General features: G+C 35.4%; 2 long non-coding RNA genes across 2 annotated transcripts; one reads left to right on the top strand and one right to left on the bottom strand.

The window, feature by feature from the left end:
* Positions 1 to 87644: 87644 nt before the first annotated feature.
* Positions 87645 to 209082, bottom strand: LOC103103130 (uncharacterized). The gene is made up of 4 exons (XR_457818.2): positions 208943 to 209082; positions 204906 to 205005; positions 198582 to 198640; positions 87645 to 88041 (listed from the first exon to the last, which is right to left on the bottom strand). It is a non-coding gene; the product is annotated as an uncharacterized LOC103103130 (long non-coding RNA).
* Positions 209083 to 234178: 25096 nt separating this feature from the next.
* LOC107651948 (uncharacterized) lies at positions 234179 to 237605 on the top strand. The gene is made up of 3 exons (XR_001629352.2): positions 234179 to 234315; positions 234759 to 234915; positions 237189 to 237605. It is a non-coding gene; the product is annotated as an uncharacterized LOC107651948 (long non-coding RNA).
* The last annotated feature ends 50753 nt before the right edge of the window (positions 237606 to 288358 follow it).

Genomic DNA, 288358 nt, shown 5'->3' with positions numbered 1-288358 from the left:
AGCAGCAGCAGTGGTAAATTAGAGTGACTTGGCTCCTCTCCTTGCTGGAGATCTTCTATTCTTCCAAAATCTCTAATTCTCACTGCATATCTTCCAACTCTTCATCTTAATCCCTATCCAATCTCCTGTGAGGGTCTCTTAGTTTCTCACAAAATGAAGAGAAATTCCATGCTGTTTGTTTGAGATTTCATTTCCCAGAAACTTATGCAGTAAGCATCTGAGAGTCTTATCTCTCTGCCCAAAGAGAAAGAAATCTATCCCCAAACCTGCTACATTTGGACTAGAGATTTTAAAATAGTTTTACTTTAATTATTTTAATGTTAATTTTTAAAATATTTTTGTTCATAATTTTCTTTTTCCCTCAAGCTCCTACACTTATCAATTGAGAAGACAAACAATAAGAGATATTTAGATTTTTAAATATAGCAGTTTTCTAGTACAAACTCCTCATTTTATACAAATAGGATATGTGACTCAAGGAGATTAAATGATTTATCTTAAGTCATTTGAATAATAAATACCAGTTCTAAGATTTGAAACTAGATTCATTGATTCAAAGAGTTTGCTTTACCAACCTGTGCTCCCACCAAATTTGAAAAAGTCCTCCAAACAAATCAGCAAGGATGACAAAATATGGGAATAGTCAGTATTAGAGGAATATGGTAGGAAAGCACACAGATTCAGTTAGTGAATTAAATACATTTCTGAGAAAACATATGAAATTATGAAAATAAACTGACTAAAATGGCCAAATCTTTTGACCCAGAGATCCCACTGACTCAAGGATGTCATTAATAAAAAATAAATCCTTATACAGCAAAATATTTATAGCAGCTCATTTGAGTAATCAAAGAGAAGGAAATGAAGTTTATATCTATCAACTGGAGAATGACTAAACAGACAGCTCCTTGAATGTGGTACTCTAAGACTAAACAGCAAATATGATGAATACAATAGTAATATTGGAATAAAATCAAGATTAAATATATAAGAAAACATCAAATATATGATATAAAAACAAATGACATGGAAAACAAGTGGAGAGATCATTTCAGAATGGGAAAGCCTCCATGTAAGACCTGGTTAATAGATAAGGCTCTTCCTGCAAGGTAAGCAGCTGTCACCCAGCAGGGGAGGAATTCAGTCTTAAAGGACAACCTCTTTGTTAACTATTCACCAATTAGAGACATCTCTGAATATCCAAGGGAGGGTCTGAATAATGAACTCCAAAACTATATTTATAGACCTCTATGCTTGGTCTTTTGCCATCAAGAGGGCTAGTGACATATTAATTTATTGGTTAAATTTTAGCCTAATCAATATATTGATATTCTAACTCCCAAACCAGCCTCTCAAATATTTGTAAACATCACAATTTGTTTACATGTGCCCCCTACCGCCATTGGACTTCAAGATCTTTGAAATCAGGGACTATCTTTTGTGGCCCCAATACTTGGCATAGTGCCTAGCACACATTATTTGGCTAAAAAATATTTATTGAATTGAACTAAATTTGAAGTAAGTGTCTTAAGATTCTACAATGGGATTATTGGCAGAGGAATAAAAAAGATCTTACTATATATAATCTGCACAAAAATATTCCTAGCAGTATTATTTGAAAGATAAAAAATCTCTGGAAACAAACTATATATCCAGTGATTAGGGGGGTGGATAATGTGCTGTATGTGAACACAATGGAATATTAACATACTGAAAATAGCAAATATGAAAAACACAAAGAAAAATGAGAAGACATATTCAGTGATATAGGGTAGAGGAAATACAACTAAAAGAATAAAATATTCATTGACTACAGCCATATTAACATTAACTTCAAAACCCTTGAAAAATATGGAGAAAAAATCCAGTAAAGTGAATGGAAATGAAAAAAAATTGAATAAATATAAACACAAATGGAATGGTCTATTTGTGAGGAGGTGGGTTTGCTTCCCTTGGAAGTCTTCTAGTAGAAGTTGAGTAACCTCTTGTTGAGGCTATTAAAGAAGGGATTTTTGAAAGATATGGGCTGGATGAGAGCAGTGGTACTCAAAGGTCTAGTATAAACCTTGTAGGGAGTTGCAAAATCAAAACTATTTTCAGAATAATATTAAGACATTACTTGTCTTATTTGCTCTTATCACTCACTTGTATGAAGTGGAGTTTTCTAGAAGTTACTTGACCTGTGAATTATAGATATGACAATAAATTAAAAGAGAGAATTAATATTTCACTTGCAGAATTGAACTTTTGTCAAACAAAATAATTATCTATAGATATGAGTGGACTGTCCAATTTTTGTATTTCTCCATATCAACACTATCTATTCATCTAATGAAGATCTTTTACATGAAAGCTTAGTAGCAAATACAGCAGTGCTGAAATATTCAGTGTTGAAAATTTTGAATTTCATGGTTTATCCAGGGGAAAACATCTGTTAACTTTTGCTCTGATGGTGCAAAGGCAACAGGGAGTAATAGGACTGGAGCCTTAGCACAAGTGACAGTAGTGGCCCTTGTTAATAAATAGTTAGATAAATGAACAAATAAATTAGTGGGAATTTTACTTTAAAGGTCCTTGATGAAGCAATATACAGTATTAATTTTATAAAATCTTGACTTTCAAAAACAGATTTTTTAATATTTTACATGATGAAGTAAGAAGTAAGAATAAAAAAATCTGTTGTCTGTTGAAGTATGATCTTTGTCTTCAGTAAAAACCATTGTACAATTTCTTGAAAAACCTGTACTGGGGCTTTCTCTCTCTTTTTTTTTAATCCTTACCTTCTGTCTTGGAATTAATACTATATATTGGTTCTAAACCAGAAGAGTGATAAGGGCTAGGTAGTATGGGTTAAGTGACTTGACCAGAGTGAAACAGCTAGGAAGCATCTGAGGCATTAGAGAGAGGATATGAAAATGGCTGTAGGGTGTGATTTACAAGATGTTGGAGGAAGATAACCTTATAGAAATGAAAGATGGAATAGCTAGCATGGGAGAAAATGTCAAAGAATAAAGTACTTTCAGAAAAAGGGAGGTTCCTCTATGGGAAGATAATTCAATAAACATGGCTAGGCTGAAAGAGAGTTTAACAACACAAGGTGTTTCAAGGAATTTAGTAGAAAAGGAATGCAGAGAAAGATTTTGCCTGGTGAATGGAAGGGTTGAGAATTGAATGGGAATCAGAAGGCAGGGAGTGTTAGCAGGGTCAGGAAGGCTTTATATCATTAAGCAACTAAGAAATTTAGTATGAAGTTGCCTCTGCACTTGAGTAGACTATAGCAAGAGGCAATATAGTAATGGCAGCCAGGAGTCTTTTGGTAAAGCAGAGCAAAGCAGTTCCATTTCCCAAAATTTCTGTATCTATAAACAAACTAAGTAAGGAACAGGGAACCGGGGTCATGAGTAAAGGTGATTGGGAATGTTAAACTTCTTGTCTAGTTTCAAGTGACCTGAGTTGGGATTTTCATTCTCATATTCCTCTTCTACTACAAAATCATGGTAGAATAAGGACTCAAATACAGGTCTAATGGTTTTCCATTGGTGATTCTTTCTATTACACCACACCAACCTTTAAGTAAATGGGGATGGGGTGGAGGGGAGATAGGGAATTGTGCCACTTTTGCTTGTCAATTCTTATTTGAGTTTCTTTTAAAAGTAATTATATGGGACACTGGTGAAGGGGAAAAAAACAGGAAAGGGAAAGATTTACTGCTTTCCCCCAGAGAAAGGTAAAACCACTGTTAACAAATCATAGCCCTAAACCCAAAATGTAATCCCACTCAATAATTTCTGGCACTCTTTACCTGCTGAAATATAACTTAAGTCTATATACACTTTCACCTGTGTGAAATGACATAGTGATAGACTGCATGTTGGTAACATTCAGGCTCAATGCTCCATCCATCTCACAGTAATAAACTTTATATTATATTGGTTACTATGCCAGAATATGACATGATTGATTCTCCTTCTCTGCAACTTTGCCGTTGAACTGACTAAGCTCCAGACAAGATTCTACTTCATTGTGCTTTGATTTATGCTGGAGGAATGCTTTACTTGAGGGGGTGTGGGGGGGTGAAGGTAACCAATGTCTAGTGAGTTGAGTTCTTTATGTGGTACCCAGAAATAAACACCAGGTAGTATCTGAAAGTCTTCTGATGCCCAGGAAATCTCAAATCTGTTTTATTATTAGATCTGAGTTTTCTCTTTTGATTTAATTTTTATTAATAGAATTAATTTACAAGTGTTTCAACCCTTACCTCCTCTCCCCACATCATACAAGGCATCTTTCCAGAGAGAGTTATGTTTATATAAATTATGTCTTTAATGATTCCATTTTTCAATTCATTCTCTGGAGGTAACATTCACAAGATGATCTTCAAATATTAAATCTATAGTTGTGTATAATGTTCTCTTGGTGCTACTCATTTCACTATTCATTTCCCCTTGTGGTTCTACCCAAGCTTTTTTTTAAATTAGCCTACTCATTGTTTCTTATGGCACAATAGTATTCCATCACAATCATATACTGTAATTTGCTTACCCATTCTCCAATTGATGGGTATCCCCTCAATTTGCAATTCTTTGCCACCACAAAGAAAGCTGATATAAACATTTTGGAACATAGAAGTTCTTTTCACTTTTCCCTGATCTTTATAAGAAAAGTCTAAGAGCATACATAGTAACTGTCTGGGTATAATTCCACATTCTTCTTCAAAATGGTTGGATCAGTTCATGGCTCAGTGTGTTAGTGTCCCCATTTTTTCATATCTCCTTCAATATTTGTCATTTTCTCCTTTTGTCATTTTAGCCAATCTAATGTGAATGAGATGATATCTCAGAATTATTTCAGCTTGCATTTCTCTAATCAATTTCTCTAATCTAATTTAGATCCTTTTTTATATACTTATATATGCCTTTGATTTGTTTATATGAAAGTTGTCTATTCATATATTTTGCTTATTTATCAATTTACAGAATGGTTCTTATTCTAAAAACATGATAAAGATCTATATGTATTTTAGATGTGAGACCACAATCTGAGAGGTTGTCTATAATTATTTTTTCCCAATTTTCTGCTTTCCTTCTAATTGTTAAAACATTTGTTTTACTTGCACAAAACTTTTCAATCTAATGTACTCAAAATTACCCATTTTACATCTCACAATGCTCCCCATTACTCATTTATTCATAATTCCTCTCCTATCAATAAATCTGATAGATAATATGTTCCCTATTCTTCTAATTTACTTATGATATCTTCTTTTATATTTAGACTGTGTGAAGTAAATATCTGGGGAACCTCTAGCTCGGTCCATCTAGAAAACGCTCAACATCTGCATCAGTCACGTGTCTGACAGTCAAGCCAATGTCTGGGCACTGACTTCCTAGTGCAGTCCTGGCATAACGTATGTTGCGAGGGAGGTCAGGGCAGACAGCATGAATTTTGAAAGCCATCGGCCAAGGAGAGATTTGGGACTGAGAGGAGCTTATGTTTGAAAAGCCAACACAGGAAACTGAGGAGATCTCTTTTTGCTCCCCAACTGGTCTCTGGTCTGTCTCTCTCTGGACTTGCTCTCTCTCATCTTGCAATCTCGGGCAAATACAGTCATGGACGCAAACATGCTGGCTGCATTGGGGTACTGGATTTTTACCTCAAGTTAAAAAGGCTTGAAATCCTTTTTTTTCTATCATTCTCTTTACTAATGCTTATAAATCTAGTAATAAGTCTCTATGATTAATTTTTATTTATAACAAGATCAGGTATCCATTTTGATGGTATCTTAGTGAATGATGTAAGATATCGGCCTATTCCTAGTTTCTGCCAAACAATTTTCCAACAATTTTTACCAAATACTGATTTCTTATCCCAAGAAACTAGAAATATACTTTTGTCAAATATAAGGTTATTATAAGCTTTTACTATTATTTGTTGTATGTATGTTCTGTTCCACTTATCTAACTTTCTCTTTCTTAGCCAATACCAGATGGTTTTGATAAATACTGCTATGTAATACAATTTAAAATCTGGTATTGCTAAATTAGAATTTTTTTCATTATATTCTTATGATATTCTTGATTATTGTTCTCCCATATCAATTTTGTTATTATTTTTTTCAACCTCAATAAAATAATTTTTTGGTAATTTATTTGGGATGCCATTGAATAAGTAGATAAGGTAGAATTGACATTTTAATTATACTAGTTCTACTCACCCAGTAACAATTAATATTCATTCAATTATTACATCTGACTTTTTTTTTAACCCTTACCTTCATTCTTAGAATCAATACTGTATATTGGTTCTAAGGCAGAAGAACAGTATGAGCTAGACAATGGGGTTAAGTGATTTGTCCCGGGTCACACTACTAGGAAGTGTCTAAGGTCAAATTTGAACCCAGGACATCCCATCTCTAGACCTGGCTGTCAATCCACTTAGCCATAGAGTAGACCCTGCAGTGACTTTATTACATGTTTTATAACTTTGTCCATGTAGTGCCTAAATTTGTTTTGGCAGGCATACTTCCAGTTATTTTATTCTACCTGTGATTATTTGAAATGGAATAACTCTTCTTACAGCATTTTGTTAGTGATATATTAAAATGCTGATAATTTATGTGGGTTTATTTTATATCCTGCTACTTTGCTAAAATTATTGCAAGTTTCAACTAAATTTTTAGTTGAGGAGACTTCCGGGTAAGCATGGCTGAAGCTTAGATGCAGGAATCTACCTCTCCTCAACACCTACTGATATAGACTACCTCAAAAGGACAAAAAACCCCTGAATTCATATAAACAAAGGGACTCCACAGTAGGTTGAGCGTTGAAGGTATGTGGGATTTGGGCATTTCCACACTATAAGGAGGTGAAATAGCTTCCACCAAAATGTGAGCTAATCTATCCTCCCTCACTTATGGAGCCAGTACACTAGATTCAGAGCCAGAACTTGCTAGAATCATTGAATGAGTCAGGGGCACATCTAGGTCCTTGGCAGCTGCCTAAGACCACCAAAGGCCTATCCCTGAGAGAAGCTAGACATGAGACCCCAACAGGAAGAAAAGCACAGACCTCAGGCATGGACATAGAGCAGAGAAGGGCTGCAAAGAGTAGAAACCACATAGTCTCAAGAGTTGTCCTCAGGTAAAAACTGAGCTCCTTAGCTCCAGACAGACAGAGAGCCTGCCCTCCTCACTCAGGCTTCTGACTGGAAAAGGAAGGAAAAACCAGCATAGTGATGGCAAAAAATGAACTCTCCAACAGCAAGAAGAACAAGAAGAAGGCTTTGACCCTGGAAACTTTTAATGGAGGAAAAATCCAGACTACAGAGGAAATATCAGAAGAGGACCTTCAAATAAATGCATCCAAATGCATTCAAATAACAATGGAAATTGGCCACAAGCTCTTGAAGAAATTAAATCAGAGCTTATCAAAAGATGGAAGAATATTGGCAAGGAAAGTGGGAAAAAAAGACAGGGAAAAAAAAGACAGATTGGAGAAAGCAGACCAGAAATCAAATGAAATGATAAATAAATTAGAGACCAAAATTAAACAGCTAGAAGCCATGAAAAGCAGGATAGACCAAACCAAAAATTTAAAAAACATCAAAAGATTATAGAGGAAAATCAAAATATTATGGTGGAAAACCAGTCTTTAAAGACCAGAATTGGACAATTAGAAGCCAATGATCTCGCAAAACAGCAAGAATTAATAAAGCAAAACCAAAATATTGACAAATTAGAAGAAAATATGAAATATCTCACTGAGAATATAACTGACAAAGAAGACAGGTCAAGAAGAGACAATTTGAGAATCATTGGTCTTCCTGAAAACCAAGAAATAAACAGAAACTTTGACATCATACTACAAGAAATTATCCAAGAAAACTGTCCTGATGTTCTTAAACAAGGGGGCAAAATAGACATTGAAAGAGTTCATAGAACACCCTCTCCACTAAATCCTCAAAAGACAACCCGCAGGAATGTAATTGCCAAATTCAAGAGCTTTCAAGCTAAGGAAAAAAATTTTACAAGAAGCCAGAAAGTGGCAATTCAGATACCAAGGAGCACCAATCAGAATCACATAAAATCTGGCAGCTTCTGCACTAAAGGACTGCAAGGCTTGGAATATGATATTCAGAAAGGCAAGAGAATTGAGTCTTCAACCGAGGATCACCTACCCATCAAAACTGACTATATAATTCCAGGGGAAAGTTTGGGCATTCAACAAAATAGAAGATTTCCACATATTTGTAAAGAAAAGATCAGAACTAAGTGGAAAGTTTGATATCCAAAACAAAGATCAAGAGAAATATGAAAAAGTATATAAGAAAGAGAGAGGAAAGGGGAATTATTTTTTAATTTAAATTTTCATCTTTAAGGGATTCAATAAGATCAAAGTGTTTATATTAATATATGGAAAATGCTTTTTGTAATTCTCAAGAATTATATTTATTATTATAGTAATTAGAAGAATCATTCATAGGTAAAGTTTGGGGTAATAAGTAGTCTAAGGTGATATGCAAAAAAAGAAAAGGAAAAGGGAGGGGGTAGTAGAAGATGGCACCAAGAGAAACTTGAAGTAGAAGGTACACAGAATAGTCAATATCACACAAAGAGGCTCATGGGAAAGGGAGGGGAAGAATACTATTATAAGAAGGAGATGAAGAGTGCTCATGGGAAATACTTAACCCTTGAGCTCAGTGAAATCAATTCTGAGAGGGAAGAGTATTTGGATCCATTAGGGTATATAATTCTATGTTACCCTAAAGGGAAAGTGAGAAGGGGAAAACTAAGGGGTGGGGGGAGTGAGGCAGGGAGTAAAAAAAAGGAGGGGAAAAAGGAGGGAGGGAACTTAATATAAACTAAAAAATGAAGAATGGAACAAAAAGGTAGGGGGCAGAAAGGGAAGTATAATAAGGGGGGGATTAGGGGGGCTGATTAAGAGCAAACCACTGGTTTAAAAAGATATAGTGAAAGAAGAAAGGGCAGAACTAGGAGAGGTTATCAAAATGTTGGGGAATATAGAGGTGGTTACATTAACTCTGGATGTGAATGGAATGAACTCATCAATAAAACAAAAAGAAAAAGCAGAGTGGATTAAAAACCAAAACCCTACCAAATGTTGTCTACAAAAAAAACACACACACACACACATGAATCAAGTAGATACTCACAGAATAAAGATAAAAGGCTGGAGCAAGATCTATTGGGTCTCAACTGAGAAAAAGAAGGCAGGAATTGCAATCATGAGATCTGACAAAGCCAAAAATAGATCTGATGTAAAGAGATAGGAAAGGTAATTACATCCTGATAAAAGGCAGTATGAACAATGCGGAAATATCAATAACCAACATTTATGCACCAAATAGTATAGCATCCAAATTTCTAAAGGAGAAACTAATGGAGATGAAGGAGGAAATAGATAGTAAAACTATACTAGTGAGAGACCTGAACCTTCCTCTATCAGATCTAGATAAATCAAACAAACAAAAAATAAGAGATAAGAGATGTGAATGAAATCTTAGAAAAATGAGAGTTAATAGATATGTGGAGAAAAATCAATAGAGACAAAAAAGAATAGACCTTCTTTTCAGCAGCACATGGTACATTCACAAAGATTGACCATGTACTAAGTCATTAAAAACATGGCAAGCAAGTGTAAAAAACAAAGCTGAAATAATAAATGCAACCTTTTTAGATCATACTGCAATAAAAATAATAATTAGTAAGGGTACATGGAGAGGCAAATAAAAAATTAATTGGAAACTAAATCATATGATTCTCCAAAACAAGTTAGTTAAAAAACAAATCATAGAAACAATTATAATTTCCCTGAAGAAAATGACAATAATGAGACATCCTTTCAAAATCTATGAGACACAGCTAAAGAGGTACTCAGGGGGAAATTTATATCCTTGAGTTCATATATTAACAAATTAAGGAGTGCAAAGATCAAAGAATTGGGCATGCAAATCAAAAAACTTGAAAGGAAACAAATTAAAATTTCCCAGATGAAAACTAAATTAGAGATTCTAAAAATTAAAGGAGAAATTAATAAAATTGAAAGTGAAAGAACTATTGAATTAATAAATAAGACTAGCAGCTGGTACTCTGCAAAAATGAATAAAATAGACAAAATTCTGGTCAATCTAATTTAAAAAAGGAAAGAAGAAAACCAAATTAAGAGTATCCAAGATGAAAGGGGAGACCTCACCTCTACTGTGGAGGAAATTAAGGCAATCATTATAAACCAATTTGCCCAATTATATGGCAATAAATATGCCAATCTAGGTGATATGGATGAATATTTACAAAAATATAAATTGCCTAGATTAACAGAAGAAGAAATAGAATAATCCCATATCAGAAAAAAATTTTGAACAGGCCATCAAAGAACTCCCTAAGAAAAAATCCCCAGGGCCTGATGGATTCACAAGTGAATTCTATCAAACATTCAAAGAACAACTAATCCCAATACTATACAAACTATTTGACTTAAATTGCAAAGAAGAGGTTCTACTAAATTCCTTTTATGATGCAAATATGGCACTGATTCCAAAGCCAGGCAGGTCAAAAACAGAGAAAGAAAACTATAGACCAATCTCCTTAATGAACATAGATACAAAAATCTTAAATAGAATTTTAGCAAAAAGGCTCCAGCAAATGATTACAAGAGTCATTCATTATGATCAGGTGAGATTTATACCAGGAATGCAAGGATAGTTTCATATTAGGAAAATCATCCACATAATTGACCATATCAACAAGCACACCAATCAACAATCACATGATTATCTCAACAGATGAAGAAAAAGCCTTCAATTAAATACAACACTCATTCCTATTGAAAACACTAGAAAGTATAGGAATAAAAGGGCCTTTCTTGAGAATAATAAATATATATCTAAAACCATCAGCAAGTATCACCTGCAATGGGGATAAATTAGAAGCATTCCCAATTAGATCAGGAGTGAAACAAAGATATCCATTATCATCTCTATTATTTAACATAGTACTAGAAACACTAGTAGTAGTTATTAGAGAAGAAAAAGAAATTGAATGCATTAAAATAGGCAATGAGGAGAACAAGCTATCACTCTTTGCAGATGATATGATGATCTGCTTAAAGAATCCTAGAGAATCAGCCAAAAAACTAGCGGAAATAACCAACAACTTTAGCAATGTTGCAGGTTACAAAATAAACCAACATAAATTATCAGCATTTCTATATATTTCCAACACATCTCAGCAGCAAGAGTTAGAAAGAGAAATTCCATTTAGAATCACCCTACTCAATATAAAATACTCAAGAATCTATATGCCAAGACAAGCACAGGAACTATTTGAACACAACTATAAAACACTATCCACACAATTAAAACTAGATATAAATAATTGGAAAAATATTAATTGTTCATGAGTAGGACAAGCTAAAATAATAAAAATGACAATCCTACCCAAACTTATTTACTTATTTACTGCCATACCCATTAAACTACCAAGAAACTTTTTTTATTGAATTGGAAAAAACTATAACAAAGTTCATTTGGAAGAACAAAAAATCAAAAATATTAAGGGAAATATTGGAAAAAATATGAAGGAAGGTGGCCTAGCAGTACGAGACCTCAAACTATTCTATAAAGCAATGGTCATCAAAACAATATGGTACTGGTTAAGAGGCAGAAGGGAGGATCAGTGGAATAGACTTGGGGTAAGTGACCTTAGCAAGACAGTCTATAATAATCCCAAAGATCCCAGCTTTGAGGACAAAATTCCACTATTTGAAAAAAAAAACTGCTGGGAAAATTAGAAGACAGTATTGGACAGATAAGCTTTAGATCTGCATCTAACACCCAACATCAAGATAAACTCAGAATGGGTGAATGACTTGAATATAAAGAATGAAACTATAAGTAAATTAGGTGAACACAAAATAGGATACTTGTCAGATCTTTGAGAAAGAAAAAAATTTAAGACTTAGCAGGAGTTAGAAAAAAATTACAAAATGTAAAATAAATAATTTTGATTACATTAAATTTAAAAAATTTTGTATAAACAAAACCAATGCAACTAAAATTAGAAGGAAAGCAACAAATCGGGAAAAATACTAACAACAAAAAACTATGACAAAGATCTAATTACTCAAATTTATAAAGAGCTGAATCAATTTTACAAAAATTCAAGTCATCCCCCAATTTATAAGTGGGTAGGGCAAGAGACATGAATGGGCAATTTTCAGATAAGGAAATCAAAACTATCAATAAAGATATGAAAAAATGTTCTAAATCTCTTTTAATCAGAGAGATGCAAATCATAACAACTCTGAGGTACCACCTCACACCTAGCAGATTGGCTAAAATTACAGCAAAGGAAAGTAATAAATATTGGAGGGGATGTGGCAAAGTTGGGACATTAATTCATTGCAGGTGGAGTTGTAAATTGATCCAACCATTCCGGAAGGCAATTTGGAACTATGCTCAAACAGTGCTAAAATACTGCCTACCCTTTTATCCATCCATAACATTGCTGGGTTTGTACCCCAAAGAGATAATAAAGAAAAAGACTTGTACAAGAATATTTGTAGCCATGCTCTTTGTGATGGCAAAAAAAATGGAAAATGAGGGGATACCCTCTGATTGGGGAATGACTGAACATACAGTGGTATCTGTTGGTGATTGAATACTATTGTGGTCAAAGAAACAATGAACTGGAGTAATTTCATGTGAACTGGAATGACCTCCAGGAACTGATGCAGAGTGAAAGGAGAAGAACCAAGAGAACATTGTACACACAGACTGATATACTGTGGTACAATTGAATGTAATGGACTTCTCTACTGGTAGAAATGCAATGATCCAGGACATTTCTCAAGGACTTATGAGAAAGAACCTTATCCACATTCAGAGGAAAATCTGTGGGAGTAGAAACACAGAAGAAAAACAACTGCTTGATCACATGTTTCAATGGGGATGTGATTGGAGTTATAAACCCTAAATGATGAGTTTGACCACCCAAAAGTTAGTTGGGACAGAGGTCTGGTGTACCATGAATTTCCCAGCATGGGAGAAAGTTGATACACTTTGAAATTCAATCTTCAAGGAAAACACCATCAGAAGGGAATTAGTCAAAGATTCAGATAAGGAAGAAAAAGTCTAAAATTACCGAAGGAAGAAAACTCAAAAACCTTAAACATAAATGAATAGTATAATTTATCCTATTTTTTTTATTCCTTCAAGTTTTTCTTGGTGCCATCTTCTATTTTCCCACACACACTGTCTTTTTTTTACATATCATCTTAAACTACTTAGTACCCCAACTACTACCTATGAATAATTCTTCTAACTACTATGATAGTTTATACAGTTTTTGAGTTATAAATATCATTTTTCCATATAGGAGTATAAACAATTTGACCTTACTGAAGCCCTTAAAAGAAAAATGTTTTCCCTCTCTTTCTCATTTACTTTTTCAGGTTTCTCTTGAGTTTTGCATTTGGACATTAAATGTTCCATTTAGTTCTGGTCTTTCCTTTACAAATATTTGGAAGTCTTCTATTTTGTTAAATGTCAATACTTTTTCCTGGAAGTATATAGTTAGTTTTGATGGGTAGAAGATCCTTGGTTGTAGGCCCAATTCCCTTGACTTTCTGAATATCATTTTCCAAGCCTTGCAGTCCTTTAGTGTGGAAGCTGCCAGATCCTGTGTAATTCTGATTGGTGTTCCTTAATGTCTGAATTGTCTCTTTCTGATTCCTTAAAATATTTTCTTCTTACCTTGGAAGCTCTTGAATTTGACAATTACATTCCTAGGAGTTATCTTTTGAGGATTTAATGTAGTGCATGATCTATGGACTCTTTAAATGTCCATTTTGCCCTCTTGTTCAAGATCATCAGGGCACTTTTCTTGGATAATTTCTTGTGGTATAATGTCAAGGTTTCTGTTCATTTACAGGTTATCTGGTAGACCTATGATTCTCAAAGTGTTTCTCCTCGACCTGTTTCCCAAGTCATCCATCTTCTCAATGAGATATTTCATGTATCCTTCTAATCCATCAATCTTTTGACTTTGCTTTAATAATTTTTGCTGTCTTGTGAGATCATTAGCTTCTCCTTGCCCAATTCTAGTTTTTAAAGACTGGTTTTCCACTATGATCTTTTGATTTTCCTTTTTGGTTTGGTCTATCCTGCTTTTTGTGGCTTCCAACAGGTGAATTCTGATCTTCAATTTGCTTATCATTTAATTTGATTTCTGGGCTTCTTTTTCCAAGTGGGAGATTCTGTCTTTTAAACTATTTTCTTTTTTAACTATTTCCCACTTTTCTTGCCAAGTTTCTTCTATTTTTCTCACTTGGTTCATCATCTCAAATCTGAGCTCCTCAAGAGTTTGTGACTAATTTCCATTTTTTTTTGGGAAGGTTTGGATGTGTTTGCTTGTTTTTCATCCTCTACTGTCTCCTCTGTAGTCTGGAGTTTTTCACCACAGAAATTATCCAGGGTCAGAGGCTTTTTCTTATGGCTTAGGGGTTGTTTGTTTTTGGTTTTTTTTGGTAGTTGTAGATTATAGTTCATGGGTGTTGCTGGACATTGCTTTTTACTTCCCTTCCTAGTCAGAAGTCTGAGTGAGAAGGGTAGGCAGGTATTTGTATTGAGCTAAAGAGTGGTTTTTGACCTGAGGCTATTTTTCAGTCTATGCTTATCTCCTGTGTGCAGCCCCTCTCTGCCCTATCTCCATGCCCAATCTCCATGTTCCTCAGCCTCCTGGGGTCCCAAGTCTCTGCTCTATGGAGTAAGTCTGTGGTATCTTCAGTCAGTACCCCAAGAACCTAGATATTTCCCCACATTAACTCTGACTCTGGTGCCATATGAAAGCAGTATCCAAAGGCTCAAAATGTAGAGATATCTTAACATTGACCCATATATAACCTCTGACCAAATTCTTAACCCAAATTTTACAAGTAAATTATATAATGAGTAAAAACCCATTAAAGAAAAAGAAAAAAAAATCAGATTTCTTCACTTGTATGAAGGGAGGCCAAAAAATGTTACAGGAATTTTCCAGATTATGAGAGGTGCCATGCCCCTACCTCTCATAATATAGAAGGGGTACTTTTATTTTGCACCCATCAGAAAACATAGAAGGCATAGAATAATGTGTTCTGAAGAGAATTAAATATAGGACACAACACAGGGTGACTTGACTGAAACTATGAACTTAACCACAAATGAAAAAAGATGAACATTCAATACTAAAGAGATGTTTGAAACATTTTTAGAAAGAAATGCAGAGCTGAAGAGATCATTTGATTCTCAGATACTAGAAACAACAGAAAGGTAGCAGGATTGAATAAAATTACCAGCTAAGAATAGCAACAGCAACAGAATAAAATTAAGCATCAGTCTTTTTTTCCTAACAATACACCAAGAGACAGTGGTGAAGGCAGAAGACCTGCAAAGGGAACACATCAGAGACTAGGCTAAGGCATTATTCAAAACCTGATAATACCCAGTGTATAGGCAAATCAGTGTTTTTATGGAACTACATTACAACATAGAGTGTACTTGCAGAGTGTTTGGGAAGCAAGAAGCTAGAGGAGAATATATGAGGTACCAGTATCAAATCAAGGGCTAGTGATGAAGAAAAGGTAACCTTTAAGTTACTATATAACAAACATTTAATATTCAAGCTGAGGATGAGGGGAGAAGAGGATAATTGTAAAGGGAAGGAGGGACGGAGTAAACATGGCAGAGAAGATACACAGACCCTCTTGATGTCTCCAAAATTACTTTTCAAACAATTTTGATGTAATGCCTCAGAATGAACTCTGGGGTGTCTGAACCCAGAGAAAGACAAAGTAAAACAATTTCTCATCCCAGGACAACTTAGAAGGTCAGCACAAAAGGTCTATCACAGGAGGAGGAAGTGGAGATAAGACTAGCACATCAAGGCAGGCCACATCTTGGCAAACCAGAGCAGTCCTTGGGAATGCCTGAATCAGGAGCAAAGGCTTCTAGAGTTCTCAGCACAGATGGTGAAGGGGTCAGACAACTGGTTAGAAGTAGATTATAGGGTTCCCTTTGTTGACTCTGGGTTCAGGACTCTGTTGCATTGCCCACAATCAGGTCCATGTTGCAGTCCTAGGTCATAATCCCAGGGTGAGAAAGAGGACTAGCATACCAGTGCTTGCAGTTGCAAGGGAACAAGGGACTCTGGTCACAGTTTCAGGGTGGAAAATAGGGCTTGTGGTTGCTCACAGATCAGAGCACAGGCCCAGAGAGTATTGAACACACTTTTCTTTCAATTATATCATGTTGGAAAAGCTGAAAACATATAGATTCCTAGAGCTAGCTCTGAAGGCAACTGTGCAAAGAACTTGACACCAAAGAAATGGGGTTCACCTGTAACAATTTTTTTTAAAGTTAGAAGATTGGAAAATGAACAAACAACCAAAAGAGAAGCTCAATATGTAGAAAGTTAATATTAATTTGTCCCTCTTTTTGGCCCCCAAAACAAACTTTTGATCTTAAAACTCAGTTTGATTTTATGGCTAAAGCTTAAAGTCTATCTCACTGAGGCCATGGGTGAGAACCTCCCTCTTTTGCTTAGATCTTCTGTCTTTAGTAAGGAATGGCATGGTGAAGACTTGTTCTTTGTCTATAAACAAGAACTCTATTAGACAATCAGATTAGCTGACTGGCTGCCATGCTAGGAAATACCAGGCCATCTGGGGAAAAGTGCATATCTACTGTGCAGTCATTCCGTATTACCACATGTTGTTCTTGGTGCCTAGAAGATCTATCTTTCATCTTGATTGAGGTCTGAGTCATCCAATTAGAAAGGCTTTGGAAAGGAACATTATGAAGAGCATAAATTGATGGAGGGGACAAGAAGTTGACTCTTTTATCTTGAAACCATGGACTTAGGAGGCATGAGTTCTGACTCTGAGCTGTCTTCAGTGCTCATTTAGCAAGTGGCTAAAAGTACTGGCTGGCCAGGCAGACCAGGTTCTCATACTCTCAGGTAGCCAAGCAAGCAACTTGGGCTTCTTACTCTCTTGACTGCTTTTCACTATTTGGTAAATAAAAATTATAAAATTAAGAGATTGTCTCCAGAAAGTTGTTATTTTTGCTATAGGGAAGACCATATCACAAACTTAGATTAAGTCAATGAAGTCAATACACCTACATCAAAAACTAAAAAAAAAAAAACTTTTGAATTGAACTCATGCTAAAAAAGAATAAATGGAGGAGTTCAAAAAAGATTACAAAAATCAAATGAGAAAAGTGGAAGAAAATTAAGAAAAGATAAGAGAAAGAAACTGGGAAATCATAAAAAAAGAGTTAACAGCTTGGTAAAAGCAGAAGAGGAATACACCAAAAAAGAAAATACTTTAAGAAACAGTAAGAGGGACTAGAAGTTAGGGGCAATAGGGCTACCTAAATAATGATTAAAGTAAAGTAACTAAAAGAACATAGTACTGTTTTTATATGAGAAGAGGCAGGAGAAATCATAACTTGGAAAAAAAGGAAGGTGGAGGAAAATATTAATTTAACTCTCATAAATTCAAATGTAAATGGATTAAATAATACAATTAAATGGGGGAAAGTGACAGATTGGATAAGAAAAAAACTATCATCTGTTGCTTACAAGAAATATATTTTTAAAACAAGAGTCACAATCATGTTGACAAAGGAAAAATAAATAAATAAGAATGAACAGGGAAGCATAGACAAAAAACCAATATCCATAATAAACTTTTTAGTTTCCAAATGCCTTATGAGCATATTTATAAATTAAACATCTGAGCTACAAGATGACATAAACCATACCATAATAGTGACAAGAGACTTTAATATCCCTTTCTCGGTTTTAAATAAGGTTAGCAGAATAAATAAACAAAAAGGAAAATATGGAATTGAACCAACATTTTGGGGATATTACTAAACTGATCATAAGATAAAAAATCATTTCCTTGCAAATATACATTTACAAAGTAGAGAAAGATAAAGCTGATATATTCAATATACATTTTTAAAAAATAGAAACCTAAAAAGTAAACTGAATAAGCACTAGAAAAGAGATGTTAAATTTTAGAAGAAAAATATACAAATTGGAAACAAAAAAATCTATAGAAGCAATAAATAAAATGAAAAGCTGGTCCTTTAAAAGCCCTAATGAAACTGATAAATCCATAGTTAATTTGATTTTGAAAAAGAAAACAAAAAATCAAATCAATAAAACAGCAAATGAGCATAATGAAATAACTAAAATAGAATAAATAAAAATAATTGTATATGTATCTCATGAGCAGTTATATACTAACAAAACTGAAAAACACGTAAAGAAATATCTGGAGAAATATAGAATACTCAAACTATTAGGAGATTAGATAGAAATTTTTTAATCTCAGAAAAGGAAATAGATACATGAAATACCAAAAAAGCAAAACTATTGGTACTGATAGATTCACAGGAGATGTCTATCAAAGTTTTAAAGAGCAATTAGGACCCAGATTTCATAAATTATTCTCAACAATTAAGAGAAAAAAGAACACTTCCAGAATACTTTTTGAAACAAATATAGTTCTAATCCTTAAAAGAGGGAAAGATAAAATGCAGAAAGAAAACTATAAGCCAATATAATTAATTGACATTGACTAAAAGTCTTAAATAAAATCCTATCAGAGAACAATAATTTATCAAAGCAATTATTTATTAGAGCCAACTAGGATATATAACAGGGATGCAACATTAGAAAAACAATCAACATACTTAACCATATAAAAAATCAAAACTGCATGATTATCCCAATAAATGCATAAAATCCTTTTTAAAATTGCAACCCTTTTTATGCAAAAAACTACAAAGTATAGAAAGAGTTGGAAGTTTTTTTGTATAAAAAGTACCATCTAAGCAAAAAAAAAATGAGGATCATATGCATCATAGATACACTATAAAATTTTCTGATAATCATAGTAAATTCAAAGTAATTTCAGGATGGAGAGAGTCAATGAGTTGAGATTTCCATATGAGTTTCCTTCAGGCTCCAAACCTTCCATTATATACACACTGTCTTTCTGACTGCCTGTCTACCTATCTTTCTCCTCCTTCCCCTCCCTCTCTCTGTCTCTGTTTTTGGATCTTAATCTGATTCTAGCACTTTCCCCATGTTCTCTGTATCTGTCTCTTTCTCTCAATCTCTCTCCACTTTACTTTAAAAAGAAAAAAGAAGACAATTCTACCAAGTGTTTTTGCCCATGATTTCCCAAAATTTAGTCATCAGCTCACATGATGAATTCAGCACAGTACATGAATCAGATTTATTGTAATTACAAGAAGCCCATGTCAATAAAATATCAGCCCATTTTCTAACTAGTGGCTTATCTTTGGTTTTGCACACTTCTCCAATTATTTCCAGGTTATTAGGCTTAGATTTTAATGTCATTAAGAAAAGTTATATAATAAAAGGAATTCTGAGAGAAAGAAAGAAAGAAAGAGAGAGAGAGAGAAAGAAAGAAAGAAAGAAAGAAAGAAAGAAAGAAAGAAAGAAAGAAAGAAAGAAAGAAAGAAAGAAAGAAAGAAAGAAAGAAAGAAAGAAAGAAAGAAAGAAAGAAAGAAAGAAAGAAAGAAAGAGAGAAAGAAAGAGAGAGAGAAAGAGAGAAAGAAAGAAAGGAAGGAAGGAAGAAAGGAAGGAAGGAAGGAAGGAAGGAAGGAAGGAAGGAAGGAAGGAAGGAAGGAAGGAAGGAAGGAAGAAAGAAAGAAGGAGAGGGAAAAGAACAACTTAGGTTAAAAAAAGGCACTTCTATCTTAGAATCTAGCAGGGTTTTGTAAAAAATGAGATTGAAAGAAAAAGCTATTCTTTGGAAAGAATAAAAAATGTATTTTCATATATTGTCTATCTGAAGATATGCAAATTCTTCAGTCACCTACTAACGCCACTAAATTTTATTTCTTCTTCCTTTTCTATTCACTTTGCTCCTGCTATTGCTAGTCAAATGGTGGCATCCACCAGGCCTGTGGGGGGAGAACAACTCTGGCACTATGTTCCTATTGACCAGATGGCAATTCTGGCTGCAGCTGCTCCATAACGAATGTACTGATGGCTGATAGCCTGACCCCACCTCTGCACCTTCACCCTGTGTGTCCTACTCCGCCTGCCATTCTTTCTGCTTTTGCTGTTCAGCACCAATGCTCTCATTTCCCTGGTGTTTACATTAACTTGGAGTTGTTAACCTAGTTGTGCTGCAGAATGTTTCAGACATTGCCAGAGGCTATAAATAAATAACATTTATTTCAGGTCAGCCTGGCAAACAACCTCCTGGTTTCTACTAAGACCCCAGAGAATATGACTGCTAGAGTACTGAACACCTAAAACAAGACTAAAGGCAAGTATTCACAGGGAATGCTAAGCAAAGAATAACTCCATGCTCCATATTTATGTCTCTCATCAGCAAAAGCCCTTTTACTGCCACCACCCTACATCAATATGCATCTTTCTAAAAGATACCTCAGTTCACCTGATCCTAAATAATCTAAACATTCAGATTTTTTAATGTTTTATTTGTAGGAGGCAATGGTAAGTAACAACATTTCTACTGATCCATCACCACTCCCCAAAGTGAAATTATATTAAAAGAAAGAAAAGGAGGATAAAAAAGTCTTTCAGGGATGTAGTTAATAGGCCAGTTCACATTGATTTCAATTCCTCCTAACCATCTGCAATTTCAGTATTGGCCAAAGAAAAATAATATTTGGAATTCTAATCCTGAGGTTCAAGAAGATTCTTTATTACTAAAGGAGGTTTTGTTGTACTCATGGCACTATACTTACTAAGGCAAAGGGGGGGAAATCATATTTTTTTGAAAATTTTTCAACATAGATTCAAACAAAAATGTTAGCTAGAATATTCAGTTTACCAGAGTATCTCATTCCTTAGCAATTTGACTAACCAAAATTTTACAGGGAAGTCATTTCATTTAACTACCTCAGTATTCATCTAGTAGTTATCTATATCGTTCAATCTAGTAATATCTACTTAAAAGAAAACAATCTCCTCCCAAAGCCTCCATTTAAAGAGGGCTCATGTCGGAACAGTTTTCCATCAATATCTTGGACTCCATTCCAACCTCATCATCACCTTTCCCTCTCTTTCAGCTTCCTTTTCCCAATTAGAGGGTAAGTTTCTTGAGAGCAAGAAGTATCTTTCCTTTTTTTGTTTGTATCCCTAGCACTTAGTACAGTACCTGACATGTAGTAGGCACTTCATATTTATTGAATTGAACTGAACATAAGGTATGTAAAGTTAACTATGATTCAAATTAGATTATAATAAAGGTGTAAGTCACATAAATGATATGAGAGTTTTAAGCTTGGAGAGATCACGTCTAGATTAAAAAAAAAAAACAAGAAATATCTCATGGAGGAGATGGTACTTGAGCTAAGCCATGAAAAAAGGGATGGGTAACAAAAATCAGAGATGATAGGAATGGTTGTCTATTTTGGTATGGAAAGTGATATGAGCAAAGGCAGCAAGGTACAAAAGTTTGGCCAAGGACTGGGAGGATTGTGTAAAATAAACTAGAGTTGGTTTTATGAAGGTTATAAATACCAATTTGAGGAGTCTGTATTTCATTCAGTTAGCAATGAGGACCCATTGATGGTTTTCAAAGAAAAAATTACTTTTTTAAAGCTGTGCATTCAGAAGATTAATCTATCGTTTGTATGAAGATTCCGGAAGAGGCTGTGGTCAGGGAGACAATGTCTAGGGCCTGGACAAAAGTCCAGGTAATGAAGGTCTGAACTTTAGTGGTAAAAGGAAAAATGGGAATGTAGGGACATATGTAGGAAGTACATTATAAAGGTTAAATCAATAGTACTTGACAGTTGCTTGACTGTGAAGGATAAAAAGGAAAGAATAACAAACAGTTGAGTTTAGTTTTAAAATATACTCTTATTCAGTACTTCTGATCAGTTACTGGATAGGAGTTCCCTAGATTGAACTTAATTTGCATTGCTCTAGACACAACTACATATAACAGTGGGGGAATCTTTTAATAAGGTGCTAAAGAGAAGACTGTGAAAAAAATATGATATGATAAAAAGATAGTAAGAGCTTTACTTTGGTGAATGTACTATTTATAACTCTACTAGAATGTCCTGTCTGCTTTCCAAAGATTTTGATGATGTTTTCACTTTTGCCTTTTTTAAGAAATCAACTTAAAGTTTTTTTCAAGATAAGCCAAAGTATAATATGAAGCAAAACGATGACATCTAATTACTGAAAATAATTCACAAAAGGATTATATTAAAGCTGATCTTACAATCAAAATTTTAAAAATTTTTGGATAATTATATTTTAATCCTTACTTTCTGACTTAGAATCAATACTGTATATTGGTTCCAAAGCACAAGAGCAGTAAGAGCTAGACAATGGGGCTTAAATGACTTGCCCTAGGTCTCAGAGCTAGTATGTATCTGAGGTCAATTTTGAACCTAGGACCTTTAGTCTCTAGGCCTGACTTGCAATCCTCTGAGCCACCTAGCTGCTCCCAAATTTGGGTAATTTTGATCCATGCATGTAAATTCACCGAAATAGAGAATTTTAGTGCTTAAAAGAGGCCAATATTTGTCAAACCTCCTCATTTCATAGATGAGGAAATTGAAAGACAAAAAAATGATTTGCCTGAGGTCACTCAGTGACAAAGCTGAAGCTCTCTCCCAACTTCCAGTAATTGCCTTTCTTCTGTAGTTTTTCTGCCTTTTTTCTTTTGAGTACACAGATTCCCTGAAGCTACCTGCCCTTAGCACTGAGAGGGACAGAGATTAAGGTAAGTATAAGAACCCTCTTCCCACTTCTTCACTCTGTTATTTGGTTTATTATATGAGTTAATCATCTTTTACCTGACCTCTCATTACTACTTGCTCAACTAAACACAACTTGAGAGTAGGAGAAGCCATTTTCTTCCTACCTACATATTTGTTTTTAGCCTAATGCACTTTCCAAACAAGTGGTTGCTATGGTGACAGATACTAAGGACTCACAGAGAAAGGAGTGATCATTAAAAATGACCAATTAACTATCAGATAGAAAGGTATCATTTTCATGCTCAGGTAACTCAAAGCTGGATCTCACAGATGCTATTTGAATGAATAAAAAGAAGGAAGACTTTCAAAGTTAAGTATTAATGAACATATTCAAGTCCCCAGAATAAAATGAAAGCTCTGCTTCCCAAATGCCAAACTCAGTGTTCTCATTGTCTCTCTTTTTGAAGTGCTTCTTCTTCCAGTTGCTCAAGGCACTTTTAAAATCAGATGTCAGAGCTATGGAAATTATTTGAACTTTTTGAGGACCCATATACTAATTACTGCTGCCTCTCTGAACCATCCATCCAATACCCATCCTTCCACAAGTCATTTGTTTGTGATGTATTTGAAAAGAGCACCATCATTGGTATTTCCATTTTAATTAGATTCTGCTGCTCCAACCACCAATTCAGTGCTCATGATTGTAATTCCAAAGGAACATTTCTAAGCACAAGGTCACAGAGGCTTTAGCAAGTGCAGTTTAACCTACCTCTTCAATTGACCACTTAAATTGACAGCTCTAATTGTTCACCACTGGACACATCTTTGCATTAAAATGTCCCTCTGCATTGTTCTAAACCAAAGGGTAATCTGACTTCAATAATCGAGTCTGAATTAGGAGTCTAATTGCATCTCATCCTTTAGCCTTTAAAATGACTCGTCCTTACAATTTAGTGGGATCCTTGGCACATTCTATCAAATACAAGTGTTCTGAAGGGAAGAAGATTATTCCATATGACTGAAAAGTGAACAAAGCAATGACATACTGAGTTTCCAATTACAAGAGGGTTAGAGTTTGTGTACATATTGTATACTTGTTGTATTGCTAATTAGATCATTGCCCATTGCTCTAATCTGCATGAAAAAGGAGACAAAGGCCAGTCTTCTTGTCAGCAAACTATGAAAAAGCCCCTTCTGAACATGGAAGCCTCATACAGTAGGAGACATTTTGAGTTTGATATCAGGGGGGAAAAGCAACACTCTGGGTTGTTTTATTTTTTGTGATTTCAGCAATCTTGGGCAAGTTGATTATAACAATCTAGAAAATACTAGAATACTAGAAATAGACCTAGAAAACAGTCCCTCCAAAGAAAATACTTGAGCACCTGCTACATTGTAAATACTTTTATTAGGTACATAGCAAATATTTCAAGTGATACAGATTAGTGCAGAACATTCCTTGCTGTCAATAAGTTTAGGCTAATATTTTTCCCTTTCCTCTCAATAATTTCTTGAGAAAAGTATGTGAAATAATATGGGTGAAAGTGCTTTCAGCGCTTTCTAATATTCTAATCTAAGACCTGGTTACAAAGATTTCTAGCATCCCTTTACATCCCCGGTTCTATAAAAGAGGGTATGATTCACATGGCCCTCTTAAAATTAACAGAATTTATTCCCCTGCAGGAATTTCTCAGTTTGTCAATTTGTATTCAATTAATATCAATTTTCATTAAAGAATTCTCAGAAAACTCATTAATCAATGAACCAGATTCTCCATATTGTGTAAGTCACTGCCTAGCTATAGTTGGTATCCTGTTAATATTTTATGACGTAATATTAATTTAGGTCTTTCTAAGTATCTAACATTACTCAGGGAAAACAGAATTCAACATAGTGAAATCAGATCCTGATTGTTTTCATTTTTCATAAGGGCTAAATGATAAAAATAAAATCTTACATCTAACATTTTTCAATTTATTTTGACAGCCATTATTTCATCTGATTCTCATAACAGAGCAAGGGAATAATGTTCTCATTTTACAGATGGATGACTTGTTCTTGTCACATACCTAGTAAGTGGGTGACTCAGAACTAGAACTCACATCCTCTGTTGCCTAACCCAGTTTTCTTTAATCAACGACACAAGCTATTCATAATAACTGAAAACAGAGGCAGTTCCCAAGAATGCATTACCTTCTCACCTCTACCTCTCAGAATCCAAAGCTTATTTTAAAAGCTCAGCTTAGGTGTTATTATTTAAGTGAAACATTTTCTGATCCACTCAGTTATTAAATGTTATCTCTTCTGCTCTTTAAATTATTTGAAATTATTTTGTATTTACTTATATACATATATATTCTTTTTACAATCCTTAGTAAAATGAGTGCTTCAGTTTGGGGACTGTTTCATTACTGTGTATATGTTCCTGGTATCTCCCACAGGCCCAGGTCTTTAACAGACAAATAACAAATATTTATTGACTTGAATTGATGAACAATTATTTGAAGGCCAGAAATTAAATGCACTCATAATATACATATCATAATTCATGTCCATTTGGAGGAACCTTAGAAATACCAGTTATTTGTAAGTAATATAATTTGTTTATTTGTATTTGTAACTGATATAATGCTATCTGCTGATTTTCATAACATAAATAATCTATCATATAAAAGACACCTTTCTGGAACTGCTTTTCTATTAAAAAAGAACTTTCACTAATACATTCATATTCTCTCACCTAGTTTCCCAACAAGGATCATAATTTATTGTAAAGACAATTGAACCAAGTTAGGGGTTGTGATAGGAGCAATATTCACTACTAATTGGTTTGGGATTCATGGTAGTAAAACTTGAAGTTTCCTGACATATGTTAGGCAATAGAATCATCTCAAATATTTAATTTGTCTAAAGTTTGATATGTTGATATAGACTCTAATTTGCTTAAGGCATAAAAGTTCAACACTTGAATAGAAAGCATTACTTTGGTTCTACAGATTTTCTATATCTGTGCTACTCAGTATATCCTTCTGGGTGGTCAAACCACCATAGCAAATGAAGAATTGAGGGGAGCTGTGATCAATTAAACCTATGTTGTATGTTTGCTGAATATATTTCTTTGCTACTGTGTAGTAAGCCTCTTTTGATAAATGATATGGGTCTATGAGTGTTTCATTTCTTTCAAATTCTAGGTCTGGTGTAAGACAAGAGTACATTATGAGGTCATGAAATAGTTATAAATAAAGACTAGTCCACAAATAGAATTCTTGAGTTTGGTGTCATCAATAGTTCCAGTCACCTGAACTCACCAGAAATCTAACAAAGTTGTTATGATTCAGAAATTGTTCAACAGAGATAAGGAGAGAGGAAGTGAGGAAGGAAAGGAAGGGGAAAATGAGGGAAAGAAAGGACAATGAGTGGAAGAAGGGAGAAATGGGGGAAAGGAAGGAAGGGAGGAAGGAAGGAAGGAATTTGTATCTGCAAATTTCATCCATTGCTTCTAGTTGATCATTTTGTTGGGGGAAAAAAAGACTTTCTTATAAACACCAGGAGATATTTACATAGAGATGTTGCAATATTTATTTTACAATTCAAAATGGCACTATTAGGTTATATTAGACCATTAATACTACAGAGATTAAAATAATAAAAAGCCACAAGAAGGAGAGAAGTCTACAACAAAGACACCAATAAATCATGTTAATGTCTTAGTGATGCTATGGAATATGTAAAAAATCTATGCCCTAATCAGAGTTCTCCACTAAAAGAACAGAAAGGTCTCTCATACCATGGATGATTAAGAACTCATTGGAATGTGAAGGAAGAAATTTAATAATGTAATTTTATAATGCCAGAATGTTATCAAATCATTCGTAGATTGCAGGGATTTTTATTCTGTCTTCTAACCTATATATGAGCTACAAAAACACTCACAGCAAAATGAAGTTATCAATAAAAAAAATTCAGCCTCAAGGAAAATTTATGTCCAGATCTTGATGGATATACCAGACTGAGTAATTCATATTTCCAAGTCTTTATAAAAAAAATTGTTACCATCTTTCTTCAGTCAAAAGTGAAACCCTTTATCATTAAATAGATTGTAAAATGAAGCATTGTAGATGACGTGCAAATATAATACTATACTCCCCACAAAGAACTTATTTTGCATTTGTAGATTGCTTCTACTTTAACAATACTCACCCATCATTTTATCCCTTTGAAGCTTTATGAAACATATTCCCTATTCTTTCATCCTGACCAGTGATAAATAGAGCTTCTACCTGGCCTAGGAATGACACCTCTGGGATACTATCAATATCTCCAGCCTTCTACCTTTGTTAATAATCACCTTTGGGTTAGCATTTCTGCTCAGTTATGACTGATTTCAGAAAGACTTGTTTACTGTTCCCCAGTAATTTGTGCTCTTCCAGGAGATTGAAGAGTTATTGATGATTTATCCTCCTAAGCATCGATATTAAACTATTTTGTCCATTAATTCCAAGGTGGTTCTTTATAAGAATATTTACTTTGCCCTTTCCAATTATAAGGGTTTAGAAAAATAACAACTAGTAACAATATCCATCCTACCACTCACTCAAGCTCTATTGTTTCAATATCTATACAACTTTTAAAAAATAATTGCTTTAGCAGAAAGAGCATTGGATGTTATAGACCTTTACAATCTAGCCATTGCTACCTAATACCTGTGTGTTTTTAGGCAAGTCATTTTATCCCTCTAGGCCTCATTTTCCTCAAGAATTTGCATGTACTAGGGGCATGCTAATAAAGATGATTTACTAGGATCATTCATACTCTGAAATCTATGAGTATAATTATATAATATATTTCTAATTCTTTTCATGCCTCTTTAAAATGATGCTCCCAGGGGTAGCTGAGTGACTCAGTGGATTGAGATTGAGAACCAGTCCTAGAGATGGGAAGTTCTAGGTTCAAATCTGGCATCAGACACTTCCTAGCTATGTGACCCTGGGCAAGTCATTTGACCCCATTGCCTAGACCTTATCACTCTTCTGCCTTGGAACCAATACATACACAGAACATAAGGGTTTTAAAATAAACAAATGAATGAATGAATGAATGAATGAATGAATGAATGAATGAATGAATGAATGAAAAATAAAAAATAAAATTATGCTCCCATCTGATTTTAAAGTATCAAAAATATTCAAACATCATAGAATAAAGTCTACAGGTTGTATTAGATTCTGAGAGAAGGAGATAAAAGGCCTCTAGGATTATAGATTTTTAGAGCTAGAAAGAATTTTTTAGATCACTTTTTTATAATTTTTAACGAGCAGTTATTTACCAATTTAGGATGTAAAGTCAAGTCCTTTGACTCCAAATCTTGCATTCTTTACAGATCCTATGTACCCAGTTTATAAGAAAACATAAGAAACTATATCATCACACTCATTATCTCAGTTTTGCCCAATACCTTCCTGCATCTCTGCCAAGGGGGAAGTAACTTGTTATTCCTATGAAGGACAACCCATTGAGAATCCCCTGGGAAGACTGCCAACTTTGTGGGGAAGATGGAACATTCATTCTACTACCTGAAATCATTAAACATTCTACTGGGTCAAAGAATGTCACATATGATCTTGATGCTGAGGACTGATTGTAATTTGGCTATACAGCAAGAACTAGCCTCCAGGATGTGTTGCTGATGAAGTGTAGAATATGAATTGAATATGTAAAGTAAAATCTTTGGGTTTTGTTTGTGACAATACCTAGAGTGGTTGATGGGATGGGAGAGTAAAGACAAATGGAAGGAAAATCTGAAAGAGTAGAAGGAAAGGAGGAAGAGAAGAGGAAGAAAAGAGTGAGATATTAGGAGAAAGGGAGAAAGAAGAAAGGAGAAAGAGAAAGGAGAAAGAAGGAAAAAAAGAGAGAGGGAAGTTGATGGGAAGTAAGACAAGAGAAATATTCATTACCTATTGAGTTTCTTTAAAACATACACTGGGAGACTTCCGGGTAAACATGTCGGCAGTCTAGACACAGGACTCTTCTTCTCCTCAGGACCTACGGATATAGACTACCTCAAAAGACCAAAATAAATCAAATGCATATGAATGAAGGCATTCTGCAGTAGGGCTCAGCATTGATGGTACGTGGTATTTGGGCATTTCCACACTATAAGGGGATGAAAAAGCTCCCACCAAAATGCGAGCTGATCTACCCTCCCCCACCACACCTATGGAGCCAGAGTCAGAGCCAATGTGCACTAAAATCAGTGAGTGAAAGAGGGGCACCTCTGGGTCCTTGGCAGCTGAATAAGACCACCGAGGACCTAACCCTGAGAGCAGCTAGATCTGAAACCCAATCAGGCTGAAGAGTGCAGACCGTGGGCACTCGTGGGAAAATAGCAAAGAGAAGGGCAGCAAACAGCAGAAGCTGCAGAGATTTGAGAGCTGGACTTAGGCAAAATACTTGATCCTTAACTCCATAAACAGAGAGCCTGCCCATCTCACTCAGATTTCTGTTAAAAAGAGAAGGAAAAACCTCCACAGTGATGGCAAATAGTGCCCATGAACAACAACTTCCCACCACAAAGAAAAATAACAAGAAGGGGTTGAACCTGGGAAATTGTTATGGAGGGAAAGCCTAGTCTACAGAGGAAATACAGGAGGAATATCAAATAAACGCCAAACCTTCCCCCCAAAATGGAAATTGTCCACAAGCTCTTGAAGAATTTAAACTGGAGCTTATCGAAAAGAAGGAAGCCTTTTGGCAAGAAAAGTGGGAAATAGTTAAAAGAAAAAAATAACAATTTAAAGGCTAAGAACTCCCAATTGGGGAAATAGCTAAAAGCCACAAAAAGCAGGATAGGCCAAGGACAATGATCTTCCAAAACAGCAAGAATTAATAAAGCAAAGTCAAAAGACTGACAAAATAGAAGAAAACATAAAATATCTCACTGAGAAGATGACAGATCAAAAAAAAGAAAGAAAGAAAAAACAGATCACAGAGAGACAATTTGAGAATCATTGGTCTACCTGAAAAGCCAGGAATAAATAGAAATCTTGACATCATACTATAAGAAATCATCCAAGAAAACTGCCCTGATGTTTGTAAACAAAGGGGGAAAATAGACATTGAAACAGTTCAAAGAATACCCACTACACTAAATCATCAAAAGACAACTCCCAGGAATGTAATTGCCAAATTCAAGAGCTTTCAAGTTAAGGAGAAAAATTCTACAAGAAGCCAAAAAGCGACAATTCAGATACCAAGGAGAATCAATCAGGATTGCATAAGACCTGGCAGCTTCCACACTAAAGGACCTCAAGGCCTGGAACATGATATTCAGAAAGGCAAGAGAATTGGATCTTAAACCAAGGATCACCTATCCATAAAAACTGACTATATACATCCAGGGGAAAGTATGGGCATTCAAAAAAATAGAAGATTTTCAAGTATTTGGACAGAAAAGACCAGAACTAAGTGGAAAGTTTGATATTCAAACACAAAGATCAAAAGAAACAGGAAAAGGTAAATAAGAAAGAGAGGGAAAATGGCAAAAAAAAATGTTTTTATTCAAACTTTCATCTTTAAGGGCTTCAATAATATCAAATCATATTAATATATGGGGAAATGTTATTTGTAACTCTCAAAATTATATTAACTATTATAGTAATTAGAAGAATCATTCACAGAAATAGATTGGGGTAATAAGTGTTATAAGATGATGAGCAAAAATAAAAAAAGGGAGGGTGGAATTGAAGATGGCAAAAAGAGATACTTGAAGAAATAAAAAGATACAATAATATTTATCACACAAAGATACACTTGGGAAGGCTAAGGGAAGATTACTCTTATAAGAAGGAGAGGAAGAGAGTGCTAATAGGTAATACTTAAATCTTACTCTCAATGAAATCAGTTCTGGGAAGGAAGAGAATCTAGAACCATTGGGGTCTTGAATTCTATCTTATCCTACAGGGAAAGTGAGAAGGGAAAACTAAAGGGGGCAGAGGGGAGGGAGTAAAAAAAGGGAGGAAAATAGAGGGGGGAGGGAATTTAACAGACCCTAAAAAAACAAGAAGGGAACAAAATAGGAGAGGCCAGAACAGGAAGCATATCAAGGGAAGGGATTAGGGGGATTGATTAAAAGCAAACCACTGGTTTAAAAGGATATAGCAAAAGAAGAAAGATCAGAACTAGGAGAGGATATCACAATGCTGGGGAATACACAAGTAACAATCATAACTATGAACGTGAATGGGATGAACTCGTCTATAAAATGAAAACAAATAGGAGAGTAGATTAGAATCCAAAATCCTACCATATGTTGTCTACAAGAAACTCACCTGAGGCATGTAGACACTCACAAGTTTAGAATTAAAGGTTGGAGCAAAATCTTTTGGGCCTCAACTGATAGAAAGAAGGCAGGAGTTTCAAACATGATATCTTATGAAGACAAAGGAAAAATAGAACTGATTAAAAGAGATAGGTAAGGTAATTACAATCTGATAAAAGGCAGTATAGACAATGAAGAAATATCAGTAATCAACATGTATGCACCAAATGGTATAGCATCCAAATTTCTAAAGGACAAACTAGTGGAATTGGAGGAACAAATAGATAGTAAAAATATACTAGTGAGAGACCTGAACTTATCACTATCAAATTTAGATAAATCAAATCAAAAAATAAACAAGAAAGAGGTAAGAGATGTGAATGAAATCTTGGAAAAATTAGAGTTAATAACTATATGGAGAAAAATAAATAGGGACAAAAAGGAATACACCTTCTTTTCAGCAGCACATGGTACATTCACAAAGACTGACCATGTACTGTCATAAAAACTTGTCAAACAAATGCAGAAAAACAGAAATAATAAATGCAACTCTTTCAGATCATAATGCAATAAAAACAATAATCAGTAAGGGAACTTGGAAAGCCAAATCAAAAATTAATTAGAAATTAAATAATATGATTCTCCAAAATTAGTTAGTGAGAGAACAGAAAGGAAGATCAGTGGAATAGACTGGGGGAAAGCGACCTCAGCAAGACAGTATACGATAAACCCAAAGATCCCAGCTTTTGGGATAAAAATCCACTATTCTATAAAAACTGTTGGGAAAATTGGAAGACAGTGTGGGAGAGACAGGAATAGATCAACACCTCACACCCTACACCAAGATAAATTCAAAATGGGTGAGTGACTTAAACATAAAGAAGGAAACCATAAGTAAATTGGGTAAACACAGAATAGTATACATGTCAGACCTTTGGGAGGGGAAAGGCTTTAAAACCAAGCAAGACATAGAAAGAATCACAAAATGTAAAATAAATAATTTTGACCACATCAAATTAAAAAGCTTTTGCACAAACAAAACCAATGTAACTAAAATCAGAAGGGAAACAACAAACTGGGAAAAATCTTCATAGAAACCTCTGACAAAGGTTTAATTACTCAAATTTATAAAGAGCTAAATCAACTGTACAAAAAATCAAGCCATTCTCCAATTGATAAATGGGCAAGGGACATGGATAGGCAGTTCTCAGATAAAGAAATCAAAACTATTAATAAGCACATGAAGAAGTGTTCTAAATCTCTTATAATCAGAGAGATGCAAATCAAAACAACTCTGAGGTATCACCTCACACCTAGCAGATTGGCTAACATAACAGCAAAGGAAAGTAATGAATGCTGGAGGGGATGTGGCAAAGTAGGGACATTAATTCATTGCTGGTGGAGTTGTGAACTGATCCAACCATTCTGGAGGGCAATTTGGAACTATGCCCAAAGGGCGACAAAAGAATGTCTGCCCTTTGATCCAGCCATAGCACTGCTGGGTCTGTACCCCAAAGAGATAATGGACAAAAAGACTTGTACAAAAATATTCATAGCTGCGCTCTTTGTGGTGGCCAAAAACTGGAAAACAAGGGGATGCCCATCAATTGGGGAATGGCTAAGCAAATTGTGGTATATGTTGGTGATGGAATACTATTGTGCAAAAAGGAATAATAAAGTGGAGGAGTTCAATGGAGACTGGAACAACCTCCAGGAAGTGATGCAGAGCGAGAGGAGCAGAACCAGGAGAACATTGTACACAGAGACTAATACACTGTGGTATAATCGAACGTAATGGACTTCTCCATTAGTGGCGGTGTATAGTTCCTGAACAATTTGCAGGGATCTAGGAGAAAAAAACACTATTCATAAGCAAAGGATAAACTATGGGAGTAGAAACACCGAGGAAAAGCAACTGCCTGAATACAGCGGTTGAGGGGACATGACAGAGGAGAGACTCTAAATGAACACTCTAATGCAAATATTATCAACATAGCAATGGGTTCAAATCAAGAAAACATGTAATGCCCAGTGGATTTACGCGTCGGCTATGGGGGGTGGGGGGAGGAAAAGAAAATGATCTATGTCTTTAATGAATAATGCTTGGAAATGATCAAATAAAATATTTAAAAAAATGGAAAATGAGAGGATGCCCTTCAATTGGGGAATGGCTGAGCAAATTGTGGTATATGTTGGTGATGGAATACTATTGTGCTCAAAGGAATAATGAACTGGAAGAATCCCATGTCAACTGAAACAACCTCCAGGAATTGATGTAGAGTGAGAGGAGCAGAACCAGAAAAACATTGTACACAGAGACTGATACACTGTGTTACAATTAAATGTAATGGACTTCTCCATTAGTGGCAATACAGTGATCCTGAACAACACGGTCTATGAGAAAGAACACTATCCACATTAAGAGGAAAATCTGTGGGTGTAGAAACATAGAAGAAAAACAACTGTTTGATTACATGGGTCAAGGGGGATATGATTGGAGATATAGATTCTAAATGAACATCCTAGTGCAAATATCAACAACATGGAAATAGGATCTGATCAAGGTCACATGTAATTGCTAATGGAATTACATATGGGCTACAGGAAAGGGGAAGGCAGTGGAGGGAGGGAAAGAATATGATTCTTGTAACTCAGGAATAATGTCCGAAATTGACCAAATAAAAAAATTTTTAAAGCACTAACCAAAATAAATAAATAAAGACCCCTGTGGAAGGAAAAAAAATAAAACACACACTGAATATATTGAAGAGGCAATGAGGAAGGAAGGGAAATCAGGTACAGTCCCTCAGAGCCTGTGCCATGTTTAGAGTGTATAAATAAAAAAAAAAAAAGAACTGATAGACTATGGGTTGTAAGGGCTGATATTGTGCTAGGGAAGAATTTCTAGGTCCAGAAAGGGGTAAGAGAACTTTGGCTTGGTAGAATATCAGAGAGATTATTCTGGGTCCCAGTGATGCCCATTAAGTGATAACTGTTAAAACCAATCTCCAGCTGGTAATCTAATTGGAACAGTTACAAACATGCAGTACTATCCAACCAGGGAAAAAAATAAAAGACAAGATTCTATAAATCAGGATTGGGAGGAGGCAGAGTTAAATCCTGGATGTGAAAGAGGAAAAAGTAGGTGGGAAGACACAGTGTGTAGCACTTTGTACCTTAAATATTGTCACATTTTACTCTATGTTGTATTATCTGTTTGTGATTCGTATCTCAAGCCTGAGGAATTTTATGAGCTGCTACTTGGGCTAACTTTTAGTTGTTGAAGAGAATACTTATGCTGTATGTCTTTTAGGAGTAGAGCTAGTGTTTTGGAGAAAAGAAACATTCTTTACTCAAGAGAAACACATAGAGGAGATTCTCTTTGAGGAGAGCCCCATGGGGAAGGGGGGAAAAACCTCTGATAGGCATCAGATATATAACAAAGTCAGTTAGGACATGTCTTGTTTTTCCGTTTGTTTTACTACAAACTTCAGGGAATTTCTCCTTGGCTGAAATCAGGTCCTCTCATATATGTTTGTGTTACACCCACATATATGCATGTATTCATACATATGTGTATATAAAATATATATGCATATATATATTGTGTATATATATATATATGTATATGTATATACTCTTCCCAAAGAAAGAGCTCATTCACTCTATTTTCTAGTATAATTTAACTTATAACTTCTCCAATTTCTGTTTGCTTTGTTTGGATAAATGGATTCTCCTTACACACTTTTTGTGAAGGTCCTTTGCATAACTAGCATTGGTGGAAGGGAATCAAGCTAAAAATAAGCTACCCATCCTCTGCCGATTTTTAGATTTAATCACCAAAAGCCTGTAATAGAAGGATTGGAGGGGGGAAGGGGCAATTGAGAGGGGGAACAGAGGGAATGGAAGGAGAGAGGGAGATGAGGAGAGGGGGAGAGAGAAGATTTTTCTTCCCGTCTCTTTTTCTGAGAGAGAGATACTCAAGTCTTGTCCCCCTGACAGAGGGAATATGTCTCCTCAGAGAATAGTTCTGGGATATGGAGGATACCCACTGTCACTTCCTTTCAGAAACATGGAGTCACCCCACTATCAAGGAGAGATGTTGTTCCTTGGGTTAGGCAGTTTGGATCACTGGGATCCTGAGCTAAACTTTCCCTTTTGGGGAGAGGTATGATTTTCCCCAAATCTTCTGTCCCCTTTCCTAGCATCTGAAACCAACCAGACCTAATTCTAAACTAGTGAACAATTTATTTGGGTTCACACAGAGAAAGATAGATAGGGGTGTCAGGCAAGGAAAGTGGAGAGTAGGAAACCCAAACACTGGTCCCCTTTGGCAAGCTGCCCCCCCAAGTTCTCTGAGTTCAAGACTGAGTGCCTTGAACACTCCTCTGGCCAGCTGCTGGTTGATCCTTATTCCTCAGCTATCTAGCTTTTAATTCAGGAGTATAGAAACAGGTCAGGGAGAGAAAGAAATCTTAGGGAAAGATCTGGATGGCTCTGGCCAGCGGGAGTCCAAATCCAAAACCCCCTTGAGAATTCCAGTAGCTGTTCTTGAAAAGTCTTAGTGGAGGTATTTTTTTTTTTTGGTCCCAGAAGGATTAACAGATCCCAAACCAATGGGTTCTTTCTCAGCTTCCAGGAAAACCTTTCCTCCTCTACTTCCCAGGCTGGAAGACGGTTAACAGCTGGAGCTTCTCTCTCTCTCTCTGCCCCCCTTCCACTGTTCTTTAGCTGATCTCTCCTCTCTTCCTTACATTACAAGTGTATACACCCCACTTACACTTGAGTTGGGAAGGTCTGTGACCCACATGTGTAATAGTGAGTGACGAATCAGAATCAACTGACTGCCCCGTGCTAAGCAAAGCTTTAGCTATAAATTGGTACATGTAAAATTGAAGGAAGTCATAGGTAGTGATGAAAAAAAAAGCCAGGAAATTCCTGTGAAGATGACTTTCACCTTGAACTTGATCTTGAAGGAGTTCCAGTTTGGGACTCAGACTGATCTTGGAATTTTCCTTTACAACTACCATGTGGAGTGAATGAAAAAGGCTGATTCCTTTCCTGGATTTTCTGATGGGACTAGCCTGAGGAGAGGCCTACCCTCTTGAGAAAGCAGTTGTGTATCCTTAGGTCCTCTCAAGGCTGAGGCCACTCTGGCTAAGGACTAATTAACCCTGCTTGGGTTGAGCCAGGGGTCAGAACAAAATACTTAGTGTGAAGGTTAGATATCTTACCATATCCTCTTTCTGATTTTCTTACTTTCATCCTTTCTATATTTTATAAATAAATTGCTAAAAAATCATTTTGGAATTGATTAAATTTCTGGTGACCTTATTCTTAAATAATCTAGTCCAACATTTTATATTAACCCCTTACATTCGACCCCTTACAATATCTTTTAACCATTTATCAATTAGGGAATGGCTCTTATTTTCATAAATTTGACTCAGTTCCCTATCTATGTGAGAAAAGAGGTCTTAATTGGAGAAATTTCTTATAAAATATTTTCCCTGCTTTCCTGTTTTTCCTCTAATTTTAGCTACATTAGTTTTGTCCATGTACATTTTTTTAATTTCATTCAATCAAAATTATTCATTTTACTTCCAATGTTCCTCTCTAACTCTTGCTGATGATAAACTCTTCTCTTATTCATAAAAATGACAGATAAACCCTTCCATGCTTCCCTAAATTACATATGATATCACCCTTTTTTCTCAATCATTTATCCATGTGCCTAATCTTGGTATTAAAGGAATTAATTTTTTTGTGTATTGTCATTGGATTTTAAACCATAACAATTCTGTTAAACCTGAAGCCTTTTCTCTGAAGTTTGAGTGGAGAATCTTATGTGGTCCCAAGCTCGAAATCCCCCCTCTCTAATAAGAGATACCATGAGAGTAATGCTGCTAGTTAAAGAAAAACTCTGTTCTCAATATTCTCATAAGCACTGGTACAGCAACTCCTACAAAGTCTGAGGAGTATTCTTGAGAAGTCAAGACAATGTGACTAGGACAATCTGACCTTTGATCCTTTGATCCACAATTAAGGTAATATTATTGAATTTCCCAGTAGCTAGTACATCTACCCTTCTCAGGGAGTAGCAAGGTCCCATTAACTTAAAAAGGTCTTCCTTAGAGACTGAGAAACATGATCCGCATATAAGGCCTATGTCTTATTTCTCTGATGCAGACAGTAATAATCCTTCATTTCTGTGATGCTGGCCAAAAACACTTCCATGTATTTTAAATTGACTGAGATTATTTTAAATGGAATTTCTCCATTTCTTTTGTTAATAGACTATAGATATTCTAATGATTTGTGTAGGCTTATTTTATTTCCTGAATCTTTTCTAACGGGGTTGTTTCAACTAATTTTTTTATTGATTTTCAAGGATTTCCTAAGGATATCATGATCTGCAAAGAGGGATAGTATTTTCTCATTACCTATTTGTATTTCTTCATTTTCCAATACTATTGCTATAACTAACATTTCTAATACAAAATTTAATAATGGTGTTAATAGACATCCTTACTCACCCTGATCTTTTAGAAAGTCATCAAGTTTATCTCCATTTTAGATCATGCATGGTCTTGGTTTTAGATAGAGACTATATATTATTTTTTTGAAGGCTCCACTCATTCCTATACCTCCTAGTTTTGTTTTGTTGGGTTTTTTTAATAGAAATGGGTGTTGTATTTTGTCACAAGTTTTTTTTGTGTCTACTCATAGATTCATATGATTTACACTGGATTTTTATATGTTAAATTATGCTGATAGTTTTGCTAATATTGAACCAACACTGAATTTTAAATATGAATCTCAGTCATCATAGTATATGATCTTTGTAATATATTGCTACACTCTCCTTTCTAGTATTTCATTTAAATTTTTTATATACCTGTTCATTAAGGAAATTTGCCTACAGTTTTTTTCCTCTTTTTTCATTCTCCCTGGTTAAGATATCAAAAAGCATATATGAATCAATTTTTAAAAATATTTAAATAAAGTAATGGGAGTGTTTCTTTTTTTTTTAATTTCAAACGTTGTTCCTTGGTTACAAAAATCATTTTATTTCCCTCCCTCCCCTCCCCCAACCCTCCCATAGCCGATGTGCAGTTTGATTGGATATCACCTGTGTTCTTGATCAGAACCTCTTTCCATGTTATTGGTATTTCTAATAGGATGTTCATTTGGAGTCTATTTCCCCATTCATATCCCCTTCAAACCATGTCATTAAACAGTAGTATTTCTTTAGTGTTTTTACTCCCACAGTTTTTCCTCTGGATGTGGATAGTGTTTTTTCTCCTGTACCCCTCTAGGTTGTTCAGGGTCATTGTATTACCACCAATGGAGGAATCCATTACCTTCGATTGTACCACAATGTATCAGTCTCTGTGTAAAATGTTCTCCTGGTTATGCCCCTCTCACTCTGCATCACTTCCTGGAGGTTGTTCTAGTCTCCATGGAATTCCTCCACTTTATTATTCCTTTGAGGACAATAGTATTCCATCAACAACATATACCACAATTTGGTCAACCATTCCCCAATTGAAGGGCATCCCTTCATTTTCCATTTTTTGGCCACCACAAAGAGCACAGCTATGAATATTCTTATACATTTCCTTTTCCTTATTATCTCCTTGGGGTACAATCCCAGCAGTGCTATGGCTGGATCAAAGGGCAGACAGTTTTTTAGCGCCCTTTGGGCATAGTTCCAAATTGCCCTCCAGAATGGTTGGATCCATTCACAAATCCACCAGCAATGCATTAATGCTCCAACTTGGCCACATCCCCTCCAGCATTCATTACTTTCTGTTGCTGTCATGTTAGCCAATCTGCTAGGAGTGAGGTGATAACTCAGAGTTGTTTTGATTTGCATTTCTCTGATTATTAGAGATTTAGATCACTTTTTCATGTGCTTATTAATAGTTTTGATTTCTTTAACTGAAAATTCCCTATTCATGTCCCTTGCCCATTTATCAATTGGAGAATAGCTTGATTTTTCATATAATTTGTTTAGCTCTTTATAAATTTGAGTAATTAGACCTTTGTCAGAGTTTTTTGTTATGAAGATAGTTTCCCAGTTTGTTATTTCCCTTCTGATTTTGGTTACATTGGTTTTGCTTATACAGAAATTTTTAATTTGATGTAGTAAAATTATTTATTTTACATTTTGTGATTCTTTCTATGTCTTGCTTGGTTTTAAAGTCTTTCCCTTCCCAAAGGTCTGACATGTATACTATTCTGTGTTCACCTAATTTAGTTATAGTTTCCTTCTTTATGTTCAGGTCATTTACCCATTCTGAGTTTATCTTGGTGTAGAGTGTGAGCTGTTGGTCCAAGCCTAATCTCGCCCACACTATCTTCCAATTTTCCCAGCAAATTTTATCAAATAGTGGATTTTTGTCCCAAAAGCTGGGGTCTTTAGATTTGTCATAGACTGTCTTGCTGAGGTCACTTACCCCAAGTCTATTCCACTGATCCTCCTTTCTGTCTTTTAGCCAGTACCATATTGTTTTGATGACCACTGCTTTATAGTATAGTTTGAGATCTGGTACTGCAAGGTGTGAATCTTAAAAATTCTCAGACCCTACTTCAGAACACTTGGTTAAGACCATTCCTCATTTTAAACAATGAAGGGACTTAGTCAGGAATGTGAGAACTCGACTCCACCCATACTTAAGCATACTTTAGGGGAAGATAAAGTTGTAAACTCTTTACTGAACAATGAAAAAGTACTTAACTCATACTTATAGTGAAGCAAAAGCCTTAAGCTAAGTCTATTTTTAGGAAGGTGCTAAGTACCTATGAAGGTCAGGCAACTTGCAAACTTGTAAGGAACAAACCTTAACAAAAGAGGTGTGAGGTTTTAGTCTACTCAGGTGTGAATTACTCAAAAGTTTAGTCTACTCAGGTGTGAATTAAGAATGGTCTGTCCTTTGGAAAACTTCTACTGTGATTGGTAGATGTGAGAACATAGGGGAGGTGACATAGGAGAAAATTCTCTTTAAGAGGAGGAATTCAGCCTTGGAAGCTGAAGTGGAGCTCAGGAGCTAAACTGGAGGGTCTCTCTGAACACTAGAATCTCTGCTTGGGACAAATCTTGTGGTGAGTGGATTAAATACTGACTGATTTCTCTCTTAAGGCTTAAAACCTAGGCTGGCCTAGGCTGGCCTAGCCCTTTTCTCATTGTTTCCTCTTACTCTCTCTCTTTCATTAATTCCTTATTTGTATTAATTAAAATCTCCATAAACCCAGCTGACTTGGGTATTTCATATTTGAGAATTTTTCCCATGGAGACCACTTTATTTTTTATTTAATGCAAGACACTGTCTTGAAACCATATTTTCGCAGTCACAGTTTATGCCAGCCACTCTTTTAACTGTAACAAAGGCCACCTTCCTTCGCATTTTTTTTCATTATTTCCCTGGATATCCTTGATCTTTTGTTCTTCCAAATGAACTTTATTATGTTTTTTTCTACTTCCGTAAAGAAGTTTTTTGGAAGTTCAATGGGTATGGCACTAAATAAATAGATAAGTTTGGATAGGATGGTCATTTTTATTATGTTAGCTTGTCGAACCATGAGCAGTTAATGTTTTTCCAATTGCTCATATCTAGTTTTAGTTGTATGGAGAGTGTTTAGTAGTTGTGTTCATATAGTTCCTGTGTTTGTCTTGGCAGATAGATTCCAAAGTATTTTATATTGTCTAAGTTGATTTTGAATGGGACTTCTCTTTTTATTTCCTGCTGCTGTGATGTGTTGGAGATATGTAGAAATGCTGATGACTTATGTGGGTTTATTTTTCATCCTGCCCCTTTGCTAAAGTTGTTGATTATTTCCACTAGCTTTTTAGTTGATTCTCTAGGACTTTTTAAGTAGACCATCATATCATCGGCAAAAAGTGATAACTTGGTCTCCTCATTGCCAATTTTAATACCATTAATTTCTTTTTCTTTTCTAATTGTTACTGCTAGTGTTTCTAGTACAATGTTAAAATAATAGCTGTGATAATGGGTATCCTTGTTTCACTCCTAAACTAATTGGGAATACATCTAGTTTTTCTCCATTGCAAATGATGCTGGCTGATGGTTTTAGATAAATACTGTTTTATTTTTAGGAAAGACTTCTATTCCTATGCTTTCTAGTGTTTTCAATAGGAATGGGTGCTGTATTTTATGAAAATTTTTTCTGTGTCTATTGAGACAATCATGTGATTTTTGTTGGTTTGCATGTTGATATAGTCAATTATGTGGATGGTTTTCCTAATATTGAGCCATCCTTGCATTCCTGGTATAAATCCTACTTGATTATAGCGAATGTCCCTCCTGATCACTTGTTGGAGTCTTTTTGCTAGTATCCTGTTTAATATTTTTGCATCTATGTTCATTAGGGAGATTGGTCTATACTTTTCTTTCTCTGTTTTTGACCTGCCTGGCTTTGGAATCAGTACCATATTTGTGTCATAAAAGGAATTTGGTGGAACTCCCTCTTTGCTTGTTATGTCAAATAGTTTGTATAGTACTGGGATTAGCTGTTCTTTGAACATTTGATAGAATTCACTTGTGAATCCATCTGGCCCTAGGGATTTTTTCTTAGGGGGTTCTTTGATGGCCTGTTGAATTTCATTTTCTGATATGGGATTATTTAAGAATTCTATTTCTTCTTCTGTTAGTCTAGGCAATTTATATTTTTGTAAATATTGATCCATATCACCTAGATTGGCACATTTATTGCCATATAATTGGGCAAAGTTGTTTTTAATGATTGCCTTAATTTCCTCCTCATTGGAGGTGAGGTCCCCTTTTTCATCTATGAAACTGTTAATTTGCTTTTCTTCTTTCCTTTTTTTTAAATTAGATTGACTGGTACTTTGTTTATTTTGTTGTTTTTTCAAAGTACCAGCTTCTAGTCTTACTTATTAGTTCAATAGTTCTTAACTTTCGATTTTATTAATTTCTCCCTTAATTTTTTGGATCTCTAGTTTGGTTTACTTCTGGGGATTTTTAATTTGTTTGCTTTCAAATTTTTTGATTAGCATGTCCAATTCATTGATCTCTTCCCTCCCTAATTTATTAATATATGCACTCAAGGATATGAATTTTCCTCTGAGTACTACTTTGGCTGTATCCCATAGGTTTTGAAAGGATGTCTCACCATTGTCATTTTCTTCAATGAAATTAATTGTTTCTATGATTTGTTCTCTAACTAACCGATTTGGGAGTATCATATTATTTAATTTCCAATTAATTTTTGATTTGGCTCTCCATGTACCCTTACTGATCATTATTTCTATTGCCTTATGATCTGAAAAGGTTGCATTTATTATTTCTGTTTTTCTGCATTTGAATGCCACGTTTTTATGAACTAGTGTATGGTCAATCTTTGTGAATGTGCCATGTGCTGCTGAAAAGAAGGTGTATTCCTTTCTGTCCCTATTTATTTTTCTCCATATATCTATTAACTCTAACTTTTCTTAGATTTCATTTACATTTTTTACCTCTTTCTTATTTATTTTTTATTTGATTTATCTAAATTTGATAGTGGTTGGTTCAGGTATCCCACTAAATACTATCTATTTCCTCCTTCAATTCTCTTAGTTTCTACATTAGAAATCTGGGTGCTATACCATTTGGTGCATACATGTTGATTAGTGATATTTACTCATTGTCTATACTCCCTTTTATCAGGATGTATTTACATCTCCTATCCCTTTTAATCAGGTCTATTTTTGCTTTAGCTTTGTCAGATATCATGATTGCAACTCCTGACTTCTTTCTATCATTTGAGGCCCAATAGGTCTTACTCCAACTTTTAATTCTGACCTTGTGAGTATCTACCTACCTCATGAGTGTTTCTTAAAGACAACATATAGTAGGGTTTGGGATTCTAATCCACTCTGCTATTCATCTACATTTTATGGGTGAGTTCCTCCCATTCACATTCAAAGTTATGATTGTTTCTTATGAATTCCCTGGCATATTGATATCCTCCCCTAATTCTGACCTTTCTTCTTTTGCTATAACCTTTTAAACCAGTGATTTACTTTAAGTCCATCCCCCTAGTCCCCTCCCTTGATATGCTTCCCTTTCTAGCCCCTCCCTTTTTGTTTCCTTCTTGTTTTTTTAGGCTCTGTTAATTTCCCTCCCCCCTCTTCTTCCCTCCCTTTTTATACTCCCTCCTCCTTCTTTTTCTGCTCTACCTTTTAGTCCAGTGATTTACTTTAAATCAGTCCCCCTTGTCCCCTCCCTTGATATGTTTCCTTTTTTAGTCCCTCCCTTTTTGTTCCCTCCCCCTCCCCCCTCTCTTTCCCTCCCCTTTTGTTTTCCCTCCTCCCCTGCCCCCCTTAATTTTCCCTTCTCCCTTACCCTATTGGATAAGATAGAATTCAAGATCCCAATGGATCTAGATGTTCTTCCCTCTCAGAATTGATTTCACTGAATAAGGTTTAAGTAATGCCAATTAGAACTCTCTTCCTCTCCTTCTTATAAGAGAATTCTTCCCCTCCCCTTCCCATGTGTATCTTTGTGATAAAGATTATTCTATTTAATTTATTTCTATTTCTTCAAGTATATCTTAGTACCATCAAAGGGGAGTGTTTCTTAAATGTTTGGTAGAATTCACTTGTAAACTTATCTCATCCTGGGGATTTTTTCCTAGGGAGCTCAATTTCTCAGAAGACCTCTATTGCATTAAATATTTATATTTTCCTTTAAAGGATGATACTCAGTTTTACTGGGTAGATTATTCTTAGTTATAACCCTAGCTCTTTTGCTTCCTAGAACATAATATCCCAACCCTGCCACTTCTTTAATGTGGAAGATGCTGAATTCTTATAAGTGCTATAGTTACAAAAATAAAAGGAAATATTTCCTACCTATATTCTATAAGAGAGATAACTTGTATACATATAAATATATAAGTAAACATAAGGTGATTTGGGTTTATGAGATATTAATAACTGGGAAGATCAGGAAAATTCTTATGTCCGACAAGGATCTTGAGCTGAGCTGTGAAAGAAATAAGAGATTTTAAGAGGAAGAGGTGAATAAGAAATATATTTTATGCATGAGGGAAATTCTGTGGAAAGTTATGGAGGCAAGAGAAGAAATGTTTTGTATGCAGAACATTAAGAAAGACTGCACAGTACATGAAAGGGAGTAATATTTAATAATTCTGGAAAGCTGAATTGGAGTCAGATTATGGAAAATTTTTAATGCTAAAAAAGAGAATATTTTCACCTCCTTTGAATTTTGATTGAAGTACCTGTAGAACAAAATAGTATTGCTTCAGTTACCTCATAATTTATGGAGCTCATTATTCAAAATATGGCAGTCAGGAAATGTAAATGAATTAAAAAAAGATGCAGTGGGAGCCAAGAAGGCAAAGTAGAGGAAGCATTTAGCTGAGTTCTCCCAATATTTCCCTCAAAACAACTTTAAAATTACAACTCAAATTAAAATCTGGCATAATAGAGCTACCAAAAGGTCAAAGTGAAACATTCCTCCTTTCCAAGACAACTCAAATGGTTTGAAGAAAATATATGTGACACAAGGTTAACCCAGAGTCAATGTGGATAGAGCATCAGTGGTGGTACTTAGTGATTGAGACAAAAGAAACAGCAACAGCTTTGGGAACTCTCAAACCAGAAACAATAAAGGGATTAGGCAACTTGTCAAAAAAAAAAAAGATTATAGGAAACCCTTATACTAGCCCTTGGTGCAGGACTGGCTATTGTTTGGCAACTCCATTTCCTATATCCATTTTTTGGGTCACAATTCAAGGATTGAGAGGAGTACTTTTGGTCATGAGGGATTAGGGCCATTCAGGAACACTATTACTTTTGGCCAAATGGGATCAGAGGCCCTAAATAAGGGAGCTGGGCATGGTGGTACATAACTCTACTAGAGTTTAATAACTGCTTTTCAATTAATTGATTATAATATTTGTTGTTTTAATGAGGAATTTAATGTTCACCTTAATAATTTTGCATATCTTATTAAAAAGTTTAATTATGCCAAGTCAAGAATCATATTTAGCTTTCTAGTCTATAAAGTCCTATTCTTTTTGGCAGATATATACTCACCCCTAGATATTTTTTTTTAACTAAGTCTCTCTAGCTTGCTCAAGTCAGACGTGAAGCAGCCAATAAAAAGCTTTAACTAGCATGAAAGTTTTATTCTGCCCCACTTTTTCTGACCTTAGAGGATTTGTCCCTCCTTAGGCAGTATCATGGCCCTCTGATCCCTAGAGCTTACCACATTGGCCCCAGACTTAGTACAGATACCCTATTAGCTTTAGCACTAATGAGGCTCAGAATTTCCCAACTCAAGAAAACAACCTCCCTCAGCCTCTCCAGTAAACAGGATTATAGTTATGTACCACCATGCCCAGCTCCCTTATTTACTAACATCATTTTCCTTAACCTCATCAGGACATTATTCTATTAAATTTTTATGTTTCCTGATAAGTGATAATCTAATACATATTCAGTTTTTAAGGTACAGAAGCATTTTGGTCTTACACATGTGAAAACTTAACACTAATCTATACCCTTTTTTTCTTTTTAAAAGGAAAATTTCACAATAAACTATTCTCTGAGGTTCTGATTCAACCTCACCTTTTGACAGAATTAAAAATGAGACCTGGAGTATATCTCTAAATACTCTGGGAGGATGTCAGAAACATCATGGTTCCCTGGTACCTGAAGACACTTATTTCTTGTATCATGTGACTCCTGGAATTCAGAAGACCCACCTCTGACTGCCTGACCTGAGGTTAAGTCCACCAAATCAGAGAGATTCAAAAAAGTGACATCACAGAAAGATTAAGTTTTAGATCTTTTTTTGCCTGAAATTGAGGAGAAATTTTCTAGGCTACTAGGAAAGTGCCTATTGGTAAGTGTGACAAGGAAATCACTTTAAAAGACTGATATTTATTAATTTAAGGTCGCCAAGGAATTCAGCTATGTAATTCCTTAATGAAAACTCAAGTCAGCAGTCAACCTTTTATGGAGTTTAATTACAAATAGGAGGAAGAAAGGTATTAGAGAGAGAGAGAGAGAGAGAGAGAGAGAGAGAGAGAGAGAGAGAGAGAGAGAGAGTGAGAGAGAGTGAGTGAGAGAGAGAGAGAGAGAGAGAAAGAGAGAGAGAGAGTGAGTGAGTGAGAGAGAGAGAGAGAGAAGGGAATAGGGCTTAAATACCCCCTCTGTTTAGGCTGGGCCAAAAGGCCCAAGCCCTTAGATAGCTGAGGCAAAGAAAAGAGATCAGTCCCTATCACTCACGTGACCAAAATGGAGAAACAGTATCAGGGGCCTCCACCTCCAGCTTCCTTCAGAGCAAGCTTCTCAGAGCACAACCTCTCAGAGCAAAACCTCTCCAACCACCCTCAGTCCTCAGACCCCGCTATCTTTAAGGAAACCATCCAAGTTCCCTCCCCTCAGTTCTCACATCTACCAATCACTGTCCATGTCTTCCCTGTGCCAATGGTGGCTCTAGCTTAACCCAGGACCACCCAGAGGTCTGTGGCTTTGCACATGTCTGTTGAAGGTCATATTCTCAAATAATTTAATCTTGATCCTTTGCTGCAGCCCTTCCTAAATCCTGTTAGGACTGAGTGGGGTGGAAATTGTATTTTCCAAGACCTGGTTCTGTCATTCCAAGTATCTCTATTGTATCAATTCTAAAATCAATGATGACTCAAAGAACTTCCTGTTCTATGCTTAAGCATAGGTCAAAGCCCTTTCCATTGTTCAGCAAAAGGTTTCTGTCCTAAAGTAATCTTAAGTAGGGAGGAGAAAGATCCTCCCGTGCCAAGGGGGTTCACATTCCAATAGAGATCTTACTATCAGTAGGAAATTTTTTCCAAGTATGAAATTTTCCAATGGTGAAATTTCCAACATTCATAAGTCTAAGAAATTTTAAGGTTTACATAAGTACTGGCTAAGAGAGCCCCAAGGCCCCTAATGTCTAGCTGAAGGGCTGGTACAGCTGACAGGAGAAGGAGGAAGGTTGAGAAGGGAATAACCAACAGCATGTGGCTGGTCGCTTTTCTTTCTCTCATCTGCTTTTTATTATTTAATAAATAATTTTAAATTAAGTAACATCATGTTTTCTGTCTTGCCATCAAAATCCTACTTGATGTTTATTCCCACTCTTCAAGGGACCTGCAGACTAGTTGAGGGAAAATATGTATATGTGCTTGTGTATGTGAAATGTCACAAGGAAAAATAACAACAGTTTTTATAAGACTAGAAAACTAAAAGATAGTTGTAGCCTTGAGTAGTCAGTTAGCACAGGCTTTGTAGAGGTGATAATACTTGAACTTTAAAAAACAGTAGAATTTGGATATATAAATATGGCAGAGGATGGCATTCTGGGGAAAGATCATAGATTTATAGCTGGAACAAACCTAAAAGGCCCTTTAAACAAGTACTTGTTTTACAAATAAGAAACTGAGGCCTGAGGAGGTTAAATGACTTGCCTAAAGTCATTCAAATGACCAACTGTCAGCAGTAGAATTGAAAGTTAGGACTTCATCCCACCATAGTATGTCACCTTCAAAGAAGGACATGAATAAAGTCAAAGTCAGAGTCAGAAATTTATATCATCTACATCAATAGTCAAGAGACCAAATCCACTGCTATAGAGTGGTAGAAAACAGTGTTCTATTTATAGGGTAGATTAAAATCAGCAATAGTTTTGAATACTAGATTAAAGAAGCTAGGATTTATTAAATGGACAGCAAGAAATCAATCCAGATTTTTAAATAAAGAAATAATATGATTAAAGCAATATTTTATGAACACAGATCTCAACTACCTTTCCCTATATTCTAATTTCATTAGACTACTCACTTTGCCATAAACCCAGACTATGATTTCTCAAACTTTGGGATTCTCTCCACACAAAATACCTTTCTTTCCTCTATTATCCCAAATCCCATTCATTCTTTGGGATCTTCATCAAATGTTCCTTGCTCCACAGACTTCCAAGACACTTATCTCTAACATCTGAAAATCAATTCCCCATTGCCATATTCACATATCACTTTTTACATCTTTTATTCCACTTAGTATTATCTGCCTTCACCATTAGAGCAAAATCAAAAAAATCCAATCTTATGTGTATATATAGAGAGAGATAAGTATTATCAACATATATATACACACACACATATGGAATGAAAGAGAAGAAATACAATTTACTACAAGTATCTTTGAGTGTGAGTAAATCTCACTGCCTTCTTGTCCCAGCCCTACCATACCAAGAATCTGTTCTATATCTCCAAGTAGCAATGCAATTTCTGCTTAAAGACTTAGAAAGGACTCCAATACCTCCAGAAGCGCTGATTCCATCTATAACTGTTGGGAAGTTTTCCTAATCTTGCATGCACATAATCTATTTTTTAAACTTATGATGTGGCTTGTTTTTCACTTTTGATGGCTTTTTGGTTTTGTTTGTTTTTCAGATGTCCATAAAGTTCTGAATTCACCTAACATGGATTTGTACTGCCTCTTGTCTACATTCGTTATGATTCAAATTCTCTGGAGACCATATCTTAATTTTATAATAATTAAATAGCAACAAGTAAGCCAGAGAAAGAGAGATAAAAAGTACAAACCACATGGCTGGACACTTCCTCTATAGTGTAAGGATGATATTAGAAAATAAGTATTGTTTTATTAGTTTAAGGACAAAAAGTAGAGCTCTGGCTTGAGAAAAGAATTGGAGTTTGAAGCAGAACTGAGAGAGTGTGTTAATATCAGCTGTGACAGTTATAACTGTTTTTCTCTGTCAATTACTTTCTCTGGCAGTTGGGAGTTGGTCTCTGGCAGTTGGCAGAGACACTCTCAGAGACTCTCAGGGCCAGAGTAGGTAATGTCTTTGCCTCTCTCTCTGTCTGAAGGAAAGATCTGAAGGAGCTCAGTGTCTTCCTTTCCCAATATCTATTGTGGTTTATTTGTAAATTGTTTCACTCTGAGAAGACCAAAGAAAAACCTGGTCTTTTGTTTGGACTCTGAGTCTCTTAAGACTCAGAATCCTAACTTGATTCTTGTTGAGACTCAACCAGTTAGTGTAAAAATTAAATTAGTCTCTAGTAATAAAAATAGTATATTTTAAGAGGTTTATTAAGGATTATTAGAAAATCAAGGAATAAAGAAAATACAAAATAAGAAACCACATGCCCAGGGCTTATTAGCCCTTTCAAAACTTACTTACTACATCATTGCAATGGAAGCGAGAGAGTGGTAGGCATTACTGCCAGTTAAATACTAATTGTGATCTTGTCCAGGTGGAGACTCAGATGAGATTATAGGGAATTCTGGGAAATACCAAGGACTTCTGGGGATTGAAGTCTAGGGCTCAAAATCTCCATTTTACAGTAGTCTTTGCTATTCTATAAGTTGAAGGCAAAGTTAAAACATATAAAGATAATAGAGGTAGCTTTAATTTAGATAGTATAAATTTCGGTTAGTTGGATCAGGGAGGATTAGTGTAGCCTGTGAAACACAGGAGAAGCAGTTACTTGCAGAACGTGGGAGTTTATTTGGGTGGATTTAGAATCCCTTAGAATTAGAAATCCTTTATTTAGCCTTATATATTTCAAGAAAATTTTATGTTTATAATAAGAGTCTCTTTAACATCCTTGCGCCTAGCCCTGAAGGGAAGTTCACATTTGAGCTTCACTTCATCACTGAGGATACTTTTGATTACCTCTATCAAAAGTATCTGAAAGAATTGTAATAGGAAGAGGAGATTTGCAAAAGAACTCTGCAATGCAAACTTTCAAGTCATTGACAGGCACATGTGACGGAGTCACATGGGAGCCCAAGGGTCAAGATCTGGATAAAGATTCTAAGATCCCAACAGAAAACACTTCTCTCCTAAAGGACCTTGGATTGGAGGTTTTACATCAGGTTTCTGTCCTTTTAGTGATACCAGCTGAAGAAAGAGGAATCCTGCTTGGACTGGCTGCTGGCAGCTAGAACAGAGGACTAAAGACTCACTTCTTCACTGGACTTGCTTTGGAAAATTTCATCTGAAGATCCTGGCCCATTGATTGAACTCCATTTGTGAGATTTTGTGTTGGGAAAACTGAATAGTTTTAGCTTAGATAAATTAGGTTTAAGATGGGTTTATAGAAATTAGGGTTTAAGATTAATTTAAATAATTTTCCTTACCCTTTTCCCTCTTCCCTTTCCCAAAAATAAACCTGATTTTTATATGTTTCCTTCTTGTTCTTTCCTCTAACAAAATCCCACTATTACAGTATCCAAACAGTTTGAACATGATTGGCAAGTTAAACAGTTTTGAAAAGTTTTAATCCTATATTGGAATAGTTTTTCCATCTAAATATTTTACTCTATGTAGCTTGAAAATTTATTTTTACAGTAGACAGACTGAGTCAGCCCCAAGCCAGGCTATATTCCCTTGTTAGTTCCTGGTTCAAGGAAAAAGGACCTGATTTCCTTTCACCTTTGTCAGTTGTACTCTTCATGATGTCTCTTTTCTGTGCCTTTCTGATTGGAGGACTCAAGACTTCTTTTGAGATAAGAAATGGGCTTTCCAGATTCCAGAAGTGACCATGCAGCATTTAGAATAGTCACATAGTGCATACATTTCCCAGTACAGTGTCTAACTGACTGAATTCACTAAGAAAATCCTAATTTATATATAAAACAAAGAACTTTTCTTCATCCTGCCACTTTTTACCAAACACAAAAGATGCAGACAAAAGTGGGAGAGAACACCACTCATGATATCAGGGAGATAGAGTTTGAGCTTCAGCCCTAAAATTAAATGTTTTTAGCTTTAAATCAAAATACTGTTTTGGGGGGCAAGACAAATTAATATTAACTGTACACAATCCTACTATGATTCATGTAGGCTCTCTACACATTTCAGAATTACCTCATCAGACTACATAAGAACCCAAAGGTAATATACATTTCAGGGAAGGTCTAAATATGCTTGGGTATTTCTTTCTTTTCTTTTTTTTTTAACCCTTACCTTCCATCCTAGAATCAATACTGTATATTGGTTCCAAGGCAGAAAATTGGTAAGGGCTAGGAAATGGGGGTTAAGTGACTTGGCCAAGGCCACACAGCTGGGAAGTATCTGAGTCTAGATTTGAACCTAGAACCTCCTATCTCTAGGCCTGGCTCTCAAACCACTGAGAAATCTAGCTGCCCACCTGGGTATTTCTTAACATATTGAAAATGACTAATAGTTGCATTGACAAGGAACTAGTGAAATCATTCCCCTTTTTGAGACAAAGGTTTAATAATCAAAATAAATTATTCATGTAGGGAGAGAACCAAAAGGGATGGGTGACCCAAAACCCATTGTTCAGGTCACTATATCCAAAGGTTCCCTCAGAATCTCATGCTACAGTGTCTGATTTCTAGGGGCATCTTTTATTGCTGTCATCTTCTTACACCATCTGGATTCATGATGATCCTTACAGCATTTTCTCTGGCACATCTGCTTTTCTGGTTCAGATCATTGGCAATCTCTTTTCCTAAAATTGTTTTTAAAATGATCTTAATAGACTAGTTTTCCTTCCAGGGCAGAGCCAAGATGGCAAAGTAAGGCAGAGCAGCTCAATGTCACATTAGAATCCCCTCCAATCAATGTTAAAAATAGCTACAGAATGAATTCAGGAGTGAAAGAGCCAAGAAGGAGACAGAAACAACTTTCAAGAAAGAAAGACTTAAAAGGTAGGCAAAGAACATATGGGGCACTGGAGCGAGAGGGGAGCACAGTCAACAATACTATAGCAAGGAGTTAAGAGCAAGTCAAGAGCAAGCCACACATCCCCACCCCGCATCTTCTGTCCCAGGTTTAGAATATAAGCTCAAGCCAACATTCAGATCCTGAGACCTTGCCTAGACAAACAGAGGTCTAAGCCAACCCACACTCCTTGAGGTTTCAAAACTGTGATGAAGTCCAGAATCTCTGCCCAGGCCAGTTTGTGTTAGTGGGCTGATCTATGTAGGATCATAGGAAGCCAGGAGTCCCAGTATGAGCATGTAGTGAGGACATAGATCCCAGCTTTTAGTGGTAGGTTGATCCAAAGGGAGGGGTCTAGATCTTTCTGTCAGGGGCTCAGGGTGGAGCTCCAGGACAGGGCAATCAACTGTGTATCTGATTGGATCAAGTACACAATGAGACCAAAAACTTGCAACTAAGCCTGGATCTAAAATTTGAGCAGTCCCTGACCTGATCAAGTTCAGAGTGAAATAAAAAGATTAGGCCCAAGCCTTAGACATGTCTTTAAGCTATAAGCATCTCAAGGGTTAATTGAATCATCAGGGGGAGGAGTCCCTCAGAGCTCCCAGACCTCAGGCCAACATATCACCTTGGAAGATTAAAACTGGCAGAAACCTCAAAATTAAGCTAAGAGCGGGATAAAGAAAGGACTGAAGTTTAAGAGGGTAATCTAACCTCCCAGAAAACAGAGTCTACTTACAAAAAGGTAGGAAAAATAAGCAAACAACAAAAAAGCACCTAATTTTAAAGACTTTTTATGGAGACAAAGAGCAAGATGCAGACACAGAAGGGGACAGTGAAAGGAAAGGAAATACATGCAAAATCCAAAAGAAAAATATCCCTTGGGAACAGATTCTGGAAGAGCTCAAAAAATACTTCAAAAACCAATTAAGAGAGGCAGAGGAAAAGTGGGGAAGAGAAATGAAAGCAATGCAAGAAGAAATGAACCAATTAAAAAAGGAGAACCAAAAACTGACAAAGGAAAATCATGTCTTAAAAATCAGAATTGATCAACTAGAAACTAACAAGAAAACTCTCTCAGTCTTTGCCAAATACTCACTCTCTTGACTCTCCCCTGAGACAGATCTTCCAGCCTTATCACTGACATGTGTCACCCCCACAAGTGCAAAGAAATCCATGGCCAATGACTTAACACTACTTTGCTCATATATCTGGAATCAGATTCAACCAACATCAGTTATAGTCCCATAAGATTTCATCACAAATTGCAGGTTTCAGAAGTCTAAGTTTTGAGGTATTCAATGTTATCAGAGCTCTTAGACATTGTAAACTGATCCTTTAATACCAAATATTAGATATGATTCCATGAACTCAAAAAAAAGAAAGAAAACATACTTAAAATTAACAAAATAAAAAACAAGAATGAATTAGAAATAAGAAATATCATTTACTATCTCTCTTACATGACTATGATTCTCAGTATACATATATGTAGGTTTTTCTCATGATAAAAGCTTGGCAAAGGATTTAGTATAAGATAGGGTTATTCAGTATCAATATATTGTTTGGGTCTTATATGAGAGCAATGAAATAAAGAAACCTTTTCCACAGTTTTTATGGCAATCAGAGTAGTCAGCAATAATTGGAATAGACCATTCCAAGTAAGCTGTGTTCCACTAGTTAAAGGAGAAAATAGGACTAAATCAGAAGCCTTCTCTACTAAAGGAACCATGGCTGCCATAGTCCACAGGCAGTGTGGTGCTCCAGTAGCCACTACTACATCCCAATATATAGAATAGTAGGCTACTGGACATTGCAAGGATTCTAAGGCTTAAATCAAGACCCCAAAAGCCAGCCCACCTCTGCCATATGCACAAAACATAAATGACTTTCCATAGTCTAAAATTCCTAGAGAAGAAGCAGAATGACCTATTTTAATCCTGTGAAAGCTGACAGGTATTGAGAATCCAACTTAAAAAGTTCAGGAACTGAATTTTTTAGTCAGAGCTACAAGGAATTTAGTATTTTTTTTTATTATTTAGAATATTTTTACATGTTGACATGATTCATTGGCCCCCCACCCCTACTTTTTCCTCCCCCCTCCCAAAACTGACAAGTATTTCCATTGGGTTACACATGTACCGTTGTTCAAATTTTGTTTTCATGTTATTCATATTAGCAGTAGAGTGATCTTTTAACATCAAAATCCTAATCATATCCCTATTGAACTATGTGTTCAATCATATATTTTTTCTAATACATTTCTGTTCCTACAGTTCTTTCTCTGGATGTAGATAGCATTCTTTCTCATATGTTCCCCTGGATTGTCCTGGGTCATTGCAATGCTGCTAATAGAGAAATCGATTACATTTGATTCTGCCACAGTATATCCATTTCTGTGTACAATGTTCTCCTGGTTCTTCTCCTTTCATTCTGCATCAATTCCTAGAGGTTGTTCCAGTTCACATAGAATTTGTCTATTTCTTTATTCCTTTCATCACAATAGTATTCTATCACCAACAGATATCACAATTTATTGAGTCATTCCCTAATTGATGGACATCTGCTCATTTCCAATTTTTTGGCATGACAAAAAGTGTAGCAATGAATATTTCTGTACACATATTTTTCCTTATAATCTCTTTGGGGTACAAACCCAACAGTGGTATGGCTGGGTCAAAGGGCAAGCATCCTCTTAAAGTCTTTTGGGCATAGTTCCAAATGGCCCTCCAGAATGGTTGGACAAATTCACAACTCTACCAGCAGTATGTTAGTGTCCCAGTTTTGCCACATCCCTTTCAACATTCATCACTTTCCTTTGGAGCTTAGTACTAGAGAAAAAGAGTCATAGTCTACAAAACTCAGTGGCTCCCAGGATTGCTTCCAATGAACTCTTAGAGGATAGAACAGGGAGTTGCTAAATGGCTTAAATGCATTTGGGAGAAATAGAGTGGGTTCCAACAGCTAAAATAAAAACTAAACATTCCACTTTTATAAGGCACCACTGCATCTCTGACTTGGAGATTGTGTGCTTACCCTCCCTACACCCCCCTCCCCCGGTGAAGTTCTAAGAGAAGATGTCTTTCTGGCATGTCTCTGCATTTGCTACTGCTAAAAGGAGATCATCCACATACTGAACTAGAGTAGCACCCTTAAAAGTGATAATAGAGAAGTCCTGCTATGAAAGTTTAGAGAATAAAGTTGGGCTACCTACATGCCCCCAAGGCAGGGAAGTCCATATCCTATGTAAACCTTTCCAGGTAAAAGTAATTTTTTTTTAACTTATATGTATAGGAATAAAAAAGAAAGCAGAATAGAAATCTACCACTTTAAAATATGTAGTCTTACTCATGATTGAGGAGATGATAGTTATATGGTTTGGCAACACTGGAATCCTAGGAATTACATGTAAATTGCACACAAACTCTTCAAAAACCAATTAACAGGCTTCCCATCTGTACCTGAATTAGGCTTTTTTTACTGGAAGAATTGGCCAGTTATATGGAAATTTGCATGAAATTACTCTTCCTTGTTCAATCAAGCTTCCTTGAATAAAGGCTACTGAGGAATGGAAGGTACTGGGTGACCTTTTGTCCTGATAGTAAGTAGAATGGCTGACTTACTCAGGTCTGTGTCAGAAGAGGACCAGGGAAATTCAAGGATATTTCCTGGAATTTCAAAAGGATGGGTTGCTGTCTACTGATTGTTAGGAAGAACTAGGAATAAAGACAAAGAATTTTCAAGCAATTGTAGAGACAAAAAGCTGTCTACAAAACAAAATACTTATGGCCCTGAATTTACATAAGAGATTTCTCCCTAAGAAATTCATAGAGATTTCAGGCATTAGGAGGAATGAATATTCTATTATTAGAATCCCTATGGACACAAGGCAAAGAGAAAGTTTATAGACATTTTGAGGCTTCCCTGACACTACAATCCCATCTAAAGACCCAATGGAGATATATTCAGTATCATGTTTGCTCATTAAGAGAGAACTGGAAATCTCAGTGTCCAATAAATACTCATAGTAAACAGCCCCAATCTTAAGGGTTACAAAAGGCCCTTTACTAGAGGAAAAGGAATAGAATGGAACAAGTGGAGTTAAAATATCAGGGTCTGGAAAAGAAAAATCACTACACTCAGAATTTTCCCTCTTTAACATCATCATAAATCATTATTTGTCAGGCATCCCCTGAAATGATGACAATTCCTTTGAGGAGCACTGTGGTCATTATCATTAGAAGTATCAATTCTATAGGAGTCTCTATTATTATTCCAGTTTCTTTTTCTAAACTCCTGATTCTTTCTCTTGTTACATTACCTGGCCTGCCACAGAAAAAACAATGCTCTGACCCTCTAGATTCAGGGCATTATCAATTGCCTTATTCAGTCTTAGTAACTTCACATAAGGGACCTACAAATTCTTCAAGTGTAGATGTCAAAATAAGAACCAAGGTAAATGTTTCCCTTTCTTTGTCTTATTTAATTTTTCTCCCAACTTCTCCTTTTCAACTTTTTCCTTTTCCTCTCTCTCACACCCTTCAGAAACACATATAACTACATATTTCAATTGTTCTATATTCATAAGAGACAAATCTAAACAATGTTGGTAAAAATATTTTCTTATTTTTAGGAACTAGTGATACATGAAATGATTGTGTATAATACAAGTATCAGTTGATTTAAAGAGATATAAATTTGCATATCCTTTAGTTGATCTGCATAATCAATCATAAAAGTGATTGGGACATTCATTAGATGTTGAGTAACATTCAAATTCATGCCAATTTTCTTGGTGAGAAGAACAGTTCCCATTCCTTTTAGCAAATATTTCCTGGCATTACAAAACTTCACATAATCCTCAGAATTAATTAGGGTCCTTTTAGGTCATATAATGGGCATTGTTTCCTGAACTTATTCTGGAGATTATTGGTGGACTTAAAAACTGCCTGTCTTTCTCCCTCAGAGAGTAAAGTAATTCATCAAATCCATTACATCTCCCCAACTTGAATTAAAACCTCTAAGAATAGATTTAAATTAACTATCACCATGGCAGAGTCGTTTTCATAGGTGAGGATTTCTCAATACCATCTGTTGAAATAAACTGGACTGAAAGGGATGTGCTGCCTTAATGTTACCACATTGTCCATTAGGTTATGCATAGCCACTTCCCTCAGAGAAAACATGCCCTTAGTAAAACCATTAACCTCTACTCCTAAGTCTAAAGTCTGGGTGGAGCCAGAAAAGCAGAGAGAAGGAGGAAGGAGAGTGTAAGAGATTGGTAGGGAATTTGAAACAGAAGCTGAGAGGGGGACATAGAGGAGTGGCTGGAGGGGAAGAAAGAAGGACTGAAGTAGAGGAGGAAAGCCTGAGGAAGGGGAGAGGACTGTAGATTGGAGGAGTTTCAGGGGGGAGCTAGACTTTGTTAGATTTAAAATAGTTTTGAGCATTAAATAGTTGTAGATAAGAGAGTGGGAGGCATAAACTGTGATAATTAAAATGTTTTGGGAGCAAGAGAAATACATAACAATTATGACCGCTGAAATATGTTTTCTACTGTGTCTTGGTTTTATATAAATATAAGATGGTCGCCAGGGAATATATTCCCAATTTATGAATATGCCCAAGCCAACTGGGTTTTATGGAGAAATTTAATTTATAATACACTGATTAATCAATAGAAAAAGAGAGAAAGGAAGAAAGGAATAAGAATGAATAAATCAGTCAGTTGGTTTTATCACTCACCCAAGATCTCTCTAGGTAAGGCTTCTCATGCCAACCTCAGGCTCCACCTTCAAGAGAGCCTCCTTTCAGAAATGTTCCAGAGAATTCTCCTCCTTCAGAGCCAGCCTTCTCTCCTGGTCCTCCAACAGAGCAACCTCCTCAGTCCTCCTTCAGAGCCACCTCGCTCAGAGCAAAACCTCCTCCAGCACTTCCCCCTGTCCTCAGACCCTGCTATCTTTAAGGAAACCATCTAAGTCCCCTTCCCTCAGTTCTCACATCTACCAATCACTGTCCATGTCTACCCTGTGCCAATGGTGGCTCTAGCTTAACCCAGGACCGCCCAGAGGTCTGCCCCCCTTTGCACATGTCTGTTGAAGGTCATATTCTCAAATAATTAAATCTTGATCCTTTTCTGCAGCCCTTCCTAAATCCTGTTACCCTGAGCAGGGTGGAGATTGGAAGTTCCAAGACCTGGTTCTGTCATTCCAAGTATCTCTATTGTATCAATTCTAAAATCAATCATGACTCAAAGAACTTCCTGTTCTATGCTTAAGCATAGGTCAAAGCCCTTTCCATTGTTCAGCAAAAGGTTTCTGTCCTAAAGCAGTCCCAAGTAGGGAGGAGAAGGATCCTCCCATGCCAAGGGGGTTCACATTCCAATAGAGATCTTACTATCAGTAGGAAATTTTTTCCAAGTATGAAATTTTCCAATGGTGAAATTTCCAACATTCACAAGTCTAAGAAATTTCAAGGTTTACAACTTGGAGAGGCTAGGATAGCAAAAGAAAATACAGAAGGGGCTTGGGCATTGGTGAAAAGAAAATGTGGAAGAGGGATGAGCAAAGGAAGGTGTGGGTAGAGGCCGCAGAAAGGGAGAAGGGAATTTAGGGAGAAGCAATGGGAGGAAGATTAGGAAGGAGGAACAGCTGATGGGATAGGAAGGAAATAAAAAATAAAGGGAGAAAAGAGCAATTAGGCTATTTGATTAAATTTTTGTGGACAGATCTAAGGTAGTGTCCCAGAGATACCAACAATCTAACTCTTTGAGATTTGTTTTTCCTTTAGCTGATTTTAACTCATTTATTGTCTTAAAGTTGAAAAACCCAAAATGGAGTCGTAGGGAGACCACAGCTGGTATAGTCATAGTTTTAAACTATTTTTAAAAGCTTAATGGCTTGCTTTTTTGTCATTCCTGGCTTTATTGGGAGTAGCTTTTGTTCCCATGAAATGAGCAGTCTTTGTAAAGGAGATCCTCATGGGACAGTGTTCTTATTATATGCATTTCCAATGTCTAAAAAAATAACCCAAATTTTTTTTCCTTTGATTAACTGCCTCCAGAATCCCCTTTTTCTAATGATTTTTAAATCTCTTTCCAGGTCTCTCCTGAGAGGTTATGTGGTTTGGTTGAATTGCCTACCCACAGCTCAGTTTGTGTTTTTAAAAAATGAGGATTAAAAAAAAATAAGTCATTTCTCTCCTGCTCCCTTTTTCCTTAAACCTTTCTGACTAGAATGGTTTTACTAATTATTCCATTGCTGCTGTTCCATACTCTTCCATCTCCAACCAAAAAGAAAATATTATTGGTAAACACACACACACACACACACACACACACACACACACATTGTAAATTGGAACTTAAAAATTTCTAATCCACATCCAATCCTTGTGAGAAAAAAAAAAGAAAAAGGCAAAAAAAGAGCAAAAGTGGAAGAGAGAAGGAGATAGAGAGATAGAGAGACAGAGAGGGAGAGGGAAAGGAAGAGAGGGTGAGAGAAAAGCATAAATGATGTGTCTGGTCACCTCCTCCATGAACAGGCTAAACTAGCTTCAAGCCAGACTGCACTGTTTCCCAAGTCCCTGGTTCCAGGGGGAAAATAAAAGGTGGGGTTGACTTTTTGTCCCCTCCATCAATTTATACTCTTCAAAATGTCCCTCTTCCAAGCCTCTCTGATTGGAGGACTCAGACTTCAATCAGGATAAGGAAGGACTTCTGGATGCCAGGAGTAACCTTGGGGCATTTAGAATAGGCACATAGCACATGTTTCACACTGTCTTTATTTAAAGAAAAAACAAAATACTTGCCTCCACCCTGTCAATCTTTACTAAACACAAAAGATGTAGACAAAAGGAGGACTCCACCTTTGGCCTAAAGGAGAACAGTTTGAGCTCTGGCCCTAAAAAATCAAAGCTTTAAAAACAGAAGGATGTTTTGGGAGCCAAAAGGGATGCAAATTAATATTCCACACATTAAAATAATCATGTAAAACATTATTATTAATAATAAAAACTATGTGAAATAGAAATATTCTTACTAATAATGATTTTCCACATTTTATCTTTTTAATATTCTTGAGATAAATCTTAATACCACTATTTTTGTTTATATTTAATTATTTTCTTATATGTAATTATTTTAATTTAATTTAATAATATGACAAATTTCTATACTAGTTTTAACTCTTCAAAATATGTTCACATAAATGTTTACAATTATCTTTACAATGATTTTGTGGAAAGGCATAGTAAAGAGTATAAGAGCTGGAATCAAGTTTTTTATTGCCTTTGTGTCCCTGAGAAAGTCATTTAATTTCTCTGAGGGTCATTGTTCTAATTTATAACATGAAGAAGTTGTATTAGAAGTCTTCTAAGGGCTTAAATGTAACTCTAAGTTTATGATCCTATTTATGAAATTCTTAAAATTAAATGTTAATAAACACTTATTAAGGACCTTTTGAGTATAGACCCTGTACAAAGCTCTGTACAAATATTCCCTCATTTTATTCTCACAACAACTCTGAGACACAGATGTGTCCCATTTTGCAGATGAGGAAACTGAGACATACAGAAGTTAAATGATTTGTCAAATTTCACATAACTAAGAATATGGGACCAGATTTTAACTCAGTTCTTTCTGACCCAAAGTACATGTCACTTATAAACTAAATAACTTTGCTGCCACTTCGGTGTAAAAACTGAGGTAAAGAGCAGTTAAGAGGTCTGCTGAAGAGATGCTCCTACTAAATGATAGAGACAGGGCTAGGACCTAAACTATCTGACTTGAATTCTACTATTTCCCCCCTTCACTCCCACTAGGCCCGAATTAATATTTTTGCCACCTACAAAGATATTTGGAGAAAATAAGAATGCTATGTCATGGATATGAATACAGCACTTACATAAAACACTCAAGTGACTTTGAAATGTACCATAAGAACTCTGTCACATAAAATATACAGGCTTGGTTTGAAAGCAACATTAACATTCAACTTGCTTTTCTATAGCAGAAGAAAGATCTTGTATCTCGCCATTGAATTTCACCATGTTAACATAATAAAGTATTTGACCTTGCAAAAGCATTAATTTTCTATATTGAATAAATCATTCCTATAAATGAAACTGGTACCTGTAAAAAAAGAATGTTTTATTTTTTAATTCTCTATTCAATAAGGTTATATTATAAATTATTTTTTTTCAGATTTTAGATAAAATGATTTAGTGACTATTTTCTAAAAAGAAACTAAAGAAAAAAATTGTAGTACTCCTTGACTCAACAGCTTTGAAATAATAACTTTACAATTTGAAAGATTATATTGTAGTTGAAAGACTAAAAGGTTTGTAGTCAAAGGACTTGTGTTCAAATCCTAGTTCTTATAATTACTGCACATGGGTTATGTACAAGAATCAATCATTATCAAATATTCACTGTATTTATACTTCAGAGTTGTACAGACAATACAAATAAGAGTATTATTTATTATTTGATTGATTCTCTAGACTTAAGAACATGACAAAGAAAGCACTAATAATAGAGTAAACTTGTATATTGTTCCCATTTTTTTGCCAGTTATAAAACATTTACCAGCATATTCCTGAATGTAACAATAAGCAAGTCACTATATATCTCTAGCTCTGTTACTTCCCAATGAAGGAATTGGAATAGGTGATCTCTAATGTCCTTTCCTTTTCCAAATCTGGAATACTATGAACCTACTAAAATGGAGATAATAAATGATTAAAGTTAGAAAGTAACATTTTTCACTTTAATTCCTGACATCAGAACCATTGTCAATTAATTAGCACTAAAAACTTAGAAAATGAGTTCCCCTTCATCTGTTTTTGTAGCAATTTATATTATTTTTATGCCATTATCATTTTGGAAATTTATATTATATTTAACTCTGTAATGCTTTAAAAATAAAGAACAGCAAAGGAAAATGATCAAAGGAAAAGAATCTTTCATCCAGCAAGCTCCTACTCTTCCCCTCTGCTCCACAGCTCTACCAGCTCAAGAGTCTGATTCAAAGGTCCCTCCCTAGCATGGGACTGTTCCATTTATAGACCAATCCCGCACCAGGACATGGGGGAAGGGAACCCTGGGAGGTGCAAGGCATGCTGATAGATGTAGTTCCCCAGCATACAATTTTTCTTAACAGTGCAGCAAATGCTGGGGAATGTAGTTCTCCTTCACAGTTTTTTTTTTTTCAAAGCACATATACCTCCCTGAGATCTGTTGGGAGACCATTCTCTCCAATGGATCCTGCAAACACAACCAAACTTATAGCTTCAACTAAAGATACATATAGTTTTTTAAGGGGAAAATACAAAAACTTGAGGACAATAAGGAAACAAAAGAGAAAAAGAATAAAACTAATTAGGGGGTAGTTCCCTTTGGCACAACAATGTACATATAAAACAAATATATTCAACTCCCCAAAGTTCAATTCAGCACATCCAAAAGTTTGCTCAAGATCTCTTGTAGCAGTGTGTGGTCTCTGTAGGCATCTTTATGGTATCTTCTGCAAAAAGTTCACTTTCTGGATTCCGGGAGGAAACAAGTTTCTTACCCTAAAACTATTTTTAAAAGAACTTAAACTTTTCATTATAAGATAATAACACATTCCCTCTTAAGGAGGATATAGAGAAACATAGAAATCACACAGGGATACATGGCTGAGGCATGAGGTATATGAATCATTTCCAAAAAACTGTAATATCAGAAACATCACAAAAATCCAAATAACTACTGAACGAAATATAAAATATCCAAATCTTATATGCAAAAATCCTAAGTAAGGATAAACAAAACTATAACAGATCCTTGAAATAGGGTCCAATTAAAGTGATTTATGTCCAAAAAGCCTAGAATAGAAATAATACACTTACACACTCAGCATCCAGAACTACAGTAAATTGCCACAGTATGAAAGCTAGAAAAGAAACTAGATTTGTGAAACAGATGGAAAATATCATTCCCTGGTGTGACAGAGGCTGGCACTAGAGAAAAAGTGCCAGGCTGAAGAGTATATGAAATTGATCACCTCGACAGGGGAGGGGGCAAAGGGATTTTCCAATTGGAATCTGGAGGAGGAGAAGACTCTGGATGGAGAGAAGAGCAGTTGGTCTCTTAGTCAGGAGAGGTGGATAAAGACTTTCTCCTGAGGGTTACCCACTTTTCCTGCTGGTGACTGGAAATCCTTCCCCCCAACACTTCCCAATTGAAGGGACTTTCTGAAGAGAAAACTGAGCAGACTTTACCTCAGCTCCTGTTGCCTAGGGGTGAGTCAACCTGACTTTCTCTCAGAAGGTTCAGGCTGCCAAGTCCTGAGTTTCCCTCAAACTCAAGGAGGGAGGAATAGGGTCTTAGATAGAGACAGGGACCCCTTTCCCCCACATTCCTTTCCCCATTCTTCCCTGCCCATTATTCCTTTTGTATTACCTGACTGAGTTGACATTAAAAGTTATCTGTTCCCCAAGCTGAATGTGAGTGAACAGATCAAGGGGAGATCCTTTGGTCTCAAGTAGTGGAGGGGGAGACAAGAGGAACAAGAGTGAATTGGGGAGAGCAACTTTAGCTAAGGAGGGAAAACAGAAGGGGGGAAATCTTCAAAGCCTCTCTCCTCTCCCGCTTTGTGGAATGGGGGTCTCTCCTCTTTCCCCCTCTCTATACCGAAAGTCTGACACCCTCAGTTACAACTTATCCCTTTTTTTTAAATACACTGGTCTGATCTTGCCTCATCTCTTATGGATAGGGAAAACTGAACAGCCAATTATTAGGTACTTTATAGAAAGTATTATACAAGGAGCATGGTACAAGGAGTCCTGTGTCTAACACAAGGTTCAAGTCCTTTTGTATTAGTGCAGAATCTCATCAGTCCTACCAGGATTGATTTGTCTCTTTTACCTGTGTGCTCATTTGGCACTATTAAGTTTGTGCTTCCTTGGCACTGTGCAGTTGAAGTCTGTCTTCATTTTTTAGGCCTTTTCTTGGAATCAAACACAATCAGACATATTTATGAAGTAAAGTCCCATAATATTTAAACAGTTTCCACAGTCTAAGGCTGTTGGGCATACTTTTACTTTTAGGGGCTAATGGGAATTCTAAACCTATGCTAGTGTAAAATCAAAAACTCTTTTAATATTGGTGACATGTGCTTCAAGTACAAAAAAATGGGAGGAAGAAAAAAGAAAAACTCAAATACTATATTGCATATACAACGAAAAACAATAATAAAAATGTTTTTTAAATAATATTTATATCTTATAATCAGTGACACATTGTGTCACTCACTCAAAGAGAGGTAGAATACAAAGGTTTCTTACTCCAAAAATGAGATCCATTTCCTTTTTTAACTTAGCCATGATCCACAGTGTGAGTGCAAATGATTTTCACAAAGTAACGGTGTAATAAAACAATGGGCAAAAGACAATGCACATTCAAAGAAAAAAAGCAAAATTCTCAAAATTCACAATACACCAACTTATCTAAAGGTTACTAATACAAGTTTTGTCCAACTATTTTATGGACTTTTATAAAGGTATTTTCCCAGGTTCAAGCATAGGATGGTGCAAATAAAGACAATGCAACAGAATATATAAATACAATAGCTGAAAATGACATATAGAGTAACATCAATATATATATATATATATATATATATATATATATATATATATATATATATATATACTTAAAAAACAGAATGAAATCTCAGAGAAAATAATCAGGAAAATACAATATGATGTAGTTACTCATTATCTATAGAAGGTGCTCTCTTAACATGGGAGCAATGAATCCAAGAGTCCTTTTCTTCAATTTTAATGGCTGTTGAAGTAGTTAACAGGACTAGAAATGGACCTTCATAAGCAGGTTGAGTTGTCTCAGTATGCTGGAAATTATTTATGAAAACTTTATTACCTAGGCTCTAGTCAAGGAGTGAGAAGTCTACAGGACCTGCCTGTACAGCAGCTCCAGATTTCCCCAAAGCAAGGAATCCACTGCCTGTAAAACCCTGTTGCTCCTAGAATTGCCCTCAATTGCTTCTTAGGGGAGGATAAGCTCAATTTTTAAATATCTTTGATATGCTTAGCAGAAATATAATGGGAACCAGCAGTTAAAATGAACCCTAAATATTTTTCTTCAGGGAGACACCACTGAACTTCTTCCTTTTAGACCTTGTAGCCACCCTTATGCAGCAATAAAAGGAGATGTTTGCTATCTTCTTGTCACACTATAGCATTTTGTGAGACCAAGAGCAAATCATCCATATATTGAATCAAACTACTATGCTCAAATTTAATAATTACCTGTGTCCTCACTCAAAAATTGGGAAAATATTGTAGGGCTGTCCAAGAACCCTTGGGGAAAATGAGGCCAGGTCCATTATGAACCTTTCCAGGTAAAGGCAAATATATGCCTGGAATCCTCATGAAGTAGAATAGATAAGTATGCCAAGCACAAGTTTACTACAGTAATATATGTAGCTGTGCTAGGAATATTAGAGAAAATTGAATTTAGGTTTAAAACCATAAGATGTCTTTTTATGACGTAGTTGTTCATAGTTCTTAAGTCCTGAATGAATCTATATACAAGTTTTCCATCAGGTCCTAATTTTGGCTTTTTTATGGGTATGATGGGTATATTATATGTAGATTTGCAGAGAACTATTATGCCTTATTCAATTAACAAATTTATCACTGGAATAATTCTCTCAATTGCTTCCTTTGAGAGAGGGTACTGAGGAATGGAAGGAGATGAGCCAGATTTTTTTCCAAATTTGAAGAGGAACAGTTGATTTTAGTAGGCCAACATCAGTAGATGATGTTACCCATAAAGATTTGGGAATATCAGCTGGGATTGTGAAAATGGGTTCCTTCTCCTCCTGACTGCTGGAAAGAACTACAGGGATCAAATTCAAAAATTCCTCAGGCAATTCCAGTAATATAGAGCCATCTGGAGAGCAAGTTTTTATGGTTCTAAGTTTACAGATCTCTCCCCAGGAGATTTATTGGGGAGCTAGGCATTAGAAGGAAAGAATGTTCCACTGCTATGGGTCCTATAGACACCACCCAAAAGGAAAACTTTAGAACCTTTAGGGGTGGTCCTGATACCCCCTTTACATTTAGTGAGCCAATGGAACTACAATCAGAATCAGGTGTACTCATCAATACAAATCTAGAGGCCCCAGTGTCCAAGAGGCAATCATAATAAGTATTTCCAACTTTAAGGGTTACATGAGGTTCATCAATATGGGGGGGGGGGGTAGATAGAGATAACTGGCATTAGGACATCAGGGTCTGGAAAAACAAAGGTTGTTGTAACCTCTGATTCCAGTGCCCTTCCCTCCTCTGCCTTCATAAAGATCTTTGGGTAGGTAGTACCTTGGGGTCCTCTAGGCTAAGGGGCAGTCTCACCCTGAGTATAGAGTAGACAAGCTCAGCCTTGGATATATTGTTATTGGGTATTTTGTTGCAAGTTATTGGTTGCCTGATTTGGAGTTAGATGTGGAGTATTATTTCCATAATTGTTAGTATTTTTATAATTGTTATTTATATAGTTGTAATTTCTGAAGTTATTATTTCTAAAGTTATTATTTCTAATTGCTTGTTTCCAATTCCTACAGTTCATCATTATGTGACCCCTTTTTGCACAGAAGTGGCATATAAGTGATTGATATTTGGATTCTTGCAATGACACTGTTTGACCTTCATTCTCTTTTTCTTGTTTATCAAGTCTTTCAGTTAAAGATTTTAGTTACTTCCTTAATGCTTCTACCAAGGCATTTGTCTCCACATTTTTCTGTTCATGGCCTTTTGATACATAATCTGAGACGCTCCTTAATTCCTCAACGTCTATATTAGGCCAGTTTGAGCAGTTTTTCTTAAAATAATCCTGGACCAATTTGCAGCAGTTATTTACAAACTGTTTTCTAATTTGCCTAAGATCCCTCTCTTTAGTAAGGTCAAAGTTTATGCACCTTCCTCCCAGCTCAATAAGTCTATCCATAAACTAGAAGGGTGTCTCACCATCTGATTGCTTAAGGCTCTCAAACTTGGTCCATGTACCTGGCCAATCAGAGCTATCTCTCATTGCCTTTAGCAATGATTCTCTAGCACAGCATAGTTGTAAATATTCTCCTTTATCATTTACATCCCATTTTGGATTGTACTCTGGCCAATGAACTATACTCCTTCCCCTGGCTTTATTAAGAATAGAAATAATTTTACTTTCCCATTCAGTAAAGAAGGCTTCAGGCAAGTTTTGTAGATTCTGGTATGCAGGATCATATATATAAAATATATTGTCCAGGGTCTTAATTATGACAATAGACTCAGCCTTAAAAGAAGGGACATTTTGTTTGAATTTCTTAGTATCCTGGAGAATAAAAGGTGTGTGGTGCCTTAAGGTCACCACATTCCCATTCGTCCTTAATGTGGGCACTTTCCTTAAGGGGAAAAGTTTTCAAATAAATTGGTCTCAATTCTTGTCTTTTTACTAGATGTCTGTGTTGATACCAAGAAAGTAAGGAGAGGAGTGGGCAAAGGGAATCTGGGTCCAGGAATGGGCAGGTCTGGGGGTTGGGACAAGGGGAAAGAGAAGGAAGGGCACTGGGAGAAGGGACAGGGGAGGAAAGGGTGTCAGAAGCTGTACAAGATGAAAGAAGAGAAATTATACGTGAGGTATAGGTGGGAATGGATCTTCCTTCTGAGGTATAGTTGGGGAGGGAATCTTCTTTTTGCATCTGGAGACCAGGCAAGTATTTTTTTAAGTATCCTTTTGGGCCTGTATTTGAAGCAAGGTAGCCATTTGGTGTTTAGCCTTGAGGTTAATAAACAGAAAACCTCCTAAGATCATTAAAAGAAAAAGCCAGTCTGAACCCCTAAGGTCCTCCAACTGTAGAAAAACTCCTGGGGACAAAAGGCTTTCTATTAAAGTTGCAAACATATTTTGCAACATGGTATCACAGTTGCAGCTAAAGAAAAAAAAAACAAAAAAAAACAGGAAACCCCCCTGTGCCTGGTGAGTTGGCAAGTGCAAACCCCACCCCCACCCCAGGCAGGAGCCTAGGGACAAGTTTGGGCAGGAAAGTGGAGATTTAAAAGGCATGAGGAGGTTGGGGAGAATTTTAGAAGAAAGAAAAAAAAACACATGGGTGGAGGGTGGGGTTGGCTACAGCCAGAAACAGGGGTGGTAGCAATGGTCACTCAGCTAATGATGGGGAAAAGATGTTATACCTTACCTTAGGCTGGTGCTGGCAAGAGCAGTTTGGGGACCAGGGCTGGGAATGGCATGGCTGGGGCTGAGCATGAGCAGCACCTGCAGTGTGGCAGGTAATGGGTGAGGGTGGCCAGTGAGCAAGGCCCTGAGTGGGAGGGAGGAAGTCCAGGGAAGCATTGGGGGCCATGGCTGAACCCTGGAGTTTAGAGGCTCAGTCAGGGAAAGGCAAGGAGAGAGAGAGAGAGAGAGAGAGAGAGAGAGAGAGAGAGAGAGAGAGAGAGAGAGAGAGAGAGAGAGAGAGAGAGAGAGAGAGAGAGAGAGAGAGAGAGGATAGATGCAGGGAGTGGGGTTAGGGGGAAGTGAAAGCAGGCTGGAACAAATGAGAACCAGGAGGTGGGGGTGGTAGGTGGGGGAAAAAAGAAAAATGGAAAGCACAGGGGAGATTCATATCTGGAGTGAGTGGGGAGGGTGGCAGTGGAAGCAGGTAGGAGGAAAACCACCAAAGGAAGGAGGAAGAAAATGATGAGAGTGTGGCTCTGAGAAGAGCTTGCAGAAAGGAGAGGGGGGATGATCAGATGGAGTAGCTAGGCTGGAGGAGAGGAAAAAAGGGTGGGGAAGGGCAACTAGAGATGCTAGGCTGAAGAAGGGAAAAGGAGGAGGGAGAGGAGGGAAGCTGGAGAAGCCAGCCAGAAAAAAGGCCTGGTGTTTGTCTCAGTGGGGGGTCTACAAAAGCAAGAGAGCTCAGCAGGGGATCTGAAAAGAAAGAGATCTCAGCAGAGGGTGGAGGAAGAGGTGGAGAGAGAAGGAGGAGTGGAAAGGAGGAAGGATGAGGGGGAAGAGGGATAAAGAGTAGGAGATGGAGCGAAAGATGGAGTAGTAAAGGAGCCACTAGAAAGTGACTTCCTGCCTCTTGTGTGGGTGGGGAGGGCAGGGAGCTTGTGAAACTGCAGGGTTGGGGGGATTACGACTTATCTGAAAGGTCCTTGGTCCCTTCTGGTTTGCCAATTATAATGATGAAAAAATAAAGATCAGCAAAGGAAAATGATCTAAGGAAAAAGATCTTTAATCTAGCAAGCTCCTATTCTTCCCTTCCACTCCACAGCTTGACCAGCTCAAAAGTCCAATTCAAAGGTCCCTTCCTAGCACAGGACTAGTCCATTTATAGATCAGTCCCACACTAGGATGTAGGGAAAAGGGAACCCTGGGAGGTTCAAGGCATGCTGAGGGATGTAGTTCCCCAGCATACAGTTTTTCTTAAAGGTGCAGAGAATGTTGGGGAATGTAGTTCTCCAACAGTTTTTTTCAAAGCACACAACTCTCCAATTGTCTCTTGATATACAATTCAATAGATAATCTTCATCATGCCAATCTGTTTACACATACATCTTGGTCAGAGGCTGGAGATGAGAAAGTATTTTTTCCAAAATTCCACTGGAGGAAGAGAGGACTGGGTCACACTTAGGGAATTGGGCAATGATTTGAATAATAACTTGACACAGACTTTGGTGAGAGATGTTGCTTAAGCTATGAGAAAAAGATGATGAATTAATCAGTTTTGAAGAACTGATTGTCTTTAAAATATCTACTGTGAGGGAAGGTGAAAAGTATATATTCAGAATTGAATGGGATATAAAAACCAACAGTATCAATAAAACTAAAAAGTAAAGAATTTAAGTTGTGGCTCACAGGTAGTGATTTTAGATTCAAATAGAAATTAATTCCTTCCAGAAGCACATTGACTTGGAAAATTTTTAATTAAATATTTTCTTTATTGCATTGTTTTTATTTATCTTGTTAAACATTCCACAATTATATTTTGCATCCCTAACCTTGAATTTGATCGCTCTGAGAACAACGGGGATATGTAGAATGTGTATAAATCAACTGCAGCACCTTTTTGAAAGCATAATCCAGGCCTATGATTTTGTAAGTGTAGGAAGCTCTTAATATAACTCCTACACCAATGCAGATAACACAAGTTGGATGACTTTTTTTTAGATAGTTGCCTGAGTCACTGGGAGTGAAAGTGACTTTCCCAGTGTTACAGAACTAACATAGATCAGAGATTGAAGCCAAACCCAGATTTTGCCTAGACCTTTCTCTGACCCCATGACAAAATATTTTTCCAAGAAAAAAAATTACACTAAGAACAGATTAAAAGATATGTCTTAAAGGGGAGGTGGTTTCATGGTAAGAGTAAGAGATCCTGTGCTTCGGTGGAACACATAAAATATTAAGGGAACTTGAGGGAAACTCTCAGCACTTTGGGAGGACCACCCTAACAAGATTTACAGGATGTAAACAAATAACTAACTGCCCCAGGGCAGAGAGTACTGGGCCAAAAGATATGAGCTCAGCACAGTGCCTGGCACATAGCAGATACTATTAAAAAAAATGAGATTATTATGATTACTATTATCATCATTGTTTTTGCCATCATTGCTATTGAATGAAAATATGTGGTTAGGAGGACTGTGTGATACTCTAGAAAACACACCAGAGGGAAATGTATCAGGAGACCTAGGTTTAAAATCTGATTTTGACTTTTACTACCTACGTAAACTTTACTAAGTTCCCTATCCCTGGGCCTTAGTCTCATTTGTAAAATGAAAGGTTGGTCTAGATGACTTCTAAGGTCCCACCAATCTTTAGATCTACATGCTCTGATTCTGATCTACACCGTTGAAGAGCATAACCACATAGATGGGATCATAGGTACATGAAAACATCAAAGTCTAGACTTATTTCAACTGTACTAGGTCAATCAAAAGTTATAGAGGGGGCAGCTGGATGGCTCAGTGGATTGATAGTTAGACGTAGAGGTGGGATGTTCTGGGTTCAAATCTGACCTCAGACACTTCCTAGCTGTGTGACCCTGGGCTTAACTTAACTTAACCCCCATTGCCTAGCCCTTACCACTCTTCTGCCTTTGAACCAATACCCAGTTTTGATTCTAAGACGGAAGGTAAAGGTTTATTAAAAAAAAAAGTTAGTCATGGGCAAGGACCAATGTTTTATTTATCTTTTATCTCTCAGTGCCCATATTATGTGTTATATGAAGTAGGCATTTAATAAATATTGGCTGAATGTTGAAATCTAAATAGTAAGACATTTTGAGATCCTTTGGCTGAACTTTCTAACTTAATTAAATGAAAGCTACAAAAGAAAAAAGAAGCAATGCTGCCTGTTTAAAAGAACAAAGCTATTTTAAATTCTTGTGTCCTAGATGGTATTCTTGTGAGCCATGTGCTGATTTAAAATTTAGTTGCAAGTGAAATATCTTATACTCGTTAAGTAACAAGTTATATCAAATCTATAAATGTAAGTAGAGAGGCCAAGTCAGTGACAGCGAACCTTTTAGAGCCCCAGTGCCCAAACTGCAACCCTTATATGGCATGTGAGCCCTTACCCCCACCCCTTACCCCAGATAGGGGAGGGAGGAAGTGCTCCCGTTGGGCCACTGGGCAAAGGGGAAGGTGATAAGAGAAATGTAGTCAGGCACATTTCTGTGTCTGAGGAGGGGAGCAGTCCTCTCAAGCACAGATGCCATAGGTTCACTAACACTAGGTGAATCAGGTCTTTCAAAAATATCCCCTTCTTACCTCCCCCCACAAAAAAATTCTAATCTTTCATAGTATGATTTGTTTTTCCCAAGTGATACAGGAAATTTCATTACTCTCTACTTCACTACAGCATTTATTATACATTCAAATCATTTAGTAATTAATCCTATGTAACATCCCCTCTGGGTTTACTCTAATAACTTCCCCTCTCACTGGCAGACCAGGTCCCCAAAGTTCTGTTGACTATTTCTCAGAACCAAGAGGAGTTGTCATCGGGAAATAGGGTAGTGATTGTTGTGGTAATATTATTGTCTCTTATGAGCCCCCATCAATTGTGTTCTCCATTGATTATCAACTAGTGGCCAGAAACAATTTACTTTTTCAAAGAGATATTTGTTGACATGATATAGTAAACATAATTGGTATAAAATATTCCCCAAATGAGGATATATATGGGCACATATCATCCCTGGGGAAAGTGGTTTCAAATTTAATGATCATATGTGGACAAAGCATAACTCATAATTGTTATTTATTAGAAGTCAGATTTTCCTTCCACAAAGTTCTTATGAAGTTACCCTTGGATGTGGCTCCCTGCTAGATGAAAAGGATTAATACTTATGTAGAATCCCAAAACTACGCTGCATCAATTGTGGCTAGTTTGTCTTCAACATATCTCTCACCTCTTGATGCAATTACTGTCACCAGTCACCATTTTTCTGGCAATATACTGTTACCAGCATTGGTAGAAAGTCCAATTATTCTGAATGTTTAACATTTAACATTTACATATATTAACATAACATTTAACATCTGATGGGGGGACAGTCATAGAAGGAGAGAAAGATTTCAATATCCTCCTACCAAGGGCAATTATCTTAAATACTGTTAAGGTCTTGAATTGCCATGTTAGCATGCTACTGTATTCTTTAGATGCCAACATGTACATCTGATTCTTTTGACTAATCCCAACAAACAAGTTCACAACTTTATATAAAAGAACAGTTCTGAAATTTTTATATAAATATGTTCTTCTTTGTTAATTATTAACTTCATAATAAAAATAAAAAATATGCAGAACCAGGAAAATGATATAGATAGTAATTATAAAATGTAAATATAAAATACAACAATGACAATAAAATCTCAAAACTGAACTTTTAATGACCCATCTTTGATTCAAGTAATAGATGTAAGAATGTATTTCCTTCTTCTTTGAAATATGGGGGCCTTTGACTTTCAAATACTTTGTATAATGTTCACTTATCATGCTGGTAATTTTGCTGATCTATTTTCATCTATCTATCTTTCTAGGTATCTCTTTACCTATTTATTGTTAAGGAGGATGGCTTTGCAAATGAGGTAGAGAATTAATATTGTGAGAAAAGAAAATGATATAAAGAGGTCAAAAATTCTCCCCCAAAACAAATATAATGATTAAATTTTATTTAAACAGACTCCCAATCTATTCCCCTACCACCACACACACACACACACACACACACACACACCACGAAATGTTAGGACAAACAACTACATAATTCACAGTAGATTCCCAGGAATATATGTATATATGTGTGTGTATATATACATATATATATATATGTATATATACACATTTTAAAAATACTTAGGCCTCTATCTTCATTGTCTTCCTTTCTTTTTGAGCTTTCAGTTAATTAAACCAGAAAGTTCAGCCAAATAATCTCAGAATCTCATGGCTTCAATTTGTCTGACAGAGAAAGCTAAAGAATTACCCTTCACAATATTTAATTAAACATTTCTATCAATTACCCTGAATAAATATACAGGAATAACCATTGCTGCTTCATGTGGCGTTTAAAAAGTTAGCATTCATTAAGAGCCTGGTTTGGCTGTGTAACACATTAAATTCAGTTAGCAAACATAGCAATTGTCTTCCCTCAGAAAATTGTTCATTTTAATTAAAACATTTGCTCTTCTCTTAGCACTTCATAATATGCCATGAAAGATAAATATAAAATAGTCATACAAGTCCTGAATAGTCTTTGTCTGCTCTATCAGACTGAAACTCTATAGAGGAAAGTCAGTGATTTGTTTGTTTGTTTTTAGCTTTTATTTACTTGATAAATAAAATTGTCAACAGGTTTTTAGCAGAAATTATGTGTCAGCCAAATCCTGTGCTATTTGGCAAAGGGATATGACCTATAGATAGCATGGGAAGACTGTGGAAAGTATGATCTCAGAGTTTCCTTTCATTCTACTAGTGATGTATAAAATCTCTAGGTACATATTGGAAGATATGTGGGAGAATAAATTGCAGCTCCTATGGGGAAAGCATTGTTTCAAATGCCAAAGAACAGCTGGAAATAAAGATGATCAGCCTGAGTAAAACTTGAGCCTGAGGTAATTTGATCAGAATGAGTATGCTTTCTCTGGGAAATACTACAATTAGGTAAGAGGCTGGGTGTATATGAGTTTTAATTTGGTTTTGACAGTTTGCTAATCTCTCATCATAATACAAATTAATCTGTACTTCAATTACAATTCAGAAATTATTCCAGCACTTTGTCCCCTTGTTATGTTCTACTGGCATGCCCTTGATGCCCATAAAAAGTGAGACTATATACTGAAAGAATGTCTGTGTTGATTCCTGCAGCCTATCTAGAGAGTCCTGCCTCTTTGGGGTGATAACATTATTTTGACCTAGATGCAGTCTAGTACTTACATATTTGTATAAATAAGCCACCCAGTTTAGCTCTATACCATTCATTACATATTTGGAAATATCATTCTGTTTTTCTGTTAAAGAGTAACTTCACATTTGCACTTCTTTTTTAGGAGTCTGTCCAATGAAACATTTTTTGGGGTAGGGGAATAATCAACAAATATTTATGAAGTATTTGCTAAGAACGTTTATGGTGCTAAATGCTAGAAACACAGAACAAAAATAGTTCTTGAACTCAAGTAGTTAACATTCTAATGTGCGTACATGAATGTATATATACAAAATTCCATCAGTATAAAGAGCCTCTGGAGGAAAAACTTCTTCCACTAAAGTAGATTAGTCCTAGCTCTGAAATTTAGAATCTCAGAGAATTGCCTGGGGCACCTGAAAGGTTAAGTGACTTGCCCAAGGTAGCAAATTGAATGTGTTAGAGAAAGGAAATAAAACCAGTTCTCCTAACTCTCAGTTTGGTCATCTATCCACTTCATTACTGAACTCTAATCCAATGAGAATGTTATCCTCAAATTATGACTATCATATCTTACCTTGAAATAAAATAACTTGAAATCTCATAGGGACCTCCAAACCAGAACCCTAAATTACACTGTCTATGATGAATGTCCAACTATTTGACCTGGCATTTAAGTATCTTTTTTAAAATGGTTCCTAAAGAAAGGAGGTAAAATACCTACATGCACAAAAATATTTATAGTGGTATTTTTTAGTGATGACAAAACATTGGCAACTAAGACCAATTTCACTACATAAACTTTGGGTCTTATGACCTCCCATTTCATCTAGCAGATTACTCCTACCATCATCCCTTTTCTTTATAATCTACAGTCTTTATTATTTCCTTTTCTACTTCCCACAAACATGGCCAAGTATTCCCACTCTCAAAAATCTCACTAGATCCCACACAAGCTATTTCCTTTATCTTTTCTTCCTTGCTCAGCCAAAGTCCTTGAAAAAGCCAACTTCACTCAATGCCTTTACTTGTTCTTCATTGAAACTACTCCAGCTAAAGTCACAGTGCATTCAATTACATAATCTAATTGTCTTTTCTCAATTTTCTACCTTTTTTATTTCTCTGTAGCATTTGCCATTGCTGGTCACCTTCTACTCCTTTTCCCTGGATTTTCATAACATTATTCTTTCTTGGATCTCTTTTCAATTCTTTAATTTTTTTTTCTTTTGCAGTTTATCTTCTATGCCATGTCCACTAACTTCAAATAAACACTAATGCATCATCCTGAGCCTTCTTCTTTCTTTCTATAATCTCTCTATTGGTGATTTCATCTGTTCCCTTGGTTTCAATTATAATCTCTTTTTATACAACTTCCATATTTATATCTTCAAATCTAGTTTTTCTCCTTAGAAATTGGTGATTAGACACACATGATAGTGATTATTCCTTTCATATATGCATTGAACTACATACAAATGAGATCCCTCACAACTAATAACTTTGTAATTTCAAAATCAATGTGTCTAAAACTAAACTCATTTTATTTCAATCCAAACATACTCCATCCAAATTTCCCTGTTACTCTTGGAACCACAACAGTTCCCTAGATCTACAGTCTTTGTCATGCTCAACCTCTCACTCTCCTTCACCCTGCATATCAAATCAGTTGCCAAATTTTGCCATTCTAGTTCCATAGAATCGCTTCTATATATTTCCTGTTCCCTCCACACACAGTAATCTTTTCAGTTCAGGGTCTTTTGCCTAGACAATTACAAAAGCCTCCTCATTTGTCTCCCTACCTCAAATCACCCATTATGCCAAACCATCTTCTAAAAAGCTGCCTTGCATATAGATCTGACAGATCACTCTCTACCAGTCAGTAATCCTAGTACTTCCTTATTGCAAGTCCCTCTGTTTAGCCTTTAAAGCTCTTTACAGGCTGCCTCCTTCTCACCTTCCCAGTCTTATTATACATTATTCCTCTCTACCAACTAGCCATACTAACTCACATAATACTCCATCTCCAGCCTTTCTAATGCCCTTGCACTGACTAGCATCTATGTCTGTAATGCTCGCCCCCTCCTCAACAATGCTTTTAGAATCCTTGGTTTCCTTTAAGACTTAGCTCAAATCATACATTCAATAGGAGGTCTTTTGGGGCTCTCACAATTACTAATATTTTCCCCTTTAAGATTATTTTGTATCTCCTTGGATGTATTTTGTCTATGCTGATATAATGTAATGTTTGTTTCCCCAAATAGAATAAAAGTAAGCTTCCTGAGGGCAGGGACTATTTTGCTTTGCCTTTGTAGATATCTCTAGTGCTGAGGATAGTTCTTGGCATACAACAGACCTTTATGAGCAGTTCATCTTTTTCTCCCATCCATTTCTTTGTTAACTTTCTTTGTTATTCCTTGTTTAAACGGGTCAAGATGAAGCTATTTTCATTGTATGCTGTATCTTTGTCCTAGTTTTTATTTTTTATTCCACTTTTATATTAATTTGAATCTGTGCTCTAACAAGCTGGTGGTCTGCCTACATAAAGACAAGTGATTTCAAAAATAAGTCATATCATCAATGACTCATTTCCTGACTTTAAATATAAGTAATTTATTTTATGTTGTATAATACTATTTTATTTTTCTCATATCCAGAACTTAGCAATTCTCTTCTCAAAGAAGTCACTATAGACATAGTTGTGTGTATATTTATGTACATATATACAAAGACTCTCTTTTTTCTTACTCCTGATTCATATTTTGCAAAATAAAATTTGCTACTTTATACAATGACTGCCTTTACCAGTAAGAAATGATCAATATGAAAAATTTGGAGAAACTTTGGATGACCTAAATGAACTAATACAAAGAAAAGAAATTAGATCATAATGATATAAAGGAAAGTAAAACTAAAAAACAACTTCAAAATTTAGACTTGGACTATGACTATCTTGGATGTCAAATGACTGTTAAGGAAAAATATTTATCTTCTCAAAAGTAAAAGAATAAATATTAAATGAATGATTCCACATGGTACTTTGCATGCGCGCGCACGCACGCGCACACACACACACACACACACACACACACACCACAATAAAAAGAACAATCAAAGGACTGACAAGAGGAGAAAACCATATGTATAGATGAGCAATTACAACCATGTAGTTCAGGAAATTCTCAGAGGATTTGGTAATTGCATCATGGGATACAAACTAAAATTTAACACCAGAAAGATGATGAGCAATCTACACCTTTATGTACTGAGTACCTTCCAGTCTATTGTCTTCCATTAAGGAAATTATATCACAAGGCTTCTATAATGGTTGGTATGTGAAACTAACTGCATAGGCACCAAAGGCAGATTACTCTGTATCATTTTATCACCATTAAGTGTCAAGACTTTAGTGTCAGCTTACTGTTGTTATCAGAACCATTTTGCAGATACAGTATTTAGAGAATTTGCTCACTAAAGCAATTTGTGCTCATAAATAAAGTTGAGATGCAAGAAAGAGAAAATATTCCCAAGGCTTTTCAAATTGATGAGGGTTGAAGCAGAATGCATTTATATCTGTTATGGGGTCCTGTGCTCTGAAATGTAGCCTTATAGTGTTGTTTATGGGTCAGTGAAATCTGTGCTTGTCAATTTAAGGGACTGCAACACTGAATGCTGGAAGCTATTGGTAAGAAAACTGAAGGGTTTTCTCTAAAATGGCTTGGTGGGGAATGGGGAAAAAAAGGATGTTTCCAGTTTTCATGTGTCCCAGATGAACCATAACTTTGGCTCAGATTGCACTGTAATACACATAGACATTTTTTTTTAGCTAGATCTCTACTTAGTATTCAGGTAAAATTTAGGAGCAGATCTAGTATAACACAACTAAAAAGGATATATCATAAATATGTGTGCTTATATATATAAAGAGTATCTTTTGCCTTTGGAGTTGTGTGAATATAACAGGTTAATTTTTCTCTGAATTCCCTCCCTCACCTCAAACTTTTTTTGAAAGATTTAAAATAAACATAATAATTTCAGTTTGTTGATATTCTTTATGATTCTTACTAGAAACAATATGATGATTCCTGAGATATTAAACTTGTTGCATTCAAGTACAATAGACTTCTGGTCCAAAACCCAAATTATAACTCCCTGGGCAGAAAATTCAGGTTTCTAAAAACATACATACCATTGGATAGATTATAAATTCACACTGGATCTTTGAATCATTCCTGAGTCACAATTACAGAATAATAACAACTCAGTTGTAACATAGCTATATTCTCATCTTAATGTGATTACAAAACATTCTTAAATATGGAACAACATATTCCTTCTGAGACCAACAATGAAGGATTAAGATTTTCTTAAGATACAGATGAGGCAGTTATGTGCAGTTTTGAATGCCTTGAATAATGACTAGTTCATAGTAGGTATTTAATTTTTTTTTGATGAATTGAGTACACTAGTATATTTACATGGATAGGGACTTATGCTCATTTGTTTTTATTAGAAGCTGCTAGTTCATAGCTATGACCTTTCACTATGGATTTCCCCACGCTGAGACAGATCAGTTGTAGAGCGTTTTCTGGGGGCACTAAGAGGTGAGTAGTTTGCCCATAGTTGCACACTGGGTGTGTGTAAAAGATAGAACCTAATCCCAAGACTGGCTTTCTCTCCACCATAGAATGAAGCCTCAATTTGTGAATTTTGAATGTGAACAACATTTAACCTCCACTATAACCCTCTTCCAAAGTTTTACTGTTTGGGAGGTAATCTTACATTCTTGTAGGTTATGGCAATAAAGGACAAGGATTAACTGATCCTGCTAAGCTGAAAAGGCTTCAGGTAGGCAACAAGGAGACTCCATACCTGTTTTCAAGAACCAGCTTAATTCTTTTTAGAACACCAATTTGGTCACATGATATCCTTTACAGAACGAACACCTTTGGAAGAACACACACACATACACACACGCACAGATTTGTCATCTTTGTCAGTTCAAGGATTATACCTAGAGATGAAATTAAAGACCTTTAAAGTATTAAAAGTATTATTTTGGGTTTCATCTAGAGCAGGAGTTATTCATCTGGAGTCCCTGAACACTTTCCAAATATATTGATAAGTGTATTTCAGGATAATAGAGTTCTTTGTAATCCTCTGTATTTTACTTTACATAATTCAAAACATTACTACTTTCAGAAAATGTCCATAGCCTTTACCAGACTGTCAAAGGGATTCATGTCACCAAAAAAATAATAATAATAATAATAACTTTTGATATAGCAGAAGAATTGCAGAAATCTGCCAGGAAAATTTTGAGATTTCAGTCCCTTATCCATAAGCTAATTTGCTTCTAAGTACAAAAGATAACAGGTGTCCCTTAATTCTCAATTTTTAGTTGGGTCCCCAAATAGTGGAGCTTGAGCACTGAGTCTAGAAGGAGATAAATATATTTTCTGTTTTCTTTCTCTGTCCCCTTCCTCTCTGTTGCCCTGTCTGTTCTGCTACCCCCAGGAAAATCTCTCTGCTGCCAATCTTTAGGTAAAGTTCCTTCTCTTCATGAGGTTCCAAAGACCTTAGAACAGGATGGGGCAGACCCTTCTACTTGCTAAAATACTTGAGCTACTTTTAGTCATTATAACCCAACTAACATCTCGCTAAATATGAAGTGAAAAATAGTTTGGAAGATAATATAGGCATATCCCATTATATTCAGCAATAAGCATTGTATAAACATCTTGAGAGATATTTGATTTGTGTATGAAAAGATGGATTACACAGTCAACTTCTTAAACTTTTATTTCCTACTGTGAATCAACAGAAGCCACGCTTTACTGCTTTCCAAGATCAGTAATAGAAAATGCCACAGATGCAAACTGCTGAGTTATCTTTACCCTTGTTCTTTTATCTAATATTATGTCCATGTTATTTTATTTAATAGGAAATACAAGGTTTGAAGAAAAACTAAATAGCATGTCTGTACACCTAAAGACATTGTAGAAATCCATTATAATGTCATCTTATATGCCATTTTAATAGCAAAATATTCTATTTTCATAAATAGGTTCTTTCAATCATTAAGGAAGACAGCATCCTACATTTTCCTCTGGAAAAAAAAATGCTTATATCCAGATATAAAATGCATGAGAAGAGGAAGTAAAAATAAAGAATAAAACTTCATGAGTCTCCTACAGTCAATCTAATTTTTGTCTTTGCCTTTTCTCTCTCTAATCCTGCTTTTGCCTTCGTTATTAGTTAAGGTATGTGAAAAGCAATATTGAAAAAAACTCAAAGGAATCTTTGATCACATGGATTCGGATGTTTCCTTATATGTGGGCTGGAGTTGAATACTATGGTATTCATATGGTAAGTGGAAAGGATGACAAGAAATAAGCTTGAATGCTTCACCAGTATGCTCAAAATGTCAGGAAAATGTGTAGAAGGACTTCAGCAGGTTGAGTGAACCCCCCAAATAGTGAACTTATGGAATGGGGCATGTCTGTTCTGTGCTGATTTTGTCCATGAAAAAAGAAAAATTGTCCCAGGGGGTCTACCCTATAGGCTGGCACTCTTTAACTCTTCTTTACTTTCTCTCTCTTTGCAATGAGGTGATGCTTATGAAATGTTTAGGCTGTCACCCTGTCATCATCATAACTCCAAAGATATGACCAGCCTATATCCAGGAGGCAGTGCCTTTCCATGGTGTTCTTTAATTCCCTTGAAAAACAGAGGCACAAGTGTGATCATACATATACTATTGTGCTCAAAGCAATAACAGTTTATGTCTCTTTTATATGGATTCACAAAGATTCTTTCTCCTCTTTTCTTGTCCACTGATTTTTAAAGATACAGACAAACTTTTACAGTACAGACCATTTCCAAGTCAGTTATTTTGAACTTTTCCCTAATAACAAGGTTATAAATGTTGGTTAAGTTCCCAGAGTAATCTACAAGAGCCCATTGAGCCTAAAATTCGGAATATCTATACTATAAATTCATTTTCATTCATTTAAAAATTAACATTACACAACTATCCACTAAGATAAGGATTTCTAGCCTTCTCATCCTAGGAGATAAGGTCACCACTTTATCTGCTTCCTCTGATTGTTCAGTTTCTCTCAGAATCTCCATTTTAAAGAAGCATCCAGGCCAGCTATGTTTGTGTAATCATTCCTCTCTTGGCTTTCCTCCTGCCTCTGGACTTCTTTCTCCAGATTTCTCCTGGTTTCCTTACCCCACTCTCTCCTACCCCTGTTTTTCACCTTTTCTTTATGTGTTTATTATGTATGTATGTATGTATGTATGTATGTATTAGAATGTAATTTTCCTAAGAAATAAGAATATTCATAGCTGTGCTCTTTGTGGTGACAAAAAATTGGAAAATGAGGAGATGTCCTTCAACTGGGGAATGGCTGAACAAATTGTGGTATATGTTGGTGATGGAATACTATTGTGCAAAAGGGAAAAATAAAGTGGAGGAATTCCATGTGAACTGGAACGACCTCCAGGAAGTGATGCAGAGTGAAAGGAGCAGAACCAGGAGAACATTGTACCCAGAGGCTGATACACTGTGGTACAATCAAATATAATGGACTTCTCCATTAGTTGCAATGCAGTGATCATGTACAACTCAGGGATTTATGAGAAAGAACACTATCCACATTCAGAGGAAAAACTGTGGGAGTAGAAACACAGAAGAAAAACAACTGCTTGAATACATGGCTTGATGGGGATATGATTGGGGATGTAGACTCTAAATGATCACCCTAGTGATCATGGACACATGTAATACCCAGTGGAATTGTGCATCAGCTATGGGAAGTTGTAGGGGAAGGGGAGGGAGGGAATGAATATGATTCTTATAACCAAGGAATGATGTTCTAAATTGACTAAATAAATTTTTCAAAAAAAAATAGAATGTAATTTTCTTGAAAGAAGAGACTGTCCTTTGTTTTGCTTGTATTTCTATTTCCAGAATTTATTAATGTACCAGGAATATGTTAAGTAATTAATAAAAACTTGACACAGAGGGCAATGGCAGTGTGCATGGTAAGTGTGAGTAAACTGCCAGAAATAATCAAAACGTAACTTTCAAGAATATTAGGAAGGAATAAAAGTGACCAAGGAATTATATGAGAAAAAGAAAATAAAGTATGATCACATGGATAAGGCAAAAGATAGCTAGTTAGAATATTACACTTGTACTCTCAAAGTGACCCAAGAAAATGAGGAAGTTCTCCAGCAGGTTGAGTAGGCTGATCCCTTAAAAGTAACTTGGCAAAGGATAGAAGGATGTCATAAGAGCAGCAGGAAGAGTGCCAAAGTTCCTGAGTAGGAAAGGGAAGAGGTCTTGGGCATCCTCAATGACCATGGTGGGAGGAGGAGTAGGAGGTAAGAGGAGAGAGTTCCAGAATCCAAAGAGAAGAGTCGCATACCTGCTAAGGAATTTGATCATTTATAAAGTGGGTAATAATCATATATGTGGCATTTTTCAGTTGGGAAATGCCTGTTAAAAGGAATGGAGAAATGGTGAGTTCTATGGTTTTTGAATTACAGAAAAATGAAACTCACTAAAACTAGTCCTAAAAAATATGATACAGTCCATTTTAGAAACTAGCACTAGAAACAGATTATTGGATTTTTCTTCAGTAGTAAATTTTTTTCCCTTTTGTCTACAAAAACAACACCAAAATTCCTTTCATTCTTCTTGGGTTTAGACATTTTATATAAAGGTTTCTACTCTGTTAAGATTGCTTGAGGGTCAGGAACTTTACAGTCTTTCACCTGACACCTGAATGGACCCTTGTGTTCATTTCTGACTGAATGCAGGGATACAACCTATTCCATAACTTCAGATAGTACAGCAGTAGGATGTATGTAAGGAAGGAGGCTGTTATCATGCAGAGTACAGCAATCCAGGCAGGATTGATAGCAACTTTAAGATGATCTTTTAGTGTATGTTCTCCCATCCACTCAATAGAGTAATTTAAAGAGGATTGCTCACAGCATGGATGGACACCATTACTCACATCAATTTCCACTGCCTTTTCCCTCTATCACTTCTTACCAATTCTGGTCCATAGCTACTGTGCCCTGTTTAATCAACAGCATGCATTACAGAAGCATTCTCCAGCATCCCCAAATGGATTTCATATGAGCTAAATTGAATGAACTGGTGAAATTGATAAATATGACCACAGTATAACAGATTTGTTTGAAACAGCATGATCTGCCTAGAGGCAGAGGGGACTGTCCAAATAAGCCACACCAACATAGGATAGAAACAATTTCTCTTCACCATGATCTCACTATCTTTTACTTCTCAAATGTTTTTGTTTAAAGTAATGCCTAACAGGGGCAACTCGGAGGTGCTGCAGATAAGAGTGCAGGACCAAGAGTCAGAAAGACTCAACTTCCTGAATTCAAATCCAGCTTCAGACATTCATTAGCTGTGTCCCTAAGCAAGTCATTTAACCCCACTTGCCTCAATTTTCTCATCTGTAAGATGAGTTTGTAAATGTAAATTTACATGTACCATGTAAATGGCAAACCACTCAAGAAAATAAAAAATGGGGTCACAGGGAGTCAGGCATAATTGAAATGAATGAACGAAAAAGATTAAGAAGAATGAAGTCAAATTTCCTCTCTTTAAAGGAAAGATGTAAATTTAGGGACAAACAATGTCAAGTTACACCTATTTAGTACCTACACTGTGCTTAGTGTGGAGATACAAAGAAAGACAAAAGTGGTCCAAGTTCTCAAGGCCCTCTGAGTCTAATAAGAAAGACAATATGCAAATGATTGTTTTCAAACAAGACATATTCAAGATGAATTAGAGGTAAATTTAGTGGATAGGCAATAAGATTAAAGGGAATTCAGAAAGGTTTCTTAAAGAAAGGGACACTTTCCCTGAGACTTGAAAGAAGAAGTTAGGAGGCAGAGATGAAGAGGGAGAGATCTCCAGGAATAGGGAACAGAAAATGAAAATACAAGAAGCTGGGAAATATAACAACAAAAATAACCAGAATATTAGTTCTATAAAGTACCTTATTGTTTCTTATTCTTTCATTTCAATTGTGTACAACTTTTCATGGTCCCATTTGTCTTTTCTTGGCAAAGATACTGGGATGGTTTGCCATTTCCTTCTCCAGTTCATTTTAGACATTAGGAGAATGAGGCAAATAAGGTTAAGTGACTTGACCAGGGTCACACAACTAGTAAATCTATGAGGCCAAATTTAAAGTCAGGTTTTTCTGCCTCTCAGTCCAGTGCTCTATCTACTTCCCCATCTAGTTGCCCTAGATATTGTCTAGGTGAATTCATTTTAGACATGAAGAAAGTGATGCCAAGAAAGGTAAAATTATTCACTGAATTCCAGGTGGCAAAACTAGTACTTGAACTCAGGTCTCCAGCTTTCCACTTAAAGAGTTTTTTTACTTTTTTAGCTTTTTACTATAACACAAATTTTATATAGATTACAAGATAAAATGTTAGAGAGGGAAAGGAGCTAGGATGACCCCACATATATGCTATCATCTCTTCCTTGTTTTGTTTTTCCTATTCTTCTCCTTCTTAGATCCTATATACTACTATAGATTTTAAGGAGAAGGAAAACAAGAAGATGGGGGTATGAAGGGCAGAGTAAGAAGACAGAAAGATAGCCTCTCAAGTTTGCATCTAACCAGAAATAGAGGAATTAAAAGTTCCCCACAGAACTGCAATGCCATTTCTCCAGTTTATTAATCACATTTGCAGTAATGCTTACATTAATTCACTGCACAAATATTGATTTGGTGCCTACTGAGGTGACATTCAGGGTATTGTACCAAGAGGAAGAAGACAAGATACTTGTCCTTAAGGAAATTTTAATCTAACAGAATCTCAGTCAATTTATTCCAGGGCTACAGAGTGGCATGTATCACAATTTGGCAACATAAAATTGATGAACTATTTTCCTACAATATTTGGTACATGCCTTCACAAAAATATTACATTCATTATGATCCTTTGGTAAAAAAAAAATCAGTCATACTAGGCAGTAAGGCAAAATGCCAGCCATCTGAGCTCTACAGAAATTCCCTATTAATATGCTTTTGTGTCCATATCATCGGTTTTAATTACCATCATAAGAGAATCTATTCATTCCTGACCAAATGATGGACCAATCCATTCATAATTTTACTTGTTTTTGTACAATGTCTAGAACATTTTCTAGTGTTCATGGAATGTTGAGTGATTACAGGATATAACCTACCTTATTTACTCCTAAATATATCCTAACTAGCTCTCACCCAAGAACTGGTGTAAGAAATGAATATAACATTATCGTCACTGCCATATCTGGTGGCAGATTGAGAGACACACAGGAAACTCCTAATCTACTCCAAGGATATGCTTCTCACACCTTTTCTTGTACTAGATGGAATAAGAGAGTGCAATATCAGTATTTGCACGTGTAAATAAGTTCAATTAATGATGAGTTATAATTGTACAGGGAAATTAAAATTAGTTTAAACAAGTCAATTAAATCATAACCATTTCAGAAATAAGAGGAAGTGTTTGTAATCCAATTAGTGTGTTAATATTCTAATAAATGTACTGATTTGAATGGTATCTTAATTGTATAGTAGGTCACCAGGAAAAAAGAAAAGAATATCTTAATTGTCATAAAGGGAGTTTTGGCTGTTGTTTGACTATATAAGTTTGGAGAAAATTATCCATGTTAATGAGATCAAAATGCCTTTATCTAGAATAATAAATAAGGTTACTTGAGGATTTGGCTAATAAAAATGCATCCAAGGGATGTAGTAAATGACTGCACACAGCATCATTGACTGCCAGAAGCTAATTATGCCCAGATCCTGTTGGGCTCAAATGGGATATTTTATACTGTGACCAAAAGGGGACTTCCAGAATTTAAACAGTCAGATAGTCCTGGGAATAAAATATTTCAGAGATAATTCTTTATTGCTCTCTCAATTACCACAAATTAAGTTTATATTAATATACCTTACTGCAGTGCAGCCCTAAGTGAAATCAGTTGCTCTCCAATGATGACTCAGAGGGAAAAAAGTTCTCTCCTATTAATGTGTAATTACCTATAATATATGAGACATAGAGAAACCTTTGAGCGGCATAGTTAAGGTCATTTAATGTTGCCTTAAATAATTCCATTGCCACAAGAGTGAGTTATGCTGAGATTGAGGCTGCTTGCATCACAACAAAAGGAGGCACTTTCTTAGGTCAGGGTGGGGTAGCCAAATACCTTAAATAGTAAGGGACAGATATATCAAGACCTTAACTAAAAAGATATGCTACATCCAAAAGTTAGGTACATTTAGTGACCAAAGGACATTCCTATTAAAATGCTGAAGACAAATAATAATTTTTAGTGCTAATTGTGACTTTTTTTAATCACCTGGCTTGTCTACTATGAATTGTGATATCTTCTTATGGATTGTTTCCAATTTACTTTCCAAACTTCTCCTTTTCTTCCACCCTTACCCTCTATAGTTTTATTCATTTGGATATCTTCCAGAACTATTTCCATTTGGCCAATAACACTCCATCTACTTAAAAATATCACCAGAAACAATTTCTTATTCTTTTTGTACCTCTTAATTTTCAAATCACTGCTATCATATTTTGTCAGGTTTTTTTTTAGTTTGTTTTTTAATCTATTTCAAAAGCATTTGGGAAATAGCATGCATGACAAGCCACTAAACATAGTGGTACACTGGGAATAGATGTATGTGGAAGGAAGCATAAAATCTGATATTCTTTGATGAGTACTGTGTAAAGAATTTTAACTAGCTGTATCAGTAAACAAAAGCCTACAAGCTAGGAAGCAACGTTTTTCCTACAACCCCATGTAGCAGTTGACAATTTCATAGGTTTTCAAGAATTGAACACCAACAGTAGAATAAGAGCCTTCATCAAGGAAATGTATGACTAGAGAAGATGGGCCAGACACATCATGAAAATTAGGCCCAATATATGAATTATAATTGTTACCCTACAAATGTTAAGAAGGCAAATGCAATAAAAGGAGCTAAGAGGCATAATAGATAGACTTCTGGACTTATCAGAAAGATCTGGGTTCAAAATTGGCCTTATACACCTCCTAGCTTTGTGAAGATAAATCACAATTCTTTATCTACCTCACTGTTCTCATCAATAATGCAATAACTACCTCCAACTATTATAAGGAAAAAATGAAATATTTGTAAAGCACATGCAGATTTTAAGATGCTATATAAATATTAGCTAATATTAATATTTGTAATATCTAAATGTATGTCTTCCATATATCATATGGACTATTTGAGCTTCTGTAGAAAATTTCCAAGATACTCATTCATAAGGGACTGTGACCTATATTGTTAGTGGAAGAACCATTAGTAAGATCATGGATATATTGAAAGCATCAAAGTTGAAATTCATCCCCTTACCTTTTTTGTTGATGCCAGTTATATAAATAGAACCGGATGATCTCTGGTTCTGCAATAAGTCTCTTATGTTGTCTGTTTAGCATCCCATTATTTATATACACCATTAGTTTTGAAACTCAGGGTTATCCTGTGTGACAGAAGCTGGCACTAAAGAAAAAGTGCTGGGCTGAAGAGTGTGTGAAACTGATCACTTCGACAGAGGAATGGGCCCCAGGAGATTGGAATCTTGAGGAGAAGACAACTCTGGCTGGTAGAGGAGTAGGTCTTTCAGTCTTGAGAAGCTGAAAAGAGAAGGTAGAAAAAGATTTTCTCCTGAGGGTTACCCACTTTTCCTGCTGGTGACTGGAAATTTTTCTCTCCCAACACTTCCCAATTGAAGGGACTTTCAGAAGAGAAACCTAAACAAACTTTACCTCAGCTCCTGTTGCCCAGGGGTGAGTCACCCTGACTTTCTCTCAGGGGGCTCAGACTGCCAAGGCCTGAGTTCCTCCCAAACTCTAAGGAGGGGGGAGAAGGGTTTAGATAAAGACAGGGACCCTCTTTTCCCACCTTCCTTTCTCATTCTTCCCTGCTAGTTATTCTTTGTAATTACCTGACTGAGTTGACGTTAAAATAGTTATTTTTTCCCCAAGGTGATCGTGAGTGAACAGATCAAGGGGAGACCCTTTGGTCTCAAGTAGTGGAGGGTGGACAAGAGTAAATTCGGGATAGCAGCTTTAGCTAAGGAGGGAAGGCAGAAAGGGGAAAATCTTCAAACCCCCTCTCCTCTCTCTGAGCCAACGCTAAACATCAGCTGTCTCCCCTGACCCCCACTTTTAAAATGGAGGTCCTCCTCTCTTTCCCCCTCTCAATACTGAAAGACTGAACTCCCCTTGGTTACAAATTAAGCTCCACTTATAAAAAACCTGGAAAATATACACCTCACACAATCACTCTCTCTTTCTTTCTCTCTTTCTCTCTCTCTCTCTCTCTCTCTCTCTCTCTCTCTCTCTCTCTCTCTCTCTCTCTCTCTCTCTCTCCATATATATATATATATATTTGCACATATTTATACATATATAATACACTACCAAGTAGGATGGCCCATCAGCCACTGAACAGTATGCATATAATGCGCTACACCAACATTTATATGACTCAAAAATTCCTGTTGTAGTATAGTAAAAGAGAAAGATAGCTAATTTCAGAGTCAGGAGAAAGAGGTTCAAATTCTGCTTCAATTTACTATCTTATTTGCATTTATTTTACATATACTTAATTATTTATGTATAGTCTATTCCATTAGAAGGCAAGACCCTTGAAGGGCCATATGGCCTTTATATATATATATATATCACTAATATTTGGCACAATACCTAGTAAGTAATAAGAATTTAATGAATACTTTTTAACAGCTACTTAATATGTGTGAAAATAAGCTAGTCACTTAAACTCTCTAGTCCTCAGTTTTACCATCTATGAAATAGAGACAATATTCACATCATTTACACCTCATTTGATGGTTGTGATGAATATGCTTTCTAAACTTTAAAATACTTTGTGAGCACCAGATTTTTTATTCAGAATTTTCTTCTTTAGAATAATTAATATTTAGGAAGTTCTCTGCCAATTTTATTATTCCTGATTCTGTGGTATGTATATATACATATATTTATATAAAATATTATATATTATCTTCCCATATCATTTTAAGATATCAAGATTCACTCTTCATTTAAAACATACACCCTCTTCCAAAATTCCCCAGGGTATCACCATTCTCCACTTAACTCAGGCTCTCAACTAAGTGTCATAATCATCTCTTTCTCTCTCTCTCTCTCTCTGTCTCTGTCTCTCTCTCTCTCTCTCTCTCACACACACACACACACACACATTTCTCTTCCCTTCTATATATACTTAAAAACAGACAAAAAATCATTTTTAAAAGTTTTACTGTCCTATATTCTATGTTCTAATTCTACCTAGGAAACAAGTAAAAATAACCTCAAATATCAGTTAAGAAAATGATTAGCCTTCTGAACATATTACTATATATTGGAACTCTGTTTTCTTTATTTGTTATCTCTGGGATATATGTCCAGTGTCCTTGGGGACACTCAAATAAAATGTATAGACAGTTTAGTGATTTTTCTTGAATAATTTCAAATTGATACACACATTTATCAATAATCTGTCAAAGCAACTATTTTCCCAAAGTCCTACCAACATTGACTTTTGTGATCTTTTTTTCCAAACTTTTGTCACCTTTATCAATTTGAGTGTGATGAGGGAAATCTCAAAGTTGATTTTATTTGCATTTCTCTCATTGTTACTTATTTGGAGTTCATTTTCATGTGATCATCTATATTTTGTAATCCTTTTTAAAATGGTTTATTCATATCCAGTGGCTATTTCTTAAATTATTCAGAATGATCTGAAATCTTAAGTGGGATATAAACTAAATAAAAATTAATAATGTGACTTCTCAATCAAAAATATTAAATTTTAGGTCATACTGAGGTATGGTGTCCAGAAAAAATGGAAATCATATTTCCATTATGTTCTTTAACAGTCAATTTAAAACTAGAATGTAGCTATTAATTATGACCACTGCAGTTTAATATGAAAATGACCAATTGCACAATGAAGGGTGATAAAGATGATCAGGGGACTGGAGAATATACTATATTAGGATTAGTTGAAGGAGCATAAGATTTTTGGTGGGTAGAGGCTAGAACTAGTTGATAATAGATTATTTGGGAGTCTGTCATACAGGAAAAACATTTTTTAAAGATCATAATTATTCCATTTGGCCTTGTAGGGAAGATATAAAAGTAGTCAGTTTAAGTTTCATAGATGTGATTCAAAGTAAGAAAAAGAAAATACTTCCTAAAATATTTAAAATCATTGAAAGTACGATAGTCTACCTTAGTAGGAAATGTATCCCTTCGCTATAAGTCTTCAAAGGAGGACCTGAGGCCTACTATATTCAGTGACAGTATAGAAGGCATGTATGGGATGAAATTGTGCATTATTCCCCAGAATACATTGATTAGTATTAGTAATCATAGATTGGCAACTTTCTATAGAATATTAGTGAAAGTTAAGTGCCCTTTACTAGGGAGATATCAATCTCTCCTTATGAAGACTAGAAATCCCTCTCCCCAAGTGGCTTCATATATGTTAATATAGGCCTTTAATATACTCTTTTCTAGTGTGGCTAAGAGATACCCAACCACCTTTCTCTTTTCCATGGGAAGAAGTTTGGGTGTCCTAATTCCTATAAGGAAAATCTCAAAACTTAACAAATCATAATCTTGACTACATGTCCTGAATCCCAAGAAATATTGTATTTTGAATGTTGTAACTTGAGAAATATTGCAGCCTGAAAAAAACTTTGCACAGGTCTAAAGTTTGACTCAATGGAGAAATTGCAAACTTAAGGAATGTTTCTATAAGCTTGGAAGCATTGGAAAAATTTAAGGAGGATAGGACAAGATAAAGAAATATAATATACAAATGTACTATGTAAGACTCAGATTATGGGAAAGAGGAGATAGCATTGTGTTGGATCCCTATAAATTCTGAGTAAATTTGAGCATTAAAGTCCACTGTTTCTAAGAGGTCTCTCAAGACAGTGCTCCTTCATTCTTTTCCCTCCACTCTTTTCCCTCCCTTGCCCCCCCCCCAACCCCAAATAAAGCCATATGAGCTCTGCCAGCATTTTATTAAGTCTTCTGTCTACTCATTAGAGTGATGTCTGGGGGTACAAACCTCCCCAGAATTCCACTCCACACAAGGTATCACTGGAGTTCTTTCCAATTCTTTGATACTTTACTATAGAAATTGTCTACTACAGAAGCTTTGCCATACCACAAATATGCCATGCTGATACTCATCTCTGTTTTTGTTTATATTGTATTTCCTGCCTGAGATAAGTTCCTCTCTCTTTCAATACCTTTCCTTTAAGTCTGAGCATGGCATATGCATAGTATGACAAAGTCTCCCCCCAAAACTCTCTCTCCTCTCCTCTCCTCTCTCTCTCTCTCTCTCTCTCTCTCTCTCTCTCTCTCTCTCTCTCTCTCTCTCTCTCTCTCTCTCTCTCTCTCTCTCTCTCCCTTCTTTTTCCCTTCCCTTCTCTTCTTTCTCTCTTCTTTCCTCTCTTTGTTTTCTTCTTTTCTTTCTCTTCCTTCTCTTTTCTCACCTCTTCTTTTCCTCCCCTGCATTCTTTCCTTTCTTCTCTTCTCTCTCCTCTTTCCTCTTCTTACTCCTCTTATCTTTCCTCTTTCTCTTTCAATATAGCACTTAAAATTCTATAAAGTATTTTATATATTATTTTATTTAATTCCCACAACAATCCTATGGAATCAGTACTATTACTTTGCAAATGAGGGAACTGAGAATGAGAAAATGAAATAATTTACTTAGAGTCATATAGCTAAGCAAATGTCTGACAAACTATCTTTGACTCCTAGCCTTAAGTTTTATGCATCAATCAGTCCTATTAAAAGGGAGAAGGGGAAAAATTATTCTCCTGGAAAAGAACAAGGGAAAAAGAAAACATTAATCTTAGCAAAACCAAATCTATCCTTTAGAAATTGAACCCAGGTATAAAAGTCCACCATAACTATTACCCCTCTTATTAGTTGTTGTTTTTTTTAAATCCCATTATTACTTTTCTTTCAACAAATAAAAGTCAACCAGATTGCTGGACTGAGCCACTCATCCTTCTCTGTATACCAATCATGAAAGGCCCATGTCCAACTGCCCTTCTGATGCTTCTTTCTCTGTGCACATGAAAGAAAAGCTTGAAATAAAATTTACTCTTTGCTCTCAGCAAGAACTAATACTTATCAAATGCCCTGGTCAAACACAATAAAATCATACTGTGTAAGGAAATTGCTTTTGTAATTGATTTACTAGTTTTCATAGAGGAAAGGCATTTCAGTAGCATTTTCATTAAATTGCTTGTCTACAACAACCAAAAAAAATCAAGTTTTTGGTTTTTAAAGACCTGGTATTTCCATTCTTTGCAAAAGAATAATGGAATGGAGGGGAAAGTACTATATTTGTTGTTGAATTATGTTGTAAATGAAATATCTATTTGTGGGTTTGTGAGTATTTTTTGAGGAGGGGGGATATATAAAGATAGATATAATTTAGGAGAATGCATTGCTCTTATTTTAATTGACTGAGAAAGATGCAGATGTTCCCTTTGCCTAAACAAAGATACTCTGCACTGAGGAACTTCAAACTTCATAGTGATATTTAGCAGAGAAAAACAGGGAAAAAAAGAATTTTAAGGACTTTCTATTCCTTATCTTGACCACCTACATAAGCCCATAATTTCAGTTCTATTCCAGTGTGACTGCTGACGTAAGTTTTATATTACATAAAGCTCTCTTCCCTTCTTCTTTCCTCAGGAAAAGGGGAGAGATGTCAGAAAAATTAAATGTCTAGGTTTTCTGGAATCAGTTATTTTTCCAGATAAACAATGTTTGCTTTCAGTCTAGGTTTAGTACAACCCTCTTCTCACTTATAGTTTTTTTTTTTGTTGGAAACAGGCTTTCTGAAATGTTAAAACTATACTTTTATTGTGCTGTGTCGCATGAAACAATTTTTCCTCAGCTACTTCTTTAACTCAGACATGGTCAGTGGATTTGATGCTCACTGAATTTATATAAGATATACCCTTTTCTCAGGTAAGCCATGGAGATTCTTTTTCATCAAAACAGAAGGTAGATTTTGCAACATAGATGAATCAATGATTGTTTCTAAGCCCAGCATTTCCTCATTACTTCAGAATTCCATGAAATGAGCCAAATAAAGTTCAAGAACAACAAAAATAAAAACAGGAGGAGAAAGTATTATAAGGAAATCCTCACCAGGAACGGGAAGAATAAAACTGGAGATGGAGAAGCAAATAAGGAAGTCTGAAGAAAAGAATAAATAACAACAAAGGTTCCTAATACAATAAAGAATCATTGTGGAAATTTCCTTTGTGAGGGAATTTATTGTGTCAAAGAATGTAAGGGGCAATCTCCAGAAAAAGAAGCCTTCATTTGTAACTACAACTCCAGAAAAGAAAATAAAAAGGAACAATTATAAGAAATCCCAGAAAGAGTAAAAAGTATAAAAAAAATGAAGGGATATATATATATATATAATTTTTAAATCAAACCTTCAATTTTGTCAATGTAGAGTTCTCCCAATGAAAATAACTCATTTAAAAATGTAGATTAGTACTCCTCTTATAATTTAGTCTTGGAGTTGAGGTTAAGTGACTTGTCCAGAATTTCTAATACTGTATAGATTAGAAGTTGTAAGTCTCCTGTGAGTCTCACTCTGTCTTCTATGCAGATTGTATTTTAGTGGTCCAAAATTAGAGTTTCTAGTGAGAAACTTGAGATGACAGGTTAATGTTTTAGAAGAGAAGTTGGTAAAATTCAATAAAATATGACATATATATATATATATATATGTATATATATATATACAGTCATCCCTCACTATATCATGGTTCACTTAGTATATTTTCCCTGTATCATGGGTTTAAAAAAATATCTAATTATTTATCACAGAATTTTTGCCATATTGTAGGATTTTGTGGATGAATATCGTACTATATGCAATGGAAATGCAGTACACCACTACTACTTGCACAAAGGCGACCAACCAACAGCGCTGGGTTCTGTATCCTGGGCACTTATTGGTGCAGTGACTGTAGCACCTGTAGCATCTGTCTGCTTGCTTTCCTGCTATTATCTCAGGGGTACCTGGAATGTTACTTCCATGATGATAGGTGAGGGATCACTGTATACACACACACGCGCACACACACACACATACACACACATATACATGCACAAACAAAATGGAAGAGAAAAATCTTTAATAATGCAAAATGGCATAACAAAGAAAAATAAAGCTGCCACATTTGAAGAACACATGAGGCCTCTATAAGTGGAGACAATTGACCTCAAAAACATATATTGTAATAATTAATGACTTACCATAAAAAGCAACAATAACAAAAAGCGTAACAAAAAATCAAGTGTCAGGAAAATAAAATAAAGTTGCCTGGAAGCACTGAAATCATAGGGCAAAGTTGACTGGTTGGTTGTTGTCTTTTGTTCTTGAAGAGAACCAAAATATAATCACTGGGCAATATCTTTTAACTCCACATAAATTGGATTTAAGTTGAGTAGAGTTGCAAAGCCTTAAGCCTTGCTCTCTCTTCCAGAATCCTTGTAGTCCAGTGGCAAGATAAAAGTGACAATGACTGGTGATGGCTAAGAACACAGTAGATGACTTTGGTTTTTTTGATGTCTTACAAAGTTGTCAGTGCTCCACAATATGTGTTTCAGCAGCTTTCATGGCCATTTAAATAGATTGTTTTCATCTGCCCATTCCACTTGGGGAAGTCTTCACATGCCTGGTGTAGTCATTCCTTTAACTCACCTATGGATTGATGGCCCATCAATTACCCTCAACCAGATTTAGCCCATCTGCTGATCTGGTTTACTAGAATGTGACTGTTACATAAGCTATAGCTTCTTAGAACTGCAGGTGAGAATTTAGTGTAAGATGGACACCAAAGGGGAATGAGCATTCCTGTAATACACATTCTCTCTCTCTCTCTCTCTCTCTCTCTCTCTCTCTCTCTCTCTCTCTCTCTCTCTCTCTCTCTCTCTCTCTCTCTCTCTCTTTCTCTCTCTCTCTCTCTGTCTGTCTCTCCCACACACAGAACTGAAAGATGACTGAAAAATAGAAGACACATTAAAGCAGTCACAGAGACTATGTATGATATCACACAAAGATAGACAAATAGCATGCAGAGGCAAAGACCTAAAGGTCAGCAGCCATACTGCTTCTATTTAGAATGTTAAAACTTTAAACTGAAGAATGAATGTTATTATGGAGTTAGACAAACAAATGTTATTATGGAGTTAGACAAACAAATCTATACATCATTTTGGAAAAACAACAATCACAAAATTGTAAACCTTTCGTACGTGTTAACATAGCTTAAGAGCAGTGTACATGACATCTGAAAAAGTATACCCCCCATGATGTTGTAGGTGAAAGTTAAATATATAGTGAGTTTTCAGACTGACATCAAAAGGCCAGAATTCCGAAATTCTGAGAGTACAGCTGTTGTTGGGGAGAGACAGTTAAGCCTAAGGACTATGACTTTTTCCCTCTGGGTGGACCTGAAGAGAATTAGTCGTTCCCTGTGGATTCGACTGCTTGTTCATCACATCTTATTGCTGCTTGGAGTATACTGTACCTGTTGGCCTTTTGACACCTACTGAGTTCCTATAATGTGACAACTAACAGCTGATCATGAGGCCATCACTGGGCCCTGTCAGACTTGCCCTCAGAACTTTTACGTTTAGATTATGCAAGGGGAGGTTAGCATTAGCTTAGATAAGTTTAGTAATTTGGGGGTATGTAGAGAGTATAGGGAATAGAGTAGGGAACCACTCAGAAGCAATCTCTCTGTGGGAGATTTGTAGATCTGGGGAGGTATAGATATTTATAATAGAGTAAGGTATAACCAAATCCTTTCCAACCTATCCTTATTAAAACACCTGTAATTTATAACCTCTGTGTGTGTGTGTTTGTGATCTCAGGGTCTGGCTCTGCCTGCTCTGAGCTCGAATAGCCTTCTCAAACTAGGTTACTGGCCTAAATTACCATCCAAACCCATTCTCTGAAACCCGACAGTTATATCAATGAGAATACACAATAATCTCGCATATCACTATATATCCTGTTGGTAAATAATAAAGAATTTATTTGAATTGAATTTGGCTTAAATTCAAGGCAGGATTTCAGTTAGACTTTGTTTAAAGGAGGTTGAACAAAATTAATACACCTAGGATAAGAAGAGAAACAAAAACAACCACCAAAAAAAAATCGGGCAAAAATTTTATAGCAAGTGTATCTGATGAGGGCCTCATATCTCAAATATATAGAGAATATATGAGTTATATAAAATACAAGTCATCTCTTAGTTGATAAATTGTCAAATGATATGAATAGGCATTTGTCAGATGAAGATGAAGCAATTAAAACTGGGTTGTCTTATGAAAAAATGTTCTAAATCACTATTAATTAAATAAATTCAAATTAAAACAACTCTGAGATACCACATAACACCTATCAGACTGGCTAATATGAGAAAAAAAAGGAAAATGTGGGAGAAGATGTAGGAAAATTGGGACATTGTGTTGATGGAGCTGTGAACTGATAAAACTATTCTGGAGAGTAATTTGGAACTATGCCCAAAGAGTCATAAATCTACATATATCCTTTGATCAAGCAATACCACTACTAGGTCTATATTTTCAAAAGGCGAGACCCTCTTGAACAAAAATATATATATATAGCAGCTCTTTTGGTGGTGGCAAAGAACTGGAAACTGAGGGAATACCCATTAACTGGTTAATGGATGAAGTTGTGGCATATGGTTTTAATGGAATATTATTGTGCCATAAGAATTTACAAATGAACAGTCACAAAAAAAGAAATATTTATATGAAGAGGTGCATAGTAATGTGAGCAGAACCAGAACACTGCACAGTAACTAAAAGAATGTATGATGTACCTTTTATCAGCAGTGCCAGGATCTAAGACAATACCAAGGGATTCAATGAAAAAGACTATCTACCACCATAGAAAGAACTGATAGAGTCTGAATGCAGCAGATTGAAGCAAACTATTTTTTTGCTTTACTTCCTTAATGAGTGGTTTTTTTTTTGGTCATATAAGTGATATGTGTCTTCTTCCGCACTATGACAAACATGGAAATATGTGTTGCATGATAGCACATGCATAACCCATATCATACTACCTGCTGATTCAAGGAGTAGGAAGAAGAGGGAAAGAATATGGATTACAAAATAATCAGAAAATCATTATTAAAATTGTATTTATTTGTTTCTGGGAAAAATACACTATAAAAATGAAAAAATAAAGAAGATTGTATACTGCCTTCCTTAAGATTTTTAAGAATTTGATTGCTAGATCCCCTCTGCTTGTTTGGCTACAATCCTTGCAGAAATTAAATGTAAGGAATAGCTTAATTTTTTTTCCCCTAATCTATCAAATTTTGTGAAATTAGTTGATAAAAATAATAAACTTCCTAATTAAAATTTTTTTCAACCTGTCTCTCACCCAGGTACAGTGGTTCTTACTTTAAAATGTTATAACTTCAAAATGATTTTCCATTTTTAATATATAGATAAATTGGATGGGATAAAATAATCAGAATCTTCATTAAAATCAGGTCTGTTGTACAGTCCCACATAGAAAAGAGAATACTAGTTTGACATTTAAAACACTTGCTTGCACAAAAGACACTTCTTATTACCAAAAAAAAAATTAATTATCCTGATCTCACTAGCTTTTATGTATTATAATTCACGGATTACTGAAATTCATAATTGAATAATATGTAGATGTCACCTAGAGGTACTAAACCAATTCTCCCACTTGGAATTGCTTGACTAAATAAGAATGACACTAACTTTAGCATTTTCTCTCTGATTAGAGCCACTATAGATTTGCAGTCGCCTTCATGTAATATAAATCAATAAAGAATAATTTTCCAGGCAGTAAATCAATTGTCAGTTCACAGACCCTAATACCCCTGTGCAGGATTTATTGAAAAAATGAATGGCAGTCTTGTTAGTAGATGTACAGCATGCTTTATAGGGACATAATGGTATAAAACCCAGACTATTACATTCACTGCAGTGAGGCACCATACTTGGTTAACCCTTTCCTTACCAACCATTGCTTTCTCAATTGGACACACTCGGGTTTTTCTGAACAAGAAAACTAGAAAACTAATTATGAAGGAGTTCAAAGAGGAAAAATAAGATTCTTAAAAGAGATACCTAAAACTGCTTCCTCTGAATGACTTTTTGTGCCCTAAGGGTGGTATTACAAAGGAAGTGATAACCTGAGGTAATAATTAAAGTCCAGTGGTATGTTTAAGAAAAGTAGCTTCATAGAACAGGGATAGGCTTCTCAATTATGATCTTTGCAAGAATGGCATATCTTCTCTCACTGAGTCAATTATCAAACTTTTTTCAACTTGTCAGGATTTGCCAGAACTTATATTCCACAAACATAGCCTTTGAAAACCCAGAATCACATCTACATGTATATGAAGAAGAAGAGTAGCTGGTCACAAGAGTTTAAAACTCAAATCTAGGAGGTGATGGATTCATTTTACAAAATAATTCCACCTAGAGAGCCCTTTTTTGTTCATTTAAAACATAATTCAATGTTGAAATTTAGATTTATGTACTTTCTAAAGAAAAGTCTTTTGTCTAAAGCCAGAAATATCTGGGGAAAGTAAAGTATAATTAATACATAAAGAATTTTTTAAATAGGATAAAGTCAAGATAGTTTAATCAGAGACAGAGTCAGACAGAAACATATAAATAAAATATAGAAAGAGACAGACAGACAGACACAAAGTTACAGACAGATGACATGGTGGGGGGGGGGGAGGAGAACAGATACAGGTATGACTTAGGATGAAGTAAAAAACCAGGAGATCCATTCTGTAGTTCTAGTCCTGGTTCTGCCTGAGTCAGTCATGTGGCTTCAGACAGGTTATTCCTCCTCTTTGGGTTTCAGTTTCCTCTGAAACTGAAATATGCTACAGTTCCATCAAGCTCTGCCATTCTATAAGTCTATAATTGTGTTATGATAAAAGAAGGTGAGACAACTTTCCCCCAAACTTAAGCAAAATCTTTAGATGAGTTTTTTAATCAAAGTTAAAAAAAGCTTCATTAGTCTCATAGTAATTAATTTGGTTAATAGAAAGAAAGGCAGGTAAAATCATCAAGGTGTCGTACTGATTACATAAAGGAGTTCAAAGGAAAGGTCCTATACCTTCAAAGAAATTTGGACTAAAGACACTAAAATCAAGCATCTTTGATGGTTCTTTCATCTTGCTCTATCATCCTGAAGTGTAGTTGAAATTCTCTAATGCACAGTTCTTCTTTAAGAAATTGTCATCTCAGAAACAAAGGAAAAGTAATTCAAATTCATATAGTAGATTCATGCACATTTTATGCAGAGGAGGTAAAAATTACACTTTGCTCTATTATGGGGGGAAAGGCTTGTCATAAATCCAGATGAGGTTCATTTCCTTACAAATAATAAAAGCTGCACACAGGTTTCAGCAAAAGAAAATAGGTAGAAAGTGCATCAATTTGAACATCTATCCTTCTCAGTACCTTAAGAGTGGTAGAAAAAAATGCATGCTTAATTACCTTGCCAAACTGTCACCTATTGCATGATATTAGAGACAACTTATGAAAATGTATTCTAAGGAAAGCACTAAAATCTAACATTTTATTAAATATATTTTCATTTCCATTATAAATTTTAATTCCTATGCTCCAGACGACTAGGTCTCTATACATTAAGATAATGTGAACTGTGCTGAAGATGGTTATAATGTCAATATTCAATCTTTTGTTAAATTTTATTTTTATCTTCATAATATTTTTCATATGCATCCTTTTCTCTCCACTGTAGAAGTAACTTTCTAACTAATGTCATTGCCTCAAAATTCTCACTCAAATCCATTCTGATTCAGCTGCCAAAGTGATTTCCTTAAATTAGAGGTCCACCATGTCACCTCCATTACTCAATGAACTTTAGTAGCTCCCTATTACTTCCAGGATCAAATACAAAATGCTGTTTGGTATGTAAAACCCTTCAGATCTTCAAACTTCCCTGAGCCAGCAGCAAGATTCAAGGCAAAATTCTAGAATTGTCTTCTATTTCTGTCTATATTAAGTAACAGAGTGCTAATCTCAATAATCTCTCTATTTAACCTCCTATATACACTGGAAGTTGTGCCAGAAAGAAATCAGTTTTGAATGAGTAAAATTTTATCCCTATTAAATGAACAGAATGTCCATTCCTTCTTTAGGAACCACATTTATGGATCAAGAAGGTTCTGTCTTATCATTCCAAGTATTTTCATTGCCACAAAAACTCCAAATGGTGTAACCAAAAACCAAACCTTACTGAAATGCCTGAACAACATTAATGGCCATTCTATTGTCTCTGATAGATATTTAAGTGACTTTGGACAAGTCATGTAACCTCCCTAGGCCTCTGTTCTTTGCCTGTCAAATGAAGGGCTCAGATCACATGGCCTTTGAGATTCCTTTTCGATATACATCTATGATCCTATAGATTCTCTTGTACATACTCAATATCCCAGTGATTCCCATTAGTTAAATACTTTTTTACTCAAGAACAAAATTGCATGATTTGGCTTTTCAGGTGAACTAAGATCAACAGCTGGTAGAAATTGCAGAAGCTTCACCATTTCCCTATTCCCAGTAGTTCTGTTAAGATATAGTAGTATATGGCAAGATTGTCTTAAAATATAAGGCAATTTACCAAATCTTACATGGAATAATTTTAGGAATTTGTGAGATACATCACTTTATACAATAGGGAAATTAAATAAAGGAAAAGCTAATTTAAAGAAAACTTGGTGAAAAACCAAAGTAATGTCTAAGGGTTGTTGTGGATGATATTGAAAGAAATAATACAGATGAAAAGTGGGAAGAATTATATTATTATAAAACAATATAATAATATACACCATATGATAAAATAATGATAATAATAATAAATATTTTAATAATAAACTTATTTTATCATGAAGAGGAGTGAAACTGACAAAGGAAAAAGAAATAACCCTGAACACAAATGGGAAAAATAGTTACATCAGAACATTTATAGAAGAGGTCCTAATTGGAGACAATAAAATCTGAAGCACATCAAGACCCCAATTCTCTTGCTCTCTGAAAGAAGAGAGAACATAAAAAGCACAAGTAAAACTTGGGAACTAATTATTATCCCCTTCAAAAGGCAACCAAGAAAATTCAATAATTGCCATATGCTCACTTTTTCTTTCTATTCATTTTATGAGAGTCATGCATTAAAAGAATCTTTGTTAAAATATTAGAAGGGAACAAGCAGACTTCTCTCAGCAATATTACAAGATAATTCATATGTCTATAGTCTCACAATTGATTGAAAATGTGAGGATCCAAGATCCTCTTATACTTATTATTGTCTATTAAAAAAAACATATATTTTGGTGCCAAGATGATAAAGGCAGAGCATCATCTGAGTTCTACCAAATTCCACTCTAAACATTTTAAAATTATACCTCAAATTGAATTCTGGAATGACAAAAACAATAAAAAGACAGGATGAAACAATTTTTCCTCACAAGACAACTTAAAATGTCAGCAGGAAAAGTTTGTCTCACTGGCCAAGTACAGTTCTGGCCATGCTTTGGCAAGCCAAAATAAGTTGTTGAGAACTACTGGATCAGCAGAAGCTTCCAGAGCTCTGAAGGTGAAGAGAGTAAGGGGGTTAGAACACCCATCAGAAAGAAATTACAAGGGACTCTTTACTGGCACTGGGGAAAGGACTATTGCATTGTATAGAAGCAACTACTGGTTATAGAACTAGGGTAAAGAAGAGTACTAGAACACTAGAATTTATGGCCACAAAGGATATGGGACCTGGTCACAATTGCAAAGTGAAAAAAGAGTGCCTGTGGTCACTCAAAGATCAGAGAACAGGCCAGGAGAATAGTGATCACACCTCTCCTTAGATCATATCACCTTAAAAGAATAAAAAACCTATAGACTCTCATAGATAGCTAAGAAAATAGCACCAAGAAAGGCCTAAATCTTGGGACAGTGCCCCCTCCACCTTAGGAAAAGTACTCAACTTTAACAGGAAGTTAAAAGCCAAGAAAAAGGCTGAGAAATTAACAAATAACAACAACAAAACTTGACCACAGAAAATTACTTTGGTGTCAAGGAAGCTCAAAACACAAATTTGGAAGACAACAAAATCGAAGCAGCTACAAGCAAAATCGCAAGGGGAAAAATATGAATTGGTCTTGGGCACAAGAAGTTGTCAAAAAGTATTTTAAAAATCAAATTAAAGAAGCAGAGAAGATCGGGAAAAGAATGAAAGTGATATAAGAAAAATCATGAAAAAGAATCAAGAACTTGATAACAGAGACACAAAAAGATTCTGAAGAAACTAACAGTTTAAAAAAAACAGAATTGCCCAAACAGTAAGAGTCACAAAGATCCATTAAAGAGAAAAACTTTTTTAAAAGGCAGAATTGGTCAAATGGAAAAGACATATGAAAATGTGCTGAAGAAAAGAACTTCTTCAAAAGTAGAATTGACCAAATTCAAAAGTAGTTACAAAAAAATCAAAGAAAAATCCTTAAAAATTAGAATTAAATAAGTGAAAATCAATAACTCTGTGATCTATCAAGAAACAATAAAACAAAATCAAAGAATGAAAAATGGGGGGAGGGGTGAGTGAAACATCTCATTGAAAAAACAACTGACCTAGAAAATAGATCAAAGAGAGATAATTTAAGAATGATTGGACTATTTGAAAGTCATTATAAAAAAAAAAGAGCCTAACCATGATATTTGAAGAATTGTCCCAATATCCTAGAACTAGGGGGTAAAATAGAAATCAAAATAATCCATCAATCACACCCTGAAAGAGATTCCAAAATGGAAATTCCCAGTTATATTATAACCAAATTCCAGAGTTCTCATGTCAGAGAGAAAATACTATAAGCATCTAGAAATGAAAATTTCAAATATCATTGAGCCATAGTTAAAATAACACAAGATTTAACAGCTTCTACCATAAAAGATCAAAGGACTTAGAATACAATATGCTGGAGGCAAAAGGACCTGGGATTACAATCAAGAATTGTTTGCCCACAAAAACTTAATATAATATTTCATAGGGAAAAATAGATACTTAATGAAATTGAGGACATTCAAATATTCTGATGCAAGGTAAGCAGCTGAATAGAAAATTTATCATTCAAGCACAAGATTCAAGAGAAGTATAAAATGAAAATGGGGAAAACCACAAGGGGTTCAATAAGGTTAAATAGTTTTCATCTTACATGGGAAAAGACTAACTATAACTTCTAAGAACTTTTTCTATAGTTAGAAGTGAGAAGGAATGTACCTAGAAAGAGGGCACAGGTGTGAGTAGACTATGAAGGGATGATAGCAAAAAAATAAATTAAGGTGAGAAAAAGGAATTCACTAGGAAATGGGGGAAGAGTGACATAGAATGAGGTAAATTTTCTTACATAAAAGTTTAAGGCTCAAAAATACTTTAAAGGGGTGGTGAAGATGATTGAAACTTACTCTCACAATAATGGCCTGAAATACAGAATAACATAGGTAGTTAGTTGGTCTAGAAATCTACCTTATCTTAAAGGGAAGTAAGAAAGGAGGAGAACAAGAAAAGTGTGGCATGCTAACAGAAGGTAGGACAGATGGAAGGAAGTGGTCGTCAGAAGGAAAGCACTTTTAAGAAGAGTCAGGATGAAATGGGGGGGAGAAACAAGGGAAGAAAGCAATATAATGGGGAATAAACAGTGTAATCTTATGAATGGGATGAACTCACCCTTAAAAAAAGAAGTGGATATCAGAGTATAAAAATAAAATCATAAAATATCTTGTTTACAAGAAACATACTTGAAACAGAGACAACACACAAAATTAAGGCAAAGAGCTGTAGGAAAAAAAAAAATATATATATATATATATTTTAAAACTGAAGTTTTAAAAAAAGGTAACGATCATATCAGATAATACAAAAACAAAGATATAATTAAAAGAAATAAGCAAGACTTTCAACTGTTTTATTACATCAGATTAACAGACAGAGGAGGGATGAAGTGAAAGGAAAAAGAGAAAAATAAATGGGGAAATGGGATGAAAGGAAATACATAGTAGTCCTAGCTGAAAAAAAAGTAACAAGAAGTTTCTCTGATATATTCTTCATTTCTCACTTTTATAGAAAACTTAGTTGAATTTATAAGACTAGAAGTCATTTCCCAATTGGTAGATGCTCAAAGGATATTAACAGAAAAATAAATCCAAGTTACCTATAGTCATATGAAAATATACTCTATGAGAGAAATGCAAATTAAAATATTTCTGAGCTAACATGATGCCTATCATATTGGATAATATAACAGAAAAGGAAAATGACATCTGTTGGAGTGTATATGGAAAAATTGGGTCAATAAGGCACACACTTGGTAGAATTGTGAACTGATATAACCATTTTGTAAAGCAATTTAGAACTATACCTACAGAGCTTCAAAACTATGTATGTCCTTTCATCCAGCAATACTACTAGTAAGTCTATATATCCCAAAGAGATATATGAAAAAGGAAATGACCTATATGTACAAAAATATTTAGAGTATGCTCTTTTTGTGGTGGCAAAGTTTTTTCCTTTGTTTTTTTTTTAGCTTTCTCAATTAGTTTTTTTTTGTCTTTTTCTTTCACAATATGACTAATATGGAAATGTTTTGAAAGAATGCACATGTATAATCTATAGAAAACTGGGTGTCTTCTCAATGAGAAGAGAAGGTGGGGAGGGAGGAAGACAATTTAGAACAATTTTTTAAATGAACTTAACAAATATTTTACATGTAATTAGAAAAACTATTAAAGAAAAACACATTTGAATTGATATTTCCTCCAAAAATTAATCTTCTACACTTATGTTAAAATCACAGAAGTTGCCTTTAAAGAAAAAAACAAACAACTTTGATGGCCTTTTGATTGTTAATATCAAGCTAGAAATGTGCTCACCAAAGGTGTTAAGATACGGGCAAATGAGAATTTAGAACATAAAAGTTATTAAAAAAAAAAGGATATCATTGGGAAAAGGAATGATCAGAAGAGGGAAAAAATGCATCTGAACTACTCATGTAGAAAGAAGGAAGGAGGATAGCCTGAGATTCATAATTACTCAAAAGAATTAGACTAGCTATCCACATATGGAAAACCATGTAATGAAAAAGTTTGTTACCCAGACTATAATATACAGTTTAATAGGCCATAGAGATTGTATCTATACACACACTTAAACATTCACACAGGTACACACATGGCAGTGGATATTACAAAGAGACAACGAGCTGAACCATACAGAATTGAATAGTAATTGAAAGGTTAGGTTGGCTTTAGGATATTGTATAATTTTAGAAAGACACCAAGGTTCTCTATGAAGTAACACCAGTATTCTTCTAGAGATAATAAATAGGTATAAATCATGGAAATACAGAATCTCAAAAGAGTTGAAGTTGCAGATCACCAAATGGTGATTGAGAGATACATTGTGGGAACTGAGTAACCAATAATAGTTTATAAATGAGGAATTAGAATATAAAAGTTATATAAATAATATCACTGGAGAAATGAATGATCAGAAGAAATTTTTTAAAAGTATGAACTATTTATATAGAAAGAATGAAGGATGGAAAGCCAATGTGCACAAGTGGTATCCATGAAATATCAAAAGAATGTGATCAAGGCCCTTAGTGCATTGGATGAATAGCACACAATATTAAATTTATTGGAAAATATGATTGAGTTATATATAGATATAAATCCTATACACATGTATCATTTCTATAGCATCCCCAAAAAGACATAATCTAGTTGGTTTTTTTTTTTCTTGAAGACTCTTGGTGGCAAGGAACTCACTATGGTCTGAGAAGGTATTAATTTTTCATTTAATTAGAGTAGTCAATCTCATAGTTCCCTCTGTTTTCTAACCACTGCTTATAGTTCTGCTCCCTCAAAACAAGCAAAACTAATCTTAGGACTTTTCCCATTGTAAGGGTTAAATTAGAAGTTTTGAGAAAATTAGAGAGCAGCTTTAATAATATAAGTTTTAATGAGAATATAGTAGAGTTGTAAATTAATATTATCCTTTCAAACCAGAGAAAAGAGAACTTCTAGCAGCTTTTAACAATTGACAATTTAGTTTAATTAAAATAGAGATAATGAAAGAATATAGTAAAGGAGGAAAATATAGGAAAGAGGTAGAGAAAGAAAATTTCCTAATGACTATACTAGTTACCCTATAACTACCTAAAATTACCTATAATTACTACCTAAAACTGGCTATATCTACTGAAACTGCCTATAACTACTGCTAATAACAACCACCCCACAAAGTTCCAACCCAATCAAAACCAACCTAATCAGTGTTTAATCCAACCCTAATTAGATCTGTCAACAAAGATCAGCCACCTTCCAAAAAATTCAAGAAAGAAAAAAAATCTAATAATCTTCCCAAAGATGGCAGTGAAGAGGCAGAGAAAGTTCAGATCTCTGAAAACCCTCCCTTACCAATTAAAAACTAAATGATCCTAGGGGACTGAAAATCAAACCTAACAACAAGACAGAGCCAAGGAACCCTCCTGTTGGACTCAATTTAAAAGGTATGCCCCCCAAAAGTCAGAATTCAAGGACACTCGGGTTTAAGGGGAAGGGAGAAGAAAGGTCGCAGGACCCCACACCCCCCAACCAACTAGAGTGCTAAGCCTCCAGAGGCAGCTGGAACCTCTGGGTGGGCAAAGGCTCTCATCTAGAAGGAGTACCTTGAAGTGAAAGCTGTGCCAGGCTCAGAGCATTGAACACAGACAGAAGGAGACCACAGTGCAGAGTGGGCAGCCTAGTTGCAGCAGCAGAGACTCTCCATATTTCTCCCCCCTTCCAGGCGGTTTTGGACTCAGGGCATATCCAGACCAACCCAGCAGGACTTAATCCCACCAACAGTCTTCAGAGGGCAGAGAGGCTCAAGCTCCAACACCCCTCCTCCACAGACTGTTGGACTTTAATCCAATCAAAGGATCCAGAACACAGGGAAGCAAAAGCTCCAATACCCCTTCCCCACAGACTGCACTGAGAAACTTGCTGACAAAACTCCAAGAGGGAAGACTGACAGAAAAGCCCCAAACCACAGATGCAACACATAATGAGAGGAGCAAGAGTGCAGGCAACTACAGGGGGAAAAGAAGGGGCAAATATGAGCAAACAACAGAAAAAGAAAAAAGAAATTATAATTGACAGCTTCTATACAGGCAATGAACAAAGAGCAAACAGAACACAGGAAAAGGGAACACCAAGAAATAAAATAGAAATTTCCGTGAATTGGAAACAGGCTTTGGAAGAACTCAAAAAACAATTCAAAATGCAATTAAGAGAGGCTGAAGACAATTGGGAAAGAATCTAAAAATTAAGATAAGTCATCTGGAAACAGAGGCACTTGAACTAAAACAAGAAAATGGTGTCTTGAAAGCCAAAATCAACCAGCTTGAAAATGAGGCAAAGGGATGAGAGATTAGGTAAAGAGGATGAAAGATGAATTCCAAAGAAAATAAGACCAGAAGGAGAAGGATGACCAAAAAGCCAGGGATGAAATCTAGTCTTTAAGAACCAAAATACAACAACTAGAATCAAGTGACTTCACAAGGTAGCAGGACACTATAAAATAAAATTTAATGAATGAAAAAAATTGAGGAAAATATGAAGCATCTCATTCACAAAACAGAAGATTTAGAAAATTGTTCCAGGAGTGACAACTTAAGAATCATTGGCCTACTAGAAGACCATGACAAAAGGAAAAGCCTGGACATCAAACTACAGAAATTATCCAAGAAAACTGCCCTGATATTCTAAAACAAGGGGGGGAAGTGGAGATTGAAAGAATTCACAGATCACCTCCTGTACTTAATCCCCAACTGACAACACCCATGAATGTTATTGCGAAAGTCAAGATCTATCAGAAAAAAATATTAAAAGCTGCTAAGAAAAAATCATTCAGATACCTTGGAACCACAGGGAGGATAACACCAGATCCGGCTGCATCCATACTGAAGAACTGAAAGGCAAGGAATATGATATTCTGGAAAGCAAGGGAACTAGGTCTGCAAGCAAGAATCAACTACCCAGCAAAACTGACTATATTCTTACAGGAGAAAGTATGGCCATTTAGCAAAATAGAAGAATTCCAAGCATTTGTAAAGAAAAGACCAGACCTGAACAGAAAATTTGATGTCCAAACACAGAATTCAAGAGAATCATCAAAAAGTAATTTAAAAAGAAGGAAAAAAGAAAAACAAAACAAAATAAAAAACAAAAAACTTTTTTTAAGAGAACCAATGAGTTAAAATGATATATATCCCTAAAAAGAAAAGAAGTCATTGGTAACTCTTAAAAATTGTTATTACAACCCAAGCAGCTAGAAGAAGTAAATTTAGAGGAAAACAGTGACAAACTGTATAGTATGAAATGACAAGACATAAATATGTATATAGATATATGTATGCATAAATACATATATATGTGTGTGTATATATGCATATAATGTGTATATATATATGTATACATATATATATATATATAACTGAAGCTAAAAAAAGAGGTTAATACTAAAAGAAATGGGGAAAGAAACTGAAGGGGGTAAATTTAAAAAAAAAAAGAAAGAAAGAAGCACATGGCGGAGTGGGGAGAACATTAATACACTGGAAGGGTCATTGAAGAAAATGACAATGATGAGACATCCTTTCAAAACCTATGAGATGCATCCAAAGCAGTACTCAGGAGAAAACTTATATCCTTGAGTTCATATATTAACAAACTAGAGAGGATAGAGGTCAATGAATTGGGCATGCAAATTAAAAATCTAGAAAGTGAACAAATTAAAAATCCTCAGATGAAGATTAAATTAGAGATCCTAAAAATCAAAGGAGAAATTAATAAAATTGAAAGTTAAAGAATTATTGATTTAATGAATAAGACTAGAAGCTGGTACTTTGAAAAAACAAATAAAATAGACAAAGTACTGGTCAATCACATTTTTAAAAGGAAAGAAGTAAACCAAGTTAACAGTAAACAAGATGAAAAGGGAGATCTCACCTCTAATGAAGAGGAAATTAAGGCAAGCAGTAAAAACTATTATGCCCAATTATAAGGCAACAAATATGGCAATCTAGGTGATATGGATGAATATTTAAAAATATAAATTTCCCAAACTAACAGAGGAAGAAATACACTCCCTAAAAAACCCCATATCAGAAAATGAAATTGAACAAACCATCAAATAATTTCCTATGAAAAAATCCCCAGGTCCAGATGGATTTCCAAATGAATTCTATCAAATATTCAAAGAACAACTAATCCCAATATTATATGAACTATTTGACAGAATAGGCAAAGAAGGAGTTCTACCAAATTCCTTTTATAACACAAATATGGTACTGATTCCAAACTCAGGCAGTTCAAAAACAGAAAGAAAACTATACACTAATCTCCTTAATGAATATAGATGCAAAAATCTTAAATAGGATACTAGCAAAAAGACTCCAGCAAGTGATCAGGAGAGTTATTCACTATGACCAGGTAGGATTCATACCAGGAATGCAAGGATGGCTCAATATTAGGAAAACCATCCACTTTACTGACCATATCAACAAGCAAAACAACAAAAATCACATGATTATCTCAATAGATGCAGAAAAAGCCTTTGACAAAATACAACAATCATTCCTATTAAAAACACTAGAAAGCATAGGAATAGAAGGGCCTTTTCTAAAATAATAAACAGTATATATCTAAAACCATCAGGAAACATCATCTGCAATGGGGATAAACTAGAAGCCTTCCCAATGAGATCAGGAGTGAAACAAGGATGCCTATTATCACCTCTATTATTTAACATTGTACTAGAAACACTAACTGTAGCAACTAGAGGAGAAAAAGAAATTGAAGGTATTAAAACATGCAATGAGGAAGCCAAGCTATCACTCTTTGCGGATGATATGATGGTCTACTTACAAAGACCCAGAGAATCAACCAAAAAAGCTAGTCAAAATAATCAACAACTTTAGCAAAGTTGCAGGATACAAAATAAAACCAGATAAGTCATCAGCATTTCTATATATCTCCAACACATCTCAGCAGCAAGAATTAGAAAGAGAAATTCCATTTAAAATCACCCTAGACAATATAAAATACTTAGGAATCTATCTGCCAAGACAAACACAAGAACTATGAACACAACTACAAAACACTTTCCACACAATTAAAACTAGATCTAAACAATTGGAAAAATCAATAATTGCTCATGGGTAGGACAAGCTAACATAATAAAAAATGACAATCTTACCCAAATTAATTCTTATTCAGTGCCATACACATTGAACTACCAAAAAACTTTTTACTGAATTAGAAAAAAACAAAGCAAAGTTCATTTGGAAGAATAAAAGATCAAGAATATGCAGGGAAATCATGAAAAAAAAATGTGAAAGTAGGAAGACTTGCAGTCCTAGATCTCAAACTATACTATAAAGCAGTCGATATCAAAACAATTTGGTACTGGCTAAGAGACAGAGAGGAGGACCAGTGGAAAAGACTTGGGGTAAGTGACCTCAGCAAGACAGTCTATGATAAGCCCAAAGATCCCAGCTTTTGGAACCAAAATCGACTATTTGATAAAAACTGCTGAGAAAATTGGAAGGCAGTATGGGAGAGATTAGGTTTGGATCAACACCTCACACCCTACACTAAGAAAGACTCAGAATGGGTGAATGACCTGAATATAAAGAAGGAAACTATAAGCAAATTAGGTGATCACAGAATAGTATACGTCAGATCTTTGGGAAAGGGAACACTTTAAACCCAAGAAAGAGCTAGAAAAAAAATCACAAAATGTAAAATCAATAATTTTGATTACATTAAATTAAAAAGTTTTTGTACAAACAAAACCATTGAAACCAAATTTATTAGGGAAGCAACTAATTGGGAAACAATCCTCATAACAAAAACCTCTTGACAGGTTTAATTACTCAAATTTACAAAGAGCTAAATCAATTGTACAAACAAATCAAGCCATTCTCCAATTGATAAGTGGGGAAGGGACATGAATAGGCAATTTTCAGTTAACAAAATCAAAACTATTAATAAGCACATGAAAAAGTGTTCTAAATCTCTTATAATCAGAGAGATGCAAATCAAAACAACTCTGAGGTATCACCTCACACATAGCAGATTGGCTAACATGACAGCAAGGGAAAGTAATGAATGCTGGAAGGGATGTGGCAAAGTCATGACATTAATGCATTGTTGGTAGAGTTGTGAATTGATCCAACCATTCTGGAGGGCAATTTGGAACCATGCCCAAAGTGTGCTAAATGACTGCCTTCCCTTTGATCCAGCCTTAGTACTGCTGGGTTTATACCCCAAAGAGATAATAAGGAAAAAGACTTGTGCAAGAATATTCAAAGCTCCATTCTTTGTGGTGGCCAAAAATTGGAAAAATGAGGGGATGCCCTCCAATTGGGGAATGGCTGAACAAATTATGGTATATGTTGGTGATGGAATACTATTGTGCTCAATGGAATAATAAAGTGGAGGAATTCCATGGGAACTGAAACAACCTCCAAGAAGTGATGCGGAATGAAAGGAACAGAACCAGGAGGACATTGTACACAGAGACTGATACACTGTGGTACAATCGAATGTAAGAGACTTCTCCATTAGTGGCAATGCAGTGATCATGAACAATTGGAGCGATTTCTGAGAAAAAAGCACTATCCACACACATTCAGAGTAAAAACTGTGAGAGTAGAAACACAGAAGAAAAAGAACTGCTTGAATACATGGGTTGAGGGGATAGGGCTGGGGATGTAGACTGTAAATGAACATCCCAATACAAACACCAACAAGATGGAAATAGGTTTTGATCAAGGATACATGTAATACCCAATGTAATTATGCGTCAGTTATGGGAAGGGCGGGGGGAGGGGAGGGAGGGAAATAATATAATTCTTTTAATCAAGAATAATGTTCTAAATAGACTAAATAAATTAATTTTTTAAAAAAGAGTATTCTTCCCATCCCCTTCACATGTGCATCTTTGTGTGAAAAAGATTATCCTTTTTATTTTATTTCTTCAAGTATCTCTTGGTGCCATCTTCGATTTTCTCCCTCCCTTTTTCTTTTTTTTTAATATCACCTTATAGCCCTTAATGCCCCAATCTCTTCCTGTGAATTATTTTTCTAATTACTATAATAGTGAATATAATTTTTGAGAGTTACAAATAACATTTCCCTCATATATTAATATATATATATATATATATATATATAATTTGATCCAGTTGTTGCCCTTAAAGAAGAGAGTTTGAATAAAAAAAAGTTTCCCCTTTTCCCTCTCTTTCTTATTCACTTTTTATGTTTCTCTTGATCTTTGTGTTTGGCTATCAAACTTTCCACTGAGTTCTGGTCTTTTCTTTACAAATATTTGGAAATCTTATATTTTGTTGCATGCCCATACTTTCCCCTGAATGTATATGATCAGTTTTGATAGGTGATCCTTGGTTGAAGACCCAATTCTCTTGCTTTTATGAATATCATGTCCCAGGCCTTGAGGTCCTTTAGTGTGGAAGCTGCCAGATCTTGTGTGATCCTGATTGATGCTCCTTGGTATCTGAACTGTCTCTTTTTAGCTTCTTATAGAATTTTCTCCTTAGCTTGAAATCTCTTAAATTTAGCAGTTACATTCCTGGGAAATGTCTTTTGAGGATTTAATGTAGAGGGTGTTCTATGAACTCTTTCAATGTCTATTTTGTCCCCTTGTTCAAGAATATCAGGGCAGTTTTCTTGGATGATTTCTTGTAGAGTGATGTCAAGATTTCTGTTTATTTCTGGCTTTTCAGGTAGGCCGATGATTCTCAAAATGTCTCTCCTTCCTCTGCTTTCCTGAACCATCATCTTCTCAGTGAGATATTTTATGTTTTCTTCTATTTTGTCAGTCTTTTGACTTTGCTTTATTAATTCTTGTTTTGCTAGATCATTGTCTTCCAGTTGCCTAATTCTGGTCTTCAAAGACTGGTTTTCCTTTTCAGTTTGGTCTAGCTTTTCATGGCTTCCAGCTATTTCTCCAATTGGGAGTTCTTATCCTTTAGACTGCTATTTTCTCTTTGAACTAGTTCCCACTTTTCTTGCTAAAAGGCTTTCATCTTTTTGATAAGCTTCAATTTAAATTCTTCAAGAGCTTGTGGACAATTTCCATATTTTTTTGGAAGGTTTGGGGTTTATTTGAATTTCCTCCTGTATTTCCTCTGTAGCCTGGGTTTTTCCTCTGTAAAAATTTTCCAGGATCAACCACCCTCTTCTTGTTTTTTTGTTGTTTTTTTTTTTTGGTGGAGGGAGGTTATAGAACAATTTGCCATCACTGTGGAGATTTTTCCTTCCCTTTTTAGTCAGAAATCTGAGAGAGATGGGCAGGCTCTCTGTGTATGGAGTTAAGGAGGAAGGATTTTGCCTGAGGCAAGCTCTCAAATCTCTGCAGCTTCTGTTATTTGCTGCCCTTCTCTATGCTATTTTCCCGCTTGTGCCCATGATCTGCACTCTTTAGCCTGCTAGGGTTTCAGGTGTAGCCGCTCTCAGATGTGGTCTTAGTCAGCTCCCAAGGACCTAGAAGTGCCCCTTACTCACTCTAGTGGTGCCCCTCACTCACTCCTGATTCTTGAGCATGCTGGCTCTGACTCTATCTCTGTAGGTGGAATGGGGGAGGGTATATCAGCTCACATTTGGATGGGAGCTTTTTTACCCCTTATAGAGGGAAAATGCCCAAATTCCACGTACCTTCAATGCTGTACCCTAATGTAGAGTCCCTTCATTCTCATGAATTTGGGTTTTTTTGGTCTTTTGAGGTAGTCTGTATAACTGGGTTCTGAAAAGAGGAAGAGTCTTGAGTCTAGACTGCCGCCATGTTTACCCGGAAGACCGAAAAACATGTTTTACAAAAGATTTACAGGAAAATTATAGGTATTTTTAAGAAATAAAGAGAAATAAATATGAGATTTGGGGTAGACTCCAATTTAATACATTCTCTAAACCATAAATACTTAACTTGAGATTACATGTCCGTGGGTAGAGTTCTTGGGGTCTCTGAACTTGGACTGGAAAAAGGTTCATCTTTACTCTCAGTAGCTTGTAAGTTAAATTTATCATTTCCATCAATTATTTTAAAACATTGTTGTGAGAAGGGGTAAATAAGCTTCACCAAACTTTCAAACTTGTTCAATTCTCGAAAAATAAAAATAAAGATAAAGAATTCCTCTATATTCATGTAGCAAGATTCTATTCAGAGTGAGCACAAACAGCTGGAGCAACCAGTATAGTCTCCTTTTAGGATTCCTGAAATAACCCTTGAAGGAACCTAGAGATTCCAAGAGTCAGGGACAAGGCAGGAAAGCATTCCAGAAATAGGAAGGGGGAAGCATGAGAATGTTTTTATCCAGAAGCATAAAGACAATAAATGGATTTTCACAAATAGAGAATAGATTTGTTTGACTGGAATATAAAGTATATGAAGGGGGAATAATGTGAAAGTAGTCTAGAAAGGTAGACTGGAGTTGGATTATGAAGGACTTTAAATGTAAAACAGGGGATTTTATATTTTCTCTAAGAAACAAGAAGGAACCTCTGCACCTTCTTAAGCAGAGGAATGATAAGGTCATTCCTGTGCTTTAGGAATAACACTTTGGCAGCCAAGTAGAGGTCAGATTATAGAGGGGTCATACTTGAGACAGGAAAGGTGAATTGGGAGGCCACATTCCAGGGAAGAGGTGATAAGACCTTAAACTTGAGCATTTACAATATGAGTTTATAGAGGGGTCAGATGCAAGAAATATTGTCAAAGTACAATTGGCAATATATGGCAGTTGATTTAGAGATGGGGAATGAAGAAGAGTAAATGGTGGAGTATGGCCTGGAAGTTGTGAACCTTAGGTGGCTAGAAGGATGCTTGTTCCATCACAGAAGTTCATGATGAATCAGCCTCTGAACCAGAAATAAGAGGTTCATATTGGAAAATGAACAAACAAAACAAAAGAAAATTTGTCATGGATAGACAGCTGGCTTCAAAATCAGAAAGACATAGGTTTAAGTTCTACTTTGGACACATGCTCACCTTGCAAGCCTAGATAAGTGGCTTAACATCTCAATGCACCAAGGCAACTCTCTAAGGCTAGAAGGCAGGTGCTGCTCTAGGTAGAGGAAACTGCTCCCTCGGAACTCCCCATTACCAATTAAATCCCAGATCAAGTTCAGATTGTTTTCTCATCCATTAAAAGTAATTTAAATCTTTTCTAGCTCCTTGGCCTTTGCAAAGGATTTGGGGAACAATTCTTTCTTTGGTAAAACTTTGTTGTTGTTGTTCAGTTGTGCCTGACTCTTCATAATTTCATTTAGAGTTTTCTTGGCAAAGATTCTACAGTGGTTTGCAGTTTCCTTCTTTAGCTTATTTTACAGCTTATCAAACTAGGCATACCAGGTTATGTGACTTGCCAAAGGTCACAAGACTAGTATGTATCTGAGACTGGATCTGAATGGAAGCCTTCCTAAATTCAGGTCCAACAGAGCTATATGGGAAAACTGAATTATTAGTGAGGTTTTTTACCTCAGAATCAGTTTATCACTCTGTCACAGTCTGCAAAAGTTCAAGTAAATAAGGTGTGTAGTTCTAAGAGTAGGCCCCATACATGCTAAATTGAACAAAGGAAGTATCAGAATAGTCCAGCTTTGAAAAAACTCATTAATTACTTCAGATGTGTAAGAGAAGAATACCAGCTTCTTTTAAGAATAGCTTCCCATGCTAGAGCTGCAGCCACCAAATGACCTGAAGTCAATATAGCCCATAGCCCAGAAGGTTGATAGGAATTCTATATGTCAAGCATGCTGAGATACTCATATCTGCTAATGGAAAAATATACAGTCAACACTCTGAAGACTACACTCTATAAAAGACTACTTTTGAGAGTTAGTAACTGCAAGGTTTTAAGCATGCCATAGTTGGTAAAGGCAAATAAAAATTTGAGATATTATCTCACAACTATCAGATTGTCCAAAAAGATAAAGCAAAATGACAAATGTTGGATGGGATATGGAAAAAAGGGGACACTAAGACACCGCTGGTGGAACTGTGAATTGATACAATCATTTTGGAGAGCAATCTGGAATTATGCCCAAAGAGTTATAAAACTGTATATGCCTTTTGACTCAGAAATATCACTATTAGGTTTATTTCCTAAGGTGATCAGAGAAAAAAGAAAAAGCATTGATATGTTCTAAAATATTTATAGCAGCTCTTTTTATGTTGGCAAAGAACTGGAAACTGAGGGGATGTCCATCAGTTGAGAAAGGGCTAAACAAGTTTTGACATTTGATTGAGAAGGAATATTACTGTGGCATATGGAATTATGAACAGGTTAATTTTGGAAAAACATGGAAAGACACATGAAATTATGAAGAAGGAAATGAGCAGAGCAAGAGAACATTATATGCAACAACAGAAATATTACTTAATGAATTATTTGTGTATATCCACCTCCAGAGAAAGAACTGAGAAACAAAAGAAGCAAGACATACTTCTGATTACACATTTATCACTTTTGTTAAATAGTACCTTCCCTAAAGTGGGCAGGAGAGGGAAGGTAGGAAATACCTGAGAATTTTGGTGTAACACATAAATTGACTAATTTAATATTTTTTAAAGGAATGTGAGTTTCTTAAGAAGGATTGTATTGCTTTTCTAATTGTATTTCTAGTGCTTTGTACATGAATAATGCTTAACAAATGCTTCTTCATTCTTCCTTCTTTCATTTCATTTATTCATATTCTTTTTTCTGATAATCTGTGAACTCAACTGTTAGGTAATTAAGGAAAATTAAGCATTCCAGAGATACTCCTTTAGTGAAGTGTAAATGAGTTTAAGATGTATTGGGATGAAGGACTCAAGATGAAGAATGTTATCCATCTCCAGAGAGAGAATGGATAATCTCTTAGGTGCAAATATATATATATTTTTTTTCACTTTATTGTTCTTCGTCTTTTTGCAACATGGCTAATATAGAAATATGTTTTGAATAACATCAAATATATAATGGTTATCATATTGCTTGTCTTCTCAATGGGAGAGAGAGGATTAGAGGGAAAGAGAGAATTTGGAACTCAAAATTTTAAAATGTTAAATAAATCAAATAGTTGTTTGTTTTTTAAAAGATGGGTTGAGATGGATATTTCAGAAATTCAAGTCATTTCAGGAAAAAAAAAAACTTGTATAAAGCTACCTGAAGGATGCATAAGGTAGAGAGAGAATGATGGGTCACTCTCTTTGGTCTTATTTGTGTAACACACACACACACACACACACACACACACACACAAATGAAAGCTTTTCTGGAAGCTTTCTCTTTGGAAGCATTCTATTCACAATTGTTGTTTTTTAACAGTCTCTCAAGAAATCAATATTCCAATGATCACCATTAAACTCCTTTCAGAGATAGGTAAATTGGGGCATGGTGTGATGAACAAACTTGTGCAGGATCCGGTACCAATGACACTAGCACAGCTGGGTGTGGAGTTCACCCTGAGGATTTTACCTCAAATAGCTTCAACTCAACCCATTGCTTCTCTCTGTACTGCCTAAGATGGGAATTCTTCTCATCTCTCTGGCAGGTGTCAAATCTCTCCCACTGGGTATGTCAAATTCTGGCTGAGGAATCAAAAAAGGGATTTGTGAATGTGGGGACTGGCAACCTCCTACCTGTGGCTAGGTGGGTGTTTTATCTGACACAATTAATTACCCACAACATGAATATAGCAAACAAGCTCCCCTGAGTTTTCTTTTCTCTGCCAAGAAGGCTTCTGATTCACACAATATATTTTTCTGAAAAGCATATTTTTCTCCAGCTCACCTTCTCCATTTATTACAGATACTACTGTTGACATGGCAACATTAAGTTGCATTTGCTTCGGAACTAAACATTGTTAACTATACAGAGAGATGATCCTAACAACTTAGAAAAAGAATCTTCTGACAAAACATTTAAATTTTGGAAAGACAACAAAGATGATCATAAGGTCATTGGAAGTTCAAGCTGCAAAAAACAAAACAAAACACAGATATCATTTAGTATAACATCCCATAAAATGAATGAGGAAACTGAGGCAATAAGAACTGAAGTGACTTGCCCACGGACTAATGGGGAGGAAATATACAGCTTATAGAACGTTAGAATGTAGACCTGGAAGACACTTTAGAGATCACATATTATAGATAAGGAAATTGAAGTCAGAGAGTTTAAATGTGATTCCAACAAAAGACTTCTCTTTGTCAATGCAGTGTTGTTTCCATGACATGTTGCTCTCTATATTTAAGGCAATAGTACTGAAAAAAATATATAACTCCTTTCCTCACATCCCTACCACTCATTTGAAAATAACGGGCCAATTTGCCACTCTGTAACTAATTTTCTCTCTGCTCAGATAGCTGTTTGATTCAAAAAACAACCTGCAGAGGACTGTGTTTTACCAAAATTTTTATCTTGGTGGGTGTGAATTGTAGCTCTTTGTTAAACTTGGAAGATAGACATTCAACATTCATACATTTATTCAACATAGATTTATTAAACTCCAACCGTGTTCAAAACATTGTCCTAGATTCTAGGCAAAATATCACATTTAGACAAGACATAGTCTCTTGCTTTCATGGACTTTATAGTTTAGGAGAAGGATGGCACAGACACAGTGATACAATGCAATATTATGTGATAAGTGCATTTCGATACAAATATAACCTTATAATGAACATGATAATCTTAACTGACCATGGTTAGTGTACAAAATTTTAACCTAAGTTTTGGTAGCTCCAAATTCAACTCCCTCCACATAAATAAAGCCACATATTTTTTTTCTCTCTGCTAGAGGAAGCTGGAATTGCACATTAGCAGCTCAGCAGAGTCTACTCTAGTTAATATTTGTGCATTTGGAAGGAGGTTGGGAAAATATACACTATCTCTGTTCAGCATGATTGCTCTATGAAGCACTTCTGCCTCCAGAGAAATCAGGTGCCTCGTGGCCCAGCAGAAATTTATAGAAGAGAAAGTCTGTTTATGAGAGGCAAGTGCATAACCCAGATTTGTCTCCTGATGACAACTTAGGAATCTGAAATTTCCCAGCTTCCCCCCCTGTGAGTTGGTTTAAATTGCTGTTTTTCAAGTCAAGAACACCTGTTTAGTATTTGCCTCTTCTCCCTTCCCTGGTATATGGAGCCACTAGGAGAACAGCATCTGAAGGTTTTAATGCATAAGAAACACAAAATATCGACAGATCAGAGCCCATTATACAATCCTTACCCTGCCCCCCTAATGAGGTAAGATTTAAAAGGATTGGAAAAAGTTGTAATATTGGGCTCCAGAGTTTGTTTTCTCTCTAGGTTCTAACTACTACAGACTAGTTAGACAGAATTGTATAAAATAGAGGTTATAAGCAGTTTGCACATGACTAAGTCATAGCACAGAACAATGAGTCTATAAAATGTGAAAAAATGTTCTCATACTTAAAAGAGCTTTTCTTCCAAGTTCCTTTCATTTAACTCAAATTCCATTCAGGTCATATAACTTCACCTTGTGATTTACCTAACAGTTGAATCTGGCTACAATGCAATATTTTACATTTAATGAAGTTTTATCAAAAGGAGCATTAAAAAGGACATTAAAGACAACTTAGTGTCCTAGTTTCAAGTAACAAAAAACAAGAAAAGAGTAAATCCTGCTCAATAATAAAGAAAATAGTCAATCACCTTTTGAAAACTAGATTTTTCCTGTTTTCTACAAAACTGTTATTTATTCATAGGTCTCCCAGCATGAAAACTCCCTCCACCTATGCAGATTGATAAACTGACCTGTGAGTGATTTACCTTAGAGAGTTTTCTGGGGGCATTGAGAGCTTAACAGAGTTGCCTATGATCACTCATCTAGTGTGGGTCCAAGGCAGTAATTGAATCTCAGACTTACCTTTTAGAATATAAGTTCCTTAAGGATAGGAACTATTTCACTATTTCTTTTATATCCATAGTGCCCATAGTAGAATATTTTTCCTACCTCCACATTCCTGCTTTCTCTATCCCTAATGCTAAACTGCCACAGAAGCTATAGAGACACACATATGTATTTATTTATATTTACATAGATGCAAAAACATATTTTTAATTGTCAAATGAGGAAGAGTATAAATTAAGTCAGCCATTAAAGTCTATCATCTATAGGTTTTTCAGAAATATGAGCAAATCTTTCAAGAGTGGTTTCTTATTCATAGTCACAGGTAAATATTTTTAATGATACTTTGAATATTAATGTCACATATGGCAAGAAAAGCAACAAAATGTTGAATATTTGCTTTTGTTATTAAGGATGTTAATGTCAAGTCTAAATAGAAGGAGGATTTCCTTCAGATCATGAGTCCTTTAGATATTCTTATTTGTAGATGTCATTGTGCTGATTGCATCCAGACCTGAACCACCACAAAGTTTCTTAAACGGAGTTCTTTGGCCTGTGTCTCAGAAAGAGGTTTTATAACTCTCCTTTCATGACCAAGCTTGTAAGAAGAGATGTCTTTTCTCTTAGCATCCATTTCCTCATCACCTTTTCAACACCTCATTATGAGGCTTTTGACTTACCACTCCACTGAAATTGATCCCTCCTAGGTTATCAAAAAAAAGCCTTGTCTGCTAAGTCTAATGGACACTTATCTTCCTACAGATATTGATATTTTTGGACATGCTTTCCTTCTGGATATTCTCTTCTCCCATGAATTCTCTGATTCTTCTCTCCCCTGGTTGACCATTTCTCTCTCTCAATGTGTGTCAATCTCTGTAACTGTCTCTCTATTCCATCCTCTCTCATTTGTCTTTGTATCAAAGAATCTATCTATTTACCTATCTATTTGACAGTTAATGGTTTACTTTTTATCTTCCTTATTCATCCAACTTCAAACACAAAGCATAGGGGTTCCTCAAGGATCTGCACTAGACATTTTTTTCTATTTTGCATTCTTTACATATTTTCCTTTTAATTATCATCTCTACACATACATAATTTTGAAGTCTGTATGTCTATTCCATAACTCTCCTGAATTCTAACCCCCATATTACCTTCTGACCTCCTACACAGCTCCCCCTTGATGTATATCCCCTCAAAAATTCAAGTTTAATTTATCTATAACCGAACTCATCATCTCTGCCCCTAAATCTGCTCTTCTTTCCAATTTTCCTATTTAAGTCCTTCAAGTCACTCAAGTTCATTATCTCTAAGTCATCATTTAGTCTTCCCCCTTTACTCCCTCATATTTTATTGACTGCCCTGCCTTGTCAGTGCTACCTTCATAATACCTTTCTTACCTCACATCTATCTTTCCTTTATGTACTCTCCAGTTACTGCCCTAGTATAGGCCTTCATCATTCTCACCTAAACTATTGTAATAGCTTCCTAATTCTTCTACCAGCTTCTAGTCTTTCTCTCCCTTTAACTTACCCTCCCCACAACTACCAAAGTAATCTTCATAAAATATGTCTGACCATGTCATTCCCTTGCTATAAAATCTCCAGTGGCTGCCCATTTCTTTTAAGATAAAATACAAACTTCTCAACTTTGTGTTTTGAGGCCCACCACATTCTGGCACTAATTCATCTCCCCTTCACATATGCTACCCTCTATTCAAACTGAATGAATAACTGCTTTCTAAAATTGGTATTCCTTCTCCTTCCCCCATGAATTTTCAAAAGCCATCTTATATGTCATTTTAATTCATAGTCCTTTCTGGTCACACAAATTCACCTAATTATTTATGTAGTTGTTGAATCTATCTGCAATGCAATATTTTCTATGTATTTAAATTTCTTTACCTCTTCCATTAAATCTTTCCTTATCCCCTCAGTTGTTTGTCCTATGAATCTCTTCAAATTTTCTTGAATTTATTCACATATGTAAAAATATAGTTTTATAGTAGAAATGTTATATGTTTGTAGTGTAAGGGGAAAAGGCAGTTACTTATTATAAAAAGTTGGACTGGATTATATTTAAAATAGGGTCACTAGGAATGTATATTAATTCAAAGAGATTTATTTATAATTTACTTACAAAATATAGAAAGAGCAAATTAAGAAAATCAGAGAGAGATTAGGGTAAGATATCTAGCTTAAGCACTAAGTAATTTACTCCCAGTCCCTGGCTCAACCTGGCCAGGGAGAGTTAGTCCTTATGCCTTGGCAAAGGTGAGGACCTGGGGAAGTCTCTCTCAAGAGATAAGTCTCTCCTGAGGCTAGTTTTTTTTAGAAAATCCAACAGTTAAGAGTCAGCTGTTCACTCACAACATGTCAATCCAAAGGAAGAGATTTTAGAAAAGCCTCACCAGGAAACAGAATCACAGAATCTCGAGTCCAGTCAGCAGATTCTCCACCAGCCTCCACTCCAAAGAATGAAGAACTGTCAGTAGAACTCACTCATGAAGTTGTCACTCCCTTTTAAAGACACTTTCTTTTGCGTCACTGCTTGTGCCTTCCCCTAATTTTTATGTGGACAAATCATAGTCTAAAGCCTTGCTTAGGACTGCTCAGGAGGCAGTCAGTCGAATCCTGAATCATCACCCACTATTGTACACATGGGTCATAGATTAAATCTAAAAATGGGCAGATCTCCCTACTCCACTTTTAAGTAGGGTGCTTACACTTTTGGTGATTAAATCTAAAAATAGGCAGGGGTTACAATGTAATCTTCACAATCAGGAGAGAGTTAATTAATTTCATTTTCACAATCAGGGGAGAGTTAAATTTAGTCTTCACACTAGTAACACATAAATTCCTTCAGTGGGTGTCAAGGGCATAAGGAACTTGTTTATATCTATCTTTATAACCCCAGAATAGTGCCTCACTATTGAATATTTATTAAGATGAGTTGAACCAATTAAAAATATACACAAAACAGGCCTACCAATCCAAAAAGGAATGATCTAAGGAACAATAGATATCTATTATGCAAATCATAATATGCAATTGAATGGATAACCCATAGTAATAGTCCATCTGCATTATTCAGGGATCTTGGACAGATGCTACATATGCATAATGAACTAGATCCAGATTTGAACAAAAAGAAGAGAAAATCAGGCTTCATTTGGAAAATTATGTAAAAGTTTACCAAATGCAATGTTTTCCCTGAAACAAAAACTCACTTTTGTAACACCAATGGTCTTTCAGCAATGTTACATAACTTTGAATGATGAATTATCACAGCCTCTAAAGAATCAAGACTGCAGGTCTCCTAAATAGCATTGTGAAGATGCATGGTGGGTATAAATAGGGCTACACCATATTGCCAATGATAAATTGTATATGAGAACCAGGAAGATACTATTATAAACTTCTATGATTGGAAAAGTAGGTATATTGGTCATTAAGTGAGAAAAAAGAAAGTATAGATAAATATTAAGATAGAAGACATAGGTAAAAGTCTCACAAAATAAGAGCTAGTGAATAAGTAGTGATTTTTCATCACTAAAGAGTATATCCCTATAAATGAGATCAGAGTCTAATTTAAGAAATAATTCATATATACATAGGCACATATTAATTTTAATGATAATAATAAATGTGTATTTAACATTTTAAGGCTTGAAGTGATATTTATGTGTTATATGTATAAATATATGTATTCCTACATATATGTATTTCTACATATGTTCATAACAAAAAAATCTCCATTTAAAACTTTATGATACCTTTATGTTTTACTATACCTTCAATTTCCTTTATATCTCTTCTTCTTCCCCACTTAAAGAGGCATCTTTATGAAAAAGCATGATAATAGAAGAGAAAAAAATTATCTCTAATCTCAAAATTAATCACTGAACTAATTTGGAGTTCTAAAGTCTTTCTAAGTTGTTTTTCTTCATAATGTCATTCTGTGAATTGTTTTCTAAGTTCGATTCATTTCACTCTGTAAAGATCAAAGACCTCTTCTCAATTGCCGTTGAATATTACCCTCATTTTATAAAAGAAGACTGGAACCTTAGAAATATGAAGTGAATTATCTAAGATCTACCAAGCTAGCAAAAAGGTATAAGGGCCACATCTCAGTTTTATGAATCTTCTGGCTCAAAGTCCAGTGTCCTTTCTCTACTAAATTGCTTTGTGAAATTCTTGCTGTGTTCACAAGGAAATAGAAACTTTACCTTATTCCTTTCTTAATTTTATTTCCTCTCCTTAGTTGTTTTGAAAAAAAATTCTCTAGTAACCATATCTTAATTTCATTTTATTATTATTATTATTAATTAAGTAAGTAACAAAAAGAGGGGGAGAGAGTAAGAGTGAGTGAGTGAGAGAGAAAGAAAGAAAAGGATGAGCCACCTGTGACCAGCTAATTCTTTCAGTTACCAAACTAGCAGGCTGAAGCAGCCCAGAGCCAAACTACAAGGCTTCCCGAGTCCCTGGTTCCAGGAAAAAGAGCCAGCATTCTGTCCCCTCTGTCAATTTATGTTTTTCAGTGATGTTCCTTCTCTGAGCTTATTTGAGTAGGGGACTCAGACCTCAATCAGGACAAGGATCTTCTGGAGCCAAGAGTAGCCATCTGGGAATTTAGAATAGCCACATAGCATATGTTTCCCAATATGGCAGATAGCTGACTAACAATTAACTAAGAAAATGCTTGTTTAAAGATAAAACCAAAGACTTCTCTCCACTCTACTGGTCTTTATCAAAAATAAAAGATGTAAACAAAAGGAGGGAGTATTCCACCCATGGCTTCAGGGAGATATAGTTTGAGTTTCAGTCTTAAAATCATTTTTTTCTTTTAAAGCTTTAAAATGAAAAGGTTATTTGGAGGGCCAAAAAGAGGTACAAATTAATATTAACCTCAAATATTCTGAGTTGTGTTCTTGTCCCAAATCAAGTGTTTCTATGTATCAATCTTGATTTAAAATTTGGAGTTCTTGCTTTGGACTATGGAAAACTAACAATAAAATAATAGTCATAAGATTGGCAAAAAAAAACAAACAAATAAACAATTTTAATGTTGGAGGGGTTCTGAAAAGACAGACACAATAATGCACTGCTGCCTCTATACACTAGTCAAACCATCATGGAAAACAACTAATCTTTATATTTAAAAAACTCACTAATCTGTATATACCTTTTAAGCGTAGAATGCTCCTACTGGACATATTTCCCAAAAAGATCAATAAAAGAAAGAATATGCAAAAACATTTAAAACATCAATTTTTTTAGGAGCAAAGAACCACAAATTGATAATTCATCAATTAAAAACTGCTGTTAAAATAGTGGTGCAATAATTAAATGTTAGTGCAAGAAAAAACATATATGATGAAATCAGGGAAATTTGGAAACCTTATATGAGCTTATGCTCAATGAAGTAAGGAAAAGTAGGAGTGCATATATACACAAAGACCACCATGGTAGAAAACAGCATGTCAAGATTAGCAACTCTGGTTAAATTTAGTAACCAATTGTGCCTTCCAAAAAACAGATAATGAAATACCTATTTTTTCATTTTTATTTAGAATAAATTTCCATGGTTAGATGATTCATTGATCCCTACACCCATCCCCCACTTTTTCCTACTCCCCTACGAAAGCCAAGAAGTAGTTCCACTGGGTTATACATGTGTCATTGGTCAAAACCCATTTCCATGTTATTCATATTTGTAGTAGAGCAATTCTTTAACATCAAAACCCTAATTGCATCCCAATCACATTATGTGGCCTATTATATGTTTTTCTAATGCATTTCTGTTTCCATAGTTCTTTCTCTGGATGTGGATAGCATTCTTTCTTATAAATTCCTCTGGATTATCCTGGGTCATTGCATTGCTACTGGTAGAAAAGTCCATTACATTCAATTGTGCCATAATATATCAGACTCTGTGTACAATGTTCTCCTGGTTCTTATCCTTTCACTCTGTATCACTTCCTGGAGGTCATTCCAGTTCACATGGAATTCCTACATTTCTTTATTTCTTTCAACAGAATAATATTCTATCACCCACATATGCCACAATTTATTCAGCCATTCCTCAATCAAATTGATACCCCTTCATTTTCCAATTTTTTTTCCAACACAAAGAGCACGGCTATGAATATTTTTGTACAAATCTTTTTCCTTATTATCCCTTTGAGGTATTAAATGTAAGGTGCAAATAGGGAGTTTTTTTATTTAAAAAAAGGTTGAACTGAATTATTTAAAATATAGGGTCCCCAGGAATTTAATTAATTCCAAAGAGATTTATTTAACAATTTACAAAATTCAGAAAGAGTGAAGTAAGAAATCAGAGAGGGGATAGGGTAAGATATCTAACCTAAGCACTAAGTATTTTGCTCTGACCCCTGGCTCAAAAACAGGCAGGGGAGTTTAGTCCTTAGCCAGAGAGACCTTGGCAGAGTCGAGGACCTGGGGATGCAGAGAGCCTCTCTCAAGAGGATAGGCCTCTCCTGAGGTTAGTCTTTTCAGAAAATCCAGGAAAGGAGTCAACTTCAATTCACCACATGTCAGTCCAAAGTGAGAAATTTAAGAACAGTCTCACTAGGAAAGGTCTCAGGTCCAGTCAGCATATTATTTACCAGCCTCCAACTCGAACTCAGAACTACAGAAGAAGACCAAGTTCTTTCCAAAGATCTCTGAAAATCTCTCCACAGAACTCCCCACAGTAAATTGTAAGACCCATTTAAAGACACTTTCTTTTGCATCACTTCCTATGCCTCCCTCCACTTTTATGTTTACCAATTATAGTTGAATCTTTGCTTATGACAGCCCAGGAGCCAGTCAGTTTGATTCTAATTCGTCACCCACTATCGTACTTGTGGGTCACAGACCTCCCCCACTCAAGTGTGAATGGGGTGTTTATACTTTTGGTGATTTAATCTAAAAAATGGGCAAGGGAGTTAATTTAATCTTCACAATCAGGGGAGAGTTAATTAATTTCCTTTTCACAATCAGGGGAGAGTTAATTTAATTTTTACCAAACCCAGCAGTAGTATGACTGGATCAAAGGGCAGGAATTCATTTAAAGCCCTTTGCTCATAGTTCCAAATTGCCCTCTAAAATGGTTGGACCAATTCACAATTCCATCAGCAGTTTATTAGTGTCCCAATTTTGCCATATCCACTCCAACATTTATCACTTTCCTTTGCTGTCATATTTGCCAATCTGCTAGGTGTGAGGTGGTACCTCAGAGTTATTTTAATTTGCATTTCTCTAATCAGGAGGGATTTAGAACACTTTTTCATGTACTTATTGATAGTTTTGATTTCATCCTTTAAAAACTTCCTATTCATGTCCCTTGACCATTTGTCAATTGGGGAATGGGTTGATTTTTTATAGATTTGACTTAGTTCCTTATATATTTGGGAAATTAAAATATTGTCAGAGAGTTTTATTATTAAAATGTTCTCTCAGTTTGATGCTTTCCTTCTAATTTTGGTTGCACTGGTTTTGTTTGTACAAAACCTTTTTAATTTCATATATAATCAGTCATTTGTTTTATATTTTATACTGTTCTCTGTCTCTTGCTGGGTCATAAATTCCTTCCTTTCCCACAAATTGGACAGGCATACTAATCTATGTTCACCTAGTTTATTTATGATTTCACTATTTATATTTGTCATTTACCCATTTTTTTTAATTTATCTTGGTATAGGGTGTAAGATGTTAATCTAAACCTAATTTTCCTCATACTGTTTTCCAATTTTCCCAGCAGTTTTTGTCAAATATTGAGTTCTTGTCCCAAAAGCTGGGGTCTTCGGGTTTATCAAACACTAGGTCATTTACCCCCAGTCTATTCCACTGATGGTTTCTTCAACGGCTGAGAGGGCGACACAGCAAAGCACTGTGGTGTGCTTAGGGTGTGTTGGAGCACAAAAGACAACACGTCCATCCAAAGCAGCTGAGGAAGTCTCCAGGTGTAAAGATTTTTTGTGCCAATGGACCCAGGCTTCCAACGCCGAGAGAGTGGGACTGTCTCTGTGCATTGACTTTTCCACTTAAATCTCCTTCACGCAAAAGTGTTTTTGTGCACACTCATCTACATCACAGATGAAAGAGCACAAAGACAATCATCATCCTTGGTTACCAGGAGACTACTACTATTATTCCACTGATCTATCCTTAGGTCTCTTAGCCTATAGTACTATATTGTTTTGATGACCACTGTTTTATAGTACAGTTTAAGATCTGGTGCTGCTATGCCACCTTTCTTTGCATTTTTTTTCATCATTTCCCTTGATATTCTTGATCTTTTGTTCTTCCAGATTAACTTTGCTATAACTTTTTCTAATTCTATAAAAGAGTTTTTTGGTAGTTTGATAGGTATGGCACTGAATAAGTAGATTAATTCAGGTAGGATGGTCATTTTTCTTATATTAATTCATCCTACCCAGGAGTAGTTAATGTTTTTCTAATTGTTTAGATCTAGTTTTAATTGTGTGAAAAGTGTTTTGTAGTTGTGTTCATATAATTCCTTCATATAATTTGTTCATATAATTTGGCAGATAGATTCCTAAGTATTTCATATTTTCTAGACTGATTTTTAAATGGAGTTTCTCTTTCTAATTCCTGCTACTGAGTTTTGTTGGAAATATATAGAAATGCTGATGATTTATATGGGTTTATTTTGTACCTTGCAATTAATAAAGTTGTTAATTATTATAGGATTTAAATTAATATCCAACATTCCAAGAATGATATTTTATAGAGTTTATTAATAATCAATAGAAGTAAAGGAATAAAAAGGTAATTATCTAACAAAATAAAACCACATGACTAAATTCTCCTGCCTGTTTAAAAAAAAACTACTGGCAGCTGCTGCAATTGCCAGAAGAAGAGAGAGTGAGAGGCATGGCCACAGCAAATTTATATCCTCCCTACATCAGCAATTAATGTGAGAACGAAAGTGGAGTCCTGAGAATCATAGTTTATAGGTTAACAAATTCTAATTACACATTAGTTCCACTAGCCTTTTCATTGATTTTCTGGGATTCTTTAAGTATACCATCATATCATCTGCAAAGAGTGATAGTTTCATTTCCTCATTACCTACTATAATCCTTTAAATTTCGTTTTTCTTCTCTACATTACTATTAGTAGTGTTTCTAGTACAATATTGAATAAAAGAGGTGATAATGAGCATCCTTGCTCCACTCCTGATCTTACTGGGAAGGCTTCTAACTTGACCCCATTGCAGATGATACTTGCTGATAGTTTTAAATATATGCTGTTTATTATTTTAAGTATATTAACTTATTGATATACATATATATAATTAAGTATATTACATATACTTATATATAATAAATATAATTAAGTATATTAATTTAAAATATTCCTATATTTTCTAGTGTTTTCAATAGGAATGGGTATTGTATTTTTGTCAAAGGATTTTTCTGCATCTATTGAGATAATAATGTGATTTCTGTTTGTTTGATTATTGATATGATAAATTATGTGGATGGTTTTCCTAATATGAAATCATCCTTGCATTCCTGATATAAATCCCACCAGATCATCGTGAATAATCCTTGTGATCACTTGCTGGAGTCTTTTTGCTAGTCTTCCATTTAAGATTTTTGCATCTATATTCATTAAGGAGATTGGTCTGTAGTTTGCTTTTTTGGTTTTTGGAATCCCTGGCTTGGAAATCAGTACCATATTTGTGTCATAAAAGGAATTTGGTAAAACTCCTTCTTTGCTTATTTTGTCAAATAATTTGTATAGTATCCAGATTAGTTTTTCTTTAAATGTTTGATAGAATTCACTTGTGAATTCATCTGGCCCTGGGAATTTTTTCTTAGGAAGTTGCTTGATGGCTTGTTCAAGTTCTTTTTCTGAAATGGGATTTTTTAAGAATTCTATTTCCTTATATTCAAGTCATTCATACATTCTGAGTTTATCTTGGTGTGAGATGTTGATCCAAACCTAGTCTCTCCCATACTATCTTCAAATTTTCCCAGCAGTTTTTATTTTTGTCCCAAACCTGGGATCTTTGGGCTGATCATAGACTATCTTGCTGAGGTCACTTACCCCAAATCTATTCCATTGATCCTCCTTTCTGTCTCTTAGCCAGTACCATATTGTTTTGATGACCATTGCTTTATAGAATAGTTTGAGATCTGGGACTGCAAGGCCTCCTTCCTTCACATTTTCATGATTTCCCTGGATATCCTTGATCTTTTGTTCTTTCAAATGAATTTTGTTATGGTTTTTTTTTCTAATTCAGTAAAAAAGGTTTTTGGTAGTTCAATGGGTATGGCACTAAATAAGTAAATAAGTTTGGGTAGGATGGTCATTTTAATTATGTTAGTTTGTCCTACCCATGAGCAATTCATGTTTTTCCAATTGTTTAGATCTAGTTTTAATTGTGTGGAGAGTGTTTTGTAGTTATGTTCATATAGTTCCTGTGTTTGTCTCAGCAGATAGATTCCTAAATATTTTATATTGTCTAGGGTGGTTTTAAATGGAATTTCTCTTTCTAATTCTTGATATTGAGATGTGTTGGAAATATATAGAAATGATAATGACTTATGAGGTTTTATTTTGTATCCTGCAACTTTGCTAAAGTTGTTGAGTATTTCAACTAGATTTTTGGTTGATTCTCCAGGATTCTTTAAGTAGACCATCATATCATCAGCAATGAGTGATAGCTTGGTCTCCTCATTGCCAATTTTAATACCTTCAATTTCTTTTTCTTTTCTAATTGCTACATCTCGTGTTTCTAATATAATGTTAAATAATAGAGGTGATAACGGGCATCCTTGTTATACTCCTGATCTTATTGGGAATGCATTTAGTTTATCCCCATTGCATATAATATTTGCTGATGGTTATAGATATATACTGTTTATTATTTTTAGGAAAGACCCTTCTATTCCTATGCTTTCTATTGTTTTCAGTAGGAATGAGTGTCGTATTTTTCTGTGTGACGTTTTTCTGCGTCTATTGAGATAATCATGTGATTTTTGTTGGTTTGCTTGTTAATATGGTCAATTATGTGTATGGTTTTCCTAATGTTGAACCATCCTTGCATTCCTGTTATAAACCCCCTTGATCATAGTGAGTAACCCTCCTGATCACTTGCTGGAGTCTCTTTGTTAGTATTCTATTTAATATTTTTGCATCTATGTTCAATAAGGAGATTGGTCTGCAGTTTTCTTTCTCTGTTTTTGACCTGCCTGGCTTTGGAATCAGTACCATATTTGTGTCTTAAAAGGAATTTGGTAGAACTCCTTCTTTGCTTATTATTTCAAATAATTTGTATTGTATTGGGATTAGTTGTTCTTTGAATGTTTGATAGAATTCACTTGTGAATCCACCAGGCCCTGGGGATTTTTTTGTAGGGAGCTATTTGATGGCTTTTTTGATTTCTTTTTTAAATATGGGATTATTTAAGAATTCTATTTCTTCTCCTGTAAATCTAGGCAATTTATATTTTTGTAAATATTCCTCCACATCACCTAGATTACCATATTTGTTGCCATATAATTGGGCAAAATAGTTTTTAATGATTGCCTTAATTTCCTCTTCATTAGAGGTGAGGTCTCCCTTTTCATCTATGATACTGTTAATTTGGTTTTCTTCTTTCCTTTTTTTAATTAGATTGACCAGTATTTTTATCTACTTCATTTTTTTTTCAAAATACCAGCCTCTAGTCTCATTTATTATTTCAGTAGTTCTTTTATTTTAAATTTGATTACTTTCTCCTTTAATTTTTAGGATTTCCAATTTAGTTTTTATCTGGGGATTTTTAATTTATTCTTTTTCTAATTTTTTAAGTTGTAAGCCCAGTTCACTGATATCTTCCCTCTCTATTTTGCTGGTATAGACAATCGGAGATATAAATTTTCCCTTGAGTACTGCTTTGGCTCTTTTGGCATGATGTCCCCTCATTATCTTTAATAAAAGTTGTAATTGTTTCTATGATTTCTTCTTCAACCCACCTATTTTAAAGAATTAGATTATTTAGTTTCCAATTAATTTTAATTTTGCCTTTCCATGGACCTTTGTTAATTATAATTTTGCCACATTATGATCTGAAAAAGTGTCCTTTATTATTTCTATTTTTCTGCATATGTTTTCAATATTTCTATGCCTTATTACATGATCAATCTCTGTATATGTACCATGAAATGCTGAGAAGAAGGTATTCCTTTTTATCCCTGTTCAGTTTTTTTTCCAGATATCTATTAACTCTAATTTGTCTAGTATTTCATTTACTTCCCTTACTTCTTTCTTATTTATTTTTTGGTTTGATTTATCTGGTTCTGAGAGGGGAAGTTTAAGATCCCCACTAGTATGATCTTACTATCTATTTCCTCCTTGAGTTCCTTCAGTTATTCCTTTAGAAATGTAGATGCTATACCATTTGCTACATAGATGTTTTGTAATTATATTACTTCATTGTTTCTAGTACCTTTTAACAAAATTTAATTTCCTTCTTTATCAATTTCTACTTTGACTTTGTCTGGTATCATGATTGCTAATCCTGCTTTTTTTTTTTTACTTTAGATGATGCATAATATATTCTCCTTCAGCCTTTTACCTTGAATCTGTGTGTGTCACCCTGCCTCAAATATGTTTCTTGTAAACAATACTCTGCTATCCACTTCCATTTAATGAGTGAGTACATCCTATTTACGTTAAGAGTTATGATTACTAACTGTGTATTACCCTCCATCTTATTATCCCCTTTAGATCCTGCTCTATTCTCTTACACTCTATTCCTTCTCACCAGTATTTTGCTTTTAGTCTTCATTGCCCCCAGTCCTTCCTCCCTTCTATTATCCCCCACTTCCCTTGTCATGTTCTCCTACTTCTCTGTGGGGTAGGAGAGTTCTTTGCCCCAGTGACTATATTCATTATTCCCTCTCTAAGCCAGTTACAAAGAGAGTAGTTTAAGCATTGTCCATCACCACCTTTATCCTCCCCTCTCCATATTGATTTTTCTCACCTCTTTATATTATATCATTTGCCACATTCTATCTCTCCCTTCCCTTTCTCTTAGTGCAACACTCTCAGCCCTTGATTGATTTTTACATGTCATTCATATGAATACATATCATATCATACATACATATTCCTTATCATCATATTTACATTTATATCTCATCATCATATCTCATTATGTATATATATATATATATCATATAATCATAATCAGCTTACTTTTCCACCAACTTTCTGAGAATTACTTCTATCTTCTCTACTACTGAGAGCAATTTTTGAGAATTAAAAAAATCCTCTTTCCATGTGGACTTTTTAAATTAATGAGTCTCTTAAATTTTCTCTTTCTTAATTACCTTTCTGGGCTTCTCTTGTGTCTTATATTTGACTTCAAATTTTTGTTTAGGTCTGACTTATTTCTCAGTAATGTTTGTAAATCTTCTATCTTATTGAATGACCATATTTTTCCTCTGAAAGAATATACTCAGTTTTACTGAATAGGTGACTCTGGGTTGTAAACACAAATCTTTTGCCATTCTGAATATAATATTCCATGCCTTTCAATCCTTTAATATAGAAGTCACTAGGTCCTGAGTGATCCTGATTGTAGCACCATGGTATTTGAATGATTTCTTTCTGGCTGCTTGAAGTATTTTTTTCCTTGGCTTGGTGCCTCTTGAATTTGGCTATTATATTCCTGGTAGTTGTCAATTGAGGATTTCTTTCTGAAGGTGATCTGTGAATTCTTTCAATTTCACTTTTGTTTTCTTATTCAAGGTGGACAGTTTTCTTTGAGAATTTCTCATAATATAATATCCAAGGTTTTTTCTTCATCATGACTTTAAGGTAATGCAATGATTGTCTCTCCTAGACCTGTTTTCTAGGTCAGTTGTTTTTTCAATAAGATATTTGGTGTTTTTCTCAATTTTTTTTTTCATTCCTTTTATTCTACTTTATTATTTCTTTATTTCTCATGAAATCATTGGTTTCTAGATGGTCAATTCTGATTTTTAAGCCTGGGTTTTCCTCTGTCACTTTTTGGTTCTCCTTTTTCAATTAGCTCATTTCTTCTTCCATCACTTTCATTTCTCTTCCTCACTTTTCTTCTACCTCTCATAATTGGTTTTTGAAGTCTTTTTGGAGCTATTCCAGAATCTGTGTCCAATCTATATTTTTATTTTGGACTTTGGGTGTGTTTCCTTTGCTTTCACTGTCCCTTTCTAGGTCTGCACCTTGCTCTTTGTCTTCATAAAAAGTCTTTAGAATTAGGTAATTTTTTATTGTTTGCTCATTTTATACATAGGCTCTGTTTTCTGGGGAGTTGGGGTACACTCTTAAACTTCAGTCCTTCCTTGATGTTATTTTCAGCTCATATTCTGGGTTTACCTGATGGTCTGAGGGCTAAGAGCTCTGAGAGTCCTTTCCCCCTGCTGATTCAATTGACCCTTGAGATACTGATAGATTAAAGACTTTCATTAGGCTTTTGTGTCAGCTTTTGATCTTACTTGATCAGGTCAGGTGCTGATCAGATTCTAGTCCCAGGCTTAGGCTCACAGTATTAGTCTCAAGGTTTTCTTGATTCAATCAAGCACACCCTTGATTGCTCTGTCCTAGAACTCCACCCTTAATTTTGGGCAAAAAGATCCCAGGGAGGCTTCCCTTGAGAACTTTGTCCTCACCCAATCCCAAACCATGAATTATATCCTCACCCCAAGCCCAGACTGGGATACCTAGCTTCATTCTGGGCCCACATGGATTGGCCCACTTTAGCCCAGAATGCCTTGGGCTGGGACTCTGGACTTTTCCACAGATTTGCAATTTCAAGGGGTATTAGTTGACTTGGACCTCTTTTTTGCCTGGCAGGATCTCAAGGTCTAACAGCTTAGGCTTAAGTACAGAATCTGTGAGAGCAGATATGTGGGGTACTGGGGGGTGTGGTTTGCTCTTGGCTTGTTCCTAGTTCACTGCTATGCTTCCTGCTAGCTCTGCTCCCCTCTCACTTCAGTTCCCCAGATGATCTCTGCCCACCTTTTGGGTTTTTCTTCCTTTGAAGGTTTTTTCCCCTCTATCTCTGTTGGTTCTTTCACTCCTATGTTCATTTTGTGGTACTATTTTACTCTTGATCAGAGAGGATTTTCATGGTGAAAAGGCACCCTACTGCCCTAGTTACCCTTCCATCTTGGCTCTACCCCCACACCTCCTATTTCTTGACATAGATGTGAGAGCATAGAGATCAGAATGAGACTTAAATTTTAAGGCATGATTTTTTAATTCACTATTTTTCTTTTCATAAGGAGAATTCTATTGGCAGAAGAAATAAGCAAGAAGTATGAAGTAAAAAAAAACAGGTTTTTTTTTCCTTTTTTGAAGAAAGCTTAAAGGATTTAATTTCTTTTTTCACTTTTACTGTTCTCTAGATCTACTCATTGAATTGCCCCATTGACTAAGGATTAGATAAAACTGGATGGTATTGGAACCCAATAAGTAAATGTGATTTTGCATTCAATAATGTGGCATTGTTGAAGGGCAGAACAACAACAAAAAAAGTTGTGTTTTTTTCTGAATAGTTTTTAGTAAATTTATAGAATGAAGAGCAGTTAAGACAAATATTAGTCAATATTTATTCAGCCATGGCAGCCACTTTGCTACATGGCCATGAAAAAACCTGGTCAGTGGTTGTACACAAAGGTTTTCCAGAGGCAAATTTAAGAGCATCTTAAATCATACCTCACTCATGAGGCCCAGTTACAAATCAATCTACCAAATGACACCCAGGACTTCACAGTACAATCTAGATTTTTTTTTAAAGGATTGCATATAACTAGCTAAAAACAAATAGACCTTGTACACTGCAGATCTACTGTGATTCTCTGTGGAACTATGTAGCTCTTGGATTAGGCTGTTCTCACACTGAGAAAAGTCCAACTATGGCTGTCATTCAACAAGTATTTACTAAGTATCTGGAATGCCCAAAAGTATGAGGGTTAAGCAATGAGAGTAAATCCTTGTTCTGAAAGAGCTTATAACCCTATAGAACACATGAGATGTCCACAAATGCCAACAATGAAAGGCACAACATAACACCCACTTTATGTATAATACAAATGAGATATTAGGAACTCAAAAGAGAGACTACTTGAGATTAGAATAAAGAGGGGTTTCATTTGATCTGGATCTTCTTAAAAGATAATAGGCATTTTTACAGGTAGAGGATAGGCAAAGTAGCATAAGCAAAACAGTCCCCTTTGTAGAAAAATGGAAGGTTCATCTCACACACACACACACACACACACACACACACACACACACACACACACACACACACCACACACAGATGCATGCATACATAAAAGTCTGTTAACATGGTCAGCAGAAATAAGATAGCCCTCAGATTCAGTGGCTGCAAAAAATAGAACATGGACTATATTGTATGAAAGTTATAAAATAGTTTCAATAAACATAAAACATGGTCAATCTACAACTTGTGACAGAGCAGAAATAGAAAGGATGGTATGGGTGCAATAGACATTTTAAACTTTCTTGGATGATTAGCTGTAAGAGGAGTGGGAGGGAAAAGATGGAGTAGTCAGACATAACAAGGGGGTGGGGTGACGAGAAAGCAAGATAAGGGAGGGAGGGTTAAGGAGAAAGGAAGAAAGTCAGTATATCTCTCCATCTCCCAAGTTTGGTACAATATAAACATTATTCAGATTACTTCCCCATTTCCTTCTTCATGTCCTCCCTCCACAATGTCACTGTCACAAGTAGCTGACTAAACTAAACTTGCCTGATTGTCACCAAATATGGCAGGCAAGAAGAATCTGATTTTTGAAATAAACACACACTCAAAAAGCATTTACACTTTCTTTGCACTTCCAAAGCCAAATAAACATTCCCATTACTTCATAGTGGTCCTTATTATTTCTCTCTGGTTTCATTAGAGGTCCTTTTTTCTTTCATTTAAATAAAAGCCTCTGAAAAACTACAGTTACAGATTTTCTGCAACCCACAATTTATGGCTGCTTCTTGCAACCTTCAAAAGCTTTTAAAAATAGTATTGGATCTATTATTCTGTATTATGGTAATTGTAGTGAAGATTTAAGAGGCACTTTTAGACTTTTTAGCTCCACAGTATATTTCTGTTCCAATTTCTTGCTTAGGCATTTGGGAAAGAGGCCTTATTTAAAAGCTTCACCCTCTGCCCTCTGATATACAGCTTTCCTCTCAACTATAGTAACTAGACCTCTTCCTACAATTAGAGATGCTGGGTCTCCAATTAGAGTGCTGTAAGAGATGGGGCAGGAGCCCATCTTTCAAGAATCCTATTACATTTATATGCACCTGACAATAATCACTATTTTTCACATGTGCTAAGTGCCTTTGACCCCTTTATCATTCCTCACACCCCTTGTTAAGTCCCCCACATCCACATTTCCTTTGCCCCTATAAGAAACTGGAAGAGGTAATAATGAGATTAAATAACTCTAATGCTACTACTGAATCATGCAAAGACTTTAATATAATTAATGTCCAAGTGGCCACAGAAATTTATGCATTATTGATGCCAAACTGACCTCACCCCATCCTCATAGATCTATTTGCTCCAGTTAACCTGTGTTTACCTCTTGTGGCCAACTCTAAGATGGAAGCTATATTCAGGATGAAAACCAGATCTATTATTTGACCACTGAGAAGGTCACACTTGAATTCCAGAGGAATTCCAAGTGAATTACTAGACCTGTGGATGTACCTTGAATATTACACTGACACAGTTTCCCACCTTATATCCTTCATGCAAAATATCTTAACCAAATGGCTAGAGAAATTCTATTTGGAGAATATTATTTGAAAAGTCTTGGATTTCTTTCCTTTGGACTTTGAGATGTATCTATTCAGAATTGGTCTTCTGACTCTGGAAAAGTTATTCTTCCTTCATCAAACATTTCTAGTTTTGGATCAAATTATATATAAATCTGGTCATATCACCTCTCTGCTCAAAAAGCTCTCTTTTGAATAAAGTTTATACTCCTTTTTTTTTCAGCATTCATGGCCCTCCACAATTAGACACCATAATGCCATTCAAACTTCATCTCATTTCATATCTCCCCACCATAGATTCCATTTGCTGGACTTCTTTATTCTCTCACATAGTTTACATTTGCTCAGGATGTTTTTCTTTTCCTGAAATGTTCTAACTCATTATCAGTGCCTTTTGAGTTCTTACATATTCTTTAAATCCCAATTCAATTGCCAGCTTCCTTTATCCCTCTAACATCTCTTCCTTGGTTTTCATATTATATTTTGTTTCATATCTCTGTAATTCATTGATCATATCTTATTTTGTATCATGGTAATCTGTGTATGTCATATTCCCATAAGAACCACGAAGGCAGAGACTTCTCTCTCATGTAAACTGTCTCTCCCTGCACACACACAGTAGGTTCTTATATTTGCTGTATTGGATTGAGTGATGATCTCAACTGGGAAGTTTCTTGCATAAACTTCCTCCCTGCAGATATTTTCTAAATGAAAGGATAATAACATTCAATCTATCTGTAAATAATCTTAAGTCCCCCTGCTTTGTTTTGCATTGCTTGAAGTCTCCATGTAAATTATAGAATAGTGAAATGCACAGCTATTCTGCCCACTGGTATTTTATGATTTTAATTTGTTCAAATGCTCTGAATTTCATTATATTTTCCCATTTAGTTCATGGGATTTTTACAGTTAACAGATGTTCACTTAATAGGGGCTCCTAGTGAGTAGATCCTTTTTTCCCTATGGTATTAGTGTAACTTACCAGCCCTCTAGTAGCAGTGTGCAGTTCTTGCCAAGTTATCTGAAAACGGGCTCAAGTCAGAAAGCAGCACTGACTACTTGAAAATGTAAAGTGATAGAAGTGTTCAGTTCATTCAGCAACATAACTCATTCATGTGTGCTTGTTTTGTTTTTTGTTTGACAACTTAACTCTTTCCTTATTAAAGATGTGTAAAAGGCTAGAGTTGTGAGCAGCACCTAAGAAACTAACAGAATTCTACTGTTAGATGAAAACTAATTCTGTATGAATCAATATTTCTATGGCCTCTGGCTACTGAAAATATCAGAATTTTTAATGTACCCCAAATCCCAAAGGAATAATTTTCCAAACTATCATATTAGACTCATCCTACTTCCGAGATGTTTAATTTTAAAATAATAATAATAATAATAATAATACTTTATGTTGTGAAAGGAAGCCATAAACTCAAAGTTCAGCTCTCTCTGACAACTGGACCTATCTGTTGACTTCCCTTCCCAACTAAGAAAATTTCTCTGATTCTTTGAAAGCATCAGAATATTACAGTCAATTTCCTCTTATCTTTAAGGTCATAAAAAGAGTCTTGGAACTGAGAATCCATAACCATTAGTGTTTGGTTGTGACCTAATACAACATGCACAACTTCTTTCTTCCACCTTGTTCCTCTGTAACCCTAAATAGTTAACCAGGGAGACAAATGAAATATGTATTTGTTTCATATAGAAAATTCATGGTGATAGATCCCTAGCTCTTTTGAGTCTCTTGATTATTTCACTATTTTGGTAGGAAGAAAATTATTAATGCCAGTGGCAATCTGAAAACTACAGAAAAGATAAAAATACTAGGAAGGAAAGCACTCTATGTCATCAAATCTATCTCACTTCTTTAGTATAGGAATTTCATCTAAATGCAACCAACAGATATGCTTCTTTTTGTTCTTATTATGGAACCTATCTAATTTCTTAACCCAGGAATAATTTGTCACCCTTTTTTTCTGATCACTTTCCAGAGTGACCCTAGTTTCCACACCTTCTTAAGTGGGAAGTTTTATTGTCTTCATAAGAAGGATCAATAAACTGGCAGCTTAATAGAATAAATGTTTTTTATCCTATCCTCTCTTCTTCCTATGTGCATATGTTCCATGTAACTATCTATAGTGGACTGCAAATCTTATTCTGCTTATTCTAATTGGGTTAACTGTATACCTACTGATTTCACTCATTACTACTCAGCAGGTTTTTTTATGCATCTCTAGTGTCTACCTATTACATTTTATAAGGCACTGTTCCAAACCTATATAATTCTATTTAAGTCCCTAACTTCTAACCTCCAGTTTCTCACTGTCTCTATGTTTCTTACTTTACCTGGAAAACTAAGGCCTTTCTCAAAATCCATTTTATCTGTTTCCCTCTTTATTTCAATATCCCCTTACCTTCACTTCTCTGCTCATCTTCTTTTGATGTTTCTGAGGAAGAATTTCCCTAGGTGGTATAGAGCTGTTAATAGGGTTCTGGATTTAGAATTAGAAGGACCTCGGTTCAAATCCTACCTTAAACATCTACTACCTTTGTGAACCATGGAAAAATACTTAACTTCTCTGGGCCTCAGTTTTCCTCATTTGTCAAATATATAGTTTGAACTTAATGAAATCTAAGGTCACTCCCAACTCTAGATCTATGATCCTATGATTGCTCCACCAGTGTGCTCGATTCATATCTAGCTTTTTAATATTTTTAAGGTTTAAAAATCATTTTACATGTTTTCTTATTAGATGAGGAAATAGAGCCCAATAGGGAAATTAGGAATGATTTATAGGTCTTCAAGACATCTGTAATGAGGTGATAATTGTGAAGATAGAATTAACTCTCCCTTTGTCTGTTTTAAGTTAATCAAATCAAGAACTTGAAGTGCCCCTACTTAGCACTTAGTAGGTCATTAGGTAGGAGAGTTCACAAGTCACTTACTAGCTCATACCTCCAAAGGCCACAAGCATTGACCCTACCCTGGGTAGTGCTAGGCAAATTGAAAGGCTGTGATTGGTTTCTGTGAAAAGGGGGACAGACAGGAAGTGATGTCGGAAAAGGACTATAAAAGGTGAGATCAAAGGATAAGATTCACTCTTGGCTTCCTTGGTTCTTCCACGAGGAGACCCTATCTTGTTTGGTGCTTCAGTGGGACACTCTCTTCAGCATGAGCTCTGGTGAGATTCTTGGAGGCAGTCACTTTTTCCTGGAATTGTTCTGTACTGGAGCTTTCTGCTTTGGAGAGGCTTGCTGGGTGAGTGACTGGAGTTGAAGGAAGATGCTTGCATTGATGGACTCCTGACTGAAGATGTCACTGGGACTTCCACATGGAGATTGGGACTTGAGGGAGTCCCTGCCAGGGGCTGGGCCAGACTTCACCAAAGAAGCACTTAGGGCAGTGGACTAGACAAGGCTCTGTCTCCTTCCTACATTTCCCACTTTCAATATCTCTACCTTGTTGTAAAATAAAAGGTGCTAACAGTTATTTCTGACTTAAGGGCTAATTTTATAAATGGCAACCACAATCTTACAATCACACTTTTATAACTCTCATACTGAGTCAAATCTACTTTTAAATCATACATAATTAAACCCAGAGTTGATGAGGTCACCAAGACAAAGAAAATGAGAGGAAAGTCCAGGGCAGAGCTTTGAGGGACACCCACACTAAGATCACAAAGACTTGGGAAAGATTAGATAGGTAGGAGAACTACAATAGAGTAGCATTAAGAAAAAAACAGAGTATCCAAGAAAAGAGGATTATCAGTAATGCCCAATACTACCGAGGATGAAGATTAAGGAAAGAATCATTTAAATAAGACCTGGAAGTCTAGGCCTTGTTATTAACCATATCCTTCACATCCAATTACTCACTAAGTACTTTAGAATTCTATTCTTGAATCTATCTTAAAAATGCACTTACTACATTCAAATTTCTACATTTGCTGTAACTGATGGTTCTATGTGTGGATGATGTAGTGCTGGCTGGTGGAGAACATGTGTTTTCTTGGTATTAATTATCAGATCAAAATGAACAGAAATGACAGAGAATGAACACAAACTTTCTTGCATCTCAGTTTCAGAGGCTGCATTGAGTGACCAATCATCTCTGAACAGAAAGTTTTGTATCAACCCTCCTTCCACTTTTTTCTTGACTTATAACCTTTTCAACATAAATAATTTACCATGAGCGCAATAGCTCTCCTTGCTGTTTTTTTTTTAATCTTCATTGAAGGCATCCAACAATGCTGCTGAAAACATCATGCAAAAAAGCATGAGAACAAGCACACAGCCCTGCTTCACTCCATTGATAACTGAGAGAATACAAGAGCACCATCCATTTTCCAAAACCCATGTCATCATATAACTGGCATATAACACTGATGAACTTCTCCAGGCAATCAAGTTTTGCCATGATCTTACATGAGCCCTCACAAATGACAGCATTAAAAACCTTGGTAAAATTGAAGAATGTTGTATACAGACCTCTGTTCTCTGGCATTTCTTCTGGAATTTCAACCATTTCAACTGCTCCTCAGCCCTTTCTGAAGCCACACTCATTCTCAGGTAGATGACCATCTTCCATCTAAGGATCATCCAATTCAGGAAGATTCTGGCAAGAACCTTGCCAGAGTAAGGCAAGAGACTCCCCACCCCCGTGATTGTCATGGAACAAGTTATTTCCTTTTCCTTTATAGAGATGGATAACAGAGGCATCCTTGAACTTTGGGTGGATAACCTTCTCTTCCCATATAAACTGGAAGATTCAAGTCAGCTTTTGTATGAACAGTGCCCTTGGCCTTACAAATGCTCTGTTGAAAACACTAGTGAAGTGTTCAGTCCATTTCTCCAAGATTATAGTAAATGGAGAAATTTTAAATTCTGTAGACATTTCCCTTGGTAGTATACTTTCCAGGGATTTACACACAGATGATAAAGTTGATATTTTCATTGCCAGAGCTCATTCAGTGTTTGGGAGGCTCCAAAGGAAAGTGTGAGAAAGAAGAGGTATTAGGCTACCTACTGAAATGAAGGTCTACAGAGCCATTGTGCTGAATTCATTTTTGTATGCCTGTGAAAACTGAAAAATCATTCAGACCCTACTGCAGAGAATATAACTCAGATGGCCTGGAAACACTATCTGAATGTCAAATGCATATTTGCCTTAAAAGTCTATTTTACAGAAGACTAACACAAAACAAGCACTCATACAGAGGTAAAGAAAACAAAAAGTGATATGTGGACATTTTCAAGGTCTCTGAAAACCTTTCGTACCGATTTTGAGACATAGGAGACATTGGCACAGGACAATTCTTCATGGCATGCCCATAGCAAAGAAGGTTCTGTACTTGTACAAGAAAAGCCAAATTACACTAGCTCAAAAGAAATGTGACATGGAAATTTAGAGACCTCTCAAACCCAAATGTTCATACAGACTATTTGTGTTCAACCTGTGTATTTGTTTGATCAGTCAATAAGATATGTTGTATATTTACCCTGAAATAATGATGTCATTTTGGTCCTTTTCAAGTATGAAGGAAAGCAACCAACTAACCAGAAATGTCCCTTGCATAAAATGATGAGTACCTGTACCAGGGTGGTAGTAATTTCACAGATTAGGAGAAGTCATATGAAAAATGTTATATCCAGAGGCCTTGACAATTAAGATTGAATTGGGGTGGGGAGTGGCAAGAGAATGAAGAGTGAAAATGACACCTAGGTTATGAGCTTGGGTGACTGGGAAGATGGTGGTGCCCTCAATAACAATAGGGAAGTTAGGAAGAGGGGAAAGTTTAGGTGGAAAAAAATAAGTTCAGCTGGGACATGTTGAATTTAATATGTCTATAGAACATCCAGTTTGAGATGTCCAATAAATAATTGGAGATGTTAGACTGGAGGTCAATTAAAAGGTAGTACTGGCTAAGTAGATTTGAGAATCATCAACATCAAAGTGATAACTAAATCCATGAAAGCTGATGAGGCCAAATGAAAAGAAGAAAAAGGAAGAGGGCCCAAACTAGAGCCCTGTGGGTCATGCTTAGCGTGACCTGGATGAAGATCCAAGAAGGAAGACTGAGATGGAGTGGTCAGATAGGTAGGTGGAGAACCAAGAGGAAGGTGTATCATGGAAACTTTGAGGAGAATTTAGGAAATAGCTTAGGTTTGCACTCAATATCCCTTACATCCTTGGCTCTATGTCTCCTTCCACCAAAAGAAAAATCATTTAATTGGCAATACCATGAATTTTAAATTCAAAGATGTATATGAGCAACAAGGGAGAGACTAGACCCTTCTCAAAGAACTTTTGATATTAGAATGGTAGGGCAGTAAACAGGAAACAACAACACTGCACCTCTGGTCAACAATAACCTCTAGAGTCTTTATTAATACTGTTGGTACATTAGTATGCCCTTTGGCTTTAATTGGTGACAAACTAGTAACCCAAGAATTGTAAATGGGATTTCATTTATCTATATCCAGCTGATCAATATTCACTCAGCATGCTGCCACTTCTTGCATCTCTGAGGAACAAAATAAATTGTCAGTCAGCAGCATGGTTTTGTTGTTGTTGTAAGGATGGGGGGGAGTGCTAAATTATTCACCTTCTCAAAAAGCAATTTGATAAATGTTTATTTCTTCATAATGGATTCTAACAACTACTGATTTGTGACCCTTGCTGTGAACAGAATTTATATTCGGAGGGGGCAAGTGCTCTATGAAAATGTTCAGGCGGTGATACAAGTAATTGGTGAAATGTTTCTTCCTCTCTCTTAGACAGTGCACTGGCTTCCCATGGCACAAGGGGCACTAATTGAATTTAAGAGATGTAATAGGTGAGAAGCACACACAATCACATCCCCAGCTACGAAAGCCAACTCCACAGTCTTGGCTGAAGACACATGCCAAATGGCATTTCGGCAACAATCCCATAACCAAAGCAGAGAAACCAAAGATTTTGAAAGTATGCTGTTTGAGTTTCATGAATAGGGAAAAGATCTGTATTTGAGGGTGACAGGGGGATTAGTGCTTTCTGGCAGTAGAGAAGTTTCTTCATACAAGGACTAGTGTGTGTTGTTTTTTTTTAATAAAATGATAAAATAAGCCCATGAAGGTAATTTGCTTTCTTAGTGGCTTATCTGAGTAACACTTCACTCCCATTCTGATTGTTTTTCTTATTTGAAAGTTGAATACTCCTTGCAGATTAGTCTCCACAAAGTTGGTATCCTTTAGGAAAACTTCAGCTCATCAAAGGGGTCCTATAATACTCCAGATTTCTACTAGCTGGAGATGCTGGATGAGGAAGAATGCTTTCCCTAACATTAGAATGTTTTTAGAGCTTTTAAAGAGGAAAAAACTGAAGCTTCACGTGCCAGGATCAGCAGGGTAAGGGGCTTATTTCCCTTTACACAAAAAAAAGTATAGAAGTTCACACATGCTGCTTGGCTCTTGCCCTTGCTTGGCAATTATGTCAATGGCAATTCCTCATGGGAAAAGGCCTACACTGACTCTTGCTTATTCTGAGGCATGTTATAAAAACCCCTCTGAATTAGTCAGGTGGGATCATGATGTTTTAAGCCATCAAATATATTTCAAAGCTTTAAAATACACTTATAATATTTTGTTTTTCCCTGAGCTGACTGAAGCTTATTCTCTTTGTGAAGAACTGTCACTGTTCCATTGTTTACTTCTAAACGCTGTATAAACAAAATACTATAGAATTACTATTTCAATGTCTGTCCTCCATTCCAACTCAGTGCTTACAGTCTTTCTTTGACCATAAAGTATAATCCTTGTAGTTGTAGTTGCCTCATAAGGTCACTTTTATCTCTTTTTTTCCCCTGGTAAATAGATGAAAGGAAAAATTCAAGAGTAGCACCTGAAGGTTTATTAACCAAACACCACCTCCAAATCACTGGGATTTTTTTCCCCATAACAAATAAAAATACCAATTGGCATTTTACATTATACTGGTTTTTTAATGGTAGATAACATGGTTTACAAATTTCTAAATGATTTAAAATTGGGTCCTATAGAGGCAAGTCATTTTTCATTTATACATGAGGAAATGGAGTCAAGAAGTTACAGACATTTGTCAATAAGGGACATTATTTCATAGAACTTTAGCACTGGAAGGAATCTCAGAGGTCATCTTGTTGAGCAGCTTTATTTTACAGAAGAACCCTAGAAAAGTTAAGAGACTTGTCTAAGGTCTCATAGCTAGTTAGAGGCAAATGAACTTTAAAAACAAAATCTAGAAATTTCTCTATAAATTAAGATACTCTTTTTTTTTTTTTTAAGTTTCAGTGTCCCTTGATGAGACACTTCTTATAAGATATTTTTCTCATGGATTTAAAGATCCAAGTTAATTCTAATGGGTGGGTAGATAAAATTAGTTAAACAACCAAAATTAACAAAAAAGGCTTTTTTGAATGACAAAAAAGTACAAATAAAGGATTTAGTTGCTTTTTTTTTGTAAGAGAAGCTCCAAAGCTTTAAAGAGAGGAATGCTTTTTTCCCTCTGTGAAATCTATAAAGGTTAAAAAAGAATTAAAAACTAATGAAAATATGGCTGACCTTCTTCAAGTTTTCATGTTTTGGTGTCTATTGGTAAAGTATGTTAAACTCAAATGATAGTACTTTCATTTCCAGAAGTTTGTTACAATATATGCTGGTTTCTCTACTCATTAAAGTGTAGAGGCTTTGTGGGATAATGGAAAGCACTTCAGACTTGGAACATTGAATGATCCCAGAGATTGAAGTCTGCTTTTGGCACTAAACTAGGTTTGTGACTATGTCACACTTTACTGACCTAAGGAGATGATAATGCTTTAAATGCCTTATTCATAGGATTATTGTGAACCTTAAATGAGAATATATAAAGTAATTTTCAAACCTTGAAGTCTATATGAAATTTGATTATCATTATTCTTATATATATATTCTGTCTGTGGATTTGCACAATGTTGTATACTTTGTCAAGCTTGTGGGCCAGGACTAAGAGCTAGAAATCAGTCTTATCTCTTCCTCCCCAGGTCACATTCACTACCTCTAAGAAATTCCTCATGATTCCTCAGGGCAATGGTATCTGATCCCCATCTTCACCACTAGTCTTTTACCTCGACTTTGTCTCTTCATCCACCAAAATCCTTGCAAACCTTAAGGCTCTTAAAGAAAGTTGCAAGAAAGTTTGCAAGTCACTTTATAAATATTATCTCATTTGGCTCTCACAATAACCCTTTTAGAGTTTGTGCTATTGTTATCCTCATATTACAGATAAGGAAACTGAGGCTCAGACTTGCCATAGACACAGCTAATAAGCATCTGAGAAACTGCTTAAATTGAAGTTTTCCTGACTACAGGTCCAATGCTCCATACATTGCACCAACTAGTTGCCCTGTTTTGTTTTTGTATTTTTATTAATTTGCTTTATGTATCTAGTATTTACTAAAGGAAAAAATTACAAAGCCAGAATTTTTGAGACAGAATTGTCACAAGAAGACAGAGGTGTTCATCTTTCTGCCCATTAATAACTTTAAATTCCCTTGCTCAAATATACCCATTCCTGTTTCGCTCCTACACAATAAAGCTCACCTCTACTATACTAAAGTGAAATTATCAATGATTATTTTGCCAGAGATGTGGGGAAGATAATTAGTCAGAAAAGAGAATACCTCTTGAGCAATCATTGGAGAACAATTGGGAGAGAATGAATGGACAAAATAGTAAAGGTTTTAAAAATAAGTACAAAAAACCTGGAATCTGGATAAATGGAATTAGCTTTCACTTCAAACAAATAAACCACCACCACAAGAGCAAAAACCTGTGGACTCCTCAGTACTCATTGTAACAAAAACAAAACTAAACAAAATAAATAATTAGAGAAGGGGCAAGGAAGAATAATATGATTCAATTGTTTTGCTCATTCATTCAATTCATTTTTATTGATCACTGTGTTGAGGATGGTAGTAGAAATTAAGCTCTTGAGGATCTAGGTTGTTTTTCATGCTTTTCTTTGTATTTCCAATATCTGTAACAGTGTCTGGGACCTACCAGACACCCAAATATTGAATGGAATGGAATAATAATATATAACATTAACACTTTCCTTGAGAATATTCCCTGGGAGGTTTAGAGCACAAGTATTCCCATTTTATAGATGGGAAAACTAAGTTAAGTGAATTTTCATACCCATACAGCTAATGAAGTGACAAGTTTTCTGACTACAAGGAAATGGTTCTTTTTACTTGATGGTGTTGCCTCACATCAATTACTCTAGCATCAATGCCTCCACATTTGAATTTTTTAAAGACAGAAATAGTAAGGATAAATAAAATTAAAATCATCAGTAGAAGAACTGCTATAATCAGAAATGTACTTTAAGACACTTCTTGAATGAATGGGCCTAAATAAATAGAAAAGCACCAGTATTTTGGGAATTCAATTAAAATGTATTAAAGGTTCTATTGAAAATCCAAAGTTAGTCAGCTGAAAGAGATTGGGAATCATCTGGGTCTAAGTGGAAAGAATGCATAACACAAAGCAAAAAAGAAAAGAATAGCTTATTTGCTAAATCTTAAAGAAATCTTAAAACCTACCAGTAATTTATTATAGCCCATTATACTAATATTACTCTTTGATCCCTGCTTGACTAATGGGGATTCCCTTTTGATTTTGCCAACCAAAACATTAGCACAATTCTGGTCCAATATTTATCTCTGCTCCTTCCCCCCAAGAAGCCTTTCCCTCTGCCATTTGCTATGTTCAGCAAGAGGCATAAATGACCTGTGGTAATTGTTGAAGACATTTTCACCCATATTGTTTTTTCTGTTTTGTTTTGTTGTATTCGTAGCAAATGTAATTTCCTTTTGATGCTGTCACAGTCTCTTCCTGTCCTACAGTGACAGTGAGCTCTGATAATCATGCAAGTAACACTGAGATAGAGATCAAGAAATGCAGCTGGCTATATTGCAAGATTTGTCTTTCAACTTGGCGTTTACCTTGATAAACATATTACCATTTGAGGTAATTAAAGACCATTTTTTCTTCTGCTACCAAAAAAAAAAACCAAAAATAGAATTATTTTTCCTGCTGTGAGACTAGTTGTATTTTTCTCTTGAAAAAAAAAAAACTTATTTAACTCCATCAAAAGCCTCATATTTTTAAAAAATATTTCCACTTTGCTATACATGCATAGATTCTAGGGATTCGTTAATTAATATCTCCTATTACTATCATGTGTTCATTTTTTATAACCCTTATCTTCTTTCTTAGAATTAATATTATGTTGGTTCCAAGACAGAAGAATGTTAAGATCTAGGCAAGTAGAATAAAATGACTTGCGTAGGGGCATACAGCTTGGAAATATCTCGATCCAAATTTGAACTCATGTCCTCACAGTTTCTAGGTCTGGCTCTCTTTATACTGAGCAACCTTAGCTGCCCCAATATTACCGTCATTTTGAGGATCTATCTTCAAACAGCAAACCTCCTTCTCTCCCTTACCCCATACTTCTACCTTGAAGAGAAACAGATAAAGCTACCTGGATTTCCCCTATAGAGAGAATGTCTATATAATCAGATACCTCTAAAAATATGCTAATTCAATTGTTAGATTTCACTAGTTAGTCAATTCATAACAAGTAAATTTAACAAAGCATCTATGTATATGTGTATGTGTACATATATATGTGTGAGTATGACAATCTAGTTCACCAATTCATTTTTAAAAAATAGACATCCCAAATCTTCCAAATTATCAAGATACAAAGAAATAATCTTTTCTCTTAGTTTTAAACTAGCTTCAATTATGAATAATGATATTTTTCTAGGCATAATTCCATGGCTTCATGACCAGAGAGAATAAAGACAGCTGATAATAGAAAATACACTATGAAACTGAGGAGTTGGCCTCCAAAGATAGGTAAAATAAATAATAAAATTACAAAGAAAATACCACCTACTGTTTGCTCTGTTATATAGAGCATCAGAATCTGGTCCCAATCTACTTCTTTTTCTTCTGGCTTACTTCTCTTGATGAACTTTATATTCTGCCAAAACTCTAGTCTTAGTTGTTTCTTGACATTGGCATTACTTCATCACAAATAAGAGTAAAGGAAGTAAAAATAGCAGATGGCTTTTTACAAGGAACTTACCTAAATAGGAGAATGGAAAACTAATACAATAAATAACAGGATGGGTAAGAACTCTTGAAGTTTTTGAAGAATTGGTGAGCAGGGATCAAAGAGTAATATTAGTATAATGGGCTATAATACATTACTGGTAGGTTTTAAGATTTCTTTAAGATTTGATTAAGATATGAGTGAATTCCTTGCAGGGAAGGAAGTAGACTGAAGAGGGGGGATGATAGTGAAACTAGTCTATTAAAGATGATAGGAAGGGAAGGGATCAAAGATCCATACAGAGGATTGCTCTTGGCAAGAAGGGCCACCAATTAGGGATTGTAGTGAAGTAGGAAATATTGAGAGTAATGGCATAGGGATATAAGATAAGGATAAAGAGAAAAAGGGACTCATAAGCAGATGACTTCAATTTTTTATTGAATTATAAGGTAAAGTCTTCACCTAAAAGTATGCAAAAAAGGGTGCTCTTAATAGCTTGAGGGGAGCAGAGAAAATTCTCTAGGAAACAAGCACAAATCTGAATGTCAGTCATGTCAATATTTTTCCAACCCAGACCTTTCCTACCTTTATAGTCTTCCAAATGAATTCTACCCACAAATCCAGCAATATAGTTACATTGGTTTAGTTATTTTCTATCTCCATTTCTTTCTTTTCATTTACTTTCCCCCAAGCACAGAAAGCACTGATATCTCACTTTAATGTCTTGGAGTTCCTGGCTTATTTCAAAAATTAGCTCAAAAATCACTTATTTTAGAAAATTTTTCGTGATCCTCTCCTATCCCCTTACCCTCTGCCAGCTGCTAGCCCCTTCCTTCCCAAACATTTTTGTAGGATTTGCTTTTTTGTTCATTTTTTTTCTTGTTTTGTTTTGGTGGAGCTGTGGATAGAGCACTGAACCTGGAGTTAGAAAGACTTGAATTCAAATTTGACCTCAGACAGTAACTGTGCTTGCCCAATTTTCTTCATCTGTAAGATGGGAATAACAATAGCAAGTACCTTCTGGAAAGGAGATAATATTTGTAAAGGATTTTGCAAACATTAAGTGTATGTAAACACTATCTTTTAAATATTATTATTATTTATATGTTGTTTTCCAACAAGAACATAAGCTCATTGAAGGGTTATTTCACTTTTTCCTTTCTATTCCCAGGACTTTACATTTTCAGCAAAGTGTCTAGTATGTAGTAAGTGCTTAATAAATGTTTTCAACTGATTGCTGAGAAAGAAAAATAATATGAGAAAAGGCTGAAAAAGTAATGTGGCTTGGTTGGAAGGACTTTGAAAACATGCAGAAGAATTTGGATTTTATTTTTTAGGTAACAGAAGATTTTATCACACTTGTTTTTTATCCTGAAATTTAGATCTCTTACAATCTAGATCCATACAACCTTTCTTGCCTTATTCTGGATGATTCTTTTTCATGTATTTCATCTTTCAGCCAAATTTTAATCCTGACCATTTCATGAACTCAATATGCATTTGTGAAACTATTTCTCATGCCTGGAATATACTTCCCCATCTCTCCTTTTCAAATTCCTAATATTCCTCCAGAGAGGTCAACTCAAGTGTCTTCATCCTACTCTCAACCTCCCCAATCTGAATGCATTTTTAGCTCACCAAATTTTCTTCCTACACATTTTGTAAATTCCTTTCTATTCTCCTTTATCATTTTTTATGCAAAGTTTTGTATTAATATGTCTATGTACATGCCATATCCCTCATTAGAATATAATAGCTAGCATGTACTTAGCAATTTAAGATTTGCAGAGTCTTTATATATTGTCTCATTTCATCTTCACAGAAACCTAAGAGTTAGGTGCTATTATTTTGTCATTTAACAGACAAGAAAACTAAGACTGAAAGGAGTCAAGGAGTTTGCTCAAGATCATGCAACTAGTAAGTTCCTGAGGCAGGATTTGAATATGGGTCTTCCTGGCTTCAACTATACAGCACACTAGCCATTCTGCCAATTAGCTTCTGGTCATCTTTTAATCTTTGCATCCTCACTAGAAAAGAGAATTGAAGATAAAAGGCTATCATTTAATAGATGCTTATTGTAATAAATTTAATTCAAAGATTTCTTATACTTCTAGGTATAAAAAAGATTATTTTAATAGTGGAAAAAGTAATAGTTTAGAAGATGGAGATGTCCTCTAGGTAATGGAAGATATGACAGCACAGGGCAGAGGTTGAATATAGAAATCTAATCTGAGTAAATGTGGCATTTGAAACATGAGAGGAAGTAAAATTTTGATGAAAAATTTGCATATTAAGAGCCCAGGAAGAAGAGGAGTCTGAAAAGGAGCATTTGCAAAAGAAGTACTGGGAAGATGTAGCATCTCTAAAGCTCAGAGAGTCCTCACTAGAAAATGTTACTCAACAACATAAAAAAATTCAGAAATACCCACAATTCAGGGATGGTTCAACATTAGGAAAACCATTAGTATAATTGATCACATAGTAACAAAACCAAGAGAAACTATATATTAATGTCAATGGAAATTTGTGCAGAAAAGCTTTTGACAAGACTCAACATCCATTACCATTAAAAACACCAGAGAAGTTGGGAATAAATGGAACATTCTTCAAAATGATAATAATATCTATCTGAAACCATGAACAAACATTATATGCAATAAGGTTAGGGGTGAAGCAAAGATGCCCACTCTGACCACTACTATGCATTACTATACTTGAAATGTTACTAAAGCAATAAGAGAAGAAGAAAAAATTTTAAAAATTAGAATAGGCAATGAAGAAATAAAGCTATCACTCTTCATAAAGGATATGATAGTATGCTTAGAGAATCAAATAACTTTTTGAAACAATTAACTTTAGCGAAGTTGTAGGATATAAAATAAACCTACATAAATTATCACCATTTCTCTATACTACCAATAATGTGCAACAGTAAAATATGGAAAGAGAATTCCTATTTCAAATAAATGGAGAAAGCAGGTTCAGCCAAGATAGTAGAGTAGAAGCAAGTAAAAATTGAACCTCTCTGAGAATTCCCTCTAAACAACCTTAAGTAACACTTCAAAACAAATACTGGAGTGGCAAATCAACAAGAGGCTAGAGTGAAGCAATTTTCCTGCAGAAGACAATTTAGAAGGAAGGTAGAGAATGCTTGTTTCACTGTGGTTAGAGGGGAACACAGTCCATACAAGAGCCACACCAGGGAGTAACAACAACAACAAATTAATGGATTCAATAAGGTCACATTGTTCACATTCCTATTTGAAAAAATTATACTTGTGATTCTTTTTAAAATTAGCCTTATTACGGCTGGTAAAACGAGTAGAAATATAGCCATAACAGATTTTAAATTGCATTATAAAGCAGTAAATATCAAAACTATCTGGCTATGAAATAGAAAGATAGACCAGTAGAACAGAATAGACATACAACAAACAGTAGTAAAAGATTATAGTAAGGTAGCATCTGACAAAACCATAGATTCAGACTGGCTAAAATGACAAAAGGGAAAAATGGAAAATGTTAGGGGGGCTATGGAAAATGGAACACTAATACAGTGGAGCTATGGACTGATCTAAACATTTTGGAAAGCAATTTGGAATTACACACAGAGAGTTACAAAATTGCATATACCCTTAGACTAGCAATACCATAAGGAGATTAGAAAAAGAAGGAAAAAACCCAGATACTCTTTTTAAAGTAGCTCTCTTTGTGGTGGCAAAGAAGTGAAAACTAAGGGGATGCCCATCAATTGGGGAATAGCTAAACAAATTGTGGTATATGGTTATGATGGAATACTAATATACTATAAGTAACAATGAACAAATCGATTTTTTTAAACCATGAAAACATCTATATGATTATGAATAGTGAAATGAGTAAAACCAGGAGAATTGTATACACAGCCATAGAACTAATATTGGAAGAATAAACTGAGAATGTTACCTTCAGAAAATGAACAGAAATATAAAACATGAAAGACAATTTATATGAACATGTTAGTCTCCCTAACAAAATCCCATATGATACGGGGAAGTTAAGGAAAGGTTTGTACCCTTGTCAATGGGATTCATTATATAGCTCTGAAGAAAAAATAAATTAAATATATAGGAGATTTGTGATTTCATTAGTGCAATATCTTCTTTTTCTTTACAGAAGGAAATGCTTCTTTTGTTTGGATTTGTAAATATTTAGAATATTAATAGAAAAATAATTTTTAAAAAATATTTCAGGGCTGTCAAAAATATTGATTTGGATTAGAAAATGCATTGTGTATACTTGTTCTTTGTCTTTTTTATATATGATCTTTTAAAAATTCTTTAGGATTTCAGGAAAAATTGAAAATATTGATGAAATTAATAATACCTAAAAAAAAGGAACACAAAAATAGAAGGTACAGGATTAGGTTGATTAGGATGGCATGATGCCCCCCCCCCCAAAAAAAAGAATCAAACAATGAAAAAGAGAATTATACAGAGAAAAGAGGGAAGGGAGAGGTATATTGGGGCAAATTATCTTATTAGGAGACAAAAAAACCCTATTAAAGTTGGAGGGTATGATAAGAGTTTTGACTGACAAAAGGAAAGACTTATTTTCACTGGAATTGGCTCAGAAGGAACAACATACATACTCAGTTGGGTATAAAAATCTATTTAGCTTTTAGAGAATTAGTAGGGAAATGACAAATGAGGGGGGTGTTCTAGAAAAGAAGGTGAAGTGGAGGAGGCAGTGGTTAAAAGCAAAACACTTGTGAAGAGGAACAGAGTGAAAGGAGAGAGAAAAAGGAAGAAATAAGATGGAAGGAAATGCACAGTTAGTAACAATAACTTTGAATATGAATGGAATGAAATCGCCCATAAAAAAGGAATCAGATAGCAAAGTGGATTAAAAACTAGAATCCTATGATTTGTTGTTTACAAGAAATATACTTGAAGTAAGGTGGCAGATAGACACACAGGGAGTAAAGGTAAGAGCTAAAGCAGAATTTATTGTGCTTAGCTAAAATAAAAAGAAAGCCAGTATAATAATCATAATCTCAGATAAAGCTAAGGGAAATATAGATTTAATTAAAGGAAATAAAGAAGGAAATTACATATTGATAAAAGTTACCATAGACAATGAAGTAATATTAATAGTAAACATAATGTCATTAAATGGTATAGGCCCCAAATTTTTAAAGGAAAAATTAAATGAGATAGAAGATAAATAGACAGTAAAACTACAGTAGTAAGAGACCTCAATTTTCCCCTCTCACAACTAGATAAATCTAATAAAAAAAATAAACAAAAGGAAATCAAGGATGTGAATAGAATTCTACAAAAATGAGATTTAGTAGATCTCTGGAGAAAATTGAATGGGAATAGAAAGAAATAAACCCATCTGTTAGCAATATATGGCACTAACTGAACATGAATAAGGGCATTAAAAATCTCATGGCCAAATGCAAAAAAGCTGAAATAATAAATGCATCTTTTTCAGATTATAATGCAATAAAAATTACAATCAATAAGAGACCATGAAAAGATAAATTAAAAATTAATTGGAAACTAAGTCACCTAATTCTAAAAGACAAGTGGGTCAAAGAACAAATCAAAGAAAAATTCAATAATTTCATTAAAGAGTAACAATGAGTACATACAAAAATTTATGAGATGGATACTTTATTGTAAAATTTTTACCTCTAAAAGCTTATATCAATAAGATAAAGACAAAGCAGATCAATGAACTGTGTATACAACTAAAAAAACTAGTAAAAAGAACAAATCTAAAATCCTCAACTAAAAACCAAATTGGAAATTCTGATAATGAAAGAAGAAATTAATAAAATTGAAAGCAGGAGAAGTGCTGGACTTATAAATAAGATTAGGAATCAGTTTCTGAAAAAAAAATAAACTTGAGCATTGGTTAATTTAATTTTTTAAAAGGAAAAAGAAAATCAAATGACCAATATCTAAAATGAAAAATATTATTCACCACCAATAAAAAGGAAATTAAAGCAATCACTAGGAGCTATTTCACTCAATTATAAGTCAATAAATCAGAAATCTAAGCAAAACGAATAAATGTTTTAAAATATATAAATTTCCCAGTTTAACAAAAGAAGAAATTGTGTGCTTAAATAATCCCATCTCAGAAAAACAAGTTGAACAAACCATTAATGAATTCCCAAAGAAGAAAATTCGCAGACTCAAAAGGATTCACAAGTAAATTCTAAGGACCATTTAAAAAACAGTTAATCTCAAAAGCATATAAATTATTTGGGAAAATATGCAAAGAAAGAGTCCTACAAAATTTCTATTATGATACAAATATGGTGCTGATTGCTAAGTCAGGAAGAACAAAAACAGAGAAAGAAAATTATAGAACAATTTTCTTAATGAACATAGCTGTAAAAAATCTTAAGCAAAATATTAGCAAGGAGACTAAATCAATATATCACATGGATCATTCACTATGACCAGATGGGATTTATACCAGGAATGCAGGGCTGATTTAATATTGAGAAAACTATCAGCATAATGGATCATATCAATAACAAAATTAACACAAAGCATATGATTATCTCAATATATGCAGAAAAAACATTTGACAAAATATAATCCCCATTCCTAATAAAAAGCACTAGAATGTATAGGAATAAAAAGTAGGAAGTGTGGAAACTAATCCTAGAAAATATTTAGAAAATCCTAGAAAATCAATGAAAAAACTAATAGAAATAATAACCTTAGCCAAGTTGTAGGATACATGAACACAACTACAAATACTTTTCACACAAATAAAATCAGATCTAAACAACTGGAAAAGCATTAATTGTAAGACAAGAAAATATAATTAAATTCTCCCTAAATGAATGCACTCCAATCAAACAACAACAAAAAAAATTTTTTATAGAGCTAGAAAAAAATAAGATTCATCCAGAAGGCAAAAGGTCAAGAATACTAAGGGAATATATAAAAAAAATGTTAAGGATGGTGGCCTGGTAGTACCAAATATCATACTACTGTAAAGCTGTATTCATCAAAACAGTCTGGTACTTGGAAAAAAATAGAATGGTGGATCAATGCAAGAGATTAGATTCACAATATACAATGGTAAAGGACCATAGTAACCTGCTATTGATTAGAATAATACAAATTAAAACAACTCTGGGGTACTACCCTATACCTATCATATAAGCCAATATGACAGAAAAAAGCAGAAAAGCCCATAAAAACAATTAATTAGCATTAGATCATATTTTATTTTTATTTTCTTTAAATACTTTATTGTACGTTCTTATGAGAAGTCAAATGAATAGTAAACACTGAAACTCTTAATGTTGGAGGAGATGTGGTAAAATTAAGATCACCCATGTCTTATTGGTGAGGCTGAAAACTGATTCAATCATTATGGAGGGCAATTTGGAACTATGCACAAAGATTATAAAATTGTGTATACCCTTTGACTCAGCAATATCACTACTACATCTATATTCCAGAGATTTTTTTAAGAGGATAAAGGTAGGAAAGGATATGTTTGTATAAAAATATTTATAGCAGCTCTTTTTGTGTGGCAAAGAATTAGAAATTGAGGGGATGTCCATCAATTAGAGGATAGTTGAACAAATTTTAAGAGTATGATTGTGATGGAATACTATTGCACTATAAAAAATGATGAGCAAGATGGTTTCAGAAAAACCTGGAAAGACCTAAATGAACTGATTCAGAGTCTAATAAGTAGAACCAGAACACATACACAATAAGAGCAATATTATATGATCAACTGTGAATGACGTATTACCAGCAATACAACTATTAGAGATAATTCTGAAGGATTTATGATAAAGAATGCTGTCCACCTTCAGAGAAAGAACAATTTAATTCTGAAATCAGATAAAAGTGTACTATTTTTCACTTTATTTTGTTTTTATTTGGGGGTTTTGGTTTTATATTAGTATACTCTCATAACAATGATCAATATGGAAACATATTCTACATGATCATTCATGTATAGCCCAGTTTAAATTGTTTACCATCTCATGGAAATAGGAGGGAAAAGGGACAGACAATTTGGATCTTCTAGTTTGGAAAGTTTATATTGAAAATTATTATATGTAATTGGAGAAATAAAATATTTAAAAAAAAACTAAAATAGAATAAATGGAGACTATGTAAAATATCAGTAAATCTACTTGACAAGATACTACAAAATATTTTTTTTTTCACAAATAAAGGCATAAGTAGATAAACAATTGGAAAAACATTAATTCCTCATGGGTATTTTGAGCCAATAATAAAAATGACAATTCTACCTAAATTAATTTACCTATTCAGTGCCATAACAATCAAACTACTCTGAGTTTCAAAATGTTGTGGGGTGGGGGGAATTACATTCCCCAGCATGCCTCAGGGGCCCCTCCTACTTCCTGGCATGGGATTGGTCTTGAATGGACCAATCCCATGCTGGGGGAGGGACCATGTCCCCTATTTCCTGGCATGGGATTGGTTTTAAATTGGACCAATCCTGTGCTAGGGAGGGGCCACCCCCCCCCACATCCAGGCACAGGAATGGTGTATATATAAGAACTGATATGAAGCCTAGAAAGGCACTCTTTTGTATGAATGAAGAGTCTGGCTCTTGCTCTTTTATGAATGAGGGCAGTGAATGGGGAGGGGAAGTGAAAGTGTTGAGTTAATTTCAACAGAGGGAAACTCAGGTTGTTTTTGTTTGAATAAAGCTTTAGAAAGATCAGAGTGAGATAGGAGTTTTCTTTTAGTACTTTACACATGTGAAGATTAAATTTAACTCTCCCCTGATTATAATAATGAACATACTTAACTCTCCCCTGATTGTGAAGATTTAAAATGTAACCCAGGCCTATTTTTAGATTTTAATCACCAAAAGTTTAAATAGCCTACTTAAAAGTAAAGTATGAAAATCTGCCCATTTTAGATCTAATCACCAAAGATGTAAACAGCCCATTTCACACATTAAGTGGGATATCTGTGACCCACGTATGAAATGGTGGATGATGAATCAAAAGTCAACTGACTGCCCCTGGGCAGTCCTAAAACAAAGCATCAACTGTGATTGGTAGACATAAAATTAGAGGAAGACACAGGAAGTGACACAAAGGAAGTGTCTTTAAAAGGAGCTCTTGCTTCCTGTGAGAGAAAAAAATTCTTCATTCTTTGATCTGCTAACTGGATCTGAGACCCCTGTTCCTGACTTAACTAACAGGTGGTGAGTGAAAAGCTGACTCTTAACTGCTGGTTTTTCTCTGAAGAGATTAGCCTCAGGAAATGCTTATGCTCTTGATAGAGGCTCCCTATATCCCTAGAGCCTCAGCTATAAGGGCCGAGGCCCCTCTGGCTGAAAACTAATTCTCCCTTCCCAGGGACCGGAAGTAAATTACTTAGTGCTCAGGCTAGATATCTTACCTTTTTCCTCTCTCTGATTTCTTGCTTCACTCTTTCTACATTTTGTAAATAAATTGTAAAAAAGTCTCTTTGGAATTAATTAAATTCTTGGTGACCACACTCATAAAATATGAAGTCCAACTCCTTTAAAATTAATCCCCTTTTTCCCTTTACACACACTACCCAAAAATTATTTCATAGAGCTAGAAAAAAAATAACAAAATTCATCTGGAAGAACAAAAGACCAAGAATAACAAGGGAATTTTAAAAATAATATGAAGGAAAGTGGCTTAGCTGAACCAGATCTCAAACTTTAATATAAAGTACAACCATCAAAATAATCTTGTACTGCCTAAGAAGTAAGAGTAGTAGATCGATTTAATAGATTAGGCATTTAATACAGAGTAGTAAATGACCCTCAGTGTTTGACAAACCCAAAGACCCAAATGTTCAGAAGAAGAACTCACTATTCAACAAAAACTACTGGGAAAACTGGAAAATGGTATACTTTAAACTAGATGCAGATCAGGACCTCATGCCATATACCAAAGTAAAGTTAAAATAGATAACATGATTTAAAAATAAAGGATGAAACCATAAACAAATTAGAGGAACACAGAATAATTTAATAGTCAGATCTATGGATAAGGGAAGAATTTTATCCAAACAAGACATAGAGAACATTATGAGATATAAAATAGTTAACTTTGACTATATTAAATTAAAAAGGTCTCACACAAGCAAAATGAATGCAACCAAGATTAGAAGCAAAACAAAGGGAAAAAAATTATAGTGTCTTTAACAAAGGCCTCATGGCTGAAATATATAGGGAACTAATTCAAATTTATAAGAAAATAAAAGCATTCCCCAACTGACAAGTGGTCAAAGCATATGAACAGCAAAGTGCTTCAAATCACTATTAATTAGAGAAAGTCAAATTAAAACAACTCTGAGATATCACCTCACACCTATCAGACTGGCTAATATGACCAAAAAAGGAAAATAAATAAATGTAGGAGAGAGGAAGTGGAACAATTGGAACTAATACAAGCATTCCAGAGAGGAATTTGAACCATTCCCAAAGAGTCATCAAATTGTTCATACTCTTGGACCCAGCAATACCACTACTAGCTCTGTATCCCAAAGAGATCACAAAGATAAGAGGAAAAGGACTTTCTCATACAAAAATATCTATAGCAGCTCTTTGTGTGGTAGCAAAAAAGTGGAAACTGAATGTAGGTTCATCATCTGGGGAATAGTTGAACAAGTTGCATTATATGATTGTAATGGAATATTATTGTGCCATAAGAAATGAAAAACACAATGATCATAAAAAATCTGGAAAGAATTATATGAAGTGTTGATAACTGAAGTGAACAGACTCAGTAGGACATTGTACACAGTAACTACAATAAAGTATAATAAGCAACCCTGAATGATAAGTATTATCAGAAATGTAAAGATCCAGGACAACTCCAAAGGACTCAAGACTAGAAAAAAGGGCTATCCCATTTCTATATGAGTTTGACACCACTGCTTAAGACTAACTAAAACTGCTTGAGACTAAAACTAAACATTAACTAAAACTTAGAGACACAAAACTAAAAATTTCAGGTTATTCATAAAATAAGCAGAAGTGGTTTGAATTTTATTCATATCATGACTTAGTATTTAATATTTGTACCATAGAAGACCTGATGTAAAATGAGAAAACCAGAGCCAACTAATTAGCTGCCCTCTCTTCTACACAGTGAGAATTTACTATTCTGCACCCCAATTCTTTTGAGGTTACAATTTAACTCCACCTTCTGATTGAGGTAATAAAGACTGAGTCTTATCTGTATAAGAGGGAAACATGAGCACTCTAGGAGGTCAATAAGAAGCCTCATGGCTCCCTGGTGTTAGGAAGATGCTTACATCTTGTTCTACATGATTCTGGCATCCAGAAAAGCTGTCAGTGACACAGTCTGAGGTCAAGTCCAGCAAATCAAAGAGACTGAAAAAGGTAACATCACAGAAGACATGAGGCTCAAGTTGGCAAAGGAAGTATCTCTTTTTGTGCTGGAATCATGGTGAGATAAGACAGCTAGGATAGCACCAGTGGCTAAGCACTGACTAGGAATACCCTGGCATCATGTCTGAGAAGCTGGCACTGGGCAAGGGATGGGAGTGGGGGAATAACTGGCTACATATGACTTGATTGTTGCCTTTTCTTTCTCTGATCTGCTTTTAACTATTTAATAAATAATTATAAATTTAATACCACTCTTAGGAGAATTATGGTAGTAGGAAAGTGTTGGAGCCTTAACATCAGGAAATAAGCTAGGGGGAGACTGAATTTTGAACCCCTCCCTATATTGTACTTCCTGTTCCCTTCTCCATGGTCTTACAGTAAAAAACTTAAAGATTTCCCCTAATAACTAAATCCCACGATCATATCTTTAACTAAGAGGTATTTTATTCTTTTAGGTAGAAGAAATAAGGAGAGGGGAGGGGGTAAGAGGAAAATAGGGTTCCCTAATTTTATAAATTATCCCTGTTGATTGAAAATGTGAGATATAAATTTGAATTTGAGAAACAAAGTTAATTTCCCTAAAGAGAGATGTTGCCAACAAGAATCTGACAGGTTTCTTCTGGGGTAAACCCAAAAAGTCTTTTCTGTACTCAGTCTCCTGAAATAGGCAATGCCCAAAGAGTTTTTTTTTTTTCTTCACCTTCCCTTCAAACAGCCAGAGAAGGAAGTGAGTTCGGGCAGTTGGGTTTCCCCTAATTGCTCCCTTCAAGATTCCATTGGAACTCTGTCTCCATCTCAGTTGATTGGTGTTTTATCAAATTCCAAGCCTCTTATCTTTTCTGCAGACCCATTTTGTCACTTTTGCAAATCCTCATTAACTATACATACACACACTCACAAATTCACATACATACACTTTATTATCCCATGTCTCAATATATGGGTGGAGTAAAAAAACTAAGCAGAATTCTGTCTTCTTCTTCTTCTTAGTTGTTTTTTTTTTTTATTCCACCCATAAATTGAAAGCCAAAAAAACAAACAAACAAACAAACAAAAAAAAACACTGTAAGCAAACTCTTGTTGGGACAAGAAATAGTACTAAGAGTAGATGAGATGAAAGACCTAGAAATAAGAAAAAAAAAAAGATTTAAAGGATGATGTATGGGAAATTCAAGGGAGGATAAAAGAGATGCAAAGTAATGGAAAGGATATGGAAGAGAGAAGGGAGCAGTCAGGATATTCTGGAAATCAGTTTAAATAAAATGTACAATATGGTACAGGTTAAATTTTCCAGAGAGCAAAGAATTAAATATACATATATAGTGGAAATATATAAGTATTTGTGTGTTTGTATGTATATATTATATGTGAAGGTGTATATATACATACTCCTAAATAAAATGGAAAAACACATAATATAGAAATAGAGGAGTTTAAGTAAAGAGGCAACAAATGATTACGCTTTAATTAATGATTTTCCTACTTCCCATTATCAATAAATAAGGAAGTATGCAAACTATAGGGCACAAAAAGGAAAAAAATGACATTTTCTTGAACTTCAAGGGGAAAGGATTAGGGAAGTATAATTGAATCTAATGGCTTACCACATGGCAAAGACATTCTTGTAAAGAGAAAATATGGTGAGAGAGAACCATTTGTAATGTGGTTAAAAGGGGCACTGCATTCAAAATCTGAATTCAAGCCATTTGTATGTGACCATATGATGGTAGAGAAGTAATTTAACATCATTTTCAAAAAAATAAAATAAAACATCATCTTAGGGTAGCAAAGCCAGTGATGTTAAGTGATTTACAACTGGTTCTCTGAAGAGTGTGAGACACTTAAGAAATTTAATCTGCTTTATTAATATTTTCTCTATAGCTTTCTTAAGAAAAAATAAAGCCCTGATAGTGTTTGTCAATTTCTAAGAAATAAATACACTAAAAATTTAATAATTGGATCTCGAGGCAGTTAAAGTGGGCTTGAGCATACTCTTAGAGGAACCATCTAATATGATCAGTTCCTATTCCTGAACTTTGAAATTCCTTTATCTTATCATATTCTATTGTCATTCTCTCTCCTTTTGCCTTGAAATTCCAAACCCTAATTCCTCCTCACAATAAACTTTAATCCTTTTACTCTTCAATTCTTTCTTATTCCATTACCCATATTCAAATCACATTCTCTTCTCTTCCCTAAGATGACTCTGGTGAATCAGTTCAGCTCTCCCCTATTCACTTCTCTCTAGTCATTTGCCTCTTTATCCAATGGGAAATTACTTTCTCCATCCATTTACCTTTGCTCCTATTCAAGTGTTGCTGAACAAAGCTTTAAAAAATCACAAAATTTTATGACAGGGTCCTCTACAAATTTATGTTGCATAACTTCAACTGGGTCATTATTATACCAAGGCTGTCCTTTTACACCTCCCTAAGTGATTCTCTTACCTGCTTACCATGTGTCTTTTCCAAACTTTTTCATATTACCTTCAAACCTTAAATAGTTCCCCTTTCTCCCTGTCCTTTCAGATGAGAACCTTCAGATTTCAGTAAAAACAATTGAGGCAATAAGAATAGTGTTCCCTCTTTTCTCCTTGTCTCATATCTTTTAGAAGTCTTTGGCAACTATCCCCTCTGTTATTCGTTTCACATGAAGAAGTGACCTCTATTCATGTAGTCAATCATAAAAATGACAAACATGATCATCAAAAAAATAAAAACCTGGAAAGATTTTTATGCAATGATGCAAAGTAAAGTGAGCAGAACCCAGAGATCATTATACACAGTAAATAATGTATAATAATCAATAGTGAATTAATAAACTAACAACATAGCATACCCCAAAGCTTAGACTATTAGAACTTGTCATTTGTGATTAAATCTTAAGGGACTCTAACTGATGTCTGAGTTTAATTCTAGATATACTAACAAGAGAGTGCTAATAAGCCAATGATCATGAATGCCAACAGCCCCTGTGGAGGTGATATATGTAATTGATAAAGTAGGGAGAGCTATGTTGGGGAGGATCAGAAGAATAGCTATTTGACAAGATTGAGGTAGATCTTTTTTTTTTTTTTGTCTGTGGGTCAGCCTTCTCCTATGGAGAACATTCTCACTTAGCTCTGACTCTGACCTGTTATTTCTATAGCTCTAGTATGTAATAGAAATCAGACTAGAGGATTACATTCCCCTTTTGTCATACTTCTTCTCCGTCTTTTTCTTTGGCAGTCATGGCAGATGGTGGGTAACTGCAATATTGTTTTACCTTACTCCATGCTTACAGGATAGAAGCTATTTCCAATAGAAAATGGGTATCAGGCACTTGTTATAATATTTAATGTAAGATTTAAATTAGGTTTGACTCAATATGAGAGTAATAAAAATGAGATAGTTGTCGCTGTTTATAAAATATTAGCCCCTAAGTCAAAATGACTGTTAGCAGCTTTTATTCACAACAAGGTAGAGATAGTGAAAGTGGGAAATATAGGAAGGAGACAAAGCCTACTCTAGCCTACCAGCCCTAAGAGTTACTCCCATGAATTTCTGATCAACCCCTGCAGGGGCTTCCCCAAGTCCCAGTGGCATCTTCAGCCAGAGTTCCACCAATGCAGAATGACTCTAAGGAAAAGCATGTCTCTACAGCTCTACTCACTGACACCAAATCCCAGGGAAGAGTCTCTCCAAAACCAAAAAAGGAATGGTCTCCAAGGAACCAGTCTCTTCAAAAACCAAGGAAGGTCAGAGACCAGACCATGTTGGTCTCTTCTTTTATACCCCTTTTTTTCATGTCATTTCCTTTCTCTCTCCTTCTTCACCACAACCAATTGAGCAGTCTAGTCTTTCAATTTGCCTAGCACTGCCCAGAGCTGGGCAGTGCCCTTTGGGGGTGAGACTTTTCTCTATTGAATGACTTGTGAATTCTCTTACTTAAGTGTTAAGTAGGGGTATTTTAAGTTCTTGATTTGATTAACTAAAAATAGACAAAGGGAGAGTTAATTCTATCTTCATAATATTTTTTCTCTTATTTTGGGGAAAGATGATTTATGTATTGAGTGACATTTTCTGCATTCTTAAAATAATTGACCTAGTTATATATCTCATACTAAGTCTACTGTTGTTATAAAAGAATATATGACATTTTGAAACATAGAATCAAGTTATGGATTTGCTTGTGTATAGGATTAGGTCCTGGATAGTATCTCATCATCCTAAGGATGGATTGTGGAATCATCCCAAAGGTCCACCAATTAAAGAATTTTTGAGCAATTTTAGGGAAAGACATTGCCAGTGACCTGGATCAGGAAAATAGATTTTCCAAAAAAAATATTTTATAAAGGTCATCATGATATCCAATGGAATTAAAAAATGACAGCAACAGAAAATATCCCCAGAAATCAGACACTACCCCATGAGACTCTGAGTGAGTTTTTGGATATGACAAACTGAATTAAGGGGGTTGGATCACCCATCCCATTAATTCCTTCAGATATGATATTTAATTTTGATTGTGAAACACTTGTGCCAAAAAAGGAGAATGCTCTCTCATGGCTCCTTGTCAATGCATCTCTCAATCATTTTAATATGTTAAGAAACATCCAAAAAAGGTTAGATTCTCCATAAAATGTATAATACTTTGGGCCTTTATGTATCCTAGTGAAATAATCATGAAATGTATAAATATATGGAATGATTCATAGGGGAGACTAATATGTCTCCCAAAGAATCATAAGGGGAATCTTGGAAATTTCACAGTAGCCTATACTCTTTTTGTGGCACCCTGCCCCAGACAACCTTTGAATTTTGAAGGGGGAAAAAAATTAGTCTTAAGATTGAAGCTATAACAGGCATCTTACCCCAAACCCCAATTGCTGAATAAGGGTGGAGACAAAGATTTTTGTTTATCTATAAACAAGCCTCTTAAGATAGTATAGTAGAGAAAAGTGGGCATTCACACAATATAGCCATTCTAAAAGTCTCATGACTTCTGGAACCTAGAAGAACCTTTTCTCTTGCATCTCCAGACTCTTGGCATCTAGAAGACTTATGTCTTGTCCAGAGCGAGGTCAGTTTGGGAAAGGGATGTGACAAAGAACATAAATTTGAGTACTAGGAAAAAGTGGGGGCTTTTCCTCTTGGAATTGGAGTGAGTAGGAGTGAATAGTATGGAGTCTGCCTCTTGGAAGGGAAGGCTGCTCACACATAGCTGGTGTTTTCTTTTTCTCTGGCCCACTTTTTTATTATTTAATAAATAATTATAAATTAATATATAGTCTCCAGAAAATTTTAATCATAGCAATTCTATAATAGAAAGGACAATCACTATACTCATTCAGAAGAATTAAGACTGAACCCTCACTAGCTGTATGACCATAGGCAAATCATTTTCCCTCTCTGAAAAGTAATTTCATCAGAAAAATAAAAGTTGAATGAGATGATCCCTTCTAACCCTAACATCCTTTGATTCTAGATAAATACTCTGTAAGAATTTAAAATTAATTTTTATGCTAAATGTGAGAATTCTAAAGTAATGTTATGGTCACTGATTTAAAAATATTATAGCTTAAGTCAAAATGACTTTTAGCAGCTTTATTTAGAAAGAGGTGGAAAGAGCGAAAGCAGAAAAATGTAAGAAGAAGGTAGAGAATTGTCTAGCCTACCACCCTAAGTGCTGCTCCTGTGTCTAGCTCAGTCCCAGCAGGACTCAATAATCTTCAGCCAGAGTTCCACTAACACAGCCTCCTCCAAAGCCAAGGCAGCAATCTCCAGAACCAATCTCTTCAAAAGCCAGGAAAGAAAGGCCAGCTACTCATGCAGCAAGATGACCCAGGATCCAGGGAAGAGTCTCCTCCTTCAGTCCAGCTCACTGACATAGAATATCCAAAGACGAACTCTGAAGGAGAAGTTCCCTGGATACTGTGATTGGTTCCCACAAGTTCCCACAAAATGGGGAAGGGACAGGAAGTGATGCAGGACTTTTTATAGTCCTTTTTCTGCATCACTTCCTGTCCCTTCCCCATTTTGTGGGAACCAATCACAGTCTTTTAATGTGTCTAGCACTGCCCAAGAGGGATGGCAGTAGACTTTGGAGGTGTGAGCTTACTCTAGTAAGTGGCTCGTGAATTTTCTTACTTAGTGTTAACTAGGGGTGCTTTGAGTTCTTGATTTGTGTAGCTGAAAATAGGCAAGGGGAGAGTTAATCCTATCTTCACATTCATAACTTTTTCTTGAACAATTTGCACTGATATTTACTAGAAATCATTCAAACTCACTAACTTATACTTTGCCTATGACCTTTTCTTAAATCTCATCTTCTTGATCTATTGCAGTGATGGTGAACCAATGGCACACATGCCAAAAAGGGCACATAGAGCCATCTCTGTCAGCATGCCTGCAGTCACCCACCAGACTTTATTACTAGAAAGCCAGAGAGTTTGGGGGCAGAACTGCTCCCTTCTTCCTCTCCATGCACGTGAGGACATTCCTCCCCTCTACCCAGCAGCCCAATGGGAGCAATTCCTTCCCTCCCCTGTATGGGGCAAAGTGGTACAGACAGGAGCCTATTGAGTCTATGGCGAAGGTGATTCCTGTGCAAGGGTTGTAGAGGAGCTAGGTTTGAGAGGACCATAGCTCACAGCATGGCACATAGCTGAAGAGGAGTAGAACTGGAGGGGAGCTGAGCACTGGGGTCACTCTCCTCCCCCTCTCCACACATTCCTCTCATCACCTACTCCTCTGCCAAGCAGTCCAATGGGAGTGCTTCCTCCCTCCCCATTCTGCAGTAAGGGGTGAAGGGGTGGGTTGATGCAGGTTGGGGGAGGTATGGCACTCAGTGGAGGGGGGGCAGGGTGTGGCACTCAGTCTCTAAAAGGTTTGCCATCACTGCTCTATTGTATTTGGCAATGGAGGTCACTATCATCTCCTGTACAGACTCTTCTTTAGGTTTTCATGACATTGCTCTCTCCTCAGTTTCCTAATGACTGACTTCTCCATTCTAGGCTTCTTTGCTATTTCTTAAACAATATCATCCCCACTAACTAGATGGCCCTCTCCATGACTCTGCCTTGAGTTACCTTTTCTTTTTACTATATATTACATCATTTTGTGATCTCATCAGTCCCTATATATGGATGATTCCAAAATCTGTACTAGCTATAGTCATGCCTTTCCAACTAACTCCTGAACATTTCAAAATAGATGTTTCATCAACATCTAAAATTCAGTGTATGCAAACTATAACTTATTGTTTCCTATGAAATTCTGTCCCCTTCCAATCTTCCCTATTATTGTAAAAGTCAACATCATCTTCCCAGTCACCCACACTGGAAACCTCATTGTCATTCTTGCTCTCACTCCACAAAAACAGTCTCATTGCCTTCACATCTCCTGTATACATCTTTTCTCTACTTATAAAGCCATAACCCTAGTTCAGGTCTCATTACCTCTTGCTTGAATTATTGCCCTTAATCTTTGAACCTGTTTAACCTGACTCAAGTCTCTCTCAATTCCAAAACATCTTCCATTTAGTTGTTGCTACTATTTTTCTTTTAAATTAAAGGTATATCCACTTTTACTCCCTCCTCAATAAACTACAATGATTCCCTATTACTTCAAGGACCAAATATGAAATCCTCTGGCATTTAAAGTTGTTTCATTTGTTTTTGTTTTTAAACCTGGTATTTCTCTGCCATTCTAGGGTTACGTTTTTATTCTCTTTCAAGTAATATGTGGTTAACCTAAAGTTGATCCATCTAAAGTGTAAAAATGGAGATTTTGAACCTGACACTTCAATCCCCAGAAGTCTTTGATATTTCCCAGGATTCCCTATAATCTCACCTGAGTCTCCATCTGGGCAAGATCACAATTACTATTTAACTGGCAGTAACTGCTCCCACACTCTCTTCTCTGCCATTGCAATGATGTAAGAAGTTAATGGTAAGCTAAGCACGGGGATTCTGAATTGGCTAATCAGACATGGGCATGTGGTTTTTATTTTGTATCTTCTTTATTTCTAATAATCCTTAATAATCCAAATCTAATCTAATCTAATAATCCTTAATAAGCCAAATAAAATATATTTTATTATTAGATACATAATTTAATTTTTACAGTTTTTGGCAACCACAAGATCAGATGAGAACTCAATTTTTTTTAACGATAGTGTAGATAATTTTTTTAAGCCATGTTTCTCCAGCCAGGCTTTTCGCCTAGTCTCACAAAGCTTCTGATTCAGCTCGCTCCTGCTGCCTGCTTCTGCACTCCATTCCCACTTACCTCCAGCCATCTGCTCTGGACCTGCTTGACCCAGATCGCTCTCCTACCCCAGTTCCAACCCTGGCCCAGGCCCCAGCCCTGGCCCCAGATAATCTCTAGCCTCCGAGCCAGATTGCCCCAGGCCAGCCCCAGGACCCAGGCTGCTGGTAGCTGCCCCTGTGTCTTCAGAATCACAAACCAAATGGTAAAAACTGGGATGTTCTTTCCTTAGGCAACAATTAGCCTCCACATGGCAGGGGACCTCAGGGGCGGGGGGTGAATGAGGAGAAGGAAGAGACTTTTCCAAAGAGGAAGTTGATTACAAGCATGGAGTATTTCAAAGGATATCTTTTGAGTACAATGATTCTTTTACTTATTTTACCTGAGATTCAGGGGAGAAATTCATCTCCCTGCAAGTCTTTGCCATTTGGGCCTGCCCAATTTGAGATTCCTAAAACCCACCCTTTCTATGGGAGATCCTACAGTACTGATGAAAGGAACCTAAATGGATAAAAAAACTTTAAAGAGACTGGAGGTTATATTTTAAGGCTTTTCAGGCTCGAATGTTTTATAAAATTCTTTGTATTTTATTGCATTTTGCTGATTGTTTTGTTTATGATTTAATTTCGTTGGTTTTAAGTTCATATATTAATGTATTCAATGCTATTCTGTTACACTAAATCATTTCAATGTACTGGGTTTTAACTACTGTTAAATTCTGTTGCTTTTCCCCTATAACTATATTGAACAAATATTATTGAATAAGCCCATATATAAGAACAGTCTTTTTTCTATTTTAACTTTGTAAATTATCACATAGAGGATGAATGGATTTCATCAAAACTGGTTGCAATTATATAACAACCTTTGGAAAATTTAATGACCTAAATGTCTCAAATTGATTGTAAGGGGTTTTTAGACATGATTTTTAGATTCTTTGTTTCAACAACTCTGATAATTTAGCCTGCCTCTAACAGGAGGAAAGATCCATTTTAGTAGCTGAAGTGCAATACAATTATAATCCCCACCTCCTGATGGGACATTAAAGTCTCATTCCAAAGGAGCTGGGAAGTTGATCCCAGGGCATGATATCCCTAGAAGGCTCCCAAAAGAGGAGTATCTCTCATTTATAACTCTTCAGCTCACTTTACCCAACATTCAACAGTACAGAGGTTTGTTTGTTTTTCCTAGACTCCTCTGCCACATTTTTGTAATGATAGCAATAATAGAATTTTTAAAAAATATCTCAGCCAAGGTTGAAATATTGCTACACCTGAAAAACTTGTGACAAGTATCCATTTTCTTAAAATGTCATACAGCAACTTATGTGAAATATGATGGTGGGTTTGTTTGCCATTGTAATTAACTGGGCTATTGCGAATTTTGGGGGATTTTGATACTTTTGAATGTGCATTACCTGTTGTACCACTGCTCTTTATCAAAAAAAAAACAACAACAACCTGTTACTTTGGGAAAATTCATTTGCTTGTATTCACAGTGGATCATGGCCAGGTATAAAGAGGAAATGGATCTCATTTTTGGTGAGAAACCTTTGCATTCTACATTTCCTCAATGATTATAAGCTATATTTTTTATTTTTAAAACTCTTATTATTATATTTTTCTTGCATGTGAAATATACTATTTCAGTTTAAAAAAATTTTTTCTCTCCTTTTTATATTTGATGCACATGCCACCAGTATTAAGATTTTCCTTAACTTTTTTTGATTTAGCAGTAATATAAATTTAAAATATATTTGCTATAATATCAATGCATACCCAAAAGCTTGAGACTATAAAAATTATGCCATTGATTGTTTAAAACAATTATGGGACTTTGCTTAATGATTCTGTCTGATTCCAGGACAAGAGAATACAAAAAGAGCCATTGCACAGTGCCAAAGAAGCACAAAGCTAAACTGTATAGTGCAAATCGAGCACAAGGCCAAAGAGACCAACCAATTCTGGTGGGATTGATGTAGTTTTGAGCCAAGAAAAAGAGGACATAAACATGTTTGGGGTTTGAGGTTGTGGCTGTTTAACATGTGTTAAAGATAGGTCTTCCTTGTTCCACATTCTACCAAGAATCTCAAATTTGGCTCCTACCTAACTCCTATAGTCTAGTTCCTTTTCTGTCTTTCATAGTGTGGCAAACTTTCTGTAGTCCTGGCTACTGACTGTTGTAGTTAATAGTCACTAGTTTATTGCTACAGGCTTCTGAGTCTTGTAACAGGAAAATACTAACACTGTAGAAGGATTCTGTGGACAGTGTGACTCCTAATGACATTTCTGGAACAACAACATGGTGAAGACCAGGAAAGCAAACAGTGTCAATAAGAGCTGGGCCATTGGGGCGATGACTTATCTGCAATAGGTCAAGACAGAGGTGGGATGGGACAGATTGAACGGGATAGGATAAGCCCTGGCCCAAATGTTTTGACTGAGAAGCATGGGGAGAGGGGAACCAAACATTTCATGGGGAAGGAATGAGCTCCCTGATCTAAAAAAAAAAAAAGAACAGTGAAGTTTCTTCACCAAGCTGAGCTATCTGCAGTTTATTCTGGACCATTCTCTCCATGTTTGTAAATCTGTAATATACCATTCTCTGTGGCCTGTTTCATCTGAATGAAGAAGAAAAAAAAAAAGGTTTGGCAGGCCATCTTTTTTTGTACTTAAAAGTAGCTTTAAAGAACAATAAAGTGCTCTTAAAACAAACAAAAAAAAAAAAGCATCATTGCTTAAATCATTTTAATTGGGCCCTGATTCAAGGACCTGTTATAGATTTATTTTTCCTATACTTAGAATTTTTACACATAAGACTTTGATAGTCTATATTTCATCCAGGAATTATCTTTTTTATTTGGATTTTTGGATTTTTTTTTTATTTCTCTTGCCAATTTATTCATATACCTCATAACTCAGCCATACATCCCTAAGTGATCCCTGTGTTTTTCAATCACCTTCTTCAGGGGGGATTGTATAAAGTATTATTATTTTAAATTGCAAAGTTTAAATTCCTTTTGAGAGTAAGTTTAGGTTAAGAAACATGCTAACTCTCCAAATCCAGAAAGTGAACTGTTTGGAGAAGACACCATGAAGATGTCTCCACAGACCACACACTGCACCAGAAGATCCAGAGTGAACTTTGGATGTGGTGATTTGAGCTGTGTGGGATTTGAATGCATTTGTTTTGTATGTATACTCTTATGCCGAAGGGGACTGTCCCCTAACTGGCTTTTTGTCAATGTGCCTGGAAATTATTGATTTTGTTATCTTTTCCTCTTATCCTTAAATTATTGTAATTTCCTAGTTGGTATGTTTACAAAACCCATCAGAGACACTAGTCTTCCTCGGGCCTATAACTGTGAAAAATGTGGGTTTCAAGACTGTGAATTGCCAAACTGTGAAGGTTTCATCCAAACTGTAAAGATAATTTTGGAGTCTTGAGTTAAATAAAAAATAAGTGGTTGCCATGGGAAAAATTCCCAAATATGAAAATACCCAAGTCAGCTGGGTTTTATGGAGATTTTAATTAATACAAATGAAAGAATTAAGGGAAGGGAGAGAGACAGAGTAAGAGAAAATAGTAGGAAGGGCCTAGGCCAAAGAGACTAGTCAGTCTTTCATCACTCACCACAAGATTTGTCCCAAGCAAAACTCCAGTCTTTCACTGAAATCCTCAACTCCTGAACTGATTTTCAGAGACCCAGCTCCTCCAACTAACTCCAAACCCCAATTAAAAAATTCCACCTCAAGCTCCTTCCTTTTAAAGAAAATTTTCTCTTGTTTCATCTACCCTAAATTTTTACATCTACCAATCACAGCAGACAATTTCCCCAGGACTGACCATTCTTAGTTCACATCTTCTTTTGTTATCACCTTCTCTGGGTAGACTAAAACTTCACAGCTCTTTTGCTAAGCTTGCCTTTTGTAAGTTGCTTGACTTTTAGTGATTAATTTAACCTTTATAGGTACTTAGCACTCTTTTGTATTAGATCTAAAAATAGGCCTACCTTAAGATTCTAGCTTCACTATAAGTATGAGTTAGGGACTTTTTCATTGTTCCATCAGGAGTTTACAACTTTATCTTCCCTTAAAGTATGCCTAAGTATGGGTGGAGTAATGTTAAAATTCCCAATACATCAAGTACCTCCATTTGTTACAATAGGGGAATAGCTTAACCAAATCTTCTAAGGTAGAATCTGAGCAGTTTTAAGATTCACAGGCCTCAGGAGGGAATGTAAAAATGGAGATTTTGAACCCGACACTTCAATCCCCAGAAGTCTTTGGTATTTCCTAGAATTCCCTATAATCTCACCTGAGTCTCCACCTGGGCGAGATCAAAATTAGTATTTAACTGTCAGTAACTCCTCCCACGCTCTCTTCTCTGCCATTGCAATGATGTTGGAAGTTAGTGGTAAGCTAAGCATGGGGATTCTGAATTGGCTAATCAGCCATGGGCACATAGTTTTCATTTTGTATCTTCTTTATTCCTTGATTTCTAATAATCCTTAATAAATCTCATAAAATATAACATTTTTATTATTAGATACATAATTTAATTTTTACCAAAAAAACCTGAACTATAGTTTAATATATAGTTTATAAGTTTATAGTTTAAGAGATATCTTTTATTTTCACATTACTTTCCCTCTATTCTGTACATATTTTATTTATTCCTAGTTATTTCCATGCTCTCTTCTTTCATTAGAATATATCAACCATGAGGGTGAGGGTGGAGGCCAATCCACTTTCTTTTCTGTTTTTGAAAATTGGAGTATTTGCTCCCCATTCTTTCCTTTTTGTCTTTATTCCTCAAAAATAAAAAATAGGGAGACGGGAGGTGTTTGGGGGGGAGGGGGTTTGGTAAAGCATTTAACTTTTATTGAAAGTCTTAGCTTGTCCTAAGGCATTTTAGTCTTCTAAATACTGCTTTTTACAATCATCTACCACTCCTTAAACATAACTATGTCCTCAGTTACCTTCGCAGCTCTCAGTTTTTTAAATACGAGTTTAATGCTCACAATGCTTTGTGATCACAATATCCTCATTTGATACATCCTCTTTTTCTTCCTCAATAGATTCAACTGCAAGTTTACTGCTAGCAATTTGTTCTAAAAAGCATCCAATCTTTCTTGATCATTCTGACCATCCTCCTCATCTCCTCTTCCACTAGTACACAAACTTTGCCTGGGCATTCTGGAATTCAGGAGGTAAAATTTTACTTATCTTGCCTGAAACCAGGAAAACTCCACCAGCCTCACCTAGGGTAGTTCAAACCTTCTCTCATACCTTCTTCACCCACTCTCCCTTTTTAGCTAACCTTTTCTAGTCTTCCCTCATTAGAATGTAAATTTCTGAAGGGCAGGGATTATCTGGATTGTTTTCACAATATTTGAGTCCAACTCCACCCTGACCTAATCCTCCCCATCCTAGATCTAACACAGATCCCGATTCAAAATAAGTACTGATCAATTTTTTTTAATTCATTTACTCACACCATTCACATTTTCAAGTCTTAGTCCATGATGATCCTACCTATATTATCTGGCACCCACCCTAAACTTAAAATGAGCAAACATAATTATAGAAAAGGGGCATTTGAAAACAGTTCTTCTCTATTCACACCCTTCTTTTTCTATGCAAAGGAATCTCCAAGTTAGCTACCAAATTAAGCATGGACAAATGAAGCAGTTGGAATATGTGGGAACTGACTATTCCCAAAGAAAGTCAGTCAATTAAATGTAGCCTGGAAGGTATCTAATCTAATATCAAAGAGACTGTTATGGGATCGGCTCCCCAGAGTTAGGGTTAATGATGTGGTTCAAGGCAGCCTGGCCAGGAGCAGAAAACATGAAACTGCACCAAGAGCTACTAAAAAATAACAGACCAAATAATAACAATAATTATAGTAACAGCTCACATTTAACTAGAGTTTTACTGTTTACTAAAATTCCTTCCTCACAATCTTATGAGATAGAACAGGCAAAGGTTTGGGGTTTGTTGTTTCTTAGAAACCAAGGCTCAGAGAAATTAAGTGGCCTATCACTAAGTGTTACTGTGTTATACACTAGTAAGCAGAAGAGGTAAATATATATCCTGACTTGTCACTGCAAATCTAGGACTCTCTGCCCATTGAACCATATTACTTCTCAAACTATTTTAGTTTGAAATAAATTCCTGGGGGAATGTGTCCTATTCTGTTAATAATTTTCTTAAGTTGATAGGTCTAAAGACACAACATGATTATTTGAAAATAGAATCCATGTACATATGATAACGTTCCTGCAATTAATAATGGTTTTTGAATTATGATGACCTTATTCAGTCTTCTTTCTTTTCTCCTCCTTCCCATCTACTCTGAGAACTCTGTTCCTAATCATTTCTTGGGACTGGCCGAGAAATTAACACTTCTTATAGACAGACTATATTGAGATAAAATTCCCAGGCTCCCTTTAAACTTTTGACCAGTGGTATGCTTCTCTGACTTGTATTTTAGTTTATGGTGTTTCAGAATCAATGAATATAAAGCCAAATTATGGCAATAGAAGATAGGAACAAGTTATTTAACCTTTGTCAGAATTGCTCTCACTGATGAACAACTCAATGATAGAGTGGTAATAGGACTTTTGGAAGAGAAAATAAAATATATAGTATGTCTCAAAGCTGTGATGGAAACCATATCATTACTTAGCACTTGATGGGCCTGAAAATACTAGTGAGAAGGTATTGAATGTCTCTCTTTTGAGGAGATGCATTAACTCTCCTAGGGTATCGCTCAACCTAGAAGAACCAGTTTACTAAGTGGTACATTGTTGACCTGAAAAAACTAATATGCCTTCAAAAAGTTAGACATTCCCTCCTAAAAGAAAAGATTCAGCTCCATTTATAGAGGGCTGAATACTAAACTGCTACTAACAGAATCATGAGATTTTTCTTTAGATGGAGAAAAAGCATTGGATATCATATAATTCAACTTTTACATTTACAAATGAAGGAATTGACCCTCTCTGTATGAAGTAATTCTATGTATAAATTATTCTATAGGAAGCATTTTTTGGCTTTGTTTTATGTCTCTGTAAAACCAGCAGAGTAGATAGAAATGCTTATTGAATTAATAAGCAAAATTTTCTGAGACAAAGATCACATGGCTCATAAAACTAGGAAGTCTTAAATTGGAGTCCACAAACTTTTTTTTAAATGATAAAAAATATTTTAATAATTATAATTCAATGTAATTGGTTTCCTCTGGTGTTTAAAAACATTTTTCTGAGAAGTGATCCACAAACTTCAAAAGGTTGGCAAAGGAGTCCAACACACAAAAATGGTTAAAGACTCTTGGACTTGATAGTAGATCTCCTAATTCATACTGTAAACCACTTTCCTCTATGTTTTAGGTGGTGGTTTTTAATCAGCCTCCATGCACTAGATAAACAGTTCAGGCCTATTTTACAGATTTAGTTACCAAAGGGAAGAAGTCAACAACAGAGTACTGAATAAAAATGTATTTCTCCTTAGTTTTATATCCATTGCCTAGAGAGGCTAGAAATCATGATGCATCCCATAAGACAATAGGCTATAATGGTATTTTGCCTATTAGCATATGAAACCCATGAGCACAATGAATTCTAACTAAGGAAATAGAGTATAAACCACAAATATCAGAGGGGAGTTAAACACCAAGGGAAACCCACAAATAATGAATAAAAATAACCCCACTGAGGCATAATAAAATCACACTTTTGAGACTCAATATAACAAAATGAAACATGACCCCAGAAGATTTTGTATGTGATGTATGTGATTACTGTAAATGTATGTAATTACAGTAAAGCAGTTTTACAATAATGAGAGTAATGTAAAGCTATGTCTCTGCCCTTGTATTTAGTGACTGATCATATAATGCAGCATTCTTAAATAGGACCATTTGCATATTTTCTTAGTAGGAAATGGCTTAGAAGTTTCTTACAAATCCAGTAATCTACAGGTCTTATCCAAGTTGCCAACTACTATTGGCACTCAAAGTTATTATTCAGGTATACAGTGTACCTTAAGAAAGTGAACATGCCAACTATTCTGGAGGACAATTTGTAACTATGTCCAAAAGGCAATAAAGCTATGGATTTCCCTTTGACAGTGATACCACTACTGGAGTTGTATTCTAAAGATATCAAAGAAAAAGGAAAAGAACTTTTATGTACAAAAATATCTAAAGCTATTTTTTTTGTAATGGTAAAGAAATGGAATTGAAAGGATGCCCATCAATTATGGAATGACTAAACAAGTCTTGGTATATGATTGAAAAAGAATACAATTATGCTGTAAGAAATTATACAAGTTTCAATATAAAATGGTTTCAGGGAAAAAAACAAATAAACTAGGAAGACTATATGAACTAATGCAACGTGAAGTGATCAGAAACCAAACATTGTACATAGAAGCAGCAATATAATAACAATAGTCAACCATGAAAGACAGTTCCTGTAGTCAATAAAGTGATATACAATTCCGAAGGACTCATCATGAACAATACTTTCTACCTCCAGAGAGAGAACTGATAAAATTTGAGTGTGGAATAAAGATTTTTTTTAAACTTTTCATTATTTTCTTGCTTTTTCCTTTCTCCAGCATGGTTGATGTGGGGAGAGGGTGAGTGGACATGATAGCTGGTCCCACTTCATAACTGGGAATTACATTTGTAAATATCTCTAATTATAATTTTTTTTTATATAAAGACAATGTTTAACTCTACAACTTTGACCCACTGCTCCCAGTTCTATCCTCCAATACTGAGCAGAAGTTTAATCTCTTCTAAATATAACAAACCTTTAAAAATATAACAATGGTTCTCTTTTGTCCCTTAAGTTTGATCTGCTTGAGGCTATCTATTCAATATTTTAGGACATTTAGAATGTAGTATGATATAGTTTGGATGCATGTGCAACTCATCAAAGAGCCATGTGTTGCTTGTGATTCTGTGGAAACTTGTTTAAAAAAATATGGGGGGGATGGTGGAGCAGCTGGGTAGCTCAGTGGATTGAGAGCCAGGCCTAGAAACAGGAGGTCTAAGGTTCAAATCTGACCTCAGACACTTCGCAGCTGTGGGACCCTGGGCAAGTCACTTAACCCCCATTGCCTAACCCTTACCAGTCTTCTGCCTTGGAACCAATACATATTATTGATCCAAGATGGAAGGTAAGGGTTTAAAAAAAAGAGAGAGAGGACCATAGATCTACTCTTGAAGGGAAATTTACAAGGTCATATCTAATTCAGCCTCATCATCTTACTTCTGTATAAATGGAGATTCCGAGCCTTTGAACTTCATCCCCCAGAATACCCTTAATATTTCCCAAAATTCCATTTTCCTGCAACCCCACATTTTATGTGATTATATTTAAATGGCTGTAACTCCTCCCTCATCCTCTTTTGAACTTGTGACCAGACTGAAGTCAGGCAGTTCTTTTGCTTTAGTTATTATTAATAAAGCTTTATAAAATATAATAGTTAGAGATTATTAATTTTAAAACCCTCAGTTTGGCTTACCAGGAAGGGATTATGAATTCTCAAAAAAATTTTGAGCAGATAGTCCTATAGTAAAGATAGTAAGTTTGCCTGGTCGCTGCCCACCACAAGGTCTGGTGGCTTGGTGTGCCTGCACTCCTGCCCTGCCCTGCTTCCTGCCACTGCCTGCTGTTTCTCCTATCCATCTGCTCAGCCAGCATCCCTCAACTCTCTTCACCCAGCTTGGAGCCTCCTCTTGCTGAGACCAGACCCACCACAAGAGCCTGCCAATTCCAGCCATTATTTTTCCACAGAGGTTAACTCATAATAATTTTTCCACCCCAATCCCTTTCCACACTCCACATGTGTTTCTAGCCTGTCATAGCCATTTTCCAGCATGGAGAAAAGAACCCCACACCTTCTAATTTTCAAGCAGATTTTTTAAAGCTAATCCTGGACTCCTAGTTTAGAGGCTGTTACTAAAGATTTTTCATAGGGAGGGCAGTTAGTTCCAAATCAGTAGATTTAAAGTCAGTTCTGGAGAATAAGTCTAATTTTTTTTCCTTCTTTCTCTTGACCCAAAATACCAAGGAGAAATATTTTTTCTCTCATATGCAAATATGCTATTTTTTCCCTCAAAGTTTTGCTTCTTTATGTTTACTCTTTAAACAAACCCCATTCAGCATGTTTCAGGAAAAATGCTATTGCAAAGCATGCTTGAAACTCTGAAAGAACAGTTTGAGTTAGTAGAGCTAAAAAGTGCAGTTTGGATCTGCTTAATTCTTTTCCTGGGACTTTTTATTTTCATTGGATATTTCCCACTTTATTTCCTTCTCCTCAAGAATATGCCACAAGCTAGGCTGCTTATGCTACAAACCAACCTGAAATATCTTGACAAAGTTCTAAAAGTATTAAATGCTCTCAGCATGCAGAGTGGAGAGTCTGCCCTGTGCTTCTATGAGGAAATTCAGACCTCTGACAAATGAAATCTAAATGGATAATAAATATAGGGGGAGGGGAAGGAAACTTTAAAAGACATCTGAAAGTTTATTGCTAACTATTTTGAGTTTATTTACCTCCTGTAATAGTGAACAAGTCTATTGGGATTGGTGAAAAGGATTTTGACTGCATTGCCTGCCTGCATCTTTGTTTATATCATTGTATTTACTGATTGCTTTAAGGTTTAAATTTTTTTTGCTTATCTGTATTAATCTAGTCAATACCTTTCTGTAATATTTAATCATTTTAAGCTACTATGTTTTGCCTACATTGATCTTTAATTTGTACCTTCACCTCTTTTGAAGAACAAAATATCACTATATAAGCCCATGAACATCTTGCCTAAAGCCCTTGTTACTTGTAAAAATGAAGACTTGAACTCTGGACTCCAATCCCCAAGAGTCCTTGCTAGCTCCCAGAATGCCCTCTAATCTCACTGAGATTTCCACCTGGGCAAGGTAAAAAATTTCTATTTAACCTGGCTGTAAAGGCTACTGAGGCCTTTCCTACTTCCACTTCAGAGCACACGCAGCTCTCCACCTAGCAGGCAAGATGTGCGTGGTCCTGAATAGGCTCTCTGGGCCTAGCACGTGCCTTTCTTACTTGTATTTTCCTAAATTCCTTATCTTAAATAAACCGCTAAAAATATAATACTCCTAGCAGAGAGAACTAATTTCTACCTGCCTCAGTTTCCCCAAATTTTAATCATTACAGTTGAATTTTAACTGTTACACACTAGATCCATCAGAGATCACATGTTGCCTTTGTTAATTGTCACATAGATAATGATGGGTGGATTTCAACAAAACTGGCTAAAAGTTATATACAACCTTTAGAGAATTTAATGAGCTAAGAAATTAATTTTAATTTTATGGGGTCTTCAGAAATAATTTTACATAACTAGTTGTTTCTGAATGAATGATATTTTAAATTTATATATATATATATATATATATGTGAGTATATATATATAATAAAGAATGTTGTTTTAAAAGTAGAGAAACAAAGAAATGTTCCTACCAAGGTGTTTATATGTATCAAGAAATGTGAACCTTAAAAATTCTCAGACCCTACTTCATAAGATTTGATTAAGACCATTCCCCACTTTAAACAATGAAGGAACTTAGATCAGGAATGTGAAACCTCTACTCCACCCCTACTTAAGCCTGCTTTAGGGGAAGAAACTCCTTGCTGAACAATGAAAAGTACTTAAACCCATACTTATAGTAAGACAAACGTTCTTAAGCTGTGCCTATTTTTAGATCTAATACAAAGGGTGCTAAGTACCTATAAAGGTCAGGCAACTTGTGAATTTACAAGGAGCAAAGAGGTGAGAACTTACTCAGAGGTTTTCTGGTGTGAACTTAATCAAAAATTTAAGCCTTCTTAGGTGTGAATTAAGAGTGGTCTGTCCTTTGAAAAATGTCTACTGTGATTGGTAGATGTGAGAACTTAGGGAAGGTGACATAGGAGAAAATTCCCTTTAAAAGGAGGACTCAGGAGAGAGAGGAGGATTCATTGAGCTGGTGGAGTCAGCTGAGATGGAGCTGGCCTAGTGTCTCTGAACACTAGAATCCTTGCTTGGACAAATCTTTGTGGTGAGTGGATAAAGGACTGACTGATCTTTCTCTTAGGGTTTGGGCCTGGGTTGGCCAGGGCTGGCCTGGGCCAGAATATCCTTTTCTCGTTATTTCCTTTTTCTCTCTCTCTTTCATTTATTCCTTAATAATTAAAATCTCTATAAAACCCAGCTGACTTGGGTATATTAATAATTGGGAATTTTTCCCTGGCAACCACCTTATATTTGATTTAAAACAAGACACTGTCTTTGAAACCATATTTTCTGTGGTCATAATTTAAGCCATCCACTCTTTAATCTACGACAATTTATGTCTTCCACTATTTTAATTATTACAGAAGCCAGAAAAAAAGAGCTCCTGCAAAACTCTTCATTTTAATTTACTTCCAGCAGAACAATCTAGATTTCTTGATGATGTTATAGACCCAAATAATTTTTCCTTTGTTTAAAAACATGTTTGCCAAGGTTCAAAGATTTGCTACATCTGTAAAAATTGTGACAAATATCCATCAGTGCATAGGGGTTTTTTTATGTCATAAAGCAACTTATGTGAAATATGATAGTGGGTTTGTTTGCTATTGTAATTAACTGGGGTATTGTAAATTTTGGAGTCTTTGGTACTTCTTTAAATGTGCATTATCTACTGTGTTACTGTTTTATTCTGAAAATCATTTTGTACTAACACATGGATGACAATGTCACTGATTTTAAGCTATATATTTTTTATTTTTAAAACTTTTTTTTAAATAACCTTTGATTTTTTTATTGCATGTGCAATATAGTATCTGAGTTTTATTTTTTCTCTCCTTTTTGTATTTGAAGCACATGTTACCAGTATTGAGAAGATTTTTCTTTAATTTTTTTTATTTTGCTGTAATATAAGTTTTAAATACATTTTTCTAATATTAATGCAAGCCCAAAAAGCTTTAGACTATAAAAATGATGCCACTGATTGTTTTAAAAAAATTCTTTTTATGGGACTTTGCTTAATGATTCTGTCTGATTCCAGGACAAGAGTATACAAAATGAGCCATTGAGTAGTGCCAAAGGAGCACAAAGCTAAACTGTATGGTGCCAATCGAGCACAAGGTCAAAGAGACCAACAAACCCTAGTGGGTTTGATGTAATTTTGAGCCAAGACAAGAGAATTTGAATTTGTTTGGGGTTCAAGGTTGCAGTTGTTTTACATGTGTTAAAGGTAAGTCTTCCTTGTTCCACATTCTACCAAGAATCTCAAATTTGGCTTCTACCTGGCTCCTATTATTTAGTCCCTTTTCTGTCTTTCATAGTGTGGCAAACTTTCTGTAGTCCTGGCTACTGATTGGGTAAATGTATAATTTCTTAAATCATTTTAATTGGGCCCTGATTCAAGCACCTGTTATAGGTTTGTTTTTCCTTTACTTAGATTTTTTTAGACATAAAACTTTTACATTTTGTATTATATCCACAAGTTATTTTTCTCTTTTATTTGGATTTTTTCATGTTTTTCATTTTCTTTTGCAAATTGATTCATATACCTCATAACACAGCCATGCATCCCTGAGTGATCCCTGTGTTTGCTATTATTCACCTCAGGGGGGGCCAAGTTATTATTGTGAACTTTGATTTAAATTTGAGCAATTTTAGGATAAGAAACTTGCTGCCTCCAAGAATCCAGCATGTACCATGAAGATAGATACCTGCAGAGTCCACATATTGCACCAGAAGATCCAGAGTGAACTTTGGAATGTGAATTGAAGTATTGGGGGGTTGAAATTCTTTTGTTTTGAATGTATACTCTTATGCCGAAGGAGACTGACCCCAAATTGACTTTTTGTTAACCTAGTAATTGTCAGGTTTGCCTCTGTCCATCTTAAATCTAAAGGAGAATCAAAGGAGGGCAATCCTCTCAGGGTCCTTTAGTGGCGTTAAAATTTATTTGATTTGGACTTGAATATTATAATTGGATGTCTCCAGGGATTTAATTTCTAAATCCCAAAATGAATTATTAAAGTAAAATGTACATTTATGGTGGTTTATTTACAATAGAGAGAAGATATTAAGGAATGAGAGAGAGAGAGAGAACCCTGGCTTCCTCTGAACCAGTTAGAAATTCTAAGGCATCAGTCATGGAAAAGAAGTCTCAAGACCATGGTTCTTGGTCTTGGCTCAGAGGTTCACACCTCCAGAAAGGGCAAGGAACTAAGTCAGTCTTTACACTCATCATGGTGACCATCTAAAAGGAAAGCAGTCTGAGGTCTCCTACCCGAGCTCTTCCAGGGGTTCAGTTCCACAGCCAAGTCCAAGTGTTTGTCTTCCAGTCTCTCCTCTGAGTGAGAGTTCTTCAATCTAACTCAAATCGAATCTAATATATCTTCTGGTCTCTGGTCCTCTTTTTAAACATCTTTTTTTCTTGTGTCACCTCCCCTAAAATTCATGTCTACCAATCACAGCAGAAGCTTCTCTCCAGGACTGCCCACCTTTTAGTTCTTTGGTTAGATTATACCTTTTTGGTTATTCAACACCTTTTTTGGTTAGTTCACCTTTTGTAGTTAGTTAACACCTTTTTGTAGTTAAAATGGGTAGATCTATTTCAAATACTGAGTAACCACCTTTTGGGAATTAAAATCTAAAAATAGATTGGATTACAATTCAATCTTCCCAATAAAGGAAGAGCTAAGTATCTTCATTGTTACAATCAGGGGAGAGCTAAATCCAATCTTCACAGGGGCCATTAGATGTTTTGGGTTAGGAGTCACAAGGATGTAAGAGAGCAAAGGAATTTCCCTGATAATGGTTTGCCAGAGTTTCTGGGGATATAATGCCCATGTCAATGTCAGGGGCCACAAATAATAGAGATGAGACACAAAAAAGAGAGAGAAGAAGCTAGATATTCCATGAGACTATAGATAAAGTATAATATAAAATATTAATTAAAAGCAAACTATTTGTGAACACATAATATCTTGGGTATAAAAATCAGGTTACAAACAAAATTAAGGGTATTGCCCATCATTTAAAATTATTGATTGCCCTATAAAACACTAAAACACCCAAAATATCATTACTGCTGCAGTTTTAATCCATCTCCAGGTATCAGATGGTTGATAAATTTTCCTTTGGAAACTTGGATTGAAATATTTGTTGAGTAAGACAGGAACTGATCTGTATTGACTTTATGAAGTCCATAGTATTTTCAGTTAATGTCATGAAGTTCAAAATAATCTTGTTAATGACATGAATACTCCAGGGAACCTGTGATTTTATCAGTTTGAGTATTACCCCCAATGATGCAGATTAGAAGCCATCCATTCTAATCCTGTATGTCTCTCATCTATATACTTCCATAGATTTAAAAGATGTAAATAATCCAATATTCTGATCCTTACTCAGGATCTCTAACATTATGTTTATACCATTGGTTTTCCCTTCTTCTACTACATTATGGTGCTATCTTTTTTTTAAATTGACACATTTGTGTAAAAATAGCCTTCATTATAAATTTCCCACACCAATCCTAATTTTTAAAGCATTGTAGTCCATATATGGCCAACATAAGCCCTTCATTACCCTTAAGATAATTATCAATTTTAGTTCCTCAGAGAATATAGCATCTCATGACTTCTAACCATAAAATATCTCTGGAATAATTCTGGTGTTCAAATGTATGAAAGGCCATAAACTTGAAGTCTGTACTGGATTTTCTTCACAGAAGTTACCATATTTCAGGGGAATGTATCTCCCTCTTTTGTGCCTTGGTTAACATTACTAATAAGAACATCTTCAAACAAAGTTATTTTCATTGTTACATCTTTCAAATTATATAGTATGATTTTTGCCACATAGATGGAAAATGTACCATTGGAGGAGATATCACTTTTTACTGTTACTATAGCACAGTGACAAAAGTCATGAGTTGTTCTGAGTCAGATGACCTGGGTTCACATATTGGCTCTGGTACATACTTGCTATGTGTCTATTACCAAGATAATTCTTTTTTTTTTTTCATTTTCCTTGTCTGTAAAATGAGAAGGTTGGAGCAGATTGATTCTAAGAATGCTTCTAACCTTAAATCCAATGAAATTATTTGTTCTCCTCATTCAAATGCTCTTCCTTGGCAACAGAATTAATACAGTGGGATTTTATATTCTCCACATTATAAATTTTGTTAGAATAAAGATACAATTATTTAATTATATTTATAATTTATTACATATAAAAATATTTAATAATTTGTAAAACCTTACCTATCTCCTTCCAATACCTCATTAAAGATGCCTTCAATTTGAACGTAGGTTATTCTCCAAGAACAATAGTATAGGGAGTAGCTGAGTATTCAGTGGATTGAGAGCCAGGCCTAGAGACGGGAGGTCCTAGGTTCATATCTGGCCTCAGACACTTCCTGGCTGTGTGACCCTGGGCAAGACACTTAGCCCCCATTGCCTAGCCCTTACCACTCTTCTGTCTTGGAATTGATACACAATATTGACTTGAAGATGGAAGATAAGGATTAAACAAGCAAACAAACAATTCTTGTATAGATGAGCAATTAGTGTAGAAATCAATAGTTGTTGATATTCTCTAATTTGCCTTTTTGGCAACAATATGGTATGAGATTTTTCTACACATGTTATCTCTCCCCTTTTTCACATTTCACCTTGAAAATCAACCCTTTAATGCTCCAAAATTGTGTTGCCTCTAGCCTATACCTCCTCAGTGTGTACTTGTTCTAGTCCTGCTTCTTAATAGCCCTCAGTACTCTTTATAACTAATTCTGTTTAAAGATATTGTCCTTTAATGAGGAGGGAAAAAGTCTAGCTGTCACCTTTGAAAGAGTCTTGGTTAAGTAGCTCCTTAAACATTCCCTTTAAACCAGCCATGGGGAATATTAAATATTTAGCAGCATGGCTTCCATCTAGATTGTCAGAGCTGTTCCAGTTAAATTATGCTCCCTTGTTGCAGATTGTAGCTGATGATTTAATTAGGTGGATGGAGTTAGTTACCATGATCATTAATAAGCTGTGTTAATATCATCAAAATTCCTATCCTCCAGAGCTAGGAGAACAGCAGAAGGGAAAAAAAAATCTGTCTATGGAACAAGGTGGCCTATTTCTCATAAAGTCTGTCCATTTTTAGTAATTAGCTTTGATTTGTTTGAGAGTTCCTATCACTAATTACATTCACAGATTATTTGACATGTTAAAAGATACCTTTACTTGGTCACAGTTATAAGGATACTTTTTATTGTAGATCTGTACATTTAACTGAAAGGGAGACTTTTCCCTCTTTTTTTCTGTTCAAAGTCTCTAAATTTGCAGGATTCATTATTCTCAAAACAGAAACAAACAATTCTTTAGTAGCACCTCAGGAAATTGAGACAAATAAAGACAGATCTTTTAAAATGGCCTATCTCCAAGATTGTACTGGTTAAGACTTCTTTAAAACTACCTTTCTATAAAAACTGCTGGGAAAATTGGAAGAGAGTATGAGAATTTAGATCAACATCAACATTTCCCACCCTACACCAAGATAAACTCAGAATGGGTGAATGACATGATTATAAAGAAGGAAACTGTAAGCAAATTAGGCGAACACAGAATAGTATACTTGATAGATCTTTGGGAAAGGAAAGACTTTAAAATCAAGCAAGAGCTAGAAAAAACCACGAAATGTAAAATCAATAATTTTGATTACATCAAATTAAAAAGTTTTTGTACAAACAAAATGAATGCATCCAAAATTAGACGGGAAGCAACAAATTGGGAAACAATCTTCATTATAAAAACCTCTGACAAAGGTCTAATTACTCAAATTTATAAAGAGCTAAACCAGTTGAACAAAAAATCAAGCCATTCTCCGATTGAAAAATGGGCAAGGGACATGAATAGGCAATTTTCAGTGAAAGAAATCAAAACTATTAATAAGCACATGAAAAAGTGATCTAAATCTCTGATAATCAGAGAAATGCAAATAAAAACAACTCTGAGGTATCACCTCACACCTAGCAGATTGGCTAATATGATAGCAAGGAAAGTAATGAGTGCAGGAGGGGATGTGGCAAAGTTGGGATATTAGTTCATTGCTGGTGGAGTTGTGAATTGATCCAACCATTCTGGAGGGCAATTTGGAACTATGCCCAAAGGATGCTAAAAGACTGTCTGGCCTTTGATCCAGCCATAGCACTGCTGGGTTTGTACCCCAAAGAGATAATAAGGAAAAGACATGTACAAGAATATTCATAGCTGTGCTCTTTGTGGTGGCAAAAAATTGGAAAATGAGGGGATGCCCTTCAATTGGGGAATGGCTGAACAAATTGTGGTATCTGTTGGTGATGGAATCCTATTGTGCTCAAAGGAATAATAAAGTGGAGGAATCCCATGGGGACTGGAACAACCTCCAGGAATTGATGCAGAGTGAGAGGAGCAGAACCAGGGAAACATTGTACACAGAGACTGATACACTGTGGTACAACTGAATGTAATGGACTTCTCCATTAGTGGCAATGCAGTGATCCTGAACAACCTGGAGGAACCTAAGAGAAAAACCACTATCCACATCCAGAGGAAACACTGTGGGAGTAAAAACACAGAAGAAAAACAACTGCTTGAATACATGGGTCGAAGGGATATGGTTGGGGATGTAGACTCTAAATGAACATCCTAGTGCAAACAACAAACAACATGGAAATAAGTCCTGATCAAGGACACAAGTAATACCCAATGAAATTGTGCATTGGCTGCAGGAAGAGTGGGTGGAAGGGAGGGAGGGAAATAATGTGATTGTTGTAACCAAGGAATAATGTTCTAAATTGACTAAATAAACTTATTCAAATGGGAAAAAATATAAATAAATAAATGAATAAATAAATAAAACTACTTTTCTGAGCTTCACACCTATATTCTAAAAGAAATGTCTCTTTGCTCAACCAAGAGAAGTATGACCTTTTGCCAAAAATAATACATGAAAATCTGCTTAGTGACCAAGGTGGCTTATTAGAGAAGGAGTGTAAGGAGAATAGGTTTGATTTTCAAGTGGAGAGCTCAGTGAGGATTTTATTGATTCTTGCCTGTGTTCTGGGCACATGAAGTTGAAAGCAAATAAACTATAGTATGTATAGGTGAGGAAATCCTATCTTCTGTTTTAAAACATCCAGTTAAGACCTCCCTATCTATACACTGAGTTCACAAAAATATGAAAGGAAATGTTTTAGGAAAAACTATTCAATAATTAGAGCAATTCTATCCAGATGTTTCAATAGCAATGGTTTTCTCACTCCAAAAGGGGGGGGGGGACTGAGCAACCAATTATAAAGTATTTCGAAGAGGTACATTGTCTAGATATAGATTGAACTTAGTGAGGTCCACTACAATTCTGAAATTCTATGGGGAAAACAAACAGACAAGTAAAATTTCTCCATTAATCATTTGCTCTGTGAAAAGAAAATCCCAAGCCAATGATCTATATGGCTACATGGTAGGCAAGAGAAACATGATACCTAAAGACATCGATACTTTGAGGGATATTGGAAGATCCATCTATTCATTTCACCCCTCATTCTAGAACTTAAAATCTCTACCATTATGCCTATCTAGTGAAGACATGCCCTATATATTGTTAGTAGTCTCTCAGTAACCAAGGATGACAATTGTCTTTGTGCGCTTTCATCTGTGATGTAGATGAGTGTGCACAAAAACACTTGTGCGTGAAGGAGATTTAAGTGGAAAAGTCAATGCACAGAGACAGTCCCACTCTCTCAGCGTTGGAAGCCTGGGTCCACATGCACTATATAGTATAATGCAAAAATCATTAAATGAGAATTCAAGGAACCAAGTTCAAGACTCTGCCACTTAATCCAACCTAAGGAAACACCCTAGATATAATTAACCCTGTTAATAATATGAATAATTAAACTAGATCATTATATCAATAGACTCATGTTAAAATTCAATGTGTATTTCCAGTAAAAAAAATAAAAAGCTAGAAATCATAGGAATAAATAGATACTTCCTTTCTACCATTTATTTAAATCAAAGAGTAATGTGTAGTAGACAAAGGCAGAACATTTCCAATAAGATCAGATGTAAAGCTAGGATGCTTAATCTCACCACTGCTATTTAACATAGTATAAGAAATGTTACATAAGTAGCAATCAGACAAGAAATTGACGAAATAAGTAAAAGAGAAAACAGAATTATTTGGGGTTTGCAGATGATATGATGATATACTTTGAGAAGCCTAGAAAAATTAACTAAAATTAAGCAAAGTAACTCCAACAAATACATAAAAATACCAACATTCTACATAAAACCAATAAAAAATGGCAAGAAGAATTAGGGGAAAATGATTAACAGAAGCTACAAAGTTTTGGGGGATATATCTTTTAAGATTGTCCCAGTTACTATGTGAATCTAATAAGAAGCTAGTTGTGGAAAAAAATGTCAAGCTAAAATAACTAAAATAAAAAAACATTAATTTTTCATGGGTAGTTTGAGCCAATATGATAAAGATAATACTACTACCTAAATTAATTTACTTATTCACTTTTATACAAATAAATATCCCAAAAGGATATTTAATAGCTATAGGAAAATGTTATATTTTTATGGTTGGACTTAATATTAAATTGGTGGTCACCAGGGATTTAATTTCTAAATCCCAAAATGAATTACTCAAGTAAATGGAATTTATGGTAGTTTATTTTACAATAGAGGGAAGATATTAAAGTATTAAGGAAGAGAGAAAAGGAGAGAAATAGAGAGAGAGAGTAAGAGAGACACAGGCAGACAGAAAGACAGACAGCTCCGGCTTCCTCTGAACCAGTTAGAAATTCTAAGGCACCAGCCAGGAGAAAGGAGTCTCAAGATAATGGGCCTTTCTCAGAAGTTCACAACTCCAGAAAGGGCAAGGAACTAAGTCAGTCTTTACACTCACCATGGTGACCATCTAAAAGGAAAGCAGTTTGAAGTCTCTTGCATGAGCTTCTCCTGGGGTTCAGTTCCACAGCCAAGTGTCTTCACTCCAAGTCTGAGTGTCTGTCTTCCAGTCTCTACTCAAGTGTCTGATCTCTTCTAGTACAGCTCCGAGTGACTGAATCATTCTTGATTGACCTATCAATTCACCTCCATGTGCCTCTGTTTCCTCTATTTAAAGATCTTTTTCTCTTGTGTCACCTCCCCTAAATTTTATGTCTACCAATCACAGCAGAAGCATCTCTCCAGGACTGCCTACTCAATGTGTGAAATGAGTGTTCACACCTTTTGTAGTTAGTTAACACCTTTTTTGTAGTTAGTTAACACCTTTTGTAGTTAAAATGGGTAGATCTACTTTAAATACTAAGTTAACACTTCTGGGGATTAAAACCTAAAAATAAACAGGGAATTACAATTTAATCTTCACAATAAAGGAAGAGCTAAATATCTTCATTGTTACAATCAGGAGATAGCCAAATCCAATCTTCACAATAATAATAATAATGATATTCACGAGAAAGAAGAGAAGATTGAGAATCTCAAAGATAATAATGAAAAATAAAATGGAAAGGAAAGGGATCTACTAGTGAAATCCTCAAGCTATACTCTAAAATAATAATCATTTAAAACAATTTGGTACTAGATTAAAAGAGATAAAGGTCAATCAGTGGAAGTGTAGCTAATCAACATATAAAAGATGTTAATGAGGATTTTGAGAAGTGGCAAAATGAATCTGCAGAAAAATAAGAGTCTTGGAACTTGGTAAAACACCAATTAACTGAGACAGAGACCAAGTTCCAAAGGAATCTTGAAGGGAGCAGTTAGGGAAACCCAGCTGCCTGAACTTTACTTCCTTCTCTGACTGTTGGAAAGAGAAGGTGGAAGAAAATATCTTTCTTTGGTCATTGATGATCTATATGACTGAGTGCTGAGGAGACTTTTGGGTTTATCTCAGAAGAAACCTGTCAGCCTTTGCTGTCACCATCTCCCCTTAGGGAAAGATAATGTTATTTCCTGATTTTAATACATCTTGCACTCTTCAATCAACAAGGAAACTTAGAAAACATAGGGAGACCCATTTTCCTCTCATCCTTACCCACTTCCTACCTCCTCTATTTAAAAGAATAAAAGACCTCTTAGTTGAAAGATTTTTGCGTGTGTGTGAGAGTTAGTTATTAGAGGAAACCTTCAAACTTACCATTTTTGAGAAGACCATTAAAGACAGTTGAAGGAGAACAGGAAGTCGGGTAGGGGTAGGGGAGTACAAGATTCAGTCTTTCCCCTAGTTAGCTTCCTGGTGTTATGGCTTTGGCATTTCCCATTACCACAATTCTCCTAATAGCAGTATCTACTACAAAGGAAACAAAATGTAGCAAGAATAAATTTTGACAAACCCAAAGACTAGCTACTGAGGGAAGGACATTATTAATTAGCAGCAGCAGCAGCAGTAGCATCATTATTATTATAAGCAGCTAGTTGGTATAGTGGATAGAATACAAAATTGAAGTGAGGAAGACTAAAGTACAAGTCTTGCCTCAACCACTTACTGACTATATAACCCTGGATAGGTCACTTAATCGGTATGTCTCAGTTACTTTATTTATAAAATGAGGATATTAATATCATCTATGAAACTAAGTTGCTACAGCATGAAGACAAAATAGGTAAACATAAGTATTTTTAAAACTTCATATTGCTATATAAATATTTGCTATTGTTTTGATAAAAATATAGGGGAAAATAAATAGTAATCTAGAAGTTATTAGGTTTAGAACAACACCTCATTTTATACACCAAGATAAACTCCAAATGGGTATATGACGTATATATAAGAGGTCATATAATAAACAATTTAGAAAAAAGAAAGAATTTTCTAGATCTTGACCAGAGAATAATTTATGATGAGACAATTGGGAGGGAGGATCACACAAAATAAAATGAATAATTTTGATTAAATGCATTTAAAAAGGTTTTGCACCAATGAAATAAAAATTGAAAGAGAAACAGTTAATTGAGAAAAATTTTACAATATTTTAGTCTGATTAAGATTTCATTTCAAAGATTAAAAAAGTGTTTAAATGTATAAGACTAAAAACTATTCCCCAACAGATAAATGATTAAAGGCTAGGAAAAAGGGTTTTTCAGAGGAAGAAATGGGAGCTATAATAAATCCTCTGAAAAAAATGCTCTTATTCACTAATAATCAGGGAAATAAGAATTAAAGAAACTTAGAGTTTCCACATTGCATCTATAACAAAAGAAGAAAATGATAAATTTTGGAGGGGTAACTGCAGGCTGTGGGGCAACAGTTACATTAGTGGACTATGCATAGAATTGTACTTTGGTCCACCCATTGTCAAAAATAATTTGGAATTATGAGCAGAATATTATCAAATTGTTCATATCCTTTGATAAATCCATATATCTTCTAGTTCTATACCAAAAAAGAAAACAAATGAAGAGAAAAAGGATCTATATGTAGGAAAATATTTGTAGTCACTTTTTATCTTGATTATCCAAAATTGGAAACTATTTCTCCTTTTAGGAAATGGCTAAACAAATTGTGGCAGATACATAAAATAAAATACTATTGTGCCATAAGAAATGATTAAATGAACAATTTAAACAGAAACTGGGAAGATCTTTATGAACTGATGCAAAGTAAAGTAAGCAGAACAATTTATATAATAATATTACAGAGAAAAGAAACTTTAAAGTAATTTGGAATTCTAGTAAACACAATAATAACCATAAATCAAAAAAATGAAGATTAAGCATATCACTCATCTCCTGAAAAATATTTCATTTTTAGCATTTATCTAAATCCAAGAGTAAATATATGTAGTAGAAAAAATTTAAAGCATTTCTCTTAAGATCAGGAGTGAAGACAAAGATCATCAATGTTACCACTGCTATTTAAGGTAGCACAAGAAATGCTACTTATGACAATAAAACAAGAAACTGATGAAATAAATAAAGAAGAAATAAAATTATGGGGCATTTTTGCAGATGATATGACAGTGTACTTAGAGAACCCTAATAAGTAAACTACAAAAATTAAAATAATTCCAACAGACATAAGATAAATTTATATAAACATAAGTATTATACATAAGACCAACAAAACCCAGTAGGAAGAGTTAGAAAGAAAAGTGATAAAATTCAAATTAAGAATTAAAACTTGAAATTTAGATATGGCTAACTTGGGAATTTGTTATGCTGGACTATATATAGTTGTGTATTAAGGGATTTTTTAAAAATTGTCCTTAGGGAGGAGGTAGTGGGTAGAATAGATTAATTTGAAATAAAATGTTCATTTTTTGAAAAATAAAAGTATTAAACTAAACTTTTAAAAAAGTTACCACTAACCAATTATATGTACCAAGGTAAATCTATTCATGTCTCTGGTTCTCAGTTTCCTTACTTATAAAGCTAGGGAATTATAATAAAAAGATCTCCAAGATCCCTTTCAATTTCAGTAATATGCTACTCTATTCATAGCTTAATTAAGACATTGTTTAATTTGTGGTACCACAATTATCACTCATATATAAAAAAGGACCAGTTTTTTTTTGTCTCATTATCTGCCATTATCAACTACCATCTTTCAGTTTTCCTAAGGTAATCATTGGAATAGGGCATTTTAGTGCTTCAATATTTCATTTGATTCCTCTGATACATCAGACTATACCCTCCAATAGTACAGATCACATTCCTTTTTCCTAGGATTCTTGACAGTTTCTTCCAATAAACCTTTCATAAAGGATCTATCTAATACAGTGGAGTCTCGATGTATGCAAATTGTCATAATGGAAGGCAGTATGTAATAAGAGCTATAAGATAGGTACAAAGACAAGGGTCCAGAAAAGATGTAAAGCATTTTCAAATGAAAAGTTTTGTGTACGTTATGGCATATTGAGATAACCCTCAAAGACATAATTTTGATAGGTGATGCCTGGGAATAAGGGATATTGGCTGGAGGAAGGGAGGAGAAGGAACAAAGTCAGAGACCAGAATGGTTGAAGTCTCTTCAAAGAATATCAAATAGTACAGTTTGTTTCAGGCATATATGTCAGGAGGGCATGGGAAGATAGAGAGACATAGATAGTTTAGGAGCAAAATTGTTGTGCAATGTAAATTTTTGAATGAAAAGTTTGGCTATATCTTGAAAGTATAATGTATACAAGGTGAAACTGAAGGTAATTTTTAAAATATAAGCAACATTAAATCTTCAAATTAGAAATATTAATCTGGTAGCAGGATGGTGACTAGAATAAATAAAAGTATAGATCTAGAATCAGCAAAACCATTTAGAAGCCTACTAATGACAAGGGGATACCTAAAATGGTATAAAATATTGCTAAAAGGAAGACTGAAGGAGCATCACACCAGTTTAGGATCAACTGTGAATGAAACTAGTCCTTCTTTATATTGTAAATTCCTTAGGCATTAAATATATAAGATAGAATAATTTCAAAAAGAAAAAGAAAAATTCATATCTTTGGGGCACACCCCCAGGATTAGACATCAGAATTGTGTTGCCTGTGTGGTTCTTGAGAATTTATTTTACTTATTTCCTCTCTGGAAAATTAGGAGGTCGGACTAGATATTCAAGAAGGTCTCTTCTATTTCTAAAACGTCGATGTTATGAATATTATTAACAATGCTAAAAAAGTGATCCTATATTATCATAATACTGGCAGTGTTAAAGAAGGTGGCTTAATTTGTCTGGGTATTGAATGTATAAAATAAGCCTTCAGTCTCTTAAGATAGAGTGGACTGAAGATATATGGATATAAAACACAAAATGCTATTGTTGTTTTTCCATCAGGTCCAACTCTTTGTCACCCTGTTTGCGGTTTTCTTGGCAAAGACACCAGAGTGATTTGTCACTTCCTTCTCCAATTCATTTTACAGATGAGAAAACTGAGGAAAATAGGGTTAAGTTGATTTGCCCAGGATCAAACAGCAAGTAAGTGTCTGAGGTCAGATTTGAACTCAGGAAGATGGGCCTTCCTGACTCCAGGCAGAGCACTCTATTCATTGTGCCACCTAGCTGCCTTGAAATACATAAAAATGGCAACAGCTAAAAGAAAAAAAAATATATAATAGCATATCACAAAAAAGAAAACATAAAACTTGTATTCAGGACAATTGCATACAGTTGAAAGAGCGCAAGATTAGCAATTAAAGGGTATAAATTTACTTCCTGGCTTTTATATTTCTTGACTGGGTATATTTAGGTGATTCACTTACTCCCTCTCTGCCTCCAACTCCTAGATGACCTAGATTTTTCTAGGCTCCCTTTCTGCTCTAAATTCTTTGATCCTCTGAAAAGTTGTTTGAGAGTGAAAGGCATCTATTTCTATAAATGTAATGGAATTCTTGTGTACTATAGGAAGTGTTGGATATGAAGAATTATAGGGAAGTAGAAGACTTATGTGAACTGATGAATTAAGCAGTATCAGAATTTTTTAAGATAAGATATGAAAATAGCCAGCTTTATTATATTCTTATTTAAAATAAATCTAAGAGCATTTCCCCCAAAATTTCCAGGATACCAATATTGTCCTAGGTCACCTACAACCAACAACATACTACAATTACAAAATACAGGACTGCCCTCCAAAACTGTTAATGTGGACATACATATTGGGCCTGGCCTGTGGGGAAAGATGGAAAGAAAAGATGTTGAATGTTTCAGTTTGGAAATGTCTTCCTTCTGGATTGGGGCACCCAGAAGCATATGGTTTAAAGGCCTTGTTTGAATCCATGTGGTATCATAGCATTTCCTGATTCTTTAGGAAATGCTATTGAGGTGATTCCCACTTGTAGAATTAAGCAGAATGAATTAATATAGATGATGACTAAACCAATGTAAATGGAAAGAAAAACTACAGAGAAAAAGCTGTATTATAAAGTAATTATAATGACTGAATTTGGAACCAAAGATGAAATTTTAAAAAGTTCTACCTCCCTTCCTAGGATAAGTGGGGGATTACAGATATGAAAAATTGCATAGACTATCAGATTCAGTTGATGTGTTTGTTTAGGCTTACCAAACCATATTTTTTTTCTTCTCCTTATTTTTTTTTGTTGTTGTGACAAGTGTAAAAAGCTCTTATTTGGTAGAGGGAAAGAGGAGAAATGTATACTAATATGAAATTGAAGTAAAGCTACTGATGAAATGATTTTTAAAAAGAAAGAAATATTGGCAGCTCATCCAATAAGGGAATATGAGATTGTCCTTCAAACACTCATACAAAAATATGTAACTATGAAAAGAAATTAATATTTGTATCACATAATTAAATTATAGTCATAGATTCTGTGTGGATGGAATGATTTATTTTTAAATTAAGTAACTTAACCCAATATAATAAGCAGCTAGGTAGTGCAATGGACAAAGTGCTGATCTTTGAGTCAGAAAGACAAGAATTCAAGCCCAACCTCAGACATTAGCTGTGTGACCTTGGAGAAATAATTTAATTTCTATATGCCTCAGTTTTCTCAATTGTAAAATAGGAAAAATAATAGCACCTATCTAACAGGGTTGTTAAGAGGTACAAATGAGATATTTTAAAATATGAAAGTGCTTGACACATACAAACTGTTTAATAAATGCTTATTTCTTTACATTCCTTCTTTCCAAAAGGTACAGAACTCCAAAATATTTTGAAGAAGATCAAAGAAAATAGAATCTTTAAATGGAAACTCTATTTTATTATCTTACATGTGCAGAAATTCCTCACTTCTCCAAGTAGAGATTATCAGAAATCTGGGACTTATTTGATCAAGAGAGACTAAGAAGTAAAATGAATCACAACTCATTGGGAGTTTGTTTGTTTTTTTCCTAGAAAAACAAACTTTTCTATGTAATTAGAACTAAAAATACTCTACAGGTGGCTTACTAAAGCTATAAGAATATTATAGTCAATTTTATCATTAGTTGCTGAAATGCCTATTGATTTTCATCTACAAAAGCACCAAAATCCAACCTATGATAATTGCTTGTATTTTAAAACTCTAGGAGATTACACATTTTAAATCTCTTAGTTTGTGTCCTCAGTTTAAAATGTTAGGCAGTGAATTCACAGCTTCTACTTTAGCAATGAAAAATATAAATTTTTTGCCAAGCAAAACATATTCAGTCTGTGTTAGCTACCTAATTGTGTGGTTACTACTATATCAAAGTTCAACTAGAACATTTTGAATTATTCCCATGCTATGTAGATATTAAGTAAAGGACATAAAGGAAAAATCTATAGGACAGAGAAAATAGATCTCTCTCTTTTGCTCTTTTAAGGAGAAATGTGGATTATATTAATAGCAGAAGAATAGAATGTCAGTCAAGCTTTGGAATATGAAAATAATTCTAAACATCAGTCCACTCTGTTGTCCTCTGTTGATATAACAAAAGTCCCCAAATCACTTACCAGATAATGAGGAAGTTGTATGTTGACATCTTTGTAAAAACAAATTTTCTTCACTGTGACTAGTATGATAAAGATAAAGACATTTTAGTGGTTTTGCGAACACATTTTAAAACAATTTAAGTATATGGCATATAATTTTAAAAAAATCAATACCTACTGTAAATAATTAACTACCACTACCTAGTGAGGTCAGGATACACAAAATTTCATTGTAGTCAAATTCTTTCCCAGAGTTATACTCTGACCTGAACTAAATTAAATTTAAAAAAGTTTTCTGTGTGTGTGTGTGTGTGTGTGTGTGTGTGTGTGTGTGTGTGTGTTTTAAATCTCATGTGGAGAAACACTTTTTCTGTTAAGGCAAAACCAGAAGAATGAGACAATGAAGTCAGTGCTAACCTCATGAGGAATCTGTCTCTGAGGAGCGAAACACTGCCAGAATTTAACAAACAAAGCAGATATACCATTTTATGCCATTTGCCTCAAGTTTTAAAAACTGAAAATATGACAATAATAGTTTATCAACTGCAACAAACTAATCAATCATTTTCTAATTGGGAAGTCTTTTCTGCCAACATGTCAAGTTTCTCACTAATCCGTACACAGCTTTTAATATAAGAGTTAGTAAATTATGCAAGAGATCTAATTATATCTATTTGTCAAAAGACAAGATGGGTGAACCATGGACTTAAATAGCAAGAAATGAACATTTGATTTTAATTTATTTGCTCCCAATATCAAGAACAAAAAGAAAAATCCAATAATAGGTTATACCCACAAAAACTAATAAATGACACTTTTAAATAATTCATTTCAAATACAACTTCTTTTCTATGTGACATATGAAATGTCTTAACTGAGATTTTACACATCATACCATATTATGACAGTTGCCCAAGATAAAGTTGGCATTAAAAAAATAAATCAAACATTCATGGAACACAAATCATGTACAATAGAATATATAAAGTTTTAGATAAGATCAAGTATTTTCCCTCATGGAGTTTATAATCGATACTATGAAATAAATAATTATAAGCAAATTTGTCATTTAAAGAAATGCAATGACTATCAATTGAAGGAAAGTAATTTGGAAAGACATGGAATAGAATGTAAAGGAAGCAGAGATGACAAGCAGAAGCCATTGGAATCTTGGAAGCAAGGATTTCTGAGGAAGTAACGGACTCTCAGAGGAGTCAGCTCTGAACTCTGGTGAGGAAGCAGGCTCCTAGACCTCACTCCAGGAATGGAAACAAACTCCATTTCCTGAGTGATTCCTGTCATGTTCTGAAATATACTGGACTCTGTATTGATCCTGTCTCTCTGCTGACTAGCAAGGCCTGTGTGGACTGATCAGGCTTTCAGTTTTACCCGAAGGGTCAACCTTAGCGTAGACTGGATCAGTCCTGATGCCAGACTTCTCAACTGTGCCAATTATTCCTAGAGACTGATACTTCTTGAATTTGCCTAGGATTAATCCAGCATAGGGAAAACATGAGGCAGAGGGGCTTCCAGGCCAGCCTTGGTGTGTAGCCAAGGGCTGAAGAGGCTTGCCATTGATCCTAGTCTCTAGTCAGGGAAACCTATAACCCTCTTTCCTGCCCTCACCCTTGTTACAGCCCTTTTAAATAAACAACCATTTAAGGAAGCAGTCAGATCTATTATATAAAGAAGAAGGAAGAAGATTTGGTTGAGTTGGATTCTCTCCTAGAGGGACAGCTAGCCAGACTGGGTGAAGCCAGTTACCCATTCTGTTTGTTCTCTCTCCCAGGGCAGCTTCCTGTTCAGGAAGAGAACATCTAAGGGAAAGACTAGGTTAAGCAAAAAGTCCTAGTCGACAGTCTATAATCATCTCCTGGGTTATTTCTCTGTCCCTGTCACAGGTTGCTGTGTTATCTTTCCCACCAAAGTGCTCTGGCCTGAGACAGAGAGAAACCAATTTTGCTCTCTGTCTCTGAGGGAGTTATCCTGTCAGATCAGGTTACATAAGTAAAATTCCTGATCACCCTCTGTATTAACAACTCAAGTTCTCCCTCCCTTTTAACAGGCAATGTTTGCATAGAGCCACTTGCAAGGAATAGGAATTGGGCAGCATTCTACCAAGTGATTCAGGTTAAAAAAATATTGAAAAATAAATGCTGAACCAAGTAGTCTAGGGAAGGAAATCACTAAAGGATATAGAGGTTTATATATATGTACATATATATATATATATGTGAGTGTGTATAAAATATGAAGTACCAAATAAAGAGGATATAATTTAGAGGTTGGGGGGCCCTAACAAGTGAGAGGAATGAGAATATATTTCCCAAAGGAAGTGACACTTATGTTTAGTTTTGAGGGAAGCCAGGAATTTGATGAGGCTAATGTGAAGAGAGAGAGCATTCTAGTCCTGGGGGTGGTTTATGCAAAGATACCAAATTGGAATATGGAATATGTTCCAAGAACAGCACCCAAGCCAGTTGAGCTGAAAAAGTAGAGTGCAAGAATAAGTTAGCCTCAAAATGTAGACTGTAGTCATATTGTGAAGTCAATGTGACTCTGTTGCATCTCTGAACTTCTCTACCACTATGCAAAGCACTTTCCAGTTATTATCTCATTTGATCTTCATAATAACACTAGGATGTATGTGCTATTATTATACTCATTTTACAGATGAAGAAACTGAGGCAAACAGTGGTTAAGAGACTTGTAAGGGGTCACATAGTTGGTAAGAAGTATTTGAGGCTGGATTTAAATTCAGGGCCTCCTGATTCCAGGCCTGACATTCTGTCCTCTAAGACACCTAGCTGTATAATATTAGTAGTAATAGTAGAAGTAGTAGTAATAATGTTGTAATAATAGTAGTAATAGCATTAATTGTACTATTTGTGAAGATAGGATTAACTCTCCCCTTGTCTATTTTTAGCTAATCAAACCAAGAACTTAAAGTACCCCTAGTTATCATTAAATATGAGAGTTCACTAGTCACTTACTAGATTAAGCTCACACCTTCAAAATGTGAAGATTAAATTAACTTTCCCCTGATCATAAAGATTAAATTAACTCTCCCCTGCCCATTTTTAGATTTAATCACCAAAACCATATACACCCCACTTATGTTTAAGTGGGGGAGGTCTGTGACCCACATGTGCAATAGTGGGTGACAAATCAGAATCAACTGACTGCCATGCTGGGCAGTCCTAAGCAAAGCTTTAGCTGTAATTGGTATCCATAAAATGGAAGAAAGTCACAGGAAGTGATGAAAAGAAACGGTCTTTAAAAATGCCAAGCTCTTCCTGTGAAATTTCACTTTGGTCTTTCATCTTCAACTTGACTTTGGCGGAGCTCTGACTGAGTATCTCAGACTGTTTCTATTTTCCTTAAAACTACCACGTGGGGTGAGTGAAAAAGGTTGACTCCTTTCCTGGATTTTCTGAAGGGACTAGCCTCAGGAGAGCCTCTCTTCAGAGAGGCTCCCTGCATTCCCAGGTCCTTGGTTCAAGGCCAAGGCCCCTCCAGTAAGGACTAAATAGCCCTGCCTGGGTTGAGCCCAGGACTGGAACAAAATACTTAGTGTGTAGGATAGATATCTTATCCTAATTTCTCTCTAATTTTTCTTACTTTTACTCTTTCTATATTTTATGAATAAGTTGTTAAAATAAATCTCTTTGGAATTACATTCCTAGTGACACTATTCTTAAATAATCCAGTCCAACCTTTTACAAAAACCCCTCATATTTTCTAAACCCCTTACAAAAGGATACTGCAGGCCTCCTTGGTCAGTGTTAGGCAAATTGAAAGACTGCCATTGGTTTCCGTGAAGGAGGGGGAATGACAGGAAGTGGCAGGAAGTGACATGGAAAAAAGGAGCATAAAAAGAAGAGACCGGCATTTTCTACATGCATTCCTTTCCTGGCTTCTAGAGTGAGTGACTGAGATCCCTGCCTTGGCTTGGAGATCTTTTCCCCGGATCCTGCATTGGCTTGCTGGGTAAGTGGCTGAGATTCCTGCTTTGGCTTTGGAGGAAACTGTGTTGGTGGAACTCTGACTGAAGACACTACCAGGATCTCTAGCTAAGGATTAACAAGAAATCCATGTTGAGATCTGACTTGGGAAGCCCTGCCAGGGCTGAGCAGGACACTGGAGAGGCAACTAGGATGGTAGGCTAGATAATTCTCTACTTTCTTACATTTTTCCACTTTCATTCTTTCCACCTCTCTGTAAATAAAGCTGCTAAAAGTAATTTTGACTTAAGCTATAATATTTTTAAATGGGCAACCACAATATTACTTTATAATTCTCATATTTAGTTAAAACCCTAAATTTAACTCTTACATATTACTACTATTCTAATGACAACTATTGCTACTAACTACTACTATTGGATACATAGTAGGGCTTCAGTAAATATCTATTGTAGAACATATTTGCTCATGTCCAAAACATATGTAGGAATTTTTTTCCTATTCCCTAAAAGATTTTCTAACATAAATTTGACAGTTGTAAGAAAATATTAATTATGAAATTATATCATAGAGTTTAAACATTAAATATCAATATTTGGAATATTTCATCTTGAGATCATCATGATGTTTAGAAATGAAAAGCATTACAAAATATAGAATCTAATTTTCCATAATTATTATTTGCACAAAATGTCAATTGCTTTTGGTAGACAACTCCCTGGTATTAAAAAAAAAGCACTTAGCATACATAGAAGCATACATAGATTTTTTAGAACTACATGAATAAATTCTATAGTTCTTTACTCAGAATATATCATTAAACTAGCCCCAGAAGATGGGGCAGATATTTTTATCCCCATTTAACAGATGGAGGAACTGACATATAAAAATTAAATGGCTTGCTTCAGGTTACTCAAGTAGTTAGCAATAGAAAAAACTAAATCTGGCCCTGTCATCTTTATATTAATATTTTTCTTTTCTGAAATCCAACACCAGCATAAATAATCTTGTATCACATAGACCAGCTTTCTCAAAAGAAAGGTATCTGACCACAAGAACTTATGATTGAAGTTTATAAACAACTAAGCAGCAAGCATCAGCTGGAATAAATATTGGTTTATACTGGATGATTTCTAAAGTGCTTTCTACTCTAAAATCGTATGACTTCACATCTCCAAATAGGGTTTAAAATAGTATAATAATAAAATTGTGGAGGTAGGAAGTTTAAAAACGAATTTACATACATTTAAAATAACAAGAAGAAAAAGGCTGATACAGTGATTTGGATGTGTATCTCCTATATTGGCACCAATGTGAAAATCAAAACTTTTACATTAGCAGATATTCACATAGGAACTTAAGAACTGTTAAGAAGTACAGTAGATAGAATATTGCTCACAGAATCAGGAAAACTTGAATTCCAATCATTGCTCAGATTTTTACTAGCTATGTGGCCATGGACAAGTCATAATTACCTCCCAGAGTTCTTGTAAGGATCAAATGAGATAATATTTGTAGTGTCTTTCAAAACTTACAGCACTGTATACATGTCAATTATTATGAGAATTTGTGGTATAATGGAATGATTATTAGAGGTGGGAATTTGAGTGTACCTAAGATCAAATCCTGCCAAGGCTAATTTTATAACCCTAGCTATAATTCTTTGAACTTCAGTTTCCTTATTTGTAAAATCAGGATCAGGATGATAATACTTGCTTTATCAGGTTGTTTGTTGTTATGAGTAAGTGCCTTGTAAACAAAAAGGACTATGTGTAAATAAATTATCATTTGATGATGGCCTGAAAATGATGACGATAAGTCATTTCAGGGTAACTAACACTTCTTTCACAGTCAAAATATCTCTGTTTGGGGGCAGCTGGGTAGCTCAGTGGATTGAGAGCTATCCCTAGAGACGGGAGGTCCTAGGTTCAAATCTGGCCTCAGACACTTCCCAGCTGTGTGACCCTGGGCAAGTCACTTGACCCCCATTGCCTAGCCCTTACCACTTTTCTGCCTTGGAGCCAATACACAGTATTGACTCCAAGATGGAAGGTAAGGGTTTATATATATATATATATATATATATATATATATATATATATATATATATATATATATATATATATATATATATATCTGTTCATCCTCAGGGTTAGAACCTGAAATTCTATCTTAAAACTTTCTCTTTATTTATAAAGTTTTTGATATCCATTGAAATGGAAATGCATCTTCAGGCACAATTTTTAAAACTACGAAGATTTACTAGTCATTCATATTTTAATAAGTGGAAGGACATAGAAAGTTTTGCTATAGGAGTGAAGAATGGACATTTATTCTGGAGTAAGAAGTCTTGTGTTTAAATCCCCCTTCTGGTACTTACTGTGTGACCTGAGGGAAGTCACATATTCCTGAGCTTCAGTTTCTTCTTTAAAATGAATTTGCTGGTCCAAGAAGTCTCATTCAACTTTAAATCTATTATCCTAAGAGGGCAGAGAAAGCCAGAAAAAAGGGGTTGAAAACCTGGCTTCAAGCTTCTTCTGCCATTCTTGGTTCTCAGAGTCTAACTAGAATGTTTGGGGGTTATTATTTCCTTCATTCAATTCCTCAATCTTTTGCTCCACACCTTACCAAGGAAGGAGCAAGTAGTACCTTGAGATCATGAAGGCAGCATCTAATGCAGAAGAAGAAATGGTCTGCATTCCCTTTGAGTAATATAATAAATTGTTACTTGGGGGAAAAAAAGGCTTAGTCTGTCATCCTAAGGGCAAAGAGGAGCAATGAAGGATCCTGCAGAATCATGGACAAGAAGGGAAGACAATTTGATATTTCTGAACTGATTTGAACTCTAACTGAAGACAGGAAAAAAGTTATCCAGTCTCTTTAAGTGTGCCTTATATAAGTCTTTAATTGAATCTATTCAACCTAACTCAACCAATGTGGGCAGCTAGGAGTAAATCTACTAGGGTTCACCTATTCAAAACTAGAGAAATCTGTATAGAAAGACCCAGTCTACCAGGCCTGGAGAACACCAAGTACAGGTGTAAGATGAAATGTTTTTCCATCATCTAGTTCAATGGACTAGAGAGGGATGGAAAGAAGAGAGTGAGCATTTTCTAGGGAGCAAAGCAGGGAGACCTCCTGATAAATGTCAGAGAAGTAAAAAGACCTGGAAGCTAATTGGAGGAGTGGGAAGAAGATAGTTTGGGGCTGAGATAGGGAAGAATACTTCCCAGATGTCTGAAGGAAGTAAAAGCTTTCAAAAGCATTACCCAGTGCTTGAAGATATAAGGCATCACAATATGAATGAACTAGGAAGTCCTTTTCTCTTATACTCTGATAAGCCATAGCTATGGAATTAGAAGTAGGTCAGAAGTGACTGAGAAAGGTAGCCAACTCATGGCAGTAGAAGCAGCTCTGAATTAATAAAAAGCTCAAGACTGCATGGAAGAAATCACAGAAGGGAACAAAGGAGAATAAACCAAGTGTCTTTTAAACTGGACACCAGGATTGCAAGATCTTTCTATGTGAAACTGATATCTCTTCTTTTTATTGTCTAGATCCATGGATCTGGCCATGTCATTCATCTCTACAAATGGCTTTTTCAGTGGCTCCCTATTGCCTAGAAAAACACATTTGACTAAGATCCAGTACTCTCCATTATCTGACAAGTCCATAACTTTCTATTCTTATTTCTTGTTATTCCCTTTCATATATCCTTTGTTCTGGTCAAATTGAACTAGTGACTAACTTCCCAAACACTTCTTGCATTTTCTCTCCTCTAATCCCTTGTGAGAGTCTTACCCTGTGTCTAGTCTTCTTATCTCTTCCTATTGATTGGTTCAATTCCTATCCCTGGCTTAAATCTAACTCAAATATTGTCATTTTATGAAGTGTTTGTGTATGTATATGTGTATCTGTTTGTGTATGTGTCATAGTCCTCCCATGTAAGTTTCATATAGACCAGGATTGGGGTTGATCTGAATTTTCTATGTCCTCTTAGGCAAAGAAAATAAAAACTTAATAGATATTTGTTGAACTGAATTGGTTTTGTCTCTAGTAAGTTGCTACCATAATATATCTTTTTGTAGTACTCATCACTCTGATATAGTTGTGGTATGCTACCAACAAAAAGTAGCAAAGTGGGGCAGCTGGGTAGCGCAGTGTATTGAGAGCCAGGCCTAGAGACAGGAGGTCCTAGGCTCAAATCTGGCCTCAGACACTTCCCAGCTGTGTGATCCTGGGCAAGTCACTTGGCCCCCATTGCATAGCCCTTACCATTCTTTTGCCTTGGAGCCAATACATAGTATTGACTCCAAGATGGAAGGGAAGGGTTTAAAAAAAAAAAGTAGCAAAGAATTGAAATAGAAAAAAAAAATCTATGGTCTTCCTACTGCAGAAGGTTTGAGATTCCTATAATCTCAAAAGCTAGAAAGAGCTCAAAACCCCTCAAAAGGTAAAGAAAGGGTAACTGGAAGCCAGACACCTGAAATGGGCACTAGCCAGACTATTGTCTTTATGGTGGGTTGGGGGAGGATTTTACAGAGCAGAGAAGTCATAGCACACCAATTGAACCTCTGACATGGAAAAGGGAGAGTCAGGACCCCCAACAACAAACTTCACCAAGAATTTTGCCAATGCTAGCATTGAATTCCAATAGGCCTTGAATTCCAATAGTTTTTAATTTGACTTCAAAGAACTTGTGGTCTACATTAGGCCTGAAAGAGAGGAAAAGAGGAAGAAACAGACTCCCTGCTAAGTGTTTCTAATACAAGAAGAATTTTAAATAGTCATCTCAAGAAGATATTTGTCTATTGAAATTGGCTCTCATAGACTTAACTTAAAAATAAGATGATGAATTAAATCTATTTTGACAGCCAGTGGAGACTACAAAAGGTATATACCCCTCTTCCTTTCTCCTCCCTAACACACTCATAGACATGTACACATAAACACTCTTCTGAAAAAGCAAGAAGGGAAGAGCCACAGTAACTTTTTAGTCTAAAAGAGCAAGTGACATAATCCAGTGCCTCAAATATTCTGACTCGAACTGAAGTGATTTTTGGGTGATGGAATGAAGCAGTTAAATTTCTCAACTGTCAGTTTCACTGGCTTAAGGAACAACAGCCAGCCGTAGATGCCCACATGGAAGCTGCCTGGCACAAACCATTATCTCTGTGTTTGCCATCATCCACATGCCTATCAAATTGATCTGCTAGTTCATTCATTCCAAATCTCAAGATAAGAATTTTGGATTGGACTCTAGGATATTGTGAAATGGATGGTCAGCAGATAGTCAAAAAAGGTTACTCTCACAAGGATAATACCCACAATTGTTATTTACATTATAAATCCCTTCTCTTTCTGAAGGACCAAGTATTCTAGGTTCAGTCACTTAACTACCCAGTCATCATTTTCCATATGTTCAGATAATAAATGCAAATGTTATTTTACCTGCCTCACTGGGGTGATGTGTGAGCTAATTAATGAATGTTCACAGAGAGCTTGGGAAGAGATAATGACACTGTATAAATGTTACAGATTATTGAATCATGAAGCCTAAATACATAATAAACTCTAGGATAGGTTAATTGGAAAAATAACAAAAACTTTCCAGCAAAAATAGGAATCATTTAAAAGGAATACCAAAAAAGGAATATCTTCTTGTTGCTTGGCAAAGTGATGTTCTTTATTCCTTTTGTGGGCAAGATAAAATAGTTACTAGGGTTGAGGGTCACATTAAGAGAAATCATACGTCCTGATTTTCAAAACATTTCAAAACTTAAACTGTCTAATACAGAAAATTTAAGCCATAGGTTACATTGCCACCGGGCATATTACATGGTTACTATGTAACTATATAACATAGATCCGGTAGGATAAGAAGACAAGGTAACAGAGTACTTATAACAAATTGCTTCTAGGATGGCATGTGCTACAGGGATTTGTTTAGAGAAATATGAGATCTAGCCTACCCTATGCATTGATAAAATGAGATTTCTACCTTTATGAGGAGTAGGAGGAAGGCCATGTTTAGATACTCACTCTTTTGCTCTATTATCTCCAAGAGGAATATGGGCTAGAATGATTTTTATTTACTACATATTAGATATTTTTTAATCTAGTACTAAGACTTGAGTGGGATGGAGGGTCAGATTAAATGCCATCTTTTCTGGTTGCTCCAAAATGTAAAGTGGCAGTTAGTTTGCTCTCAACCAGTTTGGCTCCAGCTACACCAAATCCCTATCATCCCAAAGAAAATCATGAAGAGAGAATATATTTATTCAAGCAAACTACAAAAAGGAAATTGGGAATGGTATACAGCCCAAGGAAACCAATAGAATACAAAAGAGTAAATGGATTTTTTGTCTCAGGGAAAAGATAAAAATCTCAACTCAAAGAAAGAAAGAAAGATCTTACCAGAGAATTCCCATCTTGACACTCCAAGTGTGCAAGTACTTAGTTAGCATCTAGGGACATGTTGGCAAGGGGAAAGCAGATCTCTTTACATTCCTGGTGCTTCAAAGAAGCCTCCTAAACACCATTTAAAGTCTGTGATTTATTTCTCACCTTTCTGTCTATCTCTGCTTCTCTTCAGCAGAAAGGGCTCAGAGGTCTCTCTGTTAAATCATTAATTATATCTCTATATGAATATGCAACATCAGTGGGCTGCTCTCCAGAAGACTGGTCCAAGCCCAGCTGCAGTAAGAATACTATCACAATAAAAGTTAGGTCTTAGATAAAAATTGAGCTATGTTTGGGGCCAGGTCCTTTCTCTTGTGCTGTCATATTATCTGTGCAGAAGATTTCAGTGAGATCTTACCCTAAATATAAGAATTCATTCATTCAACAGTTATTCAGCCCTTATTATGTGTAAAGCAACTTTCTAGGTAATAGTCAAAAGTCATTCCATTTAGATCCTACAATAATCTATGGTTAGGCAAAAAGGTTAGCAGATAATTGTCTCTGGCAGTCAATATTTTTACATTCAACTAACCGAGAAGTACATTGATTATAATATTTTACTTTATCTGTGGTTTACTAGGTTGTCTTTTTTTTACAAGCATAAAACAAAATGCAATATTAAAAACACTACTCAAAGACAGTATTTCCTATTACATGTTTAAATTATATAAATTTCTCAGACATAGACAACTATAGAAATAAATGTCTGACATTAAGGATTTTCTCAAAGAAGGTAAAGGTATTTGCCTGAAGCTATGTGGGCAAGCATATTCCCACGGCTGCCAGTTAAAAAACTTTGAGGTATACTCTTGTCATAGGTATTGGGTATGGTGGGAGAAACCATCCCCTGAGTACAAAATAGAAGGAGAAAGTCTATGTTTCAAAGTATGTACTCACAGGGAAAAGTGAGGAGCAAGACTGTGTATGGGGTGTAGGTATATTATATTGAAATAATATTGTTACATATAAAGAGATTGTTACGATATTTGGGGGAAATAGATTATATCTTAGAGAATCAGCATATGTTAAAGCTGAGGTCACAAAGCCCCACTAGGCATGTGGGTATTTGGTGCCAAGAGAAATATAGGCATCAGTGATATTCTAAATCTTGCCATTCCTTTTGCCACATACAAAGTGATACTGTGATTGTAGAGCTATTGTGAAAAGACCCTTTGGATTCTGTATTACATGACATATCTAAATGGCATGTTTTGGAGTTCTCATTTGTCTCCAAACATAAAAAAAAACGTTCTTTGTGAACTTAAAGCATAGGGCATAAGTTAGAGCAGTAGTACTTTAAGTGAGAGATTGCTAGCAATCATTTTATATAGCAATCCAATTACTTTTTATGGTGGCAAGCAAACCACTAAATAGAGGCCAGGGTCACCAATGTCATAAAAAAGAATATCAAGGCAGAATGATTTTCTTTTGATGGTGAGATTCTCCATATATTCTGATGATATTGTGTTAATTACAATTTGGCTGATTATGGTCTTCTAATTATACTAAGTTGTGGAACAATACAAAGTTCTTTCAGAGAGGTAATGATAACTGAAAAAAAGATTATGTTAAGAATCTATCATGGAAACACATAGTGGATGAATAATGCATTGCCCATCTGATTACATTCCAGTCAGTTAGCAAGAATTTATTATGTGTCTACTCTTTATCTGTCATTGTGGTGACCTCTGGGAAAAATTTTTAAAAAGAAAAAAAAAATAGTCCTAGTCCTGGCTCTCAAGGAGCTTGCAATTTGATGGGGGAGACAGTATGCCAACAATCATGTAAAAATAACTGATAAATTTAGAAGGAAAACACTAATATTAAGGGGGCCTGGGAAATTCTTTTTGTGTAAGCCTAAATTCAGCTGAGAGTTAAAAGAAGACAAGGAAACCAGGAGGTAGAGATGAAGACAGAGAGAGAGATCTGGGGCTGAGGGACATCCAGTGAAAATGCACTAAGTCGTGAGACAGAATGTCTTATAGAAATTATAGCAGAAGCCAATATTGTCGATTCCCAGAGTATGTGGAAAGGAGTAAGATGTAAGAAAACTGGAAAAATAAGAAGAGGCCATATTGTGAAACACTCTTTTTAAAACAAAACAGAAGATTTTACATTGGATCCTAGAAACAATAGAAAACCACTTGAATTTTGAATGTGGGAGAAGGAAGAATGTGAAAGGTGATATGGTCAGAGATATGATTTAGAAGATCAATTTGATAGCTGAGTAGAGGATGGAATGGAGTGGAGAAAGACTTGATATATGGAGACCAACTCAAAAGATAATAAAATAGTGTAGGTATGAGATGATGAGAGTCTACTTCAGCTTTGTGGCAGTGTCAAAGGAAAGAAAGGATATATACAAGAAATGATATAATGGCAGAAATGACAAGACTGCCAAGACTTAACAATTTATTGGATATAGAAAGTGAGACAGAGAATATGAGGATTTTATTTGGTTGTAAGTCTGGGTTAATGAAAAGATGCTACCCTTGACAGAAAGATGGAAGTTCAGAATAGAGAAGAGTTTGGGGGGAAAGATAATTTTAGATATATTGAGCTTAAGGTGTCTATAGGACATCCAATTTGACATGTCCAATAAGTAGATGGAGGTGTGAAACTGTAGGTCTGTAGAGAGGTTAGTGAAAGAAGTAGATCTGAGAGTCATCTGAAAGGAGATGATAATCAAAACCACTGGTGCTGATGAGATCACCGAGTAAAATAATATAAAGGGAGAAGAAAAGTCTGCCTAGGACAGAACCTTGATAATAAGCATAGTTAGTAGGCATAACCTGAGCAATGATCCAACTAAGGAGACAAAGAAGAGGTAGTTAGGTACAAAAAGAAAGATCAGTGTCATGAAAACCTCAAGGAAAGAGACTGCCAATGAGAAGATGGATATACAAAATATGTCAGGGGCTGCAGAGGTCAAAAAGTGAAGGGATTGATAAAAAGGTCATTAGATTTGGCAATTAAAAGATAATTGATAACTTTGAAGAGAGAAGTTTTAGTTCAATGGTGAGGTGAGGTTGAGAGCTATACTGTCAAGAGTTAAGAAGAGATTAAGGGAAAAAAAGAGAAGTATATGAAGTTTATCCTTGAGAAAAGATAAATAAAGCATGACCCAAGTAGGAACAGATGGATCAAGTGAGGATTTCTTAAGATAGAGAATATATAGGCATATCTATAGGCAGAGGGGAAGCATCCAGTTGATAGGGAGTATTTGAAGATTGACACTGGAATTCATGTGTGTATATACACAGACATATATCTGTATGTTTGTATACATACGCACACACATACACATATATATAACTGTAACTGTTATAAAAATTATATAGAGTTGTTAGAAGTCTCCAACTTAGAGTCATGCTCTAAGTTCCCCTATATTTTTATCTTTTGTGAAGACCAAAGATAACTTTAAAATGTCATTTAGACATACTTTGTATTACAGAATCTAATAAATCTTTTCAATATAGCTCCTCAATAATGATTATCACTTTGTATGTATATCAGTGGGACATTAAGAATCAGAATATCATCATCTCATTTTCATCTGCGAATGATAGTCATTGCTCCACTTAAAATAAAACAAAACACTTTACCTTCCATTTAGGAATCAATACCTTGTATTGCTTCCAAGTCAGAAGAATGGTAAGGGCTAGGCAATGGGGGTAAGTAATTTGCCCAGGGTCACACAGCTAGGAAATGTCTGAGGCTAAATATGAACCCAGAACCTCCCATTTCTAGGCCTGCTTCTCAATCCACTAAGCCACCTAGCTGCCCCCTATTTCCCCACTTTCAATTAAAGCCTTTCTAGCTTGCTAGTAGGATCCACTAAATATTGTAATCTCCTAACATAGCTCATAAGAATCCACTATCATCTCCAGAGCACTGAGGCATAAGAAGAGAATTTTAGAGGAGAATAACACAGTAACTAGGACATCATCCATGCTCAAAGAACCTTACAAATAGATTGAAAATAATATACCTATTTTTTTACCTATAACTACCTACATAATTATCTATAACTAATAATAAGAGCAACGTCCATAAAAACATTTCTGAGGTTTACCTTATGCCAAACATAGTAAAAGATAATACAAATAATCAGTGTTTGATGGGGATGTAGACAAAAGCATCCACTAATACATTGTTGCTGAAGCTATGAATTGGGTTTTGATCATTCTGGAACAATTTGATTAATGGGCTAAGAAAGTGAATAAAATGTCCATACCTTTTGACCCATCGATCCATTTGCTAGTTATATACTCCAAGAAAGTCAAAGACAGAAATAAAGGTATCATATATACCAAATTATTTATAGTAGTACTTTCCTGTAGTAGCAAAACATTAGAAATGAAGATATATTCACAAATAGAGGAATGTCTAAACAAAGTGTTATATGGATATAATAAAATATATTATGTTACTTTAAGAAGCATATCAAAATACAAAGAAACATAGAAAGATGTAGATGAACTGATGAAATGTGAAATAAGATGAAAAAGTTAAAGAATAAAATGTAAACAATAAAATGGATAATTGAAATAATGTAAATAGAATGATTAAGACCAAAATGGAAGTTATCCCAATGTAATTATAATGACCAAACTTGAACTTGAAGAATGGACAAAAAATGAAGTTTTTCCTTTCATTTAATAAATGAGGGAGGATTGGCAGAGGACATTGAATGTTCTATTGGTTTCAATTTGGGGGTTGTAAGTTTTATGGAATTATTCTTTTATTTCTTTCCTTTTCATTCTTTATTATAAGCAGTGGCACTCTGGCTAGAGAAAAGGAAGGAGTCATACCTGTGTAAGGGCCAGATTGAAGGGGTTTAAAATTAAAGGATTGGGATAAAATATTCACAAGTGTGGTCGCCAGGAATTATTCCTCAATTCCTAATGATTTTTTATGTTAATTTATTTATGAAAGGAGAAAGAATGAAAGTAAGAAAATCAAAGAGAGTAGATATTTACTCTAGCCTGGTCAGAACCAGGCAGGGCTTAAGAGGCCCCAGCAAAGGGGACCCTGAGGTAAATTAGACAAGGGTTTTAGCCACAAAGCCTCCTCTAAAATGAGGGGCCTCTCCGGAGGCTAGTACCTCCAGGAAAGCCAAGAAAAGGAGTCAGCCTTTTTCACTCACCCATGTGGTAGTTCAAAAGGAGAGATTTAAGGACAGTTTCACCAAGTCCAGGGTCTCAGGTCCATGAAGCAGATTCTTCACCAGCCTCCAACTCAAACTCAGAACTCAGAACTGTCCCTCACAGGAAATTGTAACTCCTTTTAAAGACACTTCTTTGCATCACTTCATGTGCCTTCCTCTACTTTGTCGTGGACCACTTATAGTCTGTAAATTTTCTTAGGACAGCCCAGGGGGCAGTCAGTGGGTTCTGATTCATCAGCTGCTTTCACACATGTGGGTCAGAGACCTTCCCCACTTAAGGATAAGTGGGGTGTATACTTCTGGTGATTAAATCTAAAAATGGGCACCATCTTCACACCTGGAAGTGATGAAGTAAAAGCAACAATAACTACTAATTACCAATGTGCCTATATATCCATTAAGATTGGCTATCAATTCAATATATCTACCTATGGGTCAACATTAATGTCCATCTGATTTTTTTTTCTATTCTATATCACTTCCTGTTCTTTCTTTATTTGCCTAGTCACTTTGAGTCAGCAGAAATAACTACTTAAATGGCTCTAAGCTAAAATGGCATTCACTATATATAAGCCCTAACTCCTTTTCTGTTCTTATGATATTTTTTTTTCTTTGGCCCTTAACCAAGAGGGTCAGTATCAATCAGCAAATTCATTCAAAATTTTGTCAGGAGAATTTTGTAAACTACATTCATGAATATGGTTCTTCTGAGGGCATGTACTCTGAATTATCCCTCCTCCCCTGGAGAGATATAGATTTATGTTGTTCTAACCAGACTTTTTCACCTAGTCACCCATATGACTAATGGTGCCGGATTCTTTTTGAATGCTAGAGAAGCAATAATTGGCCATGGAAGTGAGCAAAGCTAACTGGGACACATGAGAATTGAAATTGTAATTTTGATTCTTTAAGCAGCTGAGCTAACCAGCTGCACACTAGAATCATGTAGAGACTCTAAGAAGAAACAAGCATTTTGGAGCTGAAGGGGACCTTAAAAATCATTTAGTACAAGCTTCTGATTTTTAAAAATGATAACACTAAGGCTCTAAAAAATTGTGAACTATGAAAGGCTGAATGGCTCTTAAAAATTAAAACTGACTTTCACCCAGGTCTTCTCAATCCCTGTACAAAAATGTTCTCAGAAACCCTACAGTCCATCTCCAATCTTACAAATAGTAAAAAGCAAATTTGAAATTAGATGTTTTCCCCAGTCATTATTAATGGACAACAACCTTTTTTAATCTCTCAAACATAAGCTGAGGATATATAACTGAACAGAGACTATGTAGGAGAATCACACTAGAATCCACATTTCACATACTGGCATCAGTCCATAGATATGAGACAGTTTTGTTCAACAGCTAAAACAACGTTTTTAATGTGTAAATTCTAAAAGGAAATTAAAACTGGCAGCTACTTGATGTTAAAAAAAAAAGCTCCTGTTCAGCAGTCATTAAGATCTGGAAGTGCAGTAATTCCCTCTAATAAAAAATAATTTATGATTTTCTTGTAGCCGAGAAAATTATGGTGCACCTGAGCCTCTGATTTAAAAAAAAAATGTTTCCAGCTCTTTTTTTTTTTAACTGCATCCTTATTTCAGCTTTACAGTTCTTCATTCAAAGCAAACCATAACAGTAAACCCTCCTTTTATTAGAAGACAGAAGCTGCAGGAGAAAGACATCCTATATTTCAGGAAGAAAGGAACTGAGTCTAAAAGAGAATACTAGAAAACCCCTCACAAAAGCAGCTTTTGAATATTTTCAGCTTACAAATACACCCACATACTGATGCAGTGAAAGCCAATATTTCAACCTCCTGAGTATTAATAAGACTAATTACAATTGCTTGTGGAAAAAGCTATCTATAGAGTCTTAAGTCTTCTTGGCACCACTGGCAACTGAGATTCTGTCAATCATAGGTATATATCCTCCAAACACACAAAAAGAAATGTACAATTCTATCTACTTCCATTTACCAGTGACATTTGGGTTTTTTAATTCATACTAGTCTTCATCAATTCTGGTACTGTGCACAGCATCTCAAATGGCTCTGTTCTTTATACAGAATCTCTCCCTTCATTCCCAGAATTGTAGTAAATAGATCTCTGAAGCATAAAAATGACTATTTCAACAACAGAACCATTTCATTGCTTTATCAAAAGATATTCCTTTTACCCTTTCATTCCTTTGGCCAGGGTTGTCATTTTATGCTCTGAAAGTTATGTTATATATTTTCTTTGTCCAGCTGGATGTGGCAATTGTTGGGCTTTTTTGTTTGTGGTGTTGTTGATTTCAACTTTTCTATTTACCACCACCACCATCACCCCATGTTTATAAAAGCTAACTTCTCATTCCAGTATTTGAATTCATGTTCTCCTTTAAAGAAAGAGTATTTATAATTATCCCATTTTTTTTATTTTCCCCTGGTGAGGAATTACATAATAGAATAGAATATTCATAATGGATTCTAAATCTGCATGACCTTCTATTCTTCTATCCAAGAAATAATATATATTGATTATTACTTTTCAATCCATAATTCCTAATTAAATATACTGGCAGACACTACCTTTGATTATTTACCAGAAAATTCTAAAAGCTTATGTGTACATGATATATCTCCAGTGTGGTTACTAATCATATCCTTCACTTTCAACATTAAAAGGCATTTCAACCAAAAAGAAAAGGGAATATTTCCCTCATCTTCCATTTGGGAATTCTTTGTTAATATTCCAATTTTTTTCACTTTTAAACATTATTTTTATTTGGTCAATTTCAAACATCATTCATTGGATACAAAAATCATTTGCTTTTCCTCCCTCTCCTCCTGCCACCACACCCATAGCTGACACGCGATTCTACTGGGTATCACATGTGTCCTTGATCCAAACCCATTTCCATGTTGCTGGTATTTGCACTAGGATGTATATCCCCTCTGCCCCTGAAGTCAAGCAGTTGCCTTTCCTCAGTGATTTTATTCCCACAGTTTGTCCTCTGCTTGTGGATAGTGTTTTTTCTCATAGATCCCTGCAGATTATTCAGAGACATTGCATTGACATTAATGGAGAAGTCCATTACGTTCAATTGTACCACAGTGTATCAGTCTCTGAGTACAATATTCTCCTGGATCTGCTCCTTTTGCTCTCCATCACTTCTTGGAGGTTGTTCCAGTTCCCATGGAATTCCTCCACTTTATTATTCCTTTGAGCACAATAGTATTCTATCACCAACATATACCACAACTTGGTCAGCCATAAACCAATTGAAGGGCAGCCCCTCATTTTCCAGTTTTTTGCCACCACAAAGAGCACAGCTATGAACATTCTTGTACATGTCTTTTCCTTATTATCTCTTTGGGGTACAAACCCAGCAGTGCTATGGCTGGGTCAAAAGGTAGGCAGTCTTTTAGTGCCCTTTGTGCATAGCTCCACATTGCCCTCCAGAATGGTTGGATCAATTCACAACTCCACCAGCAATAAATAAATGTCCCAACTTTGCCACATCCCCTCCAGCATTCATTACTTTCCATAGCTGTCATGTTAGTCAATCTGCTAGGTTTGAGGTGATACCTCAGAGTTGTTTTGATTTGCATCTCTTTACAACACTTTTTTCATGTGCTTATTAATAGTTTTGATTTCTTTAACTGAAAACTGCCTATTTGTGTCCCTTGCCCATTTATCTATTGGAGAATGGCTTGATTTTTTTGTACAATTGATTTATTTCTTTGTAAATTTGAATAATTAAACCTGTAAGAGGTTTTTGTTATGAAGATTGTTTCCCAATTTGATTCTTCCCTTCTGATTTTAGTGACATTGGTTTTGTTTGTAAAAAAACTTTTTAATTTGATGTATTCCAGATTATTTATTTTGCATTCTGTGACTCTTTCTAAGTCTTGCTTGGTTTTAAAGCCTCTCCCTTCCCAAAGGTCTGACATGTATACTATTCTGTGTTAGCCTAATTTTCTTATAGTTTCCTTCTTTATGTTCAAGTCATTCACCCATTTTGAATTTATCTTGGTGTAGGGTGTGAGGTGTTGATCCAAACCTAATCTCTCCCACACTGTCTTCCAATTTTCCCAGCAGTTTTTGTCAAATAGTGGATTTTTGTCCCCAAAGCTGGGGTCTTTGGGCTGATCATAGACTGCCTTGCTGAAGTCACTTACCCCAAGTCTATTCCACTGATGCTCCTTTCTAACTTTTAGCCAGTACCATATTGTTTTGATGGCCACTACTTTATAATATAGTTCGAGATTCGGGATTGCAAGGGCACCTTCCTTTGCATTTTTTTTTCATTATTTCCTTGGATAGCCTTGATTTTTTTTGTTCCAAATGAACTTTGTTATTGTTTTTTTCTAATTTAGTAAAAAAGTTTTTTTGGAAATTCAATGGGTATGGCACTAAACAAATAGATAAGTTTGGGTAGGATGATCATTTTTATTATATTAGCTCATCCTACCCATGAGCAGTTAATATTTTTCCAATTGCTCAAATCTAGTTTTAATTGTGTGGAAAGTGTTTTGTAGTTGTGTTCATATAGTTCCTGTGTTTGTCTTGGCAGATAGATTCCCAAGTATTTTATATTGTCGAAGGTGATTTTGAATGGAATTTCTCTTTCTAATTCCTGCTGCTGAGATGTGTTGGAGATATATAGAAATGCTGATGACTTATGCGGGTTTATTTTGTATCCTGCTACTTTGCTAAAGTTGTTATTTCCACTAGCTTTTTAGTTGATTCTCTAGGATTTTTTAAGTAGACCATCATATCATCCGCAAACAGTGATAGCTTGGTCTCCTCATTGCCAATTTTAATACCTTCAATTTCTTTTTCTTCTCTAATTGCTACTGCTAGTGTTTCCCGTACAATGTTGAATAATAAAGGTGATAATGGGCATCCTTGTTTCCGTCCTGATCTTATTGGGAATGCATCTAGTTTATCCCCATTGCAGATGATGTTGGCTGAAAGTTTTTGATAGATACTGTTTATTATTTTTAGGAAAGATTCTTCTATTCCTATACTTTCTAGTGTTTTTAATAGGAATGGATGTTGTATTTTGTTAAAAGCTTTTTCTGTGTCTATTGAGATAATCATGTGATTTTTGTTGGTTTGCTTGTTGATATGGTCAATTATGTGGATGGTTTTCCTAATATTGAACCATCCTTGCATTCCTGGTATAAATCCCAACTGATCATAGTGAATAACCCTCGTGATGACTTGCTGGAGCCTTTTTGCTAGTATCCTGTTTAAGATTTTTGCATCTATATTCATTAGGGAGATTTGTCTGTAGTTTTCTTTCTCCGTTTTTGGCCTGCCTGGCTTTGGAATCAGTACCGTATTGGTTTCATAAAATGAATTTGGTAGAACTCCCTCTTTGCTTATTATGTCAGATAGTTCGTATAGTATTGGGATTATCTGTTCTTTGAATGTTTGATAGAATTACTTGTGAAACAATGAGGGATTTTTTCTTGGGGAATTCTTTGATAGACTGTTCAATTTATTTTTCTGATATGGGATTATTTAAGAATTCTATTTCTTCTTCTGTTAATCTAGGCAATTTATATCTTTGCAAATATTCATCCATATCACTTAGATTGGCATATTTATTGCTTTATAATTGGGCAAAATGGTTTTTAATGATTGCCCTAATTTCCTCTTCATTGGAGGTAAGATCCTCCTTTTCATCTACGATACTGTTAATTTGATTTTCTTCTTTCCTCTTTTTTATTACATTGACCAATATTTTGTCTATTTTGTTTATTTTTTCAAAATACCAGCTTCTAGTCTTATTTATTACTTCAATAGTTCTATCACTTTGATTTTATTAATTTCTCCCTTAATTTTTGGGATCTCTAATTTGGTTTTCTTCTTGGGGTTTTTAATTTGTTTGCTTTCAAGTTTTTTAATTTGCATGTCCAATTCATTGACCTCTGTCCTCCCTAATTTGTTAATATATGAACTCAAGGATATAAATTTTTCTCTGAGTACTGCTTTGACTGCATCCCATAGAGTTTGAAAGGATATCTCATCACTGTCATTTTCTTCAATGAAATTATTAATTGTTTCTATGATTTGTTCTCTAACTAACCAATTTTGGAGAATCATATTATTTAATTTCCAATTAATTTTTGGTTTGGCTCTCCATGTACCCTTACTGATCATTATTTGTATTGCCTTATGATCTGAAAAGGTTGCATTTATTATTTCTGCTTTTCTGCATTTGTATGCTATGTTTTTATGACCTAGTACATGGTCAATCTTTGTTCATGTGCCATGTGCTGCTGAAAAGAAGGTGTATTCCTTTTTCTTCCTATTTACTTTTCTCCATATATCTATTAACTCTAATTTTTCTAAGATTTCATTCACCTCTTTTACCTCTTTCTTATTTATTTTTTATTTGATTTATCTAAATTTGATAGTGGTTGGTTCAGGTCTCCCACTGGTATAGTTTTACTATCTATTTCCTTCTTCAATTCTACTAGTTTCTCCATTAGAAATTTGCATGCTATACCATTTGGTTCATACATGTTGATTAGTGATATTTCCTCATTATCTATACTCCCTTTTATCAGGATGTATTTACCTTCCCTCCCTTTTAATAAGGTATATTTTTACTTTGGCTTTGTCAGATATCATGATTGCAACTCCTGCCTTCTTTCTGTCAGTTGAGGCCCAATAGGTATTGCTCTACCCTTTAATTCTGACCTTGTGAGTATCTACTCACCTCATGTGTATTTCTTGTAGACAACATATGGTAGGATTCTGGATTCTAATACACTCTCCTATTCGTCTACATTTTATGGGTGAGTTCATCCCATTCACGTTCAAAGTTATGAGTGTCACTTTTGAGTTCCCTAACATTTTGATATCCTCTCCTAGTTCTGACCTTTCTTCTTTTGCTATATCCTTTTAAACTAGTGGTATACTTTTAGTCAATCCCCCTATTCCCCTCCCTTGATATGCTTCCCCTTCTTGCCCCTCCCTTTTTGTTCCCTTCTTGTTTTTTTTAGGGTCTGTTAAGTTCCCTCCCCCCTCTCCTTCCCTCCCTTTTTTTAACTCCCTCCCCCTTACCTCCTTTAGTTTTCCCTTCTTCCTTACCCTGTAGGATAAGATAGACTTCAAGATCCTAATAGATCTAGATGCTCTTCCCTCTCAGAATTGATGTCACTGAGAGTAATATTTGAGTATTACCTATTAGCACTCATTCTCTCCCTCTTATAAGAGTACTCTCCCCCTCCCCTTCTCATGTGTATCTTTGTGTGACAAAGAATATTCTATTCATTTTATTTCTTCAGGTAATTCTTAGTACCATCATTGATTTCCCCCCCCCTTTTTTTGGCAAATCATTTTATAGCCTTTAATGCCCCAGTCTTTTCCTATGAATGATTCTTCTATTTACTATAATAATGAAAACATTTTTGAGAGTTACAAATAACATTTTCCCCATATATTAATATATATAACTTGATCTAATTGTAGCCCTTAAAGAAGAGAGTTTGAATTTTAAAAAAAAACATGTTTTTTTCCTTTTCCCTCTCTTTCATATTTACCTTTTCATATTTCTCTTGATCTTTGTGTCTGGATGTCAAACTTTCCACTTAGTTCTGGTCTTTTCCTTACAAATACTTGGAAATCTTCTGTTTTGTTGAATGCCCATACTTTCCACTGGAAGTATATGGTCAGTTTTGGTGGATAGGTGATTCTTGGTTCTCTTGCTTTTCTGAATATCATGTTCTAGGCCTTGCGGTCCTTTAATGTGGAAGCTGCCAGGTCTTGTGTGATCCTGATTGGTGCTCCTTTGTATCTGAATTATTTCTTTTTGGCTTCTTGTAGGATTTTCTCCTTAGCTTGAAAGCTCTGGCATTTGACAATTACATTTCTGGGAGTTGTTTTTTTGGGGGGTGTTTAGTGTAGAGGGTGTTCTATGAACTCTTTCAATGTGTATTTTACCCCATTGTTCAAGAACTTCAGGGCAGTTTTCTTGGATGATCTCTTGTAGTATGATGTCAATGTTTCTTTTTATTTCTGGCTTTTCAGGTAAACCAATGATTCTCAAATTGTCTCTCCTTCCTCTGTTTTCCTATCTGTCACCTTGTCAGTGAGAGATTTTATGTTTTATTCTATTTTTTTTTTAGTCTTTTGACTTTGCTTCATTAATTCTTTTTGTTTTGCAAGATCACTGGTTTCCAGTTGCTCAATTCTGGTCCTTAAGGCCTGGTTTTCTGTTATAATCTTTTGGTTTTCTGCTTTACCTTTTGGTATTCAGCTATGATTTCTTCATTTATTTTGAACCATTTCCCACTTCTCTTTCCAGAAGATTTCCATCTTTTTCATAAGCTCCAATTGAGATTCTTCCAGGGCTTCTGTACAATTTCTGTGGGTTTTTTTTGTTTGTTTGTTTTTTTAGGTTTAGTCTTTGTTTGAGTTTCATCCAGTATTTCCTCTGTAGCCTGGATTTTTCCTCCTTAAAAATTCTCGAGGGTCACAGCCTTCTTTTGGGGCTTTTTGGAAGGATTTTGAGGCTCCTGTGCACAATTAGTCTTTTTCCTGGATGTTTTCCCTTCCCTCTTTAGTCAGAAATCTGAGTCAGCTGGGCAGGTTCTCTGTTTATGGAGTTAAGGAGCAAGGATTTTGCCTGAGGCAAGCTCTCGAATCTCCACATTCCTTTGCAGCTCTTCTAGGTGATACCTTCCCAGGGCCACTCAAGGTCTGTGCTCCCCTGCTTGCCTGGTTTCTGGTCTAGCTGCTTTCAGGGTGGTTCTCCAGTTGTCCTACTCGGCTCCCAAGGACCTAGAATTGTCCTTTACTTGCTCTAGAAGTACTCTTCGCTCACTCCCTGGTTCTGGCCACCTAAGGTCTGTGCTCTCTCGCGCTGGGGTTTCCCACCTAGCTGCTTTCAGGGGTGGGTCGCCTGTAATCCTAGTCAGCTCCCAGGGACCCATAGGTGCCCCTTGCTCACTCCAGGGGTGCCCCTTGCTCGCTCGTCTAGGCGTGCGCTGGCTCTGGCTCTGGTTCTATAGGTGGGGTTGGGGGAGGGTGGATTGGCTCACATTTGAGTGGAAGTCCTTTCACCCTCTTATAGACTGGAAAAGCCCCAATCCCACAAACCTTCAATGCTGAGTCCTACTGTACAGCTCCTCCACTCTGGAAATGATTCTTAAGGTCTTTTGGGGTAGTCCTTGTCATTGTGTGATGGGGAGAGGAAGTGACTCATATTTAGACTGCTGCCATGCTTACCTGGAATATAGTCCAAATTCCTCAGACCCATTAATCTCAAGTTTGGGGAAAATATAAAGTAGCTTTCTTGCAAAGTTTGGAAACTCTGGTCCAAAGCAATGGGTGGTCAAAGTTAGAAGTTTTATTAATTCTCTTGCATCATGGGAATAATCAATAAAACATCATCAAGGTCATTCATATTCTAGTATGTAAAATAAATTTAAATATTCAGGAAACCAACTACTAAAACAACTAAAACATGAGTAAATAAAACCTCATTATTATTGCCTATTATTTGATATCCTTTAATACAATTCATCTGTACCATTTCATTCTAGGCAGCCTTTTTCAATGTCTTTCCTTAAATCCTTGCCGCAAGAGGGCCAAGCAATATACTATACTGTACATACTTTGAAAATCATGGAATGAAACAATATTTCTAAAATCAATTATTCCTCATTATTTTAAAACTATAATAAATCACCAGCTAAAAGAATAAAAATAGAAACATAAGAAAAGAAGAATGGATGTAAATCAATATGAAGTAATTCTTTCAAGATCACTCCTAAATGCACCTCACATATATCTAGGCCTAGAATTATTTGTAAAAATCTCCAACAAGTTATGGGACCTCTATATTCTTTAATATATTGAGACTCATAGGTTTTAGCTGCTTCCAAGTTCCAAAAGACCTGTGTAGTACAGTTCAGTAGAAAATAGATTTCTAGTAAGCTGATTGACTGGAAAATAGAGTATTAACTGTTGTGAATCCTCTCAAATTCTCCATTTCACAGTGACACAATTTGACACCATCATACAATTAATGCAGGTAAGTCATAGAACTCACTTACCTCTTATAGAATGAACAAATAAGAGTGGGTATTCATGGATAGGGAAAGATATCAGTTATATCAACTGTATCATAGATAAGGAAAAAAAAAACTCTCAAAAGAATGTTGATTATAAGATGACCATCACATACTTTTATATACATTTAGATTTTTGAGTGGGAAGACTAAAAGGAAAAATTAGTAAATAAGCTATAAAAGAAATTAATATCAGATCTAGTAAAGAAAGTCTTAAATATTAGAGAATTATTCATTGTTCTTGAGCTCAATATTTCCACTCATACAGAGGATAGAAGGTCACATTGCCTTTAGGAATTGCACAATGTTGTTGTTTTTTTTTTTTTAAAGAAAAGGGGCAGGTGGGTGTTCAGTGTATTGAGAACTCGGCCTAAACTTGGGAGATCTGAGGCTAATATTTGAATACTAGTGTGACCCTGAGCAAATCACTTAACCCCCATTGCCTAACCCTTACTACTCTTCTGCCTTAGAATCAATTGATTCTAAGAAGGAAGTTAAGGGTGTTTTAAAAAGAAAAATAATGTAATTTTTTCCCTTTTCATTTCTATATCATGTTCATTTGCTAATTATCCCCTCATCTGTACATAAACCAAAAAAAAAAAATTAAGAAAATTAAGAAAAGAATCTAGCACATTACTGCATCTGAAAAGAGGAAAGAACATTATTTCATTATTGTTCCTTTGCAACCAGTTCTAGTTATTGCATTTAATTGAATTCTAATTTCCTTTAGTTTTGTTTTCATTTATATTTTTTACTCATTGTGTATATTGATCTCTGTGTTGGAGAATCTTTAAAACAATATTTTGCTTCACTAAAACCAATACACAGAAAAAATAAATTAAATTAAGCCAGAAAGATTGAGTCAGAATGTGCAGGGCCCTAAAAACCAAAGGATTTTGTATTTGATTCTAGAGATAATAGAAAATCACAGGAGTTTACAGAATAGGGGATAAAAATGATAAGACTTGTACTTTCAGAATAGCACTTTGGTAGCCCTGGGCAGTATGGATCAAAGATAAGGAGGAGAAACCATTTAAAAGGTATAGGAACTGCCTGCAGTTCCTATATAATTTACTTGTGGGTGGTGACCTGAGAAGGAGATTGGAGAATGGAGGAAAATGGATGAATAAATAATAGAGATAGAGGGAGAAATGACGGAATAAAGTCTCAGAGACGACAAGTTAAAACACGTGGGGTGCAGCGAGCTCCAATAATACTTCCCATGGGCAAGAGAGCCAGAGGATTAATGAGAAGTATGAGAAACAAGAAAACACACGGGGAGCCACAAGCTCTGTAATACTTCTCATGCACCAGGAAGCCAAAGGATTAATGAGAAGTATGGGGGGGCAACCGCATTGCAAGAAACAAGAAGTCATGACGAATAAGATAGGCTAGAGTGGCAAAAACATCTAGAGTAGTCAGAAAAACAAAAGAGGATGAAGAGCAGGATCAAGAGGAAGACTCATGCTTCTTCCCCAACTTTTATTGGAGATTTTAGGAATGTGAAGTGAGAGGTGATTAACCCATACATAACATGGCATAGGTTTTAACATTGGTTGAATTTACAATTACAAAATCAAGGAGACAGAGATTAATCCGACATGTGCCTTGGAAAGGAATGTGATCTGACAAGTCATGAGCTAGGACACTGTGGCCGGTAATGCAACACTCAGGAATTCTCTTGCCCTTTGGACCATAGACTCATCTGTACAGTGATTAATAAGTGACCTGACCATGAGTCTGGTAAATGAATACATAAGATACAATATCAATACATCAATCCTACTTCCAAGATGCTAACATGCCTGGTATGCTACAAAAGGCTTATTTAATAGTGCAATTAAAAGATTATGAAGATTTGAAGTAGAGAAACAATCCAAGTATGGAACAAAGGGGATAGATGATAAACATTTTGTGGAGGTATTATTTACATACTTGGTAACTAAGAAGATAAATGAGGTTGAGGAAAATAGTCATGACTGATTTCATGATTATGAAGATGTTCTTGACATAAATCATGAAATTTGAAAGAGAAAAAAATAATTCCTATATTTTGATTTTAAGATGTCTATTAGATATCTATCTTGAAATATCCAACAGTCAAAGATCTCAGGGCACAGATTACAATTGGAGATAGATAAACAGACTGACAAACCAATATGTATAGATAATTAGCATTGCCAAGAAAACCTCAAATGGAGTCAGTCACAAAGAGACTCAACTGAACAACATAGAGAGTCATAGATATAGATATAAGAATTATTTGCATAAAGATAAAAATTTAGCTTATCGGAGTCAAAGAAGTCATCAAGAGAAAAAATGAAACATAAGAAAAGGACACTGGATTTATGCAGTAAAGATATATTTGGTATTTTGGATATGACACTTTCATTTGAATAATGAAGTTAGAAATAAGATTTTAAAGGTTTAAGTGAGAGGAGAAGTAATGATTATAGAAAACTTTTTCTAGAAGTTGGGCTGTGAAAAGGAGGAGAGAGAAGACTATACCTTTAGAAGATAGTAGTGTCAAGAGTATCCTTTTTGCTTTAAGGATGAAGAAATCTAGGAATGTTATAAACAATAGGGAAAAAGTAAGTGAAGAGGATAAATTTGAGATTAAAAAGAAAAGGGAGTGACAATGGGTCAATATCCTGAATGAGATAAAAAGAAAAAATATAAAAGTTGTTAAAAGTAGAAGAATTGGACTTAATAAAAAGTCCATCAGAGATTGGAATAAAGAAGAGATTGAGGGGCAGCTGGGTAGCTCAGAGGACTAAGAACCAGGCCTAGAGATGGGAGGTCCTATGTTCAAATCTGGCCTCAGACACTTCCTAGCTGTGTGACCCTACGCAAGTCACTTAATCCCCATTGCCTATCCCTTACCACTCTTCTACCTTGAGAGAAGGTAAGGGTTTAAAAAAAAAAAAGAAGAGAATGACAGATGATGTCACAGATATTTTTGTTGTATTTATAGACTAGAAGAGAAGTTCACAGAAATGATCTATTTTCTTAGTAATATACAAGGCAAGATCCTTTGTTGAGAAGATAGGAAATCAAGGTTTTATGGGAGACATAGGGAGGGAAATTAAAGTTTTGAAGAGTTTCATTGAGAAGTGCAGTAGAGAATCAGTTAGAGAGGAGTAAAAGAATTTCCTTCCTAAAGTGAGGAATCATTTAACACTATATAATATATATTTGTGTAAAGCTGCACAGTTAAGTTTATTTCCTTTAGTATTATTCAAAAACATTTGAGTAAAAACAGAGAAGATAAGTGATGAGGATAATTCTGGATCATGGTTTGTCCTGGCATTCAATAAATTATAAGAGAAAGAGAACACAGAATATAAAAGTATAACATGAAACTGGTTAACCCTAAAGTCAAGACTGAGAAAGGAAGAAAATAAAGACATAATATATAGAGGTGGTGGTCTGGAAGAATACTGAGGGGATTCATGGAATGGAGGTCATTAGGAAGATAAAGGAGGAGAAATACATAAAGAAAGATGGAACAATAGAAATATATAGTTAGTAAAAAGCATTTCAAAATTCATGATCATAGAAGTGACTTATTTGTGGGCAAGGTTGTGCCTATTCCTTCTTGTGATTAAGGTAGAATAAGAGTTCCTAATTCTCTTCCCCATTCCTTATCTTCAATTCTACCTTTTGAAGTCTTTCTTCCATATTCTTTTTCTTTCATCTTGATGAGCCTATGAAACAAACAACAAATTCATACTGATTATCCTTTATCAGCAATTTTGATTGCCATTTATCAGTATGTTTCTTTGGCTGAAAATGGTCAAGTGTAAATATCAACTCTCAGCTTGTTGACTTTAAAATATTTCTTATAACCACCTGAGTGTACTTTAATTGAAAGAGAAACAAAATTCTTTGGCACTTTGACTAAAGGTATTATTTTACCAAATAGTAAAGCCTCAAAAGATAAACAGTTCTATTTCTATTTAAATTAATTATACTAAATTACTTGAGCAAGAGGAAAAAAAGACAAAAAGCAAATGCAGGGCTAAGTGTTAAGAACTTGAGGATAGTCAATTATCAGGCTATCCAGTAAAAAGCCTCCAAAATCAATAATCTCTTAGCTTTACTTTCATAGCTACATTAGTAATAACATATATGATATACATATATATGTGCATATATATGTGTGTGAATGCATGTATGTATAAAAGTTAATAGAAAACTAATATATACTAATCTTTTAAACCTATTACAAACATTTTATGCCTCATAATCCTAAATCAGTATATATATGTGTGTATATATATATATATTTTTTTTAGGTTCTCCCAACAATAATATTTTATTAAAGAATCCCTATTATACATTAAATTTATCATTTTGTAAATGCTTCCTAGGAATTATACTGTGCATAGGTCAAATATACACAGACTAGAGTTTTGTGGTTATGTTCTATTTAGACTGATAAATAGTAATTACTAGTATTGCTTATAAAGGATAATCAATATGAAGTTAAAGTTTGTTTCACAGGTTCGTCAGGAAAAAAGACCAAGAATGTGGGAAGAAGACTATATAAGATAGAGTTGAGGATAAGGAATGAGGAAGAACATTAGGAACTCTTTTATCTCACCTTATCCACAAGAAGAGATAGTCACAACTGTGTCTCACAAAGGAGTCATTTCTGTGATCATGAATTTTAAAATTTCTTTGTCTAAGAGAGAAAAAATATGCCTGGAAGCCCTGTAATGAACTTGGAATTATACTGAGTTTTAATCTTATAAAATATGACCATAGATGATATTCTCAGAGTCTCAGTTCCTCCATCTATAAATGGGAATAATAATATCTGAACACAGGGACAGGCTTAGATTCAGGAAGTTTTGCATTCAAGTCTTATATGATACATAATTGTGTGACAATAGACAAATTGGTTAAACTCTAGTACCCCAGACAATTTCCCAAGACTTTTCTAACAGTTGAATGGTGGAACTGCATGAAAAGAGTTTTCACTTCAGAGATTATCTATTATCAATAAGATCACTAGTCAGTCAATAAACATTTATTGATCACTTAACACATGTGCTAAGTGTTCCTTCCAAAAATACTTGTATTGTCTATATCAGAGCAGGTGGTGGTGTGTGTGAAAATTGTTTTGTGAAATGAAAAACACTAAGTAAATTGTGAAAATGGGATTAACTCTCCCCTGCCCATTTTTGGATTTAATCACCAGAAGCATATACACCCCACTTACACTTGAGTGGGGGAGGTCATGCAAAAGTGAGTGAGGGGGGGCAGCTGGGTAGCCCAGTGGATTGAGAGCCAGACCTAGATATGGAAGGTACTAGGTTCAAATCTGGCCTCAGACACTTCCCAGCTGTGTGACCCTGGGCAATCTCTTAACCCCCATTACCACTCTTCTGCCTTGGAACTATTGGTAAGGTAAGGATTAAAAAAAAAAAAACAACTGGGTGATAAATCAGAAACCACTGACTGGCCCTTGGGCAGTCCTAAGCAAAATTACAACTTCCTGTGAGGAGTTTTTCATTCTTTGGAGTTCTGTATTTGAGTTGGAGGCTGGTAAAGAATCTGCTTAATGGACCTGAGACCTTGAACTTGATGAGACTGTTCTTAAATCTCTCCCTTTGTACTATCATGTGGATGAGTAAAAAAGGCTGACTCTTTTCCTGGATTTTCTGAAGGGACTAGCCTCAGGAGAGGCCTCCCCTTTTGAGAGAAGCTTCGTGACTGAAGCTCTTGCTTTATTCATCCCGGGGTCCTCAGCTCAAGGCTGAGGCCCCTCTGGCTGAGGACTAATTAGCCCTGTCTTGGTTGAGCCAGGGGCCAAAGCAAAATACTTAGTGTGTTACATTAGATATCTTACCCCATCCTTTCTGATTTTCTTACTTTCACTCTTTCTATATTTTATAAATAAATTGCTAAAAAATCATTTGGAATTTATTAAATTCCTGGCAACCATATTCTTAAACAATCTAGTCCAACCCCTTATATTCTGGCCCTTATAAAATGCAAGTTTGTTCATTTTTTACCATTGGTTCTCTCCTCCAAAATTAGCATGGACCATAGTTATATAAGTAATCTATGTTCTTTTCATTTGTTTTTTTTTCCCAGATAATTTACCTTGGTCATGATTAGCCAAATAAATAAATACATCACAAAGTGGCCAACCTTCTAGTGACGGCTCTCAAAATTTAGCCATGTTGGTCTTTCAATAATAAATAGTATATTGCTACAATCAAGCTGGGGAGCCTTTCCATCTGGAAGAATCTGGCAGACCTTGTGCTATTATAGTATTGACACTGAAAATATAGGTACCTTCACATCATGATAAACAGGAATAGGACTTTTCACAGGCTTCCTGATCATCATGGATTATCTATGGTAGATTTATAAAAAGACATGGACAAGGATTACACATCATTAGATGACTGAACATCTTTAAAAGCAGAAGAGATAACTCACACTAATGAAATTACAGAGTCATTGAAGTATTTTTCCTCTAATGCCTGTTGCCATAGTTTCTCATAAATTGGAGTGGGGGGGGGGAATAATTCACATCAAGTCAAATTTTTATAGTTTCATAGTTTAAAAAAAAACCTTTATTCATAACTGAAAGAAAGGGTATAAGCACCACATTCTCATTTTACAGATAACTAAATTGAGGCTTTGAAAGAGAAAATGTCTTGCATAGCTGGCAAATATCAAAGCTAGAAATCAAGCTCAAGTTCTGTCCAAATATAGAGCTCTTTCCATGCTAGTATTAATGGCATCATCTGAAGTTTCTTGGGTAATCAATCTCCTGGTGTTTCTCAATTAAAATATTGGCAGAGAGGTTCTTATAAGAGTAATTACCAGTTAAGGAAATGGTGGTATTTAGAAAAAAATTGTTTGGCCAATTTGTCATAATGGAGTGCTAAAATTAAATGAGTTTTTACACAGCTGTACATTAATATCCAAATGTTGTCAATAGTCATCCATTGGAGGACTGTTTCTTTATTATATCAGACTATCGATCTGCATTTCTTATATTAATCTTATTGCCCCAAATGATACCATTAACATTTCTATAAAACAAACAGACATCTACTTGTTTGGTTTTGGATTTTTTTTCCTTCTTTTCAAACACTATTATATTCTGAGATAGTCTCAAGGGAGAATACTACCCTAAAGGAATTTATAGATACTTCTAAGCCAAGTGTGTAGCAATCAATTTTAATTATTCAGGTTCTACAGAGTTAAGCCTTGAGAAACCAGTGTGTCTGTGTCACAAAGAGCCATGCAGCCCTAGCTCAATGTCCACATTCACACATCCTCCATGAATTGCTTTTGCAATGGATTACTAATAAGTGTTTGATGTTGAACAAACATCAATGCTTCTATTAAAGTGAGACCAAACACTGTGACTATTTGTTTAATAACACAGTCTGAAAGACGGACGAAGTTCAATTAGCACTGAAGCTGATATAGGGCTTCATTAGAAAAGAGAGGCAATTAAAAAGTGGAAGGCTGCAGGAGGGAGTGATATGCACACCATGTTGCCACTGAAAAAGGATATGCTGTCCACATTTTCCTTTGAAAAAATTCTAACCTTAAGGTTTCAGAAAGAAGAAAAGAGGTCATTTTCCTGAAAGATCAGGTTTTCAGACCATCTTTTAAAAAAGATACTAATGGGTTGGTCTTTGTCTATTATTTATCTTTAGATCTCCTCTGTCATATAGTATCTCATATTGAACATATTAGGCATTAATTATTGTGGGATGAATGGAAGAAATGTTTGAGCAGTGTGCTATTCCTCCCAGCTCTTCCTGAGGGTCTTCCTAAGGCAGGTTTCCCAAACTGAAGAGCAAGGAAAGCTCAAGATTAAAAAGTTCCACCGTAATGGACTTCTCCATTAGGGTCAATGCAGTGTCCCTGAAGAATCTGCAGGGATCTAAAAAACACTATCCACAAGCAGAGTATAAACTGTGGGAATAAAAACACCGAGGAAAAGCAACTGCTTGACTAGAGGGGTTGAGGGGATATGACTGAGAAGAGACTCTAAATGAGCATCCTAATGCAAATATCAACAACATGGAAATGGGTTTGAATCAAGAACACATGTGATACCCAATGGAATCATGCATCAGCTATGGGAGAGGTGGGGGGGGGGGAGGAAAATGATCTTTGTTTCCAATGAATAATGTTTGGAAATGACCAAATAAAATAATGTTTAAAAAAAAAGTTCCACCTTGGGAAGTAGACAGTAATGTGGGGTTCTTCTGGTAGAATGTGGCTGTGAGTTTCTCTGAGTTAGAGGGAAACTGCACCATGAAACCAGAAACAGGAGACAAATTCATCAGAAATGTATGTTGACATTAGAATGAAAATATCAAGGAGCAAGTAAAGAGACCTCAAAGTTTGCTACTTGGTTTATTCCACACAGAGTTCCACAAAGCATGCAGAACTGAGGGAATGGGAATGGGAATGTTTAGCATATTAGCCTGAATATAGTACAACTTTTTTTTCCCCAATATGTACCTGTGAAAGTTGCATTCAACTATATTCAAGCACTTCCAGCTTTGAAACCATAAGTTGTGTATTGTGCACCTCAGCATATGTAAAAAAGCATGGCTATCTCCTGGGGCAAATGGGAAATGCCGACCAAAAGCCTGTTTGTTTTGATAATCCATCAAATGTCACCATTAATACTAAAGGTGTCAAATCAGTGTTGATTAAAATTACTGGAAATGAGAAAACTAGAATGACCGTGATGCTTGCAGTCACAGCCAATGGGTGAAGACTGACTCCTTACATAATTTTAAGGCATAAAACATTACTTAAGGAAAAGTTCCCATCAGGAGTGATTTTTCATGTGCAGGAAAAGGGATAGATAGATGAAGAATTTGTGTTAGATTAGTTGAATATGGTCTGTGGTAGGCATCTGGGTGCGTTACTGCATGAGTGAGTAATGTGTTCAAGGGTCACCTGACTGAACATGTGAGGAAGAGAATTGCTGAAATGCTCACAGACCTAGTTGTTATTCCTGGAGGAAGGACGTTGCAATTACAAGTGTTAGATGTAGTAATTAATAAGCCATTCAAAGATCATTTGAGGAAAGAATATAACAAGTGGATGTTGGCCGGAAACCATGAATTTACTACATGGGAAAAAATTAAGAAACCATCAGTCACTGTACTAGGGAACTGGATTAAAACCCCTTGAGACAAAATCTCCACTTATGCTTGGATTTTTAAAATGTTGTACATCTAACAGTATAGATGGTAGTAAAGATGGTGTTTTGTGGGAAGAAGAGGGTGACAGCGATGACTTGAATGATGTTTCCACTTAGGGAGATGAAGAAATAGAAGAGGAAAGAGAACCTGATTAAATATTGGAAGGTAGTTTCTCACAAGTATCTATAAAAGTAATACATAATTAATAAAAGTGTTGGCATTAAAACTTCTTTAACTTATTTTCAGGACCTTGAAAAAACTTTGACTATAAAGTGCTTGCATTATTCACAAGTTAAGAGAACATTGTCATTTAAAAGGAGAAAATAAAATGGGTATTTCCTCTTTCTGACTTACCCTTTAAAATACTTGGGATCTCACTATATTTGGGGTCATATTATATTTGGGCTAATACAGTATGTCAGAGCACCAGAAGGCTCCCTTCTACCTTTTACCTTTCCCTAAATCTTCTGCAGCTCAGTAGCTCTCTGCTATTAGCCACAACATTACTACATAAGGAAATGTTCTCCAGTTAGTGATAGACAGTTCTTGATACTTATACAATCTATCCATTGGAAAAGAACCTTAATTTTCTCAAATAATTGAAGCAAATCTTAACTTTTAGCATGAGGCTAGAGACATAATGTTCAATCTGATGTATTATAGAATCAATAAATGGAAGGGGTCTTAAAGTATGGCATTCTAGAACACAGGTAACAGAATGTTAGAACTGTGATTGAAAAGAACATGGAACATGTCCTGCTAGATTAAAGAAAGATCTTAGAAAATATAACCCTAACATACTACAGCTTTTAGGGACTTTAGAGATGATATCCAGTCCACCAACATCATTTTACCAATGAGTAAACAAGGCCCATTAGGTGATTATCATATATACCGTATTATTTGTAAAGAATTTAATTTTATCTGAAAACCTTTTATTTTTATTGATGATAATGATGGTGATAAAAAGTGAAATTGAAAAAGTAAATATTGAAATGTAAGTGGATGGATTTAGGGTAAGTTTACATAACTACACTCAGCATTTGTAGAATTCCTGCCTACCTCAAAATACATACTAAAAATTCTAAGTTGTAGTAAATCATACTATTTTTTCTTTCTTGTACTGATTATTTATGGCATAGTACCTGACAGTTGGAGAGAAATAAATATATCTGAAGTAGAAAGCTGGGATTCTTTCATCATGTTAAATTGTTTAATGATAACTCAGCCCCTACCCCAAGGTCATTCTTGATGACTTTCTCAAGTAGTCCAGTGGGATTTAATCAGCTGCTTGATGACTTCATCTTTTTTCCCCACCTAGTGCTCCCAGGAGTTTGGGAAGGAGTCTGCACTTCTATAATGCCAGCTATAGCTCGGAGCAGAGGAGCACTTTTGTATAAGACATGAGAATACTAAAATGAAAGGAAAAGTAATAACAGACAAAGAACTGGGAAAAGAGGAAACATTTACACTCAGAGGTGAGTGGAAGTAAAATGACTGCCTAATAAGGCTCTACATAAGGAAACTTATGACTAGAATGGCCTTTTCTATAAGCGGAAGGGATTTTAAAATTGTCAAATCTAGAGTTTAGAGCTTGATTTTCTACTGCAATGAAGAGCAGAGGAAAAGCTGATTCAAAGTAACCAGAAGTTCCTCTTTATTTGAAGAGACTTAGTCTATTGTGAGATGATTGGCTTTCTTGTATAGTTCTGCATGAACTCTTCTGACAAGTCCCAATAACCTTTTTGAGAGAGGCCTCATTAAAAAGAGAGAATTGTGGAGAAGAAGAGAAGAGGAAAAAGAGGAAAAAGAAAGAAAAGAAGGGCCAAACAACTAATGTTAAAACAACCAGATCCCCAAAGTGCTGTAAGCCTAGGCTACATTCTCATAGCATTTTGAGAACACAATGGTGCTTGTGGAGCTCTTTCCATTATTCTGCATTCTCTCCATATGACAAGCCCACTTTTTTGATCATATATTTCTTTGATGAAATCTTTATGCTACCTCCTTAATAATTCCTTGTATTATCCCATATTGCATAGTGATGAGGCATGGTTGTTACTATCCAAGAAACACTCCAAAGAATTGAAGTTGCAGATCATTCAAAGAACAGTGGAAAAGTATATGGTGGGCATGAACAGATTACCACACATTACAATAGGCAAACAGAGTGTTGAGCCATTGAGAAGTTATTTTCCACTTTAGAAATAATACCTTCAGAAGAGAAAAGGGAACAAAAAATTGAATTAAGTTGAGGAAAGAGTGGGACTATAAAAACTGGAGGTTGAAACTTTAAGATGCTCTTTTTCAAGGTTTAATAGAAGTGAAATAGAAGAGCACTGTAAGACCATACCTGTTGAAAGGATTTCAGTTTCCTGTAGTTGCTTTGGTATTGGTTTTTACGGGTAGGAAATCTCAAACTCCATCTTCTTTGGGGAAAATATCAATTAATACCTACTAATTTCTTTGCTGTATATGTAGAAAAATAACAGGCAGAGAGAAGACTTAGATCTAGAAGGCTTGGGAAAGTAGATTGAACCAGAGATGCCTTTTCAAGAAAAATTACAAGTTAATTAGCAAGTATTTAGTGATTTACAGTTTACAATTTAAAAATGACACAAAGTAGGGACTAATTAATGAGGATCTTCTGAGATGGGCTGGTGCCATTGGGGAATATTATATATGTCTACCAGCACTTATCTGCACTTTTATCTCCAAGGCACTCTGAGTAGGTAATAAGTGCTAAGGTCAAATCATCAGGCCAACAAAGGACCTATACTGACTAGAATTATATAGAAGGAAAGAGGTTTTTAATCTCCTGAAATGATCTTATAACCTTGAATCTGGTTCACCAGCCATGGCCCAAAGTCAATCAATCTTTTTCCTTGAAATTAATGTATTCTGTTCTCTCTTTATTTCCAAATAAAGATATCTGGAATTCATCTAGAGTAGTCAGCTATCTAAGTCTTTTACTCATCACACTCATTTTCATATATAAGCTAAACTAAGCCCATATAAAATATTTCCAAAGATACTGGAAGGGGTAACATAGTCCTAAGAGAGAAAGTATGCTGTAGATTCAGAGGAATGACTAAATGCTGACAATGGCATCATAAGAAGGTTGATTGGGATCTAATTCTTCCACTTAGTAATTATATGAATTTGGGGAGATCACTATCTCGGCCTCATATTCCTCTTCTATAAAATGGAAATATAAAGTCCCTATCCTGTCTACTTCACATGATTGTTACAACAATGGCATTTTGTAAACTCTAAAGTTTAATTATTGATATTAATATTAGATAGGATCCCTACCACACACACACAGTGAAATAATGTATGTAAAAGTACTTGATGAATTATAAATTACTTTGTTAAGTCATGGAATTTTTGTTTAGAGAAACAAAAGGGTATAATGGACAAAGCATTACACTTAGTATTAGGAAAACAAGGGGGCAGCTGGGTGGCTCAGTGGATTGAGAGCCAGGCCTAGAGACGGGAGGTCCTAGATTCAAATCTAGCCTCAAACACTTCCCAGCTGTGTGACCCTGGGCAAGTCACTTGACCCTCATTGACTAGCCCTTACCACTCTTCGGCCTTGGAACCAATACCCAGTATGGACTCCAAGATGGAAGGTAAGGGTTTTAAAAAAAAAAAAAGGAAAACAAGGTATAAATCCTAGCTCCATCACTTACTAAGCTGTTGATCTTAGTCAAGTCACAATCTCCCTAATTTTCAATTTCTTCAACAGGAACAAATGACAAATGGACAAATGACATCACATATACAAAGTGCTTTGCAACCAAAAAGTTCTTCCTTAAAACCTATCATAGAAACATGGATGAAGGCTCACATAGAACTGGACAAGCTAAAGAAAGAATCATTTATTGCATCATTTATGTAAAGGTAGAAATCAGTCAGGTTAGAGGACATTGGTTACTCATCCTAAAAGACAAACAGTCATTTTTTGCCTTGTTCAGGGCTGGTCTTTGGGACAGGCAGCCTTCCATGTGTTATAATTTGAAGAAAGTAAGAAGAAGAATTTACATGGTTGTGGTATTTTGTTGTTTACCTAGTATTTTTCTCAAAAATTATAATAATAAAGGAAACATTTGTCAACTTTAAAAGTGAACCAAATGCCAATCCAGTTTTCCCTACAGTCAGGAACAATATATCAACAACTAAAAAGTGTATTTTTTTCAGCATATCAAGGAAACAAAGAACAACAACAAAATTTAAGGTTTCACAATAAATGAATTTCATTTTTTCCTATTAAGTCTCATCTTGTCTCTAAATTAACTAGTCATGAAACCACTATTTGCAAGAGCATTCTTAAAAGCCAGCAAACCCCCACCCCTTAGGCTTCCATGAAAACGGAATGAAAGGTCCTTCAAATAAACAAAACAATGTCCTCAATTTTTAGAAAGTCATCTTGAAGCTATAAAAAAAACCATCAGGACGGATTTCTCCCTTGAATCCTTATCGGTTTGCTGGAAGTGGGGGAGGGGGAGGGGAAGAGAGGTAAAAAAATACAGCAGTCTGCCTGTCAGAATGGCACAGCTGAGGATGTGTCATTGCGGTAGGATATTTTATAGCCCCAAATGTGGTCAACTGAAATTGGAAAATGACCCTTACTATGCGGAAACAAGTCATTTTGTGTTGATGAGTACAAAGTTATCAAAACTAGATGCGGGGGATGGACGGAACTTTATAAATCTTTTCTCTAGTGTAATGTTCTCAACAATGGAGTTTGTGAATTCTTGCTCTGCTTGTCCTTTCCATGGGTAAGAAAAACGGCGAGGTGGTTGAGTGGGGGAGTCTCAAAGAAAGAAGATGAAGAAGGAAAGGGAAGAGGGAGAAGCTCTATTGAACTCTTTTCTTTTTATAGTATACAATCTATGGACAGACTAGGTCAATTGATCGGGTGGTTTCCAGCCCTACCCCAAATTAAACTATTAAAGTAAAAGGTCAGGGAGAATATCTGGAGGCTTTTATTCTGCAGAGTCTTGCCTTTTAAGTGTACCAACAAGGGGCCACCCTATGTTTGTTTCATGTCATTTGGATAATTAATGTAGGTAATAACACCCAAGTGTTAGCATATCCAGCACTCACTGTACATATTCTAATCCAATCAGCCATCGAACTTTCCATATGACCTTCCGCAGAACACAATGCCTCTGATTCTGAAACCACACCACCGAGCTGCGGAAAGGGAAGGAGACTTCCCAGGAGCAAACAGAAGCGGCTTGAGCCATTCATAAAGCTAGAGCGCCACCAAGTGTCCAAAGGCAGAACTAGCCTCTCAGACATTTCTTCTATCTCGTGGTAGGTCACTTTGATGACAACAGGTCACTCTCCCCCAGGAGCGGAAACTATTCTGTCAAACAGGCCTCCGAAGGCACCTGGCCAAAGGCAGTAGGAAAATGAAGTTTATTTAAATGAATTAAGCCTCAGAGATTCTCGTCACCTGAAAGAATTCAGGTAATCTAACGGAAGGCCTGATTTTATCTAGTTTTAAAATCTAAAGAAAAACATGGGAGGGAGTAATATAAAAAGAGGGGAGGTGACTAGGAAGTCTTTTGTGACCTAAAGTTTTATTATAAGTTTTATCATTAATAAATCTTTAAATGGTATATTTTTTAGCAATCTTTTTTTTAAGACTGTTAGATGATAGACTCTCCCAGAAAAATGTTTAGAATTTATCACTTCTCCTTGACATATTAGGAAATAAAGGCAAAGAAAGGTTAGAATGATTTGACTAGTTTCATGAAGTAGGATAAAAGTCTTTCTTTCTCTTTTTTTCCTAATCTGATTTTTAGCTGTGGTATAATACTATTACTCCAGATTTTAACACTATAACATCTTCCTTTCTGGAAATTCTTCATTTCATGTCCCTTACACCTATCTCACCATTAAACAGATTTATTCTTTCTTATTTAAAAAATAAGTTGTTTTTTTCCCATTTTTCCTTTCTTCCTGAGAATTTTCCTTGCCCCCCCCCAAGTAGATCAGAAACCAAATAACTTAGGTAGTTTCAAAGACCAGTGTCAGAAAAGGATCTTCCCTCCTGTGGCTTAATATAATTATAGACATATCATTTTCTTCACAAATCGGCAGCATCTTTAATCACTTCAAATACAGAAAAAGCTAGGCAAGCTTTCCTAGAAATGGAGAACTCAGGGTCCCATTTCAATTTACGATTATATCAATAATCTCCAGACTGTCTTAAGTGAACTAACCCATTACTTCAGTAGAAGCTAGAAGGAAACTTACTAAAATCATATTGGCACATCATCACTGAAAGAGAAATAGCATATATTCCTATAGATCAAGGTTTCTGATGATAAACATTTGTCAATTGCTTTTGTCCTGTATATTTCTAAGAGGCAAAAAAGGCCATTTCGCCGCCCCCAGTGGGCTAGACATGAAGGGAATTGAAAGAGCCGCTGTCATTAAAAGCAGAAATTATTGATGGATCTCTCCCACACAGAGCTGAGGTCCCTACAAATTGAAACTGCTTATAGATCAGAACAACAACAAATTAATCCTGGTGTATTTTCTAAAATACTATAGTGTAATTTTCCTGCTGCATCACCTACACCCTGAAACCACAGGTAAATCATGTTGCAATTTCACAGATCATTTTAGAACAGATTGGAAAAGATTGGAGGAAGCCTAAGTTCCAACAAAATCATTTTTCATAGAAAAGTAGGGGTTTTGTATAAAAATTGTCATTAGCAAGAACTTTTTCACTCATAATATACCCTTGACCAGTAGATCTCAAAGCATAGCTGACAGTGTTAATACACCTACATATTTCTTTTTCATTTGAGAGAAGTGAGACAAAACAAGAGAAAATAAATTACTGTTGTGAAGCCATAGAACCAAAGGATTAGACATTAGGAACGTCAGACTTGAGTTTTTTCTAGTAAGAGCTTTGCTTTCAGGAGAATTTAATAATTATTAATAATCAGGATTTATAATTTTATAAAGTTCTTTCCATGTTACTTCATTTGAACCTCACAACAATCCTGTGAGGTAGAGGCTATTTCCTTTATTTTATAAATGAGAAAATTAAGTATGAGCCAACAAGTGATTTTCCCAAGTTCATATAACTACTAAGTGTCTGAGGCAGGATTTTAACTCAGATCTTCCTGACACCAGGCTTAGGACTTATCAACATGAATTCTGGAAGCCCCAAGTTTGCCCATTTCCCTTGGGAACTTGCCTTTAAGTTGTTTTTTTTTTAAGGGAAATCCCAAACTGATTTTGTCTTAGACTGAAGAAGAAATCTCCAAGTGTCCATTAAGTGTCCTGAATAGGAGTAAAAGAAATGTTCAAAACCTCAATCATCCTTTTTGTCTTAGAAGTTTCCCCCACTGTATCAGAGATCCTTTCCCAAGAAGACTGCCACCTGTCAGGAATCATCTTTTTTGTACCCACTGTACTGTAAGTTAGGATACTCCCTGATACCCTAGCCTCTAATACCTACAGTCTCTTTCCCAAGCCTGTTTGTATACTGTCAGTGTATGTTTGCTGTAATTAATTCCACAAAAGGTAGATAAGTCCAGTGCAGGTGGAAATTTTGCCATAACTGAACTACATTCCCAGTATCCTTTTAAGTTATGTCCTCATTTTATATAAGGATGCTTAGGAAATAAATTTCACTGAGACCCACGCTGTGGAGCTCTTTTTTCAGAGCTTGTTTTTTGGTAAAGTGCTGCAGGTAGGAGTCTCTTTCTCTCTTTGCTCTGCTCACTTGACTGAAAGAACCTTTTTTTTTTCTTTCCCCTCTCTTTTCATTATTATTAAAAATCCTACAAATGTTTGGCATCCACAAAGGAATTAAATAAGGATGAACATTTTATATCCTAAAATGAGGAAATGATACATGTGTAGGATTTTCTCTTCTATTTTCTTTCATGATGTGACAACTTACTGTAGTCTAGACTGCAATTGGGTTAGTGAATGATTGTCATTGTAGGCTTATAGGACATATATTGCTACAAGAACCTGTTGTGATTTGTGAATTTTTTTTTCCTTTTTCCTATAAGTTTTCATGTTTTTGATATTCTATATTTCACTCAGAGGTAATTTTTTAAATTCCTTTGGATTCTTTGATGTTTTTGATAATTGATTCATATGCCTTTTGTCTTGACTGTGTAACCCTGTGAGATTCCTATGTGTATCCCTATATCCTCCTCAGGGGGGAACATGTTTTTATTTTGTAATGAAAAGTTTTAAGTTCCTTTGGAGAAAAAAAAAATTTTTAAGGGTAAGAAATTTGCTGCCTCTCAGAATCCAGAGACTGAATTCCTTGTGGAAGATGCCAACAAGATGCCTGTGGAGACCACATACTACTCCAGCAGTTCCTGAGAAAACCCGAATGTGCTGAACTGAACTTTGGGAGGTTAAACACATTTGTTTATATGTACTTTGTTGTACCAAAGGGGACTGCCCCCTAATTCATTTTGTTCTTGATTCCTTTTTGTTTCCTTATCCCCAAGTTGTTGTATTTTCCCTATGTAAAATTGTATGTTAATTATGTTTAAAATGATCCATTGGAGAGACTGATCTCCCAAAGGATCACAGGGAGTTATGTGCAGGTGGAAAATTTGCCACACCTGAGCTTCATTCCCAGCATCCTTTTAAGTTATGTCCTAATTTTACATAAGGATGCTTGGGAGATAAATTTGGCTGAGACCCACGCTGAGAGGCTCTTTTTTTCGGAGCTTGTGCTTTTTGGTAAAATGCTGCAGGTTTGAGTCTCTGTCTCTCTTTGCTCTGCTTACTTGACTAAAAAACCTTTTTTCTTCCCCCTCTCTTTGATTATTGTTAAAAATCCTACAGTCCCCAAGTTCTGTTGTTCTTTGGAGAATCATCTAGCATGGTAACTCTCTCAGAGACACTGTCCTCAGAGCCCCAGAATTTTGACTCCAGTATTTAGCGCTGGGCTCGTGTGTGGCAGCAGATTGTTAAGGGCCTGTCTCTTTCCTGATTAAAGATTTGGTTTCTATGACTACTTTACTGGTTCTGTGTTTTTTCAAAGTAGACAAATTCTATCTACTATTGTAATGGAGGGAGAAAAATGGAGTCTCCCACCGCTGAAATCAGGACCAGATTAAAACAGAGATGTAATGGAGGCAAGAAGTGGGGACAGGGTATAAATTGGTTTCCCTCTTCCTTTCCCTGGTAAACCCCACTCTGGTTGCCTTCAGAATCACAGGTTACTGTTTCCTCAGAGACTTGGTTGAAATAAAGTACAGGACAGACAGCTTCTCTCTCTCTGAGGAGAGAAGTGTAACCCCCCCCCCCCCCAACTCCAAGTCTCCCTTCTTGGTTACTATGAAGCAGGCACTTAATTTAGTAAACAGCTATCTATTCTAAAGGAATACATGAAAGGTAGAACAATTGAATTGTGGGATAAGGTAATGGAAAGGTGGGAAATAGGAAGTCCCTAAAGATAACAATTGAACCCCTTCTCCCCAAATCCTGCAGGGTCAGACTATGACTGCCTGAGGAATCAATTGTGAGAGTTGTCCTGACTCCTAGCTGTCCCAGCTAATGATATAAAGTTCAAAGGATTGTCTAGAGGGGTTGAGAGGAAATCTTGTGGTGAATGGCTTTCTGACAAAGTCTTGTTCACTCTGCTTTGTCTTCACTGGATACTGGGGTCTGGCTTCACAGGAGGATACTCCAGGCTCAGAGGTTTGCTCAGATCAACCTCCCTGGTGGGCTTCCCAAAGAGAAGTGAGTTCAACTGTTTGGATCTTCTCAGTTCCTCTGTTCCTTCTCTGGAATTTTCTCTCCTTCCTGCCCTTCCCCACTCAAGTTGGTCTTCCAGCCTGATGAGTCTGTTTCCTCTCTTGCACTATGTTATTAGCTGCTTCCCAATTAAAAAAAAAAAAGACATAAAGCTTCACTTCCAGAAACGAGCCTCAGTCAATTTCACCTCTTTATTCTCCCTAATGTCCATGACTAATCAGTTGCCAAGTCTTGTCTGTTTTACCACCAAGAATCCCCTTCTCATCATGTAAATAGCTAGTATCAGATTTCTTTTTACATGAACTATTGTAATAGCCTCATTATGGCCTCTTATGTTTCTGATCTTGCCTTTTTCTAATCTACCTGTCACAAAGCAATAAAATTTATATTCCTAAGTCACAGATTTGACCATGTTAGGCCATGCTTAAAATTTTTTAAAGATTTCCTATTGCTTTTAGATGAATTATGAACTCCTAAGGCTATCAGTTAGAGTCTCACAAAATCTGGCTCTTGCCTATCTTTCCAAACATTTTATGTTACTCCTCTTAATGTAATATATAATCCAGACAAACTAGTCTACTAGCTGTTTCTATAATTTGGCATGCCTTTTTCTGTCCTCCATGCCTGTGAATAAGTTATTAGACTTATAAGTGCACTAGAATGCACTTTTCCCTTCGATTTCTTAAAATCTTGCTTCCTTCAAGAGTGAGCTCAAATTCTACTTTCCTGATGCCCACAATTGTTAGTTCCCTTTTTTTCTATAATTCACTTTACATTTCTTGAAAAATATAACAGCTATAAGATACTACCTCACACTCATCAGATTGACCTATATAACAGAAAAAGAAAATGACAAATACTGTAGAGGATGTGAAACAAAAGGAACACTAATGCTTCCTTGGTGAAGTTGTGAAGTAATATAATTATTCTGAAGAACAATTGGAACTGTGCTTAAAAGGCTATAAAATTATACATACCTTTTGGATCCAGAAATACCACTATTAGGTCTGTACCCCAAAAAAGATCAATGAAAAAGAAAAAAGACTCAGATATACAATAATATTTATTGCAGCTCTTTTTTGTGGTGACAAAGAATTTTAAAACTGAGGGGATGTTCAATTGGGGAATGGTTGAACAATTTGTAGTATGTGAATCTGATTGAGTACTATTGTGCTATAAGAAATGCTGAAGTGGAAAAACCTGGGAAGACTCATGTGAGCAAATAATGCAAAGTGATGCAAAGTGAAGTGAGCAGAAATGAGAGAACACTGTACATAGTAACAGTAATCCTGTAATGACAATCAGCTGTGAAAGATTTCACTACTCTGATCAATACAATGATGCAGGACAATTCCAAAGGATTCATAATGAAAAATGCTCTTTATCTCCAGAAAGAACTGATAAATTTGGAGTACAGATTGAAGCATATTTTGCTTCACTTTATTTTGTTTTGTTTTTTTTTACAACAGAGCTAATGTGAAAATATATTTTTCATGTATAACAGGTATCACTCCTTGCCTTCTCAATAATTAAGTGGACATGAAAGGGAGAAAGAAAATTTGGAACTGGTAATATTTTAAATAAAATAAAATAATCATTGCATTTTGTATCTACATATATATATTGTCATCCCATCCCCATCCCTCAAATGTAAGCTCATTGAAGGCAGGAACTGTTTCACTTTTGTCTTTGTGTTTCAAATATCTTGCACACAGTACGTCTTTAACAATATTTCTTGAATGGAATTAGTTAAGAACTAGTGACCCCTGGAAAAAATCCTGACCCTTTCCCAGTTGCTTTTCTATTTAAAACAATTGATGCATTCCTGCATGTGAACTACCAGTTCTCAACCTGATAGAGGGTTTTAGGAAGCCTTCCTTGATTCTTTGCCCATCCCTCTCACATACATATTCATTAACATATCCATATATGTATATATATATATATATGTATATATATATATACATGCACAGACCACCTTTGGAATTACTGCGGGTCATTATATTAATCAGAGTAGCAAAGTCATACACACACATACATACATACATACACACACACACACACTTTTGGATGCTACCTCCCTACTTTTATAGTTTTTACGTGTTCTTTTACAGAGTTATCAAAATCTAATTAGAATTTTAAAATAATATTTATCAGTGTACATATCTTTTTTCACTTGCTAAATTCCCTAGTGGAAAAGGCTCTCTCTCCTTATATCTCACCCAGCACTAGAACAGTGATTGAACTCATAACATCTTAGCCAAATTCTGCTCAATTCACACACTATCTAGTTACCCAGAACTTAACATAATACCTCATACTATCAAATATCCCTAATTTCTTTCTATTTCCCCCTATATTTCTCATATACATACACACACACACACACACACACACACACACACACATATATATATATATATATGTATATATATATATATATATATATATATATATATACACATTAGGAGGAGGGAAGAAAATGAGTTGTCACCTCTAAGACAACTCATTTTCTTCCCTCCTCCTAATTCTTCTGTTGAAAGCACCTCCATCCTCACAAATGCCCTGCCTCAAAAACATCTGTCACATCTGCCCCTTGGCACAACTATAGGCCAAACAGGCCATCTTTCTTTTAGATTACTATAATAGTTACCTAACTAGTTTCCCTGATTTCATCCTATCTCATCTCCAATCCATCCTTCTGGTGGTTGTGCCAAAACACTTTTGCATATACTTTGGAATTGCCAAATACTCTTTGCAAGGCATGAGTGGGACTATTATACTCCCTAATGCCAAAATTTTCAGGGCTTCTCTACTTCTTTAGAATAAAAACCAAATTCACTGGCCTCATATTTAAAGTCCTTCATGATCTGGTTCTGATTCATGCTTTCTGTCTTATTTCATATTATTACCCTTCATAAAAAACTATGCCTTAACTAAACTAGGATACTAATTATTCCACAGACTAAATATTCCATGCTTTCCTTCCATGTTTGGACATCCTCATGCCTGAGATATATTTTCTTCTCATTTCTATCACTCACAAATCTTATCTTCAAAGCATAGCTCAAATTAACCCACTCCATGAACCCTTCCCTGATTCTCTACAGTTGTTTTTTTTTGTTTTTGATTTAACAAACCCTTATCTTCCATCTTGGAATCAATACTATGCATTGGTTTCAAGGCAGAAGAGTGGTAAGGGCTAGACAATGGGGTCAAGTGACTTGCCCAGGGTCACACAGCTGGGAAGTGTCTGAGGCCAGATTTAAACCTAGGACCTCCTGTCTCTAGGCCTGGCTCTCAATCCACTGAGCTACCCAGCTGTACCACCCTCTGCAGTATTTTTCTTAATCACTTCTCAAATTTCCTTAAGCTGAATGATCCTCATAGCCCTCACAGAAGCTAATGGAGAGCAAGAGCAATTTTCATCTTGTCTTCATATCCCTAGTACTGACTTAGCACAGCATCTTGAACATAATAAATTTACCTCATTTGTCTTGCTCTTTCAGAAATATTAACCACCCTAATCCATACTTCACTCTACCTTAAAGATACTTAAAGTACAGGTTACCTTCTCACTCAGCAAACTCCAGTGGTCCTTTATCACATCTGAGATTAAATAGAAACTCCTGATGAACATTTAAAACTTCTCACAGTCTGATGACATTCCAACTTTCTAGCCTTCTTCTACATTACTCCCCTCCATGATACAGTCATAGCACCCTACTTACAGTTACACACCCATAATTCTTATTTCCCATCTCTGTATCTTTGTACTGGCACCCCAACTCACAACCTCAACTCTTCTCTCTCCTTAGCTACACATTGTTTATCTGTTGATGAATCTTTGTCATTTTTATTGTCACAGCATTTCTTATGTGTGTCCTCTTCTTTCCACTCACACAGTCAACATTCTGGTGTAGGAGCGGAACCCCTCTCTCCTGGACTATTGCACAATCTTTTTAATAGGTCTACCTATCTTCCCCTCTCTTTATTCTAATTCATTCTCTACTTAGCTATCAGTGAGCTCTTCCTAAAGCTTAGATCTGATCATGACACTTTCCTACTTAAAAAAGACAAACAAAAAAAGTCCTACATGATGAAATATTAACAGAGAACTGTTTGTCATTTCAATGCACTTTACAGTCTAGCCTATATTTTACTCCTGTCCACATACACTATGATTCAGCAACACTGGCCTATTTGCCCTTCCTCACGCATAACATTCACTCTCCCTTCTCTGTATCTTTGAACTAGATGACCTCCATGCTGGAAATGTTCTTCCTCCTCACCTCCACCTCTTCCTTTTCCTGGCTTCCTTCAAAACCCAGTTCACATCTCATCTTTTGCAGAAAGTCTGTCCTAATCGTTGCAGCTGCTAGTTACTTCCATGTTGACTTTTGCTTTAGAATGTAAGTCCTTGGAGGTCCAGGACTGTTTGTTTTGTTGCTTTTCTTTAAAACTGCAGCACAGTGCCTGCTAGGTGGTAGGTGCTTAACAAAAACTAGTAGATTGTACTGTCTTTCATTTCTAGAGTACCCTCTTCTCTATCTCTTGAAATCCCTAGTTTCATGTGAGACTTAGTTCAAGGGCTTCTTTCTTCATCACACCAGTTACTAGTGCTTTCTCCTCCAAGACTACTTTGTATTTGCTTGATATCTTTTTTTTTTTATTGGCTATATACAACCACGGGGTGTATGGGGTGCTTAGGGAGGGGTAGTATCTCTGGTATGGAGGGCTTGTCATGCCCTCCTAGGGCAGCTCTCCAGCCTCTGACCCCCACCTGACACCCAGCTCTCACTTGTGGCTCCCAGTAGCTGCTAGCATGCGGCAGCGGCAACACCCCAGGCAACGGCTTCAACAGGCTGGCTAAATCTTGTGAGGGTAGCCATCGGGTCATCGACCCCTGGTGAACCAGGGCTTTGCTCACCCAGCATGTGAAGACTGCTTCAGCGGAACAGATGGAAGAAACCAATAAGAAAGTTCAACGGCTGAGATGGCGACGCAGCAAAGCACTGTGGAGTGCTTAGGGCGTGTTGGAGCACAAAAGACAACATGGCCATCCAATGCAGCTGAGGAAGTCTCCAGGTGTAACGACTTTTCGTGCCACTGGACCCAGGCTTCCAACTCGGAGAGAGTGGGACTGTCTCTGTGCATCAACTTTTCCACTTAAATCTCCTTCACACACAAGTGTCTTTGTGCACACTCATCTATCATAGATGAAAATGCACAAAGACAATAGTCATCCTCAGTTACTGAGAGACTACTACTACACAACCACATTACCTCTCATGTTAGTAGATAAGCTTCTTGAGGACAGGTCTTGTTTCACTTTTGTCTTTATATTCCTCATGCCTAGCCCAGTGCCTAACAGATAATAATAGGGACTTAATAAATGCTTGGTTGTTTAAAAATTGTTAATGGGTGCTTAATGAACATTTGACAATTGAATTGAATGGAAGGAGAGGTAAATATGTGTTTGTTGAATAAATTAATAGAAGACAAAAAAGGATTTAGGGGAAAAGAGATTATCATCTGGAAATCTGAGACCATCTAAAAACCAAAATTGTCCCTAAAAAACAGCAAAAAATCAGTAAATAGTAAAAAAAAATAAAAAGTCAGTAAAAAAGGATGAGTAGGACGAGAAAATAAAGTGAACTTCAAGTCCTCGGAGGATAGAATAGGCTACTCTAACTTCAAGATCACTGAGATCTCCATTAGATCTCATCTGGGTTAATTCAATTTTATCTCAAGGCAACATACCTTCTTCATTCCAAAATATGGATGTTAGAGTTAGAAGTGACCTTAGAGAGGAGTTACTCTAACCTCTCTGTTTCAACAGACAGGGAAAGTCAGAGTCCAAAAGGCAGAGTGACTTATTGATATAGATGGAGACCAAACAAACTAACAAAAGTGCAGAAAGAATTTTGCCAACCAAGGTATAGGGAAAAGTTATATCTTTCTTCAGTACCTTGATAGATTGGCTGTGCAGTGATGTTGAATTTCTGGTATCGTGGCTCATTTCATCTAATTACACTGGTACCTACCAAACACATCTATCTTGGTCCATACCATCTCTCCTATAAGAAATGAGTTGCTATTCAAAGGATACAGCACACATAATCAACCTGCACTGAAGTTTTCTTATTACTGCTATTCATCCATTACCAAGGTTGTTACCCTCTCAAGTAGCTGGCCACATCCATATTCATGACCCACTAACAATAAGCTTGGCATTCTCAAGATGCCATCTCTAGCAGTTGCTTATAATATATTTTAAAACCAGAGTTATCTACATGCCAGAAATATATATGGAATATAATAAAAACCACTAATATGGGTATTTACTCTATCCCAAACCAGATATACCCTTATTTTGAGCAGATTTTTTCATTTCGTTTTCTGTTTGTTTAGAGCTAGATATTTTTGTATAAGTTCTAAAGAACTCATTTACCTTTTTAAGGCAAAAATGTAACAGGCTGAATCAATTTAGTCTTACTTATATTTACCTGTAACAAAGAGCAGAAAAGCAAATTTCAAATTCTTTTAATTTCTTCCAGACCATACTACTATTTTATATGTCATCCATCAAATGAACTTTTGCTATAAGGGAAACAATAACTAGAATTTATAGAGTACTTTTGAGGATTCCACAAAGTACTTTACAAATGTTATTTTATCTTCACAACTCTGGTACTATTATTATCCTCATTTTGTAGATGTGGAAATTAAGATTTAAATAGGTTCATTTGCTCAGGGTTTTGCTGTCTGAAGTCAAATTAGAACTCAAATCTTCCTGATTCCAGTTCCAGGATTAGACTGTGCTATAAATAATTAATGTACAATAGAAATTTAGGCATGGAAGGATTATTATCAGTTATCTCTTAGTTTACAGATAAGGAAACTGAAGCTCAGAAAGATTATGGATTTTAATAAGAGTCCTATAGCTAGTTTGTAGAAGAATCAGGTCTAGAACCCAGGTTATTAACTTCCCACTCTAATGCCTCCCTATCAACCACTAACTATTCTGAAAGTCCCCAACTCAGGGGCTAGGAAAAATGAGGTATATGATTCCTTCTGGACAAGGAGTAAGAACCAAGCTCATCTTATCTTGACATCACACAATAGTTTGAACTTCATTGCAACAGGATAATGCCATGAAGATGTAAGCCTAAAACAAATGTTTCTTTCAAATCACTTATGCAAATATAGCTTTAAGAAGCACAATATATGCAGATTTACAAATGAGATAGTTCCTTAAGGGTAATTTACAACAACAACAAAAAATATTCCCTGAAATCTAGCAATTATTTCAATTTTTTAAAAAAACCCTTAGAAAATAAAGATAATGGACATTCATCAAGTCATTTTTTGACAGAGAAATACAGTTCATTCTTCTAGAAATAATAAAAAAAATCACTCATTTCATTTCTTACAGCACATAGCATATTTTACTGAGGCTTAGCATTTATCAGAAGGGAAAGTCAGCCAGCAATCTGGAGAGCTGGCACACATTAGATTTCATCTCATTTTGCATATAGAAGGCCGCATGCTGTGGAATTAACAGCTTTCAGATTGTTTTAGCTTAACTGTTGGACTGTTTCATTTGGGCATGATGTACATTTTTAATTTAAATAAAATACATTTAATTTTAGGATTTTTCAAGAATTCTATCTTCAGTATTCAGTTAGAAGGTTATATGCAACTCCTGCATGTTTTTATAAAAGATTGGAATGAACCTGAGGTATTCATTAGTTCAATCCACTCATTATACAGATGAGGAAACTGAGGCCCAAAAGGAAATGGTGACTTGCATACTGTTACATAATTAATAAATAATAGCAACCACAAGAGGTGGATTCCAAATATATGTCACATTCATAGTTGGTCAAAACTTTCCCCCCATCTAGTATTCTTATACTTCTTTAGCTCAATAAGTATTATCCTTATTATAGTAAGTTTTGTATGGTGCCTAACCACTTACAACGCATTTCTTCATAACAACCCTGTAAGGGAAGTAGCAACAGCATTACTATCTCCATTTTATGGATGACAAAACTGAGGCCTAGAGAAAATTATTTGATCATAGTCAGCATTAGAAGGTATACTTTTGACTCCAAAGTTTTGTGTATATTCTACTATATAAAAGTTCAAGGAGTTATTCTCCAGGAACAAAATAATCATATTTCATAATATACATTACAAAATGTTCAGTGCAACTATTATATATCTGAGATATATTAAAAGAATATATACTCCCTACCCCAAGAATATGGATATTTTAGAGAGAACTAATTTATATCATGTAGGCATATGTATATTTTCATATCCTTAAAAATAAGGTTCCTGGTTAAGATGATGGTGTTAAAGCTTATAGAAGAGCACAGCTCTCCCATACATACTCCAGTGAAAATCAGAAAATGGCATCATACTAGAAAATGATTGCAAAAGCAAAACAAAAAGAACAGTAGTAAACTCCCTCCTCCTGCCCAGGATTGCATAAAAGACAGGTCAGGAGCCACAAGCACGGAGAGAAGGTTCCTGACAAGCAAGTCAGGATGAACTTAGGTAAAGAGACCTTTGGTGGCACCCACCATTAGGTGGCACCCAGAAGCAGAATAGAAGTCTACACTAGCACCCTATGGGATAAATGACCAAAGACATGGACTTGAGACACTGAAGGCTGCCAGGACTCAGCATAGATGGATCAGTGGAGGGGGAAGCCAGAATCAAGAGCCTAGGACCTCATAATATAAAAGAGGGCAACGCCACCCTGTCCTAGAGTGGGAATGAGGGTAAAGCCTGGCCCTGCCACCAAGTCCTGATTCAATTATTGAGGCTGGATAGATGAATAAACAGAAGAGAAAATGTTGAGATTATAACTCCACAATAAATAAAAATAGAGATTCTGAGAGGGCAAAAACTGGGCTTAGCCTCAAGAAGTATGAATATCTAGAAATAACTAAACAAAGATTTTTCAAAATTAAGTAAAAGAAAGCTTTCTGAAAATAAAATAAATAGTTTAGAAAGAAGAGGAAGGAATCTTTTTGGTCCTAAGATGGAAGGTAAGGGTTTTAAAAAATCATAAGTGCACAAAAGCAGAAATAGCAAATATATTCTTCACTGACTAAATTGCAATGAAGATTATAATCAAAGATATTTGAAGAAAACATTCATTCTTAAATGAAGAATAAGTTCATGTACAATTATATCAAGTAAAAATGATCAAAATGGACACTGGCTTTGCCTCTGTTCTTGTTAGAAAGATGACTTAGAAAAACCAGTCTCAGAAACAATAGATGATTTTGAAGAAAGCACATACTAAAAGTTTTGGGAATATAACCAAAGTAGACCTTATGTGATTAAATCATTAACCATTTTTTACCAACAACAACATCAAAAAAAGATCAATGAATTTTATCTATAACTTGAAAGAAAAACTAGAAAGGCAATAATTTTTAATGAAAAACAAAATCAGAGACCAGAAAATAGAAGTTTTAAAACTTTAAAGAAAAACTCATAGAATTGATAAATAATAGCATGAATATTTTACAACTAATACAATGAATAACCTGTTGACTAGTCTGATATTTTTAAAAACAAAGGAAGGGGAAAGCTGGATAGCTCAGTGAATTGAAAGCCAGGCCTAGAGATGTAAGGTCCTAGGCTCAAATCTGGCCTCAGATACTTCCCAGCTGTGTCACCCTGGGCAAGTCACTTAACCCCCATTGCCTTTAAAATAAAAAAGGAAATATAAATAAGTAATATAAAAAAATTTTTTTAATGAATTCACAGACTTCTGGGTAAACATGGCAGCAGTCTAGATGCAAGACTCATCCTCTCCTCAGCACCCACTGATATAGACTACCTCAAAAGCCAAAAAAACCCAAATTCATCAGAATGAAGGGACTCTACAGTAGGGCGCAACATTGAAGGTATGTGGAATTTGGGCATTTCCACACTGTAAGGGGGTGAAAAAGCTCCCACCAAAACTACGAGCTGAGCTACCCTCCCCCAAACCAACTACAGACCCAGAGTCAGAGCCAGTGCATGCCAGAATCAGTGAGTGAGGGGCACCTCTAGAGTGAGTAAGGGGCACCTCTAGGTCCTTGGGGGCTGACTAAGACCACTAAGGACCTTCCCCTGAGAGCAGCTACACCTGAAACCCCAGCAGGCTAAAGAGCGCAGACCATGGGCACTTGTGAGAAAATATAACAGAGAAGGTCAGCAAAAAGCAGAAGCTGCAGATATTCGAGAGCTTGCCTCAAACAAAACCCTTGCTCCTTAGCTACATACCCAGAGAGCCTGTCCATCTCACTTGGATTTCTGACTAAAAAGGGAAGGAAAAACCTCCACAGTGATGGCAAATTGTGCCCACGAGCAACAACCTCCATCCAAGAAAAACAGGAAGAAGGGGCTAACTCTGGAAAATTTTTACAGAGGAAAAACTCAGGCTCAGAGGAAATACAGGAGGAAATTCAAATAAACCCCAAACCTTCCAAAAAAAAATGGAAATTTTCCACAAGCTCTTGAAGAATTTAAACTGGAGCTTATCAAAAAGATGGAAACCTTCTGGCAAGAAAAGTGGGAAATAATTGAAAGAGAAAATAACAGTTTAAAGGCAAAGAACTCCTAATTGGAGAAATAGCAGGAAGCCACGAAAAGCAGGACAGACTAAACTGAAAAGGAAAACCAGTCTTTAAAGACCAGAATTAGGCAACTGGAAGACAATGATCTTGCAAAATAGCAAGAATTAATAAAGCAAAGTCAAAAGACTGACAAAATAGAAGAAAACATAAAATATCTCACTGACAAGATGACAGAGCAGGAAAACAGATCACGACAAGACAATTTGAGAATCATTGGTCTACCTGAAAAGCCAGAAATAAACAGAAATCTTAACATCATACTACAAGAAATCATCCAAGAAAACTGCCCTGATGTTCTTGAATAAGGGGGCAAAATAGACATTGGGAAAAGTTCATAGAACACCCTCTACACTAAATCCTCAAAAGACAACTGCCAGGAATATAATTACAATATTCAAGAGCTTTCAAGCTAAGGAGAAAATTCTACAAGCCAAAAAGAGACAATTCAGATACCAAAGAGCACCAATCAAGATCATATAAGACCTAGCAGCTTCCACACAAAAGGACCCAAAGGCTTGGAACATGATATTAGAAAGGCAACAGAATTGGGTTGGAACTAGGAGAGGATATCAAAATGCTGGGGAATACACAAGTGACAATCATAACTTTGAATGTGAATGGGATGAACTCACCCATAAAACAAAAACAACTAGGAGAGTGGATTAGAATCCAAAATCCTACCATATGTTGTCTATAAGAAACACACCTGAAGTGGGTAGATACTCACAAGGTTAGAATTAAAGGTTGGAGCAAAACCTATTGGGGCTCAACTGATAGAAAGGGGGCAGGAATTGCAATCATGATATTTGACAAAGCCAAAGTAAAGATAAATCTGATTAAAAGGGATACAGAAGGTAAATACATCCTGATAAAAGGGAGTATAGACAATGAGGAAATATCACTAATCAACATGTATGCACCAAATGGAATAGCATGCAAATTTCTAAATGAGAAACTAGTGGAATTGAAGGAGGAAATAGATAGTAAAACTATACTAATGGGAGACTTGAACCTTCCACTATCAAATTTAGATAAATCAAATCAAAAAATAAATAAGAAAGAGATAAAATAGGTGAATGAAATCTTAGAAAAATTAGAGTTAATAGATATATGGAGAAAAATAAATAGGAACAAAAAAGAATACACCTTCTTTTCAGCAGCACATGGTACATTCACAAAGATTGACGATGAACTAGGTCGTAAAAACAAGGCAAACAAATGAAGAAAAGCAGAAATAATAAATGCAACTTTTTCACATCGTAAGGCAATAAAAATAATGATCAGTAAGGGTACATGGAGAGCCAAATCAAAAATTAATTGGAAATTAAATAATATGATTCTCCAAAATCAGTTAGTGAGAGAACAAATCATAGAAACAATTAGTAATTTCACTGAAGAAAATGACAACGATGAGACATCCTTTCAAAATCTATGGGATGCAACCAAAGCAGTACTCAGGGGAAAAATTATATCCTTGAGTTCATATATTCACAAATTATGGAGGGCAGTGGTAATTGAATTGGACATGCAAATCATAAAATTTGAAAGCAAACAAATTAAAAATCCCCAGAAGAAAACTAAATTAGAGATCCTAAAAATTAAGGGAGAAATTAATAAAATCAAAAGTGAAAGAAGTATTGAACTAATAAATAAGAATAGAATCTAGTATTTTGAAAAAAACAAACAAAATAGACAAAGTACTAGTCAATCTAATAAAAAAAGGAAAGAAGAAAACCAAATTAACAGTATCATCGATGAGAAGGGAGACCTCACCTCCAATGAAGAGGAAATTAAGGCAATCATTAAAAACCATTTTGCCCAATTATATGGCAATAAATATGCCAATATAGGTGATATGGATGAATATTTACAAAAATATAAATTGCCTAGATTAACAGAAGAAGAAATAGAATTATTAAATAATCCCATATCAGAAAAAGTAATTGAACAAGCCTTCAAAGAACTCTATAAGTAAAAATCCCCAGGGCCTGATGGATTCACAAGTGAATTCTATCAAACATTCAAAGAACAGCTAATCCCAATACTATATAAACAATTTGACATAATAAGCAAAGAGGGAGTTCTACCAAATTCCTTTTATGACACAAATATGGTACTGATTCCAAAGCCAGGTAGGTCAAAAATGGAGAAAGAAAACTATGGACCAATCTCCTTAATGAACATAGATGCAAAAATCTTAAATAGCATACTAGCAAAAAAACTCCAGCAAGTGATCATCAGGGTTATTCACTATGATCAGGTGGGATTTATACCAGGAATGCAAGGATGGTTCAGTATCAGGAAAACCATCCACATAATTGATCATATCAACATGGAAACCAACAAAAATCACATGATTATCTCAATAGACACAGAAAAAGCCTTTGACAAAATACAACACTCATTCCTATTGAAAACACCAGAAAGTACAGGCATAGAAGGGTCTTTACTAAAAATAATAAACAGTATTTATCTAAAACCATCAGCCAACATCATCTACAATGGGGATAAACTAGATGCATTCCCAATAAGATCAGGAGGGAAACAAGGATGCCAATTATCACCTTTGTTATTTAACATTGTACTAGAAACACTAGCAGTAGCAATTAGAGAAGAAAAAGAAATTGAAGGTGTTAAAATTGGCAATGAAGAGACCAAACTATCACTCTTTGCAGATGATATGATGGTCTACTTAAAGAATCCTAGAGAATCAACCAAAAAGCTATGGAAATAATCAACAACTTTAGCAAAGTTACAGGATACAGAATAAACCCACATAAGTCATCAGCATTTCTATATTTCTCCAACTCATCTCAACAGCAAGAATTAGAAAGAGAAATCCCATTTTAAATCACCCTAGACAATATAAAATACTTCAGAATCTATGTGCCAAGACAAACACAGGAACTATATGAAAAACTGCAAAACACTTTCCACACAATTAAACTAAATCTAAACAATTGGAAAAACATTAACTGTTCATGGGTAGGATGAGCAAACAATAAAAATGACCATCCTACCCAAACTTATTTACTTATTTAGTGCCATTCCAATTGAACTACCAAAAAAAAATTTTTTACTAAATTAGAAAAAAAACATAACAACGTTTATTTGGAAGAACAAAAGATCAAGGATATCCAGGGAAATAATGAAAAAAATGCAAATGAAGCTGGCCTTGCAGTACCAGAACTCAAACTATACTATAAAGCAGTGATCATCAAACAACATGCTATTGGCTAAGAGGCAGAAAGGAGGATCAGTGGAATAGACTTGGGATAAGTGACCTCATCAAGACAGTCTATGACAAGCCCAAAGATCCCAGTTTTGGGTACAAAAATCCACTATTTGATAAAAACTGCTGGGAAAATTGGAAGACAGTGTGGGATAGATTAGGTTTGGATCAAAACCTCACACACTACACCAAGATAAACTCAGAATGTGTGAATGACTTGAACATAAAGAAGGAAACTATAAGTATATTATGTGAATACAGAATAGTAGACATGTCAGACCTTTGGGAAAGGAAAGATTTTAAAACCAAGCAAGACTTAGAAAGAGTCATAAAATGTAAAATAAATAATTTTGCTTACATCAAAACCCTCATGAGAGAAAAATGGATAATTTTATCACATTCAGTTGAGATTTGTATAAATAAAACAATTGAAACTAAAATTAGAAAGGAAAGAATTAACTAGGGAAAACACACCAAATTTTCAATAAAGGTCTGATATCAAGATAAATACAGAAACATTGCAAATATATAAGTAAAGCACCATTGTCTAATAGATAGTCAAAGGATATGAATGAATAGTTCTAAAAAGAAGAAAAGTAAATTGCCATCAACCATGTGAACCAAAATCTTGCAAATCATTATTAATGAGAGAAATGCAAATTAAAACATCCCTGAAGTTCTACCTGAGAATTTTTATCAGTCTGACAAAGATGACAAAGAAGAAAAATTACATTTGTAAGAAAGATTGTAAGGACATATACCGTAATGTACTGATGAAAGAATTGTTAATTGGTCTAATAATGCTGAAAAACAGTTGGAATTCTACTATATAGCCTTTGACTGAGAGAGACCACTCTTAGGCAGATACTAGAAAGATATGAAATAAGAGGGGGAAAGTCCTTTTAAAATAAAATATTCATAATAATTTCTGTTATACCAGAGATCTAGAAATTAATGGAGTACCCATGGTTTGAAAAATGATTAAACAAATTATGGCATGTGACTATAATGTCACATTACTGTTCCATAAGAAATCACAAAAAGGAGCAATCAGAAAAACCTAGGAAGGTTTGTAAGAATCATAGGAACAATTTATGCAATAATTACAACAATGTAAAGGAAAAAAAAACTTTGAAGGATTTAAGAGCTTTCATCAATATAATAATCAATAATAATTTCAGTGGACCAAAGATAAAGCATTCTACCCACCTTCTGGCAGAAGTGATGGACTAGAGGCTCAGAATAAAATATGTATATTAGAATATGAATAATGTTTGTATTTCTTCACTATGTTAATTTGTTACAAAGAAAACCTTGCGTTTGTTTTAAAGGGTTAACGTTTGGTAGTAAATGGACAGAAGCAAAGCGTAGTGATTTTAATGGTAAAAAAAGAAAGCAAAGATTATTAGTGAAACATTTTAAGATGCTCAAAAAAATAGAGAAAGGACTTGGTAGTGCAAGTTTGGAGATAATATGCAAAATTTAGTACATACTTTTTAAAAGTGTTGTATGTAATGAGATTTGTGGTATTATATGTAGTCCTCTTTTTCTTCTGCTTTATATATGGAGATATATATGTTTTTGACAGGTTCAGATTAACAAAAAATTTAAAACTATCATCTCCCACTTGAATATGTCAGCTGAAATACCACGCTAAGGTCACCCTGCAATGAAGGTGAAGGGCTGTTTTCCAAAACAAGTTACCTAAGAAAAAGGGTAAATAATTTAACAAAGTATTGTGAATTATAAAAAAAATTAACTGACATCGATGGAATAACATGTTCAGGATTCAAATGATGAAATTAGTATATGTAGTCAGATAATGATTCTTAAAATAATACTGCAATGTTGAGTACTTTTGTATGAAGAAATGAGAATGGCATTTGGTGACATATGAGGGGACATCTCTACCATTTTGAGGGGTGGGTTATTATTCCTTAAACACAGAACCCTAAAATAGAACTTTTTAATTGATAAAAGTACAGAAAAGTTAAGGTTTTCATCTGTGATGGCTATTTTTTTCAGAGTTGTATATGAACTCATCAAATAAAAACTTTTTTGAAAAGTCAGATCATATAGAAGCCAAAGCCACTTTAAAATGTATTGCACAAAAAATTTATAATTTCCTGATAGATCTTCCTCTGCAACTTCAAAGACTAAGTCAGTGAAGTTTTATTTTCATCATTTTTAAGCAGAAAAACCTTAATCATTATCAAAAGAATTTAAATTTGAGGTACCCATCTGTTGCATTTGTAAGAGGTTCCAAACACCCCTCATAGAGAAAGACCTTGGTTTTGAACTTCAGTGATTAAACAGTGCTCTCTTTTGTACAATATGCTTATACTGCTGTTATACAGAGAGTATTTTAATGCCAACCTTCAGTCAAGAGCCTCTTGTCCTACAAGATACTCATTATTCAGGAAAAATATCAGCTACATTTAAAAATAAAAAGATGGAGTCTGCACTCACAGAAGTGTCTTATGTTACATGTTTTCATCTTCAATTCAGAAGCTCTGCAATCATCAGAGTGTGAGCTTGTTTTTCCCTGAAATAATAAAAAAGTCCATTCAATTATCATCTCATGGTCATTCCACCTGCTATATGTGGATTTCAGAATTATAATGATAAGCACTGAAAACACTCTTTTTTGTGGCCACAAGTCCTTTACACCTGGACCTTGGTTTTCAAAAGACAATTATATGGCAGGTATTGGAAAGGTCACCCTGAAAAGCCATGATCATAATACAAATCCATCAGACCTCACAATCTCCTTGGAAGAACCATGTCTGAGTGAATCACTCCAAAAGACAAAGGACTAAGTGGTTTACAAAGGGGACCATTTCTGTGTATATGTTAACATTCTGAAATTAGAAGTAATGGGGGAAAAGGAATAGTACAATGAAGTTTGATTAACATTGGTATTATACATTGATTTTAGAGTCCCTTTTTAAAGTAAAAATAAGGACATGATTTAATGAAACTGATATTTTTCCAGAAAGTCTTTACTACATGAAGTTGAGTAAAACTTGGATAGAACTACCTTGGGAAAATGCAGAATTTTACTCACCAATTTATTGCAAATGAGGGCATATGTTGTGTTTTATTTTGTATTCTCTGATAAATGAATGTTTATCCTGGGATCAATGGCTCAGGGTGAATGGCGGCAATTGCTTTCTTACCAGGAGAATTATCTTAAATCAGATCTCTTTTGTTTGATGAAACCTAAATTGCAGGGGGAATATTTAAACATCCAAGGAGAAAAATCCATAGATAAGCTACCACATGGATTCAAGATGCATTTAGCAGAACTAATTGTCTTTATCATTCTTTCATTCTGTCCAGCTACTAATAGAATACTCAGTACAAATAGCCCAATGCAAGGTCATTAAATATCTTCTGATAAGATTCACTGGTCCTAAAACAATGTATGTTAACCTTTAAATGATTTAGCAAAATATAAAATATCTATTAAGGGAGGTGAGTCTTTGTTTCAAGTTTATTTAGATACCAAATGAATCCACCTGTTCCTGAGACAGATAAGGAATGTTTCTCTGTTATGTAATTTTTTATTTCACTAAGCAAAATTAATGAAAAATTAGACTTTGAACAGTTTCTTATGAAAGGGAATGGAATGTGATGGAAAGAGAGATGGACCCCAAGTTGATAGACTTGGGTTCAGTTCCCACCTGCAACATTTAGCATCTGGGTAACCATAAGCAAGCCATTCAACTTCTCTGAGCATCAGTTTTGGGGATATTTGCATTATGTAGCTTATAGTTGCTGTGGGTCAGGTATTAGGGAAATCTTAAAGTATAATATGATTATGAGTTATATGGACAGCCTAAATTCTGTACTAATATCTATGAAATATTAAAAGAACTAGAGGGCAACTTCCAATGCCTTAGGTAGAGTTCCTGTAAAGGATTTATAGAAGAAAATGGGCAAACACTACATGAGAGGTAAGGATGAGTAGCATTTGAAGATCATAAATGCACTGAAGTAGATTTCTATTTTGTAATCCCCAAACCCCTCAGTTTTAATAGCACAATATAGGACCATGCACTGCTTTGACTATATGACCCTTAATAAATTGATTGGAGAGAGTTACATGCTTCCTCTGTTTTTGTGTTACAGATCTTAGAATCATGCATTAGAGCCAACTAGAATCCTAGCTTGCCTAGCTATCCTTGATAATATTGTGATTTCAGCTGACACCTTATTGCCCTCTAGTTGTTTGGAATGGAGGACATAATTGCTTGCCTTTGTCCTGTATCTCCAATCAAAACAACAGTTCTTAGAAAAGGAGGTCCCAACAAGAATCCTGACTACATTGAGGCTGTGACTTTTTGCTAATAACAAACCACCTTGATTCAAAATTGACTTTGCTCTTCATAAAGGGCACATTCATTGAACCTAAGTTGTGGCATAAAGTTTGGAAAATGTAGTATAAAATGTTGCCTCCAATTCATGGTGGCTCTTAATAGCAAATAGGAACATGTTTAGATAGGAAGCAGCGGGCTAAACAACAGTGGTGCTGTGAAAAATTTTTCTTTGTTCCTTCTTGTAACTATATATGTGGGATGGTGTATCAAGGAGTGTTGATAATATTTATCTTTTCTTGTAATAAGATCATCTCTAGAAATATAAGAGCAGACAAGTGCTGCTCTTCAATTTCTTTTCAGGCCTTTGCTAGGCAGCAGAGATGCAAGAAGTTTCTCCCCTCCTCTTTTCCTTCATCCTTACTGCCTATTGGCTATGAATTAGGAATTTTATATGACTTCATTTCAAGGGAGGTACAATTAGAATCACTTGGGTCCAAGAGAGATAATCTAATTCTATCTGATTTAAAAGAATATTCCTGCACTCTGTAGCTTAGAGCAACCACAAGATCTTGGTTTACATGGACCAGGTCTGATCTCTGAACTCTATAAGAATACCTCCTCTGGTTCATTATAAACCAAAACCAGAGCTCCCTACCCAGGAAAACTCTCTACATAGCTCATATCAATATTCCCAAAGATGTGGAGTAAAAGGGTACCTGAGCTCCTCCATGAACACTTAACAGTCTAAAGGATAAACTTTGTTTTATCCCAAAGAAAATAAAGGTACAAATAAATTAAAGAGCATATTAACAAAAAGAAAACATAAAACACTCAAAATCGTTCCCCTCACAAGGAAGTGAATTGTTAGTTGAGCAATATTCCAACACTCCAAATGAATGCCTACTTCTGCCACAGTACTGCCAAGATTCATAATGTCCCCAGTGGTTTTGACTAGCCTATTCCAGCCAACCCAGATTAGACTGTTGCTTAAAATCTTTCCAATGAGATCTATTCTATATGAATAACTCTCAGTGATATAAGGAGTAGCAAGTTGCCAAGCTACTACCCCCCAACCCCACTCTATAATGCCAATACTTTAGAGCCTTTGCTTCTGCTCCTTTAGTATTTGGTTGTTGTTTTTAAGCACATTTCTCTCTCTAGACAGGGTTCTTAATTTGAGGTCCACAAACTTGTTAGATAGATAGATGGATGGATAGACAGTTGGATTAATAAACTACTTTAATGTACTTAGTTTTCTTTATAATCCTATGTATTTTTTTACATTTAGAAACATGATTCTGAGTAGGGGTTCATAGGCTTCATGAAATTGTCAGATACATATTTTAAGTTTAATCTGTATTCTTAACATTTTTTACATCACTTTCCTAAGTCTAGACAATCAAGAAGGTCACAATCAACAATGGTCATGCAAAAAATATAACAATTTCATCTGCTCTGTGCACACCCCTGTGCCTGAAGCAGTCTTCAAGACTTGGTGCTAAGAAATCTCCCTTCTCTATATTTAAGACTAAATGTTGCAGGCAGGGGATAGAGAGCCAGGTCTGGAGTTTGGAAGACCTTGGTTCAAATTTGGCCTCAGATACTTCCAAGCTATATGACCCTAGACAAGTCACGTAATTACAAATGCCGAATTATTACCATTCTTCTACCTTAGTATCAATTCTAAGACAGAAGGTAAAGGTTTAAGAAAAAAATAAAGACTAAATGTTGTCATCAGGCTGGCTAGAATATTAAAATCCCCTCTTCTTTCCAAAATAGGATGGGGGTGGTCAGAAATGTTATCTAAGTACTTCCCCCTCTGTCCATAAGAGAAGCATTGGCTGCTTCCATCAGTAATCTTTGTCTTGGACTGATAAGATGAGAATTATAACTCCCATGTGCTTCTAAAGAACATTAACAATTCATTTCTAGATAGAAAATAGCCTATACAGAGGTTCTTACCAAAGAACCCAGATCTGCTGTATTGCCTTCTACTTTGTCCTCTCTTTCCCAGACCTAGAATTCTCTGCACACCTCTACCTCTTAGAATCCCTAGTTTTCCAACTCTGAGGTATCACCTCACACCTAACAGATTGGTCAATATGAAAATAAAGGAAAAGAATGAATGTTGGAGGGGATGTGGCAAAATTGGGACACTAATACACTACTGGTGGAGTTGTGAATTGATCCAACCATTCTGGAGGGCAATTTGAAATTATGCCCAAAGACTGCTAACAGACTGTCTGCTCTTTGATCCAGTCATAGAACTGCTGGGATTGTACCCCAAAGAGATAATAAGGGAAAAGACTTATACAAAAATATCTATAGCTACACTCTTTTGATGACAAAAAATGGAAAAATTATGGGTTTCCCTCAATTGGGGAAATTGCTGAACAAATTGTGGTATCTGATGGTGATGGAATACTATTGTGCAATAAAGGAATGATAAACTGCTTGATTTCCATATGAGTTGGAAAGACCTCCATGAACTGATGTGCTGTGAAATAAGCAGAACGGGGAAAACATTCTACACAGATTGAAACACTGTGAGATGATCATATGTAATCAATTTTGCTACTGATAGTAATGCAATGATACAGGACAATCCTGACAGACTTATGAGAAGGAATGCTATCAACATTGAGAGAAAGAACTCTGGGAATAGAAATGCAGAAGGAAAACATTTGATTTTTCAATTTTTCATATGGGTATTGGATATGGGATTTTGTTTTTTAAAAGATTATTACAAAAATGATTAATATGGAAATAGGTATTGAATGATAACCCAGTTGGAATTGTTTGTTGGCTCTGGGAAGGGGAGGGGGAAAAGGAGGGAAAGCACATGAATAATGTAACCATGGAAAAATACTTAAATGAAAATTTAAAAATATAAAAAATATATATTAACAGAGGGGGGAAAAAGAATCCCTAGTTTTCTTCATAATGCAAATCATCACCTTCAGCATGAAGCCTTTTCTCATTCCCCAACTAGAACTTTTGCTCTTAAATTACTTTGTATGAATAAGGTGCCTTCCAGTTTATAAGCTTCTGAAAAACAGACTCTGCTCTACTTTTGTCATTGAGTTCCTCAGTGTTTAGCACAAAGCCTGGCACATAATAGGTACTTCATAAATACTTGTTGGTTGATTCTAAGCTAGAAATTTCTTCAAATCCATGGTTCATAGTCTTCCCTTTTTCTCTTGTGAATTTTTTTTCATCTGGGTTCAACCTGCAGAAATGCTATTGTCCAATGCTGAAAGGATTCTAAAGCGAACAAAGCCCTGGATTTATGAGAAATATTAGAATTTATACAGAAAACTTTAAATAAGATTTGACTGAGAAATTCAGGGAGTACTTTATAAGGCCCACAAATTTTCTGGAGGAATGTAGTTAGGCCTGACAAGTTATTGGATAGATATTGAACTTGGTCTCAGAAGATCTGATTCTCCTTTTAGACCTTCTCTACAATGATTCAGAAATCCCTCTTCCCTTGGAAGCTCATTTCGCTCTAGACTTTTCACACTGGAAGTATCCTATGTCCTTGGGCCTCTCTCTTTGACTCTATCTCCCTAGAACCTCTCCCAGAACCTAAGTTTTAAGGATATGCAGGTCACTCAAACCTTCATTGTTTTCCAAAAAAGAATTCAGGATTCTCTTTCCAGACTTTTTCTACAACACACCTGTATTCACTTTCCCCTCCCATTCCACAACTTCATTCCAACTTCCTTTTACATTTTTTCCCAATATAATGTAAGCCTTTTGACAGCAGGAACTGTTTTCCTTTCTATTTGTATTTGCCTTCCCATATCTAGAAATGTGCCTGGCACACATTAAGCACTTAATAATTGTATGTTGGTTTAACTATTTATTGGCAGTATGATCTTGGGCATGCCACTACCCATCAGTCTTAATTATTTTTTAATCTGTAAATTAAAATGATCAAACCTATGCTTTCATTGGTATAGGAAACTCTAAGAAGCAATTACACCCATCAATACTAGATAATGTCTTACCTAGAAAACTTCAGTTTTGGTTGTCTAGAGCATTGAAAGGAGTAGGGAGTTGCCCAGGGACATACATCTGAAATGTGTCAGAGATAGCTCTTGAATCCATGTATCCCAGTTTTTTATTAATTGCACTAAACTTTTATATCTCTCATACCTAGTTTTAAAAGTGTTTATAACAATATATGCACTGCTTACCCAAGATCATGGTTGTAAAGATTAAAAATGAATGTATTACAAGTATTCATGTAACCATGATGTATTTCTTAAATATAAATTGATATTATTATTAGATTACATTTTTTAAGAAAAAAAGTCAACTAGCCTATATTCTTACTCTATATAAGTTCAACAGTTAATACTAAATTCTATAAACCGATGCCAGTAAGCATAAAGTATTTATCTTTGGTTCTGGCAGCTCCCAAAGATAAGATTTCATGTCTCAAGATCTCCCATCTCCCTTCAGGTTCTTTCCCATAACAATAAAGCTTCTAATTAGTCATGAAGTCATTATTTAATGTACTTATGATTCCTTGGGAATATAAAACCCATTGGCTCCAGATGAAGTGTGGTTTAAGAGTGTGAGAAGCTCTGGGAGTTCTCTATAGTTCAGTTAGCTGTCCATGGCCCATAGAGAGAGCCATAAGATATCTATGAAAATAGCTCTGCAGACTGGGGCTTCCTTTGACCATCTTGGAAAGAACTGTTTGGTGCTTAAATTATTCTTAACTCTAGATATTCCCCAAGTTTCTACACTAAGGCTTCTTGTCTTATAGGAGTTCTTAATATGGGATCCATTAATTTTTAAAGTAATTTGATTACTGTATTTTAATATAATTGGATTCTTTTGTAATTACATGGATTTTGCTTTATGTTTTTAAAAACACTATTCTTGCAGGTGGAGTCAAGATAGTGGAGAGGAGACACTTTTGCTTATTTTTCCCTTTCTTCTACAACAACCTAGAAAACACAACAGCTAATTGGGAAAACTAAGAAAAAGTCATTTTCCCTCAATACAGGACAGCTTAGAAAGACTAAGAAATTTGTAGACACTTAGATGGGAGATGGCCAGAAGCTCAGCTGGGTAGCAACAGATATAACAATAAAGCCAAGGACATTCCAGCATCCAGGAACAGAAAGAAAATTGAGGTATAGCATAAAAACAAGAAGCATGAGGGCAAAAGGAGATCCCAAAAGACTTGTATACTAATGCTGGCAACAGAAATAAGTGTCATCTGGCAAATATATCATTCATTTCCAAGTTCAGGGTCACAGATCCAGGGCAAAGAGGAGTGTCAGACCCTCACGGAATATTGGGCAGAAAACAAATTTTAGAAATTTAACTCTGAATTTGTGAAAGTCAGTTACACAGAAACCAATAGATCCAAACCTGTATCAAGATCTTGAAATAGTCAGTCCTTTCCCTAAACAACTTTGGAAGCAGCAAAAAGGTAAAGGTTCTAACTTCTGAATCTGACTGCCTATAGAAAGAAAACAAATTGAGTTGGTAGAGTTTAAATTCTCTAACATACTGGCACTAGTGAGTATCACTTTCAGCCCAAGGACTTATGCAGACCTACACCTTTATTGTACTAATTTTTAGTATGCAAAGTATTTGTACTCCCCGTAGAAAAACAGCATGCTTAGGGTTACAACAAAAGGTAACCTTTCTATCTTACCTACATCATCCAAATAATAGTGAAGAGGCAGAGCCAAGATAAAGAAGGTACATCTAGATTTTTATCTGATCTCCAACAAATTACTCTCCAAAAAAACTATGCTATAATGCCTTACAATGAATTCTCAAGCAGCATAACCCACAAAAAGACAAGGTGAAGTAATTTTCCAGCACAGAACAACTTAGAAGGCCAGCAGGATGAATCTATTGCATTAGGGTGGAGGTGGAACACAGTACACTGGGTACCAGGCTTCTCAATAGCAATAGCCTTGGGAGTAGCTAAAGCACCACCAAAGGCTTCAAGACTTCTCAGCCACAGACATAAGGGTGAATGAGACAGCTGCTTAGAAGGAGATTACAGGGGTCTCTTTGCTGGCAAGACTCTTATAACATTGTCCATAGGCAGAACCAGGTCAAAGTGTGAGGGCTCAATTTCAGAAGCACTACCAGACACCAACACTTGTGGTCATGGGGGAATTACAAGGGAAAAAAAGAGTACTTGGGGTTATTCCCAGACCAGAGCACAGTCCTGGGGCGTATTAAACACATCTCTCCTTACATCATACCACATTGGAAGAGCTGAAAGCAATTAGATCCTCAGAGCTAACTCTGAAGGCAGTTACACAAAGAATGTAAAGCTTGGACTAGTGCTTTGCTCATCACAAGTAGAGGGACCAACTTTAACTTTTTTTAAAATAAAAGAGAAGAAAAAGGCTGGAAAATGAACAAAAGAAAAAGAAACTCAGTGAAGAAAGTTATTTTGGTTAAAGAAACCAAAACACAAACTCAGAAGAAGACAACAAAACCAATACTGCTGCATCCAAAGCCTTCAAGAAAAAAAAGGCATTGCTCTCAAGCCCCAAAAGAATTAATAGAAGAACTCAAAAAGGATTTTAAAAATCAAATAAGAGAAGTAGGAAAAAATTGGGAAAAAAGAGATGAGAGTGATACAACAAAAATCATGAAACAGTTTGTATAGGAGGTACAAAAATACTTAAGAAATTAATATCTTAAAAAAAAACAGAACAGGGCAATTGATAAAAGAAACACAAAAATCCAATGAAGAAAATAAAGTACCTTAAATGAAGAAAATAAAATACCTTAAAAACCAGAATTGACCAAATGGAAGAAGATATACAAAAATGCATTGAAGAGAAAAAGGCAGAAATGGTCCTTTGGGAAGAGGTAAAAATTAACTGAGGAAAGTATTTTTTTACAAAATAGAATTGGTCAAATGAAAAAAGTGGTACAAAAGCACACCCAAGGAAATGATGCCTTAAAAATTAGAACTGGGCAAGTGGAAGCTAATGACTTCATAGATGTCAAGAAACAATCAAAGTCAAAAGAATGAAAAAATCAAAGAAAATACGAAATAACTTATTGAAAAAACAATTGACCTACAAAATAAATCCAGGAGTAAAATCTAAGAATTATTGGACTACCTGAAAGCTGTGACAAGGAAATCACTTTAAAAAGACTGATATATATTAATTTAAGGTCGCCAAGGAATTCAGCTATGTAATTCCTAAATGAAAACTCAAATCAGCAGTCAATCTTTTACGGAGTTTAATTACAACAGGAGGAAGAAAGGAATTAGAGATAGAGAGAGAGAAAAGGGAGAGAAGGGAATAGGGCTTAAATACCCCTTCTGTTTAGGCTGGGCCAAAAGGCCCAAGCCCTTAGATAGCTGGGGCAAAGAAAAGAGATCAGTCCCTATTACTCACGTGACCAAAATGGAGAAACAGTCTCAGAGGCCCCCACCTTCAGCTTCCTTCAGAGCAAGCTTCTCAGAGCACAATCCAACCACTCAGACAAACTCCTCAACCACCACCTCCTGAGTCTTCAGACCCCTCTCTCTTTAAGGAAACCATCCAAGTTCCCTCCCCTCAGTTCTCATATCTACCAATCACTGTCCATCAATTTCCCTGTGCCAGTGGAGGCTCTAGCTTAACCCAGGACCACCCAGAGGTCTCTGGCTTTGCACATGTCTGTTGAAGGTCATATTTTCAAATAATTAAATCTTTGATCCTTTGCTACAGCCCTTCCTAAATCCTGTTAACCTGAGTAGGGTAGAGATTGGAATAATTAAATTTTGATCTATGCTGCAGCCCTTCCTCAATCCTGTTAGGACTGAGTAGGGTGGAGATTGATTCCAAGTATCTCCATTGTATCAATTCTAAAATCAATCATGACTCAAAGAAATTCCTGTTCTATGCTTAAGCATAGGTCAAAGTCCTTTCCATTGTTCAGCAAAAGGTTTCTGTTCTAAAGTAATCTTAAGAAGGGAGGAGGAGGAACCTCCCATGCCAATGGGGTTCACATTCCAATAGACAAGACCCACTATCAATAGGAAATTTTTCAAGTATGAAATTTCCCAATGGTGAAATTTCCAACATTTATAAGTCTAAGGAATTTTGAGGTTTACAAAGCTATGATCAAAAAGAAAGCTTAGACATTATCTTTCAAGAAATTATCAAGGAAAACTGCCCGATATTATAGAACCAGAGGGCAAAATAGAAATTGAAAGAATCCATTGATCACCTCCTGAAAGAGATCCCAAAAAGATAACTACCAGAAATATTATAGCCAAATTCAAAAATTTCATGTCAAGGAGAAAATAAGAAAACAAGTAAAAAAGAAATAATTCAAATATCAGAGAGCCATGGTCAAGATAACACAAGATTTAGCAGCTTCTAAATTAAAGGATCAGAGGGCAAATGAGCTAGCACTTTAACCAAGAATCACTTACCCAGAAAAAGTGAGCACAATCCTTCAGGGGGGAAAATAGGTATTCAATGAAATAGAGGACTTTCAAACATTCCTGATGAAAAGAGCAGAGCTGAGTGGAAAATTTGACTCTCAAATACAAGACCCAAGATAAACAAAAAGGTAAATGGAAAGAGAAATCAAAACACATTCAATAAGATTAAACTCTGTACATTCCTACATAGAGAGATGCTTCTTATAACTCCAAAGAACTTTGCCATTATTAAGGCAGTTAGAAGGAGTATAAATAAACAGAGAGCAAGGATGTGAACTGAATATGATAGGATGGTATAAAATAAAATTAAGACATAGAAAAAAAGAATTTTTTTGGAGAAAGGGGAAAAGAAAAATAAAATGGACTGAATTATAAAAGAGGTATGAAAGAACTTTTATAGTGGAGAGGAAGATGAAGGAGGTGAGGGAAGAGAGCATGTGAACTTTACTCTCACCAGAATTGGTTCAATGAGGGAAGAACAGACACAATCAGTTGGGTATAGAGAAAGTTACCTTACCCTACAGGAAAGAAGGAGGGGTAGTGAATGGTAGTCCTGATAGAAAAGAAGACAAACTGGAGAAGGTAGAGGTCAGAACCTAAATAGGAGTAAATGGGATGGAGAGTAATATACAGTAATCAAAATGGTGACATTTTTTTACAAGTCTCTCTAACAATGGCCTCATTCCTCAAATACATAGAAAAATAAGTTGAATATATAAGAATACAAGTCATTCCCCAACTGATAAATGGTCAAAGGATATAAACAGGCAATTATCAAAGTAATTAAAGCTCTCCACAATCATGCAAAAAATACTCACCCCACAACTATCACTGGCTATTATGACAGAAAATGAAAATAACAAAACTTGGAGGGGATATGGGAAAGTTGAGACATGTGAATTTTATTTTAATTAACCCTGCTTAGTCTTTAGAAATTCTAGCAACCAGGAATGTATACACCCCTATTTAAGGATTACTGTGAGTAGGATGGCCTATGACCAACATGTGCTAGCAAGTAACAAATAAGAAACAACTGACAGACCCCCTGGGCTGTCCTAAGTCCAGCTTAAGCTACCATTGGTACACGTGAGATGCAGTAAATGATGTAAAGAATGGGCTATATATTTCACATCACTTCCTCTTTCCGGGCACTCGCCGTGGCTTTTGCTCTTGCTCATGTGACTTGGAGACATTGGTCTTTTTTCTATGTTGGGAGCTCATGGTGGCATGCTTGGTGTCTTGGAGGTTTGGCATTTGCAGCCTGCCAGTGAGGTGACTTGGAGAAGCTCTATAGCTTGGGTTAGGTGAGGTGTCTTGCCTGAATGACCTTGGTGAGGTGATCGATTCCTCCTTTCCTCCTTTCCTTGACCTCCAACTCCTATCTGGCTTGTCAAAGAAGTCCAATCCTTTTTCTCTCTTCTTCTTCTTAATTTCTTCCTTCTATTGTATTAAACCACCATAAAAATCCCAGTTTGTTGGTAATTTATTGAGATTGAATTAATCCCTGGCAACCACTAGTATAATATATTCAGTCAATAACCCCTAAATTTTACCCTTAACAGTCACTAATGTCCTGTTGGAGAAGTCATGAATTGATGCAACCATTCTGAAGAGCAATTTGGACTCATGTTCAAAGGGTTATAAAACAGTACATAGTCTTTGACCCAGCAATACTATTACTAGGTTTGTATATGAAAGAGATAAAAGGCAAAAATTGGAAAGATGTATATGTACAAAAATATTTAAAGCAGCTCTCTTTGGGAGGAGGAGGGTAAAGAACTAGAAAGTGAGAAGGTACCCATGAATTGGAGAATGACTGAGTAAGTTATAGTATATTATTTCAATGGAATACCTTTGTGCTATAAGAAATAAAGAGCAGGAGGAGATCAGAAAAAACTGGAAAGTCTTTTACAAACTGAAACACAATGAAATAATCAGAACCAGGAGAACACTGAACACAGTATCAGGAATACTTTACAATGAACAACTGTAATAGCAGCTATTGTTAATAACACAATGTTCCACAACTATCCCAAAGGACTAATGATTAAAAAAAAATGTTATCTGCTTCCGGAGGAAAAGAACCAATCAAGTATAAATCCAGGCCACAGCAAAAATTTTTTTTTACTTTCTTTCATAATTTTTTTATTTCTTTCCTTCCACAAAAGTATTAATATGGGGAAATATGTTAAGTGGTTGTACATGTAAAATCTATATAAGATTGTTTACCATCTCAACATAGTGGGGGGAGTCAGGGGAAAGGGAGTGAGGGAGAGAATTCAAATATTTTTTGAAAAATGTTGGAAATGATTGTTAATAAATTTTAATAATTTATAATTTAAATAAAATTTAAATAATAATAATTCATGCTGATAGAATTCTAGGATTGCTTCCTCACATTATGACAGTCTTTTAGCATTCCTTAAGTTCCAAAAACATGTTTCATTCTCTTTCTTCCAAAAATTTTATATACATCTTACATCTCTTTTATTTCTGGATAATGCTATCTCTCAATCTAAATATTCCCCCTTTTCTCTAGAAGATTATAATCTAAAACACAACATTCTTCCAAAAGGCTGGGGTTCCAGAAGGATAGAACTCAGAAAATCTCACCACTCAGTCATATAGTTAGTTCTCTTCTTCATATCTACCAGTTCTCTATCTGAAAATTTCTGTCACTGACTTTTAACAACCAAGTCCAATGACATGGAATCCAGGTCCTTGGATGCTGCCATCTCTTGGCCAAATTACTTCACTACTGCGTTTCTATGGGAACTATCTCTGAGGCTGCTGGGGGGGAAAGGGCCATTTCCTAAGGGACTATACTAGTGTACATGATTTGTCCCTAAAGAACCAAAATCTATTCTCCTATTTCTTGCCTTTATTCTCCTTTATTCTGGGTTCAGCTTTCTCTGAATCACTCTAACTAAATACTTCTTTTTTATATGTTCAGTATAAAAGGGTAGCTCTGATCTCCAAAATCACAGACCATCACATCATTCTCTAATGCTGACTTCATCATTCATCTTCATTAAATGTGACTGAACCAAAAAGTGTCCACAAGATGCTCTCTATTCTTTCAACAAAATATTAATTTGTTGAATTATCACTATTAATTGGAATATTAATTGGATTGTCCAAATTTTCCATGAAGGACTTCAAGGTCCTCTGAAATGGCCTCACTCCTTTAATTTAGGACTCCCCAGATCAACCCTCTAAACTCCTCACATTCTAAAAAAATATTGAATCCCTAAAAATAATACTCTTGGCATATTGTCCACTATTACTAGGTTTGTATCTGAAAGAGATAAAAGCTCTGAAATGTCTCTGAAGACCTGGAAAAACTCTACAGCAACTCACCCAGAATAGCAGTTATTCTCTTCCTTGACTATCTCCTCTAGGAATTGATAACATAACAGGGAGTCCTTAGCAGTGTCCATGATATTGTGCTAAGGCACTTTCTGCATGGCATTTAACTTGGTATTGTTAAGGAAAAACATTAGTAATATACACAAAGGACTTTTAAAACTTTAAACTATTGTCAACATGCTATTTGTTGTTAGTATTTCTATTATTTATAAATTCCTGAATGAAAGGTTCTTAATCTTTGTTTAAGTTTATATGGCAGTGAAGTTTATATGATTAGATAGATAGATAGATAGATAGATAGATAGATAGATAGATAGATAGATAGATAGATAGATAGACAGACAATTTTAGTAAGGGTTTCTTTTGGAATCCTATGTATTTTTATTTCATGCACTTAAAAATATTTTCCCAGAAATGCTATTTACCTCCACAGACTGAAGAATATTGTTTTGCCCTTTATTTTCTTTGTTTTCTTCTTTCTTTATTTTTTGTAACATGACTAATATAAAAATGTTTTGCATGACTTCATACATATAAATAAGTATTATATTACTTGCCTTTTTAATGGGCAGGTGGCTGGGTTATTAAAGAGAACTGGGAGAGAATTTGGAACTCAAAATTAAAAAAATATATAAATATTAGAGGCAGCGATGGGGCTCACTAGTTAGAAAGCTAGGCTGAGAGATGGGAAGCTCTGGGTACAAATCTAGCCTCAAGTACTTTCTAGCTGTGTGACCCTGGGCAAGTCACTTAACCCCAATTTTCTGTCCTTTATTGCTTTTTTTGCCTTGGAATCAATATTTATTATCAATTCTAAGGAAGAAAGTAAAAATTAGTTTTTTTTAAATGTTTGAAATACAAATATTATTTTGAAAAAGGTTCCAAAGGCTTTACCTGACTGCCAAAGTGGTTCATGTCATAAAAATGTTAAGAACTTCTGTTTGGGATAGTACTGAGTAAAACCAAATAGGATCGATCAACACTGTGCAATGCTGTTTTTCATCTTTGAATTGCCAATAAGAGACAGCAAGGTAGCAGAGTGTATAAAAGGTTGAACTTGAAATCAGAGAGACCTGAATTTGAATTCTGTATCAAAAACTTCCTAGCTAATATGACCCAGAATAAGTCACAAACTCTAAGTCTCAATTTCTTCTTCTATAAGATGGGTTCATAATAGTGCCCAATTTCAGGGCTCCTTTGAAGTTCAAATGAGAAAATACAAGATAAACTTCACAAACATTAGAGTATTATATAAATACTAGTTATTGTCACTATTATCACAATTTCTTCCCCAGGTGACTAAATAGATCCTTATCAAATTGAGTCAAGAGCGCTTTGTTTATGCCATGTCTGCCATTAACCTGATATATGAACTTGGGCCAGGCACTTTACCTTGAAGGGCCTTTAACCTAGAATCTATAATAAATCACTATATTACAGGACTTTCAGGCTCATAAAGTACTTTCCTCACAAAGAACTTGGATGTGAGATAGGCAGTGTAATTATTATCATGTCCATTTTACATATAAGGACCATAGGTTTCAAATAATCTAAATGCCTCACCCAAGGTTACAAAATGAGTCAGAATATGACTGTAGGATTTGAAACCAGGCTTCTGGGTTCTGACTTCAAGTTTTGTGCCTTTTTCACTATACCAAGCTGCATCTTGGGTTTCAGAGAGAAAGAGTAGGATTAAGTGTGATCCCACTCAGCTCTACTAAGTCTGTGACTCTGGCTCAGATTCAGTGAAATTCAAGGATTTTAATATAATTTAAACTTCTATTAGAATATTTGCTCTCTGGTTCTTCCTGATTTCTTAGTAAACCACCGTCGTTTAATGTTGGTAGTCCATAATTCCCAGCAACTTCGTTGTTTGAATGAAGAATTTAGCATCCTTGGATTTTTCCCAGTGACCTCAGGGAAGTCCCTGGTACTCCACAATTCAGTTTTTCAAAAAAAAAAAAAAGGTGTCACAACATACCCTCAGTACATCATGAAGTATGATCACAAGAACTGCAAATCTTTGTACATAAGAAAACAATCCCCCACGGCCAGGAGTCATGTATTCAACTTTATTTACAGCTTAACACTGAGTGTGTGTTCAAGAAAAGCTGTTGACAAACTATTCATGAAACACTAAACAATAAAGACAGGAGCTCAAGAGAAGCTCCCTACAGCCTCTCTTATCAATTAGGTGAAATCCCCAAAGAATTATTCTAGGACACGGCAGAAAATGTTTCTCTGGATTTACAAGATACCAAATTTGAAGCAGCCCCAGGTTTTAGATTTGTCTTTACCCTTAAAAGACTTATTTAGAATAAATATCTAGGTCTTAGTTGTTTTTGCCGCAATCCCTTTCTCAGGAACTGAGGTCACTAAAATGGCTTCTAAGTTGGACTCAAAGCTCAGGACAAAATTTTTCCTTCCAGGAGCTACTTAAAACAATGCCTGCAGTAAAGAACACATGGAACTCAACACTTTGCAAATGTACACACAAGTACCTGTATAAATTCAATTTATGTTTCTTATTTAACTCCTTTGCCCTTAGTTTTACCTTATAACTTGGAAGTTATTCTTTCCATTCTGTACTCCTTTAGTACTTTAGGGAGGAGGCTTTAGTGTCTCATAGTGAACATTTCCTATGAACTGTCTGGGGAAGAATTTACTAGAACAAAGATGACAGAATGAAACTCATCATATTAATTTTTGAAGTGCTTTTTAAAAGTACAGCCTTCTGGTGGAACATTTTTTGAATAATGCTGTGTGCTTAAAGGAGACATTTTCAAATCTCACTCATAATTTTTGAAAATCTTCCTCATTCAGAATTGTCACAGCTTGACAGCCGGGCTGTGTTTGGAGTACATTCCTCTATAACTTACTACAAACTGATTGAAGAGCTGATGAATTTGACTTAACCCAAACAAAAATCTTTAAATATATCTGGCTGAGAATACTTAATGAAAATTCATATATAGACAATGTCTGGCATCCCGTTTTTTAAAAATGCAAGTGGCATAATTAAGATTTTCCTTGAAAACACACACACAACAACAACAAATGCTATTCCTTTTTGACATTGAATAACAAACCCACATTATGACCAAAGGAAAAAAAGTCCTTTAGAAGTTATTGTGTCAGCTTTCACTTTCTCCTTACTAGTTCCTTTGCTGGTAGGAATCTTTGATTTGATTTTCTGAATGTGCTATGAATAATTTTAAGCCCCTTTGAAACTCAGTTAAGTATTGTTACCATCAGACTCATTGTGTTCTTTGATCTAAACAATTTATTCTTATTTGTATAAATGATGGACAAGAAATGTTGAAATTCTGGAATAAATTCATTAGTAGAATTGCTCTATTAATAAGCAATGTCGGCACACAACTCAGGTAGCACAGGAAACTCCCCAAATCAACACAGGTTAAAAAGACAAAACATTTGGAGATTCTTTAATATATTGCCACACTTCGAGATCATCACACCACAGGCCACCATTCTGATGATGTCTTCTGCTCTTCTATCTCCATTTCACTGAAATGTGGCCAATTTCAAACATTTTTGGTATTGCTGAGTTCACATTTGGGAACTTCTTCTCCATGGTGATGGTAAAGAGAAAATAATCTAAGATAAGTAAAACAGAGACATGAAAAGTTGAAAGGGAACCCAGAAACCATCTAAGCTAACTACCACCAAAAGCAGAAATGACCTCTAATATATCCCAGACTCTGACAAAAGGCAACATATTTTTTGGGCAGGTGTAATTGTTGGGAATTTCTTCCTTATACTAGGATGAAATCTATCTCCGTGACTTCCAAATATCAGACATATCAGACCCTAGTTTTGCACTCTGGGATCAAGAACAATGTTTAATATGTATTCAGGGATATACCAATCAAACTACCCAAAAACTATCCCATAGATATAGAAAAACAAATAACAACAAAATCCATCTGGAAGAATAAAATATCCAGAATATCAAGGGGATTAATGAAAATAAAATATGAACAAAGGTGGCTTATCTGTACCAGATCTCAAACTATATTATAAAGTGACCACCATCAAAATAATCTGATATGGCTAAGAAATGGAGTGACGGGCCAATGGAATAAATTAAGCACTCAACATAGTAACTTAGTATTTGACAGTCCCAAAGATCCAAGTTTTTGAAAGAATTCAGAAGAATTTTAGGTAAAGAAGATACTACCTCTCTGAATTCAGAACTGAACTGTTGGAGAAGATACCATGAAGAAGCCTCCAGACCAGCCAGCTGCACAAAAATTGAACTTTGGGTGTGGTTGATTGAACATTTATTTGTATCTATACTTTCATGCCAAAAGGGACTGCCCCCTAACTGGCTTTTTGGCAATGCATCCAGCAATTATTGGTTTTGTTTTTTTTTCCCTCTTATCCTCAAATTACTGTAATGTTTAATTAAGTTGATTATGTTTTCATGATCCTTTTTGGGGAAACTTGTCTCCCCAATAACAATCAAATAAGGGAATGTAAAAATAGACTCGAATTCTGGACTTCAATCCCCACAAGCCCTTGCTCCACTTCCCCAAAATGCTTTGTAATCTCACGGAATTCTGAGATGGGCCGAGATCGAGAAGGGATTTAAGCTGATTGCAAAGGCTTTGGGGGCTCTTTTGGACTTCCGTTTTGGAGCAGACGAGGCTCTTTCCATAATGTAGGTGAGGTCTTGTCTAGGCCTCTCTGGCCTAGGCACGTTTTTCTTATCCTGTATTTTCTTTAATCCTTAATCTTCAATAAACCTCATAAAATATAATACTCCTTGCAGAGAGAAACTAATTTCTACCTGCATCAGTCTCCCCTAAATTTTAATCTTTACAGTAGACTGCTGGGAAAACTATAAAAATATCTAGCAGAAATTAGGCATAAATCAATACCACATGCCATATACCAAGGTAAAGATAAAATAGATAAATGATTTAGAAATAAAGGGTGATACCATGAACAAGAATTATATAAGTACAAAATAAGTTATCTGTAAGAACAATGGATAAGAGGACAATTTAGGTCAAAACAAGACATAGAGAACATTATGAGATGTAAAACATAACTGACTGCATTAAATTTTAAAGGTTTTGCACAAACAAAATCAATACAACCAAGATTAAAAAGCAAATAGCAAACAGAAAAATCTTTATAGCAAATCTCTCTGACAAAGGCTGAATTTTTCAAATATATAGAGAACTGAGTAAAATTTATAAGAATACAAAGCATTTTCCAACTTAAAAATGGTCAAAAGATATGAACAGTAAGATATCAGATGAAGAAACTAAAACTATCTTTAGTTATATGAAAAAAAAATGTTCTAAATCACTATGGATTAGAGAAATGCAAATTAAAACAACTTTGAGCTATCATCCCATGCCTATTAAAAGGGGGAAATGATAAATGTTGGAGGGGATGTGGAAAATTGGGACACTAATACACTATCAGTGAAACTGTGAACTGATAACCATTCTGGAGAGCAATCTGGAAGCATATCCAAAGGACCATTCTTCACTTTATTTCCTCCATGAATTTTTCTCTCATTTTTACATAGCAAACAAGGAAATATGTATTATTTGATAATATATCTACAACTCATATGGAATGGAGAAATGAGAAAAAATGAAAAATTGGTCTTGTTCATTATATCATATATAAAGCAGATATCCCAAAAGAGATTAAAAAGAGAGGAAAAGAACTTAACATGTACAAAAATATTTATAGCAGCTCTTTTTGTGGTGGCAAAGACCTGGGAACTGGAGAGCTGCCCATCAGTTGGGGAATAGCTGAACAAGTTGTGATATATTGTTGTAATGTGCCATAAAAAAAAAACCTGAAAAGACTTATATGAAGTGATGCAAAGTAAAATGAGCTGAACCAGGAGAACGTTGTACCATTGTACACAGTAACAACGATAATGTATGATGATCAATTGTGAATGACAACTATTATGAATAAGGCAAGGATCCAAGACAATTCTATGGCACTCAGAAGGAAAAAAAGGATATCTATTTCCATAAAAGGAATTGACAGAGTCCTAAAGCAGATTGAAACATACTATTCTTCACTTTATTTCCTCTATGAATTTTTCTCTCATTTCACATGGCAAACAAGGAAATATGTATTATTTGATAATATATATCTACAACCGTTATCAAATTGCCAGGCTTCTTGGAAAATGGAGAAACCAGAAAGCATGTATTTCAAAATGTCAGAAAATGAATATTAAAAATTATACTGATATAATCTAGAAAAAATAAATATATAAAATTTTGAAAAAAGAACAATATTTAAGTCCAATTTTTTTGCCTTAATCTCTAAGTATTAAAAGGATCTACAATCAGCAGCAAGAGGAGCAGTATAAAGTTACCAGTGCCAAGTAGGCTTAACTATCTTTTAAATCAAATAAAGGAAATATATGAACACAGCTAATGTTGGGTGGAAAGAAGAAATTTTGCAGGAAAAACATACCAGAAAAACAATGGAAATACCTTTGTATTTTGTATATAAAATATTAGAATACAATAAATCTTTGAAACTCAGTTGACCAATAATAAATACTTTTTGTTTCAGGCATTTAATCAGATATCTCCTCTATCCTAAACCCACCAATACCACTCTGGGAACTCATTATATTGTTTTTGGCTTAGTGAAGATATCCTACAGAACTCCAGAAATCAAGGAATCCACCTGTCTCAGCCTTCCCAGAGTCAGCAATTACAGATTTGTATCTCTATATACAGCTTTTCTCAAACTTTCTATAGGTAGTTATGTAATGACAATGACTAACATTTATAAAATGATTTGTTGTTTCAAAGAACTTTATGCACATTGTATTTTATCTATATAAAAACCCAGTTTTTATATAGATATATAATATAATACATATACATATATAATACATATATAATAAAATACATATATTATGCCCATTGAATAGATAAGCAAACAGAAATAAAGAAGAACCAAAGGTCACAACGCTAGCAAATAGTAGAGCCAAAATTTGAACCTAGAACCTAGAGATCATAGGGACCATAGATTTAGAGCTGGAATGAACCTTAAGGCTCATCTGATCTTTAGTATCCTAATTTTTCAATGAGGACATTGAGTTTGGAAGAGATTATGTGACTTTTCCAAGCTCACAAGGTAATAAACAGGAGAGCCCAAGTGTTTGGCTTCAGGTCTATTCCTCAAGGCTGGATGACTCCAAGTTCAGGTTCCTTTCTACTATACAACATTGACTCTTTGAATGAAAAATAATGTTCAAAATAATCTCTTTGAGTCATGGATGATAGAGAAAAAAATGAAAAATTGTTCTTCATTATATCATGTATAAAGCAGAAAATGTACTTGTACATTTTAGAAAGATTTTTCAGTAAATTTAGAGGCAAAGTATTTGTGTGTGTGTGTGTGTGTGTGTGTGTGTGTGTGTGTGTGTGTGTGTGTGCATGTGTTGCTTAGGCTAATACTCAGTTAACCAGAAAATTCAATTAACTGAAACATACCATTCCTAAAGCATTCAGATTAATGAAGTTTTATTCAGTATTGATTCCCTGTTGGCATATTGCTGAAGATACAGGATCCCTGTTCCAATTTTTTTTTCAGCTTTGAAATTCATTTGTTATGGAGGCTTTGGCAACATGCCTGGTAACCATGAAGGGCTTTTCCTACAACTGGTAACCTGTAACAACAACTACTCAAGGACACGGTTCTAATAAACTTTTGAAGAGTCAGTGGCTTGGATACTTTTATCAGGAATGCTTCTAGTTTTCAAGCCAAGTCAAGAGAGAAATGAAAAATATGGGAGCAACAGAAACAACCTTGGCCCAGGAAAGGAAAATTGGATATAATGGTCACCCACTCAAAGCAGTCAAAGTGAAGTTAGCTGGTATGCACTCTGAATGGCTTACACTAGGCACCTGGCACTGGGGAGTTAGAGTTTATGGTCATTACTGCTTGTATGCTTTGGGATCTCCCACGGTTATTACACAAATACAGTCTCACATCATTAAATCCTCATCAGTGCTGCCACTCTGCTTCTCACTGCACAGAATACTAAAGAAGCAAATGTGATTTCAGTGCTTCATTTTTAGGATAGAGGGGGAGGATTTAAGAAGTGTGTGTGTGTGTGTGTGTGTGTGTGTGTGTGTGTGTGTGTGTGTGTGTGTCCGTGTGTGTTTTCCCATGAGCCAGATTTTGAGGTTTTGCTAGGAAGCATAAATCCTTTGCTCAGCCAGTGCCCTGAGGTGTCAATGTCTCTTCCATAGTTGGAACATAATTTTCCTTCCTTGAAACAAAAATGATTTATTTAAATTATTTAATTTCTTATTAAATAATTAATTTTGAATTAAAAATTATTTAAATAAACTGATGCCATCAGACCAGATTTTGACTAGAGATGCTCACTGATCAGGTCTCTGCTAATCCCACAAATTGAAGGAAAAAGGTATAGTCAATTATCAAGTGGAAATTCTCAAAGAATACTTTTTGACCCATCTCCAAATTCCCATTCTAATGACTTGTATCCCTGTTTTTATTCACAGTCAAATCAATGATTTTTAACTCCTTTTATCTCAGAATAAGAATTGTGAAAATTGCTACAGAATTGCCTAACAACTGGGATTTAGAGGTAGGAAAGACTTTAGCAATCCTGGCATCTGTGCCTTTTTTTTAAGGAGGAGGAGGCTCAAAGAGATGCATTAATTTGCCCAAGGCCACAAAGACAATAAGTGACAAAGATTTGAATTCACATCTTCATAACACAACTATTTTTCTTTCCATTGCACCACACTTCTTTCATTTGAAATATCCCTGATTATAATACTTTTCATCTAAAGACTTTCTCAAGGGGCTATCTCATGTTAGTCAAGAAAACACTTAAATTCCATGCCCACCCATCCTGATCAAGCACTTTCTAGTTTCTCTTAATGAAGCCTTAAAAGCTTTAAGAGTTTTTTGTTTTTATTTCCCTTGAAAAAACACTCATCTCTTCAGTTAGGGCCTACATCCCCAACTACTCTAAAGATACTCTCTATTCTTGGTAATCCAAACAAACTCTGGGATCTCAGTGGATAGTATATCCCTTAGCATCCATACACCCCACCTCAGCCCCATGCAGTGTGTACCCTAATGAAGACATAGCACTAGCACTTGCTCCCTCTATGGCTGAGAAAGGGTGATGGAACTGATGAGCACTATCCAGATGGTGGAGTTCAGCAGAACATCTGCCTTATCTATCTGTTACCTCCCTACATCCTGCTATAGAGTTTTTCATTAGCCATTCAAGGAATGCATTCAGCCTGGTATCAATATCTTTCAAAAAAATCAAAAGTTCCCTCCTCTCTAGTGTTTGGCTTAGGTTTTCAGATTTTTTAAAAAATTTTCTCTAATGAGAAAACCACATCTAGCCACCTCTCCTAAAATTGTGAGAGGTTTCCTAGAAGAAATAGCAGTTATTTGCCTAAATCTATGCCAGTTATTTACTATAGTCAGGGCAAGTACCACAAACCATGGCTAGGGTAACACATGAAGCATATTCTCATTAGGAGGTAGAGGGAGGAGTAGCAGGATAGCATACCATAGCAGAGAAAAAAAGAAACTCATAAGCCCAGGACATTGTCACAAGGGCACTATTAGTTCACAGCATTTGCAGGGAAGGGAGGTAGCAAGCCAAGGAAGATGCTCATTCCAACTGCCATATGTTTACTTTCTTGCTAATTTGATAAGCCCCATTTTTTCTTCACTGCTGAAGAATTTCAAGTGCTATCAACATCCTTTAAATTCGATGCCTTCTAAATAAGTACCATAGGAAGAAGCCCCACCTCAGTTACGATTCTAAAATCAAAACAATGGAACAGGGACTTAAAAAACAGCTCTACCAGTAACCCTCACTTCCTTTTTTTCGTCAGCCAAGGCTACTTATCCCTAATAAATAGAATCTAGGGGGATAATTTAATATCTCATCAAAGGAAAATCACTACTAGTTCAAATGTGATAACTACATTCCAGAGAAATGTCATAAGTATAACAATTATGAAGGCCACTCATATATCTATGGTTAGTTTCAGCTAGCAATTGGTACCTTCAAAAAATGCTGTGCCAACTGTCTTATTTAGTATATAGTTTGTCTGTTTTTGAATGATGGGTTTATATGGGAAAAAATACATGAGGAATCATTATTCCATGATCAAAATAGCCCATTGTAAGCAAAAAACAAATAACACAAAAATATATTGGGTGGGTAGAGAATCAGGCAATTTATTATTCCTCTAAAGAGAGAAATAGATAATCCAGTCATCACATAAGGATAGCAAGGGAAAAAATGTAACCATATTACATATCTCCTTCTATGTATACTCTAATGTCCTTAGTGGTGGGGGGTAGAAGGGAAGGGAAAGGGAAAGGAATGACTTCACTCCAACTTACTAACTCCACAGAGGTTTGCACATCTCTATATAGGCACTGACCATTGGAATGGTGGCTAAAATGATCTGAAAGAGCAATTCCTTACTCAAACCATTTTCTTCTCCCTGAAAAAAAAATGTCTATGATAAATTCACATGGAGGTTTTTAATGTGACTACCTCCTGCTCTAGAACTTTTAAATATATTCATCTTTCAGGAAAAGGGGGGGGGGATTCTAACCTAGCCATGTCAAATTTCTATGGAAAATAGCAAGAGGACAGGGGTAAAAAGGAAAGAGAGACTTTGGAGAATAGGATGGAAAAAAAAACAGAAAATGCCCATTATAATTCCTAATTCTAAGAATTTGACAACACAATGATACTATTCTAAGGCAAATGAAGGCAATTATAATACTATTATCAAAAACTGTCTTCTTGTTACCACTTTAAAGAACATACCTAAGAAAACAAGAATTTGTATAGAATTTGATATGTCATATAGGTATGTATGAATATCATCTCATAATATAGCATAAATGGTGCATTTCTCCACTATATAATATATTAATCAAGATAGTTGTCAGAATTCTTGTTTTCTTAGTTCTCTTCTTTGAAGTGATCACTAGAGGTCAATTGCTTATTCTTCTCAACCCTTTTCCCCACACTATGTAATATTTTGTTATCTTGTATTTATTTGTTATTTGTTCTGTTAGCACTTATTTTCTACATACCTATATATGTATAAATATATTATATCATTTGCCTTAATGTAAACTCTTTAAATGTAGAAATTATTTATTTTTTTATGCTTTTGAATCACTGGCACCTTGCCTGGGGTCTGAGGCATAATCAGCAGACCTGTAAAAAACTGTTTGTTGATGGCAGAAATCCCTTTGAAGAAGAAGAATAGTTTTGTTTTATCTCATTCCTTTTTATTTCTTTCCATCAATTCACATGATTTTTACTTTCCATGTTAATGATTTATTTCACACATAGTGCCTAGTAGGTGCTTAATAAATATTTGTTACTTTACCTGGTAGGCAATCTTCTGGTGATAAGCCTTTCCAAATTTAACTTGACTGGTTCACTGTATTGCAGGCTCTGTGCCAAGCAATGGTGATACCAACATAGAAAAATAGATATAACAATCCCTGGCCTCAAGGAGCTTGAATTTGTCTGGGGAGATATTTACAGTATATGTGTATATGTGTATTATATGTTTATTTATGTGCACACATGTTAAAAATATATACGTGCATATTATACAAAATAAATGCAAGTGAAGGGAGAGGTACTCTGAAGTTGGAGAATTTTAAAAAGTAGTGTGTGATCTGAGTTTTGAAGGAAACTTGAGATTCCAGAAAATGAAAATGAGAGAGGAGAGCATGTTAGGCAAGGAGAAAAGCCAGTTCAAAGGTGTAGTGATTGGATACAGAATACAGTGTATGAAGAATATGAAGGAGTATAGACTATACAAAAAGTAATAATGAATAATTAGCAAATAAGAAGGTAATAATAAATAAACTAGGAAACAATCTATAGCAAGTCTCTCTGACAAGGGCTTTATTTCTCAAATATAGAGAACAAAGTCAAATTTGTAAGAATACAAAGCATTCCCCAATTGAAAAATTGTCAACAAATATGAAAAGGCAATTCTCAGATGAAGAAATTTAAATTGTTTTAGTCATATCAAAAAATATTCCAAACAATTACTTATTAGAGAAATGCAAATTAAAACTCTGACATACCATCTCATATCTACCAGTCTGGCTAACATCATAAAAAAGGAAAAAATGATAAACGTAGAAGAAGATGTGGAAAAACCAGGACATTAATATACTCTTGATGGGATTGTGAACTGATAAAACCCCACTGGTGAGCAAACTGGAAACATGTTGTCTTAAAAGAAATAAAAAAGAAAAAAGAGGGAAAGAGAGGAGAACTCTTCTCCACAAAGAGGGATTCAGGGGAAACAGCAGATGTAACAGGTTGGCTCAGAGAAAGGAGAGGGGCTTTGAAGATTTTCCCCCTTCTGCCTTCCCTCCTTAGCTAAAGCTGTTCTCCCCAATTCGCCATTGTCCCCTTGTCCCTCTTGGCCCCCCTCCACTACTTGAGACCCAAAAGGTCTTGATTCCTTCACTCACACTCAGCTTGGGGAACAGATAACGTTTTAATGTTAACCCAATCAGGTACTACAAAAGGAAATAACGGGCAGGGAAGAATGGGAAAAGGAAAGTGGGAAAATGGGGTCCCTGTCTCTATCCAACCCCTTTCCCTCCCTCCTCAAGTTTGGGGAGAATTCAGGCCTTGGAAACCTGAGCCCCACAAGAGAAAGTCAGGTTGACTCACCCCTGGGCAACAGGAGCTGAGGTAAAGTTTGCTCAGGTTTCTCTTCAGAAAGTCCCTTCAATTCGTAAGTGTTAGGGGGGGAAGATTTCCAGTCATCAGCAGGAAAAATGGGTAACCCTCAATAGAAAGTCTTTATCCACTTTCTCTCTTCAACATCTGAATACAGAGAGACCTCACTGCTCTCCAGCCAGAGTCTTCTCTCCTCAGGATTCCACTCCTGGGGCCCCTCCCCGGTAGAGGTGATCAATTTCATATACTCTTCAGTCTGGCAATTTTTCTCTAGTGCCAGCCTCTATCACAATGCCCAAAGGACCATCAAACTGTGCATACATACCTTTTGACACAGCAATATCATTACTAAGTCTGCACCTGAGAGATTAAAGATAAGAAGAAAGAACTTTCCTGTGCAAAAATATTTATAGCAGCTCTTTTTATGGTGGTAAAGATCTGGAAACTGAAGGCATGTCAATTCAATTGGGGAATGGCTGAATAAGTTGTGATATACGACTGTAACAGAATATTATTGTGCCATGAGAAATGACAGGATGACCATAAAAAACTGAAAAGAATTATATGAAATGATGCAAAATGAATGAAGTGAGCAGAACTAGGAGAATGTTGAATACAGTAACAACAATAATATATGATGATCAGTTGTAAATGATTTAACTATGATGAACAAGGCAAGGATCCAGGACAATTCCAAAAAACTCATGACAATAAAGGTGTTCCACTACCAGTGAAAGAAAAGACAAAGTCCCAAAGCAGATTAAAACATAACATTACTTTATTTACTCCACTAATTTTTTCTAGTGCAAGTATTGACATATAAAAAAGATAATATTATGTAATTATTGAAATAATAGATTATAGCCACATTGTGACTTCATCAAAGAGAGGAGTTTTTTTAATCTGTTATTAATTGGGACCCACTGGATTTCATGGAGGGACAAAAAGAATCTAGGAAGATCTTTGCCAATTGTGTAGAGGATAAATTAGAGAGGGAAAAAATGTAAAGTAGATGAACCAATTTCAGTTCAATTTGGTATCTATAGCAATAGAACTGACTTCAACTAGGGTAAGTAAGATGTATGAGTGGAGATACTTAGCACAGTGTATAGCAAATAGTAGATGTTTAATAAATGTTTTTGATTGATTTTTGATTGACTGAAACAAGAAAATGTGAAAAAAAATGTTGTGGAAATAGAATTGGACAAAACTTGTCAACTGACTGGAGAGAAAGAGTCAGAATTTTAGTTCCTCTAACATTGCCTCTGAAGACCCAGAGTCACTTCTATGGCATGATCATGAAAGAATGATTTGAGTATCTTCCTATACACACACACACAAATTTTTCCCACAGTTTAATCCTCTATAAAATGAGCAGGTTAGACTATCTGATCCTCATGATTCCCTACCTGATTCTCACTCTGAGATTCTGGTTCTCTCTCCCCAGAATCCCATGCCATACAGACCTAGCTAGGAAGGAAGTATGTCAATTTGTAAGACTAGAAACTCACAACTTTTGCATTAGCATAGAATTTGGGAGCAGCCCAGAGGGGGGTATTTTTACATTTTCCTTTAAAGTAGTTAAGCCAGGGAAAGAGTGGGAAAACCTTCTTTTCACTTGAAAGGAATTACTAAACCAACTCCCTCCAGAAGCCAGGAGCCCTCTACCTGGCAGTTGGTAGATTGCTCCCTCTGAAGAGGGTGATTTCTTTATCCTTGGCTCTCAGAATCCCTGTGTGTTCCAGGGCAAGAATGAGGCAAAAGGAATGGCAAGATCAGAAGGGCTCTAATTGTCTTAGAAAAGAATGAGTTAGAAGAAGCCAACACATTCAGCCATGATTTATGAAATACCCAAGTACTAACTCTCAAGCCAACAGCACAGCTTCCAGGCTATATGCAACCACTGAATTACCATAAATTAAGCTCAGGCAAAAATAAGGACATAAAATGGACATTTTACAGTGGCTATTGACTATGATGTTCAGTTCACATTAAATCTTCTGAAACATTGTTACTTTGTCAACTGAATTAGTAATTGGTGTCATTGGTTGGGGGAGGGAGGGCAGCCAATATATAAGGTTTCAAACTCCATATATATTACTCACTACAATTAAAGTCATTCTCGGTAAGAAGCTGCTATCTATATGCATCAGACTAATTATTTTGTGCTTTTTTACTAAGATAATGGCACACTGCTGCCAGTGGGCAAATCCTGATCATACATTATATCACACTTCCTAGCAATTTTGATGAAAACTACAGGTGGAGACAGATTATAATGGGAACATCTAATTGAAATTCATCTCCATTTTGCTTCAGATGGAAGACATGCTGCTTGAGCCCTGAAACATATTCAATTTCATTCAAAT

Source organism: Monodelphis domestica, chromosome 1 (assembly GCF_027887165.1).
Source record: "Monodelphis domestica isolate mMonDom1 chromosome 1, mMonDom1.pri, whole genome shotgun sequence".
In the NCBI taxonomy this organism is placed as follows: Eukaryota; Metazoa; Chordata; class Mammalia; order Didelphimorphia; family Didelphidae; genus Monodelphis; species Monodelphis domestica.
This window is presented reverse-complemented; position numbering and strand designations above follow the sequence as displayed.